This window comes from Lepidochelys olivacea (genome assembly GCF_965140295.1).
Source record: "Lepidochelys olivacea isolate rLepOli2 genome assembly, chromosome: 6".
Classification (NCBI taxonomy): domain Eukaryota; kingdom Metazoa; phylum Chordata; order Testudines; family Cheloniidae; genus Lepidochelys; species Lepidochelys olivacea.
In genome coordinates this window covers 1,275,149-1,536,876 of record NC_140416.1, presented here as the reverse complement: position 1 = coordinate 1,536,876, position 261,728 = coordinate 1,275,149, and the positions used below count along the sequence as shown (strand labels likewise).

At 58.7% G+C, this 261,728-nt stretch overlaps 18 protein-coding genes and 1 long non-coding RNA gene across 31 annotated transcripts; 9 read left to right on the top strand and 10 right to left on the bottom strand.

Moving 5' to 3' along the window:
• Window positions 1-2,571: 2,571 nt before the first annotated feature.
• SETD1A (SET domain containing 1A, histone lysine methyltransferase) lies at window positions 2,572-40,291 on the bottom strand. Its single transcript, XM_084632077.1, has 21 exons — window positions 40,067-40,291; window positions 33,448-33,578; window positions 29,440-29,592; window positions 21,485-21,583; window positions 20,756-21,026; window positions 19,393-19,514; window positions 18,286-18,509; window positions 16,635-17,709; window positions 15,459-16,316; window positions 14,637-14,813; window positions 14,244-14,334; window positions 13,634-13,767; window positions 13,264-13,366; window positions 11,997-12,236; window positions 10,187-11,500; window positions 9,497-9,666; window positions 9,110-9,220; window positions 8,681-8,800; window positions 8,226-8,363; window positions 5,976-7,395; window positions 2,572-5,302 (listed from the first exon to the last, which is right to left on the bottom strand). The coding sequence occupies exons 3-20, from the start codon at window positions 29,575-29,577 to the stop codon at window positions 7,222-7,224; spliced, it is 5,559 nt and encodes a 1,852-aa protein (XP_084488203.1). The 5' UTR covers window positions 29,578-29,592; window positions 33,448-33,578; window positions 40,067-40,291; the 3' UTR covers window positions 2,572-5,302; window positions 5,976-7,221.
• Window positions 40,292-44,707: 4,416 nt separating this feature from the next.
• On the bottom strand, window positions 44,708-50,337 carry LOC311521962 (protein orai-2-like). 2 transcript variants are annotated; one of them, XM_084630719.1, is made up of 2 exons: window positions 50,274-50,337; window positions 44,708-46,859 (listed from the first exon to the last, which is right to left on the bottom strand). In XM_084630719.1, the coding sequence occupies exon 2, from the start codon at window positions 46,851-46,853 to the stop codon at window positions 46,362-46,364; it is 492 nt and encodes a 163-aa protein (XP_084486845.1). In that variant the 5' UTR covers window positions 46,854-46,859; window positions 50,274-50,337; the 3' UTR covers window positions 44,708-46,361. The 2 variants fall into 2 exon arrangements, with proteins under 2 accessions (XP_084486845.1, XP_084486844.1); XM_084630718.1 differs by lacking the exon at window positions 50,274-50,337 and adding an exon at window positions 49,053-49,651.
• A 6,733-nt stretch (window positions 50,338-57,070) lies between these two features.
• FBXL19 (F-box and leucine rich repeat protein 19) lies at window positions 57,071-70,650 on the bottom strand. Of its 2 annotated transcripts, none has more exons than XM_084632681.1 (12): window positions 70,553-70,650; window positions 65,811-66,015; window positions 64,760-64,903; window positions 63,606-63,692; window positions 62,736-62,936; window positions 62,249-62,281; window positions 61,658-61,798; window positions 60,687-61,399; window positions 58,310-58,473; window positions 57,997-58,158; window positions 57,673-57,891; window positions 57,071-57,411 (listed from the first exon to the last, which is right to left on the bottom strand). In XM_084632681.1, the coding sequence occupies exons 2-12, from the start codon at window positions 65,982-65,984 to the stop codon at window positions 57,212-57,214; spliced, it is 2,238 nt and encodes a 745-aa protein (XP_084488807.1). In that variant the 5' UTR covers window positions 65,985-66,015; window positions 70,553-70,650; the 3' UTR covers window positions 57,071-57,211. The 2 variants fall into 2 exon arrangements, with proteins under 2 accessions (XP_084488807.1, XP_084488808.1); XM_084632682.1 differs by lacking the exon at window positions 70,553-70,650 and adding an exon at window positions 69,768-69,892.
• Window positions 70,651-76,524: 5,874 nt separating this feature from the next.
• Window positions 76,525-81,832, top strand: LOC311522333 (uncharacterized protein). Of its 3 annotated transcripts, none has more exons than XM_084631546.1 (6): window positions 76,525-76,659; window positions 77,693-77,844; window positions 77,986-78,077; window positions 78,486-78,612; window positions 79,119-79,217; window positions 79,524-81,832. In XM_084631546.1, exons 2-6 carry the CDS (start codon window positions 77,724-77,726, stop codon window positions 80,696-80,698), a joined length of 1,614 nt encoding a protein of 537 aa, XP_084487672.1. In that variant the 5' UTR covers window positions 76,525-76,659; window positions 77,693-77,723; the 3' UTR covers window positions 80,699-81,832. The 3 variants fall into 3 exon arrangements, with proteins under 3 accessions (XP_084487672.1, XP_084487673.1, XP_084487674.1); XM_084631547.1 differs by having other exon boundaries at window positions 76,628-76,678; XM_084631548.1 differs by lacking the exons at window positions 76,525-76,659; window positions 77,986-78,077 and having other exon boundaries at window positions 77,705-77,844.
• A 12,596-nt stretch (window positions 81,833-94,428) lies between these two features.
• On the top strand, window positions 94,429-99,530 carry LOC311522918 (uncharacterized protein). Its single transcript, XM_084632502.1, has 3 exons — window positions 94,429-94,601; window positions 96,218-96,422; window positions 96,623-99,530. Exons 2-3 carry the CDS (start codon window positions 96,251-96,253, stop codon window positions 98,113-98,115), a joined length of 1,665 nt encoding a protein of 554 aa, XP_084488628.1. The 5' UTR covers window positions 94,429-94,601; window positions 96,218-96,250; the 3' UTR covers window positions 98,116-99,530.
• A 3,987-nt stretch (window positions 99,531-103,517) lies between these two features.
• LOC311522332 (zinc finger protein 688-like) lies at window positions 103,518-110,898 on the top strand. 3 transcript variants are annotated; one of them, XM_084631545.1, is made up of 4 exons: window positions 103,518-103,590; window positions 105,086-105,189; window positions 108,472-108,570; window positions 110,167-110,898. In XM_084631545.1, the coding sequence occupies exons 2-4, from the start codon at window positions 105,102-105,104 to the stop codon at window positions 110,895-110,897; spliced, it is 918 nt and encodes a 305-aa protein (XP_084487671.1). In that variant the 5' UTR covers window positions 103,518-103,590; window positions 105,086-105,101; the 3' UTR covers window position 110,898. The 3 variants fall into 3 exon arrangements, with proteins under 3 accessions (XP_084487671.1, XP_084487670.1, XP_084487669.1); XM_084631544.1 differs by lacking the exon at window positions 103,518-103,590 and having other exon boundaries at window positions 104,934-105,189; window positions 110,170-110,898; XM_084631543.1 differs by lacking the exon at window positions 103,518-103,590 and having other exon boundaries at window positions 104,940-105,189.
• A 35-nt stretch (window positions 110,899-110,933) lies between these two features.
• On the bottom strand, window positions 110,934-116,223 carry LOC311522014. Its single transcript, XR_014712023.1, has 3 exons — window positions 116,137-116,223; window positions 114,095-114,167; window positions 110,934-113,195 (listed from the first exon to the last, which is right to left on the bottom strand). It is a non-coding gene; the product is annotated as an uncharacterized lncRNA (long non-coding RNA).
• A 1,463-nt stretch (window positions 116,224-117,686) lies between these two features.
• On the top strand, window positions 117,687-120,593 carry LOC311522605 (cardiotrophin-2-like; the record flags this gene model as incomplete). The annotated part of the gene is made up of 3 exons (XM_084632076.1): window positions 117,687-117,702; window positions 118,685-118,821; window positions 120,135-120,593. The coding sequence occupies 3 exons, from the start codon at window positions 117,687-117,689 to the stop codon at window positions 120,591-120,593; spliced, it is 612 nt and encodes a 203-aa protein (XP_084488202.1).
• A 1,561-nt stretch (window positions 120,594-122,154) lies between these two features.
• CTF1 (cardiotrophin 1) lies at window positions 122,155-126,723 on the bottom strand. 2 transcript variants are annotated; one of them, XM_084632439.1, is made up of 3 exons: window positions 126,633-126,723; window positions 123,766-123,902; window positions 122,155-123,263 (listed from the first exon to the last, which is right to left on the bottom strand). In XM_084632439.1, exons 1-3 carry the CDS (start codon window positions 126,646-126,648, stop codon window positions 122,808-122,810), a joined length of 609 nt encoding a protein of 202 aa, XP_084488565.1. In that variant the 5' UTR covers window positions 126,649-126,723; the 3' UTR covers window positions 122,155-122,807. The 2 variants fall into 2 exon arrangements, with proteins under 2 accessions (XP_084488565.1, XP_084488566.1); XM_084632440.1 differs by having other exon boundaries at window positions 123,844-123,902.
• Window positions 126,724-129,800: 3,077 nt separating this feature from the next.
• Window positions 129,801-136,896, top strand: BCL7C (BAF chromatin remodeling complex subunit BCL7C). The gene is made up of 6 exons (XM_084631542.1): window positions 129,801-130,064; window positions 131,254-131,332; window positions 131,475-131,583; window positions 135,191-135,352; window positions 135,657-135,742; window positions 136,358-136,896. The coding sequence occupies exons 1-6, from the start codon at window positions 129,973-129,975 to the stop codon at window positions 136,502-136,504; spliced, it is 675 nt and encodes a 224-aa protein (XP_084487668.1). The 5' UTR covers window positions 129,801-129,972; the 3' UTR covers window positions 136,505-136,896.
• Window positions 136,897-143,445: 6,549 nt separating this feature from the next.
• LOC311521790 (uncharacterized protein) lies at window positions 143,446-151,641 on the top strand. Of its 2 annotated transcripts, none has more exons than XM_084630374.1 (3): window positions 143,446-143,589; window positions 147,819-147,920; window positions 148,844-151,641. In XM_084630374.1, exons 2-3 carry the CDS (start codon window positions 147,854-147,856, stop codon window positions 151,603-151,605), a joined length of 2,829 nt encoding a protein of 942 aa, XP_084486500.1. In that variant the 5' UTR covers window positions 143,446-143,589; window positions 147,819-147,853; the 3' UTR covers window positions 151,606-151,641. The 2 variants fall into 2 exon arrangements, with proteins under 2 accessions (XP_084486500.1, XP_084486499.1); XM_084630373.1 differs by having other exon boundaries at window positions 148,841-151,641.
• A 9,989-nt stretch (window positions 151,642-161,630) lies between these two features.
• LOC311521432 (uncharacterized protein) lies at window positions 161,631-165,444 on the top strand. Of its 2 annotated transcripts, none has more exons than XM_084629766.1 (2): window positions 161,631-161,726; window positions 163,536-165,444. In XM_084629766.1, the coding sequence occupies exons 1-2, from the start codon at window positions 161,657-161,659 to the stop codon at window positions 165,410-165,412; spliced, it is 1,947 nt and encodes a 648-aa protein (XP_084485892.1). In that variant the 5' UTR covers window positions 161,631-161,656; the 3' UTR covers window positions 165,413-165,444. The 2 variants fall into 2 exon arrangements, with proteins under 2 accessions (XP_084485892.1, XP_084485891.1); XM_084629765.1 differs by having other exon boundaries at window positions 161,631-161,738.
• A 6,483-nt stretch (window positions 165,445-171,927) lies between these two features.
• On the bottom strand, window positions 171,928-177,363 carry LOC311521623 (uncharacterized protein). The gene is made up of 2 exons (XM_084630004.1): window positions 177,151-177,363; window positions 171,928-175,950 (listed from the first exon to the last, which is right to left on the bottom strand). The coding sequence occupies exon 2, from the start codon at window positions 175,940-175,942 to the stop codon at window positions 173,510-173,512; it is 2,433 nt and encodes an 810-aa protein (XP_084486130.1). The 5' UTR covers window positions 175,943-175,950; window positions 177,151-177,363; the 3' UTR covers window positions 171,928-173,509.
• A 686-nt stretch (window positions 177,364-178,049) lies between these two features.
• LOC311522436 (E3 ubiquitin-protein ligase TRIM69-like) lies at window positions 178,050-185,388 on the bottom strand. Of its 2 annotated transcripts, none has more exons than XM_084631767.1 (6): window positions 184,734-185,388; window positions 184,422-184,517; window positions 182,678-182,911; window positions 181,979-182,001; window positions 181,734-181,858; window positions 178,050-181,549 (listed from the first exon to the last, which is right to left on the bottom strand). In XM_084631767.1, the coding sequence occupies exons 1-6, from the start codon at window positions 185,136-185,138 to the stop codon at window positions 181,008-181,010; spliced, it is 1,425 nt and encodes a 474-aa protein (XP_084487893.1). In that variant the 5' UTR covers window positions 185,139-185,388; the 3' UTR covers window positions 178,050-181,007. The 2 variants fall into 2 exon arrangements, with proteins under 2 accessions (XP_084487893.1, XP_084487894.1); XM_084631768.1 differs by having other exon boundaries at window positions 181,093-181,549; window positions 184,422-184,536.
• Window positions 185,389-189,789: 4,401 nt separating this feature from the next.
• MAPK7 (mitogen-activated protein kinase 7) lies at window positions 189,790-204,344 on the top strand. 3 transcript variants are annotated; one of them, XM_084631765.1, is made up of 7 exons: window positions 189,790-190,073; window positions 190,692-190,910; window positions 191,143-191,308; window positions 194,755-195,872; window positions 197,324-198,942; window positions 199,118-199,245; window positions 201,517-204,344. In XM_084631765.1, the coding sequence occupies exons 2-7, from the start codon at window positions 190,697-190,699 to the stop codon at window positions 201,668-201,670; spliced, it is 3,399 nt and encodes a 1,132-aa protein (XP_084487891.1). In that variant the 5' UTR covers window positions 189,790-190,073; window positions 190,692-190,696; the 3' UTR covers window positions 201,671-204,344. The 3 variants fall into 3 exon arrangements, with proteins under 3 accessions (XP_084487891.1, XP_084487890.1, XP_084487892.1); XM_084631764.1 differs by having other exon boundaries at window positions 190,684-190,910; XM_084631766.1 differs by lacking the exons at window positions 189,790-190,073; window positions 190,692-190,910 and having other exon boundaries at window positions 191,165-191,306.
• Window positions 204,345-207,311: 2,967 nt separating this feature from the next.
• Window positions 207,312-213,413, top strand: LOC311521501 (zinc-binding protein A33-like). Its single transcript, XM_084629825.1, has 6 exons — window positions 207,312-207,934; window positions 209,306-209,401; window positions 210,204-210,437; window positions 211,436-211,458; window positions 211,617-211,738; window positions 212,818-213,413. Exons 1-6 carry the CDS (start codon window positions 207,539-207,541, stop codon window positions 213,360-213,362), a joined length of 1,416 nt encoding a protein of 471 aa, XP_084485951.1. The 5' UTR covers window positions 207,312-207,538; the 3' UTR covers window positions 213,363-213,413.
• A 9,832-nt stretch (window positions 213,414-223,245) lies between these two features.
• LOC311523015 (NAD(P)(+)--arginine ADP-ribosyltransferase 2-like) lies at window positions 223,246-228,234 on the bottom strand. Its single transcript, XM_084632669.1, has 4 exons — window positions 228,121-228,234; window positions 225,853-226,573; window positions 225,629-225,664; window positions 223,246-225,145 (listed from the first exon to the last, which is right to left on the bottom strand). The coding sequence occupies exons 1-4, from the start codon at window positions 228,187-228,189 to the stop codon at window positions 225,132-225,134; spliced, it is 840 nt and encodes a 279-aa protein (XP_084488795.1). The 5' UTR covers window positions 228,190-228,234; the 3' UTR covers window positions 223,246-225,131.
• A 10,029-nt stretch (window positions 228,235-238,263) lies between these two features.
• Window positions 238,264-246,999, bottom strand: MFAP4 (microfibril associated protein 4). The gene is made up of 6 exons (XM_084632438.1): window positions 246,790-246,999; window positions 241,599-241,683; window positions 241,226-241,386; window positions 240,860-240,956; window positions 239,809-239,991; window positions 238,264-238,583 (listed from the first exon to the last, which is right to left on the bottom strand). The coding sequence occupies exons 1-6, from the start codon at window positions 246,793-246,795 to the stop codon at window positions 238,336-238,338; spliced, it is 780 nt and encodes a 259-aa protein (XP_084488564.1). The 5' UTR covers window positions 246,796-246,999; the 3' UTR covers window positions 238,264-238,335.
• Window positions 247,000-248,547: 1,548 nt separating this feature from the next.
• Window positions 248,548-258,833, bottom strand: LOC311522108 (serine protease 27-like). Its single transcript, XM_084631066.1, has 6 exons — window positions 258,698-258,833; window positions 254,899-254,925; window positions 253,689-253,854; window positions 253,143-253,414; window positions 252,072-252,241; window positions 248,548-251,364 (listed from the first exon to the last, which is right to left on the bottom strand). Exons 1-6 carry the CDS (start codon window positions 258,777-258,779, stop codon window positions 251,056-251,058), a joined length of 1,026 nt encoding a protein of 341 aa, XP_084487192.1. The 5' UTR covers window positions 258,780-258,833; the 3' UTR covers window positions 248,548-251,055.
• Between the last annotated feature and the right edge of the window lie 2,895 nt (window positions 258,834-261,728).

Here is a 261,728-nt window from a genome sequence, read left to right as displayed (position 1 = left end):
GCCCCAGGGCTCGAAGCGATTTCAGTCGGGGGGGGGGGGTGCGGGGGCAGCAAGAACCTAGAACCTACTCCCCCCTCGTCACCGCGTTGGGCTGGATCCGAGCCGACACCCCCGAGTGGGGCAGGGCCCCCGTGTCCCCCCCTGCCCCATCTTTCTATTCTCTGGCCCCCATCCTTGGCCTGTGGGACCCCAGTGGCGTGGGGAGCGTGGCCGGAGGGGGGGGGAATACCACGTGCAGGGGCAACTGGATCCATTCAAGTTCCAGGCTGGGATCCCCTGTCTCACCCCCCCCCCCCAAACCACTACCTGTTTCGGCCCCGTGACTGACAGGCCCTTTTTCCGCTACAACAGAACCACTTCCCTATTCCCAGCACCTCACCGGATCTGGGGCGGGGAGGGAGCCCCCCCCCTTCTTCCCCCACCTGGCCGGGGCGGGCGGGGGTGGGGGGTGCTCTTGGAAGTGCACCGAGCGCCCCTTGTGGCCAAGGGGCAGCAGCCCAGTTGCGGCACTTGCTGGATTTAAAATAAAATCGCAGCAGGTGTGGGAGGAGCGTGGGGTGAAGAGTAGGGAGGGGAGGAAGAACCCAGGAGTCCTGGCTCCCAGCCCCCCCCGCTCTAACGCACTAGACCCCACTCCCCTGCCAGACCTGGGGAATAGGACCCAGGAGTCCTGGCTCCCGGCCCCCCCGCTCTAACGCACTAGACCCCACTCCCCTGCCAGACCTGGGGAATAGGACCCAGGAGTCCTGGCTCCCGGCCCCCCCGCTCTAACGCACTAGACCCCACTCCCCTGCCAGACCTGGGGAATAGGACCCAGGAGTCCTGGCTCCCAGCCCCCCTGCTCTAATCCACTAGACCCCACTCCCCTGCCAGACCTGGGGAATAGGACCCAGGAGTCCTGGCTCCCAGCCCCCCCGCTCTAATCCACTAGACCCCACTCCCCTGCCAGACCTGGGGAATAGGACCCAGGAGTCCTGGCTCCCGGCCCCCCCGCTCTAACCCACTAGACCCCACTCCCCTGCCAGACCTGGGGAATAGGACCCAGGAGTCCTGGCTCCCGGCCCCCCCGCTCTAACGCACTAGACCCCACTCCCCTGCCAGACCTGGGGAATAGGACCCAGGAGTCCTGGCTCCCAGCCCCCCTGCTCTAATCCACTAGACCCCACTCCCCTGCCAGACCTGGGGAATAGGACCCAGGAGTCCTGGCTCCCAGCCCCCCCGCTCTAATCCACTAGACCCCACTCCCCTGCCAGACCTGGGGAATAGGACCCAGGAGTCCTGGCTCCCGGCCCCCCCGCTCTAACCCACTAGACCCCACTCCCCTGCCAGACCTGGGGAATAGGACCCAGGAGTCCTGGCTCCCGGCCCCCCCGCTCTAACCCACTAGACCCCACTCCCCTGCCAGACCTGGGGAATAGGACCCAGGAGTCCTGGCTCCCAGCCCCACCCCACCCTGCTCCAACCACTACACCCCACTCCCCTCCCAGTCCAGGGAAAAGGCAGCTATCCAACTCCAGCAGGAATTCACCCCCCACCCCAGCTCCAGCCACATGGGGGGGGGGGCCACAGGGCAGATCCAGGTGGATTCTTACCTTGCCGGCCTGCGCCGCTCGCCAGGAGGCGGTGACGCAAGGAGACCGTAACCGGATCCCGGGGTTCCTCTTTCACCCAGCGAGACACTTTCGCTTCTAAACAGCTGGGCTCGCCAGCCAGCCCCGGCGTGTCTGCCACCAGCAGGGCGGGGATCCGTGATGAGCTCTTGTGCCGGATCAGAGCCCGCGACCCCCCCCCTCGAAGGGGGGGGTCTATTCCGCACCCTCCCCCCCAGCCAGCCCGTCCCCCACCCTTGGGCCAACACCTCCTAGAGGGGAAAAGCCCCATGTCCCATTCCCGCCCCCCTGAGCAAGCTACTCTCCTGGCCAGGGGTTGGAGCAGGGCCGGGCCCCCCCCAGAGCAGGAGTGGCCAACCTGGGGCTCCGGAGCCCCGTGCGGCTCCTTGTCTAGGCACCGACTCCCGGGCTGGAGCGACAGGCACCAGCTTTTCAGTGCGCCGGGGGGTGCTCACTGCTCAAGCCCTGGCTCTGCCCCCACTCCACCCCTTCCCGCCCTTCCTCCCCCCAGCTGCCCAGAGCCTCCTGCACACCACAAAACAGCTAATCGGGGGGGGGGGGGGGGGAGGAGACAGCGCTGATCAGCAGGGCAGCGGGTGGGGGCAGGAGGCACGGGAGGCAGGAGCTGATGGGGGGGCTGCTGGCGTATTACTGGGGCTCTTTGGCACTGTACATGGGTAAATTCTGGCCCCGGCTCAGGCTGGCCACCTCTGCCCTAGAGGGTAAAGGCCCCATGTCCTATTCCCCACCCCTGGGCCAGCCAGTCCTGGGTCAAGATTGGAAAACCAGCCAATCACACACACTCTCTCTCTCGCTCTCTCACAGATGAGCGGGGAGAAGGGGGAGAGAGAGACACACACGAAAACGTAAGACGCACAACCAGGATCAGAAAAAATATAAATAACCCCCGATTGGGTGCCTGTATTTTTTTTTTTTTTAAACAATAAAAGTTTAATGACATTTATAAAAATGTGCTCTCGGGCACCAAGTATTGAATCCACAACTTATTAACATATGTACAGTAGGGAACCGAGGAGAGCAAATTAAAGAGAGAGCGCACGGAGTGAAATCGCTCACATTGTGGTGAAGAAGGGGCAGGGGAACGTGTCTGTTTTCTTCACTCTCTGAGCTGAACACAGTCGTTCAGCTCCCCCCGCTGGAGAGATCTTTGACAACACACACAGAGAAGGGGGGGGGACTTTTGGGGGGGTGTTTTTTGACCTACCCTAGAGCTCTGGGAGTCGGTTCTGAGTGGGTTTTGTCTAATACAGATGTATGGGGTGATCTTTTCTCCCATCTGAGTTTCTGATCTCGGCTCAGAAGCTAATGCTGGACAGAGATCACTGGAAACTGCTTTGCATCCATGTCTAGTTCTTGATATTCTCTATGTCCCGACCTGGAGGAAGATTCCTTCTTTGGGGGTTATTTCCAAGAAAGCGACAATTCAGCTGGGATGGGAGAAGAGAGATCCCAAAGCACCCCATACCCAAAAGATCCAAACCCTCAAAGGCAGAAGGGAGGAAATCTCAAGACGACAGATGCCTGTTTCAGAGACCTACTTAATGTGATTGCTGAACGCAAGGTTGGCTGAGTTCCAGTAGAAACGGACGAGGACTTTGACAGGTTGGGATGCAGACAAGACACAGGTCTGGTTGACTCTTAAATCGAAGTCCGTCAGATGGTCTGGCATCGCTTTCCATTCATGGGGAATGTCTGGGGAGTTAAGAGGGGAAGAGTTCGTGGCTTTGGAGTTAAATCAAGAGGAGGTGTTGACAAAAAAAGAAAAAAGAAAAATGAAATACATCAGCTGCTGGGGTCAGAGGGCAGGGCGATTCATGCCGGTTTGGGGCAGCTATCAGGACAGATATTCCCCACAGTAGATGGGGTTTGAAATTGATTTTCTCCCTCCAGAATGAGCAAAAGGTGAAGCTGTGATTTTTCAAAAGCCTATCCTCGTCGGCGGGTCTGCGCCTTTCCAACCAGGGCGATTTAGAAACCCGACTCCCATTTATCATTGAAGCTCAATCTCGTCTTTGGAAAGACGCAGGGCTCGCTGAGATCCAACGAGACACAGGAGCTGTGGCCCATACACACTGAAGGCAACAGAGTTAGACGTCTATATACCGTCGAGAATCTGGACCTGTCTCTAAATCCTGTGGGTCTCTAAGTGACCAAGGTAGCTTTGAAAAGTTTCAGAGACTAGCCTAAAAGCCTTGACGAATATACATATTCCAGAGCAAGGGCCTGAAATCTTGCTTTCTGAGCTGACAGGAGGTCCCCATTTTCCCCACACACGTGTGGAGCCAGATTGGCAAAAACATTTACTCCGACACCAAAAGCTAGAAGTGAGCCCAGAGATTAAAATCAGTGTTGAGAAAATGAGGCAAGTTACAAACCATTGCAGACAGAAACGGTTAAAAAAAATCAAACAAGGAGCTGGTGGGTTTAAATATTGGTAAACCAGCTTCAAATTGGGGGAGTTCTGAGTTGTTAGGCACATGTTAAATGCCGCGTATCACAGCCCTACAGAGATTGCTTTCTGGCTTAGAGCCCGCTCGGAAGAGGGGACACATGAGTGTAAGGTTTTAAAAACAGGCCTTTTCTTCTCTTCTCCTCCGCGCCCAAGAGGGAAAATTGATGTCCAAGATGATCTCATTGGGAGGAAAAGTTAGGCACTGTATTAAAGTTGAATTAAAAAATACACAGAGGAAACTGCCAGTTTCAGTGGGTTTAGAGGTTCGAGTCTATAGCCCATGGCTGATGTATTTCTACCTAGCGAGTTGCAGGGGGAACGGCAGGTTTAGACGTTGTCTTCATTGTGCACAGGGTGGAGTTTGGACAAGACACACGCTCAGTTATGATTCAGCGAGAAATAAATTTGTCACAAATGTCACTCTACAGGAAGGGGCAGATTCTGCTCCAGGAGTAAATCCAGAGTGAATCTGCTGATGCCAAGTGTGAATCTGCAATCAATTCCACTGATTCCAACAAAAGTTTGTTACACCAGAGGAAATCTGGAGTAACTTTAATGGAGACTCTCCAGGTTCAGACTGGTGTGACTGGGATCAGAATTTGGCCATAGCCCTGCAGAACTCAGTGGAGTCACTCTGGATTTACCTCAAGATTCTCCCACTGCCCATCTCAGATGAACCATTACCCAGTTCAATTTCATTTGCTAAAAACTCTCCAAGGGACAGGGACAGCAGCTGCCAGAAAGACCAGTGTGTTTTCCCAGCATGGCGATGTGATGGTAGAAACAAAGCAGTTTCCAATCAAAGCCAGGAAGGTTTCCAACAGCCAAGGTTCAGCGGTTCGATCTCATGAGATGTTGAGGCCTTCGGACTGCCATCAGGAGAAAGATTTGCGCTCAAGACAAAAAGCTTTCGAAGCAGACTTGAGGAAAGAACAGCCTTGATTCTTCAGACACTGCCATTTCAGGGGTGCCCACACTGACACCTGAAAGAGGCCTGACTTTCAGGAAATGCTGACTATCTTCCCCCTGGAAGCCAGATATTTGTGTGGGATCTCGAGCTAGCCAACCCAAAAATCACTAGCCAGTTTGGAAAAGTGGACACTTGGCTGGCAAAGGAGAACAGTGCTAAGGGTTACAATTTGGCTGTCGATCTCAGCTCTGGCTTTACACCTTGGAGTCCCGTATAGGAAGGGCAAATGTATTGGCGTCTAGATCGGCCCTGTGGATGAGAGAAGAGAATTTGCGGATGGATACATGGATAATCTGAACCTTGGGAAGGTGAATGCAAAACTTAACGAGAAGAGAATCTGGGGAAGGAACTGTAGGTATGGATAATCCAAACCTCGAAAAGGCAGATGCAGCAACAAACAAGATTTGGTGATTTACGCTTTAGGACAGAACAGCCCAAAGCTCAGAAACAGGGACAGGAATTTAACTGCTTTCCCAAACCAAATCCCATCAAAACACAGAGTGGAAGGCAAATCAACATCTCATAGATTGGACCCTGGACAGTCCAGCCACCTTGACAAATCTACTGGGGGGAAGCATTCATCTTTTGAAAACAGAGCCATAATCCCAACCAGCGTCGGGTTGAGACGCGCGAACGACACCACAAAAGCTGGGGCAAGATTGGCTTGTGGATATGGAGCCCGATTTCCTGTTTTCCCGTCTTTCAGAACCGACTCCCATAAAAAAAGCAACTCAAACTATATTTTCTCCAGTGCCCATCCATAAAGGACTTTCTGCTTTCACCCCAGGGATAATAAAGCAAACTTTCCCTCGAAGGAAATTAAATTGGGGCGAGGGGAAAAAAAGAGCTGTTATTTACAACCATTTTTTTTCTTTTTTAGTAGGAAGAGGGAAAAAAAATAATAAAAAGAATATTTACATACCAATAACTTTTGTGTGTTTCTACAAGAAACAGCCAGTCCATCTGGAATATATACACAACTTTCTTCTCCTAAAGAAAAATTAACAGGGGGTCTTGATTCTGGTCTCGGCTTACGCTGGAGATACGCTCTGCCCGAGCGACACTGGGGTGAGCGAGAGGAGAATCCAGCCCCTTTATTATTATCTATTTGTGTTTTTATTTTTTTTAATATGTCGGGGGGGAGGGGCACACACTGATTGGCAGCAGGATACGGAGATGAAGTGATTTGATTGATTCTGTTATATTTGAGAGGGGACTGGGTATTGTTTTGTTTTGTCCAGAGGGAAAGATTTCTCCCCCTTTAGAGGGGAAAGAAATATCAGGACTTTAATGCTAAAGGGGTGCGGGACTTTGCGAGGCACTGCAATCAAAGGGTGAAGGCTGTGATCATTGTGAAGTGAATCAGGAGTGGCACCTGTTATAAAATTGATGAGAGGGGGAACAGAACAGTAGAAACCCGACCATGCTAAACAGATCCTCCCCCTCTGTAGAGGGCGCTCGGGAGCTACCTGGTGCGGGTGGGGGACTGGGTGGGAAGAGCAGCAGGGACAAACAGATGGGGGGACAGGAAGAGTCTGCTTCAGGCTCTAATGCTTTGGACTCCGACCCCTTGGATGATTAGATACACAGCTGGCGCTTTCAGCTGCTTGCGTACTGACCATGGCAAGACCACGGCACTTCCCACCATGCTCGGCTCCCTTCCCCTGACAACTGGGTGGCGACAGGTGTCCATCAAGCAGGAGGACAGGGGAGAAGGAAGGGGTCCTGCAGGCAAGGACCCGAATTCCTCTTCAGAGGCAGGGAATATAAATGCAACGCAAAACTCCCAACTGCGTTGGAAAGAGGGCAGCTCCGCTCCCAGCACACACTCTGCTCTGCTGCCCCCAAAGCATCCTGGGGATTTGGGTCAAGCGCCCCTGGTCCTAAGCAGATCTGCATGCTGGGAGTCATGGGCGAGGAAGGAACGAGTCTTGCCTGGGAAAAGCTGCTTCCAACTCAGCTCCTGCCAAAATGCTGTCAACATTGGCTCTGGAGCCAATCTGCAGGGTGGTTGGGGATCACTAAAGGCAACCTGAATCCGGACCTGGCTTCCCCAGGGGGAGGGTGGATCCCGGCAGAGAACCGACTGGCCGCGGGCCCCATTACCAAGCCACGTGGAGCTCATAAGGCGCCGGAGGACGGGGCAGGGAACACAATAAATACGGCTCTCAGTTCAGGGTGCCGCGGCAGTTCTCGGTGCCGCACAGGCAGGGAATCTTGTTCTCCTCGATGGGGAACTTGTAGTCGTAGGTGATCTCCTCGTTGACGCTGATGGGCTGCTTGGAATAGATGACGATCTTCTTCTGAGCCTCTATGGTGATCACTTTGGCGTAGCAGTTGGGCTGAGGGATACAGGGAGTGGGGTTAGCTACAGCCACGTTATCCACACCCGCCCCAGCTGGGAGGGCCCTCCCGAGGGGACATGGAGAGCCCACCCCAGCGCCCCTGAGCCCTGCTCTCATCGGTACACAGGCTACGGAGGGCAGGGACCCAGGAGATTGGGGATCAATCCTGCTCTGCCACTGACTCCCTGTGTGAACGCAGAGTCGCTGCATCTCTCCGGGCCTTGGCTTCCCCAGCTGTAAAGCGGCACCATATAGGCAGGGTGGCCCAGACTGACAGACCAAGCTTGGAGACAAGCGAGGGGACGGAGGGGCGGACAGAGAACTGGGAGGGAGGGACGGGTGGAAGCAGACAGAGCCTGGATGGGTGGATGATCAAATCCAGGAACAGAGGGAGCCCGGCCCAGCGGCTCCGACCCCTACCCAGGGCTCTGTGTACAGACTCTCATGAAGCCACCAGATCCGGGCCTGGGTGGAGAGGGAGGGGATGAGGAACAACCTGGAGCACAGATGCCCTCACACCGACTCGACAGCCACTGAGGCCCCTCCCTGAGCCCACAGGCACCCCCACAGGATGAGAAGCCAGCAGCCTGGTCCCCCCTCCCTGAGTCCACGTGTGCCCCCACTCAGGGCAAGAAGCCCAGCAGCTCTGTCCCCCCTCTTGAACCCACAGGCGCCCGCCTCAGGGAATGAAGCCTGCAGCTCTGTCCCCTTTCCTTGAGCCCACAGATGCTCCCCCAGCATGAGAAGCCAGCAGCCCTGTCCCCACTCCCTGAGCCCACGGGTGCCCCCCCGGCCCGGGTGAGAAGCCAGCAGCCCCGTCCCCTCACCGTGCAGCAGTGGTTGATGAAGCGGGCCAGGTTGCCGCACTTGGTGGCATCGATGATGGTGTCGTGGTCGACGCGGAACAGGTAGCTGCTGCCGATGCCCTCCTGCACATAGCGCTTCTCCCGCATGTCGGCCACCACCTGCAGGCAGGGGGATAGCGGTGAAGACACCGAGAGCCTGGGCCATGCACTGCCCACAGCCTGCCACTGAGCCCTGCGGGAACAGCTGCACACCGACGGCTCGCCTGGCACCGCATTGCAGCCAGCTCTGGGGAGGGGCAGCTGGAGAAGAGCCGCACTGCACACGGATGGCTCACCCGGTGCCGAGATGCAGCCACCTGTGGGTAGGGCAACTGGGGGACAGACCCTTGTCAATTTCACCCCCCCCCACACACACACACCCCCCCCCACACACACACAGAGCCTGGCACCGAAAGGACTCCCACCCCCGGACTCACCTGCCGGATGTTCTGCCCCACATACTCAATCACCATCTCATCGGCAGCGATCGGCTCCATGGCGAACAGGCCCCACTCGTGGATACGGCTCCGGCCAAACCGCAGCTTCTTCTTACGGAACTGGAGTGAGGGTTACGGTACTGGTGTGACTGGGACACACTGGTCTTAGGGGCAGTCATGTCCCTGCACCGAACTGTTGCCCCACACCCTGCTGCACAGCACCCCTAGAGCCGCAGTGGGCAAGGGGGCCAGGGCTGACCGCCAGGGGAGAGCGCCCCCTGCTGAGCCCTCCACCCCCCTCCCTGCAGCACAGGGCCCCCTAGTGCATTGGGGTCAGTGCCTCCCAAGACATCCTCTGCCCTTCTGCAGCCAGGGAAGCCGGTCCTGCCCCACATGCCCCACCGAGGATCCGCAGCGCTGAGCACGTACCTTGAGCTGATTGAGCTTCAGCAAGTCGCTGTCCAGGATGGCGGAGGAGCCGATGGCGCTGAGCAGACGCCGCTGCTCCGACCTCCGCTCCGACAGGATGCGGTTGGTGCCCTGGGAGACGGCGGGAGAGGGGGTTAGAGCATCTGTCCCCGCAAAAGGGATCACACCACCAACGCCCCCACCCACTCTCCAAGTCTGCAAGGGGAACAGGCGATCGGGGATGATTCAGCCCTGGGTGGGGACAAGCGAGATGGGCCCGACTGGGGCGTCTCCATTTCTGCCAGGGGAACAGGCAGTCAGGGACAATCCTGCCCCAAGTGGAGATGGGCCCCCCAGGGCGTCTCCATCTCTGCCAGGGGCTCAGGCTGCCGGGGACGCTCCTGATACCTGGGTGTCCATCACCTCCAGCTCCTGTGCCGTCACAGGACACACGTCGAGATATTTGTCCTTCTCCTTTTTGCTGATGGGGTAGTAGCCTTCGCTGCGGGCACAGCCAGTCTGGTGCTCCCGCAGGTCCGACGACTTCCGCTTCCGCTTGGGGTTGGCAATGTTGGTGAGTGGGGGCAGAGGTTAAGGAAAAGGCCGGCTGGGAGAGACCAACATGCCCAGACTCCTCATCCCCTCCACGGGACAGGATCCATGGGCTGTTCAGCCTCTCTCGGGCTGGCAGCATCAGGCTGTGCCAACAGGGGCAGACAGGGATGCCAACCGCTCAGGCCACAGGGTACAGATCCCACAATCTCATGTTCTCTAGGACACCAGGCATTCAGCTGACTGCTAAACCTCTGGAGCCTTATGGGAGCCAGCGCCCCCAGAAGGGAAGGGTCCCGTGTCCCATTTCTCACTCCCTGAGCCAGCAGGTCCCTCACCCTGGGGCCAGATTGGAGCCAGCTCCCCCTAGAGGGGAACCCCCCCTGCTCCCCGTCACCTTCCCCACCTCCAGCCCCGTGCTGAACGGGATGGGAGCCAGCACCCCCTAGAGGGGAAAGGTCCCGTGTCCCATTGCCAGCCCCCCTCCACCCCACCTGGGATGGGATGGGAGCCAGCGCCCCCCCAGAGGCTCCACAGTAAGGATATTGGTGTGGTGCACCCAGTGGGTGTCGTTGAGCCAGTCGGTGCTGTTGTCCTCCTGCAGCAGGCGCTCGTAGGTGAGTTTCAGGTAGTGCATGTCCTCCACGTCCAGTCCCGAGTTCCAGATGTCGTAGAGGATGGTCATCTGCTCGAACTCGCTGCGGGTCTCGAAGGAGGGAAGGGGCTGAGGCCAGGGCTTGTGCGAGTGGGAGCGCAGCGTCCGCCGGCGCGTCTCGCCAGCGTCAGCGTCCTCGCTCTCCTCCTCCTCTTCTTCGCTCTCCGAGGGGCAGGGCTCCGAGGCCGGGGAGTCCGGTGCCTCCTCTTTGTCTCGGTGTCGCTTCCTCCTGGCCCGCTCCTCCCCAGCCAGTGCCAGGAGGGCGCCCACCTCGGGCTCAGCCTTGGCCTCGCTGGCCTCCGCCACCACCTCCTCCGGCGCCTCCAGCACCTCCCCGACGTGCCCTCCGAAGAGATCCACCCGCAGCAGCTCAGCTGGGCCCGGGACCTCCTCCTCGGCCTTGGCTGCTCTCCGGGGAGCTGGCGGTGCCGCTCTCACAGCCATGGCGTAGTTGTGCTCCAGGAGGATGCTGTTGTCTCGGGGTGCAGGCAGGGCGCGGGGGGGCGACTGCTCCTCCGCCTCATCGGACGTCTCCGTGCCCTCCGAATCCTCAGCCTCCTCTTTGGCGCAGCCAATGGGCATCTTCAGGGCGATGTCTGCCAGCACGGCCAGGTCCACGCCGCCCGCCTCGGGCTGGTTGGCCAGCTCCAGGAGGGACGAGGCGCCCAGCTGCTCCCGAAGCCGCAGCCGCTCGGCCTCCCCGCTGGCCAGGGGCCGGGGGGGCTCTGAGGAGCGGGAACGGGAGCGACGGCGGCTGCCGGCAGGTGGCTCCTCGGCCCAGCACTTCACCAGCGAGGCGTGGTCGGCCGGCAGGTTGCTGATGGTTCTTGGGCTGGCTTTGGGGGGCTCCCGCTTACGCCCCCCACTGAAGGGAGGCTTGGGGGCAGGGGGCGGCGTGGCAGGGCGGGGGGTGTCCTGCGCTAAGGGCACTTGGGGCATTGGCGAGGCGGGTTCCACAGGCACTACCAGGGGGGACGCTAGCTCCTCGGCAGGGGGCGGGGGAGGAAGGGGAAGCGGGGGCGGGGCTGCTTCGGCCACCTTCTCTGCCCCCGCCTTGGCCACCTCCTCCTCGCCAGGGGCTGAGAAGGAGACTGTTTTCCGGCGCTTCTTGGGGGGTGGCAGGAGGGGGATGGGCGAGGAGGGGCGGGGAGTCAGCTCAGCCTCACGCTCCTCCGGGGGGGCGGCTTTCTGCTCCGCTGCGGGCTCTGTGAGGAGGGAGATCACGGGGGTTAGAGACCCCCCAACCACACACCGAGATGGAACCCAGGGCCCCTCACTGCCTCCTGGCCTGGCCCGTCCTGCAGCCCACTTCAGTGCCTCCCACCACAGGCCTCAGCCGGAAGAGCCTTTGTCAGCTCAACCCTTTCCCGACAGGGCCCCCATCCTGCCGTCCGTGGGCCCCGACACATGGCATGATATCCCTGATCTCCAACAACGTACTCTCACCCTCCGCTCCTGCCAGACGGGGCATCTCCATCTCTGCCAGGGAGCAGATGGCTGGGGACGACCCTGCCCCGGGTGGGCATGGGCGAGATGGGCCCAAATGGGGCATCTCCATCTCTACCAAGGTCGGGGAAAACCCTGCCCTGGGTGGAGGCAGGTGAGATGGGCCCGGATGGGGTCTCTCCATCTCTGCCGGGAAGCAGACGGTTGGGAACGATGCTGCCCTTCCTGAGGGGATGGATGTAATTGGTTATGTACCTAGCGTGGCCTCTTTGACCTTCTCCAGTTCCATGCCTGCCAAGGACGCAGCTTTGCTCTCCTTCCCTGCTGGCTCCACGGGGCAGCTGTCCATGGTGGACTCGTCCATGGTGTTCTCCGCTTCGTCCGAGGAGGAGGAGGAGGAGGACGAGCTGCTCTCAGAGTCCGAAGCGCTGTCGCTGTCTTCGTCTGATTCCTCGTAGAGGGAGTATATAGAGGAGTCCTCACTCTCTGCTGCTTCTAGGCAAAGCAAAGGGCAGCTCAGTCTTCACTGTATAGCGATCTATTGCCGCGATGCAGCCAGGAACAGCCGCACAGTGACTGCACAGGGATGGCTCTTCCCGTGCCATGATGCAGCCACCTCTGGGGAGGAGCAGCTGGGAACAGCCACACAGTGACTGCACAGGGATGGCTCTTCCCGTGCCACGATGCAGCCACCTCTGGGGAGGAGCAGCTGGGAACAGCCGCACAGTGACTGCACAGGGATGGCTCTCCCCGTGCCACGATGCAGCCACCTCTGGGGCGGGGCAGCTGGGAACAGCCGCACAGTGACTGCACAGGGATGGCTCTTCCCGTGCCACGATGCAGCCACCTCTGGGGAAGAGCAGCTGGGAACAGCTGCACAGTGACTGCACAGGGATGGCTCTCCCCGTGCTGAGATGCAGCCACCTCTGGGGCGGGGCAGCTGGGAACAGCTGCACAGTGACGCCTCTCCCCGTGCTGAGATGCAGCCACCTCTGGGGAGGAGCAGCTGGGAACAGCTGCACAGTGACTGCACAGGGATGGCTCTCCCCGTGCTGAGATGCAGCCACCTCTGAGGCAGGGCAGCTGGGAACAGCCGCACAGTAACTCTGCACAGGGATGCGCGGCAGCTGAGGAACAGTGCTACCACATGGGGGCGGCTCGCCCAGTGCTGGGGGGCAGCTGGGTAACAGCCCCACACAAACATTCAATCTTTCGGGGGGAAGCGATGGAGAGTTCTGCGTTGGGCTGGATGCACAGGGGGGACGGAGGGAGCCAGAGCGCAGCAAGCGGATCTGGCCAGCACACCGGGGTTCGTGCTCCGACCCTTGCTGAAGAGGATCCAGGACTTTTGATCACCATCGAACGTCAGAGGCCTGGTCTCTGCCTCACCTGACAGATGGATCTTTATGTGCTGTTAACACTGGGCACTGGGGCCAGCACTGATTGTCAGGGCTGAGCGCCCCCTGCTGAGCCCTGCCTCGCCCCCTAGTGCCAACAATGGGAAACATCCCAGTTCTTTTACCTTCTGATTCCTCTTCCTTGTCGCTGTGTGCTGCATCCTCCTCTTCCTCCTCCTGCCGCTGCTCTTCCTCCTCCTCTTCATCCGGCTCGTCGTCTTCCTCCTCCTTGAAAGGATAAAGTAGGGCACATGGAGAGAGCTCTTGGGGTTCTGGAAAGGCTGGGAGAATCTTTTACCTTTGGGGGCTCCCTGACCCCCAGGCAAACCACCCTCAACTTACCTGGGAGATGGAGTCTTCAAATGGGGAGGGGAAACTGAGGCAGACAGACGGGGAAGGGATTACATGCTGGGAAGATGGGCCCGGACAGGGGGTCTCCACCTGTGCCGGGGAACAGACTGCTGGAGATGGGCTAGAAGTGGCGGCTACTCTCACCTTCTCCGAGGATGACTCTTCAGAGGTCTCTTCCCCTTCGCTGTCCAGGCAGAAGAGCTTCCGGCGCTTGCCTGGCCCCTTGATCCACTCTTCATCCCGCTTGGATCCCTTTGGTCCTTGAGCAGCCTCCTTGTCTGTGAGGGGCAAGGGCAGGGAACATTTACAGGGAGATGGACCCAGGAGTCCTGCTGGCTGCCAGCCAGCCAGCCCGCCCCCGCCCCGCCCCCGCCCCCCCGGCCCCCTTCTCCAATCCACTAGAGCCCACTGCCCTCCCAGAGCTGGGGAAAGATCCCAGGAGTCCTGGCTCCAAGCCAACTACTCTAACCCACCAGACCCACTCTCCTCCCAGGGACAGAATCCAGGAGTCCTGGCTCCTAGCCCCCACTATTTTAACCCACTAGAACCAGCTCCCCTCCCAGTGCTGGGGATAGAACCCAGCTGTCCTGGCTCAAAGCCCCCCCCCACTCTAACCCACAAGACCCCACTGCCATCCCAAAGGTAGGGGGAGAATCGAGGCTCCCCGCTCTCACCCACTAAACTGCCACCCCCCTCCCAGGGCCGGGGATAGAACTCCCAGTCCCACTGACACCGCTCACAAGAGACTGCTCACCATCCTCCTCCTCCTCCTCTGCGGGAGTGGAAGGCCGGGGTCGCGTCTCTTCACTGCCCTCCGAGATCTCAGAAGGCTCTTTCCTTTTCACCTGCAAAGAGCACAGTGGCTGCCAGGGACAGGAGCAGCTTGCGGAGTTGACAGGCTAAGAGCAGGCGCCCCCTTGAGGGGAAAGGCCCCATGTCCATCTGACCCCCGTCACCCCATCAGCCAGCCAGTCCCACGCCCTGGGACCAGATGAGAGCCAGCGTCCCCCAAAGGGGAAAGGCCCCATGTCCATTCCCTGCCCCCCCATCAGCCAGCCAGTCCCACGCCCTGGGACCAGATGAGAGCCAGCGTCCCCCAAAGGGGACAGGCCCCATGTCCATTCCCAGGCAGCTGAGGTACATTTACCTTGAAGGATGGGAGCCTGAGTGCCCCACGGAGGCCGGTTCCGAAGCTGAAGCCCTCGAGGCTGACGGTGCCGCCGCTCTTGGCCCAGTCGACCAAGGACAGCAGGGCCGGATCTTTGAGTTTGGTTTTCTCCTTCTCCTCCTCCTTGGCCTGTTGCTTGGCTGCGTTTTGGAAGGGCTGAAGCCAGGACACCCTATTATAACTCTGCCAAGAGCCACGTGACAAGGCCCCACGCCGGGGGGGGGCTGAGTTCTGCCTTGGGAACGGCACGGGGTGCAGAAGTGCACATTGAACCCAGCCCCCCTGCTCTAACCCACTAGACCCCACTCCCCTCCCAGAGCTGGGAACTGAACCCAGGAGTCCTCACTCCCAGGCCCAGCCCCCATTCAAACCCACCAGACCCTCTGCCCTCCCAAGGGTGGAATAGAATCCAGGCACATCCTGACTTCCAGCCCCCACTCTGAAAATGGAACCCACCCCCCTTTCCGACAAGGCCTGAGTCAGGAACAGTGCCAACCAGTGGCTTGACACAGTGAGGGGTGGGGGCACGCCCTCAGAGTCTGGAAATGGGGAAGCGGGAGGGAGATAAAAGGGCTGGAGGGGCTCATGGCTGCGGGGATGGAGAGGCACACTCCTGCACCACCCAGTAGGCTGGCGGTAGGGTGCGGGGGAGCGGTCAGTGCTCTGATTTCCAGGGGGTTGGTGGAGAGGGGGAGAGATACCAGGGCTGGAGGCTGGGGAGGTCCCACTGCTCCAACTCACAACGGACTGGAGGCTGGGGAGGCCCCACTGCTCCAATAGTGGGGGGCTCCTGGCTCTCACCTTGGCTTTCTGCTCCTTGCGCTCCCACCACTTGTCGAAGGTGCTGAAGGCCACATTCTCCACCATCTTGCGGTTGAGGTCACGCTGCATGATGCTCTTCATCTCCTGCGTTAGGGTGGCCAGGACGCTGTCCACAGTGGAGGCATGTGGGTCGCAGGGTGCCTCCTCCTGGTAGCCCCACGTCGCTGCCCGGTAGTCCAGCAGTCGCTGCGGTTGTGACGGGGGCGGCGGAGGCGGGGGCTGCTCCGAGCCGGGCGGTGGCTCCTCGGTGCTGGCCGGCTGCTGCAGGAAAAGCTGGTCTCTCGGGAAGTGGCGGCTGTCCTGGTCCAGCAGGTAGTGCCCATAGAGTGGGTGGCTGGCAAACGCTGCCTCCTGATGGTAGGGGAAGGGCTCTTCGAACTGCCCCTTGCCCTGTCGCAGCTGGTGCAGCCGGCTCAGCATCTGGGTCTGCATCTGGAAGGACATGGGCATCCCGCCCCACTGGTTGCCCAGCCGGTTCATCAGCTCCAGGGAGTTAACGAAGTCATAGATGTGGGGGGGAGCAGCCGCCCCGGGTCCTGTGCCCGCCTGCGCCCCGTAGTCCGGGAGGCCCGGCGCCTGCAGGTGGTGGGGCGGTGGGGCCTGGGGGTAGTCGGCCTCGCCCGTCAGGTGGGGCAGGGAGACTGACATGAGGGGCTGCAGTGGGTAGGTAGGGGGCGGCTCCGGCGGGTGGGCGAAGGCCGAGACACCCAGCGGGAGGTGGCCGAGGCCCGCAGGCAGCACCGGGAAGTGTGGATCGGCCGGCGCCGACCCCGTGGGCTCCTCCTCCGCCTCCTCCTCCGAGATCTCCATGTCCTCGCCCGATGACTGCTGGGAGGCCTAGGGAAGGAGGCGGGGTTATGACACGCCCCCCCTGTTCCAGCAACAGGCCCTGTCCTACCCAGACACCCGCCGCCCCCTCCCGCAGCACTCCCACCCCCACCCCACCCTCCAATCCCACCCCTCTCCTCCCTCTGCAAACCCACATCATCCCCACAAGTCCTGGCTCCCAGCCCCCCTGCTCTAACCCACTAGATCCCACTCCCCTCCCACAATTGCTGATAGAACCCAGGAGTCCTGACTCCCAGCGCCCCCCTTCCCCCGCCCTCTAATGCACTAGACCCCACCCCCTCCCAGACCCCAGAAGCAGCATCTCACCCTGTCCTGCCCGTTGGCCTTAGGCGACTCTACCCCGGCGTCCGGAGCTGGTACCACATCCTCAAAGCTGACAGGCAGGGGTGGGGGCGGGGTGCAGGGCCCATGCGGTTCTGCCCCCTTTGCCCCCGCCTTGCCCCCTTCCTCCTCGTCTTCCTCAGTGTCTGAATTGAGGAAGGAGAACTTGGACCTCTGCTCCTTCAGCAGCATCTCAATGCGCGAATCCAGGCTGCTGTGGTGGGCAAATGGGACGCTCTCATTGGTGGTCTCTGGTGCCGGGGAGCCCAAACGGGCCGGCGAGGCCTGGGGGGCCGGCGACTGGGCCTGATCTTCAGCGCTGGCAGCCGCAGGGCTGGGCTCTTCCTTGCTTTCCTGAGCCAGAAATTCCGTGGGGGGCAGGGAGTTGGCAGCAAAGGTCTCAGCCGTGGGCAGCAGCCGGTAATCCTGATCACAGGGGTGTGGCTCCGGGGGTAGCGGGAAGGGCTCCAGGGGGGCCGGGTAGGGAGGGTAGATGGCACTAGGGGCTGTGAAGGACTCCCCTTGCTGGCTGAAGCTGTGGCTGTTCTGGAAGAGGGTCCCATCCGGCGTGGCTGGAGCCACGGGGTAAGAAGCTGCCGTGGTGGAAGCGGAGGAGGAAGAGGAAGAAGAAGAGGAGGAGGAGGAAGAGGAAGAAGAGGAGGAGGAGGAGGAAGAGGAAGAAGAAGCAGGGGTGGGATCCTCCCGCTGGGGGCGCTCCCGGTGCCGGGACTGATAAGTGGAGTCCTCTCTTTGGTGGGAGCGGTGGGCGGAGGAAGAGGAGGAGTGGTGGGAGGAGGAGCGTCCCTCGGAGGAGTGACGGCGCTGGTAGCGACCGCCTGCCCCCTCGTACTGCTGGTTGTAGGGCGAGTAGTGGGGGTCATTGGGGCGGTAGTGCGAGGAGGAGGCGGTGGCGGCAGCTGTGGAGGAGGAGGAGGAGGCGGCGGCGGCGGAGGCAGAGTAGTGTCGGCGGGAATACGACTCCGGGTAGCTGTTCTCGTGTCTGCGGGACTTGTAGGAGGTCGGCTCCGGGTGATAGCTGGAGTAGCTGGGCGTGCCTTGCCTAGGAGATGGGGGAGGAAAGACCCAGGCAGTGAAATCCGGGCACTGCAGGAACAGCTGTTAGACCCACCGCTGCTCACACCGAGCTGCAGCCACTGCTGGGTAGGGGCAGCTGGACCACAGCCACACACAACGCTGGCTCATCCAGCACTGAGATACCGAGGCCAGCCCTGACTGCCAAAGGAGAGCGGCCCCTACTGAGGCCCTGCCCCCTAGCACAGCGCCCCCTAGCACTGCACTGACTGCCAGGGGAGAGCGCACCCTGCTGACTCCCTTCCCTGCAACACAGCGCCCCCTAGTGCCACACAGGGGCCAGCACTGACTGCCGGGGGGGAGCGGCCCCTACTGAGCCCCTGCCCTGCTCCCTGCAGCACAGTGCCCCCTAGTGCCACACTGGGGCATTGGGGCCTGGAACTGACTGCCGGGGAAAGCACCCACCACTGAGCCCCTGCCCCACTCCCTGCAGCACCCTCTCAGTCTCCCATCCAGGCTCAGCTCCAGCCCAGCTGCTTGGAGTGAGCGTCAATGGAGCAGGGAAGCTGAGCGGTAGGTCCAGCAGAGAGTGCAGAGCAGGTACCTGCTGGAGTAGGCCGAGTCTTGGGAATACGGCGTTCCTCCTCGGGGGGTGTGCGGGGTCCCCTGGGACGACTGGGGGGTAAACTGACCATAGAACGAGGGGGTGTCCTGGCGAGCACTGGAGTATGGGGTGTCCTGAGAGCAAGGGGTCCCATTGCCGGGCGTCGAACCCACAGTGCTGGCTGAGTAGGAGGAGTCGGTGGACTGGCGCCGTCGGGACTCTGACTACAGGAGGAAGGAAAAGAAGTTTAAAGACATCTGGGGCGGGGCAGCTGGGAACCGCCACACAGCGACACCGCATGGGGATGGCTCGCCCGGCTCTGAGATGCAGCCACCTCTGGGGCGGGGCAGCTGGGGACCACTACACAGCGACACCGCATGGGGATGGCTCGCCTGGCTCTGAGATGCAGCCACCTCTGGCACGGGGCAGCTGGGAATCGCCACACAGCGACACCACATGGGGATGGCTCGCCTGGCTCTGAGATGCAGCCACCTCTGGGGCGGGGCAGCTGGAGGACAGCCACACACAGCACTGCACAGGGGTGGCTCGCCAGGCTCTGAGATGCAGCCACCTCTGGGGCGGGGCAGCTGGGAATCGCCACACAGCGACACCGCATGGGGATGGCTCGCCCGGCTCTGAGATGCAGCCACCTCTGGGACGGGGCAGCTGGGAACCGCCACACAGCGACACCGCATGGGGATGGCTCGCCTGGCTCGGAGATGCAGCCACCTCTGGGGCAGGGCAGCTGGGGAACAGCCACACACAGCACTGCACAGGGGTGGCTCGCCAGGCACTCAGATGCAGGCACCCCTGGACAGGAGCACCTGAAGGACAGCTGCACAGCAGCGCCACATGGGGATGGCTCACCTGGCAGTGAGATGCAGCCAGCTCTGGGGCGATGCAGCAGGATAATGGCTACACACAACGCTGCACAGGGATGGCTTGCCTGGAGCTGAGATGCAGCCACCTCTTGGGCAGCTGGAGAACAGTTTGTAGCTCTGACAAGTCAGGCTACTTATTCCCAATCCTAAACATGGCCATCGGTGCCCGAATTTGAGACGTGGAGTAAGAGCCTGGCTCCCAGCCCACCCCGCCAGCCTCCTGTACCGTCTCAGCCTGGGTCACAGGCGCTGGGAATTTCTCGCTCAGAGATTTGCCCCCGGTGGGAACAGTCTGAGGGGTGTAGGAGCCGTTGACGATCAGCTCATAGTACTTCATCCGCTGCTGTCCTGTAGGGGCAGGGAGAGAGCACATTTGAGAGAAAAGGTCAGGCTTGGTAATTCTAGTCAGTGATTCACGATGCAGCCGCTCCTGGGGCAGAGCACAACAGCGACATCGAATACCACTAAATGGCACCCACCCCATTTTTCCAGTTTGCTGACAGAACGGCTCAGCTAAGCGGCGATCGCAGCATATCCGGGAGGTGGAAAGACAGAGTGGGACTCTTAGGGGAACAGGAAGCCAGCCAGATACAGAGTCCTGGCACATCTGGGGTCCTTTATGGAATGGGGATGGCACAAGGATGAGTGAAAGGCGGCAGCAACCAGCCATTCTTCGTCCCAGCAGCTTCCCTCAGAAGGAAGCTGGGGCTTAAGCTGGGTCACCGTGCTGGCCGTCTGATCTCGGCTGCCCCTACGGCTGCCCCCTTGATCAATCCCTGGGGCACAGTTTAGTTTCCTGAAGACTGAGCTGCTTCAGTCTAAAGTCTCTGGGCTCCGTATAGGGGTGTACGGGCACAAACCACCAGCCTGGGTCATACAGGAGGCCAAATTAGATGATCCGTTGGTCCCTTCTGGCCTGAAACGATGACACGCAACGGGTGCAAGGGTCCGATTTGGGATTTCCCTCTGTTATCACACAAAGAGGAGCCAGCTACCACAGGATCCCAGCAGAGAAAACCAGTCCCAATGGGGAGATGCCAGGGGTCGGAGACGAGAAGCACTCTCTGACCCCAATGGGGAGGTATTTAAAATACAAGACACCTCCTGCGGAGGACGCTTCCCAGGTGACTGGAGGGTGACAAGATCTGCTCTAGCTGACAGGAGCTGTGGGCCTGGGTTATCCAGGAGGTCAGACCAGATGCAGGCTCTGAATGCCTGCAGGAACCAGATGCACTCCTGCATTCCGAACAGAGCCTAAGGGTCCCCTGCCCCCCACTCCTTCTGCGAGCGCAGCCACCCCTGCCACGTGGCGGGTCTTTGACCGGAGAGGTTTCAGCCACTTTCCTTAGAAAGTTGTTGGCATCCTGTTGCCAGTTAAGGGCCTAGATCCCCAGCTGGGGGACTGAGGGAAGAGCACCCCCTACTGAGCCCCCAACACTGCTACATTGTCTTCATTCCCATTGGCTTTTAAGGAGCGACAGTGATTTGCACCAGCTGGGGAACTGACCCACAGGGAAAGGAATGAACCACAATGGGGAGCATGGGGCCCAAGGAGAGGGGAGGGAAGGGCTCCAAGGTGAGGTTGGTACCTTTGATGTCCAGCTGGGCGTGGATGATGTTGCCCATGACCGAGGTGTTATGCAGGTTCTTCACAGTCTCCTTGGCTCCACGGGTGCTGGTGAAAAGCACCTTGGCCAGGCCCAGGTGCTTGCGGTTCTTGGGGTTGTAGAGAATCTCGATCTCCTCGATCTCCCCATACTTCTTGCACATCTCGGCCAGGAAGGGCTCCTTGATGTTGTCATTCAGCCGGGCGAAGGTCACCTCCTTCAGCGGGATCTGCCCAATGTAGAACTCGTCCAGCTGCCACCGGGGAGAGGGGAAAGATCAGCACCCACACACTGACCCCCATCGGCCTCCAGGCAGGGGGAATGGGCCCCTTCCCACCTAGGGGGCACCAGCTGTGATCCAGCACCAGGGCAGAGGGACTGACTGGCTGGCTCAGGGGTAGGGAATGGGACACAGGGCCTTTCCCCTCTAGGGGGCACTGGCTCCAACGCAGGCCCATGTGGGGAGAATCCCACCTACCCCTCTTCACTACACAGCAGCCCCCAGTGGCCAAAAGGCTCTGGAAGATGGCTAGATCCCAGCACACATCCAGATGGGAATGGCCTAGCTGAAGGATTAGCAGCTCACTGAGAGCCTCTGCAGTAGGCTCCCTGGTGCTGGCTCAGGGAGCGGCAGAGGGGAGCTTGCTGTCATACTAGGGAGCTGGGACGCTCCAGGGAGACCTGAGACCAGGCAAACCCCGCCCTGCTTACCTTGAACTTGGGAACAGGGAGCGACAGGTCTCTGTGCTTGGACCATATCCTGCGTGGCCGGGGGTCTCGTACGTCACCCACAGGAGTATATCCTGAATCCTGGGGCGGGAGGAAGAAAGGTTAGCTGAAGGTTATCTTGCAAAGGACCTCAGTGGGTACCTGGACCAGAAAGACATGGGTATTAGGACTCCCAGATTTTATCCCTGGCTCTGGGAGCAGAGTGGGGGCTAGTGGTTAGAACAGGGGGCTGGCAGTCAGGACTCCTGAGTTCAGTTCCTGTTCTCTGGATTGTCTAGGACACAAGACAGCATTCATGTTTGAACAAGAGCATACAATAATCACCCCTAGCTCTTAAGTCACACACTCTCATAAATCTCAGAACACTTTACAAGGGAAGTCAGGCTCACTAACTCCATTTTACAGAAGGGGAAACTGAATCACAGTGGGAGACAGTGACTTGCCCAGGGTTACCCAACAAGCCAGTGGCAGTAACTCAGGTCTCCAGAATCCCAGCCCAATGCTCTACTCACTAGGCCATGCTACCATAACATCCAATCTTCATTTTAAAATGCCAGGGATGGAGAATCTACCAATTTACCAACTGGTAAATTTTTCCAACAGTGAATTCCCCTCACTTACACCTGATTTCCAGTCTGACTGTGTCTGGCTTCCACTTCCAGCCACTGGATTGTGTTAGACCTTCGTTTGCTGGATTGCAGGGCCCATTATCAAATGTTTGTTCCCAAAGGAGATACTTACAGCAAGGTTCGCGGCGATTAGATTTTTATCTGTAAACGTTGTTTTCGCTGTACGCACACAAACTGACAAAAAATATTTCCTTCAATAATAACTGAAATTTACATCTAGGCAAAGTAAGAAAAATGCTGCTTGAGAGTTTTTTTTTTGACATGGGATGCTGACAATGTGTGTTTGAATGGTTATAAACCTTGAACTTTTTGAATGTCAGTGTCTGCGGTCATTAATTATTGTTCCATCCCCCCATAACTTTACCTGTGAAAATCTAAATTGATAAAAATCGAAAGAGCTGCTTTAAAAGAAACATGGATATTATCCATCATAATTATACAAGAAAAACTGAATTCTGCTACGCCTACTTACAGATTGTTACCCCTTCCCTTTCCCCATGTGGTGGATTTCTCTGCATTTGTTTTAACATGGTTTTATTTTCGTATAGCACTCTTCTCACACTATAGAAGGACAGCTGTGTTCTCGATTGGCATCCTGCGATCTCTAGGGGCTAATATTTGTTTCACAGAGACAAAATCAGAGCCCTAATCTAGAGAAGTCAAGTTCTCAGCTCCAGCACGCAGGGCTCATTCTCTTATGAAGGGCTCTGGGGAAGGTGATAGGTCAGCTTAATCAAGGGTTTTTATCTGAGGTTAGCTATGGTTATTGTTATTCCTACCGGCTGTCATGAGCAACTTGAACTAGTCAATTTCAGAAGTGGTTTCACAGAGGAACTGGAATCGGATTGCTAGGTTATGTGATTTCCAACTGTGCTATGTATATTCATAGATTCCAGAAAAGCTCATTGTGATCATCTAGTCTGACCTCCTTTGTAACACAGGCCATAGAACTTCTCCCAAACAATTCCTAGAGCAGATCTTTTAGAAAAGCTATCCAACCTTGATTTTAAAATGGTCATTGATGGGGAATCCACCACGACCCCTGCTGAATTGTTCCAATGGTTAATTACTCTCACTGTTAAAAATCTACACTTTATAAACAAGTTTCTCTCCCCTCCCTGCTGCTCTGGGAAAGACCCCAACAAAACAACAGCAGGGGAAAGGGACTGTCAAGGAAGGGAGTGAAACTGACCAGACATAAAGCAATCAAACGAAGGCTGGGAAGGGGTAGGAGTGCTCTCTCTAAACATATATAATCTATAGGGGAGATACTGTTATTTACATATGGGATCTCAGCAGTCAGATACCACATGTATATAATCTATCCTCTACTCCAATATGTTATATTATATAAATACACACAGTCCGGGGATAGATTATATCTAAATATAGGCTCTGATTGCTCAGATTATATATTGTACAACCTATTCCCATCCCACGATTATATGTATTATCATATACCCTGTACATAATATATATGTGGGGGGGATTTGACTGAGGGTGCTTTTAGATATACAGTGTTTCTTTAGGCAGAGATTTTGATGCAATGCACAGTTAGCCTGTGGAATTCACTGCTTTGGGGCCAAGAGCTAAGCAAAATTCTAAGGAAGCCAGGACTTTTCTGAGGATAATGAGAAGATCCATGGTTGTAGCGGTAAATATCAAAGAGACAGGCATTTTGCATGGGATATAAACCCTCATGCAAGAGGGTGCAAGCTCTGATGGGGGCTAGAAAGAAATTTGCCCAAAGGGGCAGGTTATTCCAGAATTGTCCCCTTCCTCTGAAGCAGTTGGTGCTGGCTACTGTCGGAGAAGGAAAAGAAACCTAGATGGACTGTCCGTCTGATCTGAGGTGGCAGGACACCAGGCTAAATGGGCACATAGGTCTGATCTGAGCAAGTGGGATACCAACCTATATGGGCCCACAGGTTTGATCTGGGGCAGCAGGGATGGGGGCAGGTGATCTAGATGGGCCCATGTGTCTGATCCAGGGCAAGAGGGATACTAAGTTAGACTGGCCCATAGGTTTGATCCAGGGTGGAAGGGAGGAGGTGTGATATCAGACTAGATGGGCCCATGAGCCTAAACCAGGGCGGCATGGCAAGGGCAGGATACCAAGCTAAATGGGCCCAGAGGTCTGATCTGGGCGGGTCAGGGATGGGGAGCAAAATATCAGGCTAGATGGACCCATGGGTCCAATCTGTGGTGGCAATTATGTTTCTAATTACGCATTTTGTTTGAAACCTGTAGCAAAGTCTTATCTCTTTGGACACTGGTAACCACCTAGGGATAAAGGGTTGCCATAGGCGGGGAAAAGAAAATCTTAAGAATAAACTGCACAAGACCGCTGAGTTTCAGCTGTGGGGGGACAGGCATATTGGAACAGACAGACTCGATCAGATCCATGGGCCCATCTAGCCTGGTTTCCTGCCCCTTCTGTGTCACCCTGGGTCAGACCCATGGGCCCATCTAGATCAGCATCCTGCCCACTCCCTGTCTCTCTGGATCACATCTAGCCTGGGATCCTGTCTCTCACAAGCTTTAGAGAAAAGGATCTGGGAGACTGGCAGTGGGCTCTGCTCAATTCTGCAGCTGCACAGAGATCTGTGCGATGGGTTTTTAAGTCATGCCACTTGTCATTTATATAAATCTAAATAAAAAAACCCTGTGAGATAGAATTATGGGGTAACCTGCTGATAGGTCTATATTGTGGTAGGACCTAAAAGCCAGAATCATGGCCCAGGACCCCACTGTACTAGGTGCTGAAAAAAAAACACAGAACAAAAAGATGCTCCCTGCCCCAGAGAGCTTATGATCTAAGTATAAGACAAGAGACAACAGGTGAAGACAGAAAGACAAGCAGATGGGGGAGTACACTGAGCCACGGTGGTGAGCCCAGCACACCTTTTTGTCAGCATCACGACAACGGAGAATTTTGAGGAGGGATTTTAAGGACAATGGGGTAGCTTTGCAGCTGTTCGTGTGCAGCTCCTCACAGACAGCAGGGGTAGCCCGGGAGAAAGCACAAAAGTGCCTGTTTAAAAACATCACAAGTGAGCAGCGGCGGCCATAGGCAGACATCTCAAAAGCAAATGAGACAGGACAGATTGGGTGGGGACCAGCCATGGAAGGGAAGACAAGCAGCTTAACTGTGATGCAATGGAGAAGGGGGAGCTAGTGTAGGGATGCAAAGTGAGGGGTGACACAGGTAAAGCGATGGGCTTGGAGAACTATCTTTGCAGCAGCATTCTGAATGCATACGAGTAAGGCAAGCCCGCATTTGTCAACGCCAGAGAAGAGGACACTGCAACGGTCCAGACGAGATCATGAGAGCCTAGGGATTGTGTTTCTTCCTCACCTGAGGCAAGCAGAAATTGGCATCTGCCTGATATATCAGGGTTTATATAGCCTAAGAAAATGTGTCAGAGATCCACACGGTCTGGTCTATGTCCCAGCCTGTGACTAATCCCTTGGGAGTGACCCTTTTACAGGGCCAAACCCCACAGGTTCACAAAGTTCCATGGTGGCAGGCCCATGTTCTCCATGAGTGGGCCTTTGGCATCAACAATCCCACGCTCTCTTCATGGCTCCCTGCAGCAAATCCAGCCTGTGGGAGGCTGGTACTGGGCCCTCAGGGTGGATAAAAATCAACGTTTTTTTTAAAAAATAAAATAAAAAAAATCATATTTATTTGATCTAAATCGGATTGTTTTGTTAAAATGCTTTTTGAGGAAAAAAACCTATCTAAAGATAGTTTTAATTAAGAAGCATTATAGATCAAAGAGATCTCATCACGGAATAGGGATTAAAAATTCTAATTCTATAGTATGAGACAATATATTCATGTCATGTTTAAGAAAAGTTTTGCAAATGAGTTCCAATAGTTCATGGATTAGGGACCCAATCTTATGGGGTTCCAGGGGCTTCTGTAGAGATTATTTAGGTTAATCTTTCTATCTTCCCAATGGGACTCAGTGCTCAGTCTAGAAGATACCATCAGAGATGCTTAGTTTTGCAGTTCTCAAACTGAGGATTTGTGTCTCCAGAGATAACATGCTTGTTAACAGCAAAAATTATTTTAAATATATATTTATTTATTTAGAGGTGAGAAATAACAGACCTCAATCTTATTGTCCCTCTGCAAATTTGTGTACAGAGTCAATCCCTTACCTCTCTCTAAAAGTGCAAACTTTCAAAAAGCTCAATGAATAGAAGATTTCTGGGGGGCAGAATAGATCTGGACAAGGAGAAGAAGTCTGGAGATAAATGTGAGAAAGGAGGGACAGGCAGCAGAAACAAAAGTGAAACTCTTTGAGCAGCATATTCCAGAAGTCTTGAGGTCTTTCTGAGTGTAGCCTTCATTGATTTGAGATCTACCATATCATTCTCTCACTAGAAGGAAAAACCTATAATGGCAGCAGGCCGTAAGAGAGACCCAAGTTTGGGAATATTTTAATGAAGTTTCTCTACCTGTGGGTAAGACAGGCATGCATACAAAATGCAAACAGTGCAACAAAGGCATAGTTGCCCGAATGAAACATCATCATGAGAAGTGTTCCTTCTCAGGAGGAAGCTGCGTTGAAGATGATAAAAGGAACATGCAGCATCTTGAGGTTGGTAACAACCAAGAAGAATGCACTTTTATGTAGAAATCCATGATTAAATCGAGTCTTCCTGACTAGTGATTTAAATCATGATTTAAATCAAATCCACCCTGGGGTCCCTCCAGGGTGCAAGGCTCCCAGTCAGTATTTGCAGCGACACAGACAGCCTTTTCAAAACCAAGTAATTTACTAGCCACCTGGCTACAGCATCTGATAGTCCTGAGGTTAGCAAACAGAGGCAGAAGTTAAGCCCTAGTCCATTCTAGCCAAGTCAGTGCCACGAGCCAGCCCAGCAGTGAGAGATTCTCACTGTCACTTTGTCCATCCAGATGATAGCAGCTGGGGCTAGGAACACAGGGGCTAGCAGGGGCTAGGAACTGCAGAAAGGCAGGCCTGCCAAGAGGACTGCCTCATTTGGATGCCAATGATGGACTTAGGGCGACATGAGCCCAGACAGGGCAGAGCACTGACTTCCTTGGTACTCTACAGAGCCCAGGTGTGATGGAAGAGTTAATTTGGGACTTTGGGTAACCCTGATCTTGCCAGAGGACTACCCCACCGCAATGTGGAAGGCATCGGAGGCTAAGCGGATCAGCTGGAGACTAGGAGGGAAACTGAGGAAGAGCCACTGCCATGCCAAGCCAGAAGGGGGCACCAGCCATGGAAAAATGTTAGATTTTACTTTTTAAAATCTTTCAATTAAACATCCTTTTCTGTGTAACATTGGATAGTCACACACAAATCTGAGGCAGGTTTGAATGCAAAGCAAGTGAGAGGATGGTACAGCACCTAGTGCCAGGGGCATGATGCTGATCCAGGAGTGGGGCTACGTAGTGCTAATGCCAAACAAAACGTTTACTGGCTCAATGTTTTCCTAATCTGCCAGGTCTCTGTCTAGAGTCACCTGTTGTCACCTGTCTCGTACTTAGTTTGGCAGCTCTATGAGGCAGGGACTGTTATGTCTGCCCAATGCCTAGCACGATGGGGTCTTGGGCCAGGACTGGGCTCCTAGGCACTACCATAATATACCTAATAAATAACAGACAGCCCCTGGCACAACGGCCACCTGGTCCATGACTGGGCTCCTAAAGGTTACAGTGACATAAACAACAGGAGTGTCACCCACTTCGTAGCTTCTGTCAGCCAAGCACAATGCCCACTTTAGGGGCTCCTGGCATCCCTAGATCCCGGCCCCCACCAAGATCCCTGGATATTCCCCTTTCATCCCCCATATTTCAGGGACTCCCTGCAACCCCCCACCACCAGGACTGTGTTCTCTCCCCCGCCCCCATCTTCCCATGCCAGGGGCCAGGTATGTCCCCAATACCCAAGAGGCTCTTTGTATCCCATGTCCCCACATTCCTCTGATGTCAGGGGTTCTGTGTCCCACATTCCTCTCTTCCCCTTACCACGGCTGTCTCTCACCCATCCCCACCAATAGCAGGGGATCTGTGCCCGCCCCCCATGCCTCCTGTGCCATATACCAGGGGTTGTGCATGGCCCTCCATGTCCCAAAGGGCCAGGTGACAAAGACCAGGCCCACAGGGAAAACCACCATGGCCTGCAGCTCAATAAGAGGGTGCGAAACCGAGTGTGACGCTAGGGAGAGGAGAGCTGGGAGACACACTCTCTAAATAGGGCTGGGAGCATAGAAAGAGGTCCTGGGAAACGGGACAGTATGGATTGGCAAGAAGATAGCCCAGTTATTTAGGGCCCCCAGGGACAGCGTGGGTGCCACTTCACATGAGGGTGCAGCAATCATTGCTAATGGGGGAGGCTGAAGGGAGTGAGCAGAGGCCTGGGAGCCGACTGACTGGCAAATAAAAACAGAGCCTCTGAGAGGAAGGGCAAGGCTGGGTTTGAGAGTGTTTGAATCGCTGGTTTATACCCCAAAAGGAGGTGGACTTTGGGGAGCGCTGGGAGCCGGAAAATGACAAACAGAAGGGGAAACTGAGGCACGGTAGGGCAACACCATGTGGAATTTAACAGACATTATGGGAGCACTTCTCCTCCCGAGATCTGCAAAAGGTTTTTACAACTCATCACCCACCCTTGGTGTTTTATTGGCTTCAACGGGCGTCCCTGGTGCAGGGCAGCAAGGTACATCAGAAACACACGCGCGTTCAGGATGAGGAAATGGAGGAACAGGACTTGATATGCATAGCACCACCTACCACCCCGTGGTTTACAACTTAGCCACAATATGACATGACAGCAAGTGAGAACACTTTGTGGTTCAGCAGCCCTTTTCACAAGTAGACCCACTGTGCTTTACCCAGAGCAATTAGTGACCCTCACAAACCCACCCACCAAGCTTTCACCCTATTTTACACATGAAGAAACTGAGGCACAGAGCACAGGGAGGGACGTGCCCTAAGTTACACAATGAGACAGAAGCAGGGAAATAGAGCCCAGGAGTCCTGACCCCTAGCCTTAACTTGCTCTAACTCATTAGACCCCACTCCCCTCCCAGAGCTGGGGATAGAACCCACGAGTCCTGGCTCCCAGCCTCCACTGCTCTGATGTAGAAGCCCACAATAAGAGGTGAGCAAGTGTTGTCCACGGTGGGCCTATGCAGTGGGCTAGCACCAGATACTGCCCCAGGCAGAAGGGGAGGGAAGAAGGCTTCCTTTTCTTTGTTGGCAAGCCCCCAGCCCCCCAAATCACGCAGTGAATCCCCACTGCCACCCATGCCTGGACTCACGGGAGCACTGAAGTGGACTCCATCGTAGCGGTAGACTTTCTGCGGGGCCCGCCGCAGCGCCGGGTCAATGACGAGCTTGTAGCTTCTCCACTGGAAGTTGGGGGCTTTCTGGATGTCACCCCCACTTTCCTGATCCATTATGACTCATTTAAACTGAGAGGGAGATAGAGAGGAGAAAAACCACTATCAGCCATGTAGTACAGACACACACACGCAGTACCCCCTGCTGGCCACCTCTGGGATTGCTCTGCCACGCTGCTCGCATCTCCCGCAATCCCAGAAAGCCTCCAGGTCCAGAGAGGAAAGCGCCTCTCTATCCACTCCACCAGACACACCCCCACAAAACACAGAACCAGGAGGGCCCCTCGATCCCAGCAAGCTGGAGACCAACTAGGCTATCGAGACAAGGTTTGCCAGGATTACTGGGGAAGCCTGGAAGAATTTCAGAGAGTTCCAGGCCAAAAAGTCCCATTAGATCACCTAGTCTGACCTCTTGAATAGCATGGATCAGTCAGTTTCACCCAGGTCCCCCTGTGCTGAGCCCACTGATTTGGATTAGACCAAGTCCTCGGGAGGCTAAACTATAGCCCTTCTACCCAACTACAAGTGCTGGGTCCAGATCAGGTGGGAAAACAACTGGCCCCTCTCGGGTTCAGGTCGGACCAGCTCTCCTCCTGTCCACGAGGTTGGCGCGAAGGAGACTGCATGCCCTGTTCCTGCTGGCTGCCCGCCACCTCGCTGCACTGTGCACACTGCAGAGTGCGTGTCCTGAGGAACCCCAAGCTAGCAGAAGCAGGGCACGCAGGTTCAGCGGGAAGGGCTGGCATAGGCGGGAAAACAACTCAATCCTCATGGGCTTGGATCCGGTTTGAGTCAGGCTTAAACTTTAGGTCTGTGCAGATTCTAGACTCAGCCATTGTGAAAACAGGAAAGGCTGAGGGGGTAATAATGCTGGGCTAAATGGGCCCTTGAGTCTGATCTGAGATGGCAGGGAGGGGGCAGGATACTGGGCTAGATGGGCCCAGGGGTCTGATCTGGGGTGGTCAGAAAGGGGAAGGATACCAGGCTAGATGGGCCCCTGCGTCTGATTTAGGGTGGCAGGGATGGGGGTGGGACACTGAGTCCTCTCAAACGGCAGGGAATTGATTAGGTGAGTCATGCACAGATGATCTCATCAGGTGATCCATACCCTGTGCTGCAGATGGAGGCAACCCCCACAGCCCCACTCCAAGGTCCCTGCAGGTCTGACCCGGGGGAAATTCCTTCCAGACCATGAATCTGGTGAGCCAGACCCACCAGCCATGCAGTTAACCACGGCGAGCTGAGTTAAGCAGCAGGTTCATAATTACTGTCAATCGGTGTTTGAACAGCATCAAAGCCAAGCGTGGGGGGAAATTCTTTAGGGTGGGAAAAGAGAACTAGAAGCAACAAGGAAATTCAGGAAAATTTAGGTCAAGCCTTAGGAAATATTTCCCATGAGAGAGGAGTCTAATAAGTGATGTTCTCATCTCTCTCACGGGAAAGGACAGGAGCCTCCTCATTTTGGAGACCAGAAATTAAGAGCCCTGGATAATAATCTGTGGGGGACGATTCCACCCCGGGTGAGGAGGGCCCGGATGGGGTAACTCCATCTCTGCTGGGGGAACAGCCAGTGGGGGGACGAGCAAGATGGACCAGTTCTCATCAGTCTAGGCTTTTCCTAGTCTCTGGCTTCAAGGCTAGCACGGGATAGCAAACAGTCTCTAACTTCCCCTCCCTGGCCCAGGTGACATAAGCTCGCTTGCAGGAGCCCGGGGAATCTGGTCCCTTTCCTCTACCTGTAAACTGGGGCTCTTGTGGATAGATCCAATTACAGCAACTGCCTGCCTTGGAACTGGTGGGTGGGTTACAAACATGCCTATTAGTCCCTTAAATTTCACCACAAAGAGTTTGCCTATACAGACATCGCCTGGCACTGAGATGCAGTTGCCTCTGTGGACAGGTAGCTAGGTAACAGCTGCACAGTGATGCCTCACCTACTGTTGAGATGCAGCCACCTCTGGGTCAGGGCAGCTGGGGAACACAGAGATCTCTAGCCCAGCATTGAGAAACTCAGCTACCCCAGCTGTACAGCAATGCCCCACAAGGATGGTTCGCTTGGCACAGAGATGCAGCCACCTCTGGGGTGGAGCAACTGGATAACATCTGCACAGTGGCACTGTATTGGGATGGCTTGCCTGGAGCTCAGATGGAGCCATCTCTGGGGCGGGGCAATTGGATAACAGCCACACCACATAGAAATCACTTGTCTGGCACTGCATTTCAGCCATCTCTGGGATAGGGCAGCAGGGTAACAGTGCATAATTTAGGACAGAAAGTGTAGAAAAATCCCATGTCCTCATGAAATTGCAAGAGGACTGTCAGGAGGGCAAAATGTAATTAGACACGTTGGAATGTGCCCAGGAAAGTTGTGACACACAGAGCTACACCTTCACATGTACCCACGAACACTGCACGCTTTGAAGCCGAACTGGCAGAGGGGCAGACGATACCAAGTGGGATGGGGAGGACAGAGTCCTTTCAGATCTACGTGTTCATCTCAACACACTGGACACCAAGACAGAGCTAATGAGTTATACACGTGCTGAGGGGAGCGGTAGAAGTTCAAAGGAACTAGATCACCCTGCTTTTTCCATCCACAATCAGCCCTGCCCTTATAGCAGCTGTAAAGAGTCAGATACAAATGTATACGTCAGATCTGGAGACTGAGTGCGCACTGTGGGTATAATCTGGGCACTGGCAAGGTAAACCAACCCAATCCCCACAGAGCTTAATGGGGATCTGTTTAGAGATCTGGGTTGTTACCAGCACTCCAAGGCTAGAGTGGGGACCATAGAAAGAGCAGAGCTTCCGTTCCAATGCGTGTAGCTAGTGGTGCGCCCTGATTTTCATCCTGAACCCCTCAACTCCCTGTTCCACAACCCCCCTAAAGACCAGAATTTTCTGTCCATTTCCTGCCTCTTAGGAATTGTGCACGAAAACAGCTCAGCTGTTCTTCAGGATACTCCCCCACCCATGTTTATGTATATTAAATATGCCTGGCACTATAATGTCACCTCTCTCAGAGCAACCAACTGAGGATTTCCTGGAAGGCTGGGGGTGGGGCAGGACCCCCCCTTGGGGAATTTTCCAGAGGTCCCGTGGAGCCATCAATACCACCAGGAAAGCCCACATTAGTTTTATCAAGCGATGCAACCCAGCGTAGCAGATCTGAGCTTCACTTACAGAAACTTTATCATGTATATTGAGATAGCATGTGGAGAGCCCCATCCGGGACTGGAGGGTCTCTGCCACTGGGCTGGGTGCTGCACAGACCCCACCCCTCAATGACGATCATGGACTCCCATCGCATAGGTGCCATGCAGACATACAGGGAGAGACAGCTCACAGCCTAAACAGAAAAGGCCAGAACAGAGAGGGGAGGCTATTGTTGTGCTGGGTGCCTCACAGACCCCCACCCTGATCAAGGTCTGGGTTCCCCCAGCGTTCTGGAAGCCGCACAGATGCCCCCACCCCGATCCCAGGGGGCACTGCTACATAAATGCAGATGTGCAAACCAGTCCAGCACTGCAAGATGCCTTCGTAAACAGTGCCTTGTTTGAATACCATCCTACACAGGATATGCTAGGCGTGATCAGACAGGGCAACACCCACTCCTGCCCCTTGGGAAGGAAGGTGTCTGTGCATCCCCAGGGCAGCGGGAGGGAGAGCACAGGTACAGAACCCTGATTCCTGCCAGCAGGGGGCAACATTACCCATACATACACGCACAAACCCTCAATTCTCTCCAGCAGGAGACAGAGCCACACACCCACAGAGCTCCAATTCCTCCAGCAGGGGGCAGTATCACCCACCCACCCTGATTCCCTCAAGCCGGGAGCACTAGAATTCCCCTGACCCCACCAGTGTGCCTCAACCCAGCCCTGAAAATCGAATCCAGATCGGTAGGAGATAGGTAGGAAATCGTACCTGTTATGGATGATTTGTTTTGTGCTCTTGACAGCAAGGAACGAAGACGAGTGTCTGTAAATGCGGCAGGCTTCTTTCCAATGCAATGGGGCAGATGTTTAGTCCATAACGCAGAGTGGGGCCTCGAAGAACTGGGAGGGAAGCAAAAGAAATGGGGGTTAAGCCTCAGAGGAATAAAGAGGAAAGGGGGTAAGGGGGGGCTTATGCTGTGTATTACAGAGGTTGCATCCAGAACATACAAACAGTGGTGCCCTACCGTGTGAGAGGGCAACTGTACTGGAGTCAGGACTCCTGGGTTCTATCCCCACATCTGGAAGGGGAGTGAGATCCAGTGGGTTAGGCAGGGAGGGCTGGAAGGCAGGACTCCTGGGTTCAATTCCAAGCTCCTGTATGATATTAGAGTTTCCAATCAACTTATCTACCAGCAAAAAATTTTTTTAAAAATTAAGAGATTCAAAAGACAAAAATGAAACCCAGGTTAAAAGTTATTTCACGATCTGGCATCTGAGACCTGATCTAACCCTCTCAAGCCAGATGCTGAGAAGGGCAGGCTGATAAATAAGATAAGATAGCACTACAGTGATGGGCTGCAGCATGAAACTCTAAATCAGGCCTCTGGTATTAGAGAGCGCGCCAGAGTCCAGCTCTGAATTTTGTAAAGCAGCCGTTTCCGAAGAGAAGGGAGTTACTATCTAAGCCTGGAAGCTGTAATGCAGGACCAAAGGGTGGTTACAACAGGGTCCCCTTTGATAACAACAGCTCGCTCTTCTACAGCCCCCTTCATCCAAAAATCAAACCCAGCCAGCCCCATTGTCATCCCCACTTTAGGTGTGAGAAAACTGAGGCACAAAGTAGCAAAGAGGCAAAGCCATGCAGCAGATCAGTGGCAGAGCCAAAAAAGAATCTAGGATTCCTAACTCCCGGCCTCATTATAGAGGCCATCATTATAGAGCACACCCACTTCCAGAGCCGGAAACAGAACTGAGGAGTCCAGACTCCGAGCCCCCCTGCTCTAACTGACCAGACCCCACTCCCCTCCTAGTACCAGGACAGAACCCAGGAGCTCTGACTCCCAGCCCCCCACCCACCACCACTATAATGCCCGCAGCCTCTCCCTACAGGACACCAGATCTCAGGTCGGGGCATGCCCCATGGCAGGAGCCAAAGCAGGTGTAACTGTCACTCTAACTCTGCTACCACCACCAAGGGGTTAAGTGAAGTCAGCCTACAGCAGGTACCCAGTAAGAGGGCAGGGGGAGACTGGGACATGCCATCTGAGCCCCCAGGGAGCTGGCGGGCAGCGGGCAGTGCCCAGGGCTCACACCCCAGACTGGCACCAAAGCCAAGAAATGAAGGGGACAGAGTCCACTCCTGCTTTTACCTTGGTGCCCCCTGCGAGCTCCAGGGATGCCACCTGGTATAATGCTCCCCTCCAAGCCCCCACCCTCACAGCCCTGCCCGGATCCTTAAACCCAGGGCCCACGCATCACCCTTGCCCCGCGCCCCACCCTGACTGCTCGGCAGCTCCCCCCCACTGGCATAGGCCCTTCCCCAACCCAACCCAACCGAGAGCACCCTCACCCCACAGGCTTTTCCTACTTCAGTGTGCCCACCCCCCGGCCAACATCTGCAACAGGCCTTCCCTCAGATCTGCCCCCTTGGGTCCCCATGCCCTCAGGGCCTCTCTCCCCCACAATCCCCATCCTCCAACCTCCCGCTTGCCAGGGGCTTCCCCCATCTCAGTGCTTCCCTTAGATTCCACTCCCCACCCCTCTGATCCTCTTGCCCCCCAGACCTCTCAGGGGCCACAGCTCCCCATCCCCTTCCAATTCTCTCCTCACCTCCCCCACCCCAAAATCTCTACCACTCAGGACCCCCAGGGGCCTCCCCCCCACTTCATCTCCCCCTTATTCCCCATCCGAACTTACCCCTGCAACACTCCCAAAACCCACCTCTCAACTCCCCCATTTTCCTCACACTCCCATGCCCCACCCCCGCAACACAAATCAACTTCCTCCCTCACAGGCCTCCCAGCTCCCCCTCCCCACAGGTGACCCCTGTATCCCCCCCTTCAAGACCTCAGCTTCCTCCCCACTTTTAAGCCCCTCCCCTCAGCTTCCCCCACCCCCCATTCCCCAGGTTCCAACTCAGAGCTCTCCCTCTCCAGAGTGTGCCGACCAGACCCCCCCTCCCGACCTCAGCTCCCCCCTCCCCCCACTCAGAGCGTGCCTCTTCTCCCAGCCTCCCTCCCATCCGACCAGCCCCCCCCCCACCTCAGCTCCCCTCCCCCACTCCTAGAGTGCCTCTTCTCCCAGCCTCCCTCCTCACCCGACCAGCCCCCCCCCGACCTCAGCTCCCCCTCCCCCCACTCCTAGAGTGCCTCTTCTCCCAGCCTCCCTCCTCACCCGACCAGCCCCCCCCGACCTCAGCTCCCCCCTCCCCCCACTCAGAGAGTGCCTCTTCTCCCAGCCTCCCTCCCCACCCGACCAGCCCCCCACGACCTCAGCTCCCCTCCCCCACTCCTAGAGTGCCTCTTCTCCCAGCCTCCCTCCCATCCGACCAGCCCCCCCCGACCTCAGCTCCCCTCCCCCACTCCTAGAGTGCCTCTTCTCCCAGCCTCCCTCCCATCCGACCAGCCCCCCCAAACTCAGCTCCCCCTCCCCCCACTCCTAGAGCGCCTCTTCTCCCAGCCTCCCTCCCCACCCGACCAGCCCCCCACGACCTCAGCTCCCCTCCCCCACTCCTAGAGTGCCTCTTCTCCCAGCCTCCCTCCCCACCCGACCAGCCCCCCCCGACCTCAGCTCCCCCTCCCCCCACTCCTAGAGTGCCTCTTCTCCCAGCCTCCCTCCCATCCGACCAGCCCCCCCAAACTCAGCTCCCCCTCCCCCCACTCCTAGAGCGCCTCTTCTCCCAGCCTCCCTCCCCACCCGACCAGACCCCCCGACCTCAGCTCCCCTCCCCCACTCCTAGAGTGCCTCTTCTCCCAGCCTCCCTCCCCACCCGACCAGCCTCCCCCGACCTCAGCTCCCCCTCCCCCCACTCCTAGAGTGCCTCTTCTCCCAGCCTCCCTCCCATCCGACCAGCCCCCCCAAACTCAGCTCCCCCTCCCCCCACTCCTAGAGCGCCTCTTCTCCCAGCCTCCCTCCCCACCCGACCAGCCCCCCCCCGACCTCAGCTCCCCTCCCCCACTCCTAGAGTGGCTCTTCTCCCAGCCTCCCTCCCCACCCGACCAGACCCCCCCGACCTCAGCTCCCCCTCCCCCCACTCCTAGAGCGCCTCTTCTCCCAGCCTCCCTCCCAACCCGACCAGCCCCCCCAAACTCAGCTCCTCCCTCCCCCCACTCCTAGAGTGCCTCTTCTCCCAGCCTCCCTCCCCATCCGACCAGCCCCCCCCCCGACCTCAGCTCCTCCCTCCCCCCACTCCTAGAGCGCCTCTTCTCCCAGCCCCCCCCATCCGACCAGCCCCCCCCGACCTCAGCTCCCCTCCCCCCACTCCTAGAGTGCCTCTTCTCCCAGCCTCCCTCCCCATCCGACCAGCCCCCCCCCGACCTCAGCTCCCCCCTTCCCCCACTCCTAGAGTGCCTCTTCTCCCAGCCTCCCTCCCCATCCGACCAGCCCCCCCGCGACCTCAGCTCCCCCCTTCCCCCACTCCTAGAGCGCCTCTTCTCCCAGCCTCCCTCCCCATCCGACCAGCCCCCCCCCGACCTCAGCTCCCCTCCCCCCACTCCTAGAGCGCCTCTTCTCCCAGCCTCCCTCCCCATCCGACCAGCCCTCCCCCGACCTCAGCTCCCCTCCCCCCACTCCTAGAGTGCCTCTTCTCCCAGCCTCCCTCCCCATCCGACCAGCCCCCCCCGACCTCAGCTCCCCTCCCCCCACTCCTAGAGCGCCTCTTCTCCCAGCCTCCCTCCCCATCCGACCAGCCCCCCCCGACCTCAGCTCCCCCCTTCCCCCACTCCTAGAGCGCCTCTTCTCCCAGCCTCCCTCCCCATCCGACCAGCCCCCCCGACCTCAGCTCCCCTCTCCCCCCACTCCTAGAGCGCCTCTTCTCCCAGCCTCCCTCCCAACCCGACCAGCCCCCCCCCACCTCAGCTCCCCTCCCCCCACTCCTAGAGCGCCTCTTCTCCCAGCCTCCCTCCCATCCGACCAGCCCCCCCGACCTCAGCTCCCCCCTCCCCCACTCCTAGAGTGCCTCTTCTCCCAGCCTCCCTCCCCATCCGACCAGCCCCCCCCCGACCTCAGCTCCCCTCCCCCCACTCCTAGAGCGCCTCTTCTCCCAGCCTCCCTCCCCATCCGACCAGCCCCCCCGACCTCAGCTCCCCTCTCCCCCCACTCCTAGAGCGCCTCTTCTCCCAGCCTCCCTCCCAACCCGACCAGCCCCCCCCCACCTCAGCTCCCCTCCCCCCACTCCTAGAGCGCCTCTTCTCCCAGCCTCCCTCCCATCCGACCAGCCCCCCCGACCTCAGCTCCCGCTCCCCCCACTCCTAAAGTGCCTCTTCTCCCCGCCTCCCTCCCCATCCGACCAGCCCCCCCGACCTCAGCTCCCCTCCCCTCACTCCTAGAGCGCCTCTTCTCCCAGCCTCCCTCCCCATCTGACCAGCCCCCCCGACCTCAGCTCCCCTCCCCTCACTCCTAGAGTGCCTCTTCTCCCAGCCTCCCTCCCCACCCGACCAGCCCCCCCCGACCTCAGCTCCCCCTCCCCCCACTCCTAGAGCGCCTCTTCTCCCAGCCTCCCTCCCCATCTGACCAGCCCCCCCGACCTCAGCTCCCCTCCCCTCACTCCTAGAGCGCCTCTTCTCCCAGCCTCCCTCCCCATCTGACCAGCCCCCCCGACCTCAGCTCCCCTCCCCTCACTCCTAGAGTGCCTCTTCTCCCAGCCTCCCTCCCCACCCGACCAGCCCCCCCCGACCTCAGCTCCCCCTCCCCTCACTCCTAGAGCGCCTCTTCTCCCAGCCTCCCTCCCCATCTGACCAGCCCCCCCGACCTCAGCTCCCCTCCCCTCACTCCTAGAGTGCCTCTTCTCCCCGCCTCCCTCCCCATCCGACCAGCCCCCCTGACCACACCTCCCCCTCCCCCCACTCCTAGAGCGCCTCTTCTCCCAGCCTCCCTCCCCATCCGACCAGCCCCCCCCCGACCTCAGCTCCCCTCCCCCCACTCCTAGAGTGCCTCTTCTCCCAGCCTCCCTCCCATCCGACCAGCCCCGCAATCTCAGCTCCCCTCTCCCCCCACTCCTAGAGCGCCTCTTCTCCCAGCCTCCCTCCCCATCCGACCAGCCCCCCCCCCGACCTCAGCTCCCCCTCCCCCCACTCCTAGAGCGCCTCTTCTCCCAGCCTCCCTCCCCATCCGACCAGCCCCCCCAACCTCAGCTCCCCTCCCCCCACTCCTAGAGTGCCTCTTCTCCCAGCCTCCCTCCCCTTCCGACCAGCCCCCCCCCGACCTCAGCTCCCCCCTCCCCCCACTCCTAGAGTGCCTCTTCTCCCAGCCTCCCTCCCATCCGACCAGCCCCCCAATCTCAGCTCCCCTCTCCCCCCACTCCTAGAGCTCCTCTTCTCCCAGCCTCCCTCCCCATCCGACCAGCCCCCCCAACCTCAGCTCCCCTCCCCCCACTCCTAGAGCGCCTCTTCTCCCAGCCTCCCTCCCCATCCGACCAGCCCCCCCCGACTTCAGCTCCTCCCTCCCCCCACTCCTAGAGCGCCTCTTCTCCCAGCCTCCCTCCCCATCCGACCAGCCCCCCCCCGACCTCAGCTCCCCTCCCCCCACTCCTAGAGCGCCTCTTCTCCCAGCCCCCCCATCCGACCAGCCCCCCCCCCGACCTCAGCTCCCCTCCCCCCACTCCTAGAGGGCCTCTTCTCCCAGCCTCCCTCCCCTTCCGACCAGCCCCCCCCCGACCTCAGCTCCCCCCTCCCCCCACTCCTAGAGTGCCTCTTCTCCCAGCCTCCCTCCCATCCGACCAGCCCCCCAATCTCAGCTCCCCTCTCCCCCCACTCCTAGAGCTCCTCTTCTCCCAGCCTCCCTCCCCATCCGACCAGCCCCCCCAACCTCAGCTCCCCTCCCCCCACTCCTAGAGCGCCTCTTCTCCCAGCCTCCCTCCCCATCCGACCAGCCCCCCCCGACTTCAGCTCCTCCCTCCCCCCACTCCTAGAGCGCCTCTTCTCCCAGCCTCCCTCCCCATCCGACCAGCCCCCCCCCGACCTCAGCTCCCCTCCCCCCACTCCTAGAGCGCCTCTTCTCCCAGCCCCCCCATCCGACCAGCCCCCCCCCCGACCTCAGCTCCCCTCCCCCCACTCCTAGAGGGCCTCTTCTCCCAGCCTCCCTCCCCATCCGACCAGACCCCCCCGACCTCAGCTCCCCTCCCCCCACTCCTAGAGCGCCTCTTCTCCCAGCCTCCCTCCCCACCCCCCCCCGACCTCAGCTCCTCCCTCCCCCCACTCCTAGAGCGCCTCTTCTCCCAGCCTCTCTCCCCCCCCGACCAGCCCCCCCCCGACCTCAGCTCCCCCTCCCCCACACCAGTCTCCTCCCCCCCCCGCTGTAACCGTCCCCTCGCGCGCCGCTCCTCACCCGCCGCCCGGCCCCGCCCCCCCCGGCCTCCCGCGCGCGCGCGCGTCTCCCGCCGCCGCTCTCACCTCGCTGCTCCCGGCCCCTCCCCCCCCCGCGCGCGCGCGCGCCCGCGCGGCCTCCTCGCTCGGCGACCAGGGGGGGCCCGCTACTGCCGCCGCCGCCGCCGCAGACAGGGAGAGGGGGCGGGGCCAACGGCCGACGTCCCGTCGGCTCGCGCGAGAGTTCCCGCTGGCTCGCGCTGCCCCCGCCCCTCCTGTCTCCGGCTCTCTGTGTTCGCGTCCGCGCTTTCGACGCAGGAAATTAGAGCGACTCGCCTCCGCTCCGGGTGGGGCCCGGCTGGAAGGCCGTCCTCCTCTCTCTCTCTTTCGTTGTGCTGGGGGACGATTATTTTTTTTCTTTTTCATCCCCAGCTCGGGAAAGATGACGAATCCGCCGAAGGGAAACAGCAGCTAGCCGCCCACAAGAGAAGGAGGCGCATTTTCGCCACGGAATGGCATAAATTTAAATATATTTACATAATGAATCGCAACGTAGCAGGGAGGCCAAAGGAAGAACGTGAGTCGCCGTGATGCACCGCGCTATTTTTTGAAGAGGATAATTGGAGATATAGGGATTGAATCAGCTTTGGTGGAATCGCGGCTAGTTCCTAGGAGGAATATAAAACCTCAGCACTTTCGTCATGGGATGGAATAAATTTAAATAATGTTAAGTAATCAATTACTACAGTCGTAACGGGTAAAACCATGACCCTTGATGCGTCATATTATTTTTAAAGGGGGGGGGGAGAGACTTGAATGTTTAGAGAACGAATCCGGTCTGGCGAACTCACAGCTAGGGGAGGAGAGTGTTATTTGCCTCCAGCACTTTCGCCATGGCCATGGATTGTATTTAAATAATCGAAATATTTGATTACACCGGCATAGACAAGACAACAGGAGGTAGATGATCCCTGTCCCACCCCTTCTCGGCTCACACTACTTTTTTAGAGGGGAGAATGGGAGAGGCAGGGATCGAATCTACTTTGGGAACATCATAACTTGTTCCTTGGAAAGGAATGAGGGATTATTCAAACTCTGCACTTTCGCCATCGGAAGGAATACATTTAAATATATTTTAATAATTTAGTGCACAATTGTAGGAAAGCCAATAAGAGGAATGAGACACCCCCCCCCCCGTATATCATATTTTATATTGGGGAAATAGGAGACTGAGAAATACAATTTTGCCAAAGGAGATTCTATCTAGTACCAAGGAAGGGAGGGGAAACCTACTCGTTCATTTGTACACAGCAGTTTCGTCATATGATTGAATACAGTGGATTATTTTTACGATATTGTTTACACTGTAATAACGGAGCCAATAGGACGAAAATGACCCCATCCTCCAAAAACAATCACCAAATTATTTGTGTGAAAAGTAATGGGAGGTTCAAGTATTTAATCTGCTTTGGCAAAATGCCAGCTGGTTCCATAGACGGGAGGGATACAGTTATTCTTACCTTCCACTTTCACTCTGAAATAGAAGACATTTAAATACATTAAAGTAACGAATTACAATGCTAGAGGAGAATGAGAGGGAGGCAAGTGAGTCCATGGATTAGATAATATTATTTAAAAGGGAGTAATTGGATATCACAGGATTGAATCTGCAGTAGCGAAATCACAGCTAGTTCCAGTGGCTGGGGGAATCCTAAGGGATTGATTTGTCTACCGCACTTTTGCCACAGCGTGCAACAAATTACAATACATTAAAATAAATAATTTTAAAGAGTCACGAGTAGGAGAGGAATCAGATCCTGGATTAACATAATATAATTATTTAATTTTAAGGGTTATGCCGAACCTGCTAAAGCCAACTACAGCTGGAGCCAAGTAATGATGAGAGGAAGAAGGAAAAAAACTACTTTCTCATCCGCTGCCAGCACTTTCGTTACAGGGTAGAAAAATCATTAAGTAAATTATTTAAGGTTTCAGAATAAATTAATTAAGTTACACAATTTCGGAGAGCAGAAATTCAACCGCTACGTCACTAACTTTTTTTAAGCCCATGGATAAATTGTGTGGAATCTAGATAGCTAATCAATCGCCTGATATTCCCACCCACCCTTCCCAGGAAGGCAATAAAAAGCCAGTGACTCGCCTTCAGCACTTTCTTCATTGTCAATTAATTGAAATAAATCTAAGTCATTAATAAAACCATCCAAAATCTCATAAGAAGCCAAATAAAATGCCAATTTATCAAGGCTGATAATTGTCATCTACTTGATAAAGGAGATGGGTGAGTCTGTTGAATCTGCTCGTGCCCTTCCATAGGCTCAATTACAACCTCTTGAGACCTATCTTGTGTCCTCTGGGACGTATTTTGCATCCTCTGACCTATCTTTTGATAGTCGGAAGCACTTTCAAAACGATTAATTACCACCGATTCTCCCTATTTCTTTAATCAGCCCCACCCATTCACATTTAGAGGAGGCGGCCGCATTTAATTACAAATGGTTCAATATATTTCCATATGTAGTTTTCACAAGTGTTGAATCTACTGACCTCAATACACACCCCTGCTGTGTCGTTGCCACAAGGGGTCAACATAGTGTTGAGTGCAAGGAGATGCATTAGGTGCCCCCAGCTAATCTCCTCCTCAATTTACACGTTACACCAGTCCCCTTTGACGCCCGCTAGCATTGAAAGGCAGCAAGCTACATTCTGGGTCCTGCTCATCTTTATTAAGGGGGTTGGGTTATAAACCCCTTGTACCCAAGATCTGCCACCAATGGGCATATTATCATTGCACGAGGACAATACGCAGTTAGCCCCCACAGATACCCCTGCCCCAGCAGATTCCACCACGTGTATAAATGAGACTTGTTGCCGCATAAAAGTGGATGGAGCATAGATGGAGAAGGCCATGCCCCCTTATTAACCCTCCTAACCAGCCGCTTATAAAGGCCACTTAATAGTCTTTGTCCTTTCCTAACCTCCCTATTTAACTCAAGCACCTGCCAACCATTGGTGGGAAAAGTTTGTTATGTGAAATACCCAACATGGTTTCAATTTAAGGCTGTGACAGACCTGATCCACATCTCCGGGGACTCCTAGGAGACTCCCAGCCAACCGAGGTAGGCAAAGTACAGTTTGTTCCAAGACTAAAGTGACATGAATTACAAAACTCCTTCAGGGCTTGTGTATGTAGAGGAAAGAAGTAAAAAAAAAAATACACAAACATAGGATGACCAGATAGCAAATGTGAAAAATCGGGACGGGGGTGGCAGGTAATAGGTGCCTATATAAGAAAAAGCCCCAAATATCAGGACTGTCCCTATAAAATCGGGACATCTGGTGACCCTATGCTAACACATTGTGATGGTCGTTCTTGTGGTTAAGACACCAGACAGGCTCTGGATGGATGGGTTCTATGCCCATCTCAGCCGCAGCCTCCCTCTGGGACTTTGGGCCAATCACTGAATCTCTCTGGGCCTCAGTTTCCCCATCTATGAAGCGAGAAGAATGATCCTGCCCTTGTCTATTTTGAACGCGAGCTCGCTGGGACAAGGATCCTGATCTCAGTCAGGGCCCGCAGGAAACAGGGAGTGAGAAGAACGAGATGAAGTAGAAATAACTAATAGCAACCCGGCATTTGATTTCCCTTGTTGCAGGTCACCTCTACAATCCCCTGGTGTAATTGACTCATTTCCCCCACCAGAGGGCAGCAGTTACCCAGATATTTCAGACCTAGCTTAAAACTAGCTTCCTACCTACCAACTGTTCCGTCCTTTGGGGTTACCTCTGTCCTGGAGACAGTTGGTTCCCAGTCAGAGGGTAGGATGGGAGTTGGCACCCCTAGAAGGGAAAGGCCCTATGCCCATTCCTCACCCTGGGGCCAGATGGGAGCTGGGACCCCCTACAAGGAAAAGGGCCCGTGTCCCATTCCCCAGCTAAAGTTTCACACTGAACAGCTGTTAATTCGTTTTCTCCACCCCTGACGAGCCCAGACCTGAGTTCAGCCCTGGGGGTTTCGGTTCATGGCGTCCCTAAAACCAGGCACACACCCTAAGCCTGCCCTTCCCTAAGTCTCACCGACACCCCGTTGCTGGGAGAGGCTGGGCCTGGAGTAGCGAGGAGCTCCCCGCACAGCCAGAGCTCCTGCCCTGCTCCTCACAGCACCCCCTGCTGGGTGAGGCAGGGATGCCAACATCTGCTCCACCTCTGGCCCTCCCATCCCAGACTCTGAGGCAGCCTGGCCCTTTGGGCTCCCTTTCCCAGGCCCTCATCTCGCTCTGGCCCTGGGCCCAGCTTGCCCCTCCCTCTCTGGCGAGCAGTGTAAATATTTCAAGGCTGGGTAAATGTTTATTCTGGATCAGGGCCATCAACAGAGTCTGTCCCAACTCAGGGCTCAGCCTGTCTTCGAGTGGGGGAGATGCAGGTGCCCCCTGCTCTAACGCAATAACCCCCATGCCCCTGCCAGAACTGGGGAGCGAACCCAGGAGTCCTGGCTCCCAACTCCCCAGTTCTAACCCACCAGACCCCACCCCTGTCCCAGAGCCGGGGGGAGAACCCAGGAGTCCTGGCTCTCAGCCCCTCTGGTGGAGGGAGCTGGGGCCATGCATGTGGGTCCAGCTGTTAGGCAGAAACTGCTTTGCCTCCAGAGAACCACCTGTGTCTACAATCGCTCCAGGGCTGCCCATGCAAATAAGTGTCCCCAGCCAGGCCCTTTGCCAAAGACAATCGTTTATTTACAAACTGACAAAAAATGACAGGCGCAAAAATACCAGAAAATCCACCAGCAGAGCCCAGGGGGCTGGAGCCAGCCACCATCCCCGGCGCGGGATCGAACTGTCGGCATCAGAGGGAACAGGCACCGCCCGGCTCTGACCCCCAGACCCCACTCCCCTCCCAGTACCAGGCTGCTGGTGATGATAAGGCACCGCAGTATGGCTGTGAATTGCTCTGCATATATTAATTTCTCAGTATCTCTTGCACATGGTTCTGTCCTTCCGGCTAAGACACGCATTTCTGCTCACCGCCCCGCAGGGCGGAGTACACAATATTGTGGGCCCTACACAAAGCACTGGCAGTTTGTTTCCATTAAGCTACTTGCCCGCTCATTGGCTGAATCTGTGACAACATATTATAGGCCCTACCAAAACAAAAACAAAAAAGAAAAAAAACCAAACCCCCACTGACTGGCTGTTTCAGTTAAGCAGCTGGCTGGAACTGCACCACCACATTATTACAGGTCCTGCCAAAAACACTGATTCGGCAAAGCAAGATATGCTCCCCTTCCATCCACAGACAACACCACATATCGTAGGTCCTACAAAAATATAGTCTGTTTTGCTCTGCTAAAGTACCTGTTCCCGGCTGATAGAAACGAAGCACAAGACACATTATAGGTCCTACAGAGCTGGCTTTTGTTTTGGTTTAGCAATGGGTGTTGCCTTCTGCTGGCTCCTTTAGGGACAGGGTATGGACCATATTATCAGAGGGCCTACATTAATGGTAGCTACCGTTTTGTTCTCTGCAGTGGGGCACTTGGCCGTAGCTAGAGAGCAAAAGTCGCGAGATCAGCTAGTGAGTCACTAATTCTATTTAATGATGAGTGGGGAAAAGGACACAGGCTCCAACCCAGCTGGGACTGGCTGGCTCAGGGGGACACGGGGCCTTCCCCCTCCAGGACAGGGCTGGGGGGTTGGCTGGCCCCCAGCCCAGGTGCCTCTGGGACAAGCGCCCCACTCCCATAGCCACCGAAGGCTGGAGAGGCCGTCGTTGCGGAGATCCCCCACTAGGGGGCAGCGCGGAGGCAACAAGGTTGAGAATAACACCCCAGCATCTACCCCCAGCTCTGGGCCCGCTGTACCTGACGGGTGGGCGAGCCCCAGATCTGGGCGTATGCCCCACTGCAGACCCCAGCTTGGTCCTATCAGTGGCTATACATTCCCCCGATCAGTACCGGCGTGCCCCACACAGCACCCCCCTCCCCACCACCACGAGCCCATTACCACAGCCCCAGCAGGGGAAGCACAGGAAGGAGAGGGGACAGGGAGCGGTTCGCCCAGCTGGCATCTCCTGGGCACTGCCCGGTCGGGCCGGAGAAACCAGCCCCACTTCCCCCACGATTGGGGCGGCGTGGTACGGAAAACCCAGCCCAAAAGCAGCAGAGGAAGGAGGAGAAGACGGCGGAGAACGCCCCCAGCTGTGGATCATCCCCCAGCCAGCCGCCGTCTCTCCTGTCCGGCTCACGCAGCCTCCGCTCGGGGTGTGGGGGAGCCGCGAATGTCTTCCGGCCATCCCCGGGGCAGCAGCCCGCTCCAGGCACCCCCTGTGGTCAGGAGTGTGGGGGGGAGGGGGCGCCCCGGATCCGGCCTCACACAGTTTGCACCCCGGTCGCCTCCCCGTCCAGCTGGTACTTAATCTTGCTGAGCTCCTCCAGCTCCTGCTGGTGCCGGTCGGTCTTGTGGCTCACCAGCGAGCGGTAGAAGTGGAGGGCGAACACCACGAACACCACCCCCACCGGCACCATGATGACGGTGGAGGCCACGGCGGCGTCCCAGCCACCGCGGCCCACGGGCATGAACTTGACCCAGCAGATGAGCACCACCTCGGTGAGGAAGAGGAAGATGCCCAGGGCGGTGGAGAAGCCCCAGGCCAGCTCGATGTAGCGATGCATGCGCTCGTGGGGCGACTCGTTGACCGAGTTGAGGTTGTGGATGTTGCTGACGGCCTCGATGTTGGGCAGGATGCAGGTGCTGACCATGAGGGCGAAGAGGTGCACGGCCACCAGCACCGTCGTGCAGGCGCTGAAGGCGATCAGCAGCCCCCGCGGGTAGTCGTACTTCTCCAGCTGCACCTCCACCATCGCCACCTGCAGGGGGCGCCGGAGACAGCGTCAGCCCTCGCAGGAGCCAGCCAGCCCACCCCCCGCCCCCGGCCCTGGGCCCGGGTCAGAGCCAGTGCCCCCTGGAGGGAAAAGGCCCCATTCCCCACCCCCTGCCCCGGGACGGGATCGCAGCCAGCTCCCCCTGGAGGGGAAAGGCCCCATTCCCCACCCCCTGCCACGGGACGGGATCGCAGCCAGCTCCCCCTGGAGGGAAAAGGCCCCATTCCCCACCCCCTGCCACGGGACGGGATCACAGCCAGCTCCCCCTGGAGGGGACAGGCCCCAGGCCCCATTCCCCACCCCCTGCCCCGGGACGGGATCACAGCCAGCTCCCCCTGGAGGGGACAGGCCCCAGGCCCCATTCCCCACCCCCTGCCCCGGGACGGGATCGCAGCCAGCTCCCCCTGGAGGGGAAAGGCCCCAGGCCCCATTCCCCACCCCCTGCCCCGGGACGGGATCGCAGCCAGCTCCCCCTGGAGGGGAAAGGCCCCAGGCCCCATTCCCCACCCCCTGCCCCGGGACGGGATCACAGCCAGCTCCCCCTGGAGGGGAAAGGCCCCAGGCCCCATTCCCCACCCCCTGCCCCGGGACGGGATCACAGCCAGCTCCCCCTGGAGGGGAAAGGCCCCAGGCCCCATTCCCCACCCCCTGCCCCGGGACGGGATCGCAGCCAGCTCCCCCTGGAGGGGAAAGGCCCCAGGTCCCCCTCCCCCACTCCTTGAGCACATCACAGCTGGAACCAAATTCCAGCAGGGCTCCTTTCCCAGCTGCTCTGGGGTGCAGGGCGGGCTCAGCAAACACCAAATATTTCCCAGGCTCCGACAGCTCAGTCACTGTGTTTAATGCTGTCTCGGGCAGGGGGAATGGAGGCAGGAGGGCAGCATAAGAAAGTTTGCGTTCAAGGGGTGCAGGGGTTGGGCTCGGAGCGTGGGGGGGAGGGGTTGGCAGGGGGCATGAAGTGGGTCTCAGAGCCCGGCCCAGCCCGCGGGCACTGGGTGAAGCAGGGACGGAGGGAAGGGGGGTGGGTCACATTCATGGGGCAGTACCAGTGGGAGACACTGCCAGGAATTAAGCCCGGGGGGGGGGGCAGTGTGCAAGGTGGGGGAGAGATCTGCCACCCTGGGCCCTTCAGTCCAGCCCCCAAAAGGGAGAGGGCAGCTTCCAGAGGGGGCAGTTAACCCTCACAGTGCCATTGCGGTCACCACTCCAGATTGACCCAACCCCACCCTCGGGCAAGAGGGGAGTAAACAGGACGCCAGACTACGGACGGGGGAGCCAGGACTCCTGGGTTCTATCCCTGACTCTGGGAGAGGGGTTGTGTGGGCAGCGCTGCCCCCTACTGGAGGGGATCCGGCCCCCGTGTGTTTCCCAGACTGGGCGCAGGCTGGGAATCGGAGGTCAGGCCTCCCCAATCAAATTAACACAGCCACAGCAACTGGCCAACAAACCGACAAGGCCACCCAGGGGGCTGGATAAGAGCTGGTGCCCCCTAGAGGGGAGAGGCTCCATGCCCCATTCCCAGGCTGCAGCGGTAGATTCCAGATTCCACCCCCCGAAGCCTCATCAGTGGCTGCGGTTCCTGGGGACGGAGCTGGATGGAAGCAAAATTATCTTCACAGAGAGACAGGAGGGCCTTGAAGGGGAAAGATCAGGGATCCAGGGCTGGGCTGGCAGGGGGCTGAGGGTCAGGAGTGAGGGGCACCGGCAGGGCTGGGCTGGCAGGGGGCTGCGGGTCGAGAGTGAGGGGTCCCAGCAGAGCTGGGGGGGGGGAAGAGCTGTCTCATCTTGTTGCCAGGTCTGTGTCGGTGTCTCATCCGCACCGCCCTGGGGTCAATTAACCACAATTAACACGTGGGCCCAGTGGCCGTGGCCGGGAGGGGAAGGAAAGGAGGTTGCCAGGCTAGCTGGAGGGGGAGGGGCAGATCTGGGCCTGGGCGACAGTCCTCCTGGCTCCCAGCCCCCGGCTCTAGCCTCCCATGACCCCCCAAACACAGCTACAGCTCGCCAGGACGCCTGGGTTCTCTCCCCAGCTCTGGGAGGGGAGTGGGGTCTAGTGGGTTAGAGCAGCGGGGGTTGGGAGCCAGGACTCCTGGGTTCCATCCCCGGCTCTGGGAGGGGAGTGGGGTCCAGTGGGTTACAGCGGGGGGGTTGGGAGCCAGGACGCCTGGGTTCGCTCACCATGGCGAAGCCGGAGAGCAGGGCCGAGGTGCGGCTTGAGGCCTTGAGCTTGGCCCGGCTGAGGTAAAGCCGGCGCCAGTTGAGGGCATGCAGCGAGTGCTGGTTGGCCCCCATCAGCTCCAGGTAACTGTGGCGGACGAACTCCCGGTAGGTGGGGGAGACCCCCAGCGTGTCCGCCGCCTCGGGGTTCAAGGGCTCCCGCTCCCCCTCGCCTCCCAGCTCCCCCTCGCCCTCGGCGCCCCCGCCGGCCTTCATCAGACCTGGGTGGCGAGGCCTCAGATCCCCCACTCGGTGGGGAGGGGAGACCAGGGAGCACCCAGGCAAGAGGGGGGTGGGGGTGGGAAAGACAGGAAGAGAGAGAGGAGCGGGGAGGGGGTGAGGGGGGACAGGCAGACTGTGGGGGAGGTCACAGATTGCCGAGGGGAAAAGGCAGGGGAAACTTGAGGGAAGTATGGGGCGGGGGGAGACCTCAGGCAGGGGAGGGGAAAGGGGGGCACCGGGATGCCCTGGTCAAGGAAGGGGGAACCAGTGGGGGGATGGGACTGCAGAGACCTCCATGGGCAGGGATCACCAGGGGAGGGGATCCGCGGAGAAGGGGATGGAGGGGGTGGGGGGGGCTGTCTGGGGGGAAGGAGCCAGAGGGGAAGTTCGGGGGGGGGGGAGGGCAAAGGAAGAGAAGGGGCGAGGGTAGGGAGCTGAATCAGGAAGTGAGTGGGGAGGGGGAGGGAAAGTGGCTGGGGGAAGTGCCGGGGGCGGGGGCGCTGTCCCGGGACGGGGGGAGCAAAGGAAAGAGCCCGGGGGGGAGGGTGGTCCCTGCAGGAAGGGGCTGGGGAGACCCGGGATCGGGGGGGGGGTGTCCCTGTCCTAGGAGGTCCAAGCGGGGAGTGCCCGGGGTGGGGGGGGCGCTAGCCCGGGGGGGGCAGCAAAGGGAAGAGCCCGGGGGGTACCTGCAGGAAGGGGCTGGGGAGACCCGGGATCGGGGGGGGGATCCCTGTCCTAGGAGGTCCAAGCGGGGAGTGCCCGGGGGGGGGGGGCGCTAGCCCGGGGGGGGCAGCAAAGGGAAGAGCCCGGGGGGTACCTGCAGGAAGGGGCTGGGGGAGCCGGGATCGCGGGGGGGTCCCTGTCCTAGGAGGTCCAAGCGGGGAGTGCCCGGGGCGCTATCCCGGAAGGCGGGGAGCAGAGGGAAGGGCCCGGGGGGTTCCGGGGAAGCGGGGCTAGAACCTGGGGCGCTCGCAGCCGATGCCCGGGTGCGCGGCTCCGGCAGCCGCGGCGGGGGAAGGGAAGGGAAGGGAAGGGCCGGGCCGGGCGGGGCGGGACCAGCCGGACTCGGCTGTCCCGGGCGGAGTTTTTAAAGGGGAAGCGGCCGCTGGAGGGGGGAGGGGCGGGAGAGACGCGGGGCTTCCGCTGGGGACACCCCGCCCCGCGCCGAGCACCCCGGGGCGCAGCGCGCTGCCTGGGCTGGGGGGTCTCGGGCGCGTCGCTCCCGCCCCCGCCCCACGAGCGCCCCCCGCAGGCTCCACCCGAGTGCGGCCAAGGGTCCGACAGAGAGAAAGAGGGACTGCCTGGGGTGAAGAGATATCGATGGGGTGGGTGGGTAGGTGGGGGGCAGATGAGAGGTGGGCAGGTATGAAGCGAGGGGTGGATGGATGGGGAGATGGGAGGTTGATGGGTATGTACGGGGGGGTGGATGGATGGGTGGGGAGATGGGAGGTAGGTGGGTAGATAAGGAGGTTGGTGGGTATGTAGGGGGTGGATGGATGGATAGATGGGAGGTAGGTGGGGAGATGAGGTTGGTGGGTATGTACGGGGGATGGATGGATGGATGGGGATATGGGAGGTTGGTGGGTGTGTACGGGGGTGGATGGATAGATAGATGGGTGGGGAGATGGGAGGTTGGTGGGTAGTTAAGGAGGTTGGTGGGTGTGTACGGGGGTGGATGGATGGATAGGTGGGTGGGGAGATGGGCGGGTAGATAAGGAGGTTGGTGGGTATGTACAGGGGTGGATGGATGGATAGATGGGTGGGGAGATGGGCGGGTAGATAAGGAGGTTGGTGGGTATGTAGGGGCATGGATGGATGGATGGATGGATGGATAGATGGGAGGTTGGTGGGTAGTTAAGGAGGTTGGTGGGTGTGTACGGGGGTGGATGGATGGATAGATGGGTGGGGAGATGGGCGGGGGTGGGTAGATAAGGAGGCGGGTGGGTATGTACGGGGGTGGATGGATGGATAGATGGGTGGGGAGGGTACATAAGGAGAGAGGTGGGTATGTACAATGCAGCATGGTTGGATAGATGGGTGGGGAGATAGGAGGTTGGTGGGTACATGAGGAGGCTGGTGGGTATGTCCGGGGTGTGGATGGACGGGTGGGGAGATGGGAGCGGGGTGGGTACAGAAGGAGACAGGTGGGTATGTACAAGGGGGGGATGGATGGATAGATGGGGTGGGAGGGTAGAATAGAGTTGGGGGTATATGAGGAGCTGGCTATGGATATTTACGTGGATGGAGGAAGGGAGAACTGGACAGACATGATGAGATGGATGGATGAGGAGAGACACACCGCTGCTCAGAGTATCGACTGGAGCTCCTGGGATGTAACCGTCCTGCGGCTGGTGCCGGGACATGGGGTTCTGGTACTGGGGAGGCAGAGGGCTGGGCCCAGCCTTGAGAGTCTGAGGTTTAATAATGAAAGTTGAGCCTCCTGGGAAACTTGCATCCCAACCGTCTTCCATCCCCAGCTCTGGAAGGGGAGGGGGGGGTCTAGTGGGTGAGAGGACTCACCCAGGACTCCTGGGTTCCAAGTGAGACTCTGCCAAAGTAATTTGCACATCAACCAGTGTTAGGCCATTTACCCATCTATAAAATGGGCATCTCAAATAGATTTAAGGGAAATTGTGTTTATTAATATTCCTTACAGTCGATGAGGGGCTTCTCCAGCTCAAACCCACCTCGTCCAGTTTCAGGGAAGCCTTGGCTGATCAGGGCAAAGTTTCTATTCCTTCAGGGAAGAGTGCAAATTGTTCTCTAGGCTCAAGCCAATTTCCCAGCCAAGGTCAGGGAAAGTCCACAGGGCTCAGAGGCTCTTTAAGGATTTCAGAGGTGGAAGGGTAGAGGAACCATGAGGCCATGTCCTTTCATCTCCTACATAGCCCAGCCCAGAGAAGTTCACTTAGTGATTTCTGCCAAGAGCTCAGAGTTTGTAGGGTGAGAGGCCGGCCTTGCCTTCGACACCCAAGTCACCAACAAGAGGTCACAATGCTCTGGAACTGTAGATGTATGTATGGGGGTGGCCAGATATGGGGATGGGTGGGGGGTAGACTGATAGGTAGCTATATACAGGGTTGAGTAGATGGGTAGATAGATAAATAGGTATGGGGATGTGAATAGATAGATACTAGGGCTGTCAAGGAATTAAAAATATTAATCCCAATTAAACATGCAATTAGTTGTTTTGTTAAACAACAGTAGAATACCATTTAATATTTTTGGATATTTTCTACATTTTCAAATATTAATGTCAATGACAACACAGAATACAAAGTCGACAGTGCTCACTTTATATTTATTTTTATTACAAATATTTGCCCTGTAAAAACCAAAAGAAATAGTATTTTTCAATTCACCTCCTACAAGTACTGTGATGCAAACTCTATCATGGAAGTTGAACTTACAAATGTAGACTTGTGTACAAAAATATTTAAAACACAAACATTCCACATTCAAAAATAAAACAGTGTAAAACTTTAGAGCCTACAAGTCCACCCAGTCCTACTTCTTGTTCAGCCAATCGCTCAGACAAACAAGATTGGTTACATCCACAGGAGATAATGTTGCCCTCTTCTTATTTACATCACCTGAAAGTGAGAACAGGTGTTCTCATGGCAGTATTGTAGCCGGTGTCACAAGATATTTACGTGCCAGATACGCTAAGATTCACGCGTCCCTTCATGCTTCAACCACCGTTCCGGAGGACGTGTCCGTGCTGACGACGGTGGGTTCGGCTTGATAACGATCCAAAGCATGTTCGACGCACGTTCATTTTCATCATCTGACTCCAACAGAAGGTTGATTTTTGTTTATGATGGTTCGGGTTCCATAGTTTCCGCATTAGCGGGTTGCTCTTAACGCTTCTGAAAGCATGCTCCGCACCTCGTCCCTCTCTGATTTTGGAAGGCACTTCCGATTCTTAAGCCTTGGGTCGAGTGCTGTAGCGATCTTTAGAAATCTCACACTGGCACCTTCTTTGCGTTCTGTCAAATCTGCTGCGAAAGTGTTCTTAAAATGAGCAGCATGTGCTGGGTCATCGTCCGAGACTGCTATAACATGAAATATACGGCAGAATGCGGGTAAAACAGAGCTGGAGCCATTGAACTCCTTGGGGGAGAGCTGTATCACAAATGTAATTAATGCGTTATTTTTTTAATGAGCGTCATCAGCATGGAAGCATGCCCTCCGGAACGGTGGCCGAAGCATGAAGGGACATACGAACGTTTAGTGTATCTGTAAATGTTGTAAACATTGTAAATAAGAAGGCGGCAGCATTATCTCCCGTCAATGGAAACTAACTTGTTTGTCTGAGCGATTGGCTGACCAGGACGTAGGACTGAGTGGACTTGTAGGCTCTAAAGTTTTACGTTGTTTTGTTTTTGAGTGCAGTTATGTAACAAAAAATATTTCTAAGTTGCACTTTCACAATAAAGAGATTGCCTTACAGTACATGTACAAAGTGAATTGAAAAATACTATTTTTTATCACTTCTACAGTGCAAATATTTGTAATAAATAATAAAGTAAGCCCTGTACACTTTGAATTCTGTACGGTCATCGCAATTAATATATTTAAAAATGTAGAAAAAAATCAAAAAATATTTAATACATTTCAATGGGTATTCTATTGTTTAACAGTGCGATTAAACCTGCAATTAATTGCAATTTATTTTTTTGAGTTAATTGCGATTAATCAACAGCCCTAATAGATACATACGGGGGGGGGAGGGGAGAGAGGGTATCTCTAGGGATGGTTGGGTACATATCTAAAGGGTTGGATGGGTGGGTATCTAAAGGAAAGGATGGATAGACGGACGGATGGATCTACACAAGGCTGGATGGGCATGTCCAGGGAGGGATGGACAGACACAGGAACGGATGGGTATCTTTGGGGCGGGGTGGATGGATGGGTATCGAAGGGGATGTCTGTTAGATTAAAGAGACGGACTATAATTACGAAGGGCCTGGCAAAATATGTTCTCATAACAAGTTGGACTTTATCTAGCGGGGCTGTGAGCCCCTCGGGGCAGGGACTAGCTTTGTGCAGTGGGGGCCCCGCAATGCCCAACCCAAGAGCGTCCCCGATCCTGGCTGGGGTCTGGGCGGCACCTGTCCCCAATCTAGCCTGCGAGTGCCCCCCCACCCAAGAACCAAGCTAAACCAGAAAAGTAGAAAACAAAAAACCTGAAATATTTTAAAAAAAAACCAAAACAATATTTTTTCCAGCAACGTAAAGAAAAAAAAAAACCATAAAAAATTAAAATAAAATAATAAAAAAAACAACCGTTTTATTTTGCATTTTTTGGGGAAGAAAATGGAAGGGGGGAGAAATATAAACAGGCTTAAGACCAAAACCACAATTTCTTTTTTTGATTTTTTTTTTTTTTTGTATGGCAAACAGTAGAGCACAACGCAGAACCCCTGAAGTCAGGATCGGAGTCGTGTTCGTCCGGTCCGCCCTCGCTCTGAGCGGCTGGCGGGGCTCAGAGAGGGGCGCGCTCACGGAGTGGCTGGCCCGCAGGAGAACTGGGGAGGGGGGGGGAGGAGAGACTGGTTACTTCTGAAGCCCAGGGAGGGTGGGGGGAAAAGGGAAAACTTTGGTCCTTGGCTGGGGTTGGAGTCAGGCTAGAGGGAAGTTGGGGGCAGGGCGGGGCGGGGCGGGGCCCTGGAAACGCGCGAGAAGGCTGTCGCCATCTAGTGGCTGCAGCTCGCACGGCAGACGCAATTCCCAGCACAGCGAGGGGAGAGACTCGTCTTTAGGGTGGGCCCCCCGCCGCCCCGCGGAAGGTGGAGCTGGGTGTTCGGCTCCCGGGGGAAATGGGTGGGAGGGGATCCGTGGGCGCCCGGGTTACCCGAGGAGGAAGGTGGGTGCGAATCAGGGCCGGGCCGGGGATATGTTTGCGTCTCCGGGTAGGGGACGGCTCGCGCCCTGGGGAGGTCTGTCTCGGTTCGGAGGGAATCTCTCCGGCTGTAGGATGTCTGTCTGCGGGATCGCCGTGTGTCCGTCTGTCTGGGGGATCCCTCCGTGGGATCGCCCCGTCCATCCCTGTGACCCATCTGTCCGACTGACCTTCCCAATACCCCCCACTCTGTCGTCCTCCCCGCCGCCCCCATAGCAGCAGTGGTTAGCCCAACGTGCCTGGCGGGGTTTTCTCTCTAATATTTCCACTTCCTTTGCTTTAAACCTGAGGTATTCTCCACAAAAACATCCGCTTACATCTACCGCAGAGCCAGGCTGGAAGCGGGGACTCCCCCCCCAGCTCCTGGGGAGGGAGGAAGGGTTATCCAAGCCCCAGCCCCACCAGGAGGAAAGGCCGGGAAGTGGCCCGACACCTGGGTCCGCATGGAGTGGGTGATGCTCAAAGGAACAGGAAGAACTGGACAGGAACGGGGAGTTACTGATGGGGGGGGGAAGCTATATGGGAACACCACCCCCCAGATTCCTCTTAACCCTTTACAGCCAGAGTCCCAACTGATGGGGGGGGGGGCGCCCGAAAACAGACCCAACCTTGAGGGTCCCCCGTCAAGCCCCACAGACATCCCCGTCAGACTGAGGGATCCCCCGCCACCAGACCTACGCTGCCCCCCAGCACTGCCCGATCGCCCCCCCACTGGAAGGGCAAAGTCAAAAAGACCCTGCTGGGGGGCGGGGGGGATTACGCCCCAGGAGATTGGGGGGACGACCCCCCCCCCGACATTTCCTTGGCCTTTAAACACTGAACAGAAACAAAAACGTGGGAAGGGAGGGAAATACCTTTTCCTTTGTGTCTTTCGCCTCCGACGGCAGAATCTATAGCTACGATTCAAGTAACGCGTTAGCCGGTGGGGGGGGGGGAAGGTTTCAAGTATCAAAAGAAAGGGTGGCCTGCCGCCCCCCAACAGCCGCCCCACAGAGAGGATGCCACCGCCCACCTCCCCCAGCTGCCAAAATCCGGGAGGGCATCCCCCCACTGCCAGCCCGCCCCACCACATCCCTCAAACCCCCAAAGTGGAGCTGATCACGTGCACCCCGTATGGGGGGGGAGGGGGTGATTGGCCAGACACCCCTCTCCTTGGGGCACGGAGGAAACGGACCAGGGTGCCCCCCACCCCTTCCCCGATCCACAGGTAGAACCGCTGCCCTGCTGAGCGAAGCCCCGCCCCTTCCCCCCCATGGGAGGAGCCGGGGGAAGCGTAACCGTTTTGAAAAAGGAGGTCTAAGTTTCGGGGGGGGGATCCGAGCCCCCCCAGCTGAAAAGGGGGAGGGGCAATAGGAGGGCCCTCCCCAAACCAGGAGGAAATCCAGACTTTGCCCCCGCAAGTGGTTATTTAAAGCTGGCGGATCCGGGGGGGGGGGGGGGGGGCGGAGAGGCGGGCATCGGGCATGGGTGGGGCTCCCCTGCCCCCCCCCAGGGAGTGTGAGAGTGTGTGGGGGTGGGGATAAACCATCAGTGCTAGAGCCCCCCACAGAGGGGGTGTGGGGGGGGGCAGATGCAGTAGCCACATACTTGGCAACTAACACAACCAATTCCAAAGGCAGCACGCTGAGGAGCTGGGGGGGGGGATTGAGATACTTTTTTTTTTTTTTAAAAGGGGTGAGGGGATGTGACCACCGGTACCAGTACACCCCTCCCCCCCCGCCTCCCGTCCTGGCTTCCATCCCCCCCCGGGGACATGTACCAACTCCAATCAGCCCCCCCCGCCACCTTATCAAGCAGAGAGAGGACTGAACGGCGCCCCCCCCAGATACCCCCAAATGGGATCCCCTCCCAAATCAGCAGTGGGGGGGGGGAATGGGTTTCCCCCTTGCTCCCCCCAGCCCTGGAAGGCCCCCGGCCCCCCCAGGATTCAGTGCATGGCTTTAGTAAAAGGTCTCTCTTCAAGTCTCTGGCGCAGCCTGGCCCCGCCCGGCTATTAGCTGTCCTTGAGCAGCAATTTCTCCTCGGGGCAGCGGAAGGGTGGCCCGGCAGGCGGCGGGGCCGGGGGCCCCGAGTCCTCGCAGAAGCGGACGCAGCCCTCGGGGGTGACGTGGCGGCAGGAGCGCAGATCGACGCGGGAGAGGCGCGGGCAGCGTCGGAAGAGAGGCAGACACTGGTCCGTCAGGCGGTTACACCCTGCGCGGCAGAGGGGTGGGCAGTGAGATGGGGGGGGGAGCTTTTCCCCTCTAGGGGGCGCCGGCTCCCTTCCGGTCGCAGGGCAGGAGACTGGCTGGCTCAGGGGGGCAGGGAGTGAGACACGGGGCCTCTCCCCTTGAGGGGGTGCTGGATCCAATTCAATCCATAATAGTAGGTGTGTCTGCCAGGCAGGGCTGGGCTAGCAGGGGGCTGCGGGTCGGGGGAGAGGGGCACCGGCGGCGCTGGGGGGCAGGGGCTCACCGGAGAGGTTGATCTCGGCGAGGCTGTCGCGGAGGGGGGAGTTAGCAGCGGTCAGCAGGTTGACAGACTGGTCACCCACATGGTTGCAGTGGCTCAGGTCCAGCTTGGCGAGCTGGGGCGTGTGGCGGACGACGAGGCGCAACGAGGCGTCCGTGATGTCCAGCCCCGACAGACGCAGCTCGGAGACGTTCTGCAGCCGGCCCCGGCTCTCGGTCTGACCTGTGGGAGCGGGGACAGGTCGGCTCCCTGCAGCACAGCGCCCCTTGGTGCTGCATTGGAGAACAGCGCCCCCGCGGAGCCCCTACGGCACCCCCTAGCACCCACCTGGCTTGCTGTCTGTAGGGGGCAGCAGCAGCTCACGGAGGTGCGAGTCCTTGACGTCCTCGATCCAGCGCAGGTCGAGCAGCCGCAGCGAGGGGAAGCTGGCGGTGCTCAGCGCTGAGACGGAGCACCACGAGCAGCCCGTCAGGACCAGCTCCCGCAGGCCTGCAGGGGGCAACAGAGAGACGCCAAGTCAGGGAGGGAACCCAGGCGTCCTGACTCCCATTTCCCCAGGCTCTAACCCACCAGGCCCCATGCCCCTCCCAGAGCTAGGAAAAGAACCCAGGAGTCCTGGCTCCCAGCAGCCCCCCCCTACCCTGTAGCCGGTTGATAAGCCACATGAGCTGCTTCTTGGAGATGTTGGTCCAGCTGAGGTCGAGGCTGCCCGGCTGCCGGCGAATGATGCCGCTCAGCATAGACGGGGTGATCGATTTCCGGCGGCTCAGGTCGATGCGGGTCCACAGGCGCTTATCACAGCACCTGAGGGAGGCGGGGGTGGAGAAAATTAGACAGCACCACTACTACAGTCAGTACGGTAGCCGTCCCAGCACCCCACCTCTGCCCTAAAACAATCAACACGGTAAAAGTTCCTGCCGCCACCCCGTCTAACACAGCTTCCACCCAGAGCACTCACACAATCGATACGGTAACAGCACCAGCCGCCGCCTCGTCTAATACAATCAATACGGTAACAGCACCAGCCGCCGCCTCGTCTAACACAATCAATACGGTAACGGCACCCGCCAGCCACCGCCACCTCTGAATACGGTAAAATTGTATTAATTCAGTAACAGAAATAGCACCAGCTGTTGCCTCTTCTAATACAATCAATACGGTAATAGCACCAGCCACCGCCTCTCTGCTAATACAATCAATATGGTAAAGATACCGGCTTCTCCCCAATATGCTGGTATATAAGGCCCTACTTAATTTGCGATACTGCCGACCCCACATCATTCGGCTTCCACCTAATTCTGCCCGCCCGGAGCCCTGGCTGTAGGCCCCCCGGGGGCTCCCTCTCTCAGCCCCCCACGTTAACGACTAGACTGTAGGTGCAGCAAGGTGTCGGATCAACCACCACCACCACCAATCAGCCAGCATCCCAGAATACTTGTTCCAGCAAACATCTCTGAAATGCGCGGCTCTTCTCCGGCTTCTCCAATTCCTGCCGTTCTCCAATTCCTGCCGCTTTGCCGGGACTGGCCACGTCTCGGCCGCAAGCATTTGACAAGCATCCCAGGACTCAAGCAGGGCCCCACTTATACAGTCAATACGGTGGGGGCACCAGGCCTCACCGTCTCTAATACAATCAATACGGTAAAGGCACTGGTTTCCCAGCCAGTATGCTAATACGGTCAATACGGTACAGTAACCCGGCCCCGCCCTTCTTCCCGGGCAGCAAAGCGCGACCCGGCAGCTCCCCCATGTGGCCACACAGACCATTGCACCCTCTGCAGCCTGCAGCGCCCCATGGGACCCACAGGCCCACCCCCCCCAGCACCTACTGCCCCACATCTCACCCATGGGATCCCCTCTTCCCACCCCATGGGACCCGCAGCCCCCCCGACCACCCAGGGACCCACAACCGCCCCCCCCGTCACCTACTGCCCCACATCTCACCCATGGGATCCCCTCTTCCCACCCCATGGGATCCGCAGCCCCCCCGACCACCCAGGGACCCACAACCCCCCCCCCCGTCACCTACTGCCCCACATCTCACCCATGGGATCCCCTCTTCCCACCCCATGGGATCCGCAGCCCCCCCGACCACCCAGGGACCCACAACCGCCCCCCCCCATCACCTACTGCCCCACATCTCACCCATGGGATCCCCTCTTCCCACCCCATGGGACCCGCAGCCTCCCCGACCACCCAGGGACCCACAACCGCCCCCCCCCGTCACCTACTGCCCCACATCTCACCCATGGGACCTGCAGCCCTGCCTCCACCCTCCAGGGACCCACTGTCTCCTGGCACCTACTTGACCCCCTCCTCTCACTCCATGGGACTCACAGCCCCTCCCCCGGCACCTACCACCTCACGTCTCGCCCATGGGACCCGTAGCCCCATCCCTGCCGTCCAGGGACCCACAGCCCCCAGAGACCCATCACTCCACACCGTGCCCATGGGACCCCTTCCTCCCGCCCCATTGGACCCACAGCCCCCCAACCTGCCCTCCAAGGACCTGCTGCCGCACGGGACTTCTACACCCTGTGCCCAGGGACCCCCACAGCCCCACACTCCTCCCCCTGCCCCCAGCGACACTCTCCTTCCCCACTCATCCCCCACAGGCCGCAAACCCAGCCCTGACAGCCCCACGGCAAGACTCCAGTCAGGGCTCAGGAAACCGACCTGCAGAGTGACGAAGTGACCCCTCTAACTCAGCGCCCCCTAGTGCTGCCCTCGGGCATCAAGGCCAGCCCTGGCTACCAGGGGAGAGCGCCCCCTGCTGTGCCCCACAACACACGCCCCACCACAACACAGCGCCCCTTATTGGCGGACTTGGGACCTGCATCTTGCCCAACGCCCCCTAGCGGAGCATGCGGTTCCTACAGCTTGCCAGCCTCCACCCTGCAACCCCAGGGCCCCCTAGTGGCACACTGTGGTACTTCAACACCCTTCACAGCGCCCCCCGACGGCACCCAGGGGGGAATGCAGGTCCCCAGCGCCCCCTAGCGCCCGCCCGCCCTTACCATCGGCTCCAGGTCCGACACACCCGCATGCAGACGCAGAGCTCGCGGTAGCTGAGGTGCTGGAAGACGGCCAGCCAGACGTCACGCTGCATGACGTGGTCCGAGCCGCTGTCCAGGGGCAGCGAGTCCGGCTCGGGGCTGTCGGGGGGCGGGCGCACCACGTGCCGCTCCAACTGCAGCAGGGGCTTGGGGGGCGAGGGCACCAGGGGCCACTGGAGGAACTGAGTCCGGGTCACCATGTGCAGGCCCGTCTGCCCGGCCGGCCGGCCTCCCTTGCGGCCCCCGGGCTGCTGCTTGGCTCGCTCGCTCCCCCTGCTGGCGGCCCGGTGGTGGTTCTCCTTCTCCTGACAGTTCGCCCGCGGCCCCTTGGGCTGCTTGCCATTGCGGGCCGCCTCCGAGCCCCCGTTGCGGCCTTCCTCCTCCTCCTCGTCCTCCTCCTCGTCCTCCTCGCTGGCGCTGAAGCCGAGAGCGGCCAGGCGCTGGGCCCGGGAGGCGGGTGAGGCGGCCCGGCTGGAGGCCCCCCCCCCGCTGGAGCCCTCCGAGCCCCGCGAGTCCGTGTCCGAGTCCGAGTCGGAGTCGGAGCTGGAGCTGCTGCTGTTCTTGACGCGCTCCAACATCTGGCACATCTGCTTGAAGCGCTCCAGCTTCTCCCGCTGGTGAGACTTGTCCGACTGCGCAGAAGGCTCCAGAGGTCCCTGAGGTGCCTTGGTTTTCTAGGGGGGAGGCGGAAAGGGGGTTATGGAAAATGGGCCCTGCCCCGCCAGGGGGCACCGGCTCGGATCCGGCCCCAGGGCAGGGGTGGGGAATGGACATGGGGCCTTTCCCCTCTCGGGAGCACCGGCTCCTGGCCGACCCCAGGGCAGGGGACTGGCTGGCGCAGTGGGGTGGGGAATGGGACTCGGGGACTCTACCCCGCCAGGGGGCACCGGCCCCGATCCAGCCGCTGTGGGGGGGCTCCGGTCCGCTCTCACCTCCAGGTCGCTGGGGCCGATCTGGCTCAGGTGGATGGTCGAGTGGGAGATGGACCCTTTCACCTCCAAGTCGCCACTCCCCACGCGGCCCCAGCTCGGTAGCGGCTGCAGCTTGTTCCCATCCGACGGCTGCTCGGAGGCCTGCAGGGTCACCGAGCGGGGCAGGTCTCAGCGGGGAAGCCAGCAGCAGCAGGTCGCGGCCACCAGGCTGTGCCCCATGGGGGAGGCCCACGGGACACCCCCAGCACCGGGCAGCCCCCAGTCCCTCCCCCTCCACCCCCCGATCCCAACGAGCGCCCAATGAGCCCGCCACTGACTAGCCCCGACCAGGCGACGCCAGGGCTAATCGGCAGATATGTAAATATCAGGGAGAGAAAAAGGGAATCCTGGCCCCAGGGCCGGGGAAGGGACCCAGGGCCTTCCCCCTCTAGGGGGCGCTGGATCTGATCCAGCCCCAGGCCGGGGGACTGGGTGGCTCAGTGAGGGGAGGAGAGCCGAGGAATGGGATCCGGGGCCTTTCCCCTCTGGGGGGGCAGGTCTCCCCTCTTCCCGGGCACGGAACTGGGCAGCTGGAAGATCAGAGCCACTCACCTTCTTCAAGTGTTTTTCCCGCCCGCCTTTCAACTGCAAAAGACAGTCAGACAAAGACACAGTTAAACAGAACCTGGACACCTGGGTTCTACCCTGGCTCTGGGAGGGGAGTGGGGTCTAGTGGTTAGAGCAGGGGGGCTGGGAGCCAGGACTCCTGGGTTCTATCCCGGCTCTGGGAGGGGAGTGGGGTCTAGCGGTTGTGGGGTGGGGGCAGCTGCAGCTGGGACTCCTGGGTTCTATCCCCAGCTCTGGGAGAGGAGCGGGGTCTAGTAATTAGAGCAGGAAACATCTGGAGCCAGGACTCCTGGGTTCTATCCCAGCTCTGGGAGGGGAGTTGTGTCTGGTGGATTAGAGCAGGGGAGGCTGACAGCCAGGACTCCTGGGCTCTGTCCCGGCTCTGGGAGGGAAGTGGGGTCTAGTGGTTAGAGCGGGGGGGGGGGGTGCACTCCTGGGTTCTATCCCTGGTTCTGAGAGGGGGGTCTCTGACCTTTTTCTTGGGCCCCGTGTCGGGGGGCGGCAGCTCCTTCTCCTTCTTGCGCTTGTGGGCGCTGGCGGGGGGCTCCTCCGCAGGGGGCGGGGCCGGCAACAGCTTCTTCTTGTGCTGGGCCACCTCGTCCGTCAGCTTCCACCGTACCCCGTCCTCGCCGTTGTCCGCCCGGCGCTTCCCTGTCCCGTCGCCACCCGAGTCCTGGGGGCGAGAACAGGTGGGTGCCCCTCCCCCAGCACGGCCCCTTCCCCCACATGCCCCACCTCACCCCCAGGAGCCCTGTCCCTCTGCGCTCCCCAGCGTGAACAGCCCCACCTTGTGGGCAGCCCCCCCAGACAGTCCCTGCCCCTCACCACAGCTACCCCCAGATCCCTGTCCCTACCCCCTTCCTCCCCTCCCACAAAACTGCCCTTCCAGGTGTCCTGCCCCACCCATCCCATCCAGACACCCCGTGACCCCTTCCCCCCCAGGTCATCTCAAGTTCCTCCCGCGCAGGAAGGATCCTATATTGGGGTCGGGAGCCCCGCATATTCCAACCTAACCCCCTCAACCTCCAGTGCCCCCCCACCTCACTGACACTCAGAGCAGATGGCCCTTTGCTGTGGAAGCAACGCCACCTGGTGGTCAAACAGCAACAGTGGCCTGGGACACTCCCCCAGAGGGGAAAGGCCCCGGGTCCAATTCCCAGCTGCGGAAGCCAGACAGCCCCCTTTGCTGGGGGCTGATCCAGCGCCCCCTAGAGGGGAAAGGCCCCCATCTCCAGCCCCCCGCCCTGAGGCGCATCCAGCGCCCCCTAGAGGGGAAAGGCCCCGGGGACCCATCTCCAGGCCCTGAGCCAGCTAAACCCCTGGGGGCCAGGCGGCTACATACCTTGTTGGATTTCCCTTCTCGTTTGCATTTGGGGCACTCCCAGCAGTTGGGAATCTCATTGTTAATCACAGCTTCCGCCGTCCCCATCTGGGTAGATGGACAAACAGACATTCAGCCAGCCATCCCGGCCTCGACCCAGCCCCATCGCCGTCGAGGGGGGTTACAGACGCCCTCCCCCACCACGTCAACAGCAGGGAGGGTTCTCCCCACTTCCACGTCGGGGAAACTGAGGCACAGAGCCACGCAGTGACTTGTCCAAGGTCACACAGGGAGTCTGGGGCAGAACTGGGCACAGAAGCCAGGAGTCTTGGCTCCAAGCCCCCCCGCTCTAACCCCTAGACCCCACTCCCCTGCCAGAGCTGGGAAGAGAACCCAGGAGTCCAGGCTCCCAGCCGGCGCTGCTCTCACAACTAGGCTAGTGGTTCTCAACCTGGGGTAGGTGTACCCCTGGGGGTACGGAGAGGTCTCCCAGGGGTACATCAACTCATTTAGGTCTTTACCTAGTTTTACAAGGGGCTACATAAAAAGCACTTGTTTATTCTGCTCTGTATGCTACACACTGAAATGCCAGTACAATAGTTATATTCCACTTGATTTACTTCCTAATTACAAGGGGAAAAAGGAGAAAGTCAGCAATTTGTCAGTTCCAGTGCGCTGTGACACGCGTGGTATCTTTATGTCCGATTGTGTACGTCAGTCGTTTTTAAGTGAGGTGAAACTTGGGGGTAGGGAAGACATATCAGATTCCTGAAAGGGGTACAGTCGCCAGGAAAGGTTGAGAGCCACTGATCTAGACCCCACTTTCCTCTCAGACCCGGGGATAGAACCCAGGAGTCCTGGTTGCCACCAGACCCCACTCCCCTCCCAGAGCCAGGTATAGAACCCAGGAGTCCTGGCTCCCATCCCCCCCCCCGCTCTAACCACTAGGCCCCACTCCCCTCCCAGAGCCAGGCACAGAACCCAGGAGTCCTGGCTCCCATCCCCCCCTTGCTCTAACCATTAGGCCCCACTCCCCTCCCAGAGATGGCACAGAACACAGGAGTCCTGGCTCCCAGCCCCTTCCACGGGTGAGGCTGGCCCGGGTGGGGAGCGCTGGGCTGGGCCCCATGGGGAGGGGCAGGCCAGGTTCACCCCTTCCCGGGCGCGGCACTCACCTTGAGGCAGGCGGGATGGACGATCTCGTTGCAGATGGAGCACTCCATGAGCGACAGGTTGAATTTCTCCTCCTCCCCCTCCACTGTGTCCTCCTTCCCGGCCTCGCCACAGAGCAGACACACAGCCGTGTGAGGCAGGACTGGCTGCGGGCGGCAAGGAGAGGCGCCGGGGCCAGCTGAGCTGCCGGCCCTGCCACCAGGGGGCCCCCGAGAGAGAGATCAGGGGATCCCCTGCCCTGCGTGGAGATACGGCCCCCTCTGGGGCGGGCCACGGAGGCTGGTTATTCTGGGACCCCTTGGCACTGTGATGCGGCCACCTCTGGGGCAGGCCGCGGAGGCTGGTGATCCGGGGACCCCTGGCACTGTGATGCGGCCACCTCTGGGGCGGGCCATGGAGGCTGGTGATCCGAGGACCCCTGACACTGTGATGCAGCACCCTCTGGCGCATGCCACGGAGGCTGGTGATCCGAGGACCCCTGGCACTGTGATGCAGCCCCCTCTGGGGCGGGCCGCGGAGGCTGGTTATTCTGGGACCCCCTGGCACCGTGATGCAGCCACCCCTGGGGTAGGCTGCAGAGGCTGGTTATTCTGGGACCCCCTGGCACTGTGATGCAGCCCCTGCTGGGGAGGGCCACGGAGGCTGATGATCCGGGGACCCCTGGCACTGTGATGCGGCCCCCTCTGGGGCGGGCTGCAGAGGCTGGTTATTCTGGGACCCCCTGGCACTGTGATGCAGCCCCTGCTGGGGAGGGCCACGGAGGCTGATGATCCGGGGACCCCTGGCACTGTGATGCGGCCCCCTCTGGGGCGGGCTGCAGAGGCTGGTTATTCTGGGACCCCCTGGCACTGTGATGCGGCCCCCTCTGGGGCGGGCCGCAGAGGCTGGTTATTCTGGGACCCCCTGGCACTGTGATGCGGCCCCCTCTGGGGCGGGCCGCGGAGGCTGGTTATTCTGGGACCCCCTGGCACTGTGATGCGGCCCCCTCTGGGGCAGCCACGGAGGCTGGTGATCCGGGGGCCCCTGGCCTGCCCCGCTGCGCCCCCAGCTCACCGCTGTGCATTGCCTCATCAGGCAGGACTGCTTCATGCGCCCTGGGCCCCCGAACTTCTTCATGTCCTTGCAGAAGTGGCACTCGCCGCACTCCGTCCGCTGGCAGGCTTTGCACTTACGGCAGCGCGTCCGGCGCCGGCGAGATCCAGCCCCCGCCCCTTTGCTGGACGACATTGGCTACCTCCCGCTTCAGCTACTCTGCAGGCTGCGGGGCAAGGAGACGCCGGGAGTTAGAGGGGAGCTTTGGGGGGGAGCCGCGAGGACCTCAGAACTCCCCTAAAGCAGAGCCAATCACCCCCTAACTGAGCACCCAGGGAGGGGAAACTGAGGAACAAAGCCATGCACAATGTCCCACAGTAAGTGATGGAGTAGAACCCAGGAGTCCTGGCCCCCAGACCCGCTGCTCTAGCCACTAGACCCCACTCCCCTCCCAGAGCTAGGGAGGGAACCCAGGAGTCCTGGTCCCCAGCCCCGCAGCTCTAGCCACCAGACCCCACTCCCTTCCCAGAGCTGTGATTGAACCCAGGAGTCCTGAGGCTAGCCATGCTGTCCAGGATGACAGCCCCACCGGAGGAGCGAGGGGATGGGACAGCAGCCGCCCCAGAGGAGCCAGAGGATGGAACCCAGGCGTCCGGCTCAGCTCAGGCCAGGGGGCTGTGGAACCTTGGATATGCAAAGCTGGGGCCACCAGGACCCCTCACCCACAGCTGGCATCAGATCTCCCCTCCCAGGGACCAGGCTGAGGAACCAAGAGGGCATGGCCAGCCACAGGACTCCTGGGTTCTCTCCCCAGCTCTTGGATGGGAGTGCGGGCTAGTGGTTAGAGTAGAGGGGGCTGGGAGCCAGGACTCCTGGGTTCTATCCCCAGCTTTGGGAGGGGAGTGGGGTCTCGCCCCTCCTAATCTAACCACTAGACCCTACTCCACTCCCATAACATCCCAGTCTGTGAAAGGTGAAAGGCTTGGAGCTCACAGTGTCTTCTCTGGCCAAACAACTCTACAGTTAAATGCTCCAGCCTGAATCCCTAAGATGCAGCTGCCTCTGGGGTGTGGCAGCTGGGGAAAAGCCGCACAGCAACACTACAGGATCCGTCTGTCACCCAGGCACAGACCAACAGGCCCACCTAACCCAGTCTCCCGTCCCCCCAGCACTGGATCTGACAGTCACACCTTTAATCGGCCTGTATTTGACACCCAAACATAGCATCAGGGAGTTCCACAGGTCACCACAAGAAGCCAGGGCCCCTACCCAATACCCCCTATACACTTGGTGAAGGCCTGGCCCTCGCATGCCACACAACGCGAGGCTGTGCGTGCCGGAGTCTGCAGAGAGCCTGAGACAAGAGCTCTGAGGAGAAATGGGTGTCGACTCTGAAACCTACTGACAGCAGATGAGCCACCAGCATTATTAACTGTTCCACTGCTGTCCCAGACCAAAGACAATTTCAGGGAGGTCTTGTGAGGGGCACATGCACATTAGGGTTGTGCCACAAAGGGACCGAGGTCAGGGCCCCCATCGCGTCAGGCACTGCGCAGACCCCGACCGAGATCAGGGCCCCCCTTCCGTGCCGGGTGCTGCACAGACCCACGGTGAGAAACACGCCCTGCCCCCAGCAGCCCACAGTCTAACCTGACATGGGGAGGGGGGATAATCCTGCCTTGATCACAGATGGGGAAACTGAGACCCAGCTACTGAAATCAAGAGTTCCTGGGCAGAGAGACGAGAGCAAGATACCCCAGCTACTAGGCACCCCTCGGCCTCCCACAGGCCTGTCAGGAACCCCCCAGGCCCCACAACTCCTCCCCCCACTGTCAGCTTCCCTCCACAGCCCCAACCCCGCCCCCCCTTCTGCTGTGATCAGCAACGAAAATATCATAAGGGAATCGGTATCAGTGGAGCAGTGGTGGGGGGAGCCCAGGGCTGCGGGTCGGGAGTGAGGGGCACCAGCAGAGCCGGGGGGGCAGGGCTGGGAGGGGCAGAGGGGGCAGGCAGGGGGCAGGGAGGGGGCTGGGGGTCGGGGCTGGGGGGCACTGGCAGGGCTGGGGGAGCTGGGAGAGCAGGGGGCAGGCAGGGGGTTGGAGCTGGGGGTCACTGGCAGGGCTGGGGGGCAGGGCTGCAGGGGCTAGGAGAGCTGGGGGGCAGACAGGGGGCTGTGGGTCGGGAGAGCTGGGGGGGCAGGCAGGGGGCTGGGCTGGGGGGGCAGGCAGGGGGCTGGGGGGCACTGGCAGCGCAGGGGGGGCTGTGGGTCGGGAGAGCTGGGGGGGCAGGCAGGGGGCTGGGCTGGGGGGCACTGGCAGCGCGGGGGGGCTGTGGGTCAGGAGAGCTGGGGGGCAGGCAGGGGGCTGGGCTGGGGGGGAGGCAGGGGGCTGGGGGGCACTGGCAGCGCGGGGGGGCTGTGGGTCGGGAGAGCTGGGGGGCAGGCAGGCAGGGGGCTGGGGGGCACTGGCAGCGCGGGGGGGCTGTGGGTCGGGAGAGCTGGGGGGCAGGCAGGGGGCTGGGCTGGGCTGGGGGGCAGGCAGGGGGCTGGGGGTTGGGACTGGGAGGGCTAGGAGAGCTGGGGGGCAGGCAGGGGGCTGGGGGGCACTGGCAGCGCGGGGGGGCTGTGGGTCGGGAGAGCTGGGGGGCAGGCAGGGGGCGGGGCTGGGGGGCAGGCAGGGGGCGGGGCTGGGGGGCAGGCAGGGGGCTGGGGGGCACTGGCAGCGCGGGGGGGCTGTGGGTCGGGAGAGCTGGGGGGGCAGGCAGGGGGCGGGGCTGGGGGGCAGGCAGGGCGCTGGGCTGGGGGGCAGGCAGGGGGCTGGGGCTGGGGGGCACTGGCAGCGCAGGGGGGCTGTGGGTCGGGAGAGCTGGGGGGCAGGCAGGGGGCGGGGCTGGGGGGCAGGCAGGGCGCTGGGGGGCACTGGCAGCGCGGGGGGGCTGTGGGTCGGGAGAGCTGGGGGGGCAGACAGGGCGCTGGGCTGGGGGGCAGGCAGGGGGCGGGGCTGGGGGGCAGGCAGGGGGCGGGGCTGGGGGGCAGGCAGGGGGCTGGGGCTGGGGGGCACTGGCAGCGCGGGGGGGCTGTGGGTCGGGAGAGCTGGGGGGCAGGCAGGGGGCGGGGCTGGGGGGCAGGCAGGGCGCTGGGGGGCACTGGCAGCGCGGGGGGGCTGTGGGTCGGGAGAGCTGGGGGGGCAGACAGGGCGCTGGGCTGGGGGGCAGGCAGGGGGCGGGGCTGGGGGGCAGGCAGGGGGCGGGGCTGGGGGGCAGGCAGGGGGCTGGGGCTGGGGGGCACTGGCAGCGCGGGGGGGCTGTGGGTCGGGAGAGCTGGGGGGCAGGCAGGCAGGGGGCTGGGGGGCAGGCAGGCAGGGGGCTGGGGGGCACTGGCAGCGCAGGGGGGCTGTGGGTCGGGAGAGCTGGGGGGCAGGCAGGCAGGGGGCTGGGGGGCACTGGCAGCGCGGGGGGGCTGTGGGTCGGGAGAGCTGGGGGGCAGGCAGGGGGCTGGGCTGGGGGGCAGGCAGGGGGCTGGGGGTTGGGACTGGGGGGGCTAGGAGAGCTGGGGGGCAGGCAGGGGGCTGGGGGGCACTGGCAGCGCGGGGGGGCTGTGGGTCGGGAGAGCTGGGGGGCAGGCAGGCAGGGGGCTGGGGGGCAGGCAGGCAGGGGGCTGGGGGGCACTGGCAGCGCAGGGGGGCTGTGGGTCGGGAGAGCTGGGGGGCAGGCAGGCAGGGGGCTGGGGGGCACTGGCAGCGCGGGGGGGCTGTGGGTCGGGAGAGCTGGGGGGCAGGCAGGCAGGGGGCTGGGGGGCACTGGCAGCGCAGGGGGGCTGTGGGTCGGGAGAGCTGGGGGGCAGGCAGGGGGCTGGGGGGCACTGGCAGCGCGGGGGGGCTGTGGGTCGGGAGAGCTGGGGGGGCAGGCAGGGGGCGGGGCTGGGGGGCAGGCAGGGGGCGGGGCTGGGGGGCCACCGGCAGAGTCTGCCCCCCCACCTACCTGGCCCGGCATGCTGCGGCCGGGCCCGCCCCTGGCGCGGCGCCGGGGGTGGGGGCGGGGGTCGGGGCCGCCCCCCCAGGCCCCGGGCCGGGGCGAGACACGAGCCCGGTTCCGCCGGACACAGCCCAGGGCTCCGCCGGCTATTGCGTCCCCGGGAAACCGCGCGGGGGAACTTTGGTTCCGGGGTCGCCCCCCCCCGGCCGCCCGCCCCCCGGTATCGCCCAGCGACGCCCCCCCCCGCTCTAGCAGCCAGCGCCCCGATCTGCCCCCCCCAGAAAAAAACCCGCAACCCGCAGGAGGGGGGGCGAATAAACCCCGCAGCAACAAAGGGGACGGGCGGAGGGGGGGGGACGGGCTCCCCCTGCCCCCTCGTGCTTGGCCATCTCGGGGGGGGGGTCGCCCCGAAACGGCCCCCGCCCCCCCCCGCTCCGGCTCCCCCCGCCCCCCGCGAGTCGGGCTCCGCTGCCGGCCGGGCCTGGCGGGGGGGCAGCTCCCGGAGCCCCCCTGCCGCCCCCCCCCCGTCGCTGCACCGCGCCGCCCCCGGGGGCGCCCCCCCGAAAGCCGGCCGGGCCCGGGGGGGGGCGGCGGCGGCGGCGGGGGGCGGGGCCGGGCCCGGGGGAAAGCGGCGCGATCTCCGCGGAGGCAAAAGAAACTTACCCGGAATCCCGGCTGGCCTGGCCCCTTCGCAGGCACCGACCCACCCATCCCTGGGGTGGCTCTGCGCTGGGGGGGGTCCCCCCAGATCCCCCGCAAAGGAGGAGCGGGGGGGGGGGAGAGACACTTACCTGCTGGGTAGCCATGGGGCTGCGTGGGATCCGGCGTGGGTCACAGGCTCTTCCATGGGGGGGGGTGGGGGGGGGAGAAACTGCAACCAACCCAGACTTTTGTTTCCTTCGTCCCTACGGCGTGGGGGTGGGAGGCTGGGGGGGGGGGCGGCTCGGAGGCGGCCTCTGAGGAGCAATGTGGGGTACCCCCCCCCCGCAGGCGCGCTCGCCTCAACCTGACCCCCCCCTTCCCACAGCCGGACAACCCCCCCCCTTTACCCTTCACCGCTTTCTTGTCCTTGGAGAAGGAAGGGGAGCCGATTGCACGAGCACCCCTCTCCCCCGACCCTGTCTCCTTCCCCCTAGGGGGGCACCCCCAAGTCCTCAGCACCTCCTGGGCTTTTTTTGGGGCGGGGGGAAAGGGATCTGAGCTGCCCAACCCCTCCCCAAGAGGGACCAGGTCCCCGCCCTCCTCCTTCTAACCCCCCCCAATAGGAATCAGGGAGTCTCCCCCCTTTCCAACCCACCCCAACTACGGCTCAGCTCCCCCCTCTTTCCGAGCCGCCCCCCAATAAGAATCAGGGACCCCTCTTTGCAACCACCCCCCCAATAGGGAGCAGGTCCCCTGCTCTTTCCAAGCCCCCCTCCCCGACTTAGGGAGCAGCCCCCTAATTTGCAGGGGCCCCCCAATAGGGCTCAGACCCGCCCCCTGCTGCTCAAGCTGCTGCCCCCCACCAATAAGGGGGTTCGCCTCCCTTTTTTAGGGGGGCCTTTGCCCCTTCCTAGCCTGCCTCCTCCCACTCGGGGCAGTCTCTGGGCTCCCCGCAATTGAAGAGGGGGAGCTCAGCCCCCTCTCCACCCCCCTAATTTAGGGATCTAGCCGGGGGGAGGGGTCCTGCGCTGCTCCAAGCCCCCCACACACATATGGGGGCGGGGCCTAAGCTGCCTTCCTCGTTTCCCCCTCCCCCCACTCGGGCTGGCTCGTGCGGGGGGGGAGGGGCTGCCCCAGCGCCCCCTAAAATTGCAGAGAGGGGGAGGGGTGCAGCTCCTGGGACGGGGGGGCTGGGCCCCAAGGCTGCTGCTCTTCTGCTGCGGCTGCTGCTGCCCCCTCCTGTAGCCTGGCTCATCCCCCTCCCCTCCCTCCCCTCTCCACCCCGCAAACACACAAAACCCATCATGGCGGCCCGGAGCCAGCCCAGGCCCGCGCACCGCCTCATGGGAGACGTAGTTTCCCCGCCTCCAGGCCGCGTTCGCTTTGAAGAGAGGACGTGCGTGTTTGGACTACAAGTGTCATGGCGGCGCGGGGAGGCCGGACTTGCGCCACGTCTCATGGGAGATGTAGTTCCCCAACCCCTCCTCTGAGGCACGTTCATGTCTGTGGGGAAGGGGCCAATGTTTGGACTACAAGTGTCATGGCGGCGCAGGGAGGCTGGGTTCTCGCGCTGCCTCCTGGGAGATGTAGTTTCCTTTACTACCTCCCGAGCCTGGTGTTTTCCAATGAGGGAAAGGGGTGTTTGGACCAAAAATGTCATGGCAGCGCGGGGGGTGTGGTCCTCGCGCTGCCTCATGGGAGATATATTTCCCCACCCCACTGAACCCATTTATGTCCAGGGGGAGGGCATGTTTGGACTCCAAGTGTCATGGCGGCACACAGCAACGGCTCATGGGAAATGTAGTTTCTCAGCTGCCCAAGTCCCTTTAATTTCTAAGAGAAAGGGGACATGTTTGGACTTCAAGTGCCATGGAGGCGTTAGGAGGGGGATGCGCAATGTCTCCTGGGAAATGTAGTTTTACACCCACACCTGAAAAGAATCCCCTTTGTTCTTCTAGGGAAGTGGGAGATGTTTCAGTTACAACTGTCATTGCAGTGCAGCCAGGCTCATGCCTGACACGGCCCCATGGGAAATGTGGTCCTCACGCCTGGACTACAACTAACATGGCGGAGCTTCCCGCGCACGGCCTCATGGGATTTGTAGTCTTCCCCCGTCCCCTATGATAACTGGCAAGCAAAGAGGCGAAGACTGGACTACAACCACCATAGAGGCTCAGGGTTGAGAGGGGAAAATTCCATGCAAGACCTCATGGCAGTCGTAGCATTTGCCATTGAGTTAAAGCTGGAGTGGAGGAGGAAAGGGCCTCTCGGGAAATGTAGTCCAGTTCCCCTTCCCCAGCCCCCATTCATCTCAAAGAGCATTCACTCCCAGCCCCTGACATCCACCTTTACCCTACTCCTCTCCTAGAGCTGAGAATAGAACCCAGGAATCCTGGATCCCACGCCCCCCCCCAACTCACTAGATTCCACCTCTGCCTGGTGTTGGCACCAAGACAAAATTCCGTCACCCTCATTGACGACAGCGGGACTAGCCAGGGACTAACATCACTCCGCATTTTCTGCGGCGTTACCAGCCCCAGGCGCTCAGAAATCATGACCAAAGCCTCCAAAATTCGCCAGCTCAGTGTGGCAAATCACGAGATTTCATAAATCAGATAACATCTCCCGTGCTTATTAGTGGCCTTCTTGGTTGAGTGCCAATGGGGGTGATGTCTTCAGGCTTTTCTCCAGCAACACGGAGTAACCAATAATTATTTAATGCTTTTAAAGGCAAGCAGAGTTTTTCACGTGACTCCAGAAGCTCGAGGCATTATGCGGGGGAGGGGAACAATGGAAGATTCCTGATAAAATAGTTGCATGCGGCTCAGGGTCTGCTCCTGGGACTAAATTGTGCAAATATAGCTATAACCCTGACCTGAAGTGTCCCTCCCAAGCAGAGTGCTGATGCGACAAAAGTATTTCACCACTTTGCAATATCCGCTGACCCTGCTAATTCTTCCCTGCAGCTTGTGGCTTTCAAAAGCAACAGAAAAACTTCATTCTGATCCAGTCCGGAGCGACTCCATTTTCAGGGCCAGATTCTGAGCTCAGTGACCCTGGTGTAAACCTGGAGCGAGCCAAATCTACCCCATGATTAACTCCAGGTCCTAACCTGGCCTTCCTGGCACGCTAACCAAAAATAAGAATTCAATTAATGCTGAAACTCAAGTCGACCAGGGTATTCCTGGAATTAAAACCGAAGGCCGGGGTAAGTGTGGGTCAGATCTCGCAGCAGGTGCTTCAAACAAGTCCTTCATTCTAGAAGGAAAATCCTACTCATTTGCAGCATGGGGGTCCGCCTGGACTGGGGCGTGGGGCGTGGGGGCCGGCCCTGGCTGCCCGGGGAGAGCGCCCCCTGCTGATCCCCCGCTCCCTGCAGCACAGCGCCCCCTAGCGCCGCACTGGGGCGTGGGGCCGGCCCTGGCTGCCCGGGGAGAGCGCCCCCTGCTGATCCCCCGCTCCCTGCAGCACAGCGCCCCCTAGCGCCGCACTGGGGCGTGGGGCCGGCCCTGGCTGCCCGGGGAGAGCGCCCCCTGCTGATCCCCCGCTCCCTGCAGCACAGCGCCCCCTAGCGCCGCACTGGGGCGTGGGGCCGGCCCTGGCTGCCCGGGGAGAGCGCCCCCTGCTGATCCCCCGCTCCCTGCAGCACAGCGCCCCCTAGCGCCGCACTGGGGCGTGGGGCCGGCCCTGGCTGCCCGGGGAGAGCGCCCCCTGCTGAGCCCCCGCTCCCTGCAGCACAGCGCCCCCTAGCGCCGCACTGGGGCGTGGAGCCGGCCCTGGCTGCCCGGGGAGAGCGCCCCCTGCTGAGCCCCCGCTCCCTGCAGCACAGCGCCCCCTAGCGCCGCACTGGGGCGTGGGGGCCGGCCCTGGCTGCCCGGGGAGAGCGCCCCCTGCTGATCCCCCGCTCCCTGCAGCACAGCGCCCCCTAGCGCCGCACTGGGGCGTGGAGCCGGCCCTGGCTGCCCGGGGAGAGCGCCCCCTGCTGATCCCCCGCTCCCTGCAGCACAGCGCCCCCTAGCTCCGCACTGGGGCGTGGGGGCCGGCCCTGGCTGCCCGGGGAGAGCGCCCCCTGCTGATCCCCCGCCCCCTGCAGCACAGCGCCCCCTAGCGCCGCACTGGGGCGTGGGGGCCGGCCCTGGCTGCCCGGGGAGAGCGCCCCCTGCTGATCCCCCGCTCCCTGCAGCACAGCGCCCCCTAGCGCCGCACTGGGGCGTGGGGGCCGGCCCTGGCTGCCCGGGGAGAGCGCCCCCTGCTGATCCCCCGCTCCCTGCAGCACAGCGCCCCCTAGCGCCGCACTGGGGCGTGGGGCCGGCCCTGGCTGCCCGGGGAGAGCGCCCCCTGCTGATCCCCCGCTCCCTGCAGCACAGCGCCCCCTAGCGCCGCACTGGGGCGTGGGGCTGGCCCTGGCTGCCCGGGGAGAGCGCCCCCTGCTGAGCCCCCGCTCCCTGCAGCACAGCGCCCCCTAGCGCCGCACTGGGGCGTGGGGCCGGCCCTGGCTGCCCGGGGAGAGCGCCCCCTGCTGATCCCCCGCTCCCTGCAGCACAGCGCCCCCTAGCGCCGCACTGGGGCGTGGAGCCGGCCCTGGCTGCCCGGGGAGAGCGCCCCCTGCTGAGCCCCCGCTCCCTGCAGCACAGCGCCCCCTAGCGCCGCACTGGGGCGTGGGGGCCGGCCCTGGCTGCCCGGGGAGAGCGCCCCCTGCTGAGCCCCCGCTCCCTGCAGCACAGCGCCCCCTAGCTCCGCACTGGGGCGTGGGGGCCGGCCCTGGCTGCCCGGGGAGAGCGCCCCCTGCTGATCCCCCGCTCCCTGCAGCACAGCGCCCCCTAGCGTCGCACTGGGGCGTGGAGCCGGCCCTGGCTGCCCGGGGAGAGCGCCCCCTGCTGATCCCCCGCTCCCTGCAGCACAGCGCCCCCTAGCTCCGCACTGGGGCGTGGGGGCCGGCCCTGGCTGCCCGGGGAGAGCGCCCCCTGCTGATCCCCCGCTCCCTGCAGCACAGCGCCCCCTAGCGCCGCACTGGGGCGTGGAGCCGGCCCTGGCTGCCCGGGGAGAGCGCCCCCTGCTGATCCCCCGCTCCCTGCAGCACAGCGCCCCCTAGCTCCGCACTGGGGCGTGGGGGCCGGCCCTGGCTGCCCGGGGAGAGCGCCCCCTGCTGATCCCCCGCCCCCTGCAGCACAGCGCCCCCTAGCGCCGCACTGGGGCGTGGGGGCCGGCCCTGGCTGCCCGGGGAGAGCGCCCCCTGCTGATCCCCCGCTCCCTGCAGCACAGCGCCCCCTAGCTCCGCACTGGGGCGTGGGGGCCGGCCCTGGCTGCCCGGGGAGAGCGCCCCCTGCTGATCCCCCGCTCCCTGCAGCACAGCGCCCCCTAGCGCCGCACTGGGGCGTGGAGCCGGCCCTGGCTGCCCGGGGAGAGCGCCCCCTGCTGATCCCCCGCTCCCTGCAGCACAGCGCCCCCTAGCTCCGCACTGGGGCGTGGGGGCCGGCCCTGGCTGCCCGGGGAGAGCGCCCCCTGCTGATCCCCCGCCCCCTGCAGCACAGCGCCCCCTAGCGCCGCACTGGGGCGTGGGGGCCGGCCCTGGCTGCCCGGGGAGAGCGCCCCCTGCTGATCCCCCGCTCCCTGCAGCACAGCGCCCCCTAGCGCCGCACTGGGGCGTGGGGGCCGGCCCTGGCTGCCCGGGGAGAGCGCCCCCTGCTGATCCCCCGCTCCCTGCAGCACAGCGCCCCCTAGCTCCGCACTGGGGCGTGGGGGCCGGCCCTGGCTGCCGGGGGAGAGCGCCCCCTGCTGATCCCCCGCCCCCTGCAGCACAGCGCCCCCTAGCTCCGCACTGGGGCGTGGGGGCCGGCCCTGGCTGCCGGGGGAGAGCGCCCCCTGCTGATCCCCCGCTCCCTGCAGCACAGCGCCCCCTAGCGCCGCACTGGGGCGTGGGGCCGGCCCTGGCTGCCCGGGGAGAGCGCCCCCTGCTGAGCCCCCGCTCCCTGCAGCACAGCGCCCCCTAGCGCCGCACTGGGGCGTGGGGCCGGCCCTGGCTGCCCGGGAAGAGCGCTCCTTCTCTCCACAGCCGAGTGAAGGGTTAATACGACCGATCACTAGAAGCCTAGACAGGACCAGGCGGGTCTTCTCTGGGGGGAACGAAATAACAAAGGGACCTTCCGCTTCCTTCCTCTCCCCCCACAGTCCAGGCAGCTGGGGGGAGGGGGGGTATCCAGCGGATGTGGGGGGGGAAGGGGCCGATCCCCAGTCTCCCCTAGCCCCGGGCAAGCAGGTATGTGGGTGCAGACAGGGTACGTCTACGCCCTGCACCGCTGGGGGATGCGTGCATTGATTTGCTCGTCAATTGCATGGTGCAGATGAAGCAGAGGGAGGTGGGATGGGATGAGGGGGAGGTCGGAGAGGACCCCGCGTTCCCCAGCACCCCCTGAGCTTTGCCCCTCTGGATCGGGGCCCCACCAAGGAGGATCGAACCCCCAATCCCTGGCGCTGCTGAGTCCGGGACATCTGGGGAGGGAGCTGAGCCCAGCAGGGTCACCCCCGTGCCATCAGCTCTGGGGGTGCGTGGGGGGGAGGGGGATGTGCAGGGTCCCCCCGACCCAGCCAGCTCTGAGGGTGCATGAGAGCAGGGGGGGGGTGTGCAGGGTCCTCCCAACCCAGCCGGCTCTGGGGGTGCATGGGGGGTGAGGGGTGTGTGCAGGGTCCCCCCGACCCAGTCAGCTCTCAGAGTGCACGGGGGAGAGGTGTGTGCAGAGTCCTCCCAACCCAGCCAGCTCTGGGGGTGCATGGGGGGTGAGAGGTGTGTGCAGGGTCCTCCCAACCCAGCCAGCTCTGGGGGTGCATGGGGGGTGAGGGGTGTGTGCAGGGTCCCCCCAACCCAGTCAGCTCTCAGAGTGCACGGGGGAGAGGTGTGTGCAGAGTCCTCCCAACCCAGCCAGCTCTGGTGGTGCATGAGAGGAGGGTGGTCTGTGCAAGGTCCCCCCAACCCAGCTAGTTCTGGGGGTGCATGGGGTGAGGGGTGTGTATGGGATCCCCCCAACCCAGATAGCTCTGGGGTTGCATGGAGGGAGGGGTGTGTATGGGATCCCCCCAACCCAGGTAGCTCTGGGGTTGCATGGAGGGAGGGGTGTGTGCTGGGTCCCCCCAACCCAGATAGCCCTGGGGGTGCATGGGAGGAGGGGATCTGTGTAGGGTCCCCCCAGTTCCACCAGCTCTGGGGGTGCACAGTGAGAGGGGGCATCTGTGCAGCTGAAGACCGCAGGGTTCCCCCCACACACACCCATCCCCATATTTTGGGTGGGTTGCAGGTGACAGTTAGTGGGACGGACAGCAGTGAAGATGGACTCCCCCCGAGGACTGTGGGAGGCAAGGAGGCTGCACCCCAATCCTGCACCCCAAGAGGAGGCAGGGCCAAGCCAATGGCCAGAAGCCCAGGACCAGGAGCCCCACATGTTACAAGGTAGGGCTCAGTGTTTGGGGGGGGTGTCTCCCCAGCAGGGGTCACTCTCCTTGAGGTGGAGGGGCTCTGGGGGGACCCCAGGACTGAAAGGGAGGGTTGGTTCCCCTGGGGTCTCCTAAACGACTCGCTCTTCTCCCTCAGATCTCACACGCCCCCAGGTGTCTCTGCCTAGCTCGGAGAGGCGTGAGCCGCAGCGGGGCCCGGCTGACCCGCCCTGGGAGCCTGGCGTCCAGGTGGGTCGTGGGGCTGGCCGGGTTCCTGGGAAGAGGAGACTGGCCTAGATTCTGGTCTCAGTGACCCCAGTGTACGTCTGGGGTGGGGCAGGAGTGAGCAGGCGGGATACCGGACGAGCTGGGCCCCTGGGTCTGAACTGGGGCGAGATACCAGGCTCGATGGATGTATGGGTCTGTTGCTGTGACTGTTGCTAGGAAGTGAGGCTGCTGGGATATTCCCACAATGCACTGGGGCACGTGGGCCTGGGCAGCCCAGGGGCCGCTGCTGGGATATTCCCACAATGCACCGGTGCAGCATGAGGGTGTCTGCCCAGATATTCCCAGAAGGCAGCTGGGCACTGGCCAGCTCCACCCCTCAGAGAGCAGGGGTGTGGCCACGGCGCCCAGTCGGGTCCCTTGCGGTTCCAGGCGCCAGTAACGTTCGAAGAGGTGGCCGTGTACTTCACCGAGGAGGAGTGGCGTCTCCTGGACGAAGGGCAGAGGCGGCTCTACAGGGATGTCATGCTGGAGAACTACACCAACCTCAGCTTCCTGGGTGAGGGTCGGCTTCTCCGCGGGGACAGGAGCTGGGCAAGACAGTCCCCGGCTCTAACCACTAGACCCCACTCCCACCCAGAGCTGGGGATAGAACTCGGGAGTCCTGGTTCCCAGCCCCCCTTGCTCTGATCACTAGACCCCACTCCCCTCCTGGATCCCACTTCACTCCTCAGAGCTGGAGTGAGAACCCAGGAGTTCTGGCTTCCAGACAACCCCCATCACTCTATCGTTTTACTCTATACTAAGTATTTCACCAATGGAATGATCTATCTGTCTATCTCTCTACCCCCATATCTATCTATCTATCCATCTATCCCATACCTCTCTTTCTCTCTCTCTTTCTCTCTCTCTCTCTTTCTAATACCCTAGGCCGATCTCTCTCCATTAACACATCCCCCAGCCGAGCCAACTCAGCCCCCTCCGGGAGCTGAATTCCGCTCTCTGCTTTCCTAGTCGCTCCGGTCTGGTCTAGAGTCTCATTTGATCTTATCCCGCCGCTGGCAGGATTCCCGGTCCCCAAACCGGCCGTGATCTCCCGGATGGAGCGAGGGGAAGAGCCGTGCGTCCCGGATCTCCAGGGCTCTGAGAGGAGGGAGATCCCAGGTGAGGAGTGAATGACACCAGCTCGGCGACCGTCCGGGAGTGAAGGGGAAGGTTTGCCCGGTCTCGCTTAGTGTCCCCACCAGCGGGTGCCCGAGCCCCGTGGCAGGATCACGTCCCTCCCGCAGCCTTTGAGGGCTCAGCTGGGTCATTGGGGCAGAACCAGCCCCTCTGTTCCCCTTGTGGGGAGGTTCGGGGGCTCGGTTCCCGCCCATTGGGTTTTCTATTTAGTCACCAACCCCTTTGCTGCCCGCTCTGTCCGCGGCCCAGCGAACGAGCCCTGGCTGGAGTCTCTCTCTCTCCCCCCAGCCGGTGCCAGGACGGCGAGTGAGAATCCCCAGCAGAGAGTGGATCTGCGCGGGACATTCCCGTGGAGCTCGCAAGAGGACGTATCCCAGAATCCTCTAGGAGCTGATCTGTGCGGGCAGTTTTCAGGGCGATCCAAAGAGGACATATCCCAGCGTCCCTTGAGAGGAGATCCATGCAGGCTGTCCTCCACCCAGCAACCCAGAAGGGCCCGTCCAGGGGCGGGAGCGGGGGGCCGCCTGGGCCCGCCCAGGGGCCCCCGGCGCGGGGAGCGGCCCACCATCTGCGGCGAGTGCGGGAAGGGCTTCCTGCAGAACTCGGACCTGGTGAAGCACCTCCGCACCCACACGGGCGAGAGGCCCTACCCCTGCCCCCAGTGCGGGAAAAGCTTCACCCAGAGCTCGGCCCTGACCCAGCACCTCCGCACCCACACGGGCGAGCGCCCCTACCCCTGCCCCCAGTGCGGGAAGCGCTTCACCGAGAGCTCCACCCTGGCCCAGCACCGGCGCGTCCACACCGGCGAACGGCCCTTCCGCTGTCACCAATGCGGCAAGGCCTTCAGCCTCAGCTCCACCCTGAAGAAACACCAGCGCACCCACACCGGCGAGCGGCCCTACGTGTGCGAGGCGTGCGGGAAGAGCTTCGCCGAGAGCTCCCACCTGGCCAACCACCAGCGCGTCCACACCGGGGAGCGGCCCTACCGGTGCAAGGAGTGCGGCCGGGGCTTCAACCACACCTCCACCCTCTTCAGGCACCAGCGCGTCCACACCGGCGAGCGGCCCTACCCCTGCGGGGACTGCGGCAAGGCCTTCAGCTGGACCACGGCCCTCAAGCAGCACCAGCGGGTCCACACGGGCGCCAAGCCGTACCGGTGCAGGGAGTGCGGCAAGGCCTTCAGCTGGAGCTCCACCCTCAACCAGCACCGGCAGGTCCACTCCGGGGAGAAGCCCCACGTCTGCCCCGAGTGCGGCCGCGCCTTCGCCCGCAGCTCCCACCTGGCACAGCACCGGCTGGTGCACTCCGGGGAGAAGCCGTTCCAATGCGGGCAGTGCCCGCGGGGCTTCATCCAGAACGCCCACCTGGTGTCCCACCGCCGGCTGCACGCCGCCCCCGCCGGGTCCCCCCAGGGCCAGGAGGAGGGCCCCGGCGACCGGGGCTGGGTTCAGCTCCCCCCGTGAGCCCGCTGCTCCCCGCTCGCCCACCCTGGCTTGGGGGTACCTGCGCTGCACACCCTGGCATAAGTTAGAACAGCTTCAGAGCTGCTGCTGGCCACGCCCCCTCCTTCTCAGGCCCCACCCCCTCAGATGCCCCACCCACCTTGGCCCTGCCCTAAAACATGCCACTGCTACCCAGGCTTTGCCCCCTAAAATGCTCTGAAATGCACCCCCTGCCTAGGCCCTAAAACACCCTCGCCAGGCCCTGCCCTTGACATGCCACTCCTACCCAGGCTTTGCCCCCTAAAATGCTCTGAAATGCACCCCCTGCCTAGGCCCCACCCCCTGTGATGCCCCCTCCCTCTCAGGCCCCACCCCCTGATGCCACCTCCCTCCCAGGTCCCACACCTGACATCCTCCTCCTAGACTCTGGTCCCAACAGGCCCCCTGCTCTGTCCCTTCCCTCCCAGACTCTGCCCCAATAGCCCCTCTTTACCAGTCCCCGCCCACTGACACACCCACCGTTCTCCCCCTCCCTCTTAGTCTTGCCTCCTGACAGGCCCCTCCTCCCATTTCCCCCTAACCACGCCCACTTCTCCGCCCCATACCTCCCTAGCCCCAGCCCTATGCTATCCCTTCCCTCCCAGGCTCCACCTCCTAGTGTTGCTCTTCCCCTCCCACCCAGGCCCTGTCCCGGACCCTGGAAAACGTTACAGAGACCGCTTGATTCTGATTTAAGGATGGGATCTTAAGTCCCAGCTAATTAGCACCTTCTCGAATGCTGAAGCACTGACATGGGGAACACAGACTTGATAAAGGGCTTGTCTGGCAAAGATCTAACTGGATCCGATGGCTGGAAGTTGAAGCTTGACAAATTCAGACTGGAAATAAGGTGTAAATGTTGAAGGGGGAGAGGAATTACTTACCGGGGGTCGTGGTGGATTCTCCATCGCTGGCCATGTTTAAATCATAGTTGGGTGTTTTTCTAAAAGCTCTGCCCTAGGAGTTATTTGGGGGATGTTCTCTGGCCTGTGTTACAGAGGAGGCGAGGTTAAATGATCCCAGCGGTCCCTTCATGGCCTTTGTGAATCGATGGACCCCAGTTAAGATAAATCAATTGTATGTTAGCATGTATTAAACCGATCGCGTTAAAGTCTATGTTGTTTCTCAGCTTGTTTAAAATCAAGCTAAATGTGTTATTCTAGAGTCTAGACACAGTCTAGACACTAGTCTACATTTGGGGGAAGGATGGATTTTTTTTCGTTTCCATGCCAATTCCGAACAATTTTAAAAAATCCTTTTCCAGTGACCACAAAATTAATTTTTTCCCCAAATTTCCAGTGAATCAAAATGCCGGAAAAGAAAATCTTTTTGGATCAAACAACATGTTTTGTTTGACCCAAAATGAAAAATTTGGGGCATTATTTAATGTGTTTTTTACTCTTAAAAAAAAAAAAGGCAAGAAAATTTAGAATTGAAAAGACATTTTGAATTAAAAAATCTAAACATTTTGGGGTTTTGGGAATTTTTTTTTAGGGTTTCCCCCTCCCCCCGAAAGAAGCTGGTGAAACGGAGGCAAATCTTCAGTTTTCACCAAAAAAGTTTCAGTCAAAACTTTTCACAAAACTCTAGATACAGATTTCAATTCTAGTGTAGCATCTTAGATAGAGTTCATTAGATCAGTGGTTTTTAAATTGCGGGTCATGACCCAGTACTGAGTTGCGGAACGTAAGGCACTGGGTTGCAGCAGCTCTGGTCAGCACTGCCGACCATTAAAAGTCGATTAAAAGTCCCGTTGGCGATGCTGCCCGGCTAAGGCAGGCTAGTCCCTACCTGTTCTGACACTGCGCTGCACCCCAGAAGTGGCCAGCAGCAGGTCCGCCTCCTAGGTGGAGGGGCCACGGAGCTCCGTGCGCTGCCCATGCCCCAAGCACCAGCTCTGCACTCCCATTGGCCAGGAACTAGCCAATGGGAGAGGGAGGGGGCAGTGCTTGCCAACGAGAGCCGCTTGCATGTGTCTGCCTAGGGAAAAGATGAGGAAAAATACAAAAATACCCCAACATTTAAAAAAATTGCTCATAAATAATCCAAAAAGTTTTTGCTTCGGAAAGGAAAATGATGAAGTTTTGGAGTAAAAAAAAAAAAGGAACATTCCCCTGTCAAGGTTCCTCCCCCACTCTGAACTCTAGGGTACAGATGTGGGGACCTGCATGAAAAACCTCCTAAGCTTATCTTTACCAGCTTAGGTCAAAACTTCCCCAAGGTACAAAATATTACACCTTGGACAGGCCGCTACCACCACCAAACTAATACTGGTTACTGGGGAAGAGCTGTTTGGACGCGTCCTTCCCCCCAAAATACTTCCCAAAACCTTGCACCCCACTTCCTGGACAAGGTTTGGTAAAAAGCCTCACCAATTTGCCTAGGTGACTACAGACCCAGACCCTTGGATCTTAAGAACAATGAACAATCCTCCCAACACTTGCACCCCCCCTTTCCTGGGAAATGTTGGATAAAAAGCCTCACCAATTTGCATAGGTGACCACAAACCCAAACCCTTGGATCTGAGAACAATGAAAAAGCATTCAGTGTTTTACAAGAAGACTTTTAATAAAAAATAGAAGTAAATAGAAATAAAGAAATCCCCCCTGTAAAATCAGGATGGTATATATCTTACAGGGTAATTAGATTCAAAAACATAGAGAACCCCTCTAGGCAAAACCTTAAGTTACAAAAAAGATACACAGACAGAAATAGTTATTCTATTCAGCACAATTCTTTTCTCAGCCATTTAAAGAAATCATAATCTAACACATACCTAGCTAGATTACTTACTAAAAGTTCTAAGACTCCATTCCTGTTCTGTCCCCGGCCAAGACGACTACAGACAGACACAGACCCTTTGTTTCTCTCCCTCCTCCCAGCTTTTGAAAGTATCTTGTCTCCTCATTGGTCATTTTGGTCAGGTGCCAGCGAGGTTACCTTTAGCTCCTTAACCCTTTACAGGTGAGAGGAGCTTTCCCCTGGCCAGGAGGGATTTCAAAGGGGTTTACCCTTCCCTTTATATTTATGACACGCCCCCCAAATCTCAGCTAGGGTGAAACACTGGCTGGGATTTCTTCCTGGAGCTCTAGGAAAACAGAGTTAATAAGACACATGCATCTCTAAATATACTACCAAGTACATAAAGACTAACAATATTTTCCACATCTCAAGGACGATTTTAACCAGTTGATTCTGGGAAACTTTCACGGGAGAGTGCATCAGCCACTTTGTTAGAAGCTCCTGAGATGTGTTGGATGTCGAAATCAAAATCTTGGAGAGCTAAACTCCACCGAAGAAGTTTTTTGTTAGTTTCTTTGACAGTGTGAAGCCACTTTAGTGCAGCATGGTCGGTTTGCAGGTGGAAACGCCGTCCCCAAACATATGGGCGTAGCTTTTCCAGAGCGTAGACAATGGCATAACATTCTTTTTCAGTGACTGACCAGTTGCTTTCCCTCTCAGACAGTTTTTTGCTGAGAAACACTACAGGGTGGAATTCTTGATCAGGTCCTTTCTGCATTAAAACTGCTCCCACACCACGCTCGGATGCATCTGTGGTTACTAGGAACGGTTTGTCAAAGTCTGGGGCCCTTAGTACAGGGTCAGACATGAGTGTCGCTTTAAGCTTGTTAAAGGCCTTCTGACACTTTCCGGTCCACTGAACAGCATTTGGCTGTTTCTTTTTGGTTAGGTCTGTCAGTGGGGCAGCGATTTGGCTGTAGTGCGGTACAAATCGTCTGTAATAACCGGCCAAGCCTAAGAAGGATTGAACCTGTTTCTTTGACTTTGGGACAGGCCACTTTTGGATAGCATCCACTTTGGCCTGTAGGGGGCTGATAGTTCCTTGACCCACCTGGTGTCCAAGGTAAGTCACTCTGTTTAGGCCTATTTGACACTTCTTAGCCTTAACAGTTAGTCCTGCCTCCCTTATGCGCTCAAGGACTTTTTGTAGATGTTCCAGGTGGTCTGCCCAGGAATCCGAAAATATGGCCACATCGTCAAGGTAGGCGACTGCATATTCTCCTAATCCCGCTAGGAGACCATCTACAAGTCTTTGGAAAGTGGCGGGTGCATTTCGCAGCCCGAAAGGGAGTACATTAAATTCATACAGCCCGAGATGTGTGATGAAGGCTGACCTTTCCTTGGCAGATTCATCTAGCGGTACCTGCCAGTACCCCTTGGTTAAGTCCAAGGTAGAGATGAACTGGGCCCTTCCCAGTTTCTCTAATAGTTCATCTGTGCGTGGCATGGGATAGTTGTCTGGGCGAGTTACAGCATTTAGCTTCCGGTAGTCCACGCAAAAACGTATTTCCCCATCTGGTTTGGGAACTAGAACCACTGGAGATGCCCATGCACTTTCAGAGGGGCGGATTACACCCATCTGTAACATATCCTGGATCTCCCGTTCTATAGCAGTTTTAGCTTGAGGAGACACCCGGTAAGGTTGGACCCTAATTGGGTGAGCATTACCTGTGTCAATGGAGTGGTATGCCCGTTCAGTCAGTCCTGGGGTGGCTGAGAACGTTGGCGCGTAGCTAGTGCACAGCTCCTGGATCTGCTGTCGCTGCATACGCCCAAGGGTCATGGAGAGGTTCACCTCTTCCACACCACCAGCACATTTCCCTTCGTAGTAGACACCTTCAGGCCACTCAGCGTCGTCTCCTCCCTGGGCTGTAAACTGACAAACCTTTAATTCTCTGGAATAAAAGGGCTTTAGAGAATTAATATGATACACCTTAGGCTTTCGGTTGGAGGTGGGGAATGCTATGAGATAATTAACAGCTCCCAGGTGCTCCTGGACCACGAATGGCCCTTCCCACGATGCTTCCATTTTATGGGCCTGGAGCGCCTTTAAGACCATGACCTGGTCTCCTACTTTGAAGGAACACTCTCTGGCATGTTTATCATACCAGGCTTTTTGCTCTTTTTGAGCATCCTGTAAGTTTTCTCTAGCAAGGGCTAAAGAGGTTCGGAGGGTGTTTTGTAGGTTGGTTACAAAGTCCAGAATGTTAGTTCCTGGAGAAGGTGTAAATCCCTCCCATTGCTGCTTCACCAACTGCAATGGCCCCTTAACCTCACGGCCATATACAAGTTCAAATGGGGAAAACCCTAAACTGGGATGTGGTACAGCTCTGTAGGCAAAGAGCAACTGCTGCAATACTAGGTCCCAATCATTGGAGTGCTCATTTACGAATTTACGTATCATGGCCCCCAAAGTTCCATTAAACTTCTCCACCATGCCATTTGTTTGATGATGGTAAGGAGTGGCAACCAAGTGATTTACCCCATGAGCTTCCCAAAGGTTTTTCATAGTTCCTGCCAGGAAATTAGTCCCTGCATCTGTGAGGATGTCGGAGGGCCAACCTACCCTGGCAAAAATGTCTGCTAGTGCCTGGCACACACTTTTAGCCCTGGTGTTGCTTAGAGCTACTGCTTCCGGCCATCGGGTGGCAAAATCCATGAAAGTCAGTATGTACTGCTTTCCTCTGGGTGTCTTTTTCGGAAAAGGACCCAGAATATCCACAGCTACTCGCTGAAATGGAACTTCAATGATGGGGAGTGGCTGGAGAGGAGCTTTGACCTGGTCTTGGGGTTTTCCCACTCTTTGGCACACCTCACAAGACTGGACATAGGTAGAAACATCCTTGCCCATTTCCTCCCAGTGGAATGACCCCCCCAAACGGTCTTTGGTCCTGTTCACCCCAGCATGGCCACTAGGGTGATCATGGGCTAAGCTCAAGAGCTTGGCCCGGTATTTAGTTGGAACTACCAACTGTCTCTGAGGATGCCAGTCTTCCTGGTGTCCCCCAGAAAGAGTTTCCTTGTATAAAAGTCCTCTTTCTACAACAAACCTGGATCGATTAGAAGAGCTGAGAGGCGGTGGGTTGCTCCGTGCCGCCGTCCAAGCTCTCTGGAGGCTTTCATCTGCTTCCTGTTCGGTCTGGAACTGTTCCCTTGATGCTGGAGACATCAGTTCCTCATGGGATTGTGGACCTAGGCTTGGTCCCTCTGGAAGCGATATAGGGGATGGAGCTGTTTCTGTTGACTGTGAACCGCTCTCCGCTGGTGCACTATGTTGGGATTCAGGCTCCGGCTGAGCCTCTTGTGTAGGGTTATCGGCTGCTGCCAGTTCAGGTTCGGTGGGGCCCTCTGGTGTTGAGGTTGCAAGTACTGGATTCAGTGCTGGCACGGGGTCTGGTGTTGGTTGTTCGGCTGGTTCCGGTTCTGGGACTGGTTCCGTCTGGGTCTCTGGGACTGGATCCACTACTGCTGTTGCAGACATTGGCCTGGGGTCCAGGTCCATCACCTCTGACTGGGTCCTGATAGAAGTTTCCGGAACAGAGCTAGGCCTCACGGCTTGTTTAGCCTGGTTGCGGGTGACCATTCCCACCCTCTTGGCCTGCTTCACATGATTGGCCAAGTCTTCCCCCAACAGCATGGGGATGGGATAATCATCATAGACTGCAAAAGTCCACATTCCTGACCAGCCCTTGTACTGGACAGGCAACTTGGCTGTAGGCAAATTGAAAGAGTTGGACTTGAAGGGTTGAATCGTCACTTGGATCTCTGGGTTGATTAAATTGGGGTCCACTAAGGAAGCATGGATAGCTGACACTTGAGCTCTGGTGTCCCTCCACGCGGTGACCTTCTTCCCACCCACACTCACAGTTTCCCTCCGCTCCAAGGGTATCTGGGAGGTATCTGGGCCTGTGGACCTCTGGTGTGATTCCGGTGCAATGAACTGTAATCTGTTGGGGTTCTTGGGGCAGTTGGCCTTTACATGCCCCAGCTCGTTACTTTTAAAACATCGTCCAGCTGACGGGTCACCGGGGCGAGGAGGGTTGCTGGAGAATGGGGTGGTGGGACGATAAGGGGTCTGGAGGGTTCTTTGGGAGGTAGGTGGGGCTTTGGGCGGCCCCCGGTAATAGGGTGTGGTCTGGGGTGGTCCCTTCTGGTCTCCGCTCCAACTGCGACCAGTTTTCTTCTTCTCTGCCACCTCCACCCATCTGGCTCCAATCTCTCCTGCCTCAATTACAGTTTTGGGTTTCCCATCTAGGATGTATCTTTCTATTTCCTCAGGAACACCCTCTAAGAATTGTTCCATTTGCATTAGGAAGGGCAAATTTACTGGAGATTCAACACTTGCTCCTGATATCCAGGCATCCCAATGTTTTACAATGTGGTAGGCATGTCGGGTAAATGACATGTCTGGTTTCCACCTTAGGGCTCTGAACCTCCGACGAGACTGCTCGGGTGTTATCCCCATTCTGACTCTCGCCTTGGATTTAAACAGTTCATACTTGTTCATGTGTTCTTTAGGCATTTCAGCTGCCACCTCAGCTAAGGGTCCACTGAGCTGCGGCCTCAGCTCTACCATGTATTGGTCAGTAGAGATGTTGTACCCAAGGCAGGCCCTTTCGAAGTTTTCTAAGAAGGCCTCAGTATCATCACCTGCCTTGTAGGTGGGGAACTTTCTGGGATGGGAAGTGGTACCTGGAGAAGGATTGCTAGGGTTTGTTGGTATATTCTGCTGGGCCTTTATCCTCTCCATCTCCTCCACATGCTTCCTCTCTTTTTCCTTCTCCTCCTCCTTCAGCCGCATGAGTTCTATCTGTCTTTCATGTTCCCTTTGTTTTTCCCCAGCCTGAAATTTGGCTAATTCCAGCTGTAGTCGAGCTGAGGATTTGCCCATTCTAACCTCTCTGTTTTTAACTAACTTTACACCCGAGGTTCAGAAATAAACAAACAAAACTTGGCTGTAAAATTTTGCTGTGCTGGAATAGAATACCTATTCTCTGATAGTGATTGTCAGCCTACAGAAAAAGACAATTCCCTTGTCTCTGCTCTGGGCCCAAATTAAAGCAAAAAACCTCCAACTACTTGGAAAACTGCTTACCCAGCCCAAAGAAAAAAAAAATTTCTTTTCAAACCTGTGCTCCTTGTAAAACAAAAAAAAAAAAAAAAAATCAAAATCCTAAAAAAAAACCCTGCCACTTTTGTCTCCAGGCAAATGGGTAGAGCACACACCCCCTATTTACTTTTAGGAAGAAAAGAAAAAAAAAAACCTCTGGGTTGGAAGACTGTGAATTTCCCTGCAGGAGTTAAGTACCCTGCCTCCAGGCAAGAAAACCTGCAATTCACAAGATAATCCCCTTTTGTCTCTGCTTGGCCACAAAGCAGAGAGAAACCAAGCTGCTTTCAGTTTCAAAGCTGCCTTCTGGACTTCCTAAAAATTCCTTTTTAAAATCTGTATTTCTAGTTCAAAAAATCTCAACTGGATCTCAAAATGATTTCAGGTTAATCCCACCACTGTGCCACCATGTCACGGTTCCTCCCCCACTCTGAACTCTAGGGTACAGATGTGGGGACCTGCATGAAAAACCTCCTAAGCTTATCTTTACCAGCTTAGGTCAAAACTTCCCCAAGGTACAAAATATTACACCTTGGACAGGCCGCTACCACCACCAAACTAATACTGGTTACTGGGGAAGAGCTGTTTGGACGCGTCCTTCCCCCCAAAATACTTCCCAAAACCTTGCACCCCACTTCCTGGACAAGGTTTGGTAAAAAGCCTCACCAATTTGCCTAGGTGACTACAGACCCAGACCCTTGGATCTTAAGAACAATGAACAATCCTCCCAACACTTGCACCCCCCCTTTCCTGGGAAATGTTGGATAAAAAGCCTCACCAATTTGCATAGGTGACCACAAACCCAAACCCTTGGATCTGAGAACAATGAAAAAGCATTCAGTGTTTTACAAGAAGACTTTTAATAAAAAAATAGAAGTAAATAGAAATAAAGAAATCCCCCCTGTAAAATCAGGATGGTATATATCTTACAGGGTAATTAGATTCAAAAACATAGAGAACCCCTCTAGGCAAAACCTTAAGTTACAAAAAAGATACACAGACAGAAATAGTTATTCTATTCAGCACAATTCTTTTCTCAGCCATTTAAAGAAATCATAATCTAACACATACCTAGCTAGATTACTTACTAAAAGTTCTAAGACTCCATTCCTGTTCTGTCCCCGGCCAAGACGACTACAGACAGACACAGACCCTTTGTTTCTCTCCCTCCTCCCAGCTTTTGAAAGTATCTTGTCTCCTCATTGGTCATTTTGGTCAGGTGCCAGCGAGGTTACCTTTAGCTCCTTAACCCTTTCCAGGTGAGAGGAGCTTTCCCCTGGCCAGGAGGGATTTCAAAGGGGTTTACCCTTCCCTTTATATTTATGACATCCCCTCAAATCAAATTTTTTTCCTGCCAAAAGTTTAGTAAAATATTTTAAAGACACAAAACATTATGCCTTGTTGGAATTAGAAGAACTTTGAAATTCTGGAATGAGACAACGAGGAAAACCCCAAATTATTAAAAACAATCAAACAAAGTGAAAAGGTTTGGGAAAAATTTTAAAGAAAATGAAATGGTTTTGGAAGGAGAACAATGTTGAATTTTTGAATGAAATGAAAATCTGGGGAGGGGGAAAGATTCCGGGACGTCATTCATTTGTTGCAATCGGTGGCAAAAAATCCAGAAATAGAAAAACACGCAAATTGCATTTTTTCTAACAACAAAACTAGTTTTGCAATACCGTTAAAAGAGAAAGAGAGAGGAATTGTTGGTTTGAGAATGAAAATAGTGTTGAAATTTGGGGGGGGGCGGAATTGAGGAAAAACGCCCCCCAATTTACAAAACATTCTTTTGAATGAAAACGACATTGACGTTTTACAATAAAAAACGAGGACAGATGCCCCAAATCGGAACTTCCTGCCCCCCAATTCACAAAACATTCTTTTGAATGAAAACGACATTGACGTTTTACAATAAAAAATGAGGACAGACGCCCCAAATTGGATGTGCCCCAATCTTTTGCCAGACATTGTTTGCAAACCGGTCAGTTTGGGATTGAAAGCAACGTTCCTCAACTTGTGACAGAGCCAAACAAAGTTGTCCGCCATCTCGGGCAGTCCCATCGACTTGGAGAATGAACTTCTCCAGCCGAAACTGAAGACCCGGCGTCTGTAAGAGGTGTTGTAACAGCCTCATTTGTGGTGTGAGTATGGGCTACGTATGGACCCGTGGGTTACAGCTGAATTGGAGGCAAATGGCTACCTTTGATACCCACAACACCTGGTGGAAGTACCCCCAGGAGATGGACTGTGGACATCTTATCATTGGCTCAGATCCTTTTTGGGAAGAGACTTTTTTTGGTTCTGTGTTTGTACAGCGCCTGGCACATTGGGGTCCTGAGGCATACCTGGGCATTAGGACACAGATAATCAATTACACTAATTCCACCAAGGATTGGGATGGGGAAATCCCCAGACGGGAAAGGACCTAGTTCATCAAAACCTCCTTTGGGGATCTGGGGGAATTTCTTGGGGCTTTTGATGGTTGATGGGGATGGTGGAGATGGGCAATCCAAATTCCCTTCCAGTGGGGCTGGGCCTGGCTCCATCACCATCAGCGGCTCTGTGGCCAATGCACACCAGCTAAGAGGCAGGGTGGCCAAGTGGATAGAGCGCTGGGCCTCAGGATGCCTCAGTTCTGTTCCTGCCCCTCTCCGGGCCTCAGTATCTCCGTTGGTAAAAATGGGACTACTTTTGTAGACTGCGTTAAGCTCTACCAATGGAAAGTGCTAGCTAAAGGTGAAGTATCATTATAATGCGGCGTGGGAGCTGGAGGAGAAGGGGAAAGGTTCTGAGGGATGTTGAGGCATTGGAGGGAGGATTTTTCCCCTCTGTGTGAGAGAGACATAAATGGGTCAGATCCCCAGCTGGAGTCAATTGGATGTATCTCCATCAGGGTCAATGGGGCCAGATCCTCAGCTGGTGTCACTCGGCCATAGCTCCATTGGGGTCAATGGACCAGATGTCCAGCTGGTGTCAATTGGACATTGCTCCATCAGGGTCAACGGGTCCAGATCCTCAGCTGGTGTCACTCGGCCGTAGCTTCAATGGACCAGATCTCCAGCTGGTGTCAGTTAAACATGGCTTCATCGGAGTCAATGGGGCCAGATCCCCATCTGGTGTCAATTAGACATGGTTTCATCGGAGTCAATGGGGCCAGATCCCCTGCTGGTGGGAATGAAGTAAACAGATCTATGCCCGTTGACGCCAGCTGGAGATCTAGATCACTGGAGTCAGATTCTGTGGAGATGGGACCAAAGGGAGAGGAATTTACTGTAGAGTTATGAATTATCCTGACCAAGGAACTTCTGAAATCAGGCCAGGCTGGATTCTATGTTTCTCCACCCCTTTGCCACCACTCCAGTGGGCTCCCTACGCTGGTCTCTGGTTACCCTTTCCAGTTCCAACTGAGAAGCAACCCAGTACCAAAAACCGTCGAGCTGCCTGTTGGCATCTCTGTCTACACAATAAATCTCTTTCCCTAGTCGCCTGTTGTCTGTCTTTAGTTGCCAGTTCCACGCTGAACTTGGCCGAATCTGAAAGGAAATGCCTTGGGACCATCAAAAGGCACCTCCTTGACTCCAGGGCTCTTCCACCGCCCAGGCCCCCGATGGGAAGAATGGAAGCGTGGGAGCTTTACAAATACAGGCCGCCAGACTCTTTCATCCCAGAAAGGGTGAGGCCAGTTCAATGGTGGGGTGGCTACCAGCCTCCTCTCTAGTAACAGCCTCAGAGGTGGTGTCTGCAGAGGCACCGTCCAGCTTCGGTGGGGACCGTGGAACTTCTTCGAAAGCCAATTGGGCCATGACTACGTGACCACTTGTGCCGCTCAGGAGCGTGGAAAAAACACCCCGCGAGAGACGTACGTTTCGCCGGCATCGGTAGTGGCCTGCACAGCGCCATGTTGGCAGGAGAGCTCTCTCCCGTCGGCATAAAGCGGCTACGGGAGCGATCCTACAGCGATGCAGCTGCATGGGTGCCACTGTGCCGCTGTAAGGTCTGTGGTGTAGACATAGCCTGAGTGATTCCATGATCGGGGATGCCGCCGCCCCAAGGGGGGACGTGGAAGCATGCAGTTGGGAGCTGGGACTCCTGGGTTCTCTCCCCAGCTCTGGGAGAGGAGTGGGGTCTAGCGGGTTCAAGAAGTTTGGGCTGCGAGCCAGGACTCCTGGGTTCTATCCCTCGCTGTGGGAAAGGAGCGGGGTCTAGCGGGTTCGAGAAGTTTGGGCTGGGAGCCAGGACTCCTGGGTTCTATCCCTCGCTGTGGGAAAGGAGCGGGGTCTAGCGGGTTCGAGAAGTGGGGGCTGGGAGCCAGGACTCCTGGGTTCTATCCCTCGCTGTGGGAAAGGAGCGGGGTCGAGTGGGTTCGAGAAGTGGGGGCTGGGAGCCAGGACTCCTGGGTTCTATCCCTCGCTGTGGGAAAGGAGCGGGGTCGAGCGGGTTCGAGAAGTGGGGGCTGGGAGCCAGGACTCCTGGGTTCTATCCCTCGCTGTGGGAAAGGAGCGGGGTCGAGTGGGTTCGAGAAGTGGGGGCTGGGAGCCAGGACTCCTGGGTTCTATCCCTCGCTGTGGGAAAGGAGCGGGGTCTAGCGGGTTCGAGAAGTGGGGGCTGGGAGCCAGGACTCCTGGGTTCTATCCCTCGCTGTGGGAAAGGAGCGGGGTCGAGCGGGTTCGAGAAGTGGGGGCTGGGAGCCAGGACTCCTGGGTTCTATCCCTCGCTGTGGGAAAGGAGCGGGGTCGAGCGGGTTCGAGAAGTGGGGGCTGGGAGCCAGGACTCCTGGGTTCTATCCCTCGCTGTGGGAAAGGAGCGGGGTCGAGTGGGTTCGAGAAGTGGGGGCTGGGACTAACTCCTGGGTTCTAGCCCCAGCTCTCCCAGAGACACCCTGTGAGACTTCTGGTAAGTCATTGCTTTCCTTTGGGCCTCAGTTTACCCAGTTGAAAAACGGGGCCGGTCTCTCCCTCTCTGTGTGTTTGTGCAGCGCCTGGCACAAAGGGGCCGTGAGCAGAGCACTCTGTGGGTGCTCTGGGGCTGGAGCGCCCATGGGGAAAAATCCACAGCCAAGCTCCCCGCTGTTTGGGGGCGTGCCGCGAGGAAGCGGGAGGGGCGGGAATGTGGCGCGCTTAGGGGAGGAGGCGGGGAAGAGGCCGGGCTGGGTGGGGATTTGGGGAAGGACTCGGAATAGGGGCAGGGGCTTTGGGGAAGGGGTGGGAGGGGGCGGGGCAAAGGCGGGTGCGGGGGCACAAGGGGGTCGAGCACCCACCAGCGGGAGCAGAAGTTGGCGCCTATGGCCCGGATCACGGGTGGGGTCTGTGCAGCATCTGGCACAAGGGGGCCCCCGCTAGCCGTCAGCACCGGGCACAACCAGGAGGACCCTGCTCTCAGCTGAGTTCTGTGCAGCACCTGACACGGCGGGGGCCCAATCTCAGCTGGGGTCTCTAGCTAGGACAGTAATACACCTGGTAAAAAAAAAAATTCCATCTCCACTGCGCCGAGACCTTGGGGACTATTTCCGCCACATCACTTTGCTCATGACCCTGCTCAGAGGCATATCTGGGGGCAGAGGATGGGCTGGCTCAGAGGGGTGGGGAATGGGACAAAGGGCCTTTCCCCTCCAGGGGGCGGGGGGTCCGATCCTGCCCCCGGGCTGGGGACTGGCTGGCTCAGCGTGGGCAGGGAAGGGGCCCCAGGGCCTCTTATCGCCCGGCGTATCCCACTGCTGCCACCACGTGGCGAGCCGCAGCCCACAGCTCGCCCCCTGCTGCAGCGAACGCGTTCCAACGAGACGGCTCCACCTCCTGGGCTTCTCAGCCAGGAAGGAAGAGGGGACAGGCGAGCAAAGGGACCTTCCTGTTCCCAGCTCCTCGAGCCCGCCCCCCACCCCAGCCCCTGGGCTCGGCGGCGGGCTCCCTGGGCCCCCGGGGCCGGATCGGGCTCCCCTGGGGTGGGGAAAATCGTTCCCCCCTCCCCGCTCCGGTGAGTCGGGGCCTCCTGGGAACCAGGGAGGGAACTGAGCCCAGCAGGGTCCCCCCGCCGCCCAGCCCGCTCCGGGGGCGCACGGGGAAGCGGGTGGTGCAGGGTCCCGTCCCCCCAGCTCTGGGGGTGCACGGGGAGCGGGGGGGGGGGACCGTGCATCTGAGCCCACTGGCTGCAACGTGGGATTTTCCTGGGCGTGAACTGGTGGGGATGCACTAGGATAGGGGTTCCCACACCTCTGGTTTTGGTGGCCGGCGAGGACAATTTGTCCTAAAACACTGAATTCGCTTTCGGAGAACCAAATACATCTGCCCGTAGCCACGTCCAGACCATTACAATTGAGCTAGGTACGGGTGGGGTGGGTTTTTTGTTTTTTTTTCAGACTCAATAATAAAAATAACGTCCAGTTGTCTCTCTTCTTTACTGGATCTAAGCCAGCGGTTCTCAAACTTTTGTCCTGCGGACCCCTTTCACACAGCAAGCCTCTGAGTGCGACCCCCCCTTATACATTAAAAACACTATTTTATATATTTAACACCATTTTAAAGGCTGGAGGCGAAGTGGGGTTTGGGGTGGAGGCTGACAGCTGGCGACCCCCCCTGTAATAACCTTGTGACCCCCTGAGGGGTCCCAACCCCCAGTTTGAGAACCCCTGATCTAAACAGAATAGAAACGCAAATCGGGTGCTTTGCATGTCGTCTTTTGGTTGTTGTTTCTTTTGCTTTTTGGATTGGGGGGTTTTTTTTTAGTTTTTTTTTAGATTTGTTAGCTAGTAAGTCTGGGGCTGTGAATCGTGATAGCTGTGTTTCTTAATATCACTTTGCACAGCACCGGACTTGCGAGCTGGGAGGCAGTGAAAAGGGATATTAACAAAACGTACAAATAATCACCTTTCACAGCAGACTTTCTCAGCCCCGGCAAGCCGGGGGACAAATCACGCCTTGGAAGGGAGGCCAGGGGTGATGGGGTGGATGGGCGAGGGGCCGGGGTGGGCAGCGGGGACCGGGGGTGATGGGGTGGATGGGCGAGGGGCCGGGGTGGGCAGCGGGGACCGGGGGTGATGGGGTGGATGGGCGAGGGGCCGGGGTGGGCAGCGGGGACCGGGGGTGATGGGGTGGATGGGTGAGGGGCCGGGGTGGGCAGTGGGGACCGGGGCTGGTGAGCCCGAAGCCCCAGACTGAAGCTGGAAGCCTGAACCCCACTGCCCCAGGAAGCTGGGGAACTCACTCCAGCCGTCTGCTCCTCCGGCATTTGTGGCTCCAGAAGAGAGGGCCCCAATCCCTACTGGAGGCCCCGGGGAGGGGCTGCTGCTGTCCTCCCCCCGACCCCCAATCACCACCCTGGAGGCTGTGGCTGCAAGAAAAGCTCCTGGTGGCCGCAGGCGGCTGCATTTGAGAAACGCTGCACTCGGACGCCCTTCGGTGTAAATGACTATAGTGGAGATTGCACTGTGGGGCAGAGCGAGGGTTGGAGATGGAGCCCACGGCTGGAGTGGCAGGGGGCTTGCCCCCGGGCTCTGCCTCCTGCCCCAGAAACACTCAGTCCCGCAGCGCCTGTTTGATTGAGCCCTCTTTGCTCTGGCTCTGTGCTCACGGGTGCTTTTGGGTTGTCCTCAGGTCGGCGTTGGCCTATGGACGACCCCCGGAGCCATGGAGCCCTCCCTGCAGCGCTGGGAGGCGGTGAGCATCAAGGTGGAGGGAGAAGAGCCCAGTGCCACCGGGGAAGCCCAGCAGGGGGTGCTGGCTCTGAGCCCCTACCCCGAGGCTGCATGCCCTCTGGGCTGGGCTCTGAAAGAGGAGCCAGAGTTCCAGCAGGGAATGGGTAAGAAACTGGGGGTGTGGTGGTGGGGGTCTCCCCAGCAGGGAGCGGTCTTCTATAGGTGGAGATCTGTAGAGCAGACCCCCCCAGTACTCAGATTGGATTTTGGGGCAGGACTGGTCAGGGACAGGGATTTTGGGTACCCCCTTTTCTTCTCTGCCCCAGTTCAGAAAGCCCGTCTGGGTTCCTTCTCTCTGTTCCAGCAGGTGATGGTGAAAGCCTGGGATGGGATCCGGTGCAGAAAGATCTGGAGAAGGCTGAACTGCACCAGCTCTTATCGATAGCGGATGTCCCCCAAGTAGAGCTGGGTGAGGTGCTGTCTGGAGGACCTGAAGAAACCGTTCCCCAAGCGGATCTGCTTCGGACGGTCTCTGGAGGGTCTGAAAGAGACGTTCCCCAACTGGATCTGTGTGAGATGTTCTCTGGAGGATCCGAAGGAGATGTTCCCCATATCAACCTGTGTGGGATACCCTCAAGAGGCTCTGTAGGGGAGGTTCCCCAGGTGGATCTGCATGGGAGGCCCTCAGGAGGAGCCGAAGAGGACGTTCCCCAAGCGGATCTGCGGGGGACGTTCTCTGGAGGGTGGGAAGGGGTGGGCATGCAGCAGCAGGGGGACCCTCCAGGGAGGAGCCAGGAGAAGCCAGCCCAGCAGGGCAGCCTCCCTGCCCCGGCCCCGGAGAAACCTTACAAGTGCTCGGTGTGCGATAAAAGCTTCGGGCAGAGCTCCCACCTCATCCAGCACCAGGTGTCGCACACGGGCGAAAAGCCTTACAAATGTCCCGAGTGCGGCAAAGGCTTCACCTGGAGCTCAGCGCTGGCCCAGCACCGACGCATCCACCGCGGCGAGAGACCTTTCGTCTGCCCAGACTGCGGCAAGAGCTTCAGCCAGAGCTCCAACCTGAGCACCCACCAGCGCACCCACACGGGCGAGAAGCCGTTTGTCTGCCCAGACTGCGGGCGCGGCTTCAGCCAGAGCTCCAACCTGGCGGCCCACCGGCGCACCCACACCGGTGAGCGCCACTACCGCTGCTATGACTGCGGGCGGGGCTTCTTGGAGCGGGCGGCGCTGGCCGAGCACCAGCAGGGCCATGCCGGGCATCGGCCCTACACCTGCGGGCAGTGCGGCAAAGCCTTCGGGCAGAGCACCAAGCTGGCCCAGCACCAGCGCATCCACACCGGCGAGCGGCCCTTCCGGTGCGAGGAGTGCGGCAAAGGCTTCAACGACGGCTCCTACCTGGTCAAGCACCGGCGGGTCCACACCGGCGAAAAGCGTTACCGCTGCCCAGTGTGTGGCAAAACCTTCAGCCAGACCTCCAACCTCATCACCCACCAGACCACCCATACCGGAGAAAAGCCTTTCCGGTGTGGGGACTGCGGGCGTAGCTTCATCCGCCAGGCTCACCTGGCTGCCCACCGGCGCACTCACACCGGCGAGCGGCCGTACCAGTGTGCCCAGTGCGGGAGGTGCTTCTCCCAGCGCTCCACCTACGCCCAGCACCGGCGCACCCACACCGGCGAGCGGCCTTACCGCTGCCCCGACTGCGGCCGGGGATTCAGCCAGAACTCCAACCTGGCGGCTCACCGGCGCATCCACACCGGTGAACGGCCCTACCAGTGTGGCCAGTGCGGCCGGTGTTTCGTCCAGAGCTCTGCCTTCACCCAGCACCAGAAGACCCACAAGAAGGGACGGGACTAGGGAGGGATGCGGGGGACTGGCCTGCAGGAAGTCGCTCCCTCTGGGGCAGCTCTGGCTCATAGGAAGCTGTGCCGCTAGGCAGGTCTTGCTCACAGGAAGTCGCCCCACTAGGACACGGTCTGGCTTATAGGAAGTCGATCCATCTCGCAAGCCTCACTCCCAGGAAGTTGTCCCATTGGGTAGGGCATCACGGACAGGAAGTCACCCCCTCTAGCATGGGTCTTGCCCACAGGAAGTTGCACCCCTGAGGTGGGATCACTTTCAGGAAGTCACCCCCGCATCCAGGTCTCTCTGACAAGAAGTTGCCCCCCTGTAGGGTGGGTCTTGCTCACAGGAAATCACACACCCCCTTTGTATCTTGCTCACAGGAAGTCACCCCCTGTAGGCTTAGCCTGCGGCTAACTTGCCATGTGGTTGGATGAGATCCACGAAAATGCCTCGTTATATTAACGAGGTCTCGGGTCTAATGAACCTCTTTAGTGGGGAATGCGGACTTCTAGAGAATTTCTTCTTGAACAGTATAGATGGAGATTGTGCGTGTTCTTGTTCCCCTCTCATGGCTGGTCCAAAAATAGGATACAAGCCTATTACAAAAAGAAAAGGAGTACTTGTGGCACCTTAGAGACTAACATAAGACTAACTAGAGACTAAGCATAAGCTTTCGTGAGCTACAGCTCACTTCATCCGATGCATCCGATGAAGTGAGCTGTAGCTCACGAAAGCTCATGCTCAAATAAATTGGTTAGTCTCTAAGGTGCCACAAGTACTCCTTTTCTTTTTGCGAATACAAACTAACACGGCTGTTACTCTGAAGCCTATTACAGCTGCTGGTGGATGGAGTTAACTTGTTCAGTTTGTGAAGTAAAGGATCGTGCTTTTATCACTGGAAGACCCAATGTGCGAACCCCGCTGATGACCCAAAATGGTCATTCTACATTTGTGTCATATTAACGTGCTCAATGGCTGTGAGAGGGTCCTTCCTCGGCTTCAGAGGAAAGAGATCCCTTTGAACAGACAAAGATGCCATTGGTGGGTTCTTCCATAGGTCACACCGCAACTCCATGGTGAGTCATCTTCAGGTCTTGTCTAGCCACTCTTCTCGTCTTTGACTCTATGGTTGGCTGGAGGACTGGACCTTATAGCCTCGCCAATACTATAAAAGTAGTTGGTTTCTGGATACTGTAAAGAGAAACTTAACTAAGAGGAGAAATTAGGGTCGTGGTTGATATTACAAAGGGCTAACGAATGACCTGTGCATGTTATAAGGATGTTACTGACATGAGCACCACATGTTGTAGATGGTTATAAGCCACGGTTATTGGCCTGTCAGGACTGTGTAACAATCAATGAGCTACTGATCTAAACAGAGATCCGATCGTTTATTAATAAATGGAACCTTTATTATAAAGGGAAAACCGAGTGGTTTTTAGTTTGACTCCTTAAAACTGGTGAATTTTGACGTGCAAAGCCCTATATGAGGCAAAGGCCTGACATATCGATGGGAGAAAAAAGTTTGGTGAAAATATAGGAATTGGAGCTAGTTGAAATATGGGGTTTTAGGGAGAGGAAAATGTTTGCTTTCTCCAGTGGAATATGAATACTGAATAACTTCAGCTGGAGACGGAAATATTTCAATTTGGAAAGGCTGCTGCAGTGTCTCGTGGGAGATCTCGCCCTGCTTTCCATAGGGTGTGGGGTCCTATGCCCTGTCCCATGCTCCAGGGCAGCCCAGTAGCGTCTGCTATTGGGTGGGGCCTCTGCTATGGGCCAGTGGCCCCATAACTGGCCCCTAAGGCCTTGTCTAGATTGAGGTGTGTAGGGGCTTTCTGGCATGTCTTATAAACCCCACTTAGTGCCGAGTGTGGATGGGGTCCGATCCCGTCAAACACGTCAGGGGCGTGGCCTAACCCTAGGGGGAGGGGCCTGCCCAACTGCCATAACAGACCCTTTGGAAGGTTCCATTCTCACTGAGAAGGGTATCTGGCCAACTGCCACTTTTGGAAGGTTCCATTGTCAGTGGGAAGGGGAACGGGGCAACTGCCCTAACTGACACTTTGGAATGTTCCATTTTCACAGGGGTGGGGGAAGATAGTCGTGTGCTGATGCAAATCCCCACTACTGGCACTTTGATTAAAAAAAATCCCCCTTTTACTAAAAAGAACAAAAACATTAAAAGGGTCTAATTTTTCAGATATGGAGAAATGAAAATGAAACGGGTCAAATTTGAACCTTTGGCATTTTACCCCTGCTCCCCCTCATCAGTGAAATGGTTCATCCCATCAGCTGGGAGACTCTCTGACCCCTGGAAGGAACCATTACACTTTCGGGAGGGGGGAGGTTAAAATTTCTGGGGAAGCCAGATTGGATTTTTTTTTCCCTATCAGGAAATTAAAAATAAAAATCCTTCCCATTACAGGCCCCTTTTTAATCTGGGAAGGGAGTTTAATCCCTTGAGATTGGGGATAATTTCCCATCTCCCCCCACGAGAATGGTACCTCCCAACCCCAGAGTGACAGGAAGGGGGTCAATACAGTTCTAAGAGGGGTGGAGTGTGATTCTGGATTCACACTGGGGTCACTGAAATCAGAATCCAACCTTCGCTCCATTGGTGTCAATGGAGTCACTCCAGATTCACACCGGGGTCACTGAGATCAGAATCCAGCCCTTATTCTCTTGCGCCAGTGGAGTCACTCTGGATTCACACCAGAGTCACTGAGATCAGAGTCCAGCCTTCACTCCACTGGCGTCAGTGGGATCACTTCGGATTCAGACCGGGGTCACCGAGATCAGCATCCAATCCTCACTCCACTGATGTATATTTTCCTTAAAGCCCGCAGCTCCTGGAGTCATGTGAAATCAGCTTCCATTTGGAAAATAAATGTTTAGGTCTCATGGATGCGGGGAAAAGGTTCAAAACATGACCCAAGTGTGACCCTAAATGTAGCCAAATGAAAAGCACCCTCCTGATTTTTAAGCCAATCTTGTGATTTTGTGAGGCCCCACTTGTGAGTTTTGAAGCTGCAGCAACACCATTGTCTCTTGCGATGAAATGTCGGGTTTTTTTTTGGGGGGGGGGGAGGAATAGCATTTCAATATGAAACACCTTGGTTTCCCCTTTCCAAAGGATGTTTTCTGTTTATGACATTTACAAATTATAACGCAATCTCATAAAAATGGCAATATTGGAATGCAACACTTAGATTGCAGAGCAAGGGAACCCTTTCAATTGACCCGGGGGGATTTTATTTTCCCAAGATGGATGGATAGATAGTTAGAGGGTGTGGGTGGGGATAAGTAGACAGACTGACACATAGATGGGGGCTACATATGTGGATGTAGGGATAGACAGATTAGATTAGATGGGGTGTATGCGGTCAGGTAGATAGAGGGGGTGTATGGGGATAGATAGCTCAAGGGGGCGTATGCAGATAGATAAATTAGATGAGAGCAGTGTATGGAGATAGATTAGATTAGATTAGATTAGATGTGTATGGGGTAGATAGAAGGTTGTATATATGAGGCGGGATGGATAGATAAAGAACAGTGCATAAAGGGATGGATGTATAGATAAGAGATGCATATGGGGATAGACAGACAGGGTGTGTGTATGGGGATGGAGAAATAGATATATAAATAGACAGTGTGTGTGGGGATGGATAGATAGAGGGGTGTGTATATGAGGAAGGATAGCTGGACATATAAGGGTGTGTAAAGGGATGGATGGCGAGACAAGGGGGGCATATTGGGATAGATGGGGGTGCACATGGGGATGGAGAGAGAGATCTATAGACGGGGAGTGTGGGGATGGACAGACATACAGGGGTGCGTATGGGGATCTGGGGATGGATGGATGGATAGACAGGCGTATCCACGGGGTGCAGGGGGATGGATGGATAGATGGGGGTACACATGAAGATGGGTAGACACAGGGCTGAATCTGTAATGAAAACGGTGCTGGGGCAAAAGCAATTTTTTTACATTCATAACTGACGCAGCGAGCCCAGGGGCGCCGGGGCTCGGACCTGCCGGGCCCAGGGGCGCCGGGGCTCGGACCTGCCGGGCCCAGGGGCGCCGGGGCTCGGACCTGCCGGGCCCAGGGGCGCCGGGGCTCGGACCTGCCGGGCCCAGGGGCGCCGGGGCTCGGACCTGCCGGGCCCAGGGGCGCCGGGGCTCGGACCTGCCGGGCTCAGGGGCGCCGGGGCTCGGACCTGCCGGGCCCAGGGGCGCCGGGCTCGGACCTGCCGGGCCCGGGGGCGCCGGGGCTCGGACCTGCCGGGCCCGGGGGCGCCGGGGCTCGGACCTGCCGGGCCCGGGGGCGCCGGGGCTCTGACCTGCCGGGCCCGGGGGCGCCGGGCTCGGACCTGCCGGGCCCGGGGGCGCCGGGCTCGGACCTGCCGGGCCCGGGGGCGCCGGGGCTCGGACCTGCCGGGCCCGGGGGCGCCGGGGCTCTGACCTGCCGGGCCCGGGGGCGCCGGGCTCGGACCTGCCGGGCCCGGGGGCGCCGGGCTCGGACCTGCCGGGCCCAGAGGTGCCGGGGCTCGGACCTGCCGGGCCCAGGGGCGCCGGGCTCGGACCTGCCGGGCCCAGGGGCGCCGGGCTCGGACCTGCCGGGCCCAGGGGCGCCGGGGCTCGGACCTGCCGGGCCCAGGGGCGCCGGGGCTCGGACCTGCCGGGCCCAGGGGCGCCGGGGCTCGGACCTGCCGGGCCCAGGGGCGCCGGGGCTCGGACCTGCCGGGGGGCCCAGGGGCGCCGGGCTCGGACCTGCCGGGGGGCCCAGGGGCGCCGGGCTCGGACCTGCCGGGGGGCCCAGGGGCGCCGGGCTCGGACCTGCCGGGGGGCCCAGGGGCGCCGGGCTCGGACCTGCCGGGGGGCCCAGGGGCGCCGGGCTCGGACCTGCCGGGCCCGGGGGCGCCGGGCTCGGACCTGCCGGGCCCAGAGGCGCCGGGGCTCGGACCTGCCGGGCCCAGAGGCGCCGGGGCTCGGACCTGCCGGGCCCAGGGGCGCCGGGGCTCGGACCTGCCGGGCCCAGGGGCGCCGGGCTCGGACCTGCCGGGCCCAGGGGCGCCGGGGCTCGGACCTGCCGGGCCCAGGGGCGCCGGGGCTCGGACCTGCCGGGCCCGGGGGCGCCGGGGCTCGGACCCGGCACAGAGGAAGCCCCGGCCGGCTGGTTCGCTGGCTCGCTCGGTGCCTCCTTGGCAGCCACACGGGCGAGCCTGGCGCCTCGGGCCGGCGGCGGCGGCGGGGGGCGGCTCCGGGGCGGGCGGCGGGCGGCTCGGGGCGGCTCCGGGGCGGGCGCCGCGCAGGGCCGGGAGCCCCGGGCCGGGGGGCCGCGAAGGGCGAAGGCGACTTCCTGTTCCCGGCCTGCTCGGCGGCGCGTCGCCCGGCCGCGGGGCGGGGGCAGGGGGGGGCCCAGTCCCCGGCGCCGAGGATCCCCCCCGGCGTCGGCGCGGGGGGGGGATTGCACGGGGAGCCGGGGTGAGTCGGGGGCGGCCGGCGGGGGGGGGGGGCAGGGCAGAGAGGCAGGAAACGGCAGCTGGAGGAAGTGGCCGAAGGGGGATCAGCTGGGGGGGGGGTGCAGCCGGCTCTGGGGGTGCATGGGGCGGGGGCGGGGGCGGGGGCGGGGGGGTGGCCGCCTGGCCAGGGTTTTCCAGGATGGTCCCTTTGTTGCGGTGGCCGGACCGGGAAATGTGTACTGCGAGGGGGGGGCTCTGTGCAGCTGAGCCCGGCAGGGCCCCCCCCTCCCCGCCCAGCCAGCTCTGGGGGTGCACGGGGGGGTCTGTGCCGCTGCCCCCCCCAGCCAGCTCTGGGGGTGCACGGGGGGGTCTGTGCCGCAGCCCCCCCCAGCCAGCTCTGGGGGTGCACGGGGGGGTCTGTGCCGCTGCCCCCCCCAGCCAGCTCTGGGGGTGCACGGGGGGGTCTGTGCCGCTGCCCCCCCCAGCCAGCTCTGGGGGTGCACGGGGGGGGTCTGTGCCGCTGCCCCCCCAGCCAGCTCTGGGGGTGCACGGGGGGGTCTGTGCCGCTGCCCCCCCCCAGCCAGCTCTGGGGGTGCACGGGGGGGTCTGTGCCGCTGCCCCCCCCAGCCAGCTCGGGGGGTGCACGGGGGGGGTCTGTGCCGCTGCCCCCCCCAGCCAGCTCGGGGGGTGCACGGGGGGGGTCTGTGCCGCTGCCCCCCCCCAGCCAGGTCTGCGGGTGCACGGGGGGGGGTCTGTGCCGCTGCCCCCCCCCAGCCAGGTCTGCGGGTGCACGGGGGGGGTCTGTGCCGCTGCCCCCCCCAGCCAGCTCGGGGGGTGCACGGGGGGGTCTGTGCCGCTGCCCCCCTCCAGCCAGCTCTGGGGGTGCACGGGGGGGGTCTGTGCCGCTGCCCCCCCCCAGCCAGGTCTGCGGGTGCACGGGGGGGGTCTGTGCCGCTGCCCCCCCCAGCCAGCTCTGGGGGTGCACGGGGGGGTCTGTGCCGCTGCCCCCCCCAGCCAGCTCTGGGGGTGCACGGGGGGGTCTGTGCCGCTGCCCCCCCCAGCCAGCTCTGGGGGTGCACGGGGGGGGTCTGTGCCGCTGCCCCCCCCAGCCAGGTCTGCGGGTGCACGGGGGGGTGTCTGTGCCGCAGCCCCCCCCCATCTAGCTCTGGGGGTGCACAGTCGCCCCAACTCAATCAGGGCCAATGCTGGGAGGTTCCTGGTGTCGCCCGCCCCTAGGTGTTGCATTGGACATGCTGGGGGCCTTTCTGCCCCTATTCACACCATTGGTGTCCTCCCCTGCCCACCCGCCCCTCGGGGCATGACTCCCCGTCCCCCTCCATCTACTGCTCTTCCCCCCCCCGGCCTCCCCATTCTTTTCATCCAGCTATTACTCCCCCCAGTATGCACAGCCCGTTTGCAGGGAGCCCCTCCCGCTCTGGCTCCCTGCCCCCTGGATGTCTGGTGCTGCCCAGCCAGGGGAAATCAGGGGCCCTGACCCTGGGTGCGTCTCCTTGCAGGTGCCGGGGGGCTGCGATGGAGGAGTGGGCTCTGCTGGATGAGAGGCAGAGGGAGCTCTACCGGGACGTCATGCAGGAGAACTATGGGGACGCCATTTCACTGGGTGAGGGGCGGCATCGGCACCCCAGGACCGCAGGCAGAGAGACTGTGACCCCACGTCCCCTTCCCGTGACCTGATGCGGCTCCTCGGCCGTCCCCTCCCGCCCTGCTCCCCGCACAGTGCCCCTGGGCTCCCCATTTCCCACAGTGCCCCTGGGCTCCCGCCCTGCTCCCCCCTTCCCACAATGCCCCTGGGCTCCCCCCATTTCCCATTCTGTCCCTGGGCTCCCCCCACTCTCCCCTTCCCACAGTGTCTCTGGGCTCCTCCCTTCCCACAATGCCCCTGAGCTCCCCCCCTGCTTCCCCCACAGAGCCTCTGGGCTCTCCCCTTCCCACAGTGACCCTGGGGTCCCACCCTGCTCTTCCCACAGGGCCCCTTGGCTCTCCCTTTCCACAATGCATCTGGGTCTCCCCCTTCTCACAGTTCCCTGCCCACCCGCTCCTCCCACAATTCCCTTGGGGTCCTGCCCCACTCCTCCCACAATGCCCCACGGGACCGCCTTTGATCACCCCGATGCCTTTCAGAGCGGCGCAGGAAACTCTGGGAGGCATCTCCCCAGAAGGCATTGCTGCTGATGCGACTGAGCGTGGCCGTGACGCGCCTCTCCGTGGACACGTGCAGACACCGTGCACGGACATGCCAACGCATGCTCGCTACGGGCCAGATAACTGTCCAACGAAGTACAGTCAAGATCTATCTGGTTCCAGCACCGTAGCATCTGGGCACCTCACGCTCTCTAGCGCGTTTAGTCTCACAACAGCACTGTGAGGCAGGGCTTTTAGCCCCCTTGTACAGATGAGGAAACTGAGGCACAGAGCAGCTAAATGACTTGCCCATGGTCATCTAGGAAATGTGTGGCAGAGCAGGGAATTGAGCCCAGGTTTTCTGGCTAGCCCCCTGTAACCACGGGGCCACCCTTCCTCTCTGCCCGATAACACCTTTGGGGCTGGAGCTGGCAGAAATGTCTGGAATGACGGATTTACTGGAAAATGGCCGTATTTAAAAAAAAAAAATGACAAAATATTTGGTTTTCTTCAAAAAACACCAATTTGTTTGGGGGGTTTTCTGACAGAAGTGGGAAATGAACAATGGAGGTGGTTTTTGCAGTTTCCCATTGCTGGCGACAGAAGAACAAGGGGGGAAAATGTCATCAATGAACAATTTTCAAAATAGAAAAATGTCACTGAGATTTTCTTTTACTGCTGGTGCGTTTTTTTTAAGTCGGAAATGAAAATGGGGGGGAAAAACATTTTAAACAACAAACAATTTTCCACTCAGAAAACGTTCATGGGAAAAAATTTCATTATTTTTTTTTTTTTAATTCTGCGATTTTCAAAAAAGTGGCAAATTATTTTTTTCCCCAACTTTCCTTTTTTCTATTTCTTCCCCTTTTTGTGCAGCAAAAGGGGAGGGGATGAGGGAAAAACCCCAAAGTATGGAGAAGTGAACATTTCACAATTGCATGCAGTGTTGTAGCTAGGTCAAAGAAGACCTGAAGAAGAGCCCTGTGTGGCTCTGAGCTTGTCTCTCTCCCCAGCAGAAGCTGGTCCAGTAAAAGACACCGTCTCATTTTGCAATTGGAAAGGTTAATGGAAATTGAAAACACCTCTTTTTTGTTTCAAACAAAACTGAAAACATTTAAATGGCATCAGGTTTTCAAGTTTCCTGTCCAACCCCTTTGTCTGTGGAAAATTGAAAAAGGTGGGAAAAAAAAGGAAAAGTTTAGCAAATGAACATTTTCAACCCCAAAAAGGTGCACGGAAAATGTGTGGGTTGGAAAAAAAGCGCTCTTTAAAAAACAAAAAGTGGAAAATTAAAAGATCTGCGCTGGTTTTCAAGTTTCTTTTCTCCAGTTCCTCCCCCTTTGCTGTGGCAAAACAAATGAAAGGGAAAATCCCTCAAATTTTAAAAAAACAACGTTTCAAAATTGATTAATTTTTTTAAAAATTTGGTGGGGTTTTTTTTGTGATTAATTTAGAAAATGACATGGGTTTTCTAGTTTCCTCCCTCATCCTCCACTTCCTCCCCTTTTATCTGCAGTAAAATAAGAGGGGAAATGGGAAAATACCAAAGAATCGTCATGGAAAATTTTAAGTTTAAAAAAAAATAGCCCCCCTTTTTTTAAAACAAAAGTAAATGGAGTTGTTTTTTCAATTTCCATTTTTCTTTCCTTCTCTCCCCCTTTTATTGTAGAAAAATTAAAAAATGGGGAAAATACAAAAAAATCCTCAAAAATAAACATTTTCAAAATCATCATTTGGGGTTTTATTTTAAATAATCTTTTTGTAACGAAACAGGAAAAAAGAAAATGGAATTTTTTTTAAGTTTCCTTTCCCCTCATTTCTTCCCCTTTTTCTATCACAAAGGGGGAGTGGGGTGCCCAAATATTTATTCATTCATATTCTATTCACCTCTGTTACAATTAGTGTATAACAAAAGTCAAAAAAATGCATTTTCCCTTTATTGTTTTGGCTTTGTATAATATAATATAATTATAATGAATTAATAGGAAGGATTCAGGTTCTATCATTAAATGTTGATTTTCCCCTACACACAAACCAACAAAAAAAGTTTCCATTGATAATAATCGAAATTTACAAATAGGCAACATAAGACTTCACAGGCAAAATCCAGACTTTTGAATGAGTGGCTGTTTAGTTTGGATATTTTGACATATGACATTGACAATTTATGTTTAGCAAACATAAAGCTTTAACTTTTTGAGTTGCAGCATCGACTGTCTGACTTCCCCCGCCCAATCATTCCCCATAACTGTGAAAACGGGGGGGGATGCTTTAAACCCCTAATTTTGCACAGTTGTGAAAATTGCAATTGATAAAAATCTAAAAAAAGTTTAAAAATAAACATTGACAGTGTCAAAATCATAAAAAAAAAAATTCTCCCAAGCCATATTATATTATATTACATTTATGTTATATTCATTATATTATATTATTACCTTGTTTCCTGCCACTCCCCTATTCGGGGTCAGTGACTCTTACTACAATAGAATATAAGTATAATATAGTAGCAAATGTTTTGATTATTAAGTAATAGTGAAAACATTTTGCGTGTATTGTATTGTGTTATATTATATTACGATAATAAGAATATAGTTAAAATGAAATATTTTGACTGCATGCGGACATCCCCGCATGTGTCCTACCATGGATTTTGGTGCATGGAGAGGCCACTGCTTCTTCCATTGTCCTAAACGAGCTCCATGAATGTTCAGAGTGGGCTTTGATGAATAGATAACAACCTGCTTTCCCTCCCCGCTGGCAGGATTTCCCGTTCCCAAACCGGCTGTGATCTCCTGGATGGAGCGCGAGGAGGAGCCATGCGACCCAGATCTCCAGGGCTCCGAGGAACAGGAGATCCCAGGTAAGGAATGAGTGACACCAGCTTGGAGACCATCCAGGAGTGAAGGGAAAAGCTGGGATCCCAGCAAAGCTGCCCAGAGCCCCCCTCAGTTCTTTCTCATCTTCTCCAGTGGGTGTCCTGTCATCATGGCAGGCGTCACTTCCGGCTTCCATCTGCCCTGCCTGACCCTGGCTGGACCCCTCGCCTCCCCCAGCCTTTCTCTGAGGGCTCCGTGGGCCATTGGGGCAGAGCTGACCCCTTCTCTCCCCTTGGGACAAGAGACTCAGACCCCAGGGTGATGGGTAATTTACATAGATGGGTGTTTATGGGGATGGAGAACGGGATAGATGGAGATGTGGGGATGAAGGAGGGATGTGTCTGGGGATAGTTTTGTATGGAGATGGATGGTTATGCATTTGGACGGATGCCTGGATGAGTGTATGGGGATGGATGGAGGAGGGGTGTGTGAGGAGATGGAGGGGTGTGTGAGGGGATGGATGGAGGGATGGAGGGGTGGGTGTGTATGGGGATGGATGGAGGGGTGGGTGTGTATGGGGATGGATGGAGGGATGGGTGGGTGTGTATGGGAATGGATGGATGGAGGGGCGGATAGATGTGGGGGTTTTTATGGGAGGGATGGATGGATGGGTGGGTGGGTGTTTATGGGGATGGATGGAGGGACAGATGGGTGGCTGGGTAGGTTTTTATGGGGATGGATGGAGGGAAGAAAGCGTGTTTATGGGGTGGATCGATGGAGGGATGGGGGTGGGTGTTTATGGGGATGGATGGAGGGATGGATGGGTGGGTGTTTATGGGGGGGAGGGATGGATGGGTGTTTATGGGAATGGATGGAGGAATGGATGGGTGGGTGTGTTTTTATGGGGATGGATAGAGAGGTGGGTTGGTGTTTGTGGGGATGGAGGGATGGGTGGGTGTTTGTGGGGATGGAGGGATGGATGAGTAGGTGGGTGTTTATGGGGATGGATGAGTGGGTGGGTGTTTATGGGGGGGATGGATGGAGGGATGGGTGGGTGTGTTTTTATGGGGATGGATAGAGAGGTGGGTGGGTGTTTATGGGGATGGATGAGTGGGTGGGTGTTTATGAGGAGGGATGGGTGGGTGGGTGTTTATGGGGGGGATGGATGGAGGGATGGATGAGTGGGTGTTTATGGGGTGGCTCGATGGAGGGATGGGTGGGTGTTTATGGGAATGGATGGAGGAATGGATGGGTGGGTGTGTTTTTATGGGGATGGATAGAGAGGTGGGTGGGTGTTTATGAGGAGGGATGGATGGGTGGGTGTTTATGGGGGGGATGGATGGAGGGATGGATGAGTGGGTGTTTATGGGGTGGCTCGATGGAGGGATGGGTGGGTGTTTATGGGAATGGATGGAGGAATAGATGGGTGGGTGTGTTTTTATGGGGATGGATAGAGAGGTGGGTGGGTGGGTGTTTCTGGGGAGGGATGGGTGGGTGGGTGGGTGTTTCTGGGGAGAGACAGATAGTTGCGGGGAGTCTTGCCCCTCAGTCTCAGCCCTCTCCCCGTGCCCGGTGTTGGTGGGAAGCCCCTCTCCGGCGTGGGAGCGAGCCCTGCTGGCACTCTGCTGCCTCTCTCCCAGCAGGTGACGGGACGGCGAGCGACAACGAGGAAGAGGAGGTGGCCGAGCCTCCCCGGCAGGAGGAAGAGCCTCCAGGGCCGGAAGCCCCCAACCGCCCCGACTGGGCCGAAGCCTGCGAGAGCTTGTGCCGGCCCCCGCAGCGGGGGGGCCGCTGGGGCCCGTACGCCCGGCGGCGGCGGGTCAGCACCAGCCCCCGGGCCGAACCTCGCTTCTTCGACTGCCCCGACTGCGGGAAACGCTTCACGCTCAGCTCCCACCTCATCCGGCACCAGCGGGTGCACACCGGCGAGCGCCCCTTCGCCTGCGGGGTGTGCGGGAAGAGCTTCTCGCAGCGCTCGGACCTGGGCCGCCACCAGCGCACCCACACGGGCGAGAAACTCTACCGCTGCACCCAGTGCCAGAAGAGCTTCAGCGAGAGCTCCCACCTCATCCGCCACCAGATCATCCACTCCGGCGAGAAGCCCTTCAAGTGCAACGTCTGCGGCAAGAGCTACGGCGACAGCTCCTACCTGGCCGTCCACCAGCGGGCCCACACCGGCGCCCGCCCCTACCGCTGCCCCCTCTGCGGCAAAAGCTTCGGACGCAGCTCCACCCTCATCCGCCACCAGCGCGTCCACGCGGGCGACGGGACGCCCCCGGAGGGCCAGCCCGCCCTGCCCGGGCCCCCGCCGGCCCCGCGGCCCAACGCCCGCCACCTCCGGATAGTGGGGTGGCAGTGGGGCGTGGAGTGAAGGGGGCGGGGTGGGGGGGGGCTGGGGAGCGGTCGGTCGCTGTTGGGGGGGTTGGTTACCACGGTGGCTACGGAGGGGATCAGTGCGTGCGTTACCCTGGTGATTGGTCACTGTGGAGGGGATTGGTGGGTTGGTTGCCATGGTGGTTGGTAACTAGGGAGGAGATTGGTAGGTTGGTTACCGCCGTGGTTGGTCACTACGGAGGGGATTGGTGGGTTGGTTGCCATGGTGGTTGGTAACTAGGGAGGAGATTGGTAGGTTGGTTACCGCCGTGGTTGGTCACTACGGAGGGGATTGGTGGGTTGGTTGCCATGGTGGTTGGTAACTAGGGAGGAGATTGGTGGGTTGGTTACCGCAGTGGTTGGTCACTGCGGAGGGGATTGGTGGGTTGGTTGCCATGGGGTGGCTGGTAACTGGGAGCAGATTGGTGGGTTGGTCACCGCGGTGGTTGATCGCTAGGGAGGGGATTGGTGGGTTGGTTACTGCAGTGATTAGTCACTAGGGTGGGGCTTGGTAGTGCAGTTACCATGCTGACTGACCACTAACAGCGACTGGTGGATTGGTTCCCATGGTGGTTAGTTGCTAGAGAGAGAATTGCTGATTTGGTTAATAAGGATGATGGGTCACTCTTGAGAGAGGGAGGGGATTGGTGGTTTGATTACCAGGGTGATTGTTGCTACGGAGTTGATTGGAGGTTCAGTTACTAGGGGCTACTGGTCACTAGGGAGCGACTGGATTGATGCTCTGTTTACTGGGTGTGAAATATTGTTCGGGGGCGGGGGGCGTTTGAGGTTTAAGGGATTAAATTTGGGTGACGGGGGACAGATTTTGGTACTCCCCAAACCTTTGTAGCATTTAATGATGGTGCCCGGGGGGTTCATACCCAGGAACCCCCCTCATCCCAGCTCACCAGGAATCCCAACCAACACCACTGCCCACTTCCTAGTGCCCAAGTCATGGGGCACCCCATTCCTTCAGATCTCCCCATCTCTGGGCCTCTGCTTGGTTCAGAGGGGAGGGAGGTGGATTGACAGCCTCGTGACATGGGGGGCGCATGAGGCAGGATAGACTGACGCCCCCTCATTCGGGGCAGCGTTCACAGCATTCGCCGATTTCAGAACCAGCTGCCAGGACAGAACAGGAACAGAGGTTTCATCAGGGAGATGGGGCTGTCAGGCGCCCGGGTGAATCCTGTCCCTGGAGCACTGAGACACCGCGGACTCCACATGGCAACGGGGAAATGGATGAGAACAAATATCTTCCTCTTAGAGAGTCAATGGGGCCAGATCCCCAGCTGGGGTCACTCGGCCGTAGCTCCATTGAGGTCAGTGGGGCCAGATCCCCAGCTGGGGTCACTCGGCCATAGCTCCAGTGGCGTCAATGGGGCCAGATCCCCAGCTGGGGTCACTCAGCCGCAGCTCCATTGAGGTCAGTGGGGCCAGATCCCCAGCTGGGGTCACTCAGCCGCAGCTCCATTGAGGTCAGTGGGGCCAGATCCCCAGCTGGGGTCACTCGGCCGTAGCTCCAGTGGGGTCAATGGGGCCAGATCCCCAGCTGGGGTCACTCGGCCGTAGCTCCATTGAGGTCAGTGGGGCCAGATCCCCAGCTGGGGTCACTCGGCCGTAGCTCCATTGGGGTCAATGGGGCCAGACCCCCAGCTGGGGTCACTCGGCCGTAGCTCCAGTGGGGTCAGTGACACCCGCTGAGGGTCTGGCCCCATTGAGCCCAGTGGAGCTACAGCCGAGTGGCCCCAGCTGGGGGTCTGGCCCCAATCGGCCATGACTCCAGTGGGGTCAATGGACCAGATCTCCAAGAGGTATCACTCTGCCGTCGCCGTCTCGGCGTCAAGGCTGGTTGGCGGCAGCTGGCCATGGATCCTGGAAGTTCTCAGATCTTGTGACACTCTAACACGACTGACCTTTATATTTATTGACGGTTCCCGTCCCTCTCCCCACAGCGTGCCCTAGGTTTGTCTAACGTAGATTGTAAGCTTACTGGGGCAGGAACCTTCCTTTTTCTTTTTTTTTTTAGACCTCTGTACGAGCACCGTGCAAAGCCGCGGGGCTGCAGAAATGTTTAATAATAATAATAAAAACCTAACGAGGAGTCATCTCAAAGCACTTCCGTGGCCGCGCCGATCTACAGCCAGGCCTACGGTCCACAGACCGGGATTGGGGCCGGCCCGTCGATGGATCCTCGGTGGTTTGGAGAACCTGGTTTCTGCGGTGTCTGTTGCTGATATGCAATCCCGGGGTGGGTAGCCATGTTCCTTTGTCGGGTCATGAGCCGGGACTGGACCTGCCGACGGGAAAGCATGAGCCTTTGCTCATCGAGCGATAGGATCAGACGCTGTTGCCTGACGGCAGGGCCCATCACTACAGAGAGGCATGCAGTGTCATTGTGGTCGCTTATCCCATTCCTCCCCTCCCCGAGCTGGCCAGGCCCCCGAAACCTGGAGTTAGATCAGTGCTGGTGCCCCTAGAGGGGAGAGGCCCCATGTCCCCATTCCGCACCCCCTTGAGCCAGCCAGTCCTCTGTCCTGGGGCAGGATGGGAGCCAGCGGCCCCTGGAGGGGAAAGGCCCCGTCTCCCATTCCCCACCCCCCTGAGCCAGCCAGTCCCCTGCCCTGGGGCGGGATCAGAGTCAGCACCCCCTAGAGGGGAAAGACCCCGTGTCCCATTCCCCACCCTGGGTAGCTGCAGTAACCAGAGGTATTTCTGCCTTGAGCTGAGGATGACCAGTCCAGTAGAGGGTCAGGGGTGTGAGGGGGTTGTCATTGTGCCATGTGGCCAGGAGGCGGCAGTGCAGTCACCCATAGGCCGGAGCACTAGGCCAATCCCCTGCGCTCATCCCTTTGGGGTGAGCGGTTCGCGATGGACCCCGAGAGGTGACTCCAGAAGAGCTGGGAGCCAGGACTCCTGAGTTCTAGCCTAGCGCTGGGAGGGGATTGCTCTGAGGGCATGTCTGTGAGGCAGTCTAATTTATTAATACAAGCAGGGGGAACTGAGGCAGGGACAGAGGGGCACAGAAAGAACCCAGGAGTCCAGACTCCCTGCTCTAACCTACCAGGTCCTCCAGAGCCAGGGAGAGAACCCAGGAGTCCTGGCTCCCAGCCACGTAAGTAGTTAGTTCACGGAGTGAAATGGAAAGTAGGAGCTGGATAGCACGGCAGACTAACAGCCTCCCAGTCTGCCTACCAGGTGCTTTCCCATCCGGTGCCCAGCTGGCGTCTTGGACACCGGCCTCCATCCACCATCTGGGGCTGGATTCCTGGAAAGAATAAACCGTGACTGATTCCAGTTAGACCAGTTCCACCAGATGGCGTGCCTGCCCAACGGCGCCCCCTATGGGGGAAGGTCCCATCTCCCATTCCCCATCCTGCTGAGCCAGTCAGCCCCCTGCCCTGGGGCCAGATTGGAGCCAGCGCCCCCTGGAGGGGAAAGGCCCCGTCTCCCATTCCCCATCCCGCTGAGCCAGCCAGCCCCCTGCCCTGGGGCCAGATCGGAGCCAGAGCCCCCTAGAGGGGAAAGGCCCCGTCTCCCATTCCCCATCCCGCTGAGCCAGTCAGTCCCCTGCCCTGGGGCCAGATCGGAGCCAGAGCCCCCTGGAGGGGAAAGGCCCCGTCTCCCATTCCCCATCCCGCTGAGCCAGTCAGTCCCCTGCCCTGGGGCCAGATCGGAGCCAGCGCCCCCTAGAGGGGAAAGGCCCCATCTCCCATTCCCCATCCCGCTGAGCCAGCCAGCCCCCTGCCCTGGGGCCAGATCGGAGCCAGCACCCACTAGAGGGGAAAGGCCTCTCCCTTTTTTCTCCCTGACCACCGCAGATTCTCTTCCCAGGATCTGGGGCTCCTTTCATGCCCCGTTGTGTTTCCATTCCCCACCAAGGCAGAGTTACAAAAAGGAAATTATCTAGAATAAATAAAGGCGAAGGGCAAGGGATGGGGAAAGTGAGGGGACTCTTAGCAGGTGCTAAATTCCAGGCAGAGAGGAAGGGAGCCGAGTGGCCGGGTGTTAGCAGGGCTGTATTGTTTGATTATACCCCGTCATGAAACACTTTAGGATTTCCGGCTAGACCCTGGGAAAGTCTCTCTTTCCTCTCGTTGACCATCTAAACCCTCCCAACTGGCCCATTTGTAGGTGACGCGCATTCTGTCGACTCTCAGCCCGTGCCCAAAATTGTAGCAGCTGTGGACAAAACTTGGGCAGATTGTTGGTTTTGGTATTGGGAATGGAACCCAGGAGTCCTGACTCCCAGCTCCGACTGCTAGACCCCGCTCCCCATCCAGCACTGGAGATCAAACCCAGGAGTCCTGAGTCCCAGCCCCTCTGCTCTAATCACAAGACCCCACCCCCCTACTGGAGCCAGAGATGGAACCCAGAGATTTACAGCCCCCCCTGCTCTGACCCACTAGACCCCACTCCCCTCCCAGAGCTGTGGATAAACCCTAGGAGTCGTGGCTCCCAGCCCCTCCTGCTTTCAGCTGCCACAATTTCCCCATCAGTGTGGGAGTGTGGGGCAGGGAAGGAAATAATTCTGTTTTTGATGTCAGTGCGGGGTCTGTGACGGGGTGTGGGGAAGACTGGAAAGTGACCAATATGCAAATGATAGGACAAGACCAGGATGTCTTGGGGCTTTCAATCCTGGGCATGGGAGTGTCCTCACTCTGACTGGAAATCATCCACCAGTCAGAGGAAACCACCATGCCTGGGGTGGTGAAGGATTTACCCCTCTGAGCCTTCACAGGCATATACGTGCCTCATTTCCTCTCCTCACCATGAGCAAAAAAATCGTGGGTCATATCGACCCCAGTAAGGTCGGGGGGCTACCAGGCCAGAGGTCTGCGTTTGTGAGAAGAATAGAACTGGTGCTGGAAATAAACTATCTCACATATAAAGGTGACTCTTGGGTTTCTTATTTGTTCTGCTGGGGCCTCTCAATCCTGACCCACAGCTCTCTCCACTCTAACCTACTAGGCCAGGGTGGGCAAACTTTTTTGGCCAGAGGGACACATCGGGGTGAGGAAGTTGCATGCAGGGCCTTGAATGTAGGGTTGGGGCAGAGGGCTGGGGTGTGGGAGGGGGGAATGGTGTGCAGGAAGGGGCTCAGGGCAAGGGGTTGGGGCAGAGAAGGGGTGTGGGGTGTACAAGGGACTCGGGGAAGGGGGGTTGGGGTGCAGGAGGGGGTGCAGAGTGCGGGAGGGGGCTCAGGGCAGGGGTTGGGGGTGCCCGGTGGCACTTACCTGGAGCGGCTCCGGGGTGGCATCAGTCAGCACCAAACCCCTGGGGTAGAGGGGGCAGAGGGCTCCGCACACTGCCCTCGCCTGTGGGTACCTCCCCTGAAGCTCCCATTGGCCATGGTTCCCTGTTCCCAGCCAATAGGAGCTGCGGGGGGGGGGGGGCTGTGTGCCTGCAGGCGAGGGCAGTGCACAGAGCCCTCTCCCCCCGTCCCCCCAGAAGCCACAGGGACGTGTTGCCAACCGCTTCTGGGAGCGGTGCAGGGCCCACGGGACCACAGGGGTGACAATCCCACGGGCCGGATCCAAAGCCCTGACGGCCCAGATCCAGCCCGTGGGCCATAGTTTGCCAACCCCTGTACTAGGCCCTACTCCACTCCCAAAGCCAGGAATAGAACCCAGGAGTCCTGGCTCCCAGCCCCCCCTGCTCTAACCCACTAGACCCCATGCCCCTCCCAGAGCCTGGGCTAAAACCCAGGAGTCCTGGCTCCCACCCCCTCTCCTCTGCTGGATTCTTTCCTGCCCCCCAGGTTGCTTTGTGGCTGGAAACCCAATCTGGCGAGGACGTGCAGAGATGCCAGTTGCCGTTGGCTGGCACAGCCTGGGCACCTATTATGCCTGTCACAATGGGACCCCTCCCTGTGCCCCCCCCAGCTCTCACCGCTTCTCATCCCACATTTCTGCCTTGAGGAAAGGGTCCTGGCCGCCGGTGCCCCCTTGTGGGGTGGGTCGAGCCCTCCACTTGCATCTGCCCTGGGGGCACCGTGCCCAAGGCTGGCCGAGGGAGCTGTGGGTCCTGGGGCAATCTGGGGGAGGGGCATCTAGGAATGGGAGGAGGGGTGGAATGAAGAAGGGGGATTGTTGGAGTGGGGCTGGGGATGCAAAGCCAGAGGACCGGGGGAAGGGACAGAGAAGGGGGAAGAATCTGCAGGGTTAGCTCCCCCTCCCCCGTCCCACCCCATGTGGCTTTGGGACTTTCAGGGTGGGGTGTGTCTATCCCCCAGACACAGTCTCACTTTCCCATTCCTTCCTTCCTTCCCTCGCACGAAACAGAGCCATTTCGCAATCCCAACCCACACACCTGCAATTTCTCCCCTCCCACCCCCACGACTCCCTGCCCCATGCCGCACCCTGCCCCATTCCCCTCTCCCTTCCTGGAAACAGAGTCCAGGAAAGCCAGGTGCCTTCCCCGCTCCCACCCTGCTCTTGGCAGGAGACGTGTGCCCTCGTGGGGGGGTGGGACAGGGCCCGGCCTGCCTATAAAGCAGCCACATCCCCTAGGGCTCAGGTAGCAGACGAGACCTGGCCCCAGAGCAGCCCCTGGGAAGCTCCCAGCACAGACAGAGAATTCAGTGGGGCAGGTGCTGGGATCAACCACTAGGTGGCAAGAAGCGGCGGTGCTGGGACTGGCCACTAAGGGGCGACAGGAGACAGTGCCGGGATTAGCCACTAGGGGGCAAGAAGAGGCAGTGCCAGGATCAGCCACTAGGAGGCAAAGGAAATAATTTGGGGGGCCACACCCCTGTTGGCACCCTCTGGATGCCAGGGCTCCAGATATGCCTTCCACTCTAGGTAAGTGCCCCTGCACCAGGCCCCTGGGGCAGATTTAACTGAGCTTCGAGCCCCCCTGCTCTAACCAGCTACACCCCACTCCTTTTCCAAAGCTGGGGATGGAACCCAGGAGTCCTGGCTCCTAGCTCCCCCTGCTCTAACCCACTAGACCCCACTCCCTTTCCAGAGCCAGGGATGGAACCCAGGAGTCCTGGCTCCTAGCTCCCCCTGCTCTACCCCACTAGACCCCACTCCCTTTCCAGAGCCAGGGATGGAACCCAGGAGTCCTGGCTCCCAGCCTGCCCCGCTCTAACCCACTAGATCCCATTCCCCTCCCAGAGGGTAATATACAATGCACAATCTCCAATCCGGACAGGTGTGGAAATCCGGTTCTGGATTTGGTTCCTCCCCGTCAATCTGCCCATTGACAGCTGCAGGGGCCCAGCTGGGGGAGTCACAGGGAAATCCCGGAGTGGAGTTTGGCTCAGCACTGGATTGGGGACCCAGAATGCAGACTAAATAGCAGAGTGGCCAGATAGGGGTTCCATCAGGGGGCAGCAGGCTGGTATAGCCCAGAGCTAGGGGCAGGTGGAAGAGGCTTCTGGGGGAGGGGCCTCTCATAGTCCAGGGCAGAGGGACGGTGGAGGTGGTGGGATCCCAGCAGAGGAAGAAGTGGCTGCCATAGCCAAGAGCAGAGGGATGGTGGGGGTGGTGGGATCCCAGCCGAGGAAGAAGTGGCTGCCATGACCCAGAGCAGAGGGATGGTGGGGGTGGTGGGATCCCAGCCGAGGAAGAAGTGGCTGCCATGACCCAGAGCAGAGGGATGGTGGGGGTGGTGGGATCCCAGCAGAGGACGAAGTGGCCGCCATAACTCAGAGCAGAGGGATGGTGGGGGTGGTGGGATCCCAGCAGAAGCATGTCTCAGGCTGAGGGAGGGTGCTGTGACAGGCCAGGCCAATGGCTGACTCCCCTACTAAGCCTCTCCTCCATGCTACTCTTGCAGCCCAGAATCTGCTTGTGTCCCTGGTCCTGGTCCAGCTGGCCCGTCCCGACCGCACTTCCAGTGCTACTACCATCTCTCAGACCTACAACCTGGCCCGACTGCTGCAGGCCAACACCACGAAGCTGCTCAACATCTATGTGAGTGCTGGGCCCCCAGGGGAGGGGGCTCGGAGGCCTCTAGGGCCATTCATGGGTAAGGCTGCGTGTCTGTCGTGGAAGTCATGGAGTCCATGGAGTGCAGGAGCAGTTTGGGGGTGGGAGGGGGCTCAGGGTTGGGGGAGGGGGCTGGGGTGCAGGGCGGTGCTTATCTTGAGAGGGGGGCTCCTTGGCTCCCACCGGCATGTCCCAGCAGCTCCTAGGAGGAGGGGCCAGGGGGCTCCACGCACTGCCCGCATTGGCAAGCACCGCCCCGCAGCTCCCATTGGCTGCCATTCCTGGCCAATAGGAGCTGCGGAACCGGCGCCTGTGACTGTAGCAACGCACAGAGCCCCCGGCCCTTCCACCGAGGAGCCGGGGAAGGGAGGCGGTCAGAGCCGGGGAAGGGAGCCTGCCAGCCCCGCCAACCCTCCTTCCCCCAGCACCAGCACCAGTGGGGGTCTTGGGCCACCCCTGCCCAGCACCCATGGCCCCCGGCCCTAGTTTTAGTTCGGGGTATATAGTAAAAGTCCTGGACAGGTCTCGGGCTGTGAATTTTTGTTTACTGCCTGTGACCTGTCCATGACTTTTACTAAAAAATACCCGTGACTAAAACGCAGCCTAATTCATGGGTCCGGAGGTCTGGGTTCGACTCTCTCTAGCCAGCACCCCTGGAGGGGGATAGGCCCCCTGTCCCACTCCCCGCCCCCTGAGCCAGCCAGTTCCCTGCCCGGGGACGACACATATGCTTGATTTAATCCAGTCTCTTGGTGAATCCTCCAGTGGCCTTGACCTTCTGGCGAGAGCCTTCACCCCCTGACAACGCGGGGGGTGGGAGAGGTCATGTTTTGGCCGCCCCACCTGGGGCCCCTTGGCACCAACCCCAAGCTGGAAGACGCCAGCTCAGGAAGTCACGCCCAGCTGAGCACCCAGCCAGCACGCTCTCTGTAGCCTGGATTCCAGCCAGCAATTCCAGCGCTGGGGTGGTGGTGCCAGGTGGTGATGGGGTAAGGTCCGCGCCTCCCCCCTCCCAGTCCCATGGGAATCCCCACCAGAGGACCCAGCTCTCTCCCCCTCCCATTCTACCCTCTGCATGTCTATGCAGTCCCCGTTCCCAGGATGGGGAATTGGGGGGTGTCGAGGGAGGAGGTGGGGTCTCTGTGGGGCGGGAATGGGGAGGTTTGAATCAATCTTGGGGTGGAGCTGGGGGAGGGGGACAGGAACTGAGGGTAGGATAGGAGTCGTGGCAGGTAAGCTACTGGGGGAGGGCAGCACATGCCCTGACCCCCCCTTTCTCTGTGTCTCCCCCGCAACAGCTGAACGCCCAGGGCTCCCCATTCAGTGACCCCGGTTTCAGCGCCCTGGGGCTACGGTGGGCAGGGGTGCCGGTGGCCTCCTTCCCGTTCCTGGCCTGGCGCACCATGGGCGACGCGGAGCGGCTGGCACAGAACTACGGGGCGTACGCCACCTTTGACGCCTTCCTCCAGCTGGTGTGGGATGACCAAGATGAGCTGTGCCCCGACTGCTCTGAGCTGCTGGCCATGCTGGGCACTGCCCGGGCCCGGACACGAGGTCTCCTGGCCAACCTGACCTCCATTATGGCTGCCATGGGCATCCCGGTGACCCTGGCCACAGACCCTTTGACCTCAGAGGCAGCCGGGGTGGGGGCATTTGAGAAGAAGTGCCGGGGCTACGTGGTATGCCGGGAGTTCCATGGCTGGGTCGACCGGACTGTGCGTGACTTCACCCTGCTCAAGGCCAAGTACCCGGCCTAGGAGGTGCCGCCACGCCAGGCACTGTCTGTGAGCATAGAGACCAGACCATACATTTCCTGTTGGCCTAGAGGATGCTTCCTGTTGGCTGGGCCAATGCACTTTCTGTTGACTTATAGACCGGGCCATGCACTTCCCATTGGCTGGGCCATGGATTGCCTGTGATCCTATAGACTGGGCCATGCACTTGCTGTTGGCCTAGTGGATAGCCAATGCACTTCCTGTTGGTCTATGGATTGGGTCATGAATTTCCTGTTGGCCTAGAGGATGGCCAATACACTTCCTGTTGGCCTATGGACTGGATCATGCATTTCCTGTTGGCCTAGAGGATGGCCAATACACTTCCTGTTGGCCTATGGACTGGGTCATGCACTTCCTGTTGGTGTAGAAGATGGTCAATACACTTCTTGTTGGCTTGACTATGCCCTTCCTGTTGGCCTCTGAGGTCCATGGCTTCAAGTCCTAGGCCACAAAATCCATTACGTGTGTGTAAAGAATATTAATGGATCACCTGATGATTCCCTGTTCTGTTCATTCCCTCTGGGGCACCTGGCGTTGGCCACTGTTGGAAGACAGGACACTGGGCTAGATGGACCTTTGGGCTGACCCAGTCTGGCCGCTCTTATGTTCGAATATATATTTTAAAATCCCATTGTATTTATGCCCAAAAGAAACATTTATCTGGATTATTTATATTATTTAACAGACACATGAACGTTGACTTGAATTTCGGGCTTCTAATACTTTGGACACCTCTTGAGTCCTGGTCAAGACAAAATTACCGTCGGTTTACTGAAGGGAACCAAGAGAAATGTTCAAGGAGCACTTTATAAAGTGATGTGAGGTACCGAGGTGGGAATCCAAGCCAGTGCTAATATGCAGCTGCCTCTGTGGTGGGGCAGCTGGGGAACAGCTGCTCAGGAATGCTCCATAAGGATGTTGCAAGCCCTAAAATCTGATGCCTTAGAAATCATGGTCAAGTCTTGCTACCTGTGGAATTTCCTTGAATACTGTATTAATTTATTGACTTCTGTGGATGTCGCTACTTGATTGTTACAATAAGCCTAGATGCTTCTACTGTCCAACACTTGTCTCTCTACAAGTTGTGTATCTGCTCAGGGCTGTTATTCCAGTGGTGGGTGCGTAGCAGCCCAGATAGAAAGAAGGTTGTCTACCTTAAAAACATGGGCTACTTCTGTCTGAGCTCAGGGGAACCTCCATTAGCAGTATGGGGAATATGAAACATAGTGGAGCAATTTTGATTCTAGCCGGTAGAGGGCCGTAGTCTTTCTCACACGCATACACAGAGAGATGCAAACACAGGGGGCACTGCTGGAATTCCTGTAAACTCTCCCACGTCTCTCTGCAATCGCGGCACGGGAATGTCGGTAAAGCTGGTTTCTTCGACACTCAATAAAAGCTCTGGTTTTTCTGAGATAACACGCTTGTGTTGGGATCTCTCCCCAGCTCTGGGAGGGGAGTGGGGGCTGGTGGGTTAGAGCAGGGGGGGCTGGGAGCCAGGACACACTCGTGCCCCCAAAAGCAAACTTCCCACACTGTGAGCTTCTACTAAAAATACTTTATTAATAATAATTACACTGTGTTTTCTGGTAAGAACATACCACAGTATGAACTACAGTTTTTTGGGGGGGAAGGAGAGGTGGGGGGGTGTCAAAGGCCGCCCCATCACCTCCACATATATGGGCGGGGGTCCCCCACTATTGTGGGGGGGTAGAGGGGACTCCTCCTAACCCCTCTGCATAAACCAGGGGGGAAATGTCTGTATTGACAGGGAGGAAGGAGTTGGGGCCGATTCCCCCCACCCCAGAGTTCAGCGGGGCAGGGCCCCTTCGGGGAAGTGTGTATACCAGGGCAGGAGTTGGGGGAAGGGAGACCCCCCCCCAGCGGTTTGCAGTGAGGGGTGGGGAGGAGAGGCTGTGAGAGTCGGAGGTTGGAGCAGTAAGGGCAGAGGGTTGGGGGGGGCAGATGGGGGAGCAGGAGGTTTCTTGGGGGAATGGTTGGGGTACGGGTACTTGGGGGCAGATGCAAGGGGGGTTTGTGTGGGGGCAGGGATTATCTGAGGGGCAGATGGGGGGCAGGACCTGGGGGGTGACAGGGGCAGGGGATATCTGGGGGGCAGGAGCCAGGGGTTCCCAGGGGAGACAGGTGGGGAGGGGGGCAAGGGTAGCTGGGGGGCAGAGGGGAGGATGGGGGCACTCACAGCGGGTACTTGGTGTGGAGAAGCCCCAGCGCCTCGTGGCTCCGCCTGGCCCAGTCCCGATGCAGCCGGCACACGTGGTACCCACTCAGCTTAGCCAGGAAGGCGCTGGTGGCAGGGCTGCCCAGGCTGGGGGAAGGAGGCGGGGGGCCTGGCACCCCCAAGGCGCCCATGATCCCCTCCAAGTTCCCAGCCAGCCCCCGGCACTGACGGGCCGCGGCCTCCAGCTGCCGGTGCAGCTCCGAAGCCAAAGGGTTGAGGTCGGCCTGCTGCCGCCGCACGGAACCCAGGAGTCCGGGCAGGGTGGCATAAGCCACGGCTAGGTGCCAGAGCCGCTTCTCATCGCTCAGTGCCAGCCAGGCCTCGGGGGGGACAGAGGGCGAGGGCAGCCCGGGGACTGCCATGGCAGGGGGTTGGAAATCTGGACTGCTGAATGGCTCTCCTTGGTGACGCACCTGGAACAGAGAGACACTGAGTCAGGACTCCTGGGTTCTATCCCCAGCTCTGTAAGGGGAGTGGGGTCTAGAGGTTAGAGCAGTTGGGACTGGGACCCACAGCTCCTGGGTTTAGCAGTGGCTCTGGGAGAGGACTGGGGCCCCAGGAAGCTGTCTGAAGCATTTGAGCTGTAGGAGCAGCAGTGAAATCTGTGACAAATTTAATACTTGGATTGCCATCATTAGGTTCAAGAGTTAACCGCTCTTTGGGCTGCACAGGGCAGCTTCCCCCACTCACAGCCATCGTGCCAGACTGTCCACAGACTCAGGCGGATGTCATGGTTTCACTCAGGAGCCAAAAAGGGCGCCTCACTAGCAGGGGACAGAAGGAGATGGTCTCCCCTGGGATTGAAGCCCGGGAATAGAAGAAAATCTTGCAGGCCACTGTGTAACGGGGACACGCACACAGAGGACTCTGACCCCTCCAGCAGGGGGCAGTGCTACCCCCCTCCCCAATGCTCACATATTCTGCCAGCAGCTGTTCAGAGCGGTGCTTCAGAAGCACCGTCAGGCTGTGGGTTTGCTTGATCTTGGTGGCTACCTCTTGCTGGGAGAGGGACGAGGGCGAGGAGGCGGAAGACAGCGGGTTGGCGCGATCCACTGGAGAGAGGGAGTGAACCAAGGGTTAATTCCGCTCACGCCCCGAGCCACAAGCCTTTGGCGCGCGCTCCTGGGCTCAGAAGCCACCTCGAGAGAAAATTCATCTTGGGAAATTCCGCCTGCTTGGAAAAATACTTCTGAGATGCGGCCACCTCTGGGGTGGGGCAGCTGGGGACCAGCCCCACGCAACGGTTCCTTCCATCTGCCTGCAGCACAGTGCCTCCTAGCGCCACACGGGGACACTGGGTCCTGCACTGACTGTCCGGGCGGGGGGGATACCCCCTACTGAGCCTCCTGCCCCATAGCACAGCTACCCCAGCACTGCTCGGGGGCATTCGGGCCAGCTCTGACTGTCCAGGGAGAACACCCCCTGCTGACCCATTCCCCCGCCAGGTGTCAGATGCACCCCACCCCATATTGTCCTCAATATTTTACCTCCCAGGCAAGCATCAGAGATCCCATTGTCCTGAGCCAACGCACCAGAACGAGCAGCAGCTCCCTTGGAGGGGAGGAAAAGTCACAACAGAGCTGTGGATAGAACCCAGGAGTCCTGGCTCCCCGCCCCCGCTGCTCTAACCCACTAGACCCCACTCCCCTCCCAGAGATCTGGATACAACCCAGGAGTCCTAGCTCCCCGCCCCCGCTGCTCTAACCCACTAGACCCTACTCCCCTCCCAGAGATCTGGGTAGAACCCAGGAATCCTGGCTCCCAGCCCCCACTGCTCTAACCCACTAGACCCCACTCCCGTCCCAGAGCTGGGGTAGAACCCAGGAGTCCTGGCTCCCAGCCCCCCCGCTCTAACCCACAAGACCCCACTCCCTTCCCAGAGATCTGGATACAACCCAGGAGTCCTAGCTCCCAGCCCCCGCTGCTCTAACCCACTAAACCCTACTCCCCTCCCAGAGCTGGGGAGAGAACCCAGGAGTCCTGGCTCCCAGCCACCCTGCTCTAACCCACTAGACCCCACTCCCGTCCCAGAGCTGGGATAGAACCCAGGAGTCCGGGCTCCCAGCCCCCACTGCTCTAACCCACAAGACCCCACTCCCTTCCCAGAGATCTGGATACAACCCAGGAGTCCTAGCTTCCAGCCCCCGCTGCTCTAACCGACTAAACCCTACTCCCCTCCCAGAGCTGGGGAGAGAACCCAGGAGTCCTGGCTCCCAGCCCCCACTGCTCTAACCCACTAGACCCCACTCCCCTCCCAGAGCCCCCCTGTCTAACCCCCCCCTTTCATTGATCTCAGAGCATGATGAGCTTGTGCCAGGCAGTGCCCATGCCCGCCCCCACTCTCAGGCAGCTGGTCACGTCCCAGCTGTCAGCCCCCGCCCGGCCAGGTTCCCAGCCTGACTAGCTACGGGGATGTCCCAACGGCCCGAGAACCTTGCCAGCCCCAGCCCTGCAGGAGGGTGACGCGGGCACCGCAGTGGGTATCTGCCCAGGCCGGAGGAGCTGGCCAAGGCAGAGAAGAGGACTCCTGTGGAAGCACCATCGCTTGGGACCCTTCTCCACCTTGGGTGACGCCAATCTCCTGGGGGGTGTTGCCACCACGTCATGAGTTCTATCCCCGGCTCTGCGAAGTCTAGTGGTCAGAGCAAGGGGGGCTGGGAGCCAGGACTCCTGGGTTCTGTCCTTGGCCCCGGGAGGGGAGTGGGGTCTAGTGGGAGGGGGTGGGGGCTGCATATCAGGACTCCTGGGTTCTCAGGAAGGGAATATGGCCTCCTGGTTAGAGCATATATAAGCAACACCCCCTGTGCCCTCCCCTCCAGGATGGAAGAAACAGAGCGGTCGAGTGGGTCTTCCACCAGCCACAGCTCTGCAGATGCCCCTCAGTCCTGACCCCCAGCCTTGGGTGGTCGCGTTGGTGGGTCTCAATGAGCACGTCATGGGCTTTGGGTTCGAGACTTGACCGCGCGCGTCACGCTCTGCCCCTACCCAGATTCCTCTGGCGCCCAAAGCTCCACCAGTCAATCATTAGCTAGGGGCCACCCCACCCTAGAGATGGAGCCCGGAGGAGCCGCCAACCAGGCAGGTGGCTGGGCGGACAGCAGAGTCCACGTTGCCCCGCAGAGACATCTCCAGGGCAGGAACTGGTGGGTGGACAGAAGTGGGTTAGCTTTGTGGAAGGGAAGATGAGGAGGACGGTAGAAGAAGACCTGGGGCTGGCGGCCAGAAGTATAGAGTGGTGGCAAGGATCTGGAGAAGTTTCTACAGGGGATGGGGTCCTCTTGGGGTTCCTCAGCTCTTGGCATGTACCCCAGCCCTGGTTGCCCCAAACTGTCTCCATCTCTCCCCAATTGTTAGCCACCCCCGAGCCCGGAGCCCTCCTCAGGGAAGCCAGGCCCTCACCAGCCCACACCCCGTCCCATCTAAACCCTTACTCCCACCCCCAATTCAGTACTTCCACCGTGCAAGCTGACCCAGGAATGTCCCGGGACCCAGGAATGTCCCCCAAATAAGGGGGGACTGAGTCATACACAGGTGGGGACAGAACCCAGGAGTCCTGGCTCCCACTGCTGTAGCCCACTAGACTCCACTCCCCTCCCCTAGCCAGGGAAAGAACCCAGGATTCCTGCAGCTACCCCAGCTCTAACCCACTAGACTCCAAATCCCTCCCAGGGCCAAAGACAGAACCCAGGAGTCCTGGGTCCCAGCCCCCCCCTGCTCTGACCACTAGACCCCACTCCCCTCCCAGGGCCAAGGAAAGAACCCAGGAGTCCTGGCTCCCCTACCTGTCAGCACTTCCATGCTGTCCCAGCCGTGCGCACTTGTTGCTGTCCCGCAGAGGCCAGGCTGGGGGCGGGGGCCCTGGGTTTATATCCCCTCCCAACCCCCCCTTCCCCCCCCACCCCGCCCCCGCCCCCGCCCCGGACCCGCGTGGATGCCAGGAGGCTGAGCTCAGGGCTAGCCGGGCCTGGAGCAGCCCCAGCCCGGGCCGGGGGTGTGTGTGTGTGTGTGGGGGGGTGAGCAGCCCCTGGAGGTGGGGGGGAACGGAGGGGGGGTTGCTCTTTGCTCCGCTCCCCCCGCCCGGGCCCCGTCCCTCCATGTGCGGGCGGGGGGGGGGAGAGGGGACAGCCTCCGGCATAAACACATTCCTGAGCCGGCTTAAAGGGGCCGCGGTGCGCCCGGGCCTGGGGGGGTGGGGGCCCGGGGGGCAGGCGCTGTGTGTCCCTCACTGCGCCCCTCTGGGCCTCCCCGCCACCCCCTTCTCTAGCTACCCCTCCCCCCTCTACCGTACCCCTCCCCTCCATCCACCCGCACCCCCTTCTCTAGCTACCCCCTCCGCCTCCCCCACCCCCTCTATCGTACCCCTCCCCTCCATCCACCCCCACACGGCTCTCTATATTACCCCCTCCATCCACCCCCACCCCCTCTATCGTACCCCTCCCCCATCCACCCCCACCTCTCTCTATCGTACCCCTCCCCTCCATCCACCCCCACACGGCTCTCTATATTACCCCCTCCATCCACCCCCACCCCCTCTATCGTACCCCTCCCCTCCATCCACCCCCACACGGCTCTCTATATTACCCCCTCCATCCACCCCCCACCCCCTCTATCGTACCCCTCCCCTCCATCCACCCCCACCCCCTTCTCTAGCTACCCTCCCAGCCTCCCCTACCCCCTCTATCGTACCCCTCCCCTCCATCCCCCCACCCCCCTTCTCTAGCTACCCCTCCCCCTCCCCCTCCCCCACTCCCTCTATTATACCCCTCCCCTCCATCCCCCCCACCCCCTTCTCTAGCTACCCCCTCCGCCTCCCCCACCCCCTCTATCGTACCCCTCCCCTCCATCCACCCCCACACGGCTCTCTATATTACCCCCTCCATCCACCCCCCACCCCCTCTATCGTACCCCTCCCCCATCCACCCCCACCTCTCTCTATCGTACCCCTCCCCTCCATCCACCCCCACACCGCTCTCTATATTACCCCCTCCATCCACCCCCACCCCCTCTATCGTACCTCTCCCTCATCCATCCCCACCCCCTCTCTATCGTACCCTGCCCCCTCCATCCACCCCTCACCCCTCTCTATTTTACCCCTCCCCCTCCATCCACCCCACACACCGCTCTCTAGCTAACCTCCTCCCCCTCCACACCCACCCCTTCTCTACCTTACCCCACCCCATCCATCCACCCTCACACACCACTCTCTAGCTAACCCCCGTCCAATAATCCCCCCATCCAGCCAGCCCCATACACCCATACACCTTTGGGGGGAGTGGGGTCTAGTGGGTTAGAGCAGGGAGGCTGGAAGCCAGGACTCCTGGGTTCTCTTCCCAGCTGCGCGAGGGGAGTGGGGTCTAGTGGTTGGAGGGGTGGGGGAGACTGGGAGCCAGGACTCCTGGGTTCTCTCCCCAGCTCTTTGTACATTTAACTCCTTTCTTCGTGTCCCTCACTCCTTATATGACCCAGACCTGTGTAACATCGCAGAGACCCCCCCCCCCCTCCGCCAGCTATTGCAAGATGTTTCATGACTTTTCTACGTCTCTTTATTTGTGAAACGTGCAGGGACGAGGGGCAGAAAGACACAAGGGCCACCTAAGCTCCCGGCACACCCAACTCTGCCCGGGCCCCTCACTCCCGACCCGACCCCCCCTCCCCCGCTTCGGTCCCTAGCAGGTTGGAGATACCTTCCCTTGTGAGGCTGAGGTCATGGTGACACCCCCCCACACACACACACCTCCGGTGTGAGTCAGCGACGCACAATGACCTCAGTGTAGACATCCGAGCCCCTCCGTTGTAATCCCTTCCAAGCCGCTTCCAGGATTAACTGTGGGGGTGGGCGTGGGAAAGGGGTGGGGGACTGGGAGCCCGGACGCCTGGGTTCTCTCCCTGGCTCTGGGAGGGGAGTGGGGTCTAGTGGGTTAGAGGGAGGGGTGGGCTGGGAGCCGCCTGGGTTCTCTCCCTGGCTCTGGGAGGGGAGTGGGGTCTAGTGGGTTGGGGGGGGGGGCTGGGAGCCGGGACGCCTGGGTTCTCTCCCTGGCTCTGGGTGGGGAGTGGGGTCTAGTGGGTTAGAGGGGGGGGTGGGCTGGGAGCCGCCTGGGTTCTCTCCCTGGCTCTGGGAGGGGAGTGGGGTCTAGTGGGTTGGGGGGGGCTGGGAGCCGGGACGCCTGGGTTCTCTCCCTGGCTCTGGGTGGGGAGTGGGGTCTAGTGGGTTAGAGGGGGGGGGGCTGGGAGCCGGGACACCTGGGTTCTCTCCCCAGGTCTGGGAGGGGAGTGGGGTCTGGTGGGTTAGACGAGGGGGGGCTGGGAACCAGGCCTCCTGGGTTCTCTCCCTGGCTCTGGGAGGGGAGTGGGATCTGGCGGGTTACAGTGGGGGTGGGGGGCTGGGAGCCGGGACTCCTGGGTTCTCTCCCTGGCTCTGGGAGGGGAGTGGGGGTTGGGACCCAGAATGCTTGGGTTCTATGCTTCTCCTGGGGAGGGGAGTTGTATCGCGTGCCAGAGAACCCAGGCGTCCTGGCTCCCAGCCCCTCTGCTCTAACCCACTAGACCTCACTCCCCTCCCCTCCCCGATAAGAGCTTGGGAGAGAACCCAGGAGTCCTGGCTCCGACCCGCCTCCCCTTCCGCCTTCCTCTGCCCCCCCCCCTGCGGCAGGCCCCAGCTCGGCTCGCGGAAGCCGGAGAGTTTTGCTTCCGCTCCACCCTTTCGCAGCTAGCTGAGCCGAGCCGAGCCGAGCCGAGCCAGACTGCGCTCCGGCCTGGCCACCGGGAGCGGGGCCGCCGGACAGACCCAGCCGTCCGGACAGGGGGAGCGGGAGGGGGGCTGCGGGGGCAGGGATCCATAGGGGGGGGCAAAGGGGGGCAGAGACAGGAAGGGGGGCGATAGGAGCGGGGGGCGGGGGGGGGTCTGTGGGGCCGCAGCGCTAGGTCCCAGCCAGGCAGCCAGCGGGGCAGGGGTGGGCGATCGCTGGTTACAGGGGTAGGCGTGTGGGGGGCTGGATGGACGGGTGGCCTGTTAGACAGACAGACTCCGAGTGAGCCTCCTCTCGGCTTCCCCCCCCCCCCCACGGTGTCGTTCCCCTCCGCTGCCCCCCTCTCTCCCCCCTCCCCGCCCCGGGCGCCGTCCCCATGTCAGGGCGCACGGTGCGGGCCGAGACCCGCAGCCGGGCCAAGGATGACATCAAGAAGGTGATGGCGGCCATCGAGAAAGTGCGCAGATGGTGAGTGGGCAACGGAGTGGGTGGGTGTGTGCCCCAGCTGCTCCACCCCAGACGTGGCTGCATCTCAGTGCCAGGTAAACCAGCGCCCCCTGCGGCGTTGATGGGCGGCCCTGCCCCAGTGCCCCACCCCAGAAGTGGGTGCATCTCAGTGCCAGGTAAACCAGCGCCCCCTGCGGCGTTGATGGGCGGCCCTGCCCCAGCTGCTCCACCCCAGACGTGGCTGCATCTCAGTGCCAGGTAAACCAGCGCCCCCTGCGGCGTTGATGGGCGGCCCTGCCCCAGTGCCCCACCCCAGAAGTGGGTGCATCTCAGTGCCAGGTAAACCAGCGCCCCCTGCGGCGTTGATGGGCGGCCCTGCCCCAGTGCCCCACCCCAGAAGTGGGTGCATCTCAGTGCCAGGTAAACCAGCGCCCCCTGCGGCGTTGATGGGCGGCCCTGCCCCAGTGCCCCACCCCAGAAGTGGGTGCATCTCAGTGCCAGGTAAACCAGCGCCCCCTGCGGCGTTGATGGGCGGCCCTGCCCCAGTGCCCCACCCCAGAAGTGGGTGCATCTCAGTGCCGGGCGAGCCAGCCCCATGGGCGACCCTTCCCCAGCTGCCTCGCCCCAGAAGGGGCTGCATCTCCATGCCGGGCGAGCCATCCCCGTGTATAAAGGAACTCTCTGTGACTAAATGCAGGATCAGGCTCTTAATGAGAACAATTAATTATTATTCCATGGTTTTATTAATTATTTTGTTGATCGTTCACCTCCTTTTTTCTATGGAAATTGCTCCTGAGACATGAGTGGCTGTCAAATTATTTACCCTGGCCTAGATGATATGTGTGACACGGATCAGGATAACAGCTTACTACTGCTGCTGTTTAAAGGAGTCTCTGCTTTAACTCAGGGGGTGGAAGGATGCAGTGTGAGGGTTTCATCTCTCATGACAGAGGGTGATAAGCTACCACTGCTCCTCGCTCAAGGCCTGGCCTCTTTAGCTCTGCATGGAGGACAGCAACTTCCCAACGCAACTAACTAACGGCATCAGTCCTTTAGCACTGCCTAGTGGATAATAACCTACTACTTCTGCTAGTGAATGGCCTTACAATCAGGTCGATGGCGGGGTGGATCTCTGAAGATTTTGGGGGTGGGGGGGATCTCTGGAGGGCTATAATCCACCCCATTGAACTCCTCATCTCCCGCCACCCAGGGAGAAGCGCTGGGTGACCGTGGGCGACACGTCTCTGAGGATCTACAAGTGGGTGCCCATTGTGGACCCCCGGGATGAGGTGAGAGAGGGGCTGAGCGCCGGTCTGTCCCAACCCTGCCCCCCCGTCTGTCTGTCCCTCCCGTGCTCCCCTCGCCCCTCCTTTCCAACACCCCCCATTTGGAGGCCATCTCTACCCCCCCGCTCTCTTCCCTTCCCTGCAGGAGAAGCGGCGACTGGCTAGCAGTGGGGAGCGGCACAAGGGCCGGGAGAGGAGGGGGCGCGTGCCCAGCCCCCGGGCCAACCCCGCCCTCCTCATGCTGGACCTGAATGGTACGTTGCTGGCTGGGGAGGGCCCGCCCGGGTCATCTAGTCCAACCCCTGGCGAGATGCAGGGTTTGCTGTGTCTGAACCATCCCGGACAGGTGGCTCCAGCCTCCTCTTAAAACCCTCCAGCGAAGACGCTTCCACGACCCTCCCTCGGCAGGTCCGTGCCACGGTCCTCCTGTTCTTACCGTCAGGATGGGTTTCCTGAGATTTCATCTCAATCTGCTCTGCTGTAGTTTGAACCCGCGGCCTCTTCTCCTGCCCTCTTTGCCAACTTTTCTCCATCCTTTTCATGGCAGCCTTTCAAGTATTTGAGGATCGTCCTCATGGGTCCCGCTCCAGCTCCTCTTTTCCAAACGTTCCCAGGTCCTCCGGCCTTTGCTCAGGTGGCTTGCCTCCCATTCCTTTGATCATAGAATGAGAGAATATCAGGGTTGGAAGGCCCCCTCAAGGATTGAACTCACAACCCTGGGTTTAGCAGGCCAATGCTCAAACCACTGAGCTATCCATCCTCCCCCTGAGCTATCCATCCTCCCCAAATCATCTTTGTCACTTTGTCACGCCGCTAGACCCTTTCCAGTTTCTCCACATCCTGTCTGTACGCCGGTGCCCAAAATTGGACAGTCCTCCAGCTGAGGCCGAACCAGTACCATGCCTTCCCGTGACTGGCATACTATGCTCCTGTTACGTTGCATTTGCTTTAGTTAGTTAGTTTTTAGTTTTTGCCACAGCAGCACGTTGCTGACTCTCATGCGGAGGTTGTGATCCACCACGACTCCCAGATCCTTCCCAGCAGGGCTGCTGCCAAGCCAGCTCCCTTCTCTTTGTGCATTTGGTGTTTCTTCCCTAGGTGTAGCACCCTACATTTGTCTTTAGAATCGTAGGGCTGGAAGGGACCTCGGGAGGTCATCTAGTCCAGTCCCCTGCACTCACGGCAGGACTGAGTATTATCTAGACCAGCCCTGACAGGGGTTTGTCTAACCTGCTCTTAAAAATCCCCAGTGATGGAGACTCCACAACCTCCCTAGGCGATTGAGTCCAGGGCTTAACCACCCTGACAGGTAGGAAGTTTTTCCTGATGTCCAACCTAAACCATCCTTGCTGCAATTTAAGCCCCTTGCTTCTTGTCCTAGCCTCAAAGGTTAAGAAGAACAATTTTTCTCCGTCCTCCGTGTAACAACCTTTTACATACTTGAAAACTGTTCTCACGTCCCCTCTCCGTCTTCTCTTCTCCAGACTAAACAAACCCAGTTCTTTCAATCTTCCCTCACAGCTCATGGGTTCTAGACCTTGAGTCGTTTTTGTTGCTCTTCTCCGGACTCTCTCCAATTTGTCCACATCCTTCCTGAAATGTGGCACCCAGAACTGGACCCGATACTCCACTTGAGGTCTAATTAGAGCGGAAGAATTACTCCTCGTGTCTTGCTGCCAACACTCCTGCTGATACAGCCCAGAAGGATGTTTGCTTTTTTTTGCAACAGCGTGACACTGTTGACTCACACTTAGCTTGTGATCTGCTCTGACCCCCAGATCCCTGTCCACAGCACTCCTTCCTGGGCAGTCATTGCCCATTCTGTGTGTTGAATTTCATTCTGTCTGTGGCCCAGTTTTCCAATTTATCAAGATCCCGCTACGCTCCAAAGTGTTGGCAAGCCCCCTAGCGTTGTGTCATCTGCAAATTTTCTCTATTTTTACAGCCAGGTCATTAGTGAAGATGTTAAACAATGCCGGACCCAGAACGGATCTCTACGGAAACCCGACATCATTCCGTTAATAGCTACTCAACCAATTATGTATCCACTTCATGGTATTTGTGTTGAGCGTGCATTTTCCCAGCTTACTTATCAGACTGTCACGTGGGACTGTGTCAAAAGCCTGGCTGAAATCTGGTTATATTATGCACACCGCATTCCCCCCATCCACCTAGGGTGGCCAGAGGACTGTCCCGATTTTTAGGTCTTTGTCCCGCGTCCCGACCGATCCACGGTTGGGACACCATTTGCCCCGATATTGCGGCTTTGGCCACTCCAGTGGGGTTTTTTTTGTTGGGTTTTTTTAGCTTTGGCAACTCCGACTGGTTTTTTGTTTTTGTATTTGCTTCCCACATGTGTCCCGATATTTTCTCCGTCACATCTGGTCACCCTATATCCACCAAACCCGTTACCCTGTCAAAGAAGGAAATCAAGCTGGTTTGGCAGGCTTGGTTCTTGGTCACGCCATGCTGGCTGCCGGTGATCACCCCGTTCATCCTCCCGGTATTCACAGATTGAAGGGTTTACACGTTTCTCCAGCAGCTTCCCAGGTATCGAACTCAGGCTGACTGGTCTCTCGATCCCCGGCTCCTCCGTTTTCAAGATGGGTGCTGCGCTAGCCTTTCCGGGACCTCTTCACTCATCCCTGAGTTTGCAAATATTATTGCCAGTAGCTCCGAGAGGTCTTCCGCTAATTCTCCTCGTCCCGATCTGCAGCCCTTCCCCGGTTTGGGCTGTGGTAACTTCGCGAGTCGCCCGGTCACGTGTCATTTTGTGTGTGAGGACTGCAGCAAAGTAGGCCTTGAGCAGCTTTGCCTTCCTATCGTCTTCCCTTGGCAGCTCGCCGTCTCCACTGAGCCGCGAATCCGCGCCGTCCTTGGTCTTTGTTTTTTGTCTGACGTATTTGAAGAACCTCTTCTTGTCTCTCGCATTCCTTGCCAGCTGGAACTCATTCTTTGCCTTGGCCTGCCTGATTTTGTCCCTACACGCTCCTGCGGTTCCTATGTAGACGTCCTGTGTGACGTGCCCCTCCTGGCTGAATCCCTTTCGGGCTTTCGGTGGCTAAAATGCTCCTCGTGCAGCCACCTGGGCTCTTCTCTTTCCTCTGCATCGGAACAGCTTGATGTCGAGCCTTTCGTATTAAATCTTTTAGGAACTGCCAGCCCCCCTTCGATTCCTTTTCTTCCTAATTGGTCTTTCCATGGGACACCTCCTGCTAGTTCTCGGAGTCGGTGGAAATCCGCCTTTCTGAAGTCCAGTGTCCTTGTTTTGCTGTTCTCAGGCCCGACTTTCCACAGGATCTTGAAATCTGTCGGATCCTGATCGCTTCCTCCCAAATTCCCGACCACCTTCACGTAGGCAACTCATTCATCCCTCTGGGTCCAAGCCAGCTCCAAACGGGGTGGATCCCCGAGTTGTTTCCTCAGCCGTCTGGATCAGAAAGCTGTCCCCTTCCCACGCGAAGAATTTGCAGGACGTTTTGCTGCCACCGTTTTCCAGCAGATATCAGGGGAGTTAAGATCCCCCGTTAATACCAGCTCAGGACTCTGACCCCCCAGACTGAGGAGATGACACCCAGGTGTCCAGAATGGGAGTGAACATTTGGGATGGCACCGTAAGAGTTCACCTCAAAGGGGCCATGGGGATCAAGAGGATGGGACCCAGGCATTTGGGAAGTCCGTGCTTCCAGCCCTGAGGAGATGACAGGATGGGACCCAGGCGTCTGGGATGGCAGTGGGCCCATCATGTCTGGAGTAAGGGGATGGGACCAGGCATCCGGGATGACAACGCCCCCAGACGAGTGAGCGATGGGACCTGGGCATCCGAGACGGCCCCCGCCTGTAACCCTCTCCCCTTTTCAGATGAGAACAGCAACCAGAGCTCATTGTCTGAGACCTCCCTGGCCAAGGGGGGAGACACCAGCTCCAGCCCCACCCCCGACCGCAGCCAGACGGCGACCCCCACCCCGCTGGGGGAACTGAAAGCAGAGGACTCGCAGCCCCCCATGCTGGGGCAGGAAGGGGGTAAGTACCATGGTGGGGGGGGGGGGAAGAGGAGGGAGGCCATGTTCCCAGCCTCCAAAGGAGGGAGGGAGTGTGTGGAACCCAGGAGCCCGGGACCCCCAGCACTCCTCAGGCGTGACAGAATCCAGGATGGCATCACTTCAAGGCCCAAGGGAGTGAGGGGATGGGACCCAGGCAGCCGGATGGCCGTGCTTCCCGGAGGGCAACAACAGAGGGGCGCTCCGTAGGGTTACTGGGGGTGAGTTGGCACCAAGGACCTATAACCCCAGGGTACTCCCTTGTCTTCATTCCTATCTGGGTGCAGACTCTGGGGTGTTGCTACTTGAGGGGACGGATGAGCCCCCCATGCTGACCAAGGAGGACCCTGTTCCAGGCCTACTGGAGTCACAGGTGCAGGGGGAAATTGAGGGGTGAGGGGCATGGAGGTGGGTTGAGCATAGACTGGGGAGCGCATGGTGGGGGAAAATGCATGGAGGAGTGGAATTGAAGGATGTATGGAGTGGAGGTGTTGGGTCAGGTGCATGGGGGTGAAGGGTACGTGGGGGTGGGTTGAGTGGGAGGTGGGTTGGGTGGAGGTTGGCCCGTTGGGTGGAGGTTGGGTTGGGTTGGGTGGAGGTTGGCCCATTGGCAATGGTTGGGTTAGGCAAAGGTTGGGTTGGGTTGGGACGAGTGGAGGTCGGGCCATTGGTGAAAGTTGGGTTGAGCTGGGTTGCGTCGAGGTTGAACCGTTGGCAAAGGTTGGGTTAGATTGGGCTAGGTGGGTGGAGGTTGAGCCACTGGCACTGATTGGGTTGGGTGGAGGTTGGGTTGGGTTGGGTGGAGGTGGGGCCATTGGCCCGCAGGTCTCATGTTGGGGTGGGTGCTTACCCGTGGCACAGGAGAAAGTAGGGAGGTTGATGGGGATCTCTGGGTGGGATCGAGGCTGGCATACCAAGGTTGCTGGGGTGTCCATCCCCCAGGCTGCTCTCTCTCGATGTATAACACCCCTTCCTTGTTTCCCCAAAGGGCCAAGAGGATGCACCCCCCTTTGAGACGGCCCCAACCTTCCCGCAGCCAGTGCTGGAAGAAGAGGATGATGAGTCCATGGGGGCACCTCCCCTGAAGCGCATCTGCCCCGAGGAGCAGGAAGTGGGTGCCCCCCACTCCCCATAGACCTAGCCTCGTCCCTGCCTTCTTCCCGGCTGGAGAGCATGGGGGGCAGAGGGGGAGCGGGGCAGGAAGTGAATCATGCTTGCCAAATGCAAAAGGACCAAAGACACTTCGAAGAGGATGTTGAAGAGGGTGTTGGTGTTGGGTCAGGACTTCTGGGAGGGGAGTGGGAGCTGGTGGGTTAGAGCAGGGGCGGACGCGGGGCTGGGAGCCAGGACTCCTGGGTTCTATCCCTTGCTCTGAGAAGGGAGTGGGAGGAGATGGGACGTGGCTAGGGAAAGATGGGCAGCATCCCCTGATGCCAGACTTTGAGGAGGCCTGGGTGAATTTTACATTCTCTGTGTATATACGTATTTTTTTGGTCTGAACAATAGACTTTGCTATTAAACTGCTAATGTGGCTCTGTGCCAGTCATTTAACAGCAACCCCCACGCAGCCTCAGCCCTCTTGAACCAGGTGAACGTCTCCTCTGCACCCCAGCACTGAGATGCAACCACCTCTGGGGTGGGACAGCTGGGAAACAGCCACACAGCGATGGAGCAGGGGGATGACTCCCCCGCTGCTTAAAAACACAGCTTTGGTGTCCCCATCTAGGTCTGTTCCTTTTGGGGTGATGGGCCAGAGGATGGGGCTGTATCTGGACTATAACGGAGGCCTCCTACAATTCCATGAACAGGGCCTACCTCTGCCCTCATACTACCAAGGTTTGAGGGAAGGCTGTACCCCAGTCTGGGACTCTTGGGTTCTATCCTCAGCTCTGGAAGGAAAGTGAAGTCGTGTGGGTCAGAGCAGGGGCGGGGTTGGGAGTCAGGACTCCTGGGTTCTATTCATAGGTTCCAAAGCCAGAAGGAACCATCGCGATCATCCAGCCTGACTTCCTGGGTAACGGGCCGGAGAACGTCCCCCCAAATCATTCCCAGCACGGAGCGTTTTGAACAACTTCCACTTCTGGTTTTAAAATGGTAAGGGATGGAGAATCCACTGCCACCCCTTGGTAAAGCGTTCCCGCGGTTAATTACCTTCACTGGTCAAAACTTTTCCCGTATGCTGAATTTGTCGAGTGTCAACTTCCAGCCATCGGAGTGTGTTTAGATCTTTGTCTGCTAGATTGATGAGCCCGTTATCAAACCTTTGTTTCCCATGTAGGTATTTTTAGACTGGGATCAAGTCACCTCTGGACTTTCTCTTTGTTAAGCTAAATAGATGGAGCTCCCTGAGTCTGTCACTGTAAGATGTGTTTTCTAATCCTTTAATCATTCTCGTGACTCTTCTCTGACCCTTCTCCAATCGATCAACATCCTTGAATGGCACCAGAACTGGACAGAGGATTCCAGCTGCGCTCGCACCAGGGCCAGATCCAGAAGTAAAATAACCTCCCTGCTCCTGGAGGGTCCCTGGCTTGTGCACCCCACAGGCTCACCGGCAGCTCATGTCCAGCTGATGACCCACCATGACCCCCAAATCTCTTTCAGGGTTGCTGCTTCCCAGGAGAGTTTCCCCCAGCCCGTAAGCACGGGCGACATGCTTTGTTCCTCGGTGGATACATTGATGTCGAGCCGTATTAAAACACCTATTGTTTGCTTGCGCCCAGCTTACCAAGCGAGCCACATCTCTCTGGAGCAGTGACCCGGCCTCGTCATTATTCACCACTCCCCCAATTTGTGTGGCATCTGCAAACTTTCTCAGGGATGATTTGATGTCGGCTTCCAGGTCAGTGATAAAAATGTTAGCGTACGGCCAAGAATGGCTCCCTGCAGGACCCCGCTAGAAGCATGCCTGCTCGCTGGCGATTCCCTGGTTACAGTTACAGTTTGAGACCTATCAGTTAGCCGGTTTTTAACCCATTTAACGTGAGTCATGGTCATTTTATATCAGTCTGGGTTTTAATGAGAATGACAGGCCGTACCAAGTCAAATGCCTTACAAAAGTCTGTTACATCAACATGATTACCTTTATCAAGCAAACATTCCCTGGTCCGGCTTCCGCTTGAGGGTCTCAGCAGAGTGGCAGCAGATGGCGTCTTTCAGGGTCCTTTCCAGCATCGTTCTGGCGGTCGGGGTGACGACGGTGTGGTCTGAGGTCTTTATGCATGGCACCAGTATTCCCAGCTCATCACAAAGAGAGATATCAAGTTAGTTTGACCGGATCTATTTTCCGTAAACCCATGGTGATTGGCATTAATTATAGGACCCTTCTTTAATTTATTATGAATGGATTCCTGTATCAACTGCTCCATTATTCTGCCCAGCATCGATGTCAGGAAAACAGGCCTACAATTCCCCATTTACCCTTTTTAAATATTGGCACAATATTAGCTTTCTTCCAGTCTTTCTGGAACTTCCCTGGTGCCCTCCGGCTTATTGAAAATCAGCATTGACCATCCAGCAAGCTCCTCAGCCAGCTCTTTTAAAACTCTTTGATGCAAGTTAGCCAGACGTGCTGATTTAAAAATATCTAATTTTAGTGGCTGTTGTCTAGCTGCCCGAAAAAAGCAGGAGAATACACCCTGAGTTCTAAGGCTTTGAGTCCCCCCAGGAGGCACCCCACACCCTCCCAGGCCAACCTGGTGCAAGTGTTTGACAAGCTCTGCTAAAAGAATACATTGATTGTAAATTCTTTTATACATTGTTTTAATTTAAGTGTGTTATAATATTTGGAGAGCAGGGCCCCATTGTGGTGGGCGCTGGACTGTTTCCCCCCCCAACTGAGATTGGGGGACCTATCATGCCGGGTGCTGCCCTGGCCCCCTCCAACTGAGATCAGGGTCCCCATTGTGTTGGGCGCTGCACTGACCACCCCCAACCAAAATCAGAGGCCCTGGCACATTGGGAGCTGCACCGACCCCCTCAATTGAGATTGGGGGCCCTGTTACATCAGGTGCTGTACTGACCCCCTCCCCCCCGGATTGAGGAAAACCCCACTCCCTCCTGCAGCTTGGGATTGAACTCCTGGGTTCCATCCCTGGCTCTGGGAGGGGAGTGTGGTCCAATGGGATAGAGCAGGGGGCACTGGGAGCCAGGACTCCTGGGTTCTCTCCCCGGCTCTGGGAGGGGAGTGGGGTCTAGTGGGTTAGAGCAGGGCGGCTGGAAGCCAGGACTCCTGGGTTCCATCCCTGGCTCTGGGAGAGGAGTCCGACTCTTTTGGAGAGGTATATGGGTTGGGGAGATGTGCTGCAAGGGGCCTTAAGGGCTTATGGGGCTGGATGGGGTTGGGGGGGGTCAGAGGAGAGAATTAGCTGGGGTCTCAGCAGGCATCAAAACCATCCTTCCCCTCTCTAGCCGAGTGGCACCTCGTCAGCAGAAATCAGGGCCAGGGAAGAGCCTGGCAAGGGCCCCGTGAGGCTGGGGAGCTGGACGCTGCTCCTCCCCAGGGACGTCAGACCCGTCTCCTGAGTCCAGCCTGGGGAGGTGCCTTGTTGTCGGGCCACATTCCTCGGCTCCAGCATCTGGCCACTGGCCCTGGGTGCCTCTTCCTGGCTACCGCTGCCTGCTCTGACCCCTGGGCCTGAGGTCTGCTCTAGCCACTAGGCATGACTGCCCGTGGCCCCATCTCGGCCGCCAGCCTGGGCTTGGAGTTCCCCTTTCCTGCTCCCCAGTTCATCTGACGCCTTCTCAGCTCTCCCCGCGTCTTCCCTCTCCTAAGTCAGCAGATCCGCTGAGCTCGGCCAAAGCACAAGTCCAGAATATCCTCTCCGTGGCTCAGACACCTCCTGGGATGTTGTCGGCCGACCCTGCCTGTACGTAGGAAACAAAACCACCGCTTTCCCCTTCCACTCAGCCCTCTGTGCCCAGCGGATGGGCCTTGTGGCCTGTGCAGGGGTGGGATAATCATGCTGGGCTCATCGGTGGAGATCAGAGTCTGGCCCCGGCCCCCCTCGCGTCCATGGGGTCGCACCGGCTTCATGCCGGAGTCTCCGAGATCAGATTCTGGCCTGGTTCTGTTGGTGTCAGTGGGGTTGCCAATAAAGACAGAGTCTGTGTTGATGCATTTGCATTTCTGCATGGTGCGGGGGGAAGGATCTGCGCCAGACGTTCTTGGGGAGAGCCCAAGAGGACGTAGCCCAGCATCCCAAGGGAGCAGCAGCCGTGTGGGACGTTCTGGGGATCCAGGAAGACGTACACGGCAGCACGCTTGGCACACATGTCCCATGATCGTGGGGGATGCCTACCGATGAATTCCCCCGTCCCTCCAACCTCCTCCAGCACCAAGGATACCTCAGCCACCGGCAGGCTGCAGGGGAACCCCATCTCTGCCCCGACTATGGCTCGGGATTCACCCAGTGCTCAGAACTGACAGCGCACCACATGGTGCTCCAGAGTGGCAAGGGATCCCACTACAGACACCAATGTGGAGAGACCCCCCCTCCCTTCTAGTGCTGCCACTGCAGAAAGGGGTTTATGTGGGCACAGAAATGCGATTCCCGTGAAGGATGGAGAGATTCCACCAAGTGTCTACACTTTTGGAATTCTCTCCGAAAGCACATTTGGTTTCAGGGCGATCAAAGTGTTTCATTTTGACAAAAGCACTGGTAGCGGGACCCCTGAGAAAAAGCTCAGGGTGAGATTTTTGGGCAGAGCGCTGGCTGGAAGGAGGCATGGGATTGTAAGCAAAGAAACTGTCTCCTGCTGTTTTGAATCTCCTTCGGGTCAGGAAGACAGGACTTTGTGTCTGCCCTTTGTAAATAAACAGGATTGCATCAAAGAAAGACCAGACTGGTATAATCAGTTTCTCCTTCAACCCTGGGAGATAAAGTTCCAGGGGTAACTGACTCCTGCCTGAGCCGATTGCCTTGAGATGGGGGAGCTGTTCTGATTGTGACCAATGCAGCCACCCGGCCTCGGCCTGCAGGGAGCCTGAGCCCACCGCTCTGAGCATCAACTTCCTTGCGCCTCTCGATCTCTGCCTGCCGACTTTGGCATTCACTATTCCCTTGCTGATCCTTGCGGTAGCTGGAGAGGGAGTGGGAGTGATGCCAGTGGGGACAGGATGGGGGAAGGAAGGAAATCTGGAGCGCTCAGTTTATATCCCTAAGTGGATGTGGACTCCGGCTCTGGTAGTAGGTTGTTGTCCTCCAGCATATGAGCCGCTCAGTGGAGCCATGACACGGGAGGAGTAGCGCCATCAACTGAAGCAGCTACCAAAGGAGTGACTCCATTATCTGGCAGTGGCAGCAGGTTGTTACCTTCTAGCACACAAGCCACTGGAGAGCAGCTGAGCTAATGGAGTGACTCCCTCATCTGCCAGCGGTTGCAGGTTGGTACCCTCTAGCAGAGCAGCCACTGGACACCAGCAGAGCTAAGGAAATCCCTCCCCCCACTCAGTTCAGAGGGGGATTCGTGGCTGCAGGAGGGGGCAGGGGGTGAGCTTGAGCCCAGACAGATGCCCCTCAAGCTAGGGGGCAGCACCTTCAGTGCTGAGATCAGAACTGGCTACCACGGAGCAGCCAAGGGGCAGGGAAGGTGAGATATTTCCTGAGGCAACAGACCTCCAGGCCCGACCCAGGCCCAGACTCCCCCATTCCCAGCACGACACCCTGGCCGGCCCCCAGCTCTGGATCATAGAAGATCAGGGTTGGAAGGGACCTCAGGAGGTCACCCAGTCCAACCCCCTGCTCAAAGCAGGACCAATCCCCAACTAAATCATCCCAGCCAGGGCTTTGTCAAGCCAGGCCTTAAAAACCTCCAAGGATGGAGATTCCACCACTTTCCTAGGGAGCCCATTCCAGTGCTTCCCCACCCTCCTAGTGAAATAGTGTTTCCTAATATCCAACCTAGACCTCCCCCACGGCAACTTAAGACCATTAATCCTCGTTCTGTCATCTGCCACCACTGAGAACAGTCTAGAGCCATCCTCTTTGGAGCCCCCCTTCAGGTAGTTGAAAGCAGCTATCAAATCCCCCCTCATTCTTCTCTTCTGCAGACTAAACAATCCCAGTTCCCTCAGCCTCTCCTCATAACTCATGTGTTCCAGTCCCCTAATCATTCATGCTGCCCTCCGCTGGACTCTCTCCAATTTGTCCACATCCCTTCTGTAGTGGGGGGACCAAAAGTGGACACAGTACTCCAGGTGTGACCTCACCAGTGCCGAATAAGGATCCCCTTATGCAGCAGATTCTGGGCTGGGGTTTCCTGAGCCCTTCAATTCTCCGCTGCGTAACTGGAGCGATTTCAGACGCCCGCACCAATCCTTGCCATTTTTTATCTTCAGTCTCCTGACACTTGGGGGTGTTTGAATTCAAGCCCCACGTGGTGCAGCCAGGAGATGGGCTAACAAGCTCAGCTTGCATTTAAGGCAGGATGCCTGGGTTCTATCCCTGACTTGGGGCGGGGGGGTATTGGGGTCTCATAGTTAGAGTGGGGGCTGGGAGCCAGGACTCCTGGGTTCTATCCCCAGCTCTGCGAAGGGAGTGGGGTCTAGTGGTTAGATCTGGGGGGGGGGGGCTGAGAGCCAGGACTCCTGGGTTCTCTCCCCTGCTCCACGAGCGAAGTGGGGTCTAGTGGTTAGATCTGGGGGGAGGGCTGGGAGCCAGGACTCCTGGGTTCTATCCCTGAGTCCGGGAGGGCAGTGGGGCCTAGGGGGGTAATCTAGGAATCAGAACCATGTGCCCCCAAAACACATGTGTCTATCTTCCTTCTCCTGCACACCAGGCCAACCCCATTGGTGGCACATGTGTAACCGACAGGAGACTCTGAACCACCCTCCCAGAGCTGGGGAGGGAACCCAGGAGTCCTGGCTCCCAGCCCCCCACTCTAACCCACTAGCCCCCATTCCCCTCGCAGAGCCGAGGAGAGAACCCAGGAGTCCGGGCGGAGGCGGGGCTAGAACCCGGCGCCCAGCTGGCGAGGACCATAGAGCGTGTTCCTGTCTGGCTCCGGGAGCAGGCGGGAGCGGGAAGTAGCGTAACAGGGTGGGTGGGTTGGGGACAGGATACGTAAAGGGACCTTCCTCCGCTCGCCAGCCAGTCACCCTGAGCCCCGGGCCCGGCGCCTGGCCACCCCGGGGGGGAGCCCGGATCATGGGGGCCGCTCTGCGCACGGGCAGCCTGGGGGCATAGCCCTCCCCCGCCCCGGGCAGCGCCGGCCGGAGCGGTGAGTGGGGCCCGGCGGGGGGGAGCCAGCGGGAACAATAGAGGGTGAGCGGGGGGGTCAGAGGGAGACGCAGCCCAGCCCACTAGTCCCCACTCCCCTCCCAACGCAAGAGAGAGAACCCAGGAGTCCGGGCTCCCAGCTCCCCCCGCCTTCTCTAACCCACTCCTCTCCCACAGTGGGGGAAAGAACCCAGGAGTCCTGGCTCCCAGCCCCCGCCCCCGCTCTAACCCACTAGTCCCCACTCCCCTCCCAGAGCTGGGGAGAGAACCCAGGAGTCCTGGCTCCCAGCTCCCCTGGCCTTCTCTAACCCACTCCCCACCCAGAGCTGGGGGGGAAACCCAGGAATCCTGGCTATCAGCGCCCCCCCCCGCTTTAATCCACTAGCCCCCAGTCCCCTCCCAATGCAAGAGATAGAACCCAGGAGTCCGGGCTCCCAGCCCACCCTGCTCTAACCCACTAGCCCCCACTTCCCTTCTGCAGCTGGGGAAAGAACCCAGGAGTTCAGGCTCCCAGACCCTTCCTGCTTTAAGTGCTAGAGACCCCACTCCCCTCCCAGAACCGGGGATTGAACCCAGGAGTCCGGGCTTCCAGCCTCCCCCCGCCCCGAGCAATATTAGTGGGGGCTCAGTGCAGCTGAGCCCAGCAGGGACCCCCAACCCAGTCAGCTAGTTCCCCCAGAAATGTGCAGATTGAAACTTTGCCCGTCTCTTCCGTTGCTCCACGGGGGGGGGAGTCATTGCTAATCCCTAGGTGAAGGAGGGGTTGATCTGCGTTGAAATACACCCCGATGTCTTCTGTGCCGTGGTGCGGCGTCTAGCGCGGTGGCCGGGAGAGCGAGCGGCATCCGTGGGTGGACGGAGACGCGCTGGGCGGGGAGCTGGTTTCCCCGCTCCCTGTGAGGCTGGTGAGGCTGTCCCAGGCGCACCCTGTCCCGGGCTTGTGTCCACGGTTCCAGATTTGGGGTGGCTTCGGAGGGGCCGCACAAAATTGCCTGACCAGAAGTCAGGAGTCCTGGGTTCTCTGGGAGGGGAGTGGGGTCTAGTGGTTAGAGCAGGGAGGGCTGGGAGCTAGGACTCCTGGGTTCTCTATCTAGGCTCTGGGACTGGAATGGGGTCTAGTGGTTAGGGCTGGGGGGGCTGGGAGCCAGGACTCCTGGGTTCTCTCCTAGGCTCTGGGACTGGAATGGGGTCTAGTGGTTAGAGCAGGGGGGGCTGGGAGCCAGGACTTCTGGGTTCTGGCTCTGGGTGGGGAGTGGGGTCTGGTGCGGGGGAGCGGAGAGGCTGGGAGCCAGGACGCCTGGGTTGTTGCCCCAGGTCTGGGAGGGGAGTGGGAACTGAATCGTGGGAAGCAGTGACTCTGGAAAGGATTGGGGTTCATAACAGCCACACCACTCAACCCGAGCTCCCCGTGATACAAATTGGACCCTCGGCCACGTTAACGAGAGCGTCCATGCTGCTGGCAGAATCGCGCGGGCAGTCCTGGGGGCAGTAGGGTGACCAGACAGCAAGTATAAAATATCGGGATGGGGGTGGGGGGGGTAACAGGTGCCTATATAAGAAAAAGCCCCCAAAATCGGGACATCTGGTCACCCTAGGGGACGTGGGTGAATTGTCGAGGACCCCCCAAAATGAGGCGAGGGCGGGAGAAAGCCTCCGAGAGCGAGAGACTTCGAGGCGACCTGAGACCCTCCTTGCTACTGACGAGCTCTTGAGCCGAGAAAGACGGCTGACGAGTCCGTGGGCGGCTGCTAAAACCCAAACGAGTCCCCACGGGGAATAAGACTGCACGTTTTCAACGCTGTGGGTGACTGTCCATTGGAACAAACTCCTACGGGCCGGCGTGGGTTTCCCGTCTCTTGAGGCCTCCCAGTCCAGACTGGCTGCCTTCCCGGGAGATGCTTGAACCAAACACAAGGGCCTGGGCTCCATAGCAGGGGAGTTCTCCTGCCTGGGTTATACAGGAAGGCAGACGCGTCCCCGGCCCGGTCCTTAAATAGGATGAAATTCAGTAAGGACCAAGGCCAAGTGCAAAGTTCGGGCAGGAGCCACGCCTTGCCCAGACACAAAGCGGGGAACGATGGCCTAGGAGGGACTGCTGCACAAAAGGCCCCCGGGGCGAAATATGAGTCAACAAGGTGATGCCGTTGCAAGGAAAAACCCCAACCCCGTGACCTACCGGGAGCGGTTGCGGCTTTCTTCAGGCTGGAGGAGAGAAGACCGAACGGGGAGACGAGGGCAGTTTTCAAGCCCGTGACAGATGGTGACAAAATTGTGATAAATTGTTCTCCTGCTCCACGGGGCAAGAAGCAACGGGCTTCAATTGCGCCGGACCACAGGACCCAGGAGAGCCCTTCCCTTCCCGCCCGATGTTTCGATGATAATAAATAATGATTGTCACGAAACCAACCGCCATTCGGCAGGCGCCCCCCGCTGCCGGCCAGTGTTCTGTCCGGCTGATCTTCTGGGATTTAGGCTCTTAGGCGCGGCTCAAAGCCTCACTGCAGAGCCGGGCTGCGGGGTTGTCGTTGTTCTTACCAGCAACGGATTTCCCCCTTTTTCTCCCCCAAATTAGTAGATGGCTGTCCGGGAAGGAGCCGTCCTGAAACTGGCAGAGATGGGGTGAAAAATCTGCGCTCGCCCAAATCTATCTATTTATCGTACCTATCTTTCTAGCTGGGGCGCAGGGGGTGGGAGCCAGGACTCCTGGGTTCTCTCCCCAGCTTTGGCAGGGGAGTGGAGGTCTAGTGGGTTAGAGCAGGGGCAGCTGGGAGCCAGGAGTCCTGGGTTCTCTCCCCAGTTCTGGGAGGGGAGTGGGGTCTAGTGGGTTAGAGCGGGGGCGGGGGCTGGGAGCCAGGAGTCCTGGGTTCTCTCCCCAGCTCTGGGAGCGGAGCGGGGTCCACTGGGTTAGAGCAGGGGCATCTGGGAGACAGGACTCCTGGGTTCTCTCCTCAGCACTGGGAGGGGCGTGGGGTCCAGTGTGTTAGAGCAGGGGCTCTGGGAGCCAGGACTCCTGGTTCCTATGTTGAGCTCTGGGAGAAAAGTGGGGTCTTACATAGGGCAGCACCTGGCACGACAGGGGCCCCTGATCTCAGTCAGGGTCCGTCCAACCCCCAGCAGAATGGTGTTACTGTAATTTAAATCATAAGAGTCATTGACTCAAGAGTCCACAGGCTTTTAGGTGGCTTTAAAGTTGCTGAAGACGCAAGGGCCAAAAAAAAAAAAGCCAAGTTTTTGCCGGGCTTTTAAAGGGATAAAAACCAAGCACCTGGTCCAAGGTTCCCGAGCTGAGGATTTAAAGCGAGGCAGCTGCATCCATGTTGAAGGAAGTCCGGACTGGATTCCGATCTGAGCGATCCTGGTGCAAATCCGGAGCGACCCCAATGCAGTCATGCCTGGGTTCTGATCTCCGTGACCCTGGCTCTACGCAGGGTGAGCTGGGCTTGCAGCCAGGGATTTTGGAGCCCGAAATCTCAACCCTTCCCCTGACTCATTGTGGACCCCCGGGCAAATTACTTCATCGTTCTAATTCAGCTCCTGGTGTGTCAGGCAGGGCTAAGAATACCTACCTCACAGGGCTGTTGGGAGGATTAATTAGCTAATGCGCTCTAATTGCTTTGAAGATTAAAAGAAACCTGCATGGAAACTTGACAAGGGCTGTAAATTTCGTCTGAATAACCCAGGCCGGGAGGGCAGATTCCTGGGGCTGATGGCGGGGAACCTACTCCACTTCTCACCGGGATCAGGCGTCGGGACGGATTCGGATCTCGGTGACCTCTGTGTAAATCTGGAGCGACACCTGTGGGGACAAGGATCTGGGAGGGGAGGGGGGGTCTAGTGAGTTAGAGCAGGGGGGACTGGGAGCCGGGACTCCTGGGTTCAGTTTCTGACACGAATGAGCCCTCCGTGCCTCAGTTTCCTCGGCTATAAAATAGGATTAACAGGCCCCTCCTGCACCTGGGTTATGTGCTTTGAGATCCAGCCAGGGAAAGAGCTACATGGTCGAGCAAAGGGTTAATCTGATCCCTGCCTAGGAACTCCCCATCCCTGCTTCCCCCTCCAAGGGTGGGATTCTCCCATGAGGGCAGGTCCTGACCCAGGCATCCTTGTCATTCTAGGTGCCCACGGCTGGGGAGGAGCGGATCTGTGGTTAGAGCAGGGGGGCTGGGAGCCAGGACTCCTGGGTTCTCTCCTCCCTGTGCAATTACCTGTTTTTCTTTTCTCCATGTGCAGATTATCCCAATTCTTCCCCCGCTGTGACCTCCCGGATGGAGAGAGGGGAAGAGCCGAGCGTCCCGGATCTCCAGGGCTCCGAGGAAAGGGAGATCTCAGGAGGTAACCACACACATAAGGAATGGGAGAGACCAGCTTGGAGACTGTCCAGGAATCAACTGAGGCTGGGCTCCTTGGTTTTCTGGGAGGGGAGTGGGAGCGGGGGCTGGGGGCCAGGACTCCTGGGTTTTCTCCCCAGCTCTGGGAGGGGAGTGGGGACTAGTGGGTTAGAGCAGGGGGATTGGGAGTCAGACCTCCTTGGTTCTATACCTGTAGGGGGAGTGCAACTTTCACTGGTCTAGCCCACTAGACTCCACTCCTGTCCCAGATCCAGGGAGAGAACCCAGGAGTCCTGGCTCCCAGCCCCCCTGCTCTAAGCACTAGACCCCACTCCTGTCCCAGATCCAGGGAGAGAACCCTGGAGTCCAGGCTCCCAGCCCCCCTGCTCTAAGCACTAGACCCCACTCCTGTCCCAGATCCAGGGAGAGAACCCAGGAGTCCAGGCTCCCAGCCCCCCTGCTCTAAGCACTAGACCCCACTCCTGTCCCAGATCCAGGGAGAGAACCCAGGAGTCCAGGCTCCCAGCCCCCCTGCTCTAAGCACTAGACCCCACTCCTGTCCCAGATCCAGGGAGAGAACCCAGGAGTCCTGGCTCCCAGCCCCCCTGCTCTAAGCACTAGACCCCACTCCTGTCCCAGATCCAGGGAGAGAACCCTGGAGTCCAGGCTCCCAGCCCCCCTGCTCTAAGCACTAGACCCCACTCCTGTCCCAGATCCAGGGAGAGAACCCAGGAGTCCAGGCTCCCAGCCCCCCTGCTCTAAGCACTAGACCCCACTCCTGTCCCAGATCCAGGGAGAGAACCCAGGAGTCCAGGCTCCCAGCCCCCCTGCTCTAAGCACTAGACCCCACTCCCCTCCCAGAGCCAGGGGTGGAACCCAGGAGTCCTGACACATTCTTTTCATCTCTCTCTCCCTCTCCCCCAGCAGAGCGGATGTCGCCAGAGGACAAACCTCCCCAGGACCCCAAGTGGCCGTGGGAGAACCTTTCCTGGACCCAAGCGGGCCGCCCGCCCCGCCTCGAGCCCCCCTCCTCCTCCGCCCGGCCCCCTGCCCCGCTGCCGCGCAAGGGCGAGCGGCCCTACATCTGCAACGAGTGCGGGAAGAGCTTCACCCAGTGGTCCAAGCTGGTGCGGCACCAGCGGATCCACACGGGTGAGCGCCCCAACACCTGCAGCGAGTGCGGGAAGAGCTTCACCCAGAGCTCCCACCTGGTCCAGCACCTCCGCACCCACACCGGCGAGAAGCCCTACCGCTGCTCCGAGTGCGGGAAGAGCTTCAGCTGGAGCTCCAACCTCATCCAGCACCAACGCACCCACACCGGCGAGAAGCCCTACCAGTGCGGGGAGTGCGGCAAGGCCTTCAGCCAGAGCACCAACCTCATCAAGCACCAGCGCTCCCACACCGGCGAGAAGCCCTACCAGTGCGGCGACTGCAAGAAGAGCTTCTACCGCAGCTCCGACCTCATCCAGCACCAGATCACCCACACCGGCGAGCGGCCCTTCAAGTGCGCCCAGTGCGGCAAGGGCTTCACCCAGAGCGCCAACCTGGTCAAGCACCAGAAGATCCACGCCGGGGAGAAGCCCTTCCGGTGCACCGAGTGCGGGAAGACCTTCATCCAGAGCTCCGAGCTCATCCAGCACCAGCGTACCCACACCGGCGAGAAGCCCTACGAATGCCTGCAGTGCGGGAAGAGCTTCGGGCACAGCGCCACGCTGGTCAAGCACCAGCGGCTCCACATGGGGGTGGAGCCCTACAAGTGCCCCACCTGTCACAAGACCTTCGGGCTCAGCTCGGCCCTGGCCCGCCACCAGCGTTGCCACACCGAGGAGCGGCCCTACGCCTGCCCCGAGTGCGGGCAGAGCTTTAGCCTCAGCTCCAACCTCACCCTGCACATGCGGATCCACCGGGGCGAGAAGCCCTACCGGTGCGGGGAGTGCGGGAAGAGCTTCGGCATGAGCTCCACCCTGATCCGGCACCAGCGGATCCACACCGGCGAGAAGCCCTACCAGTGCGCCGAGTGCGGGAAGAGCTTCGTCCGCAGCTCCCACCTCATCCAGCACCGCCGCACCCACACCGGCGAGAAGCCCTACCGCTGCGGGGAGTGCGGCAAGGCCTTCAGCCAGAGCTCCAACCTCATCACCCACGAGCGCATCCACATGGAGGAGCGGCCCCACGTGTGCCACGAATGTGGCCAGCGCTTTGCCGAGGAGGAGGGGCTGCGGCGGCACCAGGAGGAAGGGCATGGCGGCGGGGCGGGAGGCGGGGGGCTCGGGGAGAGCCGGGAGACTTGTATCTGCGACGATTGCGGGGAAAGCTTTGGAGATAGCTCCGCGCTGGCCAAGCACCAGGAGATCCATGCGCCTTGTATCTGCGACGATTGCGGGGAAAGTTTTGGAGATAGCTCCGCGCTGGCCAAGCACCAGATAACCCATGCCCCTTGCATCTGCGACGATTGCGGGGAAAGCTTTGGAGATAGCTCCGCGCTGGCCAAGCACCAGGAGATCCATGCCCCTTGCATCTGCGACGATTGCGGGGAAAGCTTTGGAGATAGCTCCGCGCTGGCCAAGCACCAGGAGATCCATGCCCCTTGCATCTGCGACGATTGCGGGGAAAGCTTTGGAGATAGCTCCGTGCTGGCCAAGCACCAGGAGATCCATGCCCCTTGCATCTGCAATGATTGCGGGGAAAGCTTTGGAGATAGCTCCGCGCTGGCCAAGCACCGGGAGCTCCATGCCCCTTGCATCTGCCCGGAATGTGGGCAGAGCTGTAAGGACAGCGCGGCCCTGACCCGGCACCAGATCACCCACATGCGTGAAAAGCTTTACAAGTGCCCCGACTGCGGGCAGAGCTTTGGCGACATCTCTGCCCTCACCCAGCACCAGAGGAACCATATCAGGGAAAAGCTGAGATGCCCGGACTGCGGGCAGGGGCTCGGGGCGAGCTCGGCTCCGGGGGCCCACCAGAGGGGCTGCGCCCCGGCCAAGCCCTTCCACGACTGCTCGGCTGCCGGTGCCCACGAAGGAAGCTGCGCCGAAGGGGAGCCCGTCCGTGACAGCTCGGAGCTTGGGGTCCACGAAAAAGGCCACCCCGTGGCGGAACCGTCCCACGTGGCTCTGGGCGTCTGTGGAAGAGGCCGGCCGGCGGCAGATCCCTTCCCTGACGGCTCAGCCAGCGGCGGCCGCCCCGGCTCGGGCGAAATGGCCAGCCTCATCCGGCGCCCGGCCACCGAACCCTACAAGTGCCACGACTGCGGCCAGAGCTTTGCCGAGGGCGTGGGCCTCTCCCGCCACCTGGCCTCCCACCCCAAGCCCTTCCGGTGCCCGGAGTGTGGGCGCGGCTTCCCGGACCCGCCAGCCTTGGCCCAGCACCGGGAGGCCCACGCTGGAGGGGAGCCGGCCGGGCCCGGGGAGAAGAGCCGCAAGAGCTGTGCCGAGATCTCCGCCGTCCTCTTGCGCCAGGGAAACCACGTGGCCGGGCGCGGCCTGAGGAGCCACGCGGCAGACAACCCCCTTCCTCCCGGCGGCTCGGCTCCGGCTCGGCCACGCCTCCAGCCCTCGGGCCGCGGCCTGGCCGTGGCCAGCCGCCGGGGCAGGGGGATGTCTCTGGCGCGGCCGGAATGTGGCAAAGGCTCCCAGGGGGGTTCTGTGCTCCTACAGCACCTCCAGAACCACGTGGGGGACAGGGTGTGAGGCCCCCGGGGGCACCTGGCCAGTTCATAGCTAGAGCCTGGGCTTGGGGGGGGGCGGGGGGGATGTAGACAAAGGAGGGAGGAGGGTGCCTGCTGGAGTATGGGTAGCTGGAGGGGCGTGAAGGTTTGAGGGCCCTGGGGCAGGAGGCTGGGGGCGAGGATGGGGAGGTTGGTGGATGTGGGGGTGGCTGGTCTGGGGATCTGTTTGGCAGGGATCTGGTTTGGCAATGGGAGAGGTTGCTCTAGGGGATCTGGTTTTGCCGGGGGTCATGCTGGGATCTGGGGGAGCCTGGTTTTGCAGGGGGTCATGCTGGGATCTGGCGGGCTGGTTTTGCAGGGGGTGGGGATGGGGTGGGGGGCTGGTTTTGCAGGGGGTCATGCTGGGATCTGGGGGAGCCTGGTTTTGCAGGGGGTCATGCTGGGATCTGGGGAAGCCTGGTTTTGCCGGGGTTCATGCTGGGATCTGGCGGGCTGGTTTTGCAGGGGGCGGGGATGGGATGGGGGCTGGTTTTGCAGGGGGTTCGTGCTGGGATCTGGGGGGGCTGGTTTTGCAGGGGATGGGGATGGGGTGGGGGCTGGTTTTGCAGGGGGTCATGCTGGGATCTGGGGGGGCTGGTTTTGCAGGGGGCGGGGATGGGATGGGGGCTGGTTTTGCAGGGGGTTCGTGCTGGGATTGGGGGGGCTGGTTTTGCAGGGGGTCATGCTGGTTTTGCAGGAGGTCATGGTGGGATCCGGGGGGGCTGGTTTTGCAGGAGGTCATGGTGGGATCCGGGGGGGGGGAGGGGCTGGTTTTGCAGGGGGTTCATGCTGGGATCCGGGGGGGGGGGAGGGGCTGGTTTTGCAGGGGGTTCATGCTGGGATCCGGGGGGGGGGAGGGGCTGGTTTTGCAGGAGGTTCGTGCTGGGATCTGGGGGCGGTGGCAGGTTTTGCAGGGGATTGGGCTGAGATATAATAAACGGACGTGACTTAGATCATGTTGGGATCTGTTTGGGGGATCCGATTTCATTATGGGGGACTGTGAGCCGTCCCCGGGTGGTGTCGCTTTGCGGCTGTTCCCCAGCTGCCCCGCCTCAGAGGTGGCTGCATCTTAGTGCTGGGTGAGTCAGCCCCATGTGGCTGTTACCCAACTCCCCCAGAGACAAAATACTTCCTCTTCTATCCACTTTGAATTTATCTTGGCTCCTCTCCCATTTGGCCTTTGTCTGCTCGCTCCAAGAGCCCTCTGTTCTCACAAACCTCCTCATTTAGGTGCTTATAGGTTGGGATCACGTCACCCCTCCAGTCAGCTGAAGTCTCTTCGTCTGCATGGGAGCCTTTCCAGGCCTCGAGTCAATCGTGGGAGGCAGTGTGGCCTAATGGGTAGTGCACTGGCAGCCAGGACTCCGGGGTTCTCTCCCCAGCTCTGGCAGGGGAGTGGGGTCTAGTGGTTAGAGCAGGGGGGGCTGGGAGCCAGGACTCCTGGGTTCTATCCCCAGCTTTGCCGGTGACCTTGGGTCAGATCATGTCACCGCTCTGTGCTTCAGTCTCTCCATCTGTAAAATGGGGCTACATATACCAACATCCTTGGTGAAGGTCTTTGAGATCTCATCCCCCAATCCTTTCCCATGCAGGCCACTCGCTTACACGTGTATTTCATCTCCTGGCCTGGGAGGAACTCAGCTGGGACCCTGCCCCCGACCTGCAACGGCTGGGATCTGAGAGCTGATCCAGGGATTGTTTTCACCCCAGTCTCTGCTTCACCTGCAACTACAGAACAGCAGGGCCGAGAATTAAAATAAAATAAGGATTGAACATCGCTACGGTTAATGCGGGCATTCGAAGTTGTGACCGTCAATGGGGCTTTTGGGACAACTAGAGCTGGGAGACGTTTTTCAGCCAAAAGTTTTTTTGGGGGGGGGGTGAAACGTACCGATTCCGTGAAACCTTTTGCAGTTTCTTGTCAGTTTCAGAAGATGGTGTCGGTTGGAAAAAACCCTAAAATCAATCCCCAAAAAAGTGAAAATGCTTCACAGCTCTGATTGAAAAGGGCGGCGTGTTTCAAAATCTCCCTGGGTTTGATTGAAGTAACGACTCAAAGGCGTGAAAAAAACCAAACAAGGCTCAGAATCAAAACAAAACATTTTCTTTGACCCCAGATAGGATTTTTTTCAACTTTTGATTTGCTGAAAATTTCATAAACGTTCAATTTTGATCACAAAACCTGCTTTTTTTCCCCCTCCAATTTTTCAGACCTGCCAGTGAACCGAAATCTCCATTATTCACCCAGAAATAAGCAATAGTCGGAGGGGAGGGAAGGGAAATGAAATCCACACTAGTCTGGGGTCCGAACTCTTGGGGCTTGAGTGGGATCTTCCTTTCCCTGGGGGCAAGTTATTCCAGGATTGTCCGCTCTGGGGGAGAGAGGGTTGATCTGCCTTTCTCTGAAGCAGCTGGGACGGTCACTGATAGAGGTGGGATACCAGGGTAGATGGGCCCACTGCTCTGCTCTGGGGCAGCTGGTCCTGGGTCCCACATTGTGTGATTCTGCCAGCTATGGAAGAGGACCCATGAAATCTGACATTGCTACTGCTCTGGACTGGGCAGAGATGCCATGGGGAGGACCAGATATTAAAATCAAGGATCGTGTCCCTTTAACAGCAAGCAGGGTGGGGGTGTTAGGCCATGGCTGGTGCTCAGAGTTGCTACCACAATCCGGATAATAAATATAATTAATTTATGACCCATTTGGTGCAGAGAGATGACGTCAGAACAAATGTATTCCCCTCGGAAGAGATCAGGGTTGTATTTCTGCTTTAAAATATTTGAGTCCATTTCGGGGGCTGTTAGGGAAATGGGATGGAATTCCACACCTCCCACATTTGTTCCACTCCCCGACCCCAGTGAAATATGAAATTATAATAAACTTTTTTTTTTTTTGGTTGAAAACTTTCGTTGAAATACAGCTGGTTTTACTGGGATATGAAGTTTTACAACCATTGACGTGCATTGAGAAATGCGGATAGAAAATATTTCAGAGAGATTCAGAATTCTGCTGGCAAATATCAACATTCAAAGGGTCGACAGAAACTGTTTTGTTAAAATTGGAGACTGATGCAAAACTTCACTGGCATTTCAAAGTGGGACTGGGGAAAAATGTCAATGAGATTTGCTGTCGTGGGAGAAAATATCAAAATTGAAATGTCAATGCAAATGAGGTGAAATTTGAAATTGATGAAAAATGCCATGGGAATTTTCATTTTTGTAGGGGGCAAATTTCAATGAGATTCAAAATTCTGATGGAAAAAATGCAAATGAGCTGTGCCACTGGAATTTTGGGGTTGAAATGCTTGTGATATTTTGAGGAGGAATTTTGTCAGTGCTCAAAATTGAGATGGAAAATAGCAAAAAAAAAAAATTTGAAATGTGGCTGAAAAGTTTTCACTGAAACTTGACATTTTGATGCACCTTCTCATCGATGTTTGATTTCAGAGCAGCAGCCCTGTTAGTCTGTATCCGCAAAAAGAGCAGGAGGACTTGTGGCACCTTAGAGACTAACGAATTTATTTGAGCCTAAGCTTTCGTGAGAGGCATCAATGAGAATGTTGGGATTCAAACTGTGGTGAAAAAATTTCAGAGTGATGAAATTTTGATGAAAAATGTCCCAGTTTGAAATGGTTTTAAATTTTGAAATCGATGAAAAATGCACTGGAATTTTAATTGTGACGAAAATATTTCAACGACATTTGAAATTCTGATGGACAACGGAAATTTGTAATGGCAGGGAAAGTTTTTTGTGTGAATTTGAAGTGCTGGTGAAGGTTTTCACTGAAATTTGACTTGTAGATGAGACATGGTGCGATTCAAATTTTTGAGCCAAAATTTCAATACGATTAAAAGTTCTGATGAGAAATTTTGAAATTCAAAACATGGATGAAATTTTTTTTTGTAGAAATGTTGAACATTTTTACTGAAATTGGACCTTTTGGACCATTATTATTGGCATACGAAGGACTGATGGGAAATGTGTCAATTCATTTTCAGCTGAAAATGTTACAATGAGATCTGGATGGAAAATATAGATCAAAATTTGAAATGTTGAAAATATTTTCTTGGAATTTGAAATTGATGAAAAATTTCACGACAGTTTTCCATGGAGTGTGGGGAAAAAAGTCAATGACATTCAAAATTCTCATCGAGAAGATCGACGTTTGGAAGGTGGATGAGAATTGTGAACTTTTGAGATGTTCTGAGAGTCTGAATTTGTGTGTGTGTGGGGGAGGGGGGGGGAACATTGCAATCAACCACATTTGACATTTTGATGGGAAAAGATCGAAATGTTGCAAGTTGTTTGTGGACATTTCAAATGTTGGCGAGACGTTTGGAGGAGAACAGTCGAGATTCCAGCTTTTGCATCGTTAGAGCAAAGAAAATGGAGCTAAGCTTTCCCCCAGCTTCTCTCTCTAGCTCTCCCATGAGGAGATGGGCCAAGGAGAATGATGCCCTGTTATGGATAGTGTCTGGGGAGAACGACCTTTCATGTCGTCCCCACGCCAGGTCGACCTAAATTGGCCAATTTCCTCCAGCCAATAAACTGGTCAATGGGAATTTGTGCTGTCTAATGCGAAAAGGAAGCAGAATTTCATCCCCTCCCGAAAATCACTGGAGGCCAGCCTGGCCCTAAAGCATGTGCTGGGGGTAAAGGAAGCCAGCTGGACCATCAAAATTAGTCTAGTTCTCTACCTCTGTGGGGCTCAATCGAATGACCTCCCATTGAGCCCTATATTTCCTGCTCTAGGCTTTCTCTCCGCTACCCACAGCCCTGCTCTGCAGAGACCGATCTCCTTCTCCCACCCACGTGTATTGCAGCTCCCAGGGGTGGGGCCATTCTAGCACTACTGGTGGCCAGGAGGGATACTGCGCCTTGAAGGGCCAGAGCCCCTCTAATGGAAGTTGCCCGCCGGAGGCCAGCCTTGTAAAACCTCAAAGGAGAACATGGCGGATTTGCAGCAATGCTGACGGGGTTTTTGCCCGTTATGGAAAGGGCATCAACAAAAACAAAGCTGGGTTTTAGAAAAGAAAACCCAGATCAATGTAGCTTGGAAGTGTGCGACCGGCGAGGAGATTCTCCGTTCCCAGGGCACGCTGTCCCGCCTCGAGGAGGTGGGTGCTCAGTGACCACTCGTTTGCCGACGTTGCTCTGGGGCAACGAGGTTCTGAGTTGGGCTTTCAGCGCCGCCCGCCTGATCTGGACATTTTACAGCTGCTCTGACAGTGAGCCATGGATTACAATTGCTACATGAATGCTCTCCCTCTATCAGTAATACACCCTGTGTCTGTCTGTCTCATGAGATTCTGGTCTCTTTGTCTATCTGTATGCTCTGTCTGACTTTCTCAGGATCTATCTCATTAGATTGTGGTGTTTCTACCTATCCAGCCCCACACAAACCCTTCTACCTGCCTGCTTGTCTGTCTCCTTACAGTCTAGTGTCTCTTATTGGCTATAGACTCAGGGCTAAACACTCACTACTCTCCCCAGTAAAGCGTATAACCCGCCACGCGTAGCACGTGAAGAAGTGTGGTTAAGCTGCTGGAAATGACTGGTTTTTTTATGTGTGTGTTTCATGTCCTGGTAGCATTTGTCGCCTAGTAACTGTCTCCCTTTTAGCTCTGTGAACGAGCAGTGTCTTGTAAATGACTTTGCCCTGGGTTCTAGGAATGTAACCAGCCTGTGGGTGTCGACGGAGGACTCTGGTTTGTTTGGTGGTAGAGGGGAGATGTTTGGTAAAAGTTTTCTAAGAGAAACGTCCAGAACGTTGGAGTGTGTTAAGTGTGTATCTGTGCCCAGAGATCTAGGGCAAAGCTCCCCTTGAGGGCAAGGGGGCAGGATTCACCCGTAAGGTGCACACAGACACGGCTGGGATTCTCCACCAGTAGGGGGCAGTGTGGTGGTCTCTGGCTCTCTCTCCCACATAGGAATATGACATCAACCTTGATGGCCCCTATATTCAAAAGCTCCCTGAACCTAACCCCAAGCAAATAACCCTCGAGCTCGGTGGCAGCTCGAAAGCTGGTCTCTCTCCCCAGCGGAAGCTGGTCCAATAAAAGAGATTCCTTCACCCACCTTGTCTCGCTAAGCAAATAAATCAAGCAACCCCCCAAACCCCGCACAAAGCGTGCTGCGAGCAGAACTTTCACCCCCAAAACTTGGACGTGTCAGAGACAGTGTGAAATCGGCCAGGTGCTTTGCTAGTAGGACTGGTTTTACCCGGACGGCGCCCAGACGCAGTGGGCCATGATAAATGGACAGCAACCCCCCCCCCCCGCCCGCAATAGCTAGACGCATCCAGGCCTGCGTGAGAATCGCCCTATGAAGTGTGCAGATGTGTGATTAAAAATACACTGTGTCTGTGTGCGAAAGGTGAGTTATTTGTGTGTGTGTGTGGGGGGAGAGATTAGGATTATAAAAAGCATGTGTGCTTAAAAATATCAATGGTACGTCTATAAAAAGAACAGGGGGACTTGTGGCACCATAGAGACTAACAAATTTATTCGAGCATAAGCTTTCGTGAGCTACAGCTCACTTCATTGGATGCATTCAGTGGAAAATACAGTGGGGAGATTTATATACACAGAGAACATGAAACAATGGGTGTTACCGTACACACGGTAACCAGAGTGATCAGGAAAGGTGAGCTATTCCCAGCAGGAGAGCGGCGGGGGGCGGGGGGAACCTTTTGTAGTGATAATCAAGGTGGGCCATTTCCAGCACTTGACAAGAACAGCAGGAGGGGAAATAAACATGGGAAAATAGTTTTACTTTGTGTAATGAGCCATCCACTCCCAGTCTCTATTCAAGCCTAAGTTAATTGTATCCAGTTTGCAAATTAATTCCAATTCAGCCGTCTCTCGTTGGAGTCTGTTTTTGAAGTTCTTTTGTTGAAGAATTGCCACTTTTAGGTCTGTAATCGAGTGACCAGAGAGATTGAAGTGTTCTCCGACTGGTTTTTGAATGTTATAATTCTTGACGTCTGATTTGTGTCCATTTATTCTTTTACATAGAGACTGTCCGGTTTGGCCAATGTACATGGCAGAGGGGCATTGCTGGCACATGATGGCATAGATCCCATTGGTAGATGTGCAGGTGAACGAGCCTCTGACAGTGTGGCTGATGGGATTAGGCCCTGTGATGGTGTCCTCTGAAGAAACAGATTGATAGAGCCAGAAGAGTTCCCAGAAGTCACCTACTACAGGACAGGCCTAACAAAGAAAATAACAGAACGCCACTTGCCTTCACCTTCAGCCCCCAACTAAAACCCCTCCAACACATCATCAAGGATCTACAACCTATCCGGAAGGACGACCCATCACTCTCACAGACCTTGGGAGACAGGCCAGTCCTTGCTTACAGACAGCCCCCCAACCTGCAGCAAATACTCACCAGCAACCACACACCAGAACCACTAACCCAGGAACCCATCCTTGCAACAAAGCCCGTTGCCAACTGTGCCCACATATCTATTCAGTGGACACCATCATAGGGCCTAATCACATCAGCCACAATATCAGAGGCTCGTTCACCTGCACATCCACCAATGTGATAGAATCATAGAATATCAGGGTTGGAAGGGACCCCAGAAGGTCATCTAGTCCAACCCCCTGCTCAAAGCAGGACCAATTCCCAGTTAAATCATCCCAGCCAGGGCTTTGTCAAGCCTGACCTTAAAAACCTCTAAGGAAGGAGATTCTAGCACCTCTCTAGGTAACGCATTCCAGTGTTTCACCACCCTCTTAGTGAAAAAGTTTTTCCTAATATCCAATCTAAACCTCCCCCACTGCAACTTGAGACCATTACTCCTCGTTCTGTCATCTGCTACCATTGAGAACAGTCTAGAGCCATCCTCTTGGGAAACCCCTTTCAGGTAGTTGAAAGCAGCTATCAAATCCCCCCTCATTCTTCTCTTCTGCAGACTAAACAATCCCAGCTCCCTCAGCCTCTCTTCATAACTCATGTGTTCTAGACCCCGAATCATTTTTGTTGCCCTTCGCTGGACTCTCTCCAATTTATCCACATCCTTCTTGTAGTGTGGGGCCCAAAACTGGACACAGTACTCCAGATGAGGCCTCACCAATGTCGAATAGAGGGGAACGATCACGTCCCTCGATCTGCTCGCTATGCCCCTACTTATACATCCCAAAATGCCATTGGCCTTCTTGGCAACAAGGGCACACTGCTGACTCATACCCAGCTTCTCGTCCACTGTCACCCCTAGGTCCTTTTCCGCAGAACTGCTGCCGAGCCATTCGGTCCCTAGTCTGTAGCGGTGCATTGGATTCTTCCGTCCTAAGTGCAGGACCCTGCACTTATTCTTATTGAACCTCATCAGATTTCTTTTGGCCCAATCCTCCAATTTGTCTAGGAAATATATATGATATATGCCATCATGTGCCAGCAACACCCCTCTGCCATGTACATTGGTCAAACTGGACAGTCTCTAGTAAAAGAATAAATGGATGCAAATCAGACATCAAGAATTATAACATTCAAAAACCAGTCGGAGACCACTTCCATCTCTCTGGTCACGCAATTACAGACCTAAAAGTGGCAATTCTTCAACCCAAAAACTTAAACAGACTCCAACGAAGAGGAGGAGTTGTGGCACCTTAGAGACTAACAGATTTATTAGAGCAGAAGCTTTTGGGAGCTACAGCTCACGTCATCGGATGCCTGCAGTGGAAAATACAGTGGGAGATTTCACGAAAGCCTATGCTCAAATAAATTGGTTAGTCTCTAAGGTGCCGCGCGTCCTCCCCTTCTGTTTACGGATACAGACTAACAGGGCTGCTCCTCTGAAACCTGTCAGCTGGTGTATCTGTGTGATGAGACCGTGGAGGGTGTCGGCCTAGACTGTGCAAGGATTTGGTTTTTAGCGCTACATGTCGATTTCACCGTCTCCACCCAGCGCCCCAAACCGCTGCCAGCGAGAATCAAAATGAGCAGCGAGGCGACGTAAGGAAAACGCGGCCAGAGAACTAATGAGCGTTTGATTTCGGGAGATTTTGACACGCGACGGTGACAGTTTGCAGAGTCATGGTCATAAAGCTTTAACTTTTTGAATCTCACCCGCTCCTGTCAGTGAATTGTTATTCTCTGACCCTCCGGCCCCAATCTCTTCCATAATTTCCCCCAACTGTAAAAATTTAAATGGCTACAAAGTGGGGGGGGGGGGGGAGTTATTTTCGGAGAAGTCACACTGTGTATATATCCTGCAGAGTGTGTGCGTGTGAAAAAGAGAGTGCGTGAGCAGGGCTGCCCTCTGCTAGACGGAAGCAGGACTGTGTGTGTTACCTGAGCAGAAGATTCCAGGGGAAGCTGAGCGGGTGGTTAACCTGCGGAACTCACCTCCCTATGATGGGTGTAGCAAGAGTCCCAGAAGGGCTGGGGATTTCATATAGGCAGCCAGAACAGCCACATTTGTAATGGTCAGGATTAGAAAACCAGCCAAGGCTTCACCCAGGGAAATTCTGGGCCTAAACCAAGCTTGGAATATGGGGGTTGGGAATAAATTCTCCCCAGCGGCGAGGTTCTTCCCTGACTGATCACCAGGGGGCACTTTGCAGTTTTCTCGGCAGCCTCTTGTACCGACAGCTGGGAGCGAGAGCGGTGGGGCTGATTCTGGCAACAGGGGGGCGGCGGGATACCGGGCTACATAGACCCTGGGAGAGGGAAGCCCGAGCTGGGCCTGGGGCACTGCTGCAGGGAAGCTCGCAGCAATGGGGTGCCCGGCGCGGCTGTGCTGGGAAAGGCTGAAAACACAGGGGAGCCAGGACTCCTGGGTTCTGTCTCCGACCCTGGGAGGGGCGTGGGGTCTAGTGGGTTAGAACGGGGGGGCGGGGCTGGGAGCCAGGACTCCTGGGTCCCATTGACGCAAGCCCTGGGACAGCCCCGCCCACAATCACTTCACGTGCCTGGGAAACTACACTCCCCATGGTGCTTTGCGGGGGGGGAACAGGGCCGGTCTTTATCTGCTGCTTCCTGCCACCCCCCCACCACAGCGGCGGAGGGGGGTCGCTGCATGGAGCCGGGACCCCCGCGCACGGAGCCGGCTGCCACCCGCCCGGCCGGAGACGGGGCACCCAGGGCCGGTGGGTGCCGGGGTGAGCCCCCGCCGTCCCCCTGCACCCCAGCCCCGTTCCCACCCCTCCCCTGCACCCGGGTCTGCAACCCCCCATCCCCGCCGTCCCCCTGCACCCCATCCACGGACCCCCGTCCGCATCCCCCCATCCTCATCATCCCCCTGCACCCCAGCCCCGGACCCCTGTTCCCATCCCTCCCCTGCACCCCGGGTCCGCAACCCCCCATCCCCGCCGTCCCCCTGCACCCCAGCCCCGTTCCCACCCCACCCCTCCCCTCCCCTGCACCCGGGTCTGCAACCCCCCATCCCCGCCGTCCCCCTGCACCCCATCCCCGGACCCCCGTCCGCATCCCCCCATCCTCATCGTCCCCCTGCACCCCAGCCCCGGACCCCTGTTCCCATCCCTCCCCTGCACCCCGGGTCCGCAACCCCCCATCCCCGCCGTCCCCCTGCACCCCAGCCCCGTTCCCACCCCTCCCCTCCCCTCCCCTGCACCCGGGTCTGCAACCCCCCATCCCTGCCGTCCCCCTGCACCCCATCCCCGGACCCCCGTCCGCATCCCCCCATCCTCATCGTCCCCCTGCACCCCAGCCCCGGACCCCTGTTCCCATCCCTCCCCTGCACCCCGGGTCTGCAACCCCCCATCCCCGCCGTCCCCCTGCACCCCAGCCCCGTTCCCACCCCTCCCCTGCACCCCGTGTCTGAATCCCCCCATCCCCGCCGTCCCCCTGCACCCCAGCCCCGTTCCCACCCCTCCCCTGCACCCCGGGTCCGCAACCCCCCATCCCCGCCGTCCCCCTGCACCCTATCCCCGGACCGCTGTTCCCATCCCTCCCCTGCACCCCCTGTCCGCATCCTCCCATCCCCGCCGTCCCCCTGCACCCATCCCCGGACTCCCGTCCGCATCCCCCCATCCCCGCCCTCTACCCATCCTGCAACCCTGAATCCCGGCAGGGTGTGGGGGTGTTGGAGTACGGAGCCCCCCGTGCTGGGGGAAGGATGGCAGGGAAGGGACCCGTGAGCCAAGGCACTCCAGTGGGGAGGTGCCAGGGTTGGGGGGCTGAGAAGAAGAACCCAGCGGGGTTGGTAGGTAGAGGAATTAGTATAGACAGATAAATGGTGTATGGGTGTGTGTATATTGAGAGGGGTGGGGATGGATAGACAAAGAGAAAGGGGGGCGTATTGGGGTGATGGATGGATCGATCGGTGTGTGGGCATAGATAGGTGTGTGTGTGGGGGGGGACAGAGAGGGGGGGTGGGGATGGATGGGATAGCTACATAGAGTTGTGGGTGGGGGGGATGGATAGAGCGAGGGGTCCATGTCTGTGAACAGATAGATGAAAAGGTTTGTGGGGATAGAGAGAGGAGTATATGTGGGGAGAGCGAGCGAGCGTGTGGGGATGGATGGATAGATGGATGGGGATAGAGAAGTGTGTATGGGGCTAGGTGAGATGGGCACGTACGTGGATGGATGGATAGATACAGAGGTGTGTATGGGGCTAGGTGAGATGGGCACGTACCTGGATGGACGGATGGGTAGGAAGATGGATGGACAAAGGAGTATCATGCCTTCTTTTCCGTCTCCTCTCTAAGGCACGCGGTCCCCAGTTTGTACCACCTCTCTCCAGACAGAGCCCCGCGTGTGTCTTGGGTCGCCAGGGAGCGTGAGCGGAACCATCCCCAGTGCAATGTCTCTCTCCTTCTGTCACCACCCTCTGGGGAACGGGCTGAGGAGCGGGAAGCTCCCATGACAGTGTCCGTGCGTGGCCGGCGTTCTCTGGTGGCCCTTGTACTCAGCACCCCCTTGCTTGTTCCTCAGGTCCTGGGCCCAGACGTCAGCCGGAGGAGGACAACAGAGCTGCCAAGATGGCGCCACCAATCGGGGACGTTTCTGGCAAGGCCCAAGAGGGGGGCCTGACCTCCGTGTCATTGGCCGGCCCCAAGGCGGAGGAGGAGGAAGTCGCCAAGATGGCGTATCTCAGTGGGGATGTTGTGGAGACCACCAAGGGGCATGCAGTATGGAAGACCGTGGCCAACATGTTGACTCCCAGGATGGACATTCCTGGGAAGGGCCAATGGGCATGTCCAGCCTCCATCTCACTGACTGTCCCTAAGGTTGAGGAGGAGGAAGAGGCTGCCAAGGTGGAGCCTCTCAACAGGGATGTTGCCTTGAAGGCAGAAGGGGGACATTCACCGTGGATGACTATGGCCAAGACGATGCCGCCAAACATGGATGTTCCTCGTTTGGGCCAGCTGGGACGTGTGGCCTCCGATTCATTGCCTGTCCCTAGGACTGAGGAGGAGGCCGAAGACACCAGGATGGTGCCACCCAATGCGGACGTTGACATGACGAGCCAAGAGGGACATTCAGCATGGATGACCATGGCCAAGATGGAGCCTCTCAACGGGGACGTTGACATGAAAGCCCTAGGGGAACCCTTGACCCTGAGGCCTTTCCCTATCTCCAAGGCCGAGGAGGATGAAGCCACCAGGCCGGTAACTCCCTCCGCTCCTGCTTGCCGGGAGCGCCCGTACCGCTGCGGGGAATGCGGCAAAGCCTTCTCCCGCAGCTCGTCCTGCGTCAAGCACCAACGCACCCACACGGGCGAGCGCCCCTATGGGTGCCCGGATTGTGGCAAGTCCTTCGGCCAGAGCTCCACCCTCAACCGGCACCGCCAGGCCCACCTGGCCGACAGGCCGCACCGCTGCGCTGACTGCGGCAAGGCCTACGGGACCGCCTCGGCCCTGGCCCAGCACGGCAAGAGTCACCTGGCCGAGAAGCCGCACCGGTGCCCGCAGTGCGGCAAAGGGTTCTGCGAGCGGTCGAACCTGGCGAAGCACCTGATGACCCACACGGGCGAGCGGCCCCACCGGTGCGCCCAGTGCGGCCGCGGCTTCAGCCAGAAGGCCAATCTCCGGCGTCACCAGGAGACTCACGGCGGTGCGGCGTCGCACCGGTGTGCCGACTGCGGGCGGGCCTTCCGCCACGCCCGCCGGCTGGCTCAGCACCGCCGGGCCTGCCCCGCGCCCGGCGAGCCCCACGCCTGCGCCGACTGCGGCCAGACCTTCGCCGCCCGCTCCCAGCTGGCCCGGCACCGGCACGCGGAGGAGCGGCCCTACCGCTGCGGCGTCTGCGGCAAGGCCTACGGCGTCAGCTCCCACCTGCTGGTGCACCTGCGTGGGCACACGGAGGAGCGGCCCTACCGCTGCGGCGAGTGCGGGGCCGGCTTCGCCGAGGCCGCCAAGCTGGCCCAGCACCGCCGCAGCCATACCGAGGAGCGGCCCCACCAGTGCGGGCAGTGCGGGCGCCGCTTCGGCCTGCGCTCCAACCTGACGCGGCACCAGCGGGCCCACGCCGGCGAGAAGCCCCACCGCTGCGGCCAGTGCGGCCGGGCCTTCGGCCGCGCCTCCAACCTGGCCCAGCACCAGCGGACCCACCGCGGCGAGAAGCCCTACCGGTGCGGCCAGTGCGGCAAGGCCTTCGCCGTCAGCACCCACCTCCTCATCCACCAGCGCTCCCACACCGGGGAGCGGCCCTTCCCCTGCCCCCGCTGCGGCAAAGGCTTCACCGTCATCTCCAACCTCCGGCAGCACCTGCGGATCCACACCGGGGAGCGCCCCTACCCCTGCGCCCAGTGCGGGAAGAGCTTCCGGGCTCGGACTCACCTCCGGGCCCACCAGAAGCTCCACGCCTGAGCGGGCGGGCGGGCGGCGGGTCTGCGGGCGGCCCTGGCGGTAGAGGGGGGGCGGCAGGAGGCGGGGGAGTTAGTGACGGAGTTACTTGTAGCTTAGGAAGCATAGCTCTGTGGGGCCGCGGGGAAGTATTGGTGGGGGGTCCTGGGTCTTCAGAGCCAGGGGGGTGGCGGTTTCATGGATCTTGAGGCTCCGAAGGGGCGATGAGTGGGGGTGGGTCGTAGCTGTGGGCCGGGGGTGGGGGTTCATAGATGGAGTCGAACCTTCCCGCAGCTAAGCATGAGCATCTCCGGGCACCGATGGCGGGTTCCGAGATTACACGGCCAGAAGGGACCATCGCGATCTGACTTACAGAGCAGAGACCCTGGCCCAGCGCTTCCCGCTGCCAGCCCGTAGCGGGTGGTCGAGCTAGAGCCGAGATGCCGGGTTGGCACTGAAGGCCTCCACGCGCCAGAGAATCCACCAGCGCCCCTGGCTTGCGGCTCCATCGGTTAATTAGGAGCCTGGCGTAAAAATACGGACCGTGGGCTCTGTCCCTGGCTCTGGGAGGGGAGTGGGGTCTGGTGGGTTAACACAAGGATAGGGGCGATCTGGGAGCCTGGGGTCTGTCCCTGGCTCTGCCACTGTCCTGCTGGGTGACCTTGGGCATGTAGCTTCTCCTGTCAGTGCCTCTGGTTCCCTCCCGCTCTTTGTCTTGTCTGTTTAGCGTGTGGGCTCTGCAGGGCATGGCCGGTCTCTCACTGTGGAGCACTGGCGGCCGGGGAGCACTGTCAGCTGGGGCCCGGGCAGCGCCCGGCGCGAGGGGGGCCCGGCGCGAGGGGGGCCTGGCGCGAGGGGGGCCCGGCGCTCAGCCGGGGCCCAGGCAGCACCCGGCGCGAGGGGGGCCCGGCGCGAGGGGGGCCCGGCGCGAGGGGGGCCCGGTGCGAGGGGGGCCTGGCGCGAGGGGGGCCCGGCGCTCAGCTGGGGCCCGGGCAGCGCCCGGCGCGAGGGGGGCCCGGCGCTCGGAACAGAATATTCATGTAAAATGGTGATACGTGCTTGGATTGCCCCTGCGGGACGTGGGCCCCCCAACCCCCGCCGCCCAGCAAACTGCCCCAAATGCTGAGGTGCCCAGGCTACAGTGGCAGACTGGCCTAGGGGATTTAGAAGCCTCAGTTTCAAAATCCGTATTCTTAGTGTTTGTGTTACTGTAGGACTTCGGGCAGGGGTGGGGAAACTACAGCCTGAAGGCCGAATCCGGCCCTCTGCTTAATTTAATCAGGCTTGCGGCAAGTCTCCACTCTGTGGGCCGGAAGCCCCGAGCCTCGTCGCCCCCCGCTCCCCCGTGGGGCTGTAGACACAAGCGCCGGCTCACCCCGCTGCGGGGGGAAGCGAGGGTTGCCAGCCCGTCAGAAGTCTAGCTGGCTCTGTGCAGCATCCGGAAATGGCTGGCGTGTTGCCCCCGCCTCCAGTGCCGGTTCCGCAGCTCTCATTGGCCAGGAAGCGGGGCCAATGGGAGCTGTGGGGGTGGCGCCTCCGCCGAGGGGCTGGACATAGCGGCCACCTCTGGGAGCAGTGCGGAGCCAGGGCAGGCAAGGAGCCTGCCTTAGCCCTGCTGCGCCGTCGTCCGGGAGCCACCTGAGGTAAGTGCCGCCCGGCTCGAGCCTGCACCCCAAATTCCTACCCGGCCCTGGGTCGGAACCCCCTTCTGCACCTTAACTCTCTCCCGGAGCCCTCACCCCCTCCCGGATCCCAACCCCCTGTCCCAGCCCAGTGGAAGTGAGTGAGGGCGGAGGACAGTGAGGGGGGCTGGAGTGAGTGGGGGGCGGGGTGTCAGGAAAGGGGCGGGGCAAGGATGCTCAGTGTTGTACCATTAGAAAGTTGGCAACCCTCGGGAAAGCCCTGAGCCCCTGCACCGCTGCCCCTGTGGGGCTGTGTGTGGCCTGATTTTTTTTTTTTCTGTGACTCAGTGGCCCCGATAGAAAAAAGGTTTCCCACCCCTGGCCTAGCAGGCCACGCCCTCGAACTGGCCCGGTCTCATGTGGGCCCTGGAGCGCCCAACTCCCATTGGCACGCTGGGAACCTGCCCTCTGGGGCCATGCCCTGGCGTTGTGTAGGCACCTAACTCCCCTGGGGTAAGTGACATCCACGGGATTTCGGTGCCTGCATAGCTCTGAGGTTCTGGGCCTAAGGGTAAATTACACTGAGATTAATGGACTGTCTGTCTGTCCATCCCTGTACACCCCTCCCATGTAATCTATCCCCAGACACCCTTCTTATCTCTCTATCTATCCATCCCCATACACCCTCGTATCAATCTATGCCCATACACCCTCAGATCGATCGATACATCCATCCATCCCCATACACCCTTGTATCTATCCATCGATACATCCATCCATCCCGTACACCCTCGTATCCATCTATCCATCCCCATACACCCTCAGATCAATCGATCGATAGATCCATCCATCCATCCATCCCCATACACCCTCATATCTATCCATCCATCCCTGTACACCCTGAGATCAATCCATCGATATGAGGGTGTATGGGGATGGATGGATCTATCTATCTACCCCCATACACCTCTCTCTCTCTCTCTCTCTCTCGTTCAGTTGTCACACTCCACAGCCCCTTAGGTGGTATCTGAAGCTTCCCCTCGCTGGGTGACGTAGCCCATGTTAGGCAGTGGGGGTCTGGGTCACCATCCCTTTTCCCCCTGTCCCCCCCCGTCCATGTCCCGTTTGAGTTACCCCCTTCCCCGTCCCCCTCACCCAGCCTGCCACTTAGTGCCCATCTCAGGGGGCTCCTCATTCACCCACCCACCCCAGCTCTCCCCCTTTCTGGGTCTCGAGCCGGGGGGATCCGCAGGCTCTGGAGTTGGGAGGGGAGGGGGTCGAGTGGGTTTTGGGGGGGGGGGGCTGATAGAACCCTAATTCTAGTGGCCACTGTTTGCTCTAATCACTAGACTCCCCTCCCCTCCCAGAGTTAGGAATAGAACCCAGGAGTCCTGACTCCCAGGCCCGCCCTATCTGTCACAGTCCTGTCCCGGCTATCTGGAAGTGAAATATGATTGAAAACCCCAGCGTTTATGGTGCCATTATTAGGTTCCAGGATGAACGTGTCACCCCAGAGGCGTACGGCGGGTCTGGTCTCTCACGTGGGCCTGGGAATACCCCCCCAACTCTTGGTGCCTGGGTCAAGTGGCTCCTCCTTTTAGGCTGGGGCAGAGCTTTAGATATGGGGGGGGGCTCGCTCCAGCCCATCCCTGGCGATTCCATAGGTGGGCCTGGGCATGAGGCAAAACCCTAATTGTTCTCCTTTCTGCGGTCAGGACTACAATTCCCACAATGTTCAGCCACCCATTCCCTTCGTGGACACTCAGCCCATCCTGCTGGGGCGGGGGCGGAGAGCCAGAACTCCTGGGTTCCATCTCCAGGAGGAGAGCGGGGATTTCTCCTTCAACCGAGGCTGAAATTAGTAGTATTTAGTGCCTGCAAGGCAGCAATGCCAGGGAGCCCGCACTCCTGGGTTCTCTCCCCCGCTCTGAGAGGGGAGTGGGGTCTAGTGGTTAGAGGGGGGAGGGTGTTTAGGAATCAGACTGGGTTATCTGGGGTTTTCTGCCCCCTTTCGGTTGCCCCATGGGGGTTTCTAAAGATCTCATGGCTGGAGAATGCTGAGGGGAGTTATAGGGCTGGGTCTTTCCATGGGAGCTAGAGTCTCATCTCAGCCCCCACCCCCCGGGGGTGAATCGGGAGTCACTCCTGGGCACTGTTTCCTCTAAGCTGTCCTAAACCCCGTGCACACGGCAAAACACCGCACGCACAAAACTGTTCACAGAAGCACCATTTGCACACAGGGCCTGTCAAAAATCAGAGGGAACGGTGCCCCTGGGCTGCAATGGGGTCATGGCCAGATCATCTCAGTTCCCCTGGTGTAAATCTTGAGCTACCCCCTGGGAAACTGCAGGGTAGTTAATGGACTCACTCTGGATTCACACCCGTTTACTTGTAATCGGGGCTATCACACCGGCTCCGCTCTCTGCATGGGTTGGGGGCACGAGCTGATTTCCTGCCTTTCCAATACGCCCAGCCTTAAGCAGTCGGAAGTTGCCAAACCAGCCGGCAGGACATTGCTCACGGCTCTGAAATAATCGGTGGGCTATTTGGATCTTGCCGGGGGGTGATCACGATGCCCGTCCATGCTTCTTTGAGTTGGCACTCCGCTGTGTCCGGCTGCATTTCGGATGCAGGGGCCGGGCGAGGAATATCTTTTCCTCTCTGCAGTGGACTGAAACCCCGTGGCCCGGTCAGTTCGGTTCGACAGACTTCAACGTGTCTCGTGGCCATTGGACAGCGAAGAGCCATCTTGATGTTTTTTTAGCATTTTATTTCTGCTCTGGTTGGCTTTTTAAGGCTTCACCATGGAGCGACACGCTGGATTTTAAGGGTTTTGTTCCCTGTGTGTCGATGTAAACTGGCACAATGGTGGGCAGTTATGGGGGCCGGCCGACTCAAATGATGGCATGACAGGAGAGGTCGCGATTCAAGCTTCGTAACTGTTAAGAACACAAATGGTCAAAATAGACACAATAAATAGCCTTCAAGCAACCCGGGCCTTTGTCTGACGGTGCCTTGCTGTAATTTTTGACGGGCGATGGATTTGTCGGCTTGTGCGGGTACAGTGAAATCCATTAGGGATTAAAAAAATCGACTCCCGCCAAGCCTGGACCCTAGTGAATGGTCCTCAACTGAAATTCAGACAGCCGCGCTCTGTCTGTGGGCAGGTTTAGCAGGGGCTCGGTCTCGCGGAGTCGGGAAGCTAATAAATCGGCTCTGGCTCTCCAGCCGTTTCTCACCGGCTCACGCCGCAGGAAGAAGCCGCATACCCGAGAGCAGCGGTTCTCCAACGGCGGCTCGGGACCCCAAAGTGGGTTGGGACCCCATTTTATTGGGGGGGGCCAGGGCTGGCTTAGACCGCATCCCGCTGCCCAGGGCTGAAAGCGAAGCCCGAGGGCTTCAGCCCTGGGCGGCGGGGCTCAGGTGACAGGCCCCCTTCCTCGGGTCGTGGAGTAATTTTTGTTGTCAGACGGGGGTCACAGTGCAGTGAAGTTAGAGAACCCCAGAACTAGAGACCCTGGGGCAAAAGGGGCCAGTGAGAAGGTGAGAGATTTGGGGGTCATCCTGGCAAAGCAGCTCAACATGTGTGACTCATGGCCAAAGGGGCTAATGCGAGCCCGGGCTGGCTAAAGAGGGGAATCTGAAGGAGGAGCAGAGAGCTTATGGATGCGGCTAATTTGGGGAGGGGTCGAAGACCTGCTGTACAAGGATCGCCTCCGCAGGGTCAGTTGATTTCGCTGAACAAAGAGAAGGTCCAAGGGTGACTTGATCCCAGTCTAAAAATACCTCCCCCCCCCCAGAACAAATACTGAATAAGGGGCTTCTCTAGCAGAGAAAAGGTCCAACGCGATCCAAGGGCTGGAAGCTGAAGTTAGACAACGTCAGCCGGGAAAGAAAGTGTAAATTCTTAACGAGGAGAGTTTTTATAGTGGACCATTTTTAAATCAAGCGAGGATGGGGTTTTTTGACAAGATCTGCTCTAAGAATTATTTTGAGGCAGGTCTCTGGCCTGGGGCAGACTAGATATCCACGGTGGTGGCTTCTGCCCTGGGAATCAGTACCGTTCTGGAGGGCTCACTGCTTTTGTCGGGCTCCGGGTGTGCCTCTCGGGGGAGCCAGTCACGGGCAACTAGGCCGCGTTAGCCGTCGGAGCCGCCAGCCTCAGTGTTTACTCCACTCCGCCTACCCTCCAGGGGCGAGCCCAGCGCTCGGCCGGGCGGAAGGGGATAAATATAGAGATTCCCTCGCAAGCCAAGCAAGGAACCTGCATGCCAGAAAACTCGGTGCCCAAGGCGGGTTTCAGAGAGCTAATAAATACCCCTCCCGGCCTGTAACAAACTCGGACAGGTCTGACGAGTGACTGACGATTCAGTTGAGGCCACGGAGCGGTAAAAACTGGAGGCTGACTTCGGAAAGAAGAGGAGGAAATGATACAGGGTGAAATTCAGTAAAGAATGGCCCAGTAGTTAGAGCAGAGAGAGCAGGGACTCTGGTTCACTCCCCAGCGCTGGGAGGGGAGTGGGGTCGAGTGGGATAGAGCAGGGGGGCTGGGAGCTAGGACTCCTGGGTTCCATCCCCAGAGCTGGAAGGCGAGTGAGGTCTAGTAGGTTAGAGGGGGGGCTGGGAGCCAGGACTCCTGGGTTCCATCCCCAGCGCTGGGAGGGGGGTGGGGTCTAGTGGGATAGAGTGGGGCGGGGTGAGAACCTGCCAAGAGTCTGACAGAAGAACACAGTAGCTGTTATGCCAATAAGTCTTTATTACAAGAAGGGTGAGGAACACAGGCCCGCGGCTGAGAGCAGGGCCTGATCACTCCCAGGTACCTGCAGCAGCCCCCACCAAGCTCGGCTGTCCCCCACCCCAAGCTGGGATGACACACACGGACCCACCCCCACAATGACTCCCCAACCCCCCTCCCCCCGCGCACAAGGAAGTGTGTGGGGGGAATAACTCCCCAACCCCACCCAGACTTCACTAACAGATTTTCCCCAAGGGCTGCATAGATGTTTATGGGTTAAACTGGAGAAGCCCCGCCCCCGGAAGCGTTACGGATCCCCAATCTAAAAATGGGGAAACCGAGGCACAGAGTGGCATGCACCTCACAGTTACATAATGACAGCAAAGAGGGAGGACTGGGCAAAGAACCCTGGAGTCCTGAACCCCCCTTCCTGGTGCTCTAACCACTAGACCCCACTTCCCTCCCAGAGCTGGGGACAGAACCCAGGTGTCCTGGGTCCCAGCCCCCCCAGCTCTAACCCACTTCACTCCACTCCCCTCCGAGAGCTGGAAGAGAACCCAGGAGTCCTGCCCCTACCCCGGCTCTAACCATGAGACTCCCCGCTCCCCTCCCAGAGGTGTGTCGAATCTCCCAGTGGAACTCAGACACCCTCGGATTTCTTCTCTCTGTAGTGGTGGGGTTGTGCTAAACTCCTCTCCACCCACTTCCTGTTTAGTCCCCACCCACCCCACAGACTAGAGCCGGGGCGCTGTAGTGGGGAAAGGCCCCCGGTCCCATTCCCCATCTCGGCACCTCTCCGCTGCTTCTCTACAGCGCGGCCTCTACGGCAACGGGGAACGCTGCCTACTCGCTAATGTTGCCAACAGAGCGGATTACGGCATCCTCACCCCACCAGCTCCACGGCTCTAACCCACTAGACCCCACTTCCCTCCCGGAGCCGAGGATAGAACCCAGGAATCCTGGCTCCCAGCCTCCCCTGCTCTAACCACTACACCCCACTCCCCTCCCAGAGCCAGGGACAGAACCCAGGAGTCCTGGCTCCCAGCCTTCCCTGCTCTAACCACTACACCGCACTCCCCTCCCAGAGCCAGGGACAGAACCCAGGAGTCCTGGCTCCCAGCCTTCCCTGCTCTAACCACTACACCGCACTCCCCTCCCAGAGCCAGGGACAGAACCCAGGAGTCCTGGCTCCCAGCCTCCCCTACTCTAACCACTACACCCCACTCCCTTCCCACACCCGGGGACAGAACCCAGGAGTCCTGGCTCCCAGCCTTCCCTGCTCTAACCACTACACCGCACTCCCCTCCCAGAGCCGGGGACAGAACCCAGGAATCCTGGCTCCCAGCCTTCTAACCACAAAATCCCACTCCCCTCCCAGAGCCGGGGACAGAACCCGGGAGTCCTGGCTCCCAGTCCTCCCTGCTCTAACCCACTAGGCCCCACTCCCCTCCCAGAGCCAGGGAAAGAACCCAGGAGTCCTGGCTCCCAACCCCTGCTGCTCTAACCCACCAGACCCCAATCCCCTGCAAGATCCAGGGATAGAACCCAGGAGTCCGGGCTCCCACTGCTCCCCTGCCCCTCCCACGCCTGTACACAAAAGACAGATACATTTTGTTCAGACCCAAACCCTCCACGCTGATCAGCGTCAACCTCAGAGGGTTCCCAGTGTGTCTCCCCCGCAGCCCTCCTTCCCTCACTGCTTCCGCCCTCCCCATTGCCACCCCCCCCCCGGGGGGGGGGATGCAGATTCTCACACTCCCGTGCCTACACCCCTTCCTCGACCGCCACCCCGAGCGCCGCGGAGAGCCCCGGCGTCCCGGCCCCCGGCCCCACCTCCAGAGCCGCGGAGGCCGCCGGTGCCCCGGCTGCCGGGGGCGCCGCCCCGGCTCGCTCCTGGGCCAGGAGCTCCTCGCGGGCGTGCAGCTTCTGGTGACGGGTGTACTGCAGCAGGTAGCGGAAGGCCAGGCCGCAGCGGGAGCACCGGTAGGGCTTCTCCCCGGTGTGGATGCGCTGGTGTTGGACCAGCGCCGAGCTCTGGCTGAAGCTCTTCCCGCACGCCCCGCAGGCGTAGGGCCGCTCGCCGGTGTGGGTCCGGCGGTGCTGGGCCAGGGCCGAGCTGTGGCCGAAGGCCCGGCCGCAGTCGGGGCAGGCGTAGGGCCGCTCGCCGGTGTGGGTCCGGCGGTGCTCCAGCAGCTTGGAGCTCTGGGAGAAGCCCCGGCCGCACTCCCCGCACCGGAAGGGCCGCTCGCCGGTGTGGGTGCGTCGGTGCTGGGCCAGGTGGGAGCTCTGCCGGAAGCTCTTGCCGCAGTCGCCGCAGATGTAGAGGGTGCCGGGCGGGCGGGCCTCCCCGCCGGCCCGGTGCGCCTTGCGGTGCTGGGCCAGGTGGGAATTCTGGCCGAAGCCGCGGCCGCAGTCCGGGCAGCGGAAGGGGCGCTCGCCGGTGTGGACCCGGCGGTGCTGCGCCAGGTGGGAGCGGACGCCGAAGCTCTTGCCGCAGTCCGGGCAGCGGTGGGGCTTCTCGCCGGCGTGGGCCCGCCGGTGCCGCAGCAGGGTGGAGCTGAGGCCGAAGCTCTTGCCGCAGTCGGGGCACTGGTAGGGCCGCTCGCCGCTGTGGGTGGTCTGGTGCTGGATCAGGGTGGAGCTGAGGCTGAAGGCCTTGCCGCACTCGGTGCAGCGGAAGGGCCGCTCGCCGGTGTGGACGCGCCGGTGCTGGGCCAGGGTGGAGCTCTCCGAGAAGCGCTTCCCGCACAGGCCGCAGGGGAAGGGCTTCTCGCCGGTGTGGGTGCGCCGGTGGTTGAGCAGGTTGGAGTTGCGGTTGAAGCCCTTGCCGCACTCGGGGCACTGGTAGGGCCGCTCGCCGGTGTGGATGATCTGGTGCTGGAGCAGGGTGGAGCTGAGGCTGAAGGCCTTGCCGCAGTCCGGGCACTGGTAGGGCCGCTCGCCGGTGTGGACCCGCCGGTGCTGCAGCAGGTTGGAGCTGCGGCTGAAGGCCTTGCCGCAGTCCGGGCACTTGTAGGGCCGCTCGCCGGTGTGGGTGCGTTGGTGCTGGAGGAAGGTGGAGCCCCGGCTGAAGGCCCGCCCGCACTCCCCGCACTTGTAGGGCCGCTCGCCCGTGTGGATGCGGCGGTGCTGTGCCAGGGTGGAGTTGGAGCCGAAGGACTTGCCGCAGTCCGGGCACTGGAAGGGGCGCGCCGGCGGGGCGGGGCGGGAGGGCGGCGGGCCCGGATTGCCGGCGAGGTCGAAGGCGGGGGGGGGTTCCGAGCCGGCGTGCAACCCACGTTCCCCGTCCCCGCGCGAGCCACGACGGAAGCGGAGCTCCCCGCCCTCGTGCGAGCCAGCAGGCAAGCCCCGCTCGCCGTCTTCGCCGGAGCCCCGATGGAAGTTTAGCTCGCCGTCTTCGTCGGAGCCGGCGTGCAACCCAAGCTCGCCGTCCTCGTGCGAGCCGGCATGCAGCCTGAACTCGTCATCTTCGCCTGAGTGCAACCCAAGCTCGCCGTCCTCGGGCAAGCCAGCGTGCAGCCTGAACTCACTGTCTTCATCTGAGCCAGCGTGCAACCCAAGCTCACTGTCCTCGTGCGAGCCAGCGTGCAGCCCGAAGTCACCGTCTTCATCTGAGCCGCCCTGCAGGCCATGCTCACCATCCTTGTGCGAGCCAGTGTGAAGTCCAAGCTCAATGTCTTCTTCCGAGCCGGCGTGGAACCCGAGCTCACCGTCCTCGTGCGAGCCAGTGTGAAGTCCAAGCTCAATGTCTTCTTCCGAGCTGGCGTGGAACCCGAGCTCACCGTCCTCGTGCGAGCCAGTGTGAAGTCCAAGCTCAATGTCTTCTTCCGAGCCGGCGTGGAACCCGAGCTCACCGTCCTCGTGCGAGCCGGCGTGCAACCTGAACCCACCATCTTCATGTGAGCCACGTTGGAAGTCGAGCTCACCGTCTTCCCCCGAGCTGGCGTGCAGCCCGAGCTCACAGTCCTCGTGCGAGCCACGAGGGTAGCTCCTCCGGTAGGCTGCGGGGCTGCTGTCCGGCTGGGAGCAGGCGTCCCCCACTGCCCCGCTGCCGGCTGGGCTGTCCGGCCCCCACTCCTCGTTATCCGACCAGCACTGGATGTCGCACGAGATCCCCTGCTCCGAGCCAGCCGGGCTCGGCGGCTTTTCCTCTTCCTCGGCCCACGGAGAGGGGCTGTGCTCTTCTGCCTCGCTCATGGCTGGGACTGGGGGGAGAAGAGAGGAGTTCATGGAGTGACGGGCCAAGAGGGGACCTGACCCCCCTGGGCTGGGAGCCCGGACTCCTGGGTTCTCTCCCCGGCTCTGGGAGGGGAGTGGGGGCTAGTGGGTGAGTGAGGGAGGCTGGGAGCCAGGACTCCTGGGTTCTCTCCCTGGCTCTGGGAGGGGAGTGCGGGCTAGTGGGTAGAATGGGGGGAGGCTGGGAGCCCGGACTCCTGGGTTCTATCCCCCTGGGCTACAAAGGCTGCGGGTGGGGGGGGGGAGCGGGGGTCCGTGCTGTTCTCCCCAGGACAAGGCGAGGGGAAGGGCTGGGGATTGGGGAGGGGACACACAGCCCAGGAGGTGAGGAGGGAAGAAGAGGAGAAATCTGCACCAGGGCTGGGAAGTGAGCCAGGGGGTGCCCCCAAACAGCCCCAGCCTGGGTGCTAAGCACTACACCCCGAGCTGGAATCCAAGGGCAAAACTACCCCCAACCCCAAATGGGCCAGGCTGGGGGGGGGGGTGAGACCCTGCACCGCCCGCCCCGTGCACCCCTTGAGCGGGCCGGGCTGGGGGGGGAACCCTGCACCCCCCCGTGCACCCCTTGAGCGGGCCGGGCTGGGGGGGGTGAGACCCTGCACCCCCCCCCGTGTACCCTTAGAGTGGGCCGGGCTGGGAGGGATCCTGTACCGCCCCCCCTCCCCGTGCACCCCGCGAGCAGGCCGGGCTGGGGCGGGGAACTCTGCACCGCCCCCCCGTACACCCCCCCAGCAGGCCGGGCTGGGGCGGGCCCTGCACCACCCCCCCCATACACTCCGCGAGCGGCCCGGGCTGGGGGGGGGACCCTGCACCGCCCCCCCCGTGCACCCCCCGAGCGGGCCGGGCTGGGGGGGGACCCTGCACCGCCCCCCCCGTGCACCCCCCGAGCGGGCCGGGCTGGGGCGGGGGGGGGAACTCTGCACTGCCCCCCCGTACACCCCCCCAGCAGGCCGGGCTGGGACGGGCCCTGCACCACCCCCCCCGTACACTCCGCGAGCGGCCCGGGCTGGGGGGGGGACCCTGCACCGCCCCCCCCGTGCACCCCCCGAGCGGGCCGGGCGGGGGGGGGACCCTGCACCGCCCCCCCCGTGCACCCCCCGAGCGGGCCGGGCTGGGGGGCCCCTGCTGGGCTCGGCTCCCTGCCTGGATCCCGGGCGGCCCCGACTCACCCGCGCCGGGAGGGTGGGGGCTGGATCCCCGCTGGGGGCCCCGATCCGGCCCCTGGGGCCCAGCCGGCGCCGAGCCCAGGGCCGGTAACAGGAAGGTCCCGGCGTGAAAGCGGCTCCCGGTTACGCACTTCCTAGGCGGGGGGTTTGAACTGGCGCCCGGGAGGGCTGGAGCCGGAGCCCCGAAGCCAGGGCGATGGGCGGGGAGCCACGCCCAGAGATGGGGGGGGGCGGATTTCCCCAGCGGGAGGGGCCACCCCTGGCCCACAGCGCCCCCCTCTGCCCCCACACCCATCCGCCCCATAGCCCTCTGGGTCCCACCCTCCTGCGCCCCCCATGCATGCACAGCGCCCCCCTCTGCACCCCCCCACACCCATCCGCCCCATAGCCCTCTGCGCCCCACCCTCCTGCGCTCCCCATGCATGCACAGCGCCCCCCTCTGTACCCACACCCATCCGCCCCATAGCCCTCTGGGCCCCCCACCCACAGCCCCCTCTGCATGCATAGGCCCCCTACACACAGCCCCCCATGCAACCCCCGACAGTCTCTACCACTCCCCCAGACATCCCCCTCCCCTTGCATGCACCCAGCACCCCCATGGCCCCCTCCACCCGGCACACACACGCAGTCCCTCTCTGCACCCCATATACATACACACAGCCCCTCTATGCCCAGGTGTGTACACACCCCCCATAGCTAGAGGGGCCCGTTTTGGTTGGAGGTATTCCTGGATGACCATCTTTCATTAAAGATTAATCTTTACTTCCTGCAGAGTCCAGGATAATCCCGGAGGGTTGGCAGGAGAGGCCCAAGCTCCCTTGCAGGGATATTCTCCAAGTGCAGCTGGTAGGAGACAAAACATTTCCGCTTTCCCCACTCAGAACTAGGCAAAACTTGTCCAGTTTGATTTTATTCCGGATTAAAACGAACAGATCTGGGGTTTTTTTTTTTTAACATAAGGAGCCTTTGACCCCATGGAACCACACAAAACACCCACCCTCTGAACAGACAACAAAGTCTTTTGTTTCATTCTGAACACCCTGAAGTTGTTTTCCACTGTCTGCAAGATGTAAGCCGTTGTCTGAGCCAACCTAGATGCCAGTTCATATTGCTGTAAGGAGGAAAGATTTTTACACTTCCATTGTTCCTCCCAGAAAATGGCGATGAATGTATTGTCTTTTAAACACAAAGTGAAACACTCTCACTTTTTCGGGTGGCGATTGACTGGAAATTAATGGGGAAACAAAGTGAGATGACTTAACTTTCCATTGAAACTTAATGAAATCCTTCTCTTTTTACATGGTTAAATATTGGACTTTGCCGCACTGTCGGGAAGTGAACATGGTAATCAGCACCCTTTTTACAAGAAAGGGAAACATTTTGACTTTCTGATCACAAACGAAAGAAAACCGACTTTTGAATTAACTGAAATTTCAGCTTTTCCCAATTCAAAGCAATTTTCCTTCGGACTCAACACAAAGTGCAGGTCAGGGTTTTGGGGTTTTTTTTTTTTTGTAAAGATTCACAATGTTTTGAATTTGTTTGATGGAAAAATCAATCACTTTAGCTAGAACAGACATTTCCTTGCCCCCCCCCCCCCAAATCAGTTTAGATGAAGACACCAAGGCCAAAAGAGACAGCCCCTGCCCCTAAAAGCTCACAGTCCAAATAGACAAAGCCAGGATCATTCCCCCATTTTACACATGGGGAAACTGAGGCCCAAACCGATTCAGTGACTCCCCAGAAGTCACATGGGGAGTATGTGACAAAGCCAGGGATAGAACCCAGGCATCCTGACTCCCAGTCCCCACTAGACCCTGCTTCCCTCCCAGAGCTGGGGATAGAATCCAGGCACCCCCTGCTCTAACCCACCAGACCCCACTCTTCTCCCAGAGCTGGGGAGAGAACCCAGGAGTCCTGGCTCCCAGACCCCACTCCCTTTCCAGAGCTGGGGAGAGAACCCAGGTGTCCCGGCTCCCAGCCCCCGCCCCGTTGACTCTAACCTACTTAACCCCGCTCTCCTCCACCTAGGGAGAGAACAAAAGTTGGGCAAGAAGTAGCTTTTGTGTTGAGCAGGAAACGCCAAGATTTCAAAAAAATGTCAGTTCCCAAACCATTCTTTTTTGGGGAAATGTCTTGAAAAATGTCGTGTGTGTGTGTGTGTGGGGGGGGGGATCACTTTGCGTCAATCAAAATGTTATGTTCCAATTTCAACCTTTACCAAAAATTATGTCCTATAAACACTTATGTATAGTTCTATTAAATAGGCAATTCTTTATATAATTTTTTAAAAGCCAGACTATGAAATATTGCATATGAAATATTAATTGTATACGTATACATATATCATTGTATTTAAGTATTCTATCTAGCACACATTGGTCTCAATTTAGTTTTCACTTCAATTTATATTCTATGAATATTCGGCTCGGGAGAACTAGCTTTGTCATTTATAATTTGGACTGATCGTGACGTTTATTTGTCAGCTTTTTGATATTTTTATCAACTTAAAACTTTCAGAGTTGCAGGAAATTCTGGGAGAGTCCACTAGTTCTTTAATGATTGTCTCATCAAAGCCAAATGCTTCTATGATTATCTGTCCATTTCGATGATTACGAATGGAAATATTTTTCCATGGCGGATGGTGACATTGACATTGACGGATACAAATGAGCAGATACAAATCCAATCCTTCCAGGCTTAAACAGTGTTGGGCTGAGAATTATGATAAATGTAAAATTAAAAAAAATCAAAATGAACCATCACGTTGAAGCAAAAAACCCAAAATGCCCTGATCTGATTCTCCCCCGGCCCTGCCATTCCCTCCGCCCCGAAATGTCATCAGAATGTTTCCATGGCATTTTTTCCCTACACAAACATGATCCCTCTTTGGAAACTTTCCCACTGCCTCTAGCCAGAACCCAGGAGTCCTGGCTCCCACGCCGGTACCTTCAACTCAAGCGCGTCTTCGCCCCTTATCACTCGCCCACCGATTATGGATCATGGGGCAACATGGAAATCGGTCTCCTGTGAGGACCAATGTCTGCAGCATTGTTTCAGAGGATCCAGGGCCTACCACCAAGGATGGCTAATCTGCGGCTGGAGTCCAAGATGCCACCGGGACCCCATCCACTCTTGATTGAAAACTTGCCAGTGATGGACACTCCGCCACGGCCCTTGGGAAATTGTTCCCATGGTGAATTCCCCTCCCTGTTACAAATTTGCACCTTATTTCCCATCTGAACTGGTCTAGCTTCAACTTCCAGCCGTTGGATCATGTTAGACTTTTCTCTGCTAGACTGAAGAGCCCACGGTCACATCTGTTCCCCACGGAGGTACTTGTAGACCATGATCTAGTCACCCCGTGGCCTTCTCTTTGTTCCTCTAAACAGCTTGAGCTCCGGGAGTCTCTCTCTCTAAGGCAGGTTGTCCAGTCCTTTAATCGTTCTTCTCCGACCCCTCGCCAATCGATCCACATCCTTCTTGAACCGTGGGCACCAGAACCGGACACAGGACTCCACCAGCGGTCGCACAAGGGCCAAATCCAGGGGGGAAATAAACCTCTCTGCTCCTACTCACCATTCCCCTGTTTGCACATCCCAGGATCACACTAGCTGGATCTTTAGATCCTTTTCAGAGTCCCTGCTTGGCAGGATACAGTGTGGCCTGGCGCTCGGCTCCGTCTTGCTTTGGAGCATGAAATAGCCGGGGTTGATGGGTTTGAGAGTTTTTTTTTCTATGTGGAAGGTGGTGCTTATAAAACCACTGGATGGCTCATGGGGGCAGGGAATGGGGCCCGGGGCTTTTCCCTCTACGGGGCGCCGGCTCTGATCCGACCCCAGGGCAGAGGACTGGCTGGCTCAGGGCAAGGGGCAGATTTTCAGGGGGGTAGAGTTCCCCGCCGAATCATAGAGCCCGGGGCAGAAATACGGATACACACTCTCTGCAAACCGGGCGCTGAACGTATAGAGGTGGGACATGCCCCAGGCATCATAGAAGGAAACCTGGCCCCCTTCGTAGTCCAGGTACACCCCAATCCTGTGGGGCAGGGCCCGGGGACGGAGCACCACTGGGGGCGTGTCCTTGGCCATGAGCTCAGCCCCGCCCCGGAGCCGAATGACCCAGAATCCCTTGCTGGGGGAGGCATGGATCTTCCCTTTGCGGCTGATGGAGGCGTGGACCACGCCCAGCGTCCACGCCGGCTTCTCCCCGACCTCCACCTCCCAGTAGCGCCTCCCGGAGGTGAACGCCCCCGCACCCAGCACGGCCACGCAGAAATCGAAGCGGGCGGGCGTGTCGGGGAGAGGCCGGCGGAGGTGGCCGTCCCGGACTCGGGTGCGATCCTCCGAGAGAACCAGGCAGGGATGAGCCGTGGCGGGATCCAGCGTCACCTGGGGAAGATCTGGGGAGGGAAAAGGAGCAGGGGTATGGGGGGCAGGGTTGGTTTAACATGGGACCCCCTATTGAGCCCCCCCCCCCGCCCCTCCCCACTCCCTGCAGCACAGCGCCCCCTAGCGCCGCACTGGGGCATTGGGCCAGCCCTGACTGCCAGGGGAGAGCGCCCCCTGCTGATCCCCATCTCTTACCTATGTTGAGGATGGATTTCATGTTCTTCCAGGCAGTATACTGGATCAGCCCTTTGAATTGCCCCAGAGTCTGTGATTGGGACCCAGTATTTGGCCCACAAGGGGTAGCCAGTTGCTGCTTTGCCCTATATGAGAGGGAAGAACCGTGCCCCCCCCGCCCCATAGCGTGTGTTAGTGACTGAGCAATGGGGATGGAGGTGTGGGGGAATCAGGGAATGAAGCTGCTTCTGCAGTGGCAGACTTACCAGTCCAGGAAGGATTTTATGTCCTGCGAGGGGACGGACACGGAGAGAGAGAAACAAGGAATTAGTAGAGTTCTGTCTCTTTAAGACACTGTGGGGCGCTGGGAGTGGCTGGCTCAGTGGGGTGGGGAACAGGACATGGGGCTTTTCCCCCCTCGGGGGCGCCGACTCCCATCCGGTCCCACGGTGGGGGACTGGCTGGATCAGCGGGGTGGGGAATGGGAGACGGGGCCTTTCCCCTCTAGGGGGCGCCGACTCCCATCCAGCCCCACGGTGGGGGACTGGCTGGATCAGTGGGGTGGGGAATGGCGCCGACTCCCATCCAGCCCCACGGTGGGGGACTGGCTGGATCAGTGGGGTGGGGAACAGGACATGGGGTCTTTCCCCTCTAGGGGACGCCGACTCCCATCCAGCCCCACGGTGGGGGACTGGCTGGATCAGTGGGGTGGGGAATGGCGCCGACTCCCATCCAGCCCCACGGTGGGGGACTGGCTGGATCAGTGGGGTGGGGAATGGCGCCGACTCCCATCCAGCCCCACGGTGGGGGACTGGCTGGATCAGTGGGGTGGGGAACAGGACATGGGGTCTTTCCCCTCTAGGGGGCGCGGACTCCCATCCGGCCCCACGGTGGGGGACTGGCTGGATCAGCAGGGTGGGGAATGGGAGACGGGGCCTTTCCCCAGTAGGGGGCGCTGGACTCACCGTCAGGAACTCCATGGTGCTCTGCTGGGGCAGGTGGGCCTGGGCCTCGGTGAGCATCTCCTGGGCTGCCTGGCATTTCCCCGCCAGCTCCTGCAGGTTCGTCTGCATCGCCCGCAGCTGGGCGCTGCCCGCCCGCCGCAGCCTCTCCTGCCACTCCCCCTCCCGGGCGGCCAGCCAGCCCCGCAGCGTCCCGAACTCCGTGGAGATGTGATCTTCCAGGCTGAGCACCGTCGCCTGGAAAACAGCAGCTCGAACACCCCCTAGGTACCCTCGGGCATCTCGTGAGCTAGTACTTCAGGTACCAGACATCGTCGATAGCTAATACTCCCTGGGACCCAGCATCCCTTGAGCTAATACTCCCAGGTACCTGCCAGTATCCTGCTATAGCCAGTACTCTCTGAGATGCAGCATCTGTCCAGCTAATACTCCCTGGTACCCAACATTGCCTGAGCTAATACCCCAGACACCCTTCCACAGCGAATACTCCCTGGCATCCGCATTGCTCCAGCTACTCGAGTACCCAGCAACTTTCTAGAGCTAATGCTCCCAGGATACTCCCAGGTACCTCCCCCCCCCGTGCATGGCGAATACCCCCAGGTACCCAATATCTCCATATAGCTAATACTCCCAGGTACCTACCCCCTTGTGCATGGCGAATACCCCCAGGTACCCAATATCTCCATATAGCTAATACTCCCAGGTACCTACCCCCTTGTGCATGGCGAATACCCCCAGGTACCCAATATCTCCATATAGCTAATACTCCCAGGTACCTACCCCCTTGTGCATGGCGAATACCCCCAGGTACCCAATATCTCCATATAGCTAATACTCCCAGGTACCTACCCCCTTGTGCATGGCGAATACCCCCAGGTACCCAATATCTCCATATAGCTAATACTCCCAGGTACCTACCCCCTTGTGCATGGCGAATACCCCCAGGTACCCAATATCTCCATATAGCTAATACTCCCAGGTACCTACCCCCTTGTGCATGGCGAATACCCCAGACACCCTTCCACAGCGAATACTCCCTGGTACCCGCATTGCTCCAGCTACTCGAGTACCCAGCAACTTTCTAGAGCTAATGCTCCCAGGATACTCCCAGGTACCTCCCCCCCCTGTGCATGGCAAATACCCCCAGGTACCCAATATCTCCATGGAGCTAATACTCCCAGGTACCTACCCCCTGTGCATAGCGAATACCCCCAGGTACCCAATATCTCCATGGAGCTAATACTCCCAGGTACCTACCCCCTGTGCATAGCGAATACCCCCAGGTACCTAATATCTCCCTATAGCTAATACTCCCAGGTACCTACCCCCTGTGCATGGTGAATACCCCCAGGTACCCAATATCTCCATATAGCTAATACTCCCAGGTACCTACCCCCTTGTGCATGGTGAATACCCCCAGGTACCCAATATTTCCATGGAGCTAATACTCCCAGGTACCTACCCCCTGTGCATAGCGAATACCCCCAGGTACCCAATATCTCCATGTAGCTAATACTCCCAGCTAACCAGGAAGTAACTTCACTATACACCAAGTACCTCACATTCTCTCCCAGCTGTGGTAAGACTCAAGGTACCCCACCCCCAGCCCTACCCTTACCCCTCACAGGTGACTCAGCCGTGCTGTCCCCCAGAGGGCTGCCTGCCTCCTCCCCAGAGTCCCTTGGGTAGCGGGGTGGGGGTGGGGTCGGGGATCCCGCCCTTCCTCGATCCACCCAGCCCCGGGTACCTGGTGGTTCCGAATCCTCTCTTCCTTCTCCGTCTTCAGCGTCCGGAGCCGAGCGAGGCTGGACTCCAGCTGGGCAATGGCTGAGGGCAGCTCTTCCTGCGGGGCAGCAAACAGGCTGGAGGCGAGGGTGGGGCGGGGGGTCACAGGCCAGCGTCCCCAGCTTTACCCCACTAGACCCCACTCTCCAACCAGAGCGGCCCACAGAACCCAGGAGTCCTGGCTCCCAGCACCCTCTGCTCTAACCCACTAGACCCCACTCCCCTCCCCGAGCTGGGGAGAGAACCCAGGAGTCCTGGGGCTTCCCGGTCTCACCTGATGCTGCCCAGTGGCCTGGTGGATGGGGAGGAACGGGAGGTTTTCGGATGTGGCTGGTTCCCTGGCGGCGAATTCCCCACCCTCCACTCCCCAGGGTTCGCTGTGCTCCGGGCACCTGCCCCCTGGGCACGCCCCCTCCTCTGCCCCACCAGGGCTCAGGCCCCTGGCCTGGTCGATCAGCTTCCTCAGCAGCCTGCAGGGCGCATATCTCCTGTCGGGGCAGGGCTCCCGGCATTCAGGGCAGGCAGGGGGGACGCCCAGGGTGCCCCACGTTGTCTCGATGCAGCCCTGGCAGTAGACGTGGCCGCAGGGCAGGGTGACGGGATCCTGCAGCCAGTCCAGGCACACGGGGCAGGAGAACTCCTTGGAGAGAGACCCCAATTGGGGGGCAGAAGAGGCCATAGGGTAGGGGGCAGATCCTGGCTCCCAGCCCCCCTGCTCTAACCAGTAGACCCCACTGCCCGCCCTGGGCCGGGGGAGATCCCAGGAGTTGCCGTGCCTGAGCGCGCTGCAGGCCGGCCCAGGGAAAGGTGCGGCCCAGGCTCCCTTTGCTCTCCCCACAGGGAGTTTCTCACTCGCAGGGCGTGTGCCCCAGATCTCTGCTCAACACACCCAGCCAGAGAGAGATGCTCAGAGATAGACACGGAGCCCAGCCAAGGAAACACCCGCCCCACCCCCACCGGCTAACAGCCAGAATCACACCCCCCACCCCCACCGGCTAACAGCCAGAATCACACCCCCCACCGGCTAACAGCCAGAATCACACCCCCCCACCCCCACCGGCTAACAGCCAGAATCACCCCCCCCACCCCCACCGGCTAACAGCCAGAATCACACCCCCCACCCCCACCGGCTAACAGCCAGAATCACCCCCCCCACCGGCTAACAGCCAGAATCACACCCCCCACCCCCACCGGCTAACAGCCAGAATCACACCCCCACCCCCCCCACCGGCTAACAGCCAGAATCACCCCCCCCACCGGCTAACAGCCAGAATCACACCCCCACCCCACCCCCACCGGCTAACAGCCAGAATCACACCCCCCACCCCCACCGGCTAACAGCCAGAATCACACCCCCACCCCCCCCACCGGCTAACAGCCAGAATCACCCCCCCCACCGGCTAACAGCCAGAATCACACCCCCACCCCACCCCCACCGGCTAACAGCCAGAATCACACCCCCACCCCCACCGGCTAACAGCCAGAATCACACCCCCACCCCCACCGGCTAACAGCCAGAATCACCCCCCCCACCCCCACCGGCTAACAGCCAGAATCACACCCCCCACCGGCTAACAGCCAGAATCACCCCCCCCACCGGCTAACAGCCAGAATCACACCCCCCAACCCCACTGGCTAACAGCCAGAATCACACCCCCACCCCCCCCACCAGCTAACAGCCAGAATCACCCCCCCCACTGGCTAACAGCCAGAATCACACCCCCACCCCACCCCCACCGGCTAACAGCCAGAATCACACCCCCCACCCCCACCGGCTAACAGCCAGAATCACACCCCCCCCACCGGCTAACAGCCAGAATCACCCCCCCACCGGCTAACAGCCAGAATCACACCCCCACCCCACCCCCACCGGCTAACAGCCAGAATCACACCCCCACCCCCACCGGCTAACAGCCAGAATCACACCCCCACCCCCACCGGCTAACAGCCAGAATCACCCCCCCCACCCCCACCGGCTAACAGCCAGAATCACACCCCCCACCGGCTAACAGCCAGAATCACACCCCCCACCCCCACCGGCTAACAGCCAGAATCACACCCCCACCCCCACCGGCTAACAGCCAGAATCACACCCCCCCACCCCACCGGCTAACAGCCAGAATCACCCCCCCCACCCCCACCGGCTAACAGCCAGAATCACACCCCCCACCGGCTAACAGCCAGAATCACACCCCCAACCCCACCGGCTAACAGCCAGAATCACACCCCCCCACCGGCTAACAGCCAGAATCACCCCCCCCACCGGCTAACAGCCAGAATCACACCCCCACCCCACCCCCACCGGCTAACAGCCAGAATCACACCCCCACCCCCACCGGCTAACAGCCAGAATCACACCCCCACCCCCACCGGCTAACAGCCAGAATCACCCCCCCCACCCCCACCGGCTAACAGCCAGAATCACACCCCCCACCGGCTAACAGCCAGAATCACCCCCCCCCCGGCTAACAGCCAGAATCACACCCCCCACCCCCACCGGCTAACAGCCAGAATCACACCCCCACCCCCACCGGCTAACAGCCAGAATCACACCCCCCCACCCCACCGGCTAACAGCCAGAATCACCCCCCCCACCCCCACCGGCTAACAGCCAGAATCACACCCCCCACCGGCTAACAGCCAGAATCACACCCCCACCCCCACCGGCTAACAGCCAGAATCACCCCCCCACCCCCACCGGCTAACAGCCAGAATCACACCCCCACCCCCACCGGCTAACAGCCAGAATCACACCCCCCACCCCCACCGGCTAACAGCCAGAATCACCCCCCCACCCCCACCGGCTAACAGCCAGAATCACACACACACCCCCACTCCCACCGGCTAACAGCCAGAATCACACCCCCACCCCCCAGAATCACACCCCCACCCCACCGGCTAACAGCCAGAATCACACCCCCCACCCCCACCGGCTAACAGCCAGAATCACACCCCCCACCCCCACCGGCTAACAGCCAGAATCTCACACACACACACAGGCTAATAGCCAGAATCACACACACACACAGAGGTTCACAGCCAGAATTGTGCACACGCACCCTCACCCCACACCCACACACAGGCTAACAGCCAGAATCTCTCTCTCCCACGCACACAGGTTGACAGCCAGAATCACACGCACCCACCCGCAGGCTAACAGCCAGAATCTCTCTCTCTCACACACACACATGCAGAGCCAGCCACAAACACACACGCACAAACATGCTTGCGAAGGGTCTCTCTGTCACGCAAACAGCCAGATTTACACACACACACATCCAGAGGCAGGTGATGAGCGGGAGCACAGGCGAGCAGGGGGCAGCCCGGCACTCGCTGGCTCCCAGCCCCGGCAGGCCAGGGCAGGGCGGGTCTGGTGGGGATAAGATGTGTTTACCCACCGCAAACTCTAGGGGTAGGGTTGCCAGGTGGCTGGTTTTCGACTGGAAGGCCTGGTCGAAAAGGGACCCTGGCGGCTCCGGTCAGCACTGCTGACCGGGCTGTTAAAAGGCCGGTCCGGCGGCGCAGCTGGGTTAAGGCAGGCTCCCCGAGTGCTCTGGCTCCATGCGGCTCCTGGAAGCAGTGGCATGTCCCCCCTCCAGATCCTATGCATAGGGGCAGCCAGGGGGGTCCTCACGCTGCCCCTGCCCAAGCGCCGGCTCCGCAGCTCCCATTGGCCATGTAAGAGCCAGAGGCAGGACAGGCCGTTGCTTCCGGGAGCTGCTCGAGGTAAGCGCTGCCTGGAGCCTGCACCCTGACTCCCTCCCCTGCCCCCACCCCCTGCCCCAGCCCTGATACCCCTCCCGCCCTCCAAACCGAACCTGGAGCGCCCTGCTGCACCGCAAACCCCTCATCCCCAGCTCCATCCCAGAGCCCACACCCCCAGCCGGAGCCGTCACACCTGCCTGCGCCCCAACCACCTGCCCCAGGCCGGAGCCCCCTCCCACACGCTGAACCCCTCATCCCCAGCCCCACCGCAGAGCCCTCACTCTCTCCTGCACCCAGATCCCTCTCCCGCACTCCCCACCCAGCCCGGAGCACCCTCCTGCACCCCAAACCCCTCATCCCCTGCCCCAGAGCCCACACCCCGAGCTGGAGCCCGCACCCCAAACCCCTGCCTCAGCCCAGATCCCCCTCCCTCAACTCCTCATTTCTGGCCCCGCCCCGGAGCCTGCACCCCCAGCTGGAACCCAAGCCCCTGCCCCAGCCCGGTGAAAATAAATGAAGTGGGGAGAGCAAAGGATGTGTGTGTGTGTGTGTGGGGGGGGGGGGGGCTCGGAGAAGGGGCAGGGCAGGGGACGGGGCAAAGGTATTCAGTTTTATGGGAGTAGAAAGTTGGCAACCCAGTCTAGGGGTGACAATTCACTGCACCCTGGGGATTCAATCGGATTGTCACTCCCCTCCCCCGCCCGCCCCGCAGCTGGGGAGAGAACCCAGGAGTCCGGGCTCCCAGCCTCCCCTGCTCTAACCCACCAGCCCCCACTCCCCTCGCAGAGCTGGGGAGAGAACCCAGGAGTCCTGGCTCCCAGCCCCCCCTGCTCTAACCCACCAGCCCCCACTTCCCTCCCAGAGCTGGGGAGAGAACCCAGGAGTCCGGGCTCCCAGCCCCGCCTGCTCTAACCCACCAGCCCCCACTCCCCTCCCAGAGCTGGGGAGAGAACCCAGGAGTCCTGGCTCCCAGCCCCCCCTGCTCTAACCCACCAGCCCCCACTTCCCTCCCAGAGCTGGGGAGAGAACCCAGGAGTCCGGGCTCCCAGCCCCCCCTGCTCTAACCCACCAGCCCCCACTTCCCTCCCAGAGCTGGGGAGAGAACCCAGGAGTCCGGGCTCCCAGCCCCCCCTGCTCTAACCCACCAGCCCCCACTCCCCTCCCAGAGCTGTTCCCACGGTCACTGGCCCTTTAATTTTTTTCATCCATAAAACGCTGGTTGGCCCTTTAAATCCCCCCCCTTCCATTGTTGCGCTCTGATTGGACAGGATTAATGAGGAATTAATAGCTGATTGGTTGAATTCCTGAAGTAGGCGAGCCGTGGAAAGGATCAATTTTCTCTTTCTGACTGGCTGGTTTGTCCATATAGCCGTCTCTTGATTGGCCAATCGTTGAGAGAGGGCGGGATTTAGGGAAGAACACAGCTCCACCTGCCTCTGCCTGAGCTTCCCATTTTCTGATTGGCTGGAAACTGCCCGCATCCTCCCTGTGATTGGTCAAACTCTGCTAGAAGGCGGGACTTTGAGGAACATAACGCCGTTGCCGTGCGCAGGGATTGGCCTCGCGTCCGTCGCTCTCTGATTGGCTGCATTCTCACTGAACTAACCTCTGATTTGCCGAATCTTTGTAGGGGCGGGAATTGCTCGCAGAAAGCGCTCCTCTCGGGCGAGGTCGCGCCCCCTCCAGTCTGATTGGCTGATAGTCACGGGACCCGCCGCCGATTGGCCCCTCTACCAGGAGGGGGCGGGACTTGGTCCCGCCGAACACCTGCGCGCTTCTGAGGGCCCCGCCCCGGCCTCCAGTGTGATTGGGCGGGAGCGGCGACATCCGGGCACTCGAGGACGGAGCAGGGAGCTGCGGACCCGAGAGGGAACCAGCCCGGGGCTGGCAGGGCCCCGGGCGCGAGCCGGTGAGAGGGACCGCGAGGCCCCGCCCCGCTGGGGACTCCCCGCTGCCCCGCCCCTTGCGGAGACCCCGCCCCCCTGGGGGGGCCGTTGGCTCCTCCCCATATGGGAGAGAGGCGCCGCCCGAGCCCCGCCCCCTGCAGAGGCCCCCGCCCCATAAGGGATAGAGGCCCCGCCCCCTCCCCGTCCGGCCCCGCCCCCTCCCCGTCCGGCCCCGCCCCCTGTCCCCGAGGCCCCGCCCCTCCCTACCCGGCCCCGCCCCCTGCCCCCAAAGCCCCGCCCCCTCCTGGTCCTGCCTCTTCCCCTCCCCCGCCATGGCCGGTTGAGGCCCCGCCTTCCCCGCGCCCCCCATTTCCTGCCCCCTCCCGGCCCCCCCCTCATGCTGTTCCCTGCCCCGCCCCCCCCCCGTCCCCGGACTCCTGGGTTCTCTCCCCTGGAGCTACGGGGTGACTCGTCCCCGCCTCCCCTGCTGGGCCCCCCCCCGTCCCCGGACTCCTGGGTTCTCTCCCCTGGAGCTACGGGGTGACTCGTCCCCGCCTCCCCTGCTGGGCCCCCCCGCCGTCCCCGGACTCCTGGGTTCTCTCTTTGATCTCCCCGCCCGCCCTCCCTCGGCAGGGGAGCAGGTGCCATGGCGGAGCCGCGGAAGGAGGAAGAGGAGGAGGCCGAGGATCGGGGCAAGCGGGAGCCGGCCCACCGGGCCACCGTCGCGGCCAAGAACCTGGCCATCCTCAAGGCCCGCTCCCTGGACGTCACCTTCGAGGTGGGGGACGAGTACGAGGTCATCGAGACCATCGGCACCGGAGCCTACGGCGTGGTCAGCTCTGCCCGCCGCAGATCCACAGGTCAGCTCGGACGCCTGGGTCCCATCCCCACTCCTGGGAGGGGCGTGGGGTCTAGTGGGTGGTGGGGGCTGGGAGCCAGGACTCCTGGGTTCTCTCCTAAGTTCTGGGAGGGGAGTTAGGTCTGGGGGCTCAGCGCGGGGGGCAGGGAGCCAGGACTCCCGGGATCCATAGGGGAGGGCTGCGCAGGGGATGGTGTCTCTGCTCTGACTCTCCCCGTGCTGTTTGCCTCCAGGGCAGCAGGTGGCGATCAAGAAGATCCCCAACGCCTTCGATGTGGTGATGAACGCCAAGCGCACCCTCCGCGAGCTCAAGATCCTCAAACACTTCAAGCACGACAACATCATCGCCATCAAAGACATCCTGAAACCCGCCGTGCCCTATGACGACTTCAAATCCGTGTGAGCGCCCGCCCGGACGCCTGGGTCCTATCCCCAGCCCTGGGAGGGGAGTGGGGTCTAGTGGTTAGAACGGGGTGGGGGGGCTGGGAGGCAGGACTCCTGGGTTCTGACCCTGGCTTTGGAAGGAGAGTGGGATCTAGTGGTTAGAAGTAGGTGGGGTTGGTAGCCAGAAGTATGGGGAATACGAAGGAAGAACTCGAAATGCTGGAAAATAAATACAACTATGACCTAGTTGGCATTACAGAGACCTGGTGGGATAATACGCACGACTGGAACATTGGTATAGATGGGTACAGCTTACTCAGGAAGGACAGGCAGGGAAAAACGGGAGGAGGTGTTGTCTTATATATTAAAAATGCATACACTTGGACTGAGACTGAGATAGAAATAAGAGACAGACTTGTTGAAAGTCTCTGCGTAAGGATAAAAGGGGTAAAACCAAGGCTGATGTCATGGTTGGGGTCTACTACAGACCACCTAACCAGGAAGAAGAGACAGATGAGGCTTCTTTTAAACAGCTAACAAAATCATACAAAGTCCAGGACTTGGTGGTGACGGGGGACTTCAACCACCCAGACATCTGTGGGGAAAATAACACCGCAGGGCACAGATTATCCAACAAGTTCTTGGAATGTATTGGAGACCATTTTTTATTTCAGACGGTGGAGAAAGCTACTAGGGGGGAGGCTGTTCTAGATTTGATTTTGACAAATAGGGAGGAGTTGGTTGAGAATTTGAAAGTGGAAGGCAGCTTGGGTGAAAGTGATCATGAAATGATAAAAGTTCATGATTTCTAAGGAAGGGTAGGCGGGAGAACAGCACAATAAGACACTGGATTTCAAGAAGGCAGACGTTAGCAAACTCAGGGAGTTGGTAGGTAAGATCCCATGGGAAGCAAGTCTAAGGGGAAAAACAATTGAAAACAGCCGGCAGTTTTTCAAGGAGACATTATTAAGGGCACAAGAACAAACTATCCCGCTGCTTAGGAAAGATAGGAAGTATGGCAAGAGACCACCCTGGGTTAACCAGGAGATCTTCGAGTGATCTAAACATAAAAAAAAAAAGAGTTCTACAAAAAGTGGAAACTCTGTCAAATTACAAAGGATGAATATAAACAAATAACACAAGCATGTAGAGACAAAATTAGAAAGGCCAAGGCACAAAACAAGATCAAACTAGCTAGAGACATAAAGGATAACAAGAAAACATTCTAAAAATACATTTGAAGCAAGAGGAAGACCAAGGACAGGGTAGGCCCATTACTCAGTGAGGGGGGAAAAGTAATAACAGAAAATGTGGAAATGGCAGAGGTGCTTAATGACCTCTTTGTTTCAGTTTTCACCATGAAGGTTGGTGGCGATTGGACGTCTAACGTAGTGAATGCCTGTGAAAATGAGGTAGGACAGAGGCTAAAATAGGAAAAGAGGAAGTTAAAAATTACTTAGACAAGTTAGATGTCTTCAAATCACCAGGGCCTGATGAAATGCATCCTAGACTACTCAAGGAGCTGACTGAGGAGATATCTGAGCCATTAGCGATTATCTTTGAGAAGTCATGGAAGAGGGGTGAGATTCCAGAAGACTAGAAAAGGGCAAATATAGTGGCCATCTATAAAACCTGGGGAATTACAAACCAGTCATCTTAACTTGTGTACCCGGAAAGATAATGGAACAAATAATTAAGCAATCAATTTGCAAACATCTAGAAGATAATAAGGTGATAGGTAACAGTGAGCAAGGATTTGTCAGGAACAAGTAATGTCAAACCAACCTGCTAGCTTTCTTTGACAGGGTAACAAGCCTTGTGGATGGGGGGAAAGCAGTAGACATGGTATATCTTGACTTTAGTAAAGCTTTTGATACTGTCTCCCATGACCTTCTCATAAACAAACTAGGGAAATGCAACCTAGATGGAGCTACTGTAAGGTGGGTGCAAAACTGGCTGGAAAACGATTCCCAGAGAGTAGTTATCAGTGGTTCACAGTCATGTTGGAAAGGAATAACGAGTGGGGTCCCACAGGGATCGGTTCTGAGTCTGGTTCTGTTCAATATCTTCCTCAGTGATTTAGATCATGGCATAGAGAGTACACGTGTAAAGTTTGCAGATGATACCAACCTGGGAGAGGTTGCAAGTGCTTTGGAGGATAGGATTAAAATCCAGACAGGCTCTGGACAAACTGGAGAAATGGTCTGAAGTAAATAGGATGAAATTCAGTGTATTCCACTTACGAAGGAACAATCAGTTGCGCACGCACAGAATGGGAAATGACTGCCTAGGAAGGAGGACTGCGGACAGGGATCTGGGGGTCAGAGTGGATCACAAGCTAAATACGAGTCAACAGTGTAAAGCTGTGGCAAAAAAAGCAAACATCCTTCTGGGATGTATTAGCAGGAGTGTTGTAAGCAAGACACGAGAAGTAATTCTTCTGTTCTGCTCAGCACTGATTAGGCCTCAGCTGGAGTATTGGGTCAGGTTCTGGGCGTCACATTTCAGGAAAGATGTGGACAAATTGGAGAAAGTCCAGAGAAGAGCAACAGAAACGATTCAAGGTCTAGAAACCATGAGCTGTGAGGGAAGAATGAAAGAACTGGGTTTGTTTAGTCTGGAGAAGAGAAGACTGAGAGGGGACGTGAGAACAGTTTTCAAGTGTGTAAAAGGTTGTTACAAGGAGGAGGAAGAAAAAGTGATCTCCTTAACCTTTGAGGCTAGGACGAGAAGCAATGGGCTTAAATTGAAGCTTGGACATGAGGAAGAACTTCCTACCTGTCAGGGTGGTTAAGCCCTGGAATAACTTGCCTAGGGAGGTTGTGGAATCTCCATCATTGGGGATTTTTAAGAGCAGGTTGGACAGACACCTGTCAGGGATGGTCTAGATAATAGTCAGTCCTGCCATGAGTGCAGGGGACTGGACTAGATGACCTCCTGAGGTCCCTTCCAGTCCTATGATTCTGTGACTCCTGGGGTCTATCTCCAGCTATGGGAAGAGAGTGGGGTCTAGTGGGTAGAGCTAGGTGGGGTTGGTAGCCAGGACACCAACCTGTGGGGAGGGATAGCTCAGGGGTTTGAGCATTGGCCAGCTAAACCCAGGATTGTGAATTCAATCCTTGAGGGGGCCATTTAGGGATCTGGGGCAAAAATTGTGGATTGGCCCTGCTTTGAGCAGGGGGTTGGACTAGATGACCTCCTGAGGTCCCTTCCAACCCTGATATTGTATGATTCTATACCCCCCAGCTCTGGGAGGGGAGTCGGGGGGCTGGGAGGTAGACTCCTGGGTTCTCTCCCTGGTTCTGGGAAGGAACTGGGGTCTAGTGGGTTAGAGCAGGGAGGCCTCGGAGTCCGGACCTCTGGGTTCTATAGGGAGGGGAGTTTAGTGAGTTAGCAGGGGTGGGGGCTGGGAGTCAGGACTTCTGGGTCCTCTCCCCGCTGACCTCCCCATGCTCCGGCAGGTACGTGGTGCTAGACCTGATGGAGAGTGACCTTCACCAGATCATCCACTCCTCCCAGCCCCTCACGCTGGAACACGTCCGATACTTCCTCTACCAGCTGCTCCGGGGCCTCAAATACATCCACTCGGCCAATGTCATCCACCGCGACCTCAAGCCCAGCAACCTGCTCATCAACGAGAACTGCGAGCTGAAGATCGGTGATTTCGGCATGGCCCGGGGGCTGTGCACCAAGCCGGATGAGTACAAATACTTCATGACTGAATACGTGGCCACGCGGTGGTACCGAGCCCCGGAACTCATGCTCTCCCTCCACGAATACACGCAGGCCATCGACATGTGGTCCGTCGGCTGCATCTTCGCCGAGATGCTGGGCCGCAAGCAGCTCTTTCCCGGGAAGAATTACATCCACCAGCTGCAGCTGATCATGACGGTTCTGGGCACCCCGTCCGCCAAGGTGATCCACGCCATCGGGGCCGACCGGGTGCGCGCCTACATCCAGAGCCTGCCCTCCCGCCAGCCGGTGCCCTGGGAGAACCTCTACCAGCAGGCCGACCGCTCGGCCCTGGCGCTGCTGGCCAAGATGCTGCACTTCGACCCCCGGGAGCGGATCGCCGTGGCCGAGGCCCTCAAGCACCCCTTCGTGGCCAAGTACCACGACCCGGACGACGAGCCCGACTGCGTGCCCGCCTTCGATTTCGACTTCGACAAGCAGGTCCTCACCAAGGAGCGCATCAAGGAGGCCATCGTGGCCGAGATCCGCGACTTCCACGCGCGCCGCGAAGGGATCCGCCGGCAGATAAGTTTCAAGCCCGCCCTCCGGCCGGCCGCCGCCCCCACCCCCGCCCCCCCCTTGCGCTGCCAGGACGTGGACATGCCCAGCGCCGGATCCACCGGGGGAGACTATGCCATGGAGTCGCCAGCCCCCGGGGAAGTCCCGTACCCTCCGGAGACTATTGACCTGACCTCGCCCGGGGCTCCCCCGCAGCCCGAGGGGCCGGCTGAGGTAAAGGCTGAGCCGGAGGCAGCGCCGCCGAAGAGGGAGGGGGCCATCTCGGACGACACCAAGGCAGCGCTCAAGGCCGCCCTGCTGAAGTCGGCTCTGCGCAATAAGAACAAAGGTGAAAGGCCGTGATGCCTGGGTTCTCTCCTCCTCTGTGGGTGGGGAGTGGGGTCTAATGGTTAGAGCACGGGGGCTGGGAGCCAGGAGTCCTGGGTTCTCTTCTCTCTGGGTGGGGAGTGGGCTCTAGTGGTTAGAGCGGGGAGGGCTGGGAGCCAGGACTCCTGGGTTCTATTTCTGATTTTCATAGAATCGGAGATGTGTAGGACTGGAAGTGACCTCGAGAGGTCATCTAGTCCAGTCCCCTGCACTCATGGCAGGGCTAAGTATTATCTAGACCATCCCTGACAGGTGTCTGTCCAACCTGCTCTTAAAAATCCCCAATGAGGGAGATTCCACAACCTCCCTAGGCGATTGATTCCAGGGCTTAACCACCCTGACAGGTAGGAAGTTTTTCCTGATGTCCAACCTAAACCATCCTTGCTGCAATTAAGCCCATTGTGTCTTATTCTATCCTCAGAGGTTAACGAGAACAATTTTTCATCCTCCTCCTTGTAACAACCTTGAAAACTGTTCTTATGCCCCCTCTCAGTCTTCTCTCCTGTAGACTCAACAAACCCAGTTTTTCCCTCACAGCTCATGTTTTCCAGACCTTGAATCATTTTTGTTGCTCTTCTCTGGACTCTCTCCAATTTGTCCACATCCTTCCTGAAATGTGGCGCCCAGAACTGCACACAGTACTCCAGCTGATTCCATTTCCGCGCGGAGTAGAGCGGAAGAATTACTGCTCGTGTCTTGCTGACAACGCTCCTGCTGATACAGCCCAGAAGGATGTTTGCTTTTTTTTGCAACAGTGTGACACTGTTGACTCATACTTAGCTTGTGATCCGCTCTGACCTGCAGATCCCTGTCTGCAGTCCTCCTTCCCAGGCCGTCATTTCCCATTCGGTGTGCGTGCGACTGATTTTTCCTTCCTAAGTGGAGTCCTTTGCATTTGTCCTTATTGAATTCCATCCTATTGGCTTCAGACCATTTCTCCAGTTTGTCCAGAGCATTTTGAATTTTAATCCTATCCTCCAAAGCGCTTGCAACCTCCCAGTTTGGTATCGTCCGCAAACTTTATACGTGTACTCGCTATGCCATTATCTAAATCATTGAGGAAGATATTGAACAGAACCGGGCCCAGAACTGATCCCTGCGGGACCCCACTCGTTATGCCCTTCCAGCCTGACCGTGAACCACTGATAACTACTCTCTGGGAACCATTTTCCATCCAGTTTTGTACCCACCTTACAGGAGCTCCATCTAGGCTGTGTTTCCCTAGTTTGTTTAGGAGGAGGTTGTGCGAGACATTGTTTAGTGTTCTCTTGCTGGTTTCTTCCCGTCTCTGCCTTGCCTTGGACAGCAGGGGGCTGCGGGTTAGGAGGGAGGGGCACTGGCAGAGCTTGGGGGGGGCAGGGCTGGGCTAGCAGGGGTCGGGAGTGAGCTGACTCCTCTCTGCTTTGTTCCCAGACACCCAGTGCTCCGTGCTGGAGCCCCAGGACGTGCGGAAGCCGGTGACGGCCCAGGAGCGGCAGCGGGAGCGGGAGGAGAAGCGGAAGCGGCGCCAGGAGCGGGCCAAGGAGCGGGAGAAGAAGCAGAAGGAGAAGGAGCGGAAGGAGCTGCGGCGTGGGGACGTGCTGCGCGGGCTAGTGCTGAGCGAGAACGACCGCAGCCTCCTGGAGCGATGGACCAAGATGATTGACCGGAACCACCAGAAACTGGCTCACAACGGGCCCACGGACCACGGCCCAGCCGTGCCTGCCGGCCACGTTCCACCGGGAGCCACTGGTCACGTTCCACCGGGAGCCGCTGGCCACCTTCCAGCTGCACCTACTGGCCACCTCCCAGCCACGCCTGCTGGTCACGTTCCACCGGGAGCTGCCGGCCACCTTCCAGCTGCATCTGCCGGCTGCCTTCCAACCACGCCTGCTGGCCATGTTCCACTGGGAGCCGCTGGCCACCTCCCAGCCACCCCTGCTGGCCACCTTCGACCAGGAGCCACTGGCCACCTCCCAGCCACTCCTGCTGGCCACCTTCAACCGGGAGCCGCTGGCCACCTTCCAGCTGCACCTGCTGGCCACCTTCCAACCACGCCTGCTGGCCATGTTCCACTGGGAGCTGCTGGCCACCTCCCAGCCACCCCTGCTGGCCACCTTCAACCGGGAGCCGCTGGCCACCTTCCAGCCACCCCTGCTGGCCACCTTCAACCGGGAGTCGCTGGCCACCTTCCAGCCACCCCTGCTGGCCACCTTCAACCGGGAGCCGCTGGCCACCTTCCAGCCACCCCTGCTGGCCACCTTCAACCGGGAGCCGCTAGCCACCTTCCAGCCACCCCTGCTGGCCACGTTCTGCCAGGAGCTGCTGGTCACCTCCCATCCACTCCTGCTGGCCACATTCCATCGGAAGCCACTGGCCGCCTCCCAGCCACCCCTGCTGGTCACGTTCCACCGGGTGCCGTTGGCCACCTCCCAGCCACGCCAGTTGGTCACGTCCCGGCCACATCAGATTTCTTGAGCTTCCCTGAGAAGGCACCAGCCGGAGGCAGCTCCAAACTCACCGTACTGCCAATAGTTGCGGATCCAGCCCACGCCTCGGCCCCCAACATTGTCCAGTACTTCCCGGCCCCGCCCGGCCCCTTCCCTCCGGTTCTGGTGGCCCCCTCAGCTTGCCACAAAGCTCTGGCTAAACCCGAGTGCCTCCTGAGTGTCAAATACACCCCGGGTCAGATCTTCCAGGCCCCCTTTGGCCTGGCGGGGATCAGTGCATGGCCCGGTGTCCAGTGCCCAGAGAACTGGTCCGTGGCCGGGAGGCCAGCACCTGGGGAAGCCCCGACGACTCCTAGCGGGACACAGCCGCAAGAGGGGCCATCAGTCCGCACCGTAGGCAGCCTTGTGACACCAGGCAGGGAGGGCGTGGGGTTGGATCCGGCCATCTTCCTGCAGGAGATGGGGAAGAGGGCTCCGGCTCCGGCAGTGGGAGGAGTCAAAGGGCCCGGCCAGCACCCGATCGCTATGGCCACGTCGCTGGAAACCGCCCCCCCGGAGTCGCCTGACATCACCATGGTCACGCAGCAGCTTTCCAAGTCGCAGGTAACGGGGCCTTTCCCCCCTAGGGGGCGCCAGCACTGATCCAGTGAGGTGGGCCCGGATGGGGCATCTCCCTCTGTGCCGGGGAGCAGCTGGTCGGGAGGATCCTGCCCCGGGTGGGGACGGGCGAGATGGGCCTGGGGGGTGCCACGCTCACTGTGTCTCGCTGCCATCGCAGGTGGAGGATCTCCTGCCGCCCGTCTTCTCGGTGACCCCCAAGGGCAGCGGGGCAGGCTACGGCGTGGGCTTTGATCTGGAGGAGTTCCTGAATCAGTCCTTCGACATGGTGGGGGAGAACAGGGACAGGTGAGAGTGTCGCACAGCAGGGACAGCTCCCCACTGCGCTAACCACTAGATCCCACTGCCTTCCCAGAGCCGGGGAGAGAACCCAGGAGTCCTGGCTCCCAGCCCTTCCCCTGCGCTGATCCATTAGGTCCACTCATGGGGGTTCTTCTGGTGCCTCATGCTTTCTATAGGTCAGGCACTCCGGTTAGACTACATCTCCCATGATGCACCGTGGTTTTCCCCTTTGGCTGACCTGCTCCAGTGCATCCTGGGAATAGTGGCTGGGTTATTTCCTTCTGCCTTCTGAGATGGGCTCCCTCACTGGACTGCATCTCCCACAGTGCACCATGATTCCCCAATCTGAGGCGGGAGGCGGTGCACCATGGGAGTCCCTGGCTGTTGTGCATCATGGGAGATGTAGTCTAGCTGGGGAGTCCTGCTCATAGCAAGAAGATATGCTCTCCCATGATGTGTTACCCGCACACTGTAGGGCACCCACCCTTTCCCAGTTCCTAGGGCTCTGGGCAAAAGCCACCTATCCCTATCCAGTCCTTAGGGCTCAGGGCCACCCATACCCAGTTCCTAGGGGAGCAGGGCCACCCATACCCAGTTCCTAAGGCTCAGGGCCACCCATACCCAGTTCCTAGGGGGCCAGGGCGTACTCTTCTGCAGGTTTGCGGGGTCTTTTACCAGTGAAGGAGCCTCACACAGTAATACCCTTATCCTCCATATATTAACAGCTGCCAGACCAGAATATATTACATCCGCCAAGCACACAATGCTCACCACTCCCCATAAGGCAGGCGGACTTTTCCCGGTGGCCAGTCAGGATCAGGTCATCCGGGGACTCCACCTTCTGCCTGCTGGGTGTTGAGGTCCGGCAGCTCTGATCTGGGGCTGTATCCTGGCGTATCCAAGAGCTTCCTTTTGGAGCCCAGTTTATATAGTGAAACTTGAGTCTTGCTTAGCTGTATCGTAACCAGTCGTTTTACGAAGGTACGGCAAACCAGTGTTTTTCACCAGCCCGTTCCAAAACAATTCTTTTACCCAGTCATACCCACCGCCAAGGTTCCCTCGAATTTTTGACGTCCATGTGCGGAATGAGTTTTGATAGGTGCACCAATATGGAGGTGAGGTCGGATGGGGTTCGGAGAGGGAGGGGGCTCAGGGCTGGGGCAGAGGGTTCGGGTGCAGAGGGGTGTGGGTTCTGGGGTCGGGGATGAGCGGTTTGGGGTGCAGGAGGGGGCTCAGGGCTTGGCCAGAGGGTTGGGGTATGTGGGGGGGTGAGGGCTCTGGCCGGGGGGTACAGTCTTTGGGGTGGGACCGGGGATGAGGGGTGTGGGAGGGGTCTCAGGGCTGGGGCAGAGGGTTGGGGTGAGGGATGAGGGGTTTGGGGTGGGGGAGAGGGCTCAGGGCTGGGGCAGAGGGTTGGGGCGGTGCAGGCTCTGGGGTGGGGCTGGGGATGAGTTTGGGGTGTGGGAGCGGTTCAGGCAGAGGGTTGGGGTGCAGGGGTGAGGGCTGTGGGGTGGGGCCAGGGATGAGGGGTTCGGGGTGCGGAGGGGTCTCAGGGCTATGGCAGAGGGCTAGGGTGTGTGGGGGTGAGGGCTCTGGCTGGGGGTATGGGCTCTGGGGTGGGGCCGGGAATGCAGGGTTTGGGGTGCAGGAGGGGGCTCAGGGCTAGAGCAGAGTGTTGGTGATCGGGGGGTAAGAGATCTCCCTGGGGGTGAGGGCTGTGGGGTGGGGCCAGGGATGAGGGGTTCGGGGTGCGGAGGGGTCTCAGGTCTGGGGCAGAGGGTTGGGGTCCGGGGGGGGGGTGAGGGCTCCGGCAGGAGGTGCGGGCTCTGGGGTGGGGCTGGGGATGAGGGGTTTGGGGTGCAGGCTGCCCCAGGGCTGCGGCGGAGAGAGAGGACTCCCCACAGCCCTGCACGCCCCCGCCTCTCTCCTCTCCAGTCCCGGCCCCTGTGGCCGCGCGGCTTAGGGGGAGCTGAGCCCACCACCTGAGCTGGTTTACACCTTGCCAAACGAGTTCAACCGAACCAATCGAAGAACCAGACCGAGACTCGGCTCGGACCTTACAGATGCTCAGCCAGAAGGAAGATCCTGCGGCATCGTGGGAGATGTAGTCAGGCTAAGGCCCCGGAGCGACAACTTCCATGAAGCTCTGCAGCAACATTGGGTCACGGGTTCGAGTCCTTCCCGGGGTCCCACTGGGAGAGCGCTCGGGGTTCTCACCCGGCCTGGCCCGACGTCCGTCTGTCTGATCTCTCTCTTTGTCTTCTTCCTCCCCACCAGCCAGGGCGATTCGGCCCCTCTCTCGGCCTCCCTGCTGGCTGACTGGCTCGAGGTCCATCGGATGAACCCCGCCGATATGGAGTCCCTCCAGCAGGAGCTGCAGCTGGGCTCTCCCATGATCCTCTCCGACATTCCTGACCTCCAGGACGCCTGAGGCTGAGATCTCAGCTCCCTTGTGCCTCCCCTCCCCATGGGGAGTGAGGATGGGGCCAGGACCAACTCCCCTCTTCCCTTCCCCCTGGGGTCAGGACCGGCTGCGCATCAGGGTCTCGATGGGGCAAGCAAGTAGACACTTCCCCCTCCCGATCGCCTGGGTCCCGTCGCTGGTTTTACCTGCTGTCCTGTCAGGTCTCATGTACAGTTAGGCGGAGTCAGGAGGGCTCCCCGAATGGCTGGGAGAGCTTGACCCTACTCTAGCAGGCACTGTGCTGCGGGGCAGGGGCTCACTAGGGGGCGCTGGGCCCTGGGAATCAGTGCTGGCCCCGACGTCCCAGAGCGCCACCAGGGGGTGCTGCATTGCAGTGTGGGTGTGTGTTGATTTCCTTCCTGACCCCTCTGAGTTGCCCTGGAGCATGAGCGTGGCTCACCCGTCCCTGACTCTTACTAAGCCGAGCTGCCTGGGGACTCCCCGCCCTGGGTGGAATGGGCCAGAGCTCCTGAGGCCTCGGTTTGATCCCCGCCCACGCCACAGTGTGGAGGACTTAGCCCGGGCTTGATCCCATGGGATGTGAATCATCATCCTGCTGCGTCAGTCCCCTGTCATTTCCCTTCTCCTCACTCCTACCTCTGTCTCCCTCCTCTAACTCTGATTTCTCATCCCCTCCCGTAATTCCCGCCTTGCTCGCCCGCTGATTTAGGCATAGGATCCAGATCCTTACAGCTATTTAAACACCTGACTCCGACCAGGATCTAGGTCTTTAGGAGCACAAATTTTGCCAGAAGTCAGTAGGGTTTAGGATCCTAATGGCCTGGATCGCTGTGGGATTCAGGAGCCTAAATCCTGTTAGCCGTTTGGATGGTATCTCTTCTTGCGTAAATCTAATTTACACTCCCTTCAGTAAACACGGAGAACAATTGACCACTGTCCTCATTGTAACTGCTCTCAACATCTTTGAAGACTGTTCTCCGGTCCCCCCTCTGTCTTCTTTTCTCTAGACTAACCATGCCGGTTTTTTAACCTTTCCGCATAGGTCAGGTTTCTAAACCTTCGATCACTTTTGTTTCTTTCCTCTGGACTCTGTCTGATTTCTCCACATCTTTCGTAACATGGCATCTGGAATTGGACACGCTACTCCAGCTGAAATACGCCCCGTTAATACACCCCAGATGACATTAGCCTTTTTCGCCACTTCCATTTAGAGGTGAGTGACATTTTCAACTACAAACCCCCGCAAATTTGGTGTACCCGAAACCTTTCAAAGAGTTGTCCTTGGTTTTGCTGAATTGTTTTGGTTGAAAAACCAGCCAAAAAACTCCAAGGAAAATAAAAAAAAATTGACACCTTAGGGCTGAAACGTTTTTCATATTTTCAATTCCAAATTTAATATAATGGGAAAAAAAAATAAAAACCAGAAAACAGTAGAAACCTTTGGTTCTGGCGCTTTCAGAAGTGTCGCTTTTTCTCTTGGAAGCGGCTGGTCATACAGAAATTTGCCTGTAACTTAAGTTTTAAAATAGGGAAAATGTAAAAAACAGCTCAAAATATTTAGTTTGACTGGAAACAGATCTTTTTCCCTTTTTGATTTGCCAGACGTTTTTAAAAATTGCCTTTCCTCTTTGACCCCAAATTTGTCTTCTTATTATTCTTTTGCAAAGAACTGAAAAGTCCATTATTTGTCCAACTTAATTCCACCAGTTTACTCTGGTCCCCACTCTGTATTGAATCTAATCTCCAGTCCCCTCTTTACTTTTCGAATACAATCCCCATTCTCATTGTTTAAACCTGTCTAATCTAATCCCCACTCAGTGTCTCGTGTAATATCTATTCTCTTTTTTATCTACCTAATTTATCCCCCACTTTGGGTCTAATACAGTCTCGTCTCCTTTTTACCTGCCTAATCTAATCTCATTATCAAATCTAATCCCTAAAAGATGCTCAGAACTTTTTTTATCAAAACAACTGGTTTTCATGTTAAAAAAAGCCGTTTTGACAACACCGGATCCCCCCCCGCAAATGGTATCATGTCAATTCCATTTTGTTTATTTTATTTGAAACTGTCACACGTTTCAATATTTCGTTCACAAACCACTTTTCGTTTTGCTGATTTATTTTATACCAAAAACCAAAGAAATTCCTAAATGTTTTGAATGAACCAAAGTGAAACATTTTAACCCCAAATTAACTGTTTAGTTTGCAAAAAATGTTGCAATTTTGGGGTGAAAAAAAGTCTCAACGTTTTCCAAGGAACGGAAAATCCGTTTTCTGATCCACTCTCCTAATCCCCAGTGCATATCTAATCTAATTCCCACTCTGTGTCTAATCTAATCCCCAATCTCTTTCATTTTCCTGTTTTATCCAGTCCCACGACCTGCTGTCATCTAATCCTCAGTCTTCTCAAATTCCCCCAGGGGCTCAGTGGTGGAGCAGAGAATCAAATCCGGGCCCCCGGAAGCAGGTGCTTTACCCGATCCGCACACACGTAGGTGCCCTGGAGCACCCACGGAAAAAATTTAGTGGGTGCTTAGCACCCACCGGCAGCCAGCTCCCCAACGTCTCCCGCAGCCCGGCCGATCAAGTCCTGCCCTTCCCTCCCAGCGCCTCCCGCCCGCTGCGATCAGCTGTTCTGCGGCATGCAGGAGGTGCGGGGAGGGGTGGGGGAGCGGGGACCGGGGAGGGGCGGGGGGGGGGTTTGGGGGAAGGGGTGTAGTGGGGGTTGAACACCCCCCAGGGAAAGGAGGAAGCTGGAGCCTTTGCGTACACCCCCCGTATTGCCCGGTTGCTGCCTCCCCGGAGAGCCCCAGTTTTGACTGGTCCGTTGTGTTCCTCTCTGTCCCTGGGGCATTACTGGCCTAAGCCCACAGGGGGCAGAGCGGGCCGGGGCTGTAGGATGGAGGCAGTTTTGTTGTGCTGGGGAGGGGCAGGGCCATGGGGTCGACTCTCCCCAGCAGCGTCCCCAGTCCTCTCCTGGGAGATCGGGCATCACGGCGCGCCTACCTCGAAAACGAGCCGGCCAGGACCCTGGCAGGCTCAGTTGGGGGCTTTCGCGTTCTGCCCCAGCCTTTGCAGCCCAGACACCGGGGTTTGAGGGAGGGGAACGTGGGCTTTTCGCCGCCGAAATGCCGGGAGCGGAAGAATGGGAGTTGAGATCCTACGAGGCCCCGGACAGCTGGGACTCTGTGGTTAGGGGGATGGGGCGGGGGGTGTAAATTGGGGTCCTGCAAGGCTGTTTACAGCCAAAATACCATGGCTAGAGGGCTGGGGAACTAAGCCCCCGAACAGGCTTCTTGCAGCCCCATCGGCCGCTCTAGGCTGGCTATTTCTGCAGGGGTTTTGCAAGTGCGCCTCAGAAGTGTTTTAGCCCAGGAGTTGGTCCCTAGCCTGGGTCCCAGTTCACTGGAGCCAGTTGCGTGTGTGTGTGGGTGTTTCTCTCCAAGCGGTTGTGTTTTTTATTGTAACACTTTCGGCATTTAAACTTTCGATAAATGATTTTAAAAAATCCCGAAGCGCGGTGTCTGAAGGATTGCTTGAGGCCACCCCTGAGACTGGGGCCCCGGAGCGCCGGGCGCTGTGCCCTGCCGGGCTGGGGGGCTGCCCAACCCCCCTGGCTGAGATCGGGGGGGCCACGTTGGGCTGGGTGCTGCATGGACCCAATCAGAGGCAGTCCCTGCCCCCGAAGAGCTCGTAGTCTGAAAGCAGGATTGTTCTGCTTTACAGCTGGGGAAACAAGATCAGAGAAATGAAGTGGCCCAGTAAGGCTGTTTGTGGCAGAACTGGGAATGGAACCCAGGAATCCTGGCTCCCAGCTGCCCCCCTCAGCCCCCCAACCACTAGACCCCTCTCTGAGCCAGGGAGAGAACCCAGGAGTCCTGGCTCCCAGCTCTAACCCAGTAGACCCCACTCCCCTCCCAGAGTTGGGGAGAGAACCCAGGAGTCCTGGCTCCCAGCACCCCCTTCTGTAACCCACTAGACTCCATTCCCTTCCCCGAGCTGGGGAGAGAACCAGGAGTCCTGGCTCCCAGCTCTAACCCAGTAGACCCCACTCCCCTCTCTGAGCCAGGGAGAGAACCCAGGAGTCCTGGCTCCCAGCCCCCCACTCTAACCACTCAACCCTTCTCTGAGCCAGGGAGAGAACCCAGGAGTCCTGGCTCCCAGCTCTAACCCACTGGACCCCACTCCCCTCCCAGAGCTGGGGAGAGAACCCAGGAGTCCTGGCCCCCAGGGTCTAACCCCCACTGATACGTGCTTCCTTAAGTGCATGGGTTACAGGGAGGCAGGAGATCCCAGGTGCTCCATGGTCTCCGCAGGGTGGCCAGCACTAGCCCTGGGGCAAGGAGGCAGGATTTGTGCGGGGCAGGAGCAGTGTGCGTGTGGGTCGCTGGAAGGGACATGGAGGGCAGGATTCCCAGCGCTGATGGCGTGAGCCGTTCCCCAGGCGGATCCTAGCGACAAAGGGGGCCAGGGAAACTAGCCAAAGAGGTTGAAAGGCGCCGGGTTCAGCCTGCCCCTTACCCAGCTGCCGGCTGTTCGCCGCAACGGGCTCCACCCCAGGGGTGGCTCCATCTCCGTGCCCGTCGAGCTGGTCCCATGGGGCGTTGCCCTGTGGCTGGCCCCCAGCTGCCCTGCCCCAGCAGTGGCTGCATCTCAGTGCCGGGCCAGCTGGTCCCGGGCTGCGTTCCATGCAGCTGGTACCAAGCGGCCCCAACCCCAGAGCTGGCTGCATTTCAGCCTCTTTGGGAAGCGCGGCAGCCCGAATAGAACCGCGCCCGAAAGCCCCGGCGTGAGACTGTGCCCGGAGCTGCGCAAACGCACGATGAGGGACAACCTTTGTTCCCCAAGGACGGAGCTACCGTGGGGAGAGCGCCCCCTAGCGCCGCACTGGGGCGTGGGGCCGGCCCTGGCTGCCCGGGGAGAGCGCCCCCTGCTGAGCCCCCGCCCCCTGCAGCACAGCGCCCCCTAGCGCCGCACTGGGGCGTGGGGCCGGCCCTGGCTGCCCGGGGAGAGCGCCCCCTGCTGATCCCCCGCTCCCAGCAGCACAGCGCCCCCTAGCGCCGCACTGGGGCGTCGGGGCCGGCCCTGGCTGCCTGGGGAGAGCGCCCCCTGCTGAGCCCCCGCTCCCTGCAGCACAGCGCCCCCTAGCGCCGCACTGGGGCGTCGGGGCCGGCCCTGGCTGCCCGGGGAGAGCGCCCCCTGCTGAGCCCCCGCTCCCTGCAGCACAGCGCCCCCTAGCGCCGCACTGGGGCGTGGGGCCGGCCCTGACTGCCCGGGGAGAGCGCCCCCTGCTGATCCCCTGCCCTATATACACCTTAGCGCCTGAGTCCCCGGCGTTGCGCCGTGAGTCAAGTCAGAGGCCCGTCAGCGGGATAATTGGGCTGCTCCCAGAGGAGTCAGGCCCAGGGGAGATGAGCTCATGCGGGAGGCTTCCCCGGGCATGAGCCATCAGTAACTGTGCGAAAACCACTAGATCCCGCCCCTCCCAGAGCCGGGGAGAGAACCCAGGAGTCCTAGCCCCCAGCCCCCCCCCGTTCTAATCCACTAGACCCCACTCCCCACCCCCCCAGCGCTGGGGAGAGAACCCAGGAGTCCTGGCCCCCAGCCCCTTGTGCTGTAACCCACTAGACCCCACTCCCCCTCCCAGAGCCGGGGAGAGAACCCAGGAGTCCGGGCTCCCAGCCCCCCACTCGAGGAACCGGTTTGGCCGGTGCTGTCCACACCCCGTCTGCTGTGGAATGCCAGGTGCCGGGGGGCAAGTACGGGTCTGGGCAGGGCTCGGGCAGCCGGAGAGGGGCACAGACGCCCGCAGAGAGCGCCGGGGAGAGCGAGGCAGAGCCCCCGACGGAGGAGTACAGGGATCGCCCCAGCCCCATGGCCAGCGACCCCCCGGCCGAGCTTCACTGCCCCATCTGCCTCGAGCTCTTCGTGGGGCCTGTCATGCTGGAGTGCGGGCACAACTACTGCCAGGGCTGCCTCACCCACTACTGGGGGGAGCCCCCGGCCCAGCCAGGGGAGACCGCCCCCTGCCGCTGCCCGGAGTGCCGGCGCCCCGCGCCCGGGGGCAAGTACGTGCCCAACCGCGCCCTGGGCCAGCTGGCAGACAGGGCCCGGGAGAGCGCCCCTGCCCAGGAGGGGCCGGCGGCCGGCGAGGAGCTGCGGGGGGAGCCGCTGTTCTGCATGGACCACGGCAGCCTCACGAGGGCGCTGGACACCGAGCACTGGGGGCACCGTTGTCTCCCGCTGGACGAAACCATGCGGCATTATAAGGTCAGTCGGGGGCGCCGGGTTGCGGGGTGGGAGGGCGGGCTGGGTAAAGGGGCGCTGCTCTGCAGGGCTCAGTAGGGGGCACTCTCCCCTGGCAGTCAATGTGGCACTAGGGGGCGCTGTGCTGCATTATCCGGTGGTGTTGGTTTCCTTCCTGACCCCTACGAGGCATCTCACCTGCTGCCCTGAAGCATGAGCATGGACCAGCCGTCTCTGCCCCTAACTAAGCCACGGAGCCTTACGTAGACCTGGAGGTGGATGCTACGTTCCCAGTCAATCCCGGTGGGATATTACCCAGGACCGAAGCTTGACGGGGCCTATTGGCCTTCCTGTGGCTCCGGTGTTTTAATGCAGAGTGGGCAGTGATCTGGAGGATGGTGTGGATTGCATCCTCAGCAAGTTTGCAGATGACACTAAACTGGGAGGAGAGGTAGATACGCTGGAGGGCAGGGATAGGATACGGAGGGCCCTAGACAAATGAGAGGATTGGGCCAAAAGAAATCTGATGAGGTTCAATAAGGATAAGTGCAGGGTCCTGCACTTAGGACGGAAGAACCCAATGCACAGCTACAGACTAGGGACCGAATGGCTAGGCAGCAGTTCTGCGGAAAAGGACCTAGGGGTGACAGTGGACGAGAAGCTGGATATGAGTCAGCAGTGTGCCCTTGTTGCTAGGAAGGCCAATGGCATTTTGGGATGTATAAGTAGGGGCATTGCCAACAGATCGAGGGACGTGATCGTTCCCCTCTATTCGACACTGGTGAGGCCTCATCTGGAGTACTGTGTCCAGTTTTGGGCCCCACACTACAAGAAGGATGTGGATAAATTGGAGAGAGTCCAGCGAAGGGCAACAAAAATGATTAGGGGACTGGAACACATGACTTATGAGGAGAGGCTGAGGGAACTGGGATTGTTTAGTCTGCAGAAGAGAAGAATGAGGGGGGATTTGATAGCTGCTTTCAACTACCTGAAAGGGGGTTCCCAAGAGGATGGCTCTAGACTGTTCTCAGTGGTAGAAGAGGACAGGACGAGGAGCAATGGTCTCAAGTTGCAGTGGGGGAGGTCTAGGTTGGATATTAGGAAAAACTATTTCACTAGGAGGGTGGGGAAGCCCTGGAATGCGTTACCTCGGGATGTGGTGGAATCTCCTTCCTTAGAGATTTTTAAGGTCAGGCTTGACAAAGCCCTGGCTGGGATGATTTAATTGGGGATGGGTCCTGCTTTGAGCAGGGGGTGGGACTAGATGACCTCCTGAGGTCCCTTCCAACCCTGACACCCCAGACTATCCAGAACCTCCCGCCCCAGAGCTGGCTGCATCTCCGCGCCAGGCAAGCTCGTTTTTTTGGACTCATCCCCGGGTTTCTGTCCATCCAGGAGATTTTAACCGTGTCACAGACCTCGCTGGAGGCCAGGATCCAAGCGGCCAAGTCTCTGCAGGAGCAGAGAGCTCAGAAAGCTCCTGAAATTGCAGTAAGTTCAAACCCACGACCCGCCCCTGGGTGCTGACTGCCAGGCCACCCCCAGCCCGGCTGGTGCCCCTCACTCCTGACCCGCAGCCTCTCGCTAGCCCAGCCCTGCCCCCCCCAGCCCTCCCAGTGCCCCTCACTGCTGACCTGCAGCCCCCTGCCAGCCCAGCCCTGCCCCCCCAGCCCTCCCAGTGCCCCTCACTCCTGACCCGCAGCCCCCTGCCAGCCCAGCCTTGCCCCCCCCAGCTCTGCCGGTGCCCCTCACTCCCGACCTGCAGCCCCCTGCCAGCCCAGCCCTGCCCCCCAACCCTGCCGGACCCCTCACTCCCGACCCGCAGCCCCCTGCCAGCCCAGCCCTGCCCCCCGCAGCTCTGCCGGTGCCCCTCACTCCTGACCCGCAGCCCCCTGCCAGCCCAGCCCTGCCCCCCCAGCCCTCCCAGTGCCCCTCACTCCCGACCCGCAGCCCCCTGCCAGCCCAGCCCTGCCCCCCCCAGCTCTGCCGGTGCCCCTCACTCCCGACCCGCAGCCCCCTGCCAGCCCAGTCCTGCCCCCCCAGCTCTGCCGGTGCCCCTCACTCCCGACCCGCAGCCCCCTGCCAGCCCAGCTCTGCCCCCCCCAGTCCTCCTGGTGCCCCTCACTCCCGACCCACAGCCCCCTGCCAGCCCAGCCCTGCCCCCCCCAGTCCTCCCGGTGCCCCTCACTCCCGACCCGCAGCCCCCTGCCAGCCCAGCCCTGCCCCCCCAGTCCTCCCGGTGCCCCTCACTCCCGACCCGCAGCCCCCTGCCAGCCCAGCCCTCTCTCCCCAGGCCCAGCGTCTCCGCCTGGAGCAGCACCTGTCCTCCCAGTTCATCGAGTTGCACCAGTGGCTGCAGCAGAAGGAGGCGGCCCTGAGGCGGGAGCTGAGGCGGGAAGAGGAGCTTTTGCTGAGCGAGCTGGAGACCAGCCAGCGAAATGCCCAGGAGCTCGTCCGCAGCTCGGGGGGGCAGATCGCTGCCATCCAGGCCCGGCTGGCGGAAGAGGACGCGGGCACCTTCCTGAAGGTAAATGCACCCGCAGCCCCCCGGCTCTGCCGGGGCCCCTCACTCCCGACCCGCAGCCCCCTGTCCCCCCGCTCTGCCGGGGCCCCTCACTCCCGACCCACAGCCCCCTGTCCCCCCGCTCTGCCGGGGCCCCTCACTCCCGACCCGCAGCCCCAGTCCCCCCGCTCTGCCGGGGCCCCTCACTCCCGACCCACAGCCCCCTGTCCCCCCGCTCTGCCGGGGCCCCTCACTCCCGACCCGCAGCCCCCTGTCCCCCCGCTCTGCCGGGGCCCCTCACTCCCGACCCGCAGCCCCAGTCCCCCCGCTCTGCCGGGGCCCCTCACTCCCGACCCGCAGCCCCCTGTCCCCCCGCTCTGCCGGGGCCCCTCACTCCCGACCCGCAGGCCCCTGTCCCCCCGCTCTGCCGGGGCCCCTCACTCCCGACCCGCAGCCCCCTGTCCCCCCGCTCTGCCGGGGCCCCTCACTCCCGACCCGCAGCCCCCTGTCCCCCCGCTCTGCCGGGGCCCCTCACTCCCGACCCGCAGCCCCAGTCCCCCCGCTCTGCCGGGGCCCCTCACTCCCGACCCGCAGCCCCCTGTCCCCCCGCTCTGCCGGGGCCCCTCACTCCCGACCCGCAGGCCCCTGTCCCCCCGCTCTGCCGGGGCCCCTCACTCCCGACCCGCAGCCCCCTGTCCCCCCGCTCTGCCGGGGCCCCTCACTCCCGACCCGCAGCCCCCTGTCCCCCCGCTCTGCCGGGGCCCCTCACTCCCGACCCGCAGCCCCCTGTCCCCCCGCTCTGCCGGGGCCCCTCACTCCCGACCCGCAGCCCCCTGTCCCCCCGCTCTGCCGGGGCCCCTCACTCCCGACCCGCAGCCCCAGTCCCCCCGCTCTGCCGGGGCCCCTCACTCCCGACCCGCAGCCCCCTGTCCCCCCGCTCTGCCGGGGCCCCTCACTCCCGACCCGCAGCCCCCTGTCCACTCCGTGTCTGCATCTCTCACGTCTACTTTCTCTTTTCACAGGACATCAAAAGCTTCCTGGAAAAGTGAGTGTCCCAGACGCCCCCCGCCCCCGCCTCCCCCCCCCCCAGTATCCTGGGATAACTGCCCTGCTGGGGAAGAGGGGTCTGTGCCAGGCCTCTCCACTAGGGCTCAGCCCTTCTCTGTCCTCATCACCCCTTTGCTTCCTGCCTCTCCACCCCAGGTATTGCCCCGGGGAGGAAAAAGGGGTTCAGCTGCCTGCACCCCGAGATTTCAGCCTGGGCCAGTTCAAGGGGCCCATCCAGTACATGGTGTGGAGGGAAATGAAATCCGCCCTGAGCCTCTGTAAGTGACTCCCCACCCCAGTCCCCTCCTCGCTGGCTGCATCGGGAGTGGGGGTGCTTGGCGCTGGAGGGAGAGGGGTCTGGACAGAGGGGCGTGTCTCTGGGATCGGGGCGGGGCCGTGGGCGGGGTCTGGACAGAGGGGCGTGTCTCTGGGATCAGGGCAGGGCTGTGGGTGGGGTCTGGGCAGAGGGGCGTGTCTCTGGGATCGGGGCGGGGCTGTGGGCGGGGTCTGGGCAGAGGGGCGTGTCTCTGGGATCGGGGCGGGGCTGTGGGCGGGGTCTGGGCAGAGGGGCGTGTCTCTGGGATCAGGGCGGGGCTGTGGGCGGGGTCTGGGCAGAGGGGCGTGTCTCTGGGATCGGGGCGGGGCTGTGGGCGGGGTCTGGGCAGAGGGGCGTGTCTCTGGGATCGGGGCGGGGCTGTGGGCGGGGTCTGGGCAGAGGGGCGTGTCTCTGGGATCGGGGCGGGGCTGTGGGTGGGGTCTGGGCAGAGGGGCGTGTCTCTGGGATCAGGGCGGGGCTGTGGGCGGGGTCTGGGCAGAGGGGCGTGTCTCTGGGATCGGGGCGGGGCTGTGGGCGGGGTCTGGGCAGAGGGGCGTGTCTCTGGGATCGGGGCGGGGCTGTGGGTGGGGTCTGGGCAGAGGGGCGTGTCTCTGGGATCAGGGCGGGGCTGTGGGTGGGGTCTGGGCAGAGGGGCGTGTCTCTGGGATCGGGGCGGGGCTGTGGGCGGGGTCTGGGCAGAGGGGCGTGTCTCTGGGATCGGGGCGGGGCTGTGGGCGGGGTCTGGACAGAGGGGCGTGTCTCTGGGATCGGGGCGGGGCTGTGGGCGGGGTCTGGGCAGAGGGGCGTGTCTCTGGGATTGGGGCGGGGCTGTGGGCGGGGTCTGGACAGAGGGGCGTGTCTCTGGGATCAGGGCGGGGCTGTGGGCGGGGTCTGGGCAGAGGGGCGTGTCTCTGGGATGGGGGGGGAGGGGCGCACCTGTGGCTTGTTCACTCCCCCTGCTCCGGTTTAGAGGGGCTGTCTCCAGGGCAGGGGGGCCCTTCCCCGGTACCGAGAGCTCACCCCTTTCTCCCCCCCCAACAGCTCTGCCCTCCATCACCCTGGACCCGGCCACCAACCACCCCAACCTGCTGCTGTCGCCCGACCTGCTGGCCGTCCGGCTGGTGGACGAGCCCCAGGACGAGGCGCTCGAGGGGCCCGAGCGCTTCAGCAAGAGCGTGTGCGTGCTGGGCTCGGCCAGCTTCACCTCGGGCCGCCACTACTGGGAGGTGGAGGTGGGGGACAAAACCAGCTGGGAAATCGGCCTGGCTCGGGCCTCGGTCAACCGGCAGGAGGCCAAGGTGATGCTCAAGCCGGCCAACGGCTACTGGGCCGTCTGGCTCCGCAACGGGGCCGACTACAAGGCCCTGGACTCCCCCTCCCGGCACCTGGCGCTCACGGCCAAGCCCCGGCGGGTGGGGGTGTATCTGGACTACGAGGGGGGCCAGGTGTCGTTCTACGATGCGGCCGCCATGACCCACCTCTACACCTTCTCCGACGCCTTTGCCGAGCCCCTCTACCCCATGGTGGGCCCCGGGGTCAACAAAGACGGGCTCAATGCAGAGCCCCTCAGGCTGGTGGACCTATAGCCGGGGCCGAGACCTGGCCCTGGGCACCAGTGGGGCGCTGGGGGGGGCACCGGGGAGCGAGGCGAGGGGTCGGTGGGGGGCGCCGTGCTGCGGGGAGCGGGGCGAGGGGCTCGGTGGGGGGCTCTGTGCTGCGGGGAGCGGGGCGAGGGGGTCGGTGGGGGGCTCTGTGCTGCGGGGAGCGGGGCGAGGGGCTCGGTGGGGGGCTCTGTGCTGCGGGGAGCGGGGCGAGGGGCTCGGTGGGGGGCTCTGTGCTGCGGGGAGCGGGGCGAGGGGCTCGGTGGGGGGCTCTGTGCTGCGGGGAGCGGGGCGAGGGGCTCGGTGGGGGGCTCTGTGCTGCGGGGAGCGGGGCTCGGGGCTCGGTGGGGGGCTCTGTGCTGCGGGGAGCGGGGCGAGGGCTCGGTGGGGGGCACCGGGGAGCGAGGCGAGGGCTCGGTGGGGGGCACCGTGCTGCGGGGAGCGGGGCTCGGGGCTCGGTGGGGGGCTCTGTGCTGCGGGGAGCGGGGCGAGGGCTCGGTGGGGGGCACCGGGGAGCAAGGCGAGGGCTCGGTGGGGGGCACCGTGCTGCGGGGAGCGGGGCTCGGGGCTCGGTGGGGGGCTCTGTGCTGCGGGGAGCGGGGCGAGGGCTCGGTGGGGGGCACCGGGGAGCGAGGCGAGGGCTCGGTGGGGGGCACCGTGCTGCGGGGAGCGGGGCGAGGGGCTCAGTGGGGGGCTCTGTGCTGCGGGGAGCGGGGCTCGGGCTCGGTGGGGGGTGCCGTGCTGCGGGGAGCGGGGCGAGGGCTCGGTGGGGGGCGCCGTGCTGCGGGGAGTGGGTGAGGGGCTCGGTGGGGGGCTCTGTGCTGTGGGGAGCGGGGTGAGGGCTCGGTGGGGGGCGCCGTGCTGCGGGGAGTGGGGCTCGGGGTTCGGTGGGGGGCGCCGTGCTGCGGGGAGTGGGGCGAGGGCTCGTTGGGGGGCTCTGTGCTGCGGGGAGTGGGGCTCGGGGTTCGGTGGGGGGCGCCGTGCTGCGGGGAGTGGGGCTCGGGGTTCGGTGGGGGGCGCCATGCTGCGGGCAGCGGGGCGAGGGCTCGGTGGCGGGCTCTGTGCTGCGGGGAGCGGGGCGAGGGCTCGGTGGGGGGCTCTGTAACCTTTCTCGCTTCGATGACTTTGCATGGTAAGGTGCTATTCAGGACCTGTATTGATTGATTTTCGATTAATAAAGAGCTGGTGTGTCCGGTATCACCCTCCCCCGTTACTGCCCATCCACAACCCCGCTTCGGTCCGGGCCGGCGCGTTCCCCGGCCACCCATCCCAATCGTCCGGCACATCAACGACCCACGTCCACGAGAAAAATATCAAGCCCTTTATTACACGGGAAAAAACTTTCAATAAACTTTACACATCTCACTTGGGGCCTGCCTCTCTTTTTGCCTCGACTTTATTTGCCCGACAGAATCAAAATCCCTCTTTACTCCTCGCCAGAGGAAGAATTTCCTTTCTGCAAACCCTCTAAAATAAACCTCACACTGTGGGAATCCCCAGTCCACAACCCTTCGTGATGCTAACGAATTTTTTAACAAACGACTTGCGATATTTGGCTGCCTGACTTTATTTCTCTTCATTTTATTTGCACGGGAGAATAAAATCCATCTTGGTTGCCGGACGCAAATGCTTTTTGCCGATCCTTCACTTTAAAAGGAAGAAGGGAATTCGTCGCTAAAAACTTGGTGGTGATGAAGAAACTCAAGCTGTCGTTAACAGCTTGACTTTAGGTACTTTGCGGCCTGATTCTATTTCAGTTCATTTGTATCTGGGCCGATGAATACAGCCGCTCTTTATATTTTGGAAGGGCGATTTTTAGAAGAATCTGCATTTCTGCAAATATTTAGAAATTCCAAGACAAACAACTGTGTTAAGGGGAAGTGAAGGGTGTAAATGTATGTCCCTAAGTTTAAAAAAATAGCAGAGATCAGAGGGCCGTAAGAGGTTTTGCTGTTAAAAGAAAGATCCTTTTGGCAAACAATTTCTTGAAATAAATGAGGAAATTTCAAGGCAACCCGCCCCTCCCATAGTTAAGGATGAAAATATCTATCCTGTTAATTAAAGAGAAAATAATATCAAAGAACGATTGAGATCACAAACAAACATGCACAGACGCAACCAACCAAAACAAATTAAATCGGCCAAGAAAAAAGAAATCTAAGGAAATTTGAAGGCAAAAAACTTTAAGGCTGAAAATAACTTCTCCTTCAAGAGAAAATAATTAAAACCATGATTGAGACTTCAAACAACCAAACTGAATAGACAGGAAAAAAAAACCCCCGAAGGACGTTCCGAGGAAATTGTGTCCTTGGTGCCTCAGTTTACCCACCTGTGATGCAGGGATACTAACCCCCACATCCCATTCTGAGAGGATAAAGTCCCTTATGTCAGCAGAGTGATTTGAGCTGCCTGCATGGCCGGGGTGAGAGGTGGACATCTTTCTGAGTGCGCATTGTGGGTTGGAAACAAACATTTATCTCATTGGGCCAGCTGCTGAAGTGGCCCTGGTGATAAGCGCCCCTTTGTGGCATGCCCGATTTATCTTTTCCCCTCCGGGCCTTGCTTTGATCCCATGCCCCGTAAGACAGATAGCTTGAGAGGTGACCGGTGCATGGCAGGAAGCGGTAAGGGATGTTGGTCTAACTTAGGTTGGACGCAAGCTCTTGAGAAGCTGGTTGGCGCCTACGGTGTTCCTCTGGTTCGTTACGCTCACCGTAAAGAATTTACCCCTTATTGCCCGTCTGAATGGGGCTAGCTTCAGCCTCCAGCCCTTGGCTCGTGTTAGACTTTTCTCTGCTGGACTGAAGAGCCCACGGTCTCATCTGTTCCCCACGGAGGTACTTGTAGGCCATGGTCTAGTCACCCCGTGGCCTTCTCTTTGTTCCTCTAAACAGCTTGAGCTCCGGGAGTCCCTCACTCGAGGGCAGGGTGTCCAGTCCTATAATCGTTCTCCTGGTTCTTCTCTGACCCCTCGCCAGTCGATCCACGTCCTTCTCGAACTGTGGGCACCAGAACTGGACACACAGGACCCCAGCCGCAGTCGCCCCAAGGCCAAATAAACCTCTCGGCTCCTCCTCGCCAGTCCCCTGTTGGTTCATCCCAGGATCACCCCAGCTCTTCGCGCTGGGAGCCCACGCTGGGTGGCTTGTCCTCGAGGACCCCGAGAGCCTTTTCCGAGCCCCTGCCCGGCAGGATACGGCCTGGCCTTGCGCTCGGTGCTGCACGTTATTACTTGTCGGAGGGGTGGTGGCGTCTGGGACGCCAGCTAGAGATCAGGAGCCCACGGTGCCAGGCCGTGCCTCGTCTGCCCCAACAATGCTGCAGGACCTCACTTGTTCCTAGCAGGAGCCGGACTTTAAGGGGCAAACCTGCCACAGGACCCCTTATCAAGGGGCAGAGATGGGGGTGCAGTTACGGCCTCTGCCGGGGCAGGCAGGACTCTTGGGTTCTTTGTGGGGGGGACTTATTTCAACCCTACGTGGCTTCAAGCTCTAAAAATCTGTTGACAATGGAGCTGGAATATTTTTAGTAGCGGGGGTGCTGGAAGCCAGCCCCCTTGCCCCTGTCTGCGCCCCCCCACCCCTCCCGAGCTGAGCCGGGGAGCAGGGCTGTGTCTCTGGGAGGGAGGGACCCGGACACTGGTAACGGGGCTGAGGCTGTGGTCACGGGCTGGGGGATGGGCACGGGGCCAGGAGCCGGCAGCCGGGACCCCATGTGCGGGGCCAGGAGCAGAGCCCCGGCCGTGGGGCCGGGTATGGGGCCCTGGGAGCGGGGGGCCCCGGGGGTGGGGCCCTGGGAGCAGGGGAGGGCTGGGCACAGGGCCGGCGGCCGGGCAGCCAGGGCCCCAGAAGCAGAACCCCAGGCCCGGGGCCGGGAGTGGGGCCCTGGGCGCGGGCCCCGTGCTCCAGGCCAGCGTCCGGGGAGTGGGGCCGGCAGCTGGGCCCCGAGTCCCAGGTGCGGGGTTGGGGAGCGGAGTGCGTGGCACGGGGCCAGTGGCCAGGGAGCGTGGCCGGTGGCCGGTCCCCAGGGACCCGAGCCGAGGAGCGGAGCCCTGGCTGCGGGGGCCAGCGGCCCCGCATTAAACCGGGGGGTTCTATAGCACCCCTATTTCCCACCCCTATGTCTGCTGATTGGGGAATCAACTTAACAAAAGGGCCGAGGTGGGCAAAGGCATGAACAGAGAGACTCGGATAGAGGGACCCGTGGGCTGGTCACATCAGTAACGGCCGCGCTTTGGGGCCGATAGGGAAGATTTTTGGAAACAGATTCCTCCCCCCCCCAGGCCCTGCCTCCGGCTTTGTAAAACCGCCCAGGCCGACGTGATTGGGAGCAATCAGACAGAGAGCGGGAGGTAAGAGCTAACCTGCCCGCATGGCCCCGAGTCCCCCCCCCCCGAGCCAGCCAGTGCCCCGGGCTGGGGCCTCATGGGAGCTGGCGCCCCCTAGAGGGGAAAGGCCCCTTGCCTCATTTCTTGCCCCGGAGCCAGCCAGTCTCCTGCCCGGGGGGGGATGGGACCTGGCGCACCTGAGAGGGAAACGTTCCTACGTGGCTGGCTAGTCTGAGCTGGTCATTTTGGGGGTTTTCAAGGGAAGCCCCTCAGTGAATTATTCGGGGAGCGGATACCAGGATGTCCCCCGAGAAAGTCGCCCTCCTGCTTTTCACGGCCGCTTGGGTGCTGCCTGCTGGAACCTCAGAGGTAAGTGGCTTCAATACAATATCCCTGCCCCACCCCAGAGGTGGCTGCATCTTAGTGCTGGATGAGTCATCCCTGTGCGACATTGTGTGCGGCTGTTCCCCAGGTGCCCCCCCCAGAGGGGTGGACTAGATGGGGGTTGGACTAGATGACCTCCTGAGGTCCCTTCCAACCCTGATATTCCATGATTCTATGATTCAGAGGTGGCTGCATCTTAGTACTGGATGAGTCATCCTTGTGTGACGTTATGTGCGGCTGTTTCCCAGGTGCCCCACCTCAGAGGTGGCTGCATCTCAGTGCTGGGTGAGTCATCCCTGTGTGATGTTATGTGCGGCTGTTCCCCAGGTGCCCCACTCCAGAGGGGTGGACTAGATGGGGGTTGGACTAGATGACCTCCTGAGGTCCCTTCCAGCCCTGATACTCTATGATTCTGTGATTCTATGATTCAGAGGTGGCTGCATCTTAGTACTGGATGAGTCATCCTTGTGTGACGTTATGTGCGGCTGTTTCCTAGGTGCCCCACCCCAGAGGTGGCTGCATCTCAGCGCTGGGTGAGTCATCCCTGTGCGACGTTGTGTGTGGCTGTTCCCCAGCTGTCCCACCCCAGAGGCGGCTGAAACATTCTGTGCTTGAATTTCCAGCAATCTGTAAAAGGCAGATTTTGGCCACTTGCTGATATTATTTGTGTTGGAGAAGCACCAGAAAGCCCCATCCACCAGGAGGAGCCCCATTGCACTGGGTGCCGCCCAGACCCCAGGGGAGCTATCGAGGCCCCCGGTGTGCCGGGCACAACACGAACACAGGCCCTGCCCCGAAGAGCTGCCAGTCTGAATAGATGAAGGGTGGGAAGGGAAACAACAGCACAGAAACATGGGGAGATTTGCCCACAGTCACCCAGTGATGGCAGAAGCAGGGATAGAACCCAGGAGTCCTGGCTCCCAGCCCTGCCTGTTCTAACCACTAGACCTCACTCCCCTCCCAGAGCTGGGAGAGAACCCAGGAGTCCTGGCTCCCAGCCCCCCACCCCAATCTAGCTCCCTAGAGTCCCCTCCCCTCCTAGATCTGGGAATTGAAACCAGTCCCCTCTCTAGCTCTAACCACGAGGCCCCACTGCTGGAAATTCCCCTCAGCAGCAATGCCCTGTGTGCAGTCCCTGTTCTTCCCTGCATGGGTCATTTCTGAAGCATTATGCATTAAGGGTCATGCCTGACCTTGAGCTGCCGGTTGTTCCAGCCCAGCCCCGATGAGGTCCGCACGGCGGAGGGGAACCCCATCCTGAACTTGGCCCCTAACTCCCTGGACAACGTCTACCACGGTTGCGTGAAGGCCATGAAACGGCGCCTCCCATCCCTGCTGGAAGAGGAGCTGGAGGAGAACCAGCTCTTCCGTGAGGCGTGGGACCAAGCCAAGGAGATGTGGCTGCAGATGGAGAACCAAGCAATCTTCCCCTAGATGTTGAGGGCCCTCTACAGTGTCACTGTCTTGGCCTACACTTTGGAAGATCCACCCCTCTACCAGTCGTTCAACCTGGCGGCCAGAATGGCATGGAAGAGCCCCCAGGCAGATGCTGGCTTTCCCTTCAAGTCCTTGCATTTCCTTCTGACCCAGGCGGCCAAGAGGCTAGGAACCAAGGAGGCCAGTTGTGCCAAAGTCTAGAGAGGAACCAAGGTGAAGTTCTCCATCCAGGGTTTGTTCCGCTTTGGTCAGTTGACTTCCACCTCGGAGAAGAGGCAGGCGGCAGAGGAATTTGGACACATGACCTTCTTCGTGCCGGTCTCGTGCCAGGGGTTCCCGGTGGGGAATCTGTCCCGCTTCCCATGGGAAGAGGGGACGGTGGTGCTGCCCTACGAGATGTTCCAGGTCACCGGGGTTAAGGAGACGCCAAGGGAGAAGACGGTGCATGCCAAGTCGGTGGGTGTCTGCAGCAACCATAACTGCGGGAAAGGTGAGGGGGAGGACGCGAGGAGGGACGTGAGTTATGGAAGGCCACCAGGGAGATAAAAAACTAGCCCCTAGGGGGTGACAGCTCAGGTCTGGCCCTGGGGTGGGGTGGGGTGAGGAATAGGACACAGGGCCTTTCCCCTCTAGGGGGCGCTGGCCACTATCCCACTCCAGGCCAGGGGACTAGCTGGCTCGAGGGGCAGGGAAAATTAATGGTCTATTTTCTGTTTCCCAGAAGGGAACAGTACAATGAGCTGCCCTGATCACCCAGGTACGGGGGTAGGGGTGGGGGCTCATCCCTTGGCTGGACAGGGGGGGTGCATGGGGCTTGAGACAATTACTTGCAGGACTCCTGGGTTCTCTCCCTGGCTCTGGGTGGGAAGTGGGGACTCGTAGTTAGAGCAGGGGGGCTGGGAGCCAGAACTCCTGGGTCATCTCCCTGACTCTGGGAGGGGAGTGGGGTCTAGTGGTTAGAGCAGAGCCTGGGAGCCAGGACTCCTGGGTTCTCTGCCCAGTGCTGGGAGGGAAGTGGGGTCTAGTGGGTCAGAGTAGGGGGGGTGGGAGCCAGGACTCCTGGGTTCTATCCCCAGCTCTGGGAGGGGAGTGGGGTCTAGGAGGTTGTGGTGGGGAGGCTAAGAATCAGGACACCTGGGTTCTTTCCCCTGTTCTGCAACTGACTCCCTGGGTGAGTCTGGGGGCATCTCTGCCCCCTCTGTGCCTCAGTTTCCCCCGCTTTGCCGGAGGGCACTGGCACCGATCCAGCTGGGCAAAGTGCCGTGTGTGTGTGTGTGGGGCAGGTCTGTGGCTGGCGCGTGTGCGGATGGCTAATGTGGCGTGCGCTTGTGTCTCCCCGCAGTGCTGTATTTGTGCGGTGCCTGCCGGGCCGCAGCAAGGAGAGGAAGCAGCAGCCCCCGGGATGCTTCTAGCCAGCAGCTCTGTGGAGCATCGTGGGTGGGTGGGTGTGAACAGCGCTGCTCCCTGCTGGAGGGAATCAGGGCCGCCTGTGTGTGTGGGTGTTTGTGTACGAGGCTGGGTGGCTGTGACCTTTCCACCCTCATATGCCCCAGCCCGCTACCGGCGACTGCAATAAACGCCCCCATTGCAATGTGTTGGGTGGTTTTTAACCGCCAGGGCTCCAGCGGGGCATGGGGTGTGGGGGACGAGGGGGCAGCAGAAGCACCGTCGATTCCGTCGCCAGCGGCAGGATTCAATTGTTAGGGGGAAATGAACCCCTGAGATCTACTCACCTCCCGCGTGGCCGCTCTTTGGACACGCGGGCCAGGGAGAGGTGCGCCCAATGCCCAGCGGCTGGCGCGGGGCTCGGCCTCTCTCTCTGCCCAGCATGCCAGCCCCCCGAGGGGGCCCAGAGCAACGTTTGCATCTGGAGCCGAGCGGAAGTTTTCACACCAAACTTTTCTTTCTGGGGGAAAAAATGGAGATTCGGTGAGTGCGAAACATCCTGCCAATTTCACCGACTTCTTTGTTTTGGAGGGGGGCGAATTGAAGGAAACCAAACAAATTAAGAAGATCTGCAGCGGGCAGTCACAGATCGGCTACGTGTCCCCTCAGACCATCCCCTCTCTAAACTGATCAAGCTCCGTCTTGAAGCCGGGTAGGGTTTTTGCCCCCTTCTGCTCCCCTTGGTGGGCTGCTCCAGAACTTCACGCCTCTGATGGTCGGAAACCTTCGTCTAATTTCAGCTGAAACTCGTTGACGGCCAGGTTAGAGCCGTTTGTTCTTGGGTCAACGTTGGCGCTTCACTGAAATAACTCCTCCCCGTCCCTGGTGTCTATCCCTCTGATGTGTTTAGAGAGAGCGATCATGAAGAAAAAGATCAAAAAAGAACGAGGTAGATTCATGGAGGATCGGTCCATCAACGGCTATTAGCCGGGATGGGCAGGGAGGGTGTCCCTAGTCTCTGTTTGCCAGGAGCTGGGAATGGGTGACAGGGGATGGATCACTGGATGATTCCCTGTTCTGTTCATTCCCCCTGGGGCACCTGGCCCTGGCCACTGTCGGCAGACGGGACACTGGGCTAGGTGGACCCTTGGTCTGACCCAGTCTGGCCGTTCTTATGTTCTTCTATCCCCCTGCAACCTGCCCGGATGCACCCCTGGATGCTGGGACTCTGGCCAACAAACGGCAAGTGGGGTGCAGCGGAAGGGTCCCTGCAAGGTGGGAAACTGAGGCAAAGGGCAGCAGCCCCAAATACCAGGGCCGGTGTTTAGTTGTGCCAGCTTTCCCAGGGTTTTTCTTCTGTACGCTTAAGAGGCACCCCCAGCTATTGAACCCGGGCTTTGGAGCTGCCGGCACACCGGTTTCAGCGGTCATTGGAGAGGGTCACCCCTTTTTTTCTACCCATCCCCTGGCTCTTAGGTGGCTCTGCTCCTTGCATCATTCGCCACTAGATGGAGATCGTGTGTAGCAAATTCCTTTGCTCCTTCTCTTCTCTGAGTCTCGGGGCTGTTTGTTTCATAGCTCTAGATTTAAACAACTTTCATAGACTATCAGGGTTGGAAGGGACCTCAGGAGGTCATCTAGTCCAATTCCCAGTTTTTGCCCCAGATCCCTAAATGGCCCCCTCAAGGATTGAACTCACAACCCTGGGTTTAGCAGGCCAATGCTCAAACCACTGAGCTATCTTTGATCCCAGTACCGTCAGGACCATGCCATCTCGGAGCCGCCTGTCTTCCATGGGCACCAGGTGATATGGGTCCCGGTGGCTGGTCCCCACCCATATTTGGAGGCTGGATTGAAGCCAATGCCCCCTAGAAAAGCAAAACCCCATGTCCTATTCCCCAGCCCCCGAGCCAGCCGGCCTGTCACCCTCTTCCTTTTCCTTCTTCATGCCCTTATACTCCTGAAGCCCCTCAGGGCCTGGGCTAAGAGGGTAGCAGCAGACCAAGCCCAGAGCTTCTGGAGTGAAAACAGCCGTGCTGGATAAAGGGACCAGAGTCCACTGCTAGGGGCTGCAGTGTATCCACCCTTTGCCATTAGGCCCAGTCATACACCCGGCACCTCCCTGTCCAGCGCGGCTTTCCTCGCCCCCCTACCCCAGCTGGTACGCTCGACGGCCTCCGCGCCACGGCCGCGAACCTCTAACGGGCTCGTGTCCATGAAGGATCAAACGTGGTGACCTCCAATTCTCCTCCCCCCGGCGCGGGTTGGCAGCGCGGCAGGGGCTAAAGAAAGCCAAACACATTGCAATGAGGGTGTGTTTATTGTAGGGGCAGATACGGAAAGAGAATGAGCATCAACTGGATCGGTTGAAGAGGGGCCAGAGAAGAGCCAGGAGTGCGAGTGATGGCTTAGACAACTTGCCTCAAGGAGCTCAATCTATTTAGCTTAGCAAAGAGCGGCTCCGGGGGGGGGACTTGATCCCAGTCTATAAGGACCTATGTGGGGAGCAAATGTTTGATCTCCAATCTAGCCGAGAAAGGTCTAATGCGAGCCAATAGCTGGAAATTGAAGCTGGACAAATTCACACTGGAAAGACCGTGTACATTTTTGACCATGAGGGGAATGGACCATCGGAGCCATTAACCAAGGGTCGTGGTGGAGCCTCCATGGCTGACCATTTTAACCCAGATTGGATGGTTTTCTAAAAGATCTGCCCTAGGACTTGCTTGGGGGAAGTTCTCTGGCTGGCGTCAGACCAGATGACCACAACGGTTCCTGCTGGCCTGGAAATCTGGGAACCTACGAACCCAGAGCTTGCAGGGCTAAGGCCTTTCTGTTGATGATCTTAGGGTTAGGGTTAGGGTTCGGGTCCCGTCAATGGGCCTCATACAACTGGAGAACCTCAATGGGTCAAACCGACAAGCATTATGGGAAACAAGCTAGGGTTGCCAGTTTGGTTTGGACGTACTCCTGGAGGTTTCATCACACGAGATAATCATGAAATCAAGAGGAACCTTTAATTCCCCGGAGTCTCCCGGACAATCCTGGAGGTTTGGCAACACTATGCACCGCCCAACTTTCCAAGGCTCTCCGTAGGCGTACCCCGATGGTGGATCTACCGACGCCCAGCTGGCTGGCTGTTGGCCAGTAGCAATCGGAGGGGGAAGAGGTTCCTGACGGTGGTGGGAGGGGAGCAGGTAAATTACAGGATGCCCGTAGAGGAAGCCTGGCTTAGTTTGATCCCAATTCCCAGAAGTCCAGTGCAGGGGTCCTGGCCAATTTGGGGGCCCTGGGACCTGTGTAGAAGTGTGTGTGTGTGGGGGGGCCCACTGGCACTGAAAACGTTGGCCCCGCCCCCTGCTCCCCCTCTTTCCCCTGAGGTCCCGCCCCCTGGCCAGGACAGAAGCCAGAGCCGGGCCATGGTAAGACCTGCTCAGGGCGCCCTGGACTCTCCGCCTGCCCTGGGAGGAGGGCTGTGGTGCCTGACAGCAGCCCCTGCCCCATGTCCCCGGCCCCCCGGGGCGTGTTGCCCAGGGCAGGTGGAGGGTCCGGGGCTCCTCACAGTGGCCACAGGTGGCTCTTAGGGCATTGTGGGGGGGCAATGTTCTTTGTGCCCAGGACCCCAATAAATCTTAATCTGCCTCGGGTCCAGTGGGTTGAGAATTATGGAAATGTCGGGCTGGAAGGGACCCCAAGAGGTCCCCCCGGCCCCCTGCGCAGAGACCAAACCAAGGAACCCGAGCCCAGCCCTGACAGGGGGTTTGTCCAGCCTGTTTTATAAACCTCCAGTGACGGGGAGCCCACCCCCGCCCTGGGACGCTAAGAGCTGAGTTACCCTGCGCATTGGAAAGTTTTTTCCCGGGATCTAACCTCCATCTCCCTGGCTGCAGATTGAGCCCCTTCGGTCTCGCTCTACTTTCCTGTCCTCCCGCAATGCACCCTGGGAAAAATCCTGGCCGGGTACAGGGCCGAGCACCGGGGGAGACCGGCTCCGGATGGGGCACAGCTGTCGGGGAAAGCGCAGACCCGCGAGGGAAGAAGCTTAACGGGGAGCCAGCAGAGGTGTGTTTGGCTAGAGTGATTCCCCGTTGGTTACAGTGGGAAAGCAGATGGGGAAGTTTTGCCCGCCTAGGTAGACGAGGCCATGCACACGATGATCCATGGAGCTCCTGGCTAAGGGCATCCCTGGGGTCACTGCTGCCCCTCCTTGCTCCGGCGCCTCACAAATGCAGCACTGTGGGGAGACGCAGACATGCCCCACGTTAGCCATCAGGACACCCCCCAGCCACAGCCGAGACCCCACTTAGCACAGCTGGGGCAGTTCTATTCTTCCCCCGGCATGGGGTGGGGGGTAACTGGGGCACACGGATGTGCCTAAACTCAACCAGGGAGTCAGTGGCTGAGCTGGGAATAAACCCAGGAGTCCTGGCTCCCAGCCCCCACTGCTCTAACTCACCAGCCTCCACTCCCCTCCCCAAGTTGGGGATAGGACCCAGGAGTCCTGGCTCCCAGCCCCCATTGCTCTAACCACTAGACCCCACTCCCCTCCCCGAGTCAAGGGATAGAACCCAGGAGTCCTGGCTCCCAGCCCCCATTGCTCTAACCCACTAGCCCCTACTCCCCTCCCCGAGCTGGGGACAGAACCCAGGAGTCCTGTATCTACTGTCTCTAGCCTCCCACACACAGCCTGCCCAGCCAAGGGGTGAGCCCCTCGTACCTTGGTGAGGAGGGCATCTCTTCACATTGGGGTCTCCTGGAAAATAGAAAAGAAGCTTTTAATTTTCCTTGTCACCCCAAGACACCCTGTCCCCGGCCCTGCGGCTGGACTGGAGCCGGCGCCCCCTCGCGGGGAAAGGCCCCTTGTCCCACTGAGCTGCAGCTTGGTTTTAAGACCCTGGTGGATCTCCATAGCTCACGTCCCTCCTGCCTCCCCCTCCTCACCTCTCCCCACGTAGGCGCAGTTGTGGTTGCTGCACACCCCCACCGACTTGGCGTGGACGGTCTGCCCCTGCTCGTTCAGCTGGACCTTGGTGACCTGGAACATCTCGGAGGGCAGCACCAGGACCTCTTGTTCTTTAAGGTAGTGGGACAGGTCCCGAAGCGCGTACCCCGTGCAGGAAACCAGCACGAAGAAGGTCTTTTGGCTGAATCCGGCCGCCACCCTCGCGCTCTTTGAGGTGGAGGTGAACTGGCCGAAGCGGAACAAGCGGCTGATGGAGAATTTTACGTTGGCTCCTCTGTAGACGGTTTCACAACTGGGCTTTATCCCCCATATCTCTTTGGACGCCTGGGTCAGCAGGAAATGCAAGGCCTTGAAGGGGTAGCTGGCGTAGGCAGGGGATCCCGCCCAGCCCGTCCTGGTGGCCGTGTTGAAGTCCTTGTACAGAGGCGGGTTGTTTAAGGTGTAGGCAACCACAGCGACGCTGCAGAAAGCTTTCATTGTGTTGGGGAAGATGAACGTATTCGTCTTCCTCAGCCACTCCTTCTTGGCCGTGTTCCAAGCCAGGTCAAAGTTCTTGTTCTCGGTCAGCTCCTTTTTCATCAGGGACGGGAGATGCTGCCACATGGGGTACTCGCAGCCCCGGTACAGGTCGTCCACCGAGGAGGAGACCAAATCCAGTGGGGGGTTTCCTGCTCCCATGCAGGTCCCGGGGGGGCTGGCCTAGGAGAGGGTTCGGCTCATGGTGAGACGTGACACGAGGCGCAGGGTGACGTCATTTACGGCAGAACGAATTCATTCCGCTCGCTCAAGCTGGGGAGAAGGGGGGCTGATGGCGACGGGAATGGCCAAGTCTAGTGGTCGGAGCAGGGAGGGTATTGGAGGAGCCAGGACTCCTGGGTTCTGTCCCCAGCTCTGGGAGGGGAGTGGGGTCTAGTGGTTAGAGCAGGGAGGGTATTGGAGGAGCCAGGACTCCTGGGTTGTCTCCCCGGCTCTGGGAGGGGAGTGAGGGTCTAGTGGGTTAGAGAAGGAGGGGCTGGGAGCTAGGACTCCTGGGTTCTGTCCCCAGCTCTGTGGGGGGAGTGAGGTCTGATGGGTTAGAGCAGGGGGGGCTGGGAGCCAGGACTCCTGGGTTCTATCCCCATCTCTGGGAGGGGAGGGGGGTCTGATGGGTTAGGGGAGGTGGGGCTGGGAGCCAGGACTACTGGGTTCTTTCCCCAGCTCTAGGAGGGGAGTGGGGTCTACCAGTTCGAGGGACCTCAGCACCTGGCTGGTCCTTGGGCACGAGCGTAATCAATGGGGTGAATCTGGACCCAGGCCCGTCTCTCACGGGGGCTGTGGCTACGCTCCGGGCGCTGCAGGGAATACCGCCGCAGCATCGTAGTGAAGACGCGTCTGACTCCCCCTCTCCCAGAAGCAGGAACAAGGGCCGGGGAAGAGTTCTTAGCCACGTCTACACGGGCGGGTGGGTTGGCTTAAGGACAGGGCTGAGGGGTGTGAATTTTTCACCCCTCCACCCCTGAGTGACAGCACAAGGGGGATCTAAATTTTAAGTGTAGATCTGGCATGTGTCTCTGCAGTGCCTGGCACATGCCTCACTCCACCTGGCTCCCCTCCCTAGGCTGGTCCCTCGCCCCCCTCTCCAGCCAGCCCCCTTCAGCCAGCCCTCTCACCCCCTTGAGTTTAGTCCTCCCAGCCAGACCCCACGCTCCCCCTCCCCTGCTCTGCCCTGGCTCCAGCCAGGCCCCCTGTCCCGCACTTGAATAGCAGGACAACACACTGATCTCAGCTAAGGGGAGGGATCCTCTAGTGGTTACCTACGTTTTATAGATTGCTGGAAAATGGGGGGTGTCACTGGAATAGAACCCAGGAGTCCTGGCTCCCAGCCCCCTCCCCGCTCTAACCACTCAAGCCCACTTCCCTCCCAGAGCTGGGGAGAGAACCCAAGAGACCTGGCTCCCAGACCCCCCCAGATCTAACCACTCAAGCCCACTTCCCTCCCAGGGCTAGGGAGAGAACCCAGGAGTCCTGGCTCCCAGATTCCCGCCCCACAAACCACTAGAAGCCATAGCCTGAGATTTTCCCTGCAACTTTCCCAAGCATCCGCGGTTCTTCAGGACGTCGGTGTGGGATGTGTGAGATGCAGCCACCTCTGGGGCAGGGCAACTGGAGAACAGCTGCAAAGCGACACTGCACAGGGACGGCTCGCTCGGCACAGAGATGCAGCCACCTCTGGGGCGGGGCAGGGATATTGTATTGAAGCCACTTACCTCTGAGGTTCCAGCAGGGAGCACCCAAGCGGCCGTGAAAAGCAGGAGGGTGACTTTCTCAGGGGACATCCTGGTATCCGATCCCCGAATAATTCACTGAGGGGCTTCCCCTGAAACAACTAGAATGAGCAGGAGTCAGACTAGCCAGACATGTAGGAACATTCCCCTCTAGGGGGTGCCGGCTCCCATCCTGCCCCAGGGCAGGGGACTGGCTGGCTCCGGGGGGTGGGGAATGCGACCCGGGGCCTCTATTGGAGGGTTACAGCTTGGCCAACTCTCATGAGTCTCATGATAATTCTTGTTTCCCATAAAGCCCCAGCTCCTGGAGTCAGGTGGATACGTGATGACTTCAGCCTTCGTTCGTAAAGGAAAACTCAGTTTCCAGCCCTGGTGGTGGAGGAGAAAGCTTCCAGACCTGACCCCAGTGCACCCTAGAGGCTCCGAAAGCAAATCAAAAGCGCCAGAAATCTCACTGTTTTTACAGAATCTCATGGTTTGAAAGCTAATCTCATGAGTTCTGCTGAGCCGGACTCCTGGTTTGGGGTTGGCAATTCTGGGGTGATCTCTTACCTGCCGCTCTCTGTCTGCTTCCTCCAGATCTCATCCGGTTGTGGGGTTTTAATGGCAGCTCTTGGGCTGGGGGCGGGGAGGGGGAACGGGTTATCAAGATCTCCGTTATTGGCAAGAAATGTGGCCGTTACTGAAGCACCCAAGTTTGCAACTTTGGGTTTAACGGGCTGATTTTATCTGAAACCCCTTTACATCATTTTCCTGCCTCGGCTCTTGGGCTAAGCTCATTGCTCAGATCTTTCAGGAATTTGGGGTTGAAATATCTCCCCCTCCAAAGTGATCCCAGGAGTCCTGCCTTCCAGCCCCCCTGCTCGAAAACACTAGCCCTCACTCCCCTCCCAGAGCTGGGGATAGAACCCAGGAGTCCGGGCTCCCAGCCCCCCCTGCTCTAACCCACTAGACCCCACTCCCCTCCCACGCCGGGGATAGAACCCAGGAGTCCGGGCTCCCAGCCCCCCCTGCTCTAACCCAATAGACCCCACTCCCCTCCCACAGCCGGGGAGAGAACCCAGGAGTCCTGGCTCCCAGCCCCCCCTGCTCTAACCCACTAGACCCCACTTCCCTCCCAGACCTGGGGCGAGAACCCAGGAATCCTGGCTCCCAGCCCCCCTGCTGTAACCCACTAGACCCCACTCCCCTCCCACGGCTGGGGAGAGAACCCAGGAGTCCTGGTGCCCACATTTGGCAAAGAGGCCCTGTGCTGGGCAAGGTGCAGGGGAGCTGCTGGGGTGCTCAGGGTACCGGAGCGCCGGCCTCACGAGAGGAGACTCAGGGCGCTGGGCTCTGTGAGCCTGGACCAAGGGCCGAGGTGGGGTGGGGGGTGGCAGCTCATTCAGGGCACGTCGCGGTGGGAGGGGAGGGGGAGCCATGGAGACGCTGACACTGGTGGGCCTGGAAATGGGGAGAAGGCTCCAGGGGAGGCAGAGTCTGGAAGAGCCTCCCAATGGGAGCCAACGCCCTGAGTAGGCCGAAGACGGGGCGCGGCCGGTTTCTGAAGGGGTGGAGAGGACGGGGTGGCCTGTGATAGCAAAGGACTTGGCTACACAATCCAGGAGATCCCTTCCAGTCCTGCGTAGCTGTGACTCCCAGCCCCCCTGCTCTGACCCACCAGCCCCCACTCCCTTCCCAGAGCCAGGGAGAGAGCCCAGGAGTCCTGGCTCCCAGCCCCCACTGCCCTAACCCACTAGACCCCACTGCCCTCCCAGAACTGGGATAGAACCCAGGAGTCCTGGCTCCCAGCTCCTCCCCCCAACCTGACTCCACTCCCCTCCCAGAGCTGGGGATAGAACCCAGGAGTCCTGGCTCCCAGCCCCCCTCCCAACCCGGCTCCACTCCCCTCCCAGAGCTGGGGACAGAACCCAGGAGTCCTGGCTCCCAGCCCTAACCCACTAATCCCCACTCCCCTCCCAGAGCCGGGGATGGGAACCAGGTGGAGTCTTGCAACAACTAATTGTCTCCAGCCTCAAGCGCGTCTCTGTTTCCTCCTGCGTGCTACACACTGTTCCCGAGAATGCAGCCCCATGTCTTCGAGGAAGGGAGCCAAAGCGAGAGCCAGGAACGCTTCCAGCCGCCCATCCCCCAGCTCTGCCCAAGGCTCGTGCAGCTCTCCGCAAGTCGCTGTGGGGCGAGGGGGATCTGCTTCCAGCCTGAGCGCCAGCTCCCTCCGTCCACCCTTCAGGCTCCGCAGCCCGCACGGCCCTGCCCGCGCTCAGAGCAGAACTGAAGAGCTCCTTCCCACCGCCCAGGGGCCCCGTGAACAGCTCCAGCAGCCGGAGGAGCTGCCGGAGAAGCTGGTCCCCAGGTGAGCTTGGAAGCAAAAGTCCCTTTTCTCCTGGGCTGCATTTCGGAAGGTCTCCGCATCACGGACCTTTGTTGACCATCCCAATATTGGGGAACCTGCCATGGTGGTCAACCAGGCCTCAGAGCGTCATGGGGATATACCCTCTTCTCCGGATGACCCCTGAGGCCTTGTGGGTGGGTGGGTGGGTGGACGGGCCGGGGCAGAGACTGGGTCCCATCTGTGGCCCCAGTCTAGCAGGAGGACAGAAGACGTTCAGATCCACCAGTAACCTCCTGTGCATGATCCAGGCCATCAGCCCCCTCTCCACAGCAGAGCATGCCCCTCAGAGCAGACCCGGTGGTCGATCCTCAGCACCCAGCGGGTCGGCTGACCGCCGACAACTGATGGGTAGCTCCACTCACTTTTCCAGGCTGAGGGCATCTGCCATGAAGGTGTTCGGCCGCGGCTGATCCCGGCTCGGCGCTGAACCGATCTAAAAGGAGTCGCAGGAACGATTCGGTTTGGCCCCCGCCCCCCCTACCCTTCCAATCCTGCAACGCACAGCCCAAGAGGTCCCAGCCTGTGGACGGTGGAGCAGCTGCGCCCCGGGACAGCAGACCACACATCCCGAGCAAGCATGGCGCGATGGCGCTGGCCGGCGTGGCTGCGAAGGCAGCGGGAGCTTGCAGCGCTTAGGAACAGTGGGTCCGTTCAGGCCGGCTCCACAACACCCACCACAAGTGGCAAGGGTGGCCGTTGCCCTACGAGAAGATGCGCGTCTCATCATTTCCAGCATCAGGTGGGTTCTAAGATAGATGCCCGTCTCTAACCCCTCGCCGGGCAAATCGCTCTGCCAACTTTAATCACAGGACCCTAGGCACCGCAGGCTGGAAGGGACCTCGGAAGGTCATCCAGTCCATCCCCTGGGCTGAGGCCGGACAAGTAACCCTAGACCAGCCCTGACAGGTGTTTGTCCCCAACCTGGTCTTAAAAACCCCCAGTGACGGGAATTCCACCATCTTCCTCGGTCACCTGTTCCAGGGCTGAAGGAGCCTCAAAGTTAGGAAGTTTCCCCTAATATCTGAGTCTCCCTTGCTGCAGACGAAGCCTGTTACTTCTTGCCCTCCCCGTGGAGAACATCTGAGCTCCGTCCTCTCTGTGCAGCCTTTGACATCTTTGACGCCTGTTCTCATGTCCCCGCTCCACCTTCTCTTCTCAATACAGAAACATGCCCAATGGTTGCAACCTTGCCTCACAGCTCAGGGTTCATAGGACCATAGAATCATAGAATATCAGGGCTGGAAGGGACCTCAGGAGGTCATCTAGTCCAACCCCCTGCTCAAAGCAGGACCGATCCCCAACTAAATCATGCCAGCCATGGCTTTGTCAAGCTTGGCCTTAAAAACTTCTAGGGACGGAGATTCCACCACCTCCCTAGGTAACGCATTCCAGTGTTTCACCACCCTCCTAGTGAAAAAGTTTTTCCTAATATCCAACCTAAATCTCCCCCACGGCAACTTGAGACCATTACTCCTCGTTCTGTCATCTGCTACCACTGAGAACAGTCTAGGGCCATCCTCTTGGGAACCCCCTTTCAGGTAGTTCCTAAATCTCTGCTCATTTCTGTTGCTCTCCTCCGGACTCGCTCCAATTTGTCCTCATCTTTCTGAGAGTGCAGTGCCCAGACTTGGACACGGGATGTCAGCTGAAGCCCCACCAGTGCCAAGAAGAGTTGTCTCCAGCACATGCCAAGAACTTGTTGGCTGTTTTGTGTTACTTTTCCAGTGGCTGGCTTGGGTGGCTCATGACCCCCATTCCTACCAGGTCTTGTGCTTGGGATCTTTCGTGAGTTGTTCTCGAAATGTCTCTTCCACCTCCTGATTTGGTGATCTACAGTAGACCCCTACCATGACCTTGTCCCCTATTTCCACCCTCCCCCGATTTTACCTTCACCCAGAGGCTTTCAACAGGGATCCGTCTGGACCTCAGAACGAGTATAGTCATTTCTGATATATAAGGCAACACGCCTGCCCTTTTTTTCTTGCCCGTTCTTCCTCAACAAGCTGGCCCCTCTAGCCCAATATTCCTGGCAATTTGCATAGTTTTTTAAAGAAGAAATTCTCTGCCTAAAAGGATCTTTCTTCTAATGGCAAAACCTCCTGCTAAATGTACATCTCAAATGGACTTTGAATGTAAGGATCAATAACTACATCTTTCGCGTCACAAAGTTTTTGTCTTGGAATTTCCTTTTATTTGCAGAAAGGCAGGGTCTTCCAACAAGATACTGCTTCCTAGCTATCAATAGTGTCTTCAAGGGTAAACGTGGGTAAAGGGAGTTCTCATTTGGGGTATATGGCATTTACCCACATCTCAACTGGGGGATATCAAATCTACTGTACCCACTGGTTTTTTTTTTTAACCCCTACACCGTGTCTGTAGATAAAGAATGACTATATTCGCAGTGGAAACCAAATGAGATGAAAATTAGACAGCAAGGATCCAAAGTCTAGGGTTATCAATTTACTGACTTTATTGTCACTCCTTTTCCTTCCCTCACCCAACTGCCCCCCCCTTCCCCAACCACCTGGGACCCCCTTCCCCCCACCCAGCCAGGGGGCCTCCAATCACACTGATGTCACCCCCACCGGGTCATCCCTCCCAGAGACAGTGCAATGCATTGAACTCGTGATGCCCTGGCCTTCAGCCCTGGAACTAAGGGGTTAACTGCTGGGGTAGGGGCAGGGCGGTGCGGGGGGGGGGGGAGCGGGAAGTGAGCAGGGAGCAGGAGGAAGCTGCAGTGACAGGGAGCAGCCACTAGAGGGGGAGGCGGGGGCAGGAGCAGGAGGCTGCAGTTACAGGGAGCAGCCACCGGGGGCGTCACCAGGCAGGTGTCTCTCTGCCCCTCAGGGTACCCAGCCCAGAGCATGTCGTCCTGGGTCTGCCGGGTCCTGGCGGGACTGGAGAAGCCCAGGAGGCTGAGGGCCTCGCAGGTCGGGGTGTCCACCGTCGGGACGGACACCTCCTGCGGGGGCTCCGGGGTGGGGAGGGGAGCCAGGACACCTGGGTTCTATTCCTGGCTCTAACCACTAGACCCTCCCCACTCCCCTTGCAGAGCCAGGGATAGAACCCAGGAGTCCTGGCTCCCAGCCCCCCACTCCCACCCCAGCTCTAACCCTTAGATTCCACTGGCTTCCCGGAGAACCCAGGCGTCCGGACTCACCTCCTTGGCAAACGTCCCCCCAGCCGGTGCCCCAGCACCCGGTGCCTGGGGGGAATCGGACCCCGGCGTCCGGGGGGGCAGACGGGCCGCACGCTGGGGGTGAGGTTGGCGGGGGTCTGGAGCTGCAGCAGTGTTCCCACTGGCTCGGAAGACGGCGTTGCAGGGGTGGGGGGTGGGGGCAATTCGGCTCACAGGCCGACAGCCTGTGGGCCCCCAGGAGGACCGTGTGCAGGGCAGGGTCATAGAGGCTGCAGGGGGAGAGTCCGGGATGAGGAATAGAACCCAGGCATCCGGGATTGGGACCCACAGAGCTCCCAGAGTCCAGGGCAGTGAACCGGACCCAGGTGTCCGGGATGGCATCACTCTAAGCACCCCTGGCCCCGGGTGTGATTGGATAAGACCCTGGAGTCTGGGTCAGCAGTGCCCCCAGCTCTATGAGGAGAGATTGGATGGGACCCAGGCATCCGGGATGACCCCCCCCGCCACCACCGGGGAGTGATTGGATGGGACCCAAGTGTCCGGGATGCCCCCCTTCCCCCATCACCTCTGGAAGCAGTGCCCGGCTGACAGCACCCACTGGTGGGCGACGAGTGACACCCCCCCACTCACGGGAGTCCAGGAGGGGCAGGCTGACCTGCCACGGCCACGCTCCCCCCATGGCCACCCCGCCCCCCCCATGATCCGGCGCGAGGGGGAGGGGCTGCGGGGAGACCAGAGACTGGGATGAGGGGCAGCCAGCCGGGGACCTGAGAAAAGCCGGGGTGGGGGGGAGGGAAGGGGATCAAGGGAGGGGTCAGATACTCTCCTGGGTCAGGCAACGGGGGCAGGGAACTGAGGTTAAATAGAACAGGATTAGCAGGGAGGCGGGAGGCCGGGCTAGATGGGCCCGTTGCTCCTGTCCAGCCCCCGGCTCTGCAGGTGCCCCTCAGTCCTGACCCACAGCCCCCTGCTAGCCCAGTCCTGGGCTCTCCCCCACCCCCGGCTCTGCCAGTGCCCCTCAGCCCCGACCCGTAGCCCCCTGGGGCATGTAGGGACACAGGCCAGGCTCACAGCTGAGGCTCGCCGGAGCGGTTGGCCGAGGCCCCATGTCTCCAGGACCCTCGTGCAGTGAGCTCATCCCTCAAGCGGTCGCTTTGGCTGCCGGGCCTGGGCGGGAGCCAGGTATAACCGCAGCGAGCCAGGGAACTACAGCTGTCTAGACACGTCTGGTGGGTCCCGGCGGGGCGAGGGGAGGAGGAGTGGGCTGGGAGCCAGGACTCCTGGGTTCTCTCCCCGGCTCTGGGAGGGGAGTGGGGGCTGGTGGATTGGAGCAGGCGGGGCTGGGAGCCAGGACTCCTGGGTTCTCTCCCCGGCTCTGGGAGGGGAGTGGGGGCTGGTGGATTGGAGCAGGCGGGGCTGGGAGCCAGGACTCCTGGGTTCTCTCCCCGGCTCTGGGAGGGGAGTGGGGGCTGGTGGGTTAGAGCAGGGGGGGCTGGGAGCCAGGACTCCTGGGTTCTCCCCCCGGCTCTCGGACAGCAGTGGGGGCTCGCGGGTTAGAGCGGGGGCTGGGAGGGACTCTCTGACCGAGAAGAACAGCAAAGAGGAGCTGGGCTCCCGTCCCGGGGCCAGGCAGCGTCTTGCGGTCGGTGCCCTGGATTCCAGGCCCCAGGGCCAGCAGCAGGTGCTGAGGCCGAAGGTTCAGACACCGACTGGCTGCTCTGAGGCCTGCCCCGTCCCAGATCTGCCGGGCCCTGCTCTCCTGGGGCTGCGCCCCCTCTGCCACCGGGCCCCCCGGCCCCGCAGCGAGGCTGGGAGCCAGGACGCCTGGGTTCCCTCCCCAGCTCTGAGAGGGGAGTGGGGGCTGGTGGGTTAGAGCAGCGGGGGCTGGGAGCCAGGACGCCTGGGTTCTCTCCCCAGCTCTGGGAGGGGAATGGGGGCTGGTGGGTTAGAGCAGCGGGGGGTGGGAACCAGGACGCCTGGGTTCTCTCCCCAGCTCTGGGAGGGGAATGGGGGCTGGTGGGTTAGAGCAGTGGGGGCTGGGAGCCAGGACGCCTGGGTTCTCTCCCCAGCTCTGGGAGGGGAATGGGGGCTGGTGGGTTAGAGCAGCGGGGGGTGGGAACCAGGACGCCTGGGTTCTCTCCCCAGCGCTGAGAGGGGAGTGGGGGCTGGTGGGTTAGCCAAGGGCGGACTGGGAACCAGGACACCTGGGTTCTCTCCCCAGGTCTGCCCATATGGGCACCTTCCCCTACAACACCCTCCTTCCCCCTCGTGTCACTCCTAAGGTAGCGGACGTATTCGGAGAGCCTCTCGTGCGTGGCTGTTTCCCAGCAGGGCTCTGTGTCCAGTCAGGCCCAGCCAGCGGCCGGCCGGGGGGGTCTGGTACGTGTGGAGGGATTAGCCGGGGCTTCTGGGATCTAGAAGCGGGGGGGGCACAAGGGCTGGAAAGTCAAGCAAGGAACCTGAGACATGAGTCAAGAGGGGGGGAAAAATCTAGGTCTGGTCTGGGGGGACTGGCTGGCTCAGGGGGGCAGGGAATGGGACATGGGGGCTTCCCCCTCTAGGGGGCGCCAGCTCTGATCAAGCCCCAGGGCACGGGATTGGCTGGCTCATCGGGGGGTGGGGAATGGGACACAGGGCCACTAGGGGGCGCCGGCTCTGAGGGGGCCGCCTCCGTTTGTGGACTGTGGCTATTTGCCTTTCGCCGTGGTTCGTTCCACCCAGCTCCGCTCTCCGGGGCACGGGGAAGTCGGGGGGTGTCCCATGAGTCACCCCAGGGAGCGAGCGTGTGTGTGGAGCAGGTTCACGCCGGTGCGAGGGGCTTCCCGGTTCTTTGGTCTCTTCCCTCTGGCTTTGCCTGCTCTAGGGCAGACCAGACGGGTGTTTGAGCAGCGCCTAGCGCTGGGGTCTAGCGCCCCCTGGAGGGGACGGGCCCCATGTCCCATGCCCTGCCCCCCTGAGCAGGTCAGTCCCCTTCCCCCAGTTGGAGTGAGACTTTTTTGGCTGGCGGGAGGATGGCATGGAGGGGGGGGGCCGGGCTCTGAGCCCCACGACACCGCTGGGGGTAGGGAAGGGAGCGGCGCCATGCAGTGCATTGTGGGCTGCTAGCGACGGTCCCCTGGATGTGGCTGCCCAGCAAGGGCTGCTGGGAGGTTTGCAGTGCATTGTGGGAGGCTCGCAATGCGGCCCTGTTCGGGGCAAGGCAGCAAAGGCTGCTGGGTAATGTGCGGCGCGGTGTGGGACGAAGCCCCGTAGCCAATGCCCAGGTGCATTGTGGGAGGCTAGCGATGCTCACCTGGGAATGGGGCTTTGTAGCTAGGGCTGCTGGGTAATTTGCAATGCATTGTGGGACCAAGCCCAGCCCCCCTCTCTCAGGGGGGCAGACACAAGGACACACGTGCAGCAAAGCATTGTGGGATAGTGGTGATGCCTCTCCAGAGAGCTCCCTGCAGAAAGGGTTGCTGGGTAGTTTGCAATGCATTGTGGGACAAAGTCTGTCCCAGGCCCCTCTGGGACTGGGCAGTGGGAAAGGCAGGATCGAGACTTGTGACTCTCTCTGCTGCCTTCAGCCCCCCAGCCCTGGGCCATCCCCCTGTCCCCCTCTCCCTGCCCTGGCTAACATGTCTTTGAGCCCCCTAACCCTGACATGGGGTTCCAGTGGGGGCAGGGAGCGAGGGGATGGGACCCAGGCGTCCGGGATGGGAGTGCCCCCTGCCCCCTCAGGGAGCGAGGGGATGGGACCCAGGCGTCTGGGATGGGAGTGCCCCCTGCCGAGGGGATGGGACCCAGGCATCCGGGTTGGGAGTGCCCCCTGCCCCCTCTGGGAATAAGGGGATGGGACCCAGGCGTCCGGGAAGGCAGTGCCCTCAGCCCCATCAGGGAGCGACAGGATGGGACCCAGGCATCTGGAGCGTCAGTGCCCCCAGGATCCCCCACCCCCCAGTGCAGGCCTGAACTGAGACCTGGTGTCACGCCAAGACCTGTTGGGGGAGGGGAGAGTATCGGGGGTGGAATAAGGACGGGGGGACCCCGCGTGTTCTGGCAGGGATCGGGGTTAGGGTCACCCCGGGCATCCTCCCCCCACCCGCATCCTGCAAAGAGCCAGAGAGGAGCCTCAAGGAACGGAGTTTTATTAGGGGACAGAGAGTGGGGCACAAGGGGGCAGCAGCCAGCCTCTTGGGTGGGTGCCCCCCACTCCCGCCCCGTAGCCCCCTGCCAGCCCCGCCCTGGGCTTCCCCCTTCTCGCAGCCGGTGCCCCCCACTTCTGCCCCACAGCCCCCTGCCAGCCCCGCCCTGGGCTTCCCCCTTCCTGCCGCCGGTGCCCCCCACTTCCGCCCCGCAGCCCCCTGCCAGCCCCGCCCTGGGCTTCCCCCTTCCCGCCGCCGGTGCCCCCCACTCCCGCCCCGCAGCCCCCTGCTGCCCCTCCTCCGACCCCCCCTGAGACCGGACCGGTCTTGTGGCGCCGGTTCACCCAAGCCAGGATTCGAACTCACGTCCCCAGTCCGATATAATAAAAGCCCGTTTCCCCACAGCACCCTGCTCCTCCGGGCTCTATCCTGCTCCCCCCCCCCCGACCCCGTTTCGCCCACCCCCCACCCCCAATCCCTTCCCCCGAACTCCACCGGGCTCCCTGGGCCCCGCTCCCGGCGAGAGGGCGGGGGGAGGCGGCTCAGATGCGCCGGATCTTCATCTCGCTCTTGCGGAGCGAGTAGTAGAAGCCTTTCCACTGGGCCCAGTTGAGGCCGTTGGCGTAGGAGAGGTGGGCCCCCCCCAGGTAGAAGCCGTTGAGGTTGGAGAAGTGGCAGCTTTTGAACCACCAGGCGCCGGAGGAGAGGGCCGCACAGTTTTGCACGTACAGGTCTTGGTCGCGGTCGAAGGTGGAGAACTTCTGCCCGGTGTGGTAGGACAAGGAGTCGCCTGGATGCGGGAGAGGGGACGGGTTAGACGGGGCGTCTCCATCTCGGCTGGGGGAGCGGCCGGCCGGGGACCACCCTGCCCTGGGTGGTTTTTGGCTGGCGAGAGGGTCGTTAAGGAGGGCCCCGGGGATGCCCCCCCGGCGCTCGGGGTTGCCGAGCGGCTGCGTCCGCGGGCATGGGTCCCTCTGCCTCGGTTGGCTGTGGGATTGCGCTCACAGGGCAGCGGGGATGGGGGTGGGCTGGGGCAGGGCGGGGGCGGGGGGCCGCGTCAGGGCTCTGAGTGTCGGGATGACAAGCCCCAGCACTAAGAGGCAGCCACCTCTGGGGTAGGGCAGCTGGGGAACAGCTGCACATGATGCTTTCCAGAGATGGCTCACTCGGGGCTGAGATGCAGCCACCTCTGGGGCAGGGCAGGTGGAGGTTGATTCAGAGGAGACTAACATTGACTCCCTCATCAGTGCAGGGACTCCTGGGTTCTGTCCCCAGCTCTGGGAGAGGAGTGGGGTCTAGGGGTTAGAGCGTGTGGGGGCTGGGAGCCAGGACTCCTGGGTTCTGTCCCCAGCTCTGGGAGAGGAGTGGGGTCTAGGGGTTAGAGCGTGTGGGGGCTGGGAGCCAGGACTCCTGGGTACTGTCCCCAGCTCTGGGAGAGGAGTGGGGTCTAGGGGTTAGAGCGTGTGGGGGCTGGGAGCCAGGACTCCTGGGTTCTGTCCCCAGCTCTGGGAGAGGAGTGGGGTCTAGGGGTTAGAGCGTGTGGGGGCTGGGAGCCAGGACTCCTGGGTACTGTCCCCAGCTCTGGGAGAGGAGTGGGGTCTAGGGGTTAGAGCGTGTGGGGGCTGGGAGCCAGGACTCCTGGGTTCTATCCCCGGCTCTGGGAGGGGAGTGGGGGCTAGTGGTTAGAGCGTGTGGGAGCTGCGAGCCAGGACTCCTGGGTACTGTCCCCGGCTCTGGGAGGGGAGTGGGGTCTAGGGGTTAGAGCATGTGGGGGCTGGGAGCCAGGACTCCTGGGTTCTGTCCCCAGCTCTGGGAGAGGAGTGGGGTCTAGGTGTTAGAGCATGTGGGGGCTGGGAGCCAGGACTCCTGGGTTCTGTCTCTGGCTCTGGGAGGAGAGTGGGGGCTAGTGGTTTAAATGAGGGAGGTGGGGATCAGGAACCCTGGGTTCAGTCATTGCCTGCAGGAGGGGCATGGGGTTTGGTGGGCCACATGCCTGGACAGCTGGGTTCTCTCACCTGCCCCGCCATCGGTGAAGCTCCCCACGTGCAGGGTGTAGCCGTCCTCCTCGGCGCTGATAGCATGGGGCGACAGGGAGAAATCCATGTACTTGGCCCAGGCCGTGTTGTTCTCAAAGTCCTCCAGGTCCACCCGCAGCTCGTACTTCCGCTTCAGGGTCAGGAGGTAGATGTTCTGCAGGCCTGCGGGGCAGGGCAGGGCAGGGAGCACGTGTGAGGATCCAGCAGGGAAAGAGTTAACCTGGAGGGTGTGGGAAGGGGGGTGTATGTGTATTGGGGGGCTGCTGTCCACCAGAGCATCTGGCCTGGGTGGCTTTTGGGGCTGGAACAGGGAAGCCGGGGACAAAAGAGAAGGAAGAGAATGGGAATGGGGGTGAATAGATGGAGGGGTATTTGGGGATGGATGGATGGATGAAGGAGTGTGTAGGGATGGCTGGCTGGCTGGGTGGGGGGTGTGTGGGGGGTGGATGGGTGGAGGGAGGGGTGTGTAGCTGGGGGTGGATGGATGGATAGAGGGGAGCAGGTGGGCGTGGATGGATGGATGGATAAAGAGATATGTGGGGGTGGATGGACGCATGGATGATTGGATAGAAGGGTGTGTACGTGAGGGTGGATGGATGGATGAAAAGATATGTGGGGGTGAGTGGATGGGTGGGGGTGGATGGATGAAAGGAGGTGTTTTGGGGGTGGATAGATGGATGGATAGAGGGGTGTGTGGGGGTAGATGGCTGGATGGATAGAGGGGTGTGTGGGGATGGGTGGATGGATGGGTAGAGAGGTATGGGGGTGGATGGATGGATGGTTGTGTGGGGCTGGCTGGCTGGAGGGGTGTGTAGGTGAGGGTGGGTGGATGGATGGATGAAGAGATATGTGGGGGTGGGGGGATGGGTGGGGGCATGTGGGGGTGGATGGTAGGTTAGATGAGGTGGGGGTGGACAGGCACAGAGAGATGGATGGATGGAGGGGCGGCGTGGCAGAGGCTAGGACTGGTAGGGTGGCGGGAGGTAGGCCCAGGTGGCTGTGGGGCTGGGGCCCCTGTCCCATCACCTACCCAGCCAGTATTCGCTGTCGGCCCTGCCGAACCCGAACCGATAGTCGTTCCAGCCCCGGAAGAAGCTGACCGAGCCGTTGAAGCGCTTCTGGAAGACCTGGCGGCATGATGGAGAGAGAGCGGGGTCAGACCCCCGGGGCAGGGGCTTTGGGTTAGGGCCGGCAGCACGTCCCTTATGGCCTGAAACCTCTATGGATAATGGATCTATGGGCTGAGCCAATCAGGGACAGAGCTCTCCAGTGGGGAGTGGGGCAGGGGACCCACCCGGGACTCCTGGGTTCTATCCCCGGCTCTGGGAGGGGAGAGGGGTCTGGTGGTTGGAGCGGGGCAGGGGGCACACCCCTGGCTCTTAACGATGCTACGCACCGTCCACTTCCCGTCGTCCGTGGTCATGTCGCAGTAGACCGGCACGGGGATGTTGGGGCCAGCCGGGTAGATCAGATAGACGCCGTCCGTCTCTGATCCCTGGTCGTAGACATCCTCACAGTCCAGGGGAAAGGATTCGTCCGCACACAACTTCTGCTGAGCTGCCCAGCGGAGAGAGCATTAGCCAGACCCTGCCCCTGTTCCCCGATGTGTCCTGCGCTGGGATCGAATTCTCCACCTCTGCCTCTAGCAGCCCCACATTGCTCCTCTAGGGGGCAGCAGCCGCCTCCTGGCCCTCTATGCCCCACCCAGCGACTAGCGGGTGACAGGGCAGGATACGCACAGCGGGGACCGGGCTTGGGGAGGGACTTACCTTGAGCGTTGATGGCTTGGCCATCGGTCATGGGCGCCCACGCCAGGAGGAAGAGAAGCAGTGGGAAATGGACCAGCGAGGACGCCTGTAGCAGCCGGAGAGAGAGAGACACCGAGTGAGGAAGGGACCTTCATCTAGAGTAAAAATGGGGGACCCCAGAGTCAGACCCTCTCCCTGCTCTGAGATCACGGGGTTCAGAGCCCCAGATTCCCCTCCTCCCCATAGAGATTTAATGTATAGTCCCACAAAGCTTTTGGCCTGGGAATTGGTGATGTTTGGGGGCTCACCCAGACCAGTAAGACCCTGGGACCTTTCCTCTCTGGTTCATCCCCTCCAGAAGGAGTGAAACCTGCCCCCAGGTCTCAGTCCACTTGGGTCACTCACTGCACGAAGCTTCGTCACATATACCCCTGCATCCGCGCATTGCCGTCACCCAGCTACAGAGCTCCGCACAACCCTTCGGTTCCGAACGTGACGCGCTCCCATAAAAGACCCACTGGGCATCCATTGGTGTGGTATACAAGCAGCTGACTCTGTTGCTTATTCTGGGGGGTCCTGTTCGCCCCTTGAGGTGGCTGGACTCTGACTTTCACAGAATGGCCTCACTTAAATTCACAGTTTCCAAATGTTCACTTCCCAATGGTTCATTCCCCTCCCTGCGAAAAATTGATGCTTTATTTCCCGTCGGAATTTGTCGAGCTTCAACTTCCAGCCATTGGATTGTGGTAGATCTTTCGCTGCTAGATTGAAGAGCCCATTAATAAATACCTGTTCCCGATGTCAGTATTTATGGACCGGGATCAAGTCACCCGTGGACCTTCTCTTTGCTAAGCTACATAGACGGAGCTCCTGGAGTCTCTCACTATTAAGGATGGTTTCTAAACCATTCGTCAATCCCATGGCTCTTCTCTGACCCATCCTTCTTGGATTGTGGGCTCCAGAACTGGAGTGGGCCAAACCGCACCAGGGCCAAATATAAAGGTCAAATAACTAGGGCTGTCGATTAATGGCAGTTAACTCAAGTGATTAACTCAAAAAAATGAGTTAAATGTTAAATGTGTTAAATGAATTAAAAATATCAGTTGGGATTAATCACACTGTTAAACAATAGAATACCCATTGAGCTTTATTGCATATTTTTGGATGTTTTTCTACATTTTCAAATATATTGATTTCAGTTACAATAAAGAATACAAAGTGTACAGGGCTCACTTTATATTATTATTTTTGATTACGAATATTTGCACTGTAAAAATGATAAACAAAAGAAACAGTATTTTTCCGTTCACCTCATACGAATACTGAAGTGCGATCTCTTTATCGTGAAAGAGCAATTTACAAATGTAGATTTTGTTTGTTACATAACTGCACTCAAAAACAAAGCAATGGAAAACTTCACAGCCTACAAGTCCACTCAGTCCTACTTCTTGGTCAGCCAATCGCTCAGACAAACAAGTTAGTTTCCATTGACGGGAGATAATGCTGCCGGCTTATTATTTGCAATGTCACCTGAAAGTGAGATCAGGCGTTCGCATGGCACTGTTGTAGCCGGCGTTGCAAGGTATTTACGTGCCAGATACACTAAACGTTTGTATGTCCCTTCATGCTTTGGCCACCATTCCAGAGGACATGCTTCCATGCTGATAATGCTCGTTAAAAAAATAATGCATTAATTAAATTTGTGACTGAACTCCTTGCGGGAGAGTTGTTGGTCTCCTGCTCTATTTTACCCATGAAGTATTCTGCCATATTTCATGTTAAAGCAGTCTCGGATGATGACCCAGCACACGTGGTTTGTTTTAAGAACACTTCAGATTTGACAGAAAACGCAAGGAAGGTACCAATGTGAGATTTCTAAAGATCGCTACAGCACTTGCCCCAAGGTTTAAGAATCTGAAGTGCCTTCCAAAATCAGAGAGGGACAAGGTGTGGAACAGGCTTTCAGAAGTGTTAAAAGAGCAACACTCCTATGTGGAAATTACAAAACCTGAATGACCAAAATATAGATAGATAGATAGATAGATAGATAGATAGATAGATAGATAGATAGAAGGGGGTTATGGGATAGATAGAAGGAGATTATGGGTGTAGCTAGGTAGATAGATAAAAAAGGGGGTTATGTGATAGGTAGAGAGAAGGGGATTATGGGGCTAGATAGGTAGAAAGAAGGGGGTTATGGGATAGGTAGATGGAAGGGAGTTATGGGATAGGTAGAGAGAAGGGGGTTATGGGGCTAGACATATAAAAAAAGAGGGTTATGGGATAGGTAGAGAGAAGGGGATTATGGGGCTAGACAGATAAAGAGTAGGGGGTTATGGGATAGGTAGATGGAAGGGGTTATGGGATAGGCAGATGGGAGGGGGTTATGGGATAGATAAAGAGAAGGGGGTTATAGGATAGGTAGACAAGAGGGGGTTATGGAATAGGTAGACAGAAGGGGGTAGAGAGAAGGGGGTTATGGGATAGGTAGATGGGAGGGGGTTATGGGATAGATAAAGAGAAGAGGGTTATGGGATAGGTAGATGGAAGGGGTTATGGGATAGGTAGACGCGAGGGGGTTATGGGATAGGTAGATGGGAGGGGGTTATGGGATAGGTAAATGGGAAGGGGTTATGGAATAGGTAAAGAGAAGGGGGTTATGGGATAGGTAAATGGGAAGGGATTATGGAAAGGTAAATGGGAGGGGGTTATGGGATAGATAAAGAGAAGAGGGTTATGGGATAGGTAGACGGGAGGGGGTTTTGGGATAGATAAAGAGAAGGGGGTCATGGGATAGGTAGACAGGAGGGGGTTATGGGATAGATAAAGAGAAGGGGGTTATGGGATAGGTAGACTGGAGGGGGTTATGGGATAGGTAAAGAGAAGGGGGTTATGGGATAGGTAAATGGGAAGGGGTTATGGGATAGGTAAATGGGAGAGGGTTATGGGATAGATAAAGAGAAGAGGGTTATGGGATAGGTAGACGGGAGGGGGTTATGGGATAGGTAGACAGGAGGGGGTTATGGGATAGATAAAGAGAAGAGGGTTATGGGATAGGTAGACTGGAGGGGGTTATGGGATAGGTAAAGAGAAGGGGGTTATGGGATAGGTAAATGGGAAGGGGTTATGGGATAGGTAAATGGGAGAGGGTTATGGGATAGATAAAGAGAAGAGGGTTATGGGATAGGTAGACGGGAGGGGGTTATGGGATAGGTAGCCGGGAGGGGGTCATGGGATAGGTAGACAGGAGGAGGTTATGGGATAAATAAAGAGAAGGGGGTTATGGGATAGGTAGACTGGAGGGGGTTATGGGATAGGTAAAGAGAAGGGGGCTATGGGCTAGGTAGACTGGAGGGGGTTATGGGATAGGTAAAGAGAAGGGGGTTATGGGCTAGGTAGACTGGAGGGGGTTATGGGATAGGTAAAGAGAAGGGGGCTATGGGCTAGGTAGACTGGAGGGGGTTATGGGCTAGGTAGACTGGAGGGGGTTATGGGATAGGTAAAGAGAAGGGGGCTATGGGCTAGGTAGACTGGAGGGGGTTATGGGATAGGTAAAGAGAAGGGGGTCATGGGATAGGTAGACTGGAGGGGGTTATGGGATAGGTAAAGAGAAGGGGGTTATGGGATAGGTAAAGAGAAGGGGGTCATGGGATAGGTAGACTGGAGGGGGTTATGGGATAGGTAAAGAGAAGGGGGCTATGGGCTAGGTAGACTGGAGGGGGTTATGGGCTAGGTAGACTGGAGGGGGTTATGGGATAGGTAAAGAGAAGGGGGTCATGGGATAGGTAGACTGGAGGGGGTTATGGGATAGGTAAAGAGAAGGGGGCTATGGGCTAGGTAGACTGGAGGGGGTCATGGGCTAGGTAGACTGGAGGGGGTTATGGGATAGGTAAAGAGAAGGGGGTCATGGGCTAGGTAGACTGGAGGGGGTTATGGGATAGGTAAAGAGAAGGGGGTCATGGGATAGGTAGACTGGAGGGGGTTATGGGATAGGTAAAGAGAAGGGGGTTATGGGATAGGTAAAGAGAAGGGGGTCATGGGATAGGTAGACTGGAGGGGGTTATGGGATAGGTAAAGAGAAGGGGGCTATGGGCTAGGTAGACTGGAGGGGGTTATGGGCTAGGTAGACTGGAGGGGGTTATGGGATAGGTAAAGAGAAGGGGGCTATGGGCTAGGTAGACTGAGGGGGTCATGGGCTAGGTAGACTGGAGGGGGTTATGGGCTAGGTAGACTGGAGGGGGTTATGGGATAGGTAAAGAGAAGGGGGCTATGGGCTAGGTAGACTGGAGGGGGTCATGGGATAGGTAAAGAGAAGGGGGTTATGGGATAGGTAAAGAGAAGGGGGTTATGGGATAGGTAGACTGGAGGGGGTTATGGGATAGGTAAAGAGAAGGGGGTCATGGGATAGGTAGACTGGAGGGGGTTATGGGATAGGTAAAGAGAAGGGGGTTATGGGCTAGGTAAAGAGAAGGGGGTCATGGGATAGGTAGACTGGAGGGGGTTATGGGATAGGTAAAGAGAAGGGGGCTATGGGCTAGGTAGACTGGAGGGGGTCATGGGATAGGTAGACTGGAGGGGGTTATGGGATAGGTAAAGAGAAGGGGGTTATGGGATAGGTAAAGAGAAGGGGGTCATGGGATAGGTAGACTGGAGGGGGTTATGGGCTAGGTAGACTGGAGGGGGTCATGGGATAGGTAGACTGGAGGGGGTTATGGGCTAGGTAGACTGGAGGGGGTTATGGGATAGGTAAAGAGAAGGGGGCTATGGGCTAGGTAGACTGGAGGGGGTCATGGGATAGGTAGACTGGAGGGGGTTATGGGATAGGTAAAGAGAAGGGGGCTATGGGCTAGGTAGACTGGAGGGGGTCATGGGATAGGTAAAGAGAAGGGGGTCATGGGATAGGTAAAGAGAAGGGGGCTATGGGATAGCTCGGCGGACAGACAGGGGTCCGCGTGGGGGTGGCTAGACGGAAAGGGCGAGAAGCGGGGTGGGGGGGTCTGGAGATCACGAGCTAGCCCTGGAGGGGAGGGTTGGCCGGACAAGGAGCGTTTCGAGCAGTTGCTACCAGCCAGAGCCGAGACAGACCCATCTGCCGAGGCAGAGCGCTTGTGCGATCCCACACACGGCACGGCCTGGCTCTGTTCTCAGTTAGCTCCCTCGGCCCCCTACTTTCCAGCCCGGCCCCCCCCCCAGCACCCCGGGTGCACGTTACCTCCATGGTGCTGGGTGCTTCCTGTCGTCCCAGCCCGCAGCCCCTGACTTGTCTGGCCGGAGCTGACCCGGATCACAGCTCGCTCGGCTCCCGTCTTCCCGTATTTTCCGCTCGGCTCCCCGCCCCCCAGACACCCCCAAAGGCAGGGGATCAGCTGACAGGCTATAAATCGCGGCACAGGGGCTGTGTGTAAACACACCATCTGGCAGGAAATGAAAGGGGGGGGGGGAATCGCAGCCGTGGCCTGAGCTAAGGACACCCACGCCCTCCGGGCGGCTTGGCACGAACATAGTGTTACACCGTTCACAAGCTCACGTGTGAACGGACCGGGGCCCGGGCCAGCGGGGGCGGAGACAGAGGCGCCTTTTGGGGACTGCAGGGGTCAGCTGGGAGCCCGGACTCCTGGGTTCTCTCCCAGCTCTGGGAGGGGAGTGGGGTCTAGTGGTTAGAGCAGGGGGGGCTGGGAGCCAGGACTCCTGGGTTCTCCCCCCAGCTCTGGGAGGGGAGTGGGGTCTAGTGGTTAGAGCAGGGGGGGCTGGGAGCCAGGACTCCTGGGTTCTCCCCCCAGCTCTGGGTGGGGAGTGGGGTCTAGTGGGTTACAGCAGGGGCCTAGTAGCCAGGACTCCTGGGTTCTCTCCCAGCTCTGGGAGGGCAGTGGGATTTAGTGGGTTAGAGCAGGGGGGGGCTGGGAGCCAGGACTCCTGGGTTCTCTCCCAGCTCTGGGAGGGGAGTGGGGTCTAGTGGGTTAGAGCAGGCGGGGCTGGGAGCCAGGACTCCTGGGTTCTCTCCCAGCTCTGGGAGGGGAGTGGGGACTAGTGGGGTAGAGCAGCGGGGGCGGGGCTGGGAGCTGGGACTCCTGGGTTCTCCCCCCAGCTCTGGGTGGGGAGTGGGGTCTAGTGGGTTAGAGCAGGGGGGGGCTGGGAGCCCGGACTCCTGGGTTCTCTCCCCAGTTCTGGGAGGGGAGTGGGGTCTAGTGGGTTAGAACGGGGGGGGCTGGGAGCCAGGACTCCTGGGTTCTCTCCCAGCTCTGGGAGGGAAGTGGGGTTTAGTGCATTGTGGGAGGGGGGCTGGGAGCCAGGACTCCCGGATTCTATTCGCCAAGGGAGGATACGAAAGCATAGCCCCTATAGGGTTAAACTGCCGCTCTGGTTTTAATATAGCCTTCAGCTCAACCATGAGAGTGGGCAGCGTCTGGCTTAAGGACAAGCTCACCAAGGGCTGGAAGTAACCCAGCGGTGTCCTGTCTGAACCAACCCACCCCCGCCCCTTGCCTCCCCTCCAACACCTCCGGGCCTTGCAGGGAAAGCGGAAGGGGGAAGAGGGGGGGGGGAATGTCTGTGGCTCACATCCAGATGTGAACAGCTGCACGTGTTCCCTTCTAGTACTCTTTGCATCCCCGACCCGGATCAGCAGCAGGGAACTGGCCAGGACCCAGGGGATCCTGAAGTCCCTTCTCCAGGAAGGGAATATTGGGCCAGCCCTAGAATGAGGCCTTCAGCTTGTCCCCCAGCTGCCATAAATATGCCCCACCAGGGCCCACCTCCCCCACCCCTCTTTCACACCCAGGGGCAGGATTGTCCTGGGCCCATCTGCTCCCCAACGGAGACTCCCCATCTAGGCTGCGTTGCACGCCCCATGTCTGCTTGCTCTGTATTGTGGCTACTGTGGAAACTGGACCAATGTTAAGGGCAGCCCCCAGAAACCAAAGCAGGCGTCCCCTGCCCCTCACCGCTTTTTTCTCCCGAACATCTGGAACAGACGCCTCCCAGCTGCACTTCATTTCCCTCGCTTATTAGCTCAGAGAGGCCGCATTTGGGATGAAAGGAGTTTATTGGCTTAGAGAGAAGAATCCAGGCCTGAGCGTATCCAGAATGCCTGTTGGACACGTTTAACAACATAAAAGGCTTGTGAGCCGCGGCTGGTGGCTCAGAGGTGGGCTCCGAGGGTGGAGAAACAACTCGGTTCCTCTCTATGAACAATTCACTTGGAGGTGCCAATCACGGGAGTGGTGGGCGGGACGGGGTCGCAAGAGGTCATCTCGTTCGGTCCCACCACGCTGAGGCAGGACCAAGTCAACCTAGACCCTCCCCGGCAGGTGTTTGCCCAATCTGTTCTTAAAAACCTCCAGTGATGGGGCCTCCCCCACTTCCCCAGGGAGCCCGTTCCAGCACTGAACTAGCCTTAGATCTGGAAAGTTTTTCCTGATATCCAACCCTTGCTGCAAACTGAGACAGTTCCTTTGTCCACCCCTTAGTGGAGCTGGAGGCCCAATCAATGGTGACGAGCCATTGGCTTCTCTGGCGTTCGGCTCAGACTCCTAGGCCCAGATCCTGAAAAGGTATCAAGGTGCCTAGATCCCATTGAAATTCAGCTCCCTGGAGGATCTGGGCCTTTGTTAAACAAGTGGTGAGAAGGGTCTGGATCGGCACTCAGCGAGGGAAGACTCATTTGTCCCCATTATCTTTTGCCACGTTTGGAACCTTCTGAGAACATCAATCCAAGGATGTGGAGTTTATAAACTTCATTTAAGAATGCAAACTCCCTGAGACTAATCTCTCTGGCCCAAGGGTCCCAGAAATTCTGCCTGCAGGGTCACCACGCCTTGTCCAACCAGCTAGGTCGAAGGAGTTTATGAACAGTAGTTGAGAAGGTCACGTTTCCCCACTGGCAGAGCCGTCAGAGTTTGCAACCTCCATCTGCTAAACATCTCTGGACCAAAGAAATCATACGCTCCAGAAGCAAAATATCAGAATGCTGCATTGTCTTCTGTGTGACTGAAACAAGCTACCGCATCTCTGATAGCGAAATATTCGCTCCATCAGAAGAAGAATAACCAACGGCATCAAGTCTTTGTAGATCACAAAACCGAAGGAAATTCCCAGACAAGAAAACTTTGTTAAAGCCGTAACCAATTCACTTACAAAACATCTGCAAGGCCTGAAATAGTTAAAGTAACAATAAAGTTAAATGATTGAAATACCGGGAAACTCCTACCGTTTCCACAAATACCCGTAATGCTGGCATGTTTATCGACACACCTCTATTTATCCATCAATGTCGTGTCCAGCTACCAGACGACTCCCGTATATCAAAATATCTGAATGCAAGCTCATTCACAGTTTTCAGTCGTTAGTGGAAACACCACAAAGCTACACAGATTATCTCAGTACTTAAATATCTGTGGTTTATGATTTTTAGATCTAATTCATGCGAGAAATGCCATCAATTAATCCATCGTAAATATAAACCTGCAAATATCCCCTCAAATTTATATAGGGGGTCATTCGACCTAGGGAAAGAAACTTCCACTTCAAATTGGCCATAACAGCAAAGAAAATTCTTATTCTTATGGGTTGTAACTCAGATTGCTGGTTGAAAGACGGTGGTGGTGGAAGAGGAGAATTGAAAACATTTTTATTTATTTATGTCGGTATTTTTCCTATCACTTCCCTCATCTAAATTTGCAATTTTCAACATTTGCAACTTTCAAATTTTCAGCGTTTCCAAGCTCAGGTCCCCTCTCAGTCTTTGTTTTTCTAGGCGAAAAAAGACAATCTCTCTGAATCTCTTCCCATAAGATCGGCTTCCCGGTCCCCTGACTGTCCCCAAAGACCTTTTCTGTCCCTGTCCAACTCTGAATCCCACTGTCTTTAACGTGAGTGCCCAGAACCAAGCACACCCAGAACTGAGATGAGGTCTTCCCCGGGCCTTGTCTGACGGCATTAATACCTCCCAATCGTTCCCTGGTCAAAATCAGAAATGTTGACATGTTGTCGTCAAATTAGCAACATTCAAAACATTTTTGATTAGCTTCACCCTCAGCCCAAACCTCTGCGACTCCTCCCAAGTTATCTCAACCACCCTGCAAAAACAGACGCTGATTATCGGGCCCTGTGCATTTATGACCTCTTGAAATGATCAGCAAAGGTTGTTTTGTTCCATCTTAAACTCCCTAGTCCTAAATATATACATGAAGATAGAGACCTAGAACAACTGGTTGACCCCCTCGTGCCTACGGCACCCTTGCTGTAGTTGCAGAGAAATATACACACGTTTACAGTGTTTCACAAAGTTTTTTGTCTGGGAATTTCCTTAGTTTTTAAACATTTAAAATATTTTCCCAAAGGGAATGCTAAAACCCAGGGCCTTTAGGTAGCCAACACTGGGGAGACTGGACCAGAGATATAGATTCCTTCTTCCTTTTCCTTCTAGCTTGATAGAGGAGTGGGGGAATTCTCTCTTTTTCTCTGTCCACCCCCCTTGGTTTTAAATCAGATACAGCAGGCAGGTCAAGAGCAGCAGGGTGCTGGCAACGACAGAGGCAGCCTGGCTGGGCCAGCCAGCATCAGGGTGCTTTTGCCCCTTGGGGTCTGCCACAGCACGGGATTTCCGGCCTCTGGGCTCCTTGACAAACTCCAGATTGGGGATGTATTCCCGGATCCAGCTTTGGTAGGAGGTGAGGCGACTGTAGACCCCGGGGCGGTTTTTGATGGCGCAGCCCTCGCCCCAGCTGACGACTCCGGCCAGCACCCAGACATCACCCACAATGCACGCCATAGGGCCGCCAGAGTCACCCTGCAGAGCAGAGAGAGAGCAGGGTTAGTGCCCTAGGCGGGGAACCAGGGGTTTGGGGAGGGGGTGGTCTATTCTGAGCTATGCCACAGACTTCCTTAATCTCAGTCGGGGTCTGTGCAATGCCTGGCACAAAGGGCCCCAATCTCAGTCAGGAGGCTCTGTGTAAATGGCAGCTCTGAAATGCAGCCACCTCTGGGGTGGGGCTTGGAAGGTGGATAACAGTGGCCCTGTGATGCTGCAAAGAGATTGCTTGCACAGAACCCAGGCCTTGTTGAGTAGCTGTGACCTGTTCTGGGATGGGACCCTGGGCCTATTCCCCCTGCCCCCCCACCCCAGCCTGCTCCCTGGGCTGACAGCCAGGACTCCTGGGTTCTCTCCCTAGCTCTGGGAGGGGGGGGGGAGTGGGGGCTGTGGGTTGGATCAGGGAGGGCTGGGAACCAGGACTCCTGGGTTCTCTCCCCAGCTCTGGGAGGGGAGTGGGGGCTAGTGAGTCGGAGCAGGGAGGGCTGGGAACCAGGACTCCTGGGTTCCCTCCCCGGGTCTGGGAGGGGAGTGGGGGCTAGTGGGTCAGATCAGGGAGGGCTGGGAACCAGGACTCCTGGGTTCTCTCCCCGGCTGTGGGAGGGGAGTGGAGTCTAGGGAGTTGCAGGGCTGGGGAGGAGGGGCTGGGAGCCAGGACTCCTGGGTTCTCTGGCCAGGGGGCTCACATTACAGGCATCCTTCCTGCCCTCGGCGTAACCGGCGCAGATCATGTCAGCCTGGATATTCCTGTGGGGCAGCGTGTTCTGCATGTTGGTGAGGTACAGGTTCCTGCATGTCTCGGAGTCGATGATGGGGACTCGCACCTTCTGGAGGGTCTGCGGGGAGGGCAGGTCCACTGCAAGGGGGCAGCAAGAGCTGGGGGTGAGGTGCTGGGCTCAGCCCGGCCCCCGGGGGGCAGAGCTGGACTGCCCTTCCCAGAGCACCCCGCCGTTCTGCCTTTGTCTGTTCCGGAGTTCCTTCTCCCGCGGCCCGCCCATGAAATCCAAGGCTCTTCCACGCGTTCTTCCATTCATATTCTCATTTGATCTTTCTAACCCCCCTCGAACACAGGAGTTTTCTTTCTTTCTTTCTTTCTTTCTTTCTTTCTTTCTTTCTTTCTTTCTTTCTTTCTTTCTTTCTTTCTTTCTTTCTTTCTTTCTTTCTCTTCCTTCCTACTTTACAGTTAATTTCTTTCTTTCCTTCATTTCCTTGTTCTTCCCTTCTCTATCCCTCCTGCAACCGCAGGGTTCGGTCTTCCTTTTTCCTGGCCTTTTCTCATTCTTTTGGTCTCTCGTTGCCCTCCCCTTAAGTCCAAGGCTTTTTCACTCTTTCGTTCATTGTCTCATTCTCGCTTTCTCTGCTATGCCCCCTGTCTTTCACTCGAGGGCTCCTTCGTTCATTTTTACACTCTGTCCTTCTCTGTGTGAGCTCCACCCCTCTTCCTTCCTTCTCTTTTTGTTAATGCTTCCATTCACTCTTTGTCCCCTCCTTTAACACTAGGGGTCAGACTCGCTCTTTTTATTTCATTTTCCTAATTCTTTTTCTTTCTTTCTTTCTTTCTTTCTTTCTTTCTTTCTTTCTTTCTTTCTTTCTTTCTTTCTTTCTTTCTTTCTTTCTTTCTTTCTTTCCCCCATCACTAGTCCTCCAGATCGCCTGACCCCTGGCATACCTCCCTCCCTCCCATCTTTCTGGCCCCACATTCCCCTAGACCTACCCCAAGGACCCATCCCCGCCCTGGGTGTCCCATCCTGACCTACCCCAAGAGCGCAGGTGGCCCCAGCCGGTCACCCAGCAGACTTTGCCTGGGGGGAAGCGGACGGAGGCATCCGGGAGGCAGATGGGCAGGATGTAGTTAGTGAAATTCACCCGCGTGGCCAGCTGGACCAGGGCGATGTCTCCGCTCGTGGTCTGCCCGGCGTACCTAGGGTTGGTGACGATGCGCCGGACTGGGCAGGCGCATGAGTTGGGGCCTGGGTTCGACAGCTGGTGGGCCCCCAGCACCACTCGGTACTGGGTCAGGTTCAGGACCCTGGTTCGGGGCAGAGAAACGCATCAGTGGCAGGTCAGGAGTGAGGGGCACCGGCAGGGCTGGGGGGGCAGGGCTGGGCTAGCGGGGGGGCTGCGGGTCGGGAGTGAGGGGCACCGGCAGGGCTGGGGGGGCGGGGCTGGGCTAGCAGGGGGCTGCGGGTCGGGAGTGAGGGGCCCCGGCAGGGCTGGGGGGCCCCAGGCTGGGCTGGCAGGGGGCTGGGGGTCGGGAGTGAGGGGCCCCGGCACGGCTGGGGCTCGAGAACCCCTGTACTCACTGGTAGAAGCAATGAGCAGCCGTCACCACCCATTCGTCATTGATGAGGGACGCCCCGCACATGTGGACTCCTTTCCACTGGATGCTGGCCTGCCAGGGGAACTCTCCCTCCACCGTGTCCTGCCCCTTCACGATCCGGTTCAGGTTCATTTGCGGCTTCCCGCAGACTGCAGAGAAAGGAGACATAAGGCAGGATCCTGGCCGAGATCGGCTCGCCCCGGGGTCTGCTGGGTAGGGCTGCCAACTTTCTAATCGCACAAAACGGAACACCCTCGCCCCGCCCCTTCCCAGAGGCCCCGCCCCTGCCCCGCCCCTAACCGGAGGCCCCGCCCCTGCTCACTACATTCCCCCTCTCTCCGTGGCTCGCTCTTCCCGACCCTCACTCACTTTGACTGGGCTAGAGCAGGGGGTTGGGGTGTGGGTGGGAGGGAGGGCTCTAACTGGGGCTGCGGGCTCTGGGGTGTGGCCAGAAATGAGGGGTTTAGGGTGTGAGAGGAGGTTCCCGGCTGGGGCAGGGAGTTGGGGGGCAGGCGGGGGTGAGGGCTCTGGCTGGGAGAGTGAGCTCTGGGGTGGGGCTGGGGATGAGGGGTTTGGGGTACAGGAGGGGATCCAGGCTCGGGGGTGAAGCCTAGGGATTTGGAGCGAGGGAGGGAGCTGCAGGTTGAGGCAAGGGGTTAGGGTGTGCGAGGGGCTGAGGGCTCTGGGCTGGGGGAGCAGGCTCTGGGGATGAGGGGTTTGGGGTGCCGGAGGGGTCTCTGGGTCTGGGGGGGGGCTCAGGGCTGGGGCAGGGGGTTGGCGCGTGAGGTTGAGGCAGGGGCTTACCTCGGGCGGCTCCCGGTCAGTGGCGCAGTGGGGCTAAGGCAGGCTCCCTGCCTGTCCTGGCTCCACGCTGCACCCCAGAAGTGGCCAGCAAGTCCAGCTCCTAGGCAGGAGGGCCAGGAGGCTCCCCGTGCTGCTCTCATCTGCAGGCACCGCCCCCCAGATCCCATTGGTCATGGTTCCCTGCCAATGGGAGTGGGTAGCTGGTGCTTGGGGCAGGGGCAGTGTGCAGAGCCCCGTGGTCCTCCAGCCTAGGAGCCGAACCTGCTGGCCTCTTCCACCAGGATCCCTTTTTGACCCGGCGTTCCAGTCGAAAACTGGACACCTGGCAACCTTACTGCTGGGGGGCTGGTACCGGGCGTGGGCATTGCTGAGCGTGGCTCAAGACTCACCTCCGTTTGCCTCGCTCTGTTGAGCACCTGAAATGCAAAGAGACAGGGTCAGAGGGAGAGCCACAGGGTCTGCCTCGATGCAGCAGCCTCAATCGTGATTCCACTCGGGTCTTTTCTCCCGCCCACCACCAGGGGGTGGCAGAGAGACTTGCTATGCTACCCAGTTCCACCCCAGAAGTGGCTGCATCTCAGCACCAGATGTTCATTCTTTCCTAACTTCCACCTTTCGCAGATAGCCAACTCAATAAAACATTGCCGGCCTTAAGTATTCAAAAGCACGAGCCAGGTCCCCAGGCAAGGACGAGCTCATAAAAACCAAGAGATTTTTAAAACTAATAAACTGTGGGGTTCTTTTTATTTGCCATCTGACTTTTGAATAGTTAGCTGGAGACGTTTGGGTATTTTCCCATCAACATATGCCCATTTGTCGAAACGGGAACTCTTCGTGAAACAGGGGCGGACTGGCCAAATTTCCCCAGTTGAGAACAAGTTGTTGGTGGTGGTGGTGGGGGCGGGGGGAGAAGTCTTTTGAGCCAGCCAAAAAGTTTGATTTGTACATTTTTGAACAGAAAAATTCCTGCCTCAAAGAGATTTTGATTCTGAAATTGAAGGAAATGAGCCCGGGGGGAAGAAGAGGGGGAGAAAAAAAGTTCAGAAAAAGGTGGAAATCGAAAAGAAACTTCTCAATTGACCCAGTATGGGAAAAATATTTTTTTCTGTTCCCTAATATCGTCAGGGGTTTGACGTTTGAGCCCGATTTCAGCTGAGTAAAAACTCTGGAACATATTTGAGGGGCAGGAAACCGTTTCCCACCCAGCTCTGATCTGGGCTTCTCGGAGCAATCGGCTCAGGCTCTCTGCAGACTTCAGACAGCCCCACTATGTTGGTCAGACTCCGTGCAGCTCCCTGCCTCAGATTCAGCCCCCTGTGACGGTTCTGGGATTGAGGGTCTCAGACCTAGGGCTGTTCCCCGGCTGCTCCCAGAGGCAGATCCACATTCCAAGGCCGTGATGGGATCCGAGCGGGCGCATCACAGCTGGCTTCATGTTCCCGTGTTTAATTACGGGGTGGCAATTACCCGGGATTAGGGAGAAGGAAGTGAAAGATCGAGGCAGGGAGCTCCAGCACTGTGGAATGCGGCTCTGCCTTTGTGTTGTAACAGATCTGGCGACAGGCCCGGCCCAGAGTCTCTGGGCTAGCCACACCCCGGTGTCCTTAATCCTTCCTGCCACCTCAGGTCAGACCCAGCGGCCCACCTACCCTGGTAGCCCACCCCCAACCCTGTCACCCCACATAGGACCCTAGTCCCATCTATCCTGGTATCCTGTCCCCATCCCTGTCACCCCAGATAGGACCCATAGCCCCATCTATCCTCGAATCCCGTCCCCATCCCTGCCACCCCAGATCGGACCCATAGCCCCATTATCCTGGTATCTCACCCCCATCTCTGTCACCCCAGATCAGACCCATAGGCCCATCTACTCTGGTATCCTGCCCCCATCCCTGTCACCACAGGTCAGACCCAGAAGCCCATCTACCCTGGTATCCCATCCCCATCTCTGCCACTGCAGGTCAGACCCAGGATCCCATCTAGCATGGTATCATGTCTCCTCCTTCCCACCCTGCCAGCGCCCTGAGACCCAATTACTCCATCCACACGACCCGCATTAGTGGCATTGCCCTTTGCCAGGCTTGCCCGGGCAGTGGCTCGTTAAGAATTACAGCGGTACCTCATTAGCCAATTAAACAGACCAGCTGCAGAACTCCCCCTGAGGCGTGGAGTTCTGCTGGCTGGTTGCACCCGGGGCCGGGGGCCGGGCGCTTGCGAAGATGGTGCCCACCTTATCTTCTCTGCCCGGGCTTGCTGGGGTCCCGGCAGACAGAGCTCTTCACCTGGCTCCGAGTGTGTGGTAGGTTGGGCACCAGCTGAGGGGCATGGAGGAGAGACCGATGGGAGAAATTTGTCCCCTCACATAATTCTGGAGCACTTCAGGACGGGAGAGAGGCAGGACTCCTGGGTTCTCTCCCCGGCTCTGGGAGTGGAGTGGGGTCTAGTGGCTTAGAGCCCGGGGGAGGGGTTAGGACCAGGACTCCTGGGTTCTATTCCCAGGTTTGCTAAAGATTCCCTGTGGGTAAGTCCATGCTTTGCTCTGGGGCTCAGTTTCCCTATCTATAAAATGGGGAGCATGCTTCTCTTTAGGCTGCCTTCCGCTTGTGGCAGGGACTATCTCTTCCTGTGTGTCTGTGCAGTGCCCCATGTGATGGGACTAAAATATTGGACTGAGGCATATTTGTGCCAGTTGCTTCCTTTGATTAGGAGAGAGGCTTAAAATATAGGGGGAGTGGTATGCAGAAATTGAGAGAAAGACAGCCCCCCCGGGGGCAGGGCAGCTGGGCAACAGGCCCACAAGGAGGGCTCGCTGGGGTGAAACAGCTGCACGGCGTTTGCATTTCACCAGCTTTTGACTTAAATCTGCAGGTGATTCTAAACAGGGAGGAGCTGCATAAACGAGACTGGACTTGAAACTCAGTGTAAAGGTTGCCACCAAAAGACGAAACAGGCCAGAGAAATAACTAAATGTGAAACGAGCCACCCTAGAGCACGCTTGATATTGATACAGATTGAGGACACTTATTACGAGTGAACCCATTTTGGTGCCAAAATAAGAAAAAGATACTTTTGGGAGGCATTATTTTAACCAAAATCATGCTGCATTTTTGCACAAACCATTTGTTGTCGCCCAGATTATGGCATTTTTGGATCCACCTACGTTTTCAGCTCAAACGTTTGCCACCGAGCGTAGTATTTTTGGACAAATCTTGGCTTCTTTTCCCCACTAAATGTCTTTGATTTGTGCATTTTTGGACCGGGTCCTCTTTCAACCACAAGGTTTGTGCCTTTGACCCCAAAACGTTTGACCCAGATTTCAGTTGGTGTTTTAGACAAGTTACTGCTTTTCCCCCAAAACAACCATTTTTCTGAGCAGTTCCCCTTTCAATCCCAATTGCTGTTATCCAAATTTTCGTATTTCCGGGCAGATTTTTCTGGGAAAATATCTTCCAACACAGATTTTTGCATTTTAAAACTTTTTTTTACACTGATTTTTCTGTTTTTTCCCTCCAGAAATGTTTGTTCTGCCCAGAGCTTGGCAGTTTTTAACCCAGACCGTGGCAGTTTTGGGATCACAAGGTTTTTTTAAGTGCAGGTTTTTCCATCACAAGTTACTTGACCCGGCGTTTTGCAGTTTTTTGACCACAACATTTTAACAACCCAGACACTGCAAATTGATGGCAATTTTGCAACCAGTGATTGATGCTGACCCAGCGTCAGAACAAGGATAACAGACTCACCAGGACCCTGACTCTCTAGACCTTCAGCCAAGGCAGTACGTTAGTTAGACCAACTGCCCCAGCAACAACACTTAACAGGGAGCTGCAGATTTGCCACAGTGCAGGGAATACTTTAGCTGCAATGGACACATCCCACCCTTTACTCACAGAACTATGAATGGAATCCAAGAGTCCTCACTCCCAGCCCCCCTGCTCTAACCACTAGACCCCACTCTCCTTCCCAGAGCCAGGTATAGAACCCAGGAATCCTGGCTCCCAGCATCCCAGCGCTAGCCCATGAGACTCCCCTCCCAGAGCTGGGGATAGAGCCCAGGAGTCCTGGGTCCCCCCTCCAGGCCACTAGACCCTACTCCCCTCCCAGTGTGGCAGATAGAACCCAGGAGTCCTGCCTCTCCCCTCCCCACTCCTTCTCTGTAGGCAGATCACTCAGACCGATGGACTTTCTTACCCATCAGCACAATGAGCAGGAGCAGACATCCCATTCTCCTTGCCCAGCTCAGCCCGCTGGCCTTGGTTCGCCGCTCCTCCATACTCTCGTTAGCAGCACCGATCACTAAACCCAAAGGGGATCCCAAAGCTCCCAGAGAGAGGCAGCCAGGCCACCTGGCGATGCACGCAGCCAGGAAAGGGTGTGCATCCCAACACGATTTATATCCAGCCAGTTAGTCTGCCTAGAATGTTGACCAACGGGTTCAGCAGATGTTGGCACATGTCCCGCCTTCTTCCCAAGCATCCCTATTGCCGCTTGCCAGATATGAACCAGCTGTTCCCTAAGTTCTCCTCACCTGCTCTTCCCCCTTCCCCGGACTCCCTCCTTTGCTGCTGCTGGCACCCCCAGGTGACCCCAGTGTGTAGGTTGAGGTGCCAGAGGCAAAGCCTTGCCAATAATAACACGGCCCTCTGGTGCAGTATTAATAAACGGAGCTGCGAAAAGGTGCTGAGGCACTTCAAAGCAATACTCCAGTAAGAATACAAGTACTGTGATAGTATTAATTACTATTTATTATTTTATTTTATTAAAGAAGATGTTCTGGTATAGCCCAGTAAGGCTCCTGCAAGCTCACTGGTGTGGTGATATGCGATGGAGCTGCAAAAGGTACTCTGGTATTTTTACAGTAATACTGCAGGAAGAATATTAGTACTGTGGTATTACTGAGATTACAAAAGGTATTGTGGTATTTTACAGTACTCATTCTGTGGTATTCTAACTACGACTACCAAAGGTGCTCTGTTATGTTGGAGTAATACCCTAGCAAGCAGATTGACAACATAAATGCTCTTAATAGAGATACCAAGAGTTTAAAAGGACTACAAAAAGTGCTCTGGTATTCTGTGGTAATACCCCAGCACGCTCACTGATACTAATAGTCAGCAGAGGTGCAAAAGGTACTGTTGTATTCTATGGGAATATTCCAGTACGATCATTCGTATTTTCACTGTTTATTGGTCTCTACAAAGTACGTTGGTATTTTAAGTCATAAGATCACCAGGAGTTTGGTACTCTTAATACAGCCATGAAAGATACTCTGGTATATGATAGTACTAGCCCAGCAATCTCACTGGTAGAATAATACTAAATAGAGCTGCAAAAGGTATTCTGGTCTTCTACAGTAATACTCCAGTAATATCGCCAGGACTGTGGTACTTCTCATAGGGCCACAAAGTATACTCTAGTATTTTACAGTAATACCGCAGCAAGCTCACTGGTACAATAATACTCAATTCAACAGCAAAAAGCACACTAATATTTTACAGTAGTACTTCAGCAGACTCACTGGTACTGCAATACTCTTAGATCTTTAAAATGTACTCTGGTATGCTTCAGTCCAATATTATAATCAGTGGCAGAAAAGGTACAGTACTCTGATATTTTAAAGTAATCCTCCAGTTAGATGACAAGTATGGTAGCAATCCTACTAGGACTACAAAATATACTCCAGTATTCCTGAGTACTAGTCCAGTTATTGTCGTACCATGCAAAAGTAGCCAGTTATTGTCATACCATGCAAAAGTACTCTTGTAATACTCCAGTTAGATTACTGGTACCATACAAAAGCTCACTAATATTGTAGTATTCTTTATAGGCTCTCTAAAGACAATCTGGTAGTGTAGAGAAGTACTCCAATTACGTTATTATAGTACTGAACAATAATACTCTGGTATTCCACCTTAATACTCCAGTAAGTTCACTATCAGGGGCACTTAATAGGGCACAAAATACTTCGGTATTCAATAAGAAATATTCTAGTTACATTACTAGACCGCATACTAATATCATACCTACTATCAGTCTGGTAGTCCATGACAGTGCTCAGCTAAACACCTTAGGCCTCTTAGTAGGGCTATAAAATATACCTTAGTATTCTACCATAATGCTCCAATAAAATTATTGATACTGTACAAATATATGCAGCCAATACTTCCAGCAAATTCACTCTTAGTGTCGTACTCATAAAAGGAGACTCACAAATGCTGTGGTACTTGCCATAGAGACAAAAGACTCGGGTATTTTCTAACCGAACACCAGTAAGTCCTCTGGTGCTGGATTTCTCTTAATAGGGTTTATAGATAATCTGCTGGTATTTTTCAGTAATATTCCAGTTGCATTATTGGAAGTACTGTTATACTACCGTAATACTCCAGGTAACGCGTTAGTACTGTACAACGGTGCTCTGCTACTTTACAGCAATACATCAGGAAACTCACTCTTACTTTAATATTCTTAACAGGGCTACAAAAGTTATGATTCTCCAGGGTATTTTACTGGAGAATAGCAGAAGGCCTGTGTGCACTGCTAATAGTCTACCAGAGTACCTTTGTGCCGTACTAATAGTCTAATGATATTACTTCTGGACAATAATCAGAGTACTTTCATGCAGTACTACAGCTAATTGTATTATTACTGAAAAATACCAGAGTACTTTCTCGCAGTATTAATGCTTTAACAGTATTATTAATTGTTATGATTATTACTGTAGAATAGCATAATATTTTGCTGGGCAGTATAATACTCTGGTACTCTGCAGTAAAAATACTCCAGGATTACTCCTGCAGGTTATTTGGAAGTCTCTGTGAAAGACAGGAAACCTGCCAGGGTTGCGATCTGGCAGTAACAAAGGATGTGAAACCCAGTTAAGTTAGAGGGGAACTGATCTTTTTCCAGACTGTTTAAAATGACCAGTTGTTTTTATTGACAGGTATTTAACTAAACACACAAGTATCACTTGGTCAAAAGAGCTCTTCCAGTCACTCCTGAGCACTATCTCAATGTACGTCACTAAGACATCTAAGCAGCTATTCAGCAAACAGAAGAGATATTTTTAAAACAATTCCCCAGCTCTGGGAGGGGAGTGGGGTCTAGTGGGTCAGAGCTGGGAGGACTGGAAACCAGGACTCTTGGGCTCTATCACCACTTCCTGGCTGGATTGCATGAGACCCAGAGGAGACAAACCCATCTAATTCTCCCTGACCCCACCTTT

What these genes read in the sequence shown, in the direction of transcription:
- LOC311521790 (XM_084630373.1), top strand. Translation starts at nt 147,854, where the DNA reads ATGGAGAGAGGGGAAGAGCCGAGCGTCCCGGATCTCCAGGGCTCCGAG. An exon ending in GGAAAGGGAGATCTCAGGAG is followed by an intron (nt 147,921 to 148,840) that starts GTAACCACACAC and finishes CCTCTCCCCCAG; the next exon opens with CAGAGCGGATGTCGCCAGAG.
- LOC311521501 (XM_084629825.1), top strand. Translation starts at nt 207,539, where the DNA reads ATGGCCAGCGACCCCCCGGCCGAGCTTCACTGCCCCATCTGCCTCGAG. An exon ending in AAACCATGCGGCATTATAAG is followed by an intron (nt 207,935 to 209,305) that starts GTCAGTCGGGGG and finishes CTGTCCATCCAG; the next exon opens with GAGATTTTAACCGTGTCACA. An exon ending in AGAAAGCTCCTGAAATTGCA is followed by an intron (nt 209,402 to 210,203) that starts GTAAGTTCAAAC and finishes CTCTCTCCCCAG; the next exon opens with GCCCAGCGTCTCCGCCTGGA.
- LOC311522108 (XM_084631066.1), bottom strand. Translation starts at nt 258,779, where the DNA reads ATGGAGGAGCGGCGAACCAAGGCCAGCGGGCTGAGCTGGGCAAGGAGA. An exon ending in GCTGCTCATTGCTTCTACCA is followed by an intron (nt 253,415 to 253,688) that starts GTGAGTACAGGG and finishes GCCCCGAACCAG; the next exon opens with GGTCCTGAACCTGACCCAGT. An exon ending in GCAGGAAGGATGCCTGTAAT is followed by an intron (nt 251,365 to 252,071) that starts GTGAGCCCCCTG and finishes TCTGCTCTGCAG; the next exon opens with GGTGACTCTGGCGGCCCTAT.
- MFAP4 (XM_084632438.1), bottom strand. An exon ending in CGACAGCGAATACTGGCTGG is followed by an intron (nt 239,992 to 240,859) that starts GTAGGTGATGGG and finishes CCTGCCCCGCAG; the next exon opens with GCCTGCAGAACATCTACCTC. An exon ending in CTTCACCGATGGCGGGGCAG is followed by an intron (nt 238,584 to 239,808) that starts GTGAGAGAACCC and finishes TCCCGCATCCAG; the next exon opens with GCGACTCCTTGTCCTACCAC.
- FBXL19 (XM_084632681.1), bottom strand. Translation starts at nt 65,984, where the DNA reads ATGTCGTCCAGCAAAGGGGCGGGGGCTGGATCTCGCCGGCGCCGGACG. An exon ending in GAGAAGGGAAATCCAACAAG is followed by an intron (nt 62,937 to 63,605) that starts GTATGTAGCCGC and finishes TCTCGCCCCCAG; the next exon opens with GACTCGGGTGGCGACGGGAC. An exon ending in TGTCGGACCTGGAGCCGATG is followed by an intron (nt 58,474 to 60,686) that starts GTAAGGGCGGGC and finishes CGCCTCCCTCAG; the next exon opens with GTGCTGTGATAAGCGCCTGT.
- LOC311521962 (XM_084630718.1), bottom strand. Translation starts at nt 49,307, where the DNA reads ATGAAGGCCGGCGGGGGCGCCGAGGGCGAGGGGGAGCTGGGAGGCGAG. An exon ending in TGCTCTCCGGCTTCGCCATG is followed by an intron (nt 46,860 to 49,052) that starts GTGAGCGAACCC and finishes CGCCCCCTGCAG; the next exon opens with GTGGCGATGGTGGAGGTGCA.
- LOC311522918 (XM_084632502.1), top strand. Translation starts at nt 96,251, where the DNA reads ATGGAGCCCTCCCTGCAGCGCTGGGAGGCGGTGAGCATCAAGGTGGAG. An exon ending in AGAGTTCCAGCAGGGAATGG is followed by an intron (nt 96,423 to 96,622) that starts GTAAGAAACTGG and finishes TCTCTGTTCCAG; the next exon opens with CAGGTGATGGTGAAAGCCTG.
- CTF1 (XM_084632439.1), bottom strand. An exon ending in AACAGCTGCTGGCAGAATAT is followed by an intron (nt 123,264 to 123,765) that starts GTGAGCATTGGG and finishes TCTCTGTTCCAG; the next exon opens with GTGCGTCACCAAGGAGAGCC.
- SETD1A (XM_084632077.1), bottom strand. Translation starts at nt 29,577, where the DNA reads ATGGATCAGGAAAGTGGGGGTGACATCCAGAAAGCCCCCAACTTCCAG. An exon ending in TCAGGCTCCCATCCTTCAAG is followed by an intron (nt 14,335 to 14,636) that starts GTAAATGTACCT and finishes TGCTCTTTGCAG; the next exon opens with GTGAAAAGGAAAGAGCCTTC. An exon ending in TGAAGCTCAATCAGCTCAAG is followed by an intron (nt 8,801 to 9,109) that starts GTACGTGCTCAG and finishes CCCTCACTCCAG; the next exon opens with TTCCGTAAGAAGAAGCTGCG.
- LOC311522333 (XM_084631546.1), top strand. Translation starts at nt 77,724, where the DNA reads ATGGACTCCCCCCGAGGACTGTGGGAGGCAAGGAGGCTGCACCCCAAT. An exon ending in GGAGCCCCACATGTTACAAG is followed by an intron (nt 77,845 to 77,985) that starts GTAGGGCTCAGT and finishes CTTCTCCCTCAG; the next exon opens with ATCTCACACGCCCCCAGGTG. An exon ending in TGAGAGGAGGGAGATCCCAG is followed by an intron (nt 79,218 to 79,523) that starts GTGAGGAGTGAA and finishes CTCTCCCCCCAG; the next exon opens with CCGGTGCCAGGACGGCGAGT.
- LOC311522436 (XM_084631767.1), bottom strand. Translation starts at nt 185,138, where the DNA reads ATGGCCTCTTCTGCCCCCCAATTGGGGTCTCTCTCCAAGGAGTTCTCC. An exon ending in AGGCCACTGGGCAGCATCAG is followed by an intron (nt 184,518 to 184,733) that starts GTGAGACCGGGA and finishes GCTGCCCCGCAG; the next exon opens with GAAGAGCTGCCCTCAGCCAT. An exon ending in GCACCATGGAGTTCCTGACG is followed by an intron (nt 182,002 to 182,677) that starts GTGAGTCCAGCG and finishes GTCCCCTCGCAG; the next exon opens with GACATAAAATCCTTCCTGGA.
- BCL7C (XM_084631542.1), top strand. Translation starts at nt 129,973, where the DNA reads ATGTCAGGGCGCACGGTGCGGGCCGAGACCCGCAGCCGGGCCAAGGAT. An exon ending in ATCGAGAAAGTGCGCAGATG is followed by an intron (nt 130,065 to 131,253) that starts GTGAGTGGGCAA and finishes CCCGCCACCCAG; the next exon opens with GGAGAAGCGCTGGGTGACCG. An exon ending in CATGCTGGGGCAGGAAGGGG is followed by an intron (nt 135,353 to 135,656) that starts GTAAGTACCATG and finishes ATCTGGGTGCAG; the next exon opens with ACTCTGGGGTGTTGCTACTT.
- MAPK7 (XM_084631765.1), top strand. Translation starts at nt 190,697, where the DNA reads ATGGCGGAGCCGCGGAAGGAGGAAGAGGAGGAGGCCGAGGATCGGGGC. An exon ending in TGCCCGCCGCAGATCCACAG is followed by an intron (nt 190,911 to 191,142) that starts GTCAGCTCGGAC and finishes GTTTGCCTCCAG; the next exon opens with GGCAGCAGGTGGCGATCAAG. An exon ending in AGCAGCTTTCCAAGTCGCAG is followed by an intron (nt 198,943 to 199,117) that starts GTAACGGGGCCT and finishes CTGCCATCGCAG; the next exon opens with GTGGAGGATCTCCTGCCGCC.
- LOC311521623 (XM_084630004.1), bottom strand. Translation starts at nt 175,942, where the DNA reads ATGAGCGAGGCAGAAGAGCACAGCCCCTCTCCGTGGGCCGAGGAAGAG.
- LOC311522332 (XM_084631543.1), top strand. Translation starts at nt 104,970, where the DNA reads ATGCACAGCCCGTTTGCAGGGAGCCCCTCCCGCTCTGGCTCCCTGCCC. An exon ending in TGGGGACGCCATTTCACTGG is followed by an intron (nt 105,190 to 108,471) that starts GTGAGGGGCGGC and finishes CCCCGCTGGCAG; the next exon opens with GATTTCCCGTTCCCAAACCG. An exon ending in CGAGGAACAGGAGATCCCAG is followed by an intron (nt 108,571 to 110,166) that starts GTAAGGAATGAG and finishes CCTCTCTCCCAG; the next exon opens with CAGGTGACGGGACGGCGAGC.
- LOC311523015 (XM_084632669.1), bottom strand. Translation starts at nt 228,189, where the DNA reads ATGTCCCCTGAGAAAGTCACCCTCCTGCTTTTCACGGCCGCTTGGGTG. An exon ending in TCCCTGCTGGAACCTCAGAG is followed by an intron (nt 226,574 to 228,120) that starts GTAAGTGGCTTC and finishes ACCCTCTCCTAG; the next exon opens with GCCAGCCCCCCCGGGACCTG. An exon ending in CTGCGCCTACGTGGGGAGAG is followed by an intron (nt 225,665 to 225,852) that starts GTGAGGAGGGGG and finishes TCTATTTTCCAG; the next exon opens with GAGACCCCAATGTGAAGAGA.
- LOC311521432 (XM_084629765.1), top strand. Translation starts at nt 161,657, where the DNA reads ATGGAGCCGGGACCCCCGCGCACGGAGCCGGCTGCCACCCGCCCGGCC. An exon ending in CAGGGCCGGTGGGTGCCGGG is followed by an intron (nt 161,739 to 163,535) that starts GTGAGCCCCCGC and finishes CTTGTTCCTCAG; the next exon opens with GTCCTGGGCCCAGACGTCAG.